General features: G+C 44.0%; 2 protein-coding genes, 1 long non-coding RNA gene and 1 pseudogene across 5 annotated transcripts; 3 read left to right on the plus strand and 1 right to left on the minus strand.

Moving 5' to 3' along the window:
• The first annotated feature begins 6100 nt into the window (after positions 1 to 6100).
• On the plus strand, positions 6101 to 40272 carry MBOAT1 (membrane bound O-acyltransferase domain containing 1). Its single transcript, XM_066625259.1, has 13 exons — positions 6101 to 6190; positions 18722 to 18867; positions 20113 to 20190; positions 23034 to 23129; positions 26377 to 26432; positions 27258 to 27312; positions 30441 to 30624; positions 30977 to 31169; positions 32926 to 33029; positions 34507 to 34571; positions 36834 to 36966; positions 38181 to 38332; positions 39978 to 40272. The coding sequence occupies exons 1-13, from the start codon at positions 6101 to 6103 to the stop codon at positions 40111 to 40113; spliced, it is 1488 nt and encodes a 495-aa protein (XP_066481356.1). The 3' UTR covers positions 40114 to 40272.
• A 15565-nt stretch (positions 40273 to 55837) lies between these two features.
• Positions 55838 to 207465, plus strand: LOC136649342 (uncharacterized). 3 transcript variants are annotated; one of them, XR_010794384.1, is made up of 4 exons: positions 55838 to 55917; positions 79240 to 79401; positions 175144 to 175263; positions 206884 to 207465. It is a non-coding gene; the product is annotated as an uncharacterized lncRNA (long non-coding RNA). The 3 variants fall into 3 exon arrangements; XR_010794386.1 differs by lacking the exon at positions 206884 to 207465 and adding an exon at positions 195347 to 195403; XR_010794385.1 differs by lacking the exons at positions 175144 to 175263; positions 206884 to 207465 and adding an exon at positions 83024 to 83810.
• LOC136650138 (5S ribosomal RNA) lies at positions 88402 to 88521 on the plus strand (annotated as a pseudogene).
• Positions 206284 to 210429, minus strand: ID4 (inhibitor of DNA binding 4). The gene is made up of 3 exons (XM_066625897.1): positions 209764 to 210429; positions 208030 to 208088; positions 206284 to 206901 (listed from the first exon to the last, which is right to left on the minus strand). The coding sequence occupies exons 1-2, from the start codon at positions 210154 to 210156 to the stop codon at positions 208044 to 208046; spliced, it is 438 nt and encodes a 145-aa protein (XP_066481994.1). The 5' UTR covers positions 210157 to 210429; the 3' UTR covers positions 206284 to 206901; positions 208030 to 208043.
• Between the last annotated feature and the right edge of the window lie 77929 nt (positions 210430 to 288358).

Raw genomic sequence — 288358 nt, forward strand, 5'->3', positions numbered from 1 at the left:
CTCACAGCCAAAAACAGCTTGATTTAGCAGACAGTTGCAACAACCTAAGACCACAATGGAACGCCTTTTTCAGTATAAAACTGCCTGTTAAGGCAGATAATCATCTAAGCCCCACTCTGGCAACTCCCACTTTCAGAGGTTGGACAGTGGTTAGGCAGATGCCAATGAGGGGCAGGGTCTTTTCTGTTATGACACCCTGTCTTTGGTTCACCTACTCCAAAGATATTGGTTTGGCACCTGCACTTGATATAATATAGGTGCCAAGTGCAGACTGCTTTATTTTCCCAAGCATTGCTTTACATCGTATAACATTTTGCTAATTCTGCTGCTGTGGTTTTTGATTTGCTGTCCCTGATTTTATTTTGTTTTTATTTGCTTTACTATACGTTATAATGATTTTTTTTTAACCTCTTACATTGTAAACTGCCTTAATTATATTTGTAGATAGGTAAGGTAAACAAATGAGTATGTTCTTAATGAAGCTACAAGTAGGGAATATATGTGAAGTAGGGAACTTGTGTTTCGTTCTATGGAGATGTTTTGAGAAAAGGGATGTTTTCTTTCATTACAGCAGGTAATTCTATTGAGAAACTTTAAAGGAATTCCATCCCATCTATTTTATTGTTTGAAAGCAGGGATAATCATTGGATGATGAAATGATTGTCTGCCTTCACCTCCATGAGCTACTTGAATTAATATAAAGAACTTTGAAGCATGCAGAAAAAGTGCTAAATAAAAATGATTTATTATGTGTGGCATGAAGAAAAACCTATACTGTATTTTTATTTTTTGTTTTGCTAATTGTGTAAGGTTTTTTTAAAAATAACTTTTTGAAAATTAATATTACCTTAGTTCAGGGATGTCCAAAGTTTTTGGCAGGAGGGCCACATCAGCTCTCTGACACTGTGTTGGGGGCCAGGGAAAAAAAGAATTAATTAATATTTCAAATTTGAATAAATTTACATAAATGAATATTTTTGAGATGGAACTTATATGAATGAATGAAGGTCTTGCAATAACTCAAGGCCTATAAAAGGCCTTGCACAAAGCAAGGCTAGCCTTTCCTTTGCTGCTGCTGCAGCATCACAGACGTGAAACAGCAAGCAGTAGTGGTAGCCTTCATCCCACAGCTCATGTGAGAGGTCAAACAGTCGCCCTCACACTGAGATTGGTTGCTTCAGGCTAGAGTGGGCTCCAACAAATCTTCAGAGGGCCAGAGGCTCATTGGAGACTGGGGGCTCCCTCAGGGCTGCATTGAGAGGCCTCAAGGGCCGCAAGTGGCCCCAGGGCCGGAGTTTGGGCACCCCTGTCTTAGTTAATACTAGTCTGATGAAATCATCATATCATATATACTAACAGCAGTGCTGCCATCAGGGTGCAGGGGGTCTTGAGGCACCCCCATGTTGTTCCTGCCTGACTTGATAGTGCTACTGCTACAACTGATACTGAGAGTTCGAGGGTAGGTCTAGCCTGGCAGGCTCTCTGATGGGTATGGGTCCTTGGCCAGTGCCCATCCTGGCTGCCCAAACACCATCCCTAACTACTAGCAAACTCAGGTGGCTGTCTATTAATTTGTAAGCAAAAGGGACCCACCCCAAAATAAGACAGTTTCTACATATTTGGTGGAAAACTAGATCAAATAGTGGCTGGGACCCACCAGTGGGTTTGCAACCTGATTGGTGGTGGGTTGTGAAACTGAAACTGACAATCTGATAGCTGAGGAGGAAAATGTACTGAGTCCTATGGAAAATGAAACTGGGCCACATGTGCACATTTACATGTGAGTAGGAGAATATGCCTTCAAAGGGCGGGAAAAAAGGAACAAAGTGCCACCAGAATGATCCTGATCCAATGAATGCAGGTTCTAAAAAACACTCAAGAAGGAAGTCCCCCCCCCCAAGTATTACAAATGTTCACATATGGCATTATAAATAATAACAGTCCACCAAGTATTTTTGTGTTATTGCAGTACCCCTTCCCCCCAAAAACTATCTCAAGTTGTTCATTTGTATGGATTGTACCAAGTCCATTCATCCTGTACCCGTCCTCAATGCTTCTAGAGAGGCAAACAACTGAAGGCCCAATCCTATCCAACGTTCCAGCACCAGTGCAACCGTGATGCAGACCCAAGGTAAGAGAAAAAATGTTCTCATACCTTGACGAGGCATCTGTGACTGCCTCCCCACCACAGGATGCAGTGTATGCCCCATTGGCACAGCTGCACTGGCACTGGAAATTGGATAGGATCAGACCCTGAGTCAGCGCTTCTCTGTTCTGAAGGTGCAGTGGGACCACTCAAGAATAAGGCAGTCATTTCTCCTTTCTTGGAGGTCCCCTAGATTCATAACTGACTAAAGAAAATGCCAAGTTGATACACATTGCGACTTTTGGCCTTGCATTTTTACTACTTGTTTTTACTGTGCAGTCCTCAATAGGTTGTGCTCCAACTGCTTTGTTTATGACCGAATTGTCACTTTGGAAGAAATGATTTGCAGAGGGTATCATCAGCAATAGGCCCACTTCTGTCTTAGCATGTGTTTGTTTTACTTGGGTTGTGAACTTCAGCGTGAGGAAATGTTAAACCACATTTCCACTTTCTCTTGGGGTTGCTCTGGAGTTACAAGCACATGGATGGAAATGGTTCCCCTTGCACTTGCCATTTCTTCTTTTAAAATATGTTTTTAATTTCTGAAATGAAAAGTGCCAGAATCCATCAGGAAGCCCCTACTCAAGAGAGTATCACTGAAAGGACAATTGCTTACAGAGTCAGGGCCCAATCCTATCCAACTTTCTACCACTGGTGCAGCCACAATGCAGTCCCATGGTAAGGGAACAAATATTTCCACACCTTGAGGAGGCCTCTGTGACTGCCACCACAGGATGCAGCACACACCCCATTAGCACAACTGCACCAGCACTGGAAAATTGGATAGGATTGGGCTCTGAAGGCCCAATCCTATGCCTATCTACTCAGAAGTAAGTTCCATTGTAGTGAATGAATCTTACTCCCAGGAAAGTATGGATAGGATTGCAGCCTGAGTACATCCATGAGGCTGGCTGAGGTGGTAGTCTCAAGCAACAGACTGGCAGGGGTCATCCACCTTCATCAGCCCATTGCCTTCCACTGCTACTCTTCCTTTTCCCTGGATTGGAAAAGAAGAGGTTAGAGCACTACAGGAAGTGTGGAAGAGAAGAGCAGGCTAGAGATTCAAAGATGCTCTAGCCCACCACCTTCTCCACACTTATTATTTGAAAAATGCACATATCCTGCCTTCCCTAGGCTGAAGCAAATACCCAAGGCGGCATACAAAGTTCCACAATAAATTCACAATGCAAAACAACAATAAGTACAATAATTAAATACACATGCAATAGAGCCATTGGGGGTGGGTGAGCGGGTAACTACTTGATCCAGAAAGCAGCAAAGCCACAGCACTATTACAGAGGGCAGACATCAACCAATCACCCAGACAAAACTGTCATGTTTTGAGCCCTCACAGAAAATCCATGAGCGAGGTGGTACTTTTTAATCCCCTCCCCAAAAGGGAATTCACTTCTTCCACTCTGTGAACTTTCTTTTCCAATTCACAGAGTGAGGAGAGACTAGTAACGGCACATCACCAAGTAAGGAAGGACAGCATTTGGCACGCCGCCTCAGACGCCAGGAGGTCGCCTGGGCCAGCTGTTCTTGCTTAGCAGTAAGGGGAAAATGCTCTCTGTTCATGCTCCAAGGCCCCATATAATATTGGACGTGCGAGGGCTCAGCCCTCAAATGTTAGCTCTGAGACGGGTAGTCAATGTCCTGGCATTGCCCAAGCCAGACATTTTCAACCACTGTGCCATGGCACATTGGTGTGCCGCGAGTGTCCACAGGCATGTCACAGGAATTTGGGGAAAAGGTAACTTATGAGTAGGGCCTACTTATTAGTAGGGCCAATGTGAGCACCCTGCCAGCAGCATGGTGTCAATTGTCAAAAACCTGATGGTGTGCCTTGACAATTTGAGGGCCCAAACCTAACCAACTGTTGAGTGGCAGTGCAGCCCCTTGGTAAGGGAACAAACATTCCCTTACCTTGAGGAGGCCTCCATGACTGCCTTCCCACTGCAGAATGCAGCACATGCCCCGATGGCACAGCAGCATCAGTGCTGGAAAACTGGATAGGATTGGGCCCTTGGTGCCTTGTCAGTGTGTGGTGGGATGAGAAAGGCTGAGAACTGCTGGCTAACAGCCCAATCCTAGCCACACGTTCCTGGGAGTAAGCCCACTGAATCTAATGGGACTTACTTCTGAGTAGACACGCATAGGCTTGGGCTCTGGGAGCCCAATAAGTCCCATTAGAGTCAATGGGGCTCACTCCCAGGAACATAACATAAGAACATAAGAACATAAGAACAGCCCCACTGGATCAGGCCATAGGCCCATTTAGTCCAGCTTCCTGTATCTCACAGCGGCCCACCAAATGCCCCAGGGAGCACACCAGATAACAAGAGACCTCATCCTGGTGCCCTCCCTTGCATCTGGCATTCTGACATAACCCATTTCTAAAATCAGGAGGTTGCGCATACACATCATGGCTTGTACCCCATAATGGATTTTTCCTCCAGAAACTTGTCCAATCCCCTTTTAAAGGCGTCTAGGCTAGACGCCAGCACCACATCCTGTGGCAAGGAGTTCCACAGACCGACCACACGCTGAGTAAAGACATATTTTCTTTTGTCTGTCCTAACCTGCCCAACACTCAATTTTAGTGGATGCCTCCTGGTTCTGGTATTATGTGAGAGTGTAAAGAGCAGCTCCCTATCCACTCTGTCCATCCCCTGCATAATTTTGTATGTCTCAATCATGTCCCCCCTCAGGCATCTCTTTTCTAGGCTGAAGAGGCCCAAACGCCGTAGCCTTTCCTCATAAGGAAGGTGCCCCAGCCCCGTAATCATCTTAGTCGCTCTCTTTTGCACCTTTTCCATTTCCACTATGTCTTTTTTGAGATGCGGCGACCAGAACTGGACACAATACTCCAGGTGTGGCCTTACTATAGATTTGTACAACGGCATTATAATACTAGCCGTTTTGTTCTCAATACCCTTCCTAATGATCCCAAGCATAGAATTGGCCTTCTTCACTGCCGCCGCACATTGGGTCGACACTTTCATCGACCTGTCCACCACCACCCCAAGATCTCTCTCCTGATCTGTCACAGACAGCTCAGAACCCATCAGCCTATATCTAAAGTTTTGATTTTTTGCCCCAATGTGCATGACTTTACACTTACTGACATTGAAGCGCATCTGCCATTTTGCTGCCCATTCTGCCAGTCTGGAGAGATCCTTCTGGAGCTCCTCACAATCACTTCTGGTCTTCACCACTTGGAAAAGTTTGGTGTCGTCTGCAAACTTAGCCACTTCACTGCTCAACCCTGTCTCCAGGTCATTTATGAAGAGGTTGAAAAGCACCGGTCCCAGGAGAGATCCTTGGGGCACACCGCTTTTCACCCCTCTCCATTGTGAAAATTGCCCATTGACACCATTGAAAGTGTGGCTAGGACTGTAGCCGAAGCGACTGTCCTTGAGTGCATGCAGGCTGCACCACTTTCCTGGGAGCAAGCCACACTGAACCCACTGGGGCTTACTTCTGAGTAGATAGGATGCCTAGGCTTGCGCAAGCAGGCGGCTGCTACCCCCCATGCCAGTCTGCAGACAGTGGGCGGCGCAGGCTTTCCAGCTCCACGTGCAGAGCAGGTCCCGCCTGGAGCACGACAGCTGCCTCCGCTCCGTCCCCAGCCAGCGCAAGGCAGCCGGGCGCGGCCTGAGCTCCGGGGCGCGCTCCTTCCCCCGCGGGCGGTGCCTTTCGCTGCTGGGCAGGAGCCAAGCCGGCAGAAAGGAGCTGCTGTTTTCCCGGCGAGCGAGCGGAGGAGGGTAGTCTCAGCAGCCAATGGGCAGGCGGGCGAGAGGAGGAGCAGCGGCTCTCCAGCGGCTGGCTGCATTGCGCAGGGATGCACGTGCCTCGTGTGTGTGTGTCTGGACACGCCACCGGGTGATTGACTGGCTCCAGTGCTGCGCTGCTGCGGGTTGCTGGGATCCCCTATCCGAACCGGGATGCAGGATGGCAGCAGCGGCCGCGACTCCCTACAGGACCACGGGCTCCACCCTCTTGCACCCTGTCAGTGAACTGCTGGGCATCCCACTGGACCAGGTGAGCTTACCTGGGCTGGATCTGCAACGGATAGGGCGACTGTGGGGGGCACAAGGCAAAGAAACACCGGCTGCAGTCCTGTGCACGCTCTCCTGGGAGCAAGCCCCATTGAACAGAGTGGGACTTACTTTTGAGTAGACCTGCTTAGCATTGGGCTGTCAAGGCGTTGTAGTTGCAGCCAAGGGATGGTGGAAGTCTAGACGGCTGGATTCTTTTTAAATCAATAAGAAACAAAAAAGGGAATTCCCTTAGGGAATCCAGTACAAACTGCAGCGTGCTGGACAGACTTTTATTTTATTGATTGCGTACTTTTCTTCATCTCTTGAATATAGTATGTTGTGTTTTTCAGCCAAATCCTATGCATGTCTAGTCAGAGGTAAGTTCCATTGAGATCAATGGGGTTTACTCCCAGGAAAGTGCGGAGAGGATTGCAACCTGTGTGCCCAATCCTATTGAATTTTCCAGCACTAGTGCAGCTGTTCTAATGTGCACTGTATCCTCTAGTGGTGGGGCAGTCACAGAGGCCACCTCAAGGTAAGGGAACATTTGTTCATTTACCTTGGGATTGCATTGGTACTGGAAAATTAGACCCTGTGTCTACATTTTTTAAAATTGTAGTGCAATTTTAATGTAATGCAATTGTAATGCAAATCATTGGGAGGGGAACTTGGAAGAGAGGAAGAACCTCAGAAAGAGGGACATGTAGCAAAGAAAATGATTTGATTGAATGTTTATGGGCTGCACTTCCACAAAGTTTGTGCTCAAAGCGGCTCACAATAGATTAGGCAGCCACAATCGATTGTTCAAAATGTATCATTCCAGAAATTAGATGAATAGTCATTCATTAACAGTTCAGTTCAAAACATACCAGCACAGGTTAAAAGTGCATCCTTTGTGGTAGGTGCTTTATGTAGAGCACAGTCTGGAGTGGAAGTTATGATCATGACTCCTAGTTGCTAGACCTAAGTGAACCCAAGTGTGCCATTTGACATCTGAAACAACAAAGAGCAGGAAACAGCCCCCCTCCCTCTGCAAGTGTTGTGGTGATGTGGAGTTACCCATGGCAACAAAACAAAGTACTACCACTGAAATGAAGGCCTATACTTTTCTTCTTTACCTTTCCCTTCTTCCACAGCCACTCCCACTCTTGCTCCTCCTCTGTCAATTTTTAGAATGTCAGCTCCTTGGGGCAGAGATCTGTCTTTTTGTTGTTTCTCACTAAAGTGCGATGAACATGGATGGCACTATAAATAACAACAACACTCTGTCCTTCCAGCTAGTACTTGGCCTGTGATTATCCCAATGGTCTTCAGAGGCAGGGTAGACTGAGGGCTTTTGAGAAGTGGTTTCACTGAAAGGCACCTTTACATGCTTGGAAATCTTCTCCTCTCCTATGGTGGGGGTGGCTCTTTGATTGGAATATAAGCTTGAGTGTGTAAGCATGCTTAGTCAGAAGTGAATCCCACTATGCCAGGGCTTTTCAAACTGGGGCGTTGCGACCCCCCAGGCTGAAGGCCCTGGCCTCTGCCCCCTTAAGGGGCAGGGGCAGCGAGGTGGCAGGGGCAAGGCAGCAACATGACCCCAGATCACATCGCTAAGGGGGCTGCAGGGGCTTGGCTGGACTTACCACAGCCTCCTGCAGCCTCCCAGGAGTGCGAGGAGCCCTGCGTGAGCTTATGCAGGGCTCCCCAGGTCTTAAAAAGTGAAAGCACAGTGATTGTGCTCCACCTCTGCAGAACCAGAAGTGGAGCACAATCACTGCACTTTCAGTGGGGGATCGCATTGCTGCCTCCCCCCACCCCCACAAGTACTTACTGTGGGGCTCGAACTCCCTTGGAGTTTGAGAACTGCTGCACTATGCTGAAAGGGACCTTTTGCAAGGTAAGTGCAAAGGATTGTAGCACACTAACTTGAAAGTAAGCCCCACTGAAAGTTAGTGGGTCTTATTTCAAAGTAACTATGCACAGAACTGAACTCTGAGACTCCTTAAATCTGCCATTCACAAATTAGTCTTAACTAATTAGTCTTTCCTAATTAGTCAACCAGTCTCTGGCTGTTACTTCATCCTGCACAAGTGGCTTGTGGTTTAAGGGCAGCCCTAACACAGGTTCAGAGTGTGGGCCTAGGCCAGCTTGTAATTATGTGCATTACCTGAATCCATCAACGATCACGATCTTTTTGTCACAAATTCAACAAGCTCTGTCACAAGCTAAATTAAAAAAAACAAACCAAAGTTGCCATTTAAAAGAAAATTATGACTCTGATGTCAGTGCAAATGGGATTTCAAGTTTTGAAATATATTCACTGTAGTGAACCTCACCAGAAAGGATATTTGCTTTAGAGCCTGATCCAACACCTGTTCACTCAGAAATCAATCTCACTTAGTGCAAGGAAGCTAACTCTAAACTAAGTGTGACTTGTAGCTTCTCAGATGATTTCATCAACATCATGCCTGAGATGTTTTCTTAAGTTTTGCTGTAAGTATCTCAGCTGGTTTGCAAATGCAGGACAGAATGTGAGGCAATTTATTCAGAACAATAAAATTCTACACCTTATGTTTGGTGAGGCTTACAGTGACACTCAAGAGTTAACTCATGGGTGGCCAGCCTTCCTACTCTGAGCTGTGCTGTTGCTTACAGTGAAAGTCAAAACCACACCTTGAAAGTTGCATTTGGACTGTAGTGTGAACTACTGTAATACCATCTCCTAGTTTGGTCTTGGCTTGTACCATGCTAATCACAACCCATAGTACAAATAGTCTTCAGAACAAGTGTTTTTAAGACTCAGTACTATCCAACTTTCCAGCCATGCCAATGGGGCATGTGCTGCATTGTGTGGTGGGAGGGCATCACACATGCCTTGTCAGCGTTTCTTCCCTTACCTCAGGGCTGCATTGCGGCTGCATCCGCACAGGAAAGTTGGATAGGATATCATTCGCACAGGAAAGGATTGGGCCCTTGGTGTTAAGTAAACTTTCACATTTAAAGGCTACCATGTTTGAACCTGGTTCACTTTGTGTCCACCTATAATCACATAGTTCCAGAACTGTTTTTCAAGTTATTTTAACTGTTGATGAGATGAGGTGTAATCTTGCATTATTGAAAAGAAAGGCTGTTTATTTGTCTAATAGAAACTACAGAAATTTTGTTGCATGTGTTTATTTGAACATGGTTTGAATGTACAGTATACCTCCAGATCATTCAATTGTTCTTAGTTATTATAGGGGTAAAATAGGCTTCTTTAATAAAATACTGTTGTTATACATATACAAGGCTGTGTATGAAAGTAATTGTATGTAATTAAAAGTATCTTGAATCTCTTGTGGTGGGGTGGGGGGAAGGAGGGGTACAGTGCAGTTGTAAGATGAGAAGAACTAAGGGTTTTTTTGGTTTTTTTTTAAACAAGGCTTATTGGAGGCCTGACCTGTTGGAGGCACTAAGGGTATTGGTCTTTTCTTGCAATATCTTTTGTTAGATTTTCTCACGCAGCCATGTACCTGCTGCCCTTTCTGTACTTCCCCAGCAATGAGGAAGTTTGTGGTGATGATATATTGTTTGCCATACCAACGGAAGACACAGACTCTGCTCTTCAGATTGTGCTATAAGATAAGCCAGGCACCGAAAGGTTTTTGTAGTAAGTTTTAAAAGCAGCAGAAACAAGGCCAGTCCCCCAGACCAGAGATGGACCGGATGTAATCTTGCATGGCCTACTTCTTTTGTTTGTTTGTGCTATAATCCTTAAGATCCATCCGCGTATCTTAAAACTTCATGCATGCTCAGAATCTTTAATGCAGATTAGTTATTATTCCTAACATGTAAGTATTCTGAGTATGTTCTCTTGCCAAAGAACATGAGATGAACCTTGCTGGATCACACCAATTCAACCTAAGCCATCATTCTTTGAAGAACCCAGCTGGCACTCGGGATATTTGAAACTTGCCAGTGGTCCTCCAGTGGACCACTATCTTCTGTTCACACCCACACAGGTATAGTTAGATAGAAAAAAAAGTTGTAAAGTTTCCAGGGGAAGAGCCATTTTCCTACCTCTACTGCATTTTTTTTTAATGAGCTCCAACTAAGGCAAGCCTGTCCATAAGGCCAACTGAGGCAGTTGCCTCAGACCAGATTGGCAGGCAGCTCTAGTTCCAGAGGGGACATCAGCAAGAAAGGTGAAGAATAAACCATTGTAACTTCCTGGTTCTCCCCCCCCCCTTGCAAGTACTATACCAGTTTCTGTGTATTCCTTGATTTGTTAGGAGAGAGTGTGGACCCCAGCTTCATGTTACTGATTCCGACACCCAGGGCCAGCCCACCCATGAGGCAGAGGCATTTGCCTCAGGCAGCCTGATGAAAGAGAGGAGACTGATGTGTTAAACCCCCTTTTTCTTTCTTTCCAGGGAGTTGCAGAGGCTGGTGTGTCACCAGGGTGAGGGAGGGATAGCATTTGGCATACTGTCTTGAACTGGCCCTGCTGATATAATTGAAACAAAACCTTTAAAAAAGTGTTTGTTTTTTAAATGATTTGCAGGTTTCTAATGCTTAAGGATCCTAAAAACAAAGCATGCTCTAATTGTTCTGTCTGGCAACAAGAGTGACCTCTACTGCCTCACTAGTTTTTTATTTGGCCTCATTACGTTTGAGCAGACTCGTGCTTCATTTCTTGACTTGGAAGCATTTGCTGTGAGCAATGTTTGCAAAGCATTGAACGCATAACCAGCAGTGATTGAGAAGTTGATTTTTAGCTCTTTCTCATGCCAGCACAAAAGGTTCTATTGTTGCTTCTACTGAAACTGATAAGGTTTTAGCTCACTTGTCCTTGCAACTCCTAGCAAGGTGGTTATTTCTTTCACGTTATTTATGAGGATGTAGGGCATAGGTTCCCAGACTCTACGAGAGAGTAGGGACCTTGCTAAGTACTTGTAGGAGGTGATAGCACCGCTTCCAGGATTGCATTATCACTGCAAAGAAAAGGGTTTGTATTTTTTAACATATCTGAGAGTTGCTATGGCCCTCTGGAGGGTGCAACAAGTCCATGGTCCCCTTTGCAGGCCTCCCCATGCCACTGAGCTGCTCTCTGACACAATCACAACCCACTTTTGGTTTTTGTTGTGAAACGAGAAGTGGGTTACAATCACTTTCGGGAGCATTGCTAAGGCGCAGGGAGACCCACAGAGAGGGCTGCCAGCTCCCCACACCCTTCAGAGGGCCATAGTGACCTCCAGTTACATTAAAAACTCCTTATTCACAGCAGTGTAATCTCAGAAGCACCGTTGTGATGTCGCCACACCCCTTAAGGGTGTATTATTGTGTGTATCTGTTTTATTGGGGAGAAAAGCTACCTAAAAAGAGGAAAGTGCTGGTAGGACTTTGATTCTCATGTTTCATTCATGTTGTGTGCCATGCTTGGTTTGATCTGCTTAGTGCAAAATAAAAATACTCTGAAAGACAAACATTCCCAAAGAGTTTGTCTTAGCTTCAAGGTTTGGATTCAGTGCACGGTTAGGGTAAGGGAAGTAGGAATGCGTGCCACAGTAGGTTTTGAAAATAACCCAAAATACATCACAGTTTTAATTTTCAACATTTTACATGAATTCTGTAAAGTCTGTGTGGATTAACATTTTCTTGCTGTTGTTATGTTCAATTATGACCTCTGTAGGGGAATTAAACAACGGCAGAGCACAGGATGAAGCAAACGTTGAAAGCAGGAGGAGCAGAAAGATTTAATGTCTTGTATAAGCCTCTGTTAACGTTTTCCAACAGAGGGTGTGTGTCTGGAAGCAGTTGCTTAGGGTTTGACCATCTCTGCACAGAGATTTTATGGCACAGAGATTTTAACTGCTTCTGAAGGTCAAATGCTTTGCCTTCGGAATGTATCAGTGTGTGCCAACTGTCAGGTATTTTCAGACTTCCTTGGAGGAGCGTATACCTTTACCAGGGCGTGGCATCTTCACCTTAACTTTTGTTGCATAGATTGGCACCATCTTGTTCAGTACTATCAATGTTATCTGAAGAGAAAGCAAACACGTCAGTATATAACTTGTGTACACATTTGTTTGCTGAAAGGTGTTTTCTGCTCACTTGCTCATGGGGAAAAAATGGCTTTTCTTTTAGTGAAAGAGCCAGCAAACCTTCCCCCCCCCAGTTCTTCAGTGTGAGGTGACCCTGAGGTATTCCCACAAGATATCATTGCTGCCAGAAACACGGTTCTCTTGTGCACTTATGCTTTGACAGAGGTAAGCATGACCATGGCAGGACAGATTGGTGCAGGGCAGACATAACTTTAAGAAAGGAATGGGTTAATTTCAATCTCATGTGGTCTGTTGTTCTCCCCCCCCCATCCCAATGGTCCACGAACCCGATCCTAAGTAGATGATGTGTTGGTGGAACACATGTTCCACTGGAGTGTTCTGTCACAAGAGCACTGTAAAGCGCTTTGTGACAGCTTTCATAGCTTGTATGCCAGCGGGAAGGCCAAAGCCTTCAAGCATGCGCCAGTTGCCATCAGGACGCCTGCTGGGCCAGGTAAGTCCAGTACAGGGGCATAGGAGGGGTGGAACGGGGATGAGATGGGGTAGGCAGATCAGGCCTGGGAGAGGGCGAGATCAGCGGTGTCAGCATGTGCTGTATCCTAACCCCTTCTTGGACTCACTTGAATTTGCCTGCATAGGTCAACTCAGACTTGCATCAGCGATATAACTGGTGCATGCCCAAGTAAAACTATAGGTTACTGGGACTTACACTGGGGGGGGGGGAACTCTAGGAGAATCTAGGCAATAGGCTGTTTGCCAGAAATTGACTGGTGATGGTCCATCTTATGCTTGCACCTTCCCTAGGAAGTTTTTACTATGATAGTATGACAAGTATGTCCCATGGGTGACATGCAAGCATCATGATAAAATCTTCCATCTTTCCTCCTGTGTCAAAATGCAGTCAGAAGGCATTCCCATCCTAACTGGCTAAGGACTAGGGTGGGGGCGAAAGGTAAAGTCTCTCCCCCCCATCGCTGTTCCTGTTCAGATTCTGCACCATCACCACCATGCATCTGCTATTTTTCGCATTAAAAGTAAGGGCTAAGCACATTATTAAAGCAATGTGTAGCTTGGTCCTGAGTGGCAGACGTACATATGTTTGGGCTCTTCCTGTACATCCTCACAGGGATGAGTAGTGAGAAGAGTGCTTGAGCCTAAGGTTCTGTTCCAAGGAACAGTCATGGGAAGAAAATATTGTTGAAATAAGGGCTTGGGCTCTTCTGGTTTATGACATATCAACCCTATTTCCAGATATTATCCTTAATCAAAACTTTAGCTGCTTTTTGACTGTTATTGGCATGATGCAGAATTGTCATAAGCTAAACTCTATCCCATCATTTTCAGTGAACAAATTATAGGGTTTCTGCGGCAGTTTGCTTTTTTTCCTTTAACCTCTCATTTAGATTATTCATTCAGACTCAATAATTATGCTATACCTTTGTTCCTGTTTATAATGGTTGCTAAGTGGCAAACTCTTGCATATGCTGAGGTTAAAATCAGGCAGCTTGCACTGATCAGGCAGATTAAAATCAGGCAGGTTAAAATCAGGCAGTTTGCACTGATCAGGCTCTTGCACTGGGTTTAAAATAAATAAAGCTTGCCTACCAATCTGATAGGAGTCAGGCACCATAAGGTGTAGAAAGGTTACATCCACTTCTTGTTAATATACGTCTGGATGAGTAAATGGCAGGGCTGGGAACACGACTTGGACTTGAGTCGCAAAAATTCATTATTTTGGGTGACTTGGCAACTTGTGAGTTGCGCACATGGAAGACTCTGAAAAAGATTCAAGTCAGGGCCCCCCTCACTCGGCACTTGTCCCCATTCATGTTGACACAAGTCTGTGTCTGGATGTGCTCACTTACTGTTTTCATGGCGTGAAAAACCTTGTGGGACTAGCATTCTGACAGCAGCATGGAGGTTCCAGCCGGGAGGCAGGAAAGGGTTAAAGTTGCAATGAATAGGGGGAGGTGGGACTGGGTTCTCTTTTCCTGTCTCTGATAGAAAGGAAGAAATGGATGATCATTGGACAAAGGATGAGCATTGTGATATTTTCGTTGGCTGAGGGAAGGCAGGAGGAGGAGCCCAAGGGGGTTCCTGCCTTACAACAACAACAACAACAACAACAACAGATATTTATATACCGCCTTTCTTGGTCTTTATTCAAGACTTTATTCAAGGCGGTTTACATAGGCAGGCTTATTTAAATCCCTTATTAAATAGGGATTTTTACAATTGAAAGAAGGTTCTTTCTTTCAAGAACCACTACATTCAGGTGTTTCATTCCGATCTGGCTTCACATTCTGGCCTCCATCCTCCCACGCTCAGAGCAGATGGAATAGCTCGGCTTCAGCTTGTCAGCTGCTCCAAGGTCGCACGGTGCCGGTGACCTTGAACTGGCGACCTTGTGGATGTTATCTTCAGGCAGACGGAGGCTCTACCCTCTAGACCAGACTCCTGCCCTTACGATTGGCTGGAAGAGGAAAAAGAAGGTGGGGAAGGGGGGAGGCTGTTCATAGCAATCATGAACCTTATGGCTTCTATGGGCTTGTTAGTTGGGAGGAGGAGGCCTCATTGAATGACTGGCTACAGTGCGACTACTTCTGAGTAGGGCTGCAAAGGATTGGTCATTCTGGTAAGCCCTGCAGCTGCTGTGTGTGACCCATTAGTGGGTCAGGATTCAATTTTGGTGGGTCACAAAACTGACAAGGCAGATTAGGCTATATGCATCAAGGGAACTTTCCTCTAGGTCAGACTCTGGAATAGTCGCACAACCACCTAGTAGAGCTGCACTGATAATTTGGCCTTTTGTGCTGTCAGTTTACTCTCCTGCGTGATCTTAACTGTCACTGAAAACCACCTCTGCTCTTACTTCAGTGTCAGCAACTTAAGATACTGAATCAAGATCAGACAAAACTTCCACAAGAGCCAAATCTTCATTATTTTTTTTAGATTTTTTTCCAGGTTTAGGTAAAATGTCTTTAGTTTTTGTGGCTTCTTTGGTTATTTTCTGAAGTTTATTCATTTCAGCATCATAGAGCTTGAAATAAAGAAGGTTCTGTACCAAGGTGAGAGCATTGTAGGTGACCATCATCACTCAAATCTCTGCTTCTCCCAACTGTTAATTCATGTTATTTTCAACATTTATCGTGGAAAGTTCAGGGTCATCCAAAGAAACAATCACATTGGACCTTAATACTCTTCTGTTGGTTGTAACAGTTGGTTCCAACAGGGGTTGAGGTCCCTCCACAGAGGACAGTCCCTTATTCTTTAAGGTCTCCTTTGACGGATTGTAAGCAGAAGAACTAGAAGTAGTCAGGTGAACACTAGCAGTAGATGACTGTTTGATATCTTTGGGAGAAAAAACCAAAGATACTGGTCGTGTGATCATAGTATCTTGTTCTTCAGGAGGTAGGAAACCAGATGAAGACAGAAGGCATTCCCTATTCAGAAAGAAGGCATTCCCTATTCAAAAAGAAGAAGTACCTGTGACAGGAATTGTGTGGAGACATTACATCATATATTTTTTTACTGCCCACTCCATGATACCCTTCGTAAGATCTATCTGGCTCCACTGCTGAAGAAAATGCAGGGCTGGGAGGATTCATTTAAATTACAAACTCTTCTTTCCATAGAGGAAACTGACTCTCTTGACAAGGTTGCCAACTTTGTTTCTGGGATTCTGGCAGGACGGAATTCTGGGTCTTCTGCTATATTATGGTGAATGGGGGGAGGGGGTATTGGATGATTATGAGTGCTTTATTTTATTGTGTGTGTGTGTTCTGAATGTTTGGTTGTTGTTTCGTATTTCCATTATCTATGCCAATAAAGGTCTTATGTATGTATATCAAGGGTTGACAAGTACTACTTGGGGGAGCAGTGCTGCCCAATGACCATTATAGTTGTACCCCTTTGCGTTGATAAATCAGACAATAGCTGCCTTTAGGCAGACAGAAGGCAGCCCCCTCCTCCCAGCAAAAAAGATAAAAACAGAGGCTTGAGTGTCTAGTCCCAATAGTCTCATTTTAAAATTTGGGTCCCAGTACTAAAAAGTTTGGGAACCACTGCTCTCGGCCAATCTCTGCTTGTGCAGTAAGGGCAGAACTTTGTTTCTCCTAACAGAGTGCTTCAAGAACATTTGCACAGCATTCAGAGTTCTAGTTCAGTATGAGTTGTTGAGAGGCATATAAAATTGCATTTGGATCAAAGCCACCCATTTGTTCACCCATCCAGTAAAACCAAAATTAAGAAACCATGTATGATATCTGACTCCGCTGACACATAGTGTAATACTTAATTCTCCAAATTTACTTTTAATTTAAATGTTTTCCTTCTTTATGTTGTCGTTGACTAAGGATTTTCCCCTCTCTGTGTTTTTGTTGACTAAGGACTTTGCAATTTGTTCCACAGCTTCAGTGCAAGGGCTTTGAGTAATTATTCCTTCAGCTGCTTCATAATGGCAATCCACAAAAAACATCTGTTTCCATTTTAGAGTCCAAATCACAGAAGGATTATAGAGACTTTTAAAGTAAGAGAGCAGCAGAACTTACTGATGAAACCAGCTTTGCAGTTCAGAACACAGTAGTCTGATTTATCATAACAGAGACCTTGTATGGAATAGAGTAAGAATTGGAATTGGTACTAATTCTAAACATTTTAAACAAATACATGCATACATTTATTTCTATTATCACAATATAGTAGTACTTTTTCTAAAAACACATCTTATTTTGGATACTTGGGAATTAAAGGGGTCTTTATTTAAGTAGAAACTAAAGCAAAAACTAGCTCATACTAGCATCTCTAGCAACTTTAGAGCAACTTGACCCATCACTAGTGCTCTATATGTTGATCAAGCATATGTTGACATACTCTCTTGAGCAATGAATGCATTGGTGTAGGTCTCATCATCTGCTGAGGTTGTGGAAAACTCTGCCCAGTTAGAATACGAGAGTGCAATCCTATCTTGCACTGAAACAGGCAGGCCAAGTGGCCTGCGCTGTATCCAGCACAAGGTAGGAGCTGGCTGGAGTGCAACTCAGAGTAAGGGGATATTCATCCCCTTACTTCCTGTCTCACTCCAGCCACCCCTGTAGGGTTACTCAAATTTTGCCAGCAAAATCACTGGTGCAGATCCAGGCAGCCCAGTGTAATACTGAGTAGCTAGAGGGAGGTTATAATCCAGCATAAGTTGCAAAGGCAGGTCCCACCACCCTCCCAGGCCTGGTCCACCCTTCAGCCCACATTCGCCCTACCCAAAAATGTCCCTGTTCCACTTTCCTACCACCCTCTCCAACCCCTCACCAGCCTACCTCAGCCAGCACAAACTCACCTTGGCTAGGTCCAGCTTTGGTGCGGTGAGGTCAGCATACATCCTCATGCTGGCCTATCCAAGGTGGCACCAGCTCAAAGGTAAGTTTGGCTTGCTCTGTGAGCGTCTTGTGTTTTTTATCTTTTGGTTTCAAGGGTTCTGTCATATGGCAGTAGGCCACAACTTCACAAAATGTATTGTGCATGAATCAGGGAAATTTCTAATTTTTTTTCTCGTGCCTTTTTAAATTCTGAGATTTGCTTACTGTAAGCATCATTCTTGGAGGCCTGCACACACACACAAACACACATTTCTATAGTGTATATTTCACATTTTATATCACCCTTCCTACAAGGAGCTTTCCTTCCTTCCTTTTCTCCTTCCAACAACTCTGTGAGGTAGATGTGGCTGAGAGTGGCCCAAGGTCAGCCAGGAAGCTTCATGGCTGAGCAGGGATTTGAACATGGATCTTTCAACACCAGAACCACTATATCAACCATTCTATGACTTCCTAATTACATTGCAACCTTTTTTTTTAAGATCTGAGGTGTGATTCTCCTCTGAGAATTTCCTGTCATTTCAGAATTTCTTCCCATTGTTACCATATCTTGTCATGGGGGTGGGATTGATGTGATAACTATGACAACACTGTTCTCTGTATGTCAAACTAATTTTTCATTGGGTACTGGTGTTTCTGCCTTGGTATGCTTTATTCCAAATCTGCCAAAGTTAATTCTCCTTCCTATGTAGGATGTGGTAAATTGACCATCACTAGGCTATCTCAATTACTTTTGTGCTAGGTGTGTTCTCAAGGAGGTGATGCATGCTATACAGGACAAATACATATACAGTACTTGATTGGGAATGGCTGCCAATCTTGGCTCTCTAACCAGTATATGATAATCATACCTTGCATTCATATTTAAATGTTTAGGGAGATATCTAAGATGCCCTAAGTGCATGTGCAAAATTGGAGACCTTTTAGCCTAAAGGTTGGAAGTTCCACTCTCTGTGGTATCTCTCATGTGTATCTTAGCTATTTGTTAGCAAGCACTTCAAAACTTTCTGGATTGTTGTGTGGGATCAACTCTTGGTAACTTCTTCAGGATTGCATGAGACAGTTCTTGCTTGTCAGTCATCAAGGCAGCTGAAAGACAGAAGACAGATTCCAATCTGTTTTCTTCTTTTTTAGGTCAATTTTGTGGCTTGTCAGCTCTTTGCACTCCTGGCTGCATTTTGGTTTCGTTTGTACTTAAGCCCCAACCATACCAGTTCTACTGTTCGTCATGCATTTGCCACCATTTTTGGAGTCTATTTTGCCATCTTCTGCTTTGGCTGGTGAGTAATTTCTGAATAATTTTACATCTATTCAGTGGTAAGTTTTTACTTTTCCTTGTGTATAGTTACATGCAAATATAGCTTGCATACTTACACTTGTTAAAGCATTCTGGCAACTATGAGAACTAATAATAAGAAATATATTAGAACAAATTTTAAAATAAGTATTTTATTAGCAAAGAGTTGCTTTAGAGCAGTGGTTCTCAAACTTTGAGGGAGCTTTACTCCCTCAGTAAGTTCTTGCGGGGAGGGGCTAGGGCAGCAACGCGATCCCCAGGATCGAGGGGGGGTGCTTTGCACTTACTTTCAGAATGCAGGGCTGCAGCAGGCTACAGGAGGTGTGGGGAGCCTGCGCAGCACTACCCGAGGCTTGGAATGTTAGCTAAAAGCGGGCGCAAAGCACCTCCTGCAAAACGGAAGTGCTTTGCGCTCGCTTTTAGTGAGAATTCCAAGCCTTGGGGAGCAAGGGGAAGCATTACACGAACTGGTGGGTTACGACCCACCAGTTTGAGAACCACTGCTTTAGAGGAAAGTGTCCAGAATTCAGTATTTGATTTAGAAGCATTCTAAGATTCTAATGCGATTCTCTTGTCATTTACATCACTGAAGTGCAAAATTGGAGGGAGAGGTTTTCATCTTTGGTTCCTCATTCCATACAATTTACAGCCCAATCTTATACTTACTGTCAGTTGTCTCAACTGGTCCCTCACTGGTTCTTACTCCCATAAAACAGTCAGTGCCAGTTGCAAAAGACGCTCCATCAGTGCACTACTTAGCGCACTGCCGGCAGTACTGGCAGGAAGGCCTATGCCCTCTCGCCCATGTTGTTGTGTCTCCTGCCAATTGTCAGAGGAGGTATGTCAGAATAGGTGGGAGAGGTGATGGAAGGAGGAGGGGTGAAATGGGGAGGCGGAGGCGAATCAGGCCCGGGAGGGGGTGGGATTGGTGGCACCCTAACCCCCTGCCCGGGCCTGATCCTGTGGCGTGGGCCAACACAGACCTGTGACAGCAAAAGAGTAAACCCCTCTGCACCGCAGAGGCTTAGCCCCAGGTAAGGGAACAATTGCTCCCTTACCTAGAGGAAACCTCTGCAAATGCCCCCGCCACCATTTTGGTGCCACTGCATCAATTAGAGTAGTGGTGGAACGGATAAGATTAGGCTTATAGTTACTGATACAACGTTGTATCTATTCCTAATATCAATCATTAATTTTGAATGTGAAACTTTTTTTTGTCGTTTTCAAGGTACTCCATTCATATTTTTGTTTTAGTGGTGACAAGCTATGGCATCATGAACATGGCCAGTATTCCCAACATCCACAGGTGAAGTTATGTGGCTACTATAAGTTAAAAAAAATATATAACCTTTTTTTTTAATTCTTCCCTCCTATCATCCTATTAATGGTTGATCACTTTGTATCCTTCTCCAGTTTTGTAGCATTCCATGGGTTGGAATGACAGAAGCTCCTTCAGTTCACGAAAGGAAAGTTGCACTCATGGTATGATGCCTTTCATGAACACAACTCTCTTTCTGTCGACTGAGGAACTTTCTTCACACCTGACCTCAGGGTTAGGATACAACTCAATGACAGACGTTGCAAGCTAATGGCTGAAATCTTGGTCCTGGGTGTGGGAAACTCAGCCCCAAATCATAAGAGCAGCCCTGCTAGCTCAGAAAAGATTTGTGTAGTCCACCAACCTGTTTCCCACAGTGGCCTTTCAGCTATCTCTGGGGAGCCCCCTGTTGCTTTGGGGACATTGGGCAAGTCAGGAGAAAATTCAGAAAATTAGCTGCTTTTCCTTCCTTCATTATCTATAATACTTTACAAAGTTAGTCTCCCCCCCACTTCTCTTTTATTCAAGTAATACACCTTGCTTTTGTAGATAAGGATATGAATTTGAGAGATAGACTTCCCAGAAAAAACATCATGTCAGTTTATGGTTGTGAGGGATTTGTTAAATCTGTGGTTCTCAACTGTGGGGTGGGGCCTGATTTTTGGTGGGCCGCCAGCAGGCATCATGGTGCGTGACATGGAAGTTGCTTCCGAGTCATGCCAATGCGCAACCCACCTCATTGGCTGTGTCACGCCACATCGTGCCCCATAATGGCTGGTGGCCCAGCAGCAGGTTCACAACCCACCATGGAAGATGAGGTGGGTCGCATAGCTTGAAAATATGGGAACTGTTGAGTTAAATGTTCTGCCTAATAGGTTACATGTTGTCTCTGAGCTAGAAAAGCCCTTTCAGATGATGCCAGTAGTAACTTATATTTCTTTAATGCTTTGACTTACTGTTTCATTTTTCTGGCCTATAGCTTTAGTTTAGAGAGTGCATTGAAGTACACTGAAGCATTGAAGATTTGTCTGCATATGTTATCTTGTTTCTGACATTAGCATCAGACTCCACCTTCTTCTGTTTCTCACTGGAAGAGCAGCTTTGATAACTTAGAGAAACTTTTAAAGACTTCTGTATGGCACAATGTGTGATGGATACGTCATAATAAAAAAATCTTTTCTGTGCTCTGAAGAGCAACAACCATTTTCTGAATGTGCTTCTTGGATAGAAAGTCATGTTTATGTATTTATTGCATTTGTACGTTGTCTTTTTAATCAAAAAGTTTCACAGGACAGATCGCAAAATAATCTAAACCACAGGAAACTATTAAAAACCTCAATAATTAAAACAATCAGCAGTGGAAATTGGATTAGTAGGAGCATCAAATCATACTGAAAAAAAATGCATTTTTAAGGCTCTTGGAAGAGGGATCCTGACATAGGGACAGGGAAAGGCATTCCATCAGTGACTCACCATAATATCCCTAAATCAAAGTTGTTGGAAAGCTATAGGCCAGTGATTCTCAAACTGTGGGTCGGGACCTACTAGGTGGGTCACAAGCCAATTTCAGGTGGGTTCCCATTCATTTCAATTTGTATTTTACTTTTAATATATTAGACTTGATGCAACCAAGGTATGTAACTGCCGATGAAGAAATGTTACAGATCTACTGTGTTTATGCTTTTAACAATGATAGTCAGTGGGGCCAGGTAAGTGTGGATAGGATTGCAACCTTTAGGATGTTTGGGGATTCTTCTTTAAACCGATCAGAAACTGCTTGGAAGGGCTATGAGGGTTTTTCATTTTAAATAAATTTTTGAAGTTATGCTTATTGTAAACTTTTAATTTATTTAATTAATTTGATTTTGTCATACTGAGGGATGTTAAAAAATTTTTCCTGCTTGATGATGTTGCTTCTGACCATGACATGACTTCCAGGTTAATGACATCACTTCCAGTGGGTCCCGACAGATAGTCATCCTAAAAAGTGGGTCCCTGTGCTAAAATGTTTGAGAGCCACTGCTATAGGCAGTTGCAAGAGTTCACTGGACAACTCACAGCATAATCCTATCCATGTCTACTCAGAAGTAAACCCCATTGCATTCAAGAAGTGTGCGTTTAAGATTGCAGCCTTAGCTTTTCAAACAGAGTTCTCAGGGGCCCTGAGAAAGAGGGGGGTGTTGGAGCTCCTGCCTAATGCTGGGGTACCCACCAGAAAGGGGTCAGTAGCCTACGTAGGACTTCCAGTGCTGTGCCTACTGGCTAATCTTCTCCAGGCTGTCTTCCTCACCTAGGGCCTCATAGCAAAGGCACAGAGGGGATTTACTACATCCTACTCAGGGCCTTCTCCAGCCTCCCAGGGCTCTGGAATTTCTCTTCCAGCACTCAGCTCACCCATTCTCATCCCTGAACCACTGCTTATATTCCCCTGGCCTTGGCTCATCCCTCTCCTCTTCCTGGATCCATCCTCCCTGCCTAGTCGCCCTCAGGGTCCTACTCCTCCTTTCTTAGGTGACTGGAAGGCTCTTGCAGATACTTGCCATGCTCTGTTCATCCAGCCGATGGGCCACACTCTGCCCCACCATCCTTTCCAACTTCTCCTGGCCTGTACTCACCAGGCAGGCTGCCCACTGGGTTGAGTAAGTTCGGCTCCGGACAGGTATTTTAAGGTATTTAAGGACAGGTATTTTAAGGAAGAAGCCTCTCAGTCTTAAAACTCTGGATGTGGCAAAAATCATCAGACTGATTTGGAAGTCAGTTGTTTTGGGGTTTTTGGTTACAGTTGTTTTGTAAGCCCTCTGTTTCATGTTAAAAAATTTTTATGATTCTAGGTACTCTTTTATGACAGCTATGGGATACCTCACTCTGTGTCATGTTAGCCGTATATACATATTCCACTATGGTATTCTCACTACAGATTTTTCTGGGTAAGTAGTGATAATAGTTTGGTTAGTAATGTTCCTCTGTCATACTGAAAAGAAATTAAAAGAAATAAAAAAGCAGGTTCTTTGCTGATGGTATGGTTTTATTGTGTTGTAATAGTTTAAATTTTCAGTATTCCGAAACATTACATGTTGTTTAAACATTAAATTTTCAAAACATTGTTTATCATGGCACAATGTTTACGTGACTTGGGGCACAATCCTAGCCAGGTCTACTCAGAAGTAAGTTCTATTTTGTTTAATGGGGCTTACTCTCAGGAAAGTGTAGTTAGGATTGCAGCCTTGATTGCATTGGTTTCAGAAAGAAACCTTGGATAGATTAAGAGTAGGTTTCCAGCTGATTTCAAAAATTCCCAAATTCATGGGAATAGACTTAAGTCAGCCAATAATGTTGTTTAAAATTTTCAGAACTTGACTTGAGCAGGGGGGAAAAAATGTTCTTAAATGGAAATCTTACATGAATTAAATGTTCTTAAATGGAAATATTACATGAATACTGTATGCTTGTTGCAATGTAACCTCTGATTGGCTGAATTGGTGTGATCTCACAGACTGTTTGCAAAGATTCCACCTCTCCAGTGAATGAAGCTGTCAGAATCTTTCTAATCCAGCTTCTCTGAGCAAGGACAGAAACTGCTCAGTTCAGCAGAAAATCGCACATGCTCCAGAGAAAAGAATAGCTTTATGGGGCAAACTGAGCAAAGAGAATAGTTCCAAGAAGCTACGGTGGGCATGGAGCCCAGAGATTATAATAGTTAGAGAGGTTATTACCTCAGAGATGAGGTTATACAGATGAGGTTATACTATACTAAGGAGATATACTGGTAAGTGAACCGAGAAACAAGAACTAGAGCGAAAAGTAGGTGAAGGACAAAGAGACTTGAGAAAACAGCGGAGAATGTGGGGAGCTGAGGAAAAAGGAGCTATTACTCTGACAAAAAAACTTCACAGTGCTTTAGATTAGGAATCTCCAAACCTTTCAGTATGAGCACCACATCGTACATTTTACACATTTTCGCTGGTTGAAAAAAATCAGTTTTATAAATGAGTGAATGAAATTCAAATGAATGAATAAGTTTTACTTGGATCTTTTTTTGTAATCACCTGGGCGCTGCGGGCAGCTCAGGATTGAGCTGTTAACCTACTTACATTGCTCAAGAAATCTTCAGTTTCTTTATTCACAGTTGAATAAAAAGTTTCAGTTTATTCTAGGTTTATTCACAAGAGGGTGCTCCTCTCTGAGCTAAGCCCTTCCTGTGGGCTTGGAAATTTATAACTTGGCTGTAATGATGTCATCAGGTTATCTGACTGGAGGAGTAAAAACTAGCTGGTCACTGTGTCCCATCCCATCCCTTGGACCAAGATAAACAGGTTACTTACCCAATTGTTAAGCATGTACCAATTTTGAGCTAGCAACTCAGATGGAAAAAGGAGCCAAATATGCACCCCCATGTTGTTGCTTTCTCTCTATCTAGTAATGAAATTTTACACAGACAGTGAACAAAAGCATCTTGCAAAAGTATATCCCAGCATCTCTCAGGCTGCCGAATGGCATAGAAGTGTCTTGGGAGCTAAAAGTTTCTGTGTTTCCAAAACACAGAAAAATAGGCAAAAAATGGGAAAGTGCAGGGGATCCATTACAGGTTGTAGATCAATATTCTTATTAATAATAAAAATATTAAGGCTAATCATTCAAGCATAGCATAACTGCTTTTATACAATGGCTCATACTAGTTATTGTTCAAATAAAAATACAGTTCCATATTGCTTCACATAGTCATTGACATAATGAACTAGATTTCATAGTCTCTTCCTTTTTTCATCTTCTCTAGTTACTTACACATTAAAGAAAGACTGTTACTGGATCTTTGATAACAGCTACCTATTTGTTTTTGCATTTAAATCTCAAAGATAGTATAGTTTTTTTTGTAATTACATATCTTATTCTTTCATGCCAAGAGGATTATATTGGTAAGTTATCCTTTTGTGGTGTTGTCTTAGTATTTGATCATGTTTGATTTCAAATAATAGTTGATGGTAAAGGAATCCTAATAGCACTACATTCAGTTTTTGGGTTATTAGCCATTTGGGGAGCTTTATCTTTAGTTCAGAAATGTAAACTTGCATTTGACTCCTATGCTGGCACACCTGTGATTGTTAGCACTGGCCCAGTGCCAGTGTTGGGCCCAGCACAAGCTTGTGCTGGACCAGCACCAGTCAGAGGCCAGTGGACCGCAGCCCAGCGCTCCGTGAGATGCGCCGGGTGGTGGAGACGTGAGTCGGGGTGTGTTAGAGGTGTTCCGAGGAGGGGGAAGGGCAGGGAGAAGGCATGACAGGAGAGGGAGTGGGGCAGGAGGGGGTGGGACAAGCTCTGCCGAATCCAGAGCCCCATGTCTGAACTCGCAACCTGACACAAGGCATCTTTACTCTGCACCAGCTAAAGAGCCAGCGCAGAGTTGAGTAGCCCGACTGTGGGGCTACTTTCCTTCCCCGGGGAAGGGGACAACTGTCCCCTTCCCCAATGAGCTTCCAGCGGCTGCCTGGCATGCTCAGGATGCCATGGCAGCCGTTTTTGGCTCCGTTTCAGCCTTTCGTGTCAGGTAGCTGAGAATTGGGTTGTAAAACTTCTCTTTAAAAAATTTGTGTACAGGCCTTTGTGCCTCCTTATCCATGGGGGTTCCATTCTGGAACTCCCCATGGGTAGTCGAAACCACGGATATGGGTACGCGCCAATCCCTGTGATCCAGGGGCTGCCCCTCTGGAGGCCAGGGATGCTCCACATCACTTGCCTTCTAAGCCCAGCAGAGGCCAAGTACATCTTTCAGACTGAGCAGTAGAGCTCAGAACACTTGACTTCCAGTTTCACTGAGAAACCAGAAGTGATATTCTTAATGCTTTATAAGGCATTGGGTGGCCCAGGGAAGCTCTAAGGCCCATGTGATTCATTTTATCAGCTGAAATGTACTAGTTATGAAGTGTGTAATCTTTTACAAAGAAAAGAATATTAAATGTTAAAGAAATTGTTGTAATTAAAACACTGTGCTGTAATTGAAATTGGTCCTGGCTGGGAGACCTAAGACATGTTAGGTGATAATCTACTATCAGCTTTACTTATTTCAACGAATTTTTGCGAGAATAGCCCAGTGTATGTTTCCTGGAAGAAAGGTGCTATAAGAATGTGAAAAGTATAATCAAATTTTGTAGCATTTTATTTTTCTGTATTTTATTGTAGTCCATTAATGATTGTAACACAGAAGATTACAACACTTGCCTTCCAGGTGCATGATGGTAAGGAAGATGACCTCTCTGTATCCTATCTGGTATCTGAGTAAAGTTCTCTAGGTGGCCAAACTTGTCCCCCACCACTCCATAGCACCACCAAAAAGGCTTGCGCTGCATGTTGTGGGGAGGGGGGAGGTGACCAAATGGCCCAGGAGAGGTAAGTCAAAATCATTTTACTCAGCTCTCCATAGGCCACCTGGTTGCCAATGAACAGCAGAGAAAGCAGACAGGCAGTTAGAATGTTAGACTCTGTTTCCTGTTGGCATTCTCACTGTCAATTCCTCTAGCATCCTCTACCAGCTAGGAATCTAGGTTCCCAGTGTCTCCTTTCTTTCCCAAAGTGTTCCAAAGCAAAAGCTGCCTTTGCAAAGCATGTTCAGATGAAGAGAACTGAGTCATGAGCATGACGGGGTAGGAATTCGAGTAGAGTTTGCTGTTATTGGGGATATGTTTTGATTATCCACAGGAACGTATCCCTGTGAATATGAGGGATGCCTGTACTGAGAAAATACTGTAGTCCTGAAACAGAAAAGAGGACTTCTGGAACCTCCACATCAACTTGGTGTACATTGATTTTGCTTAAGTGGAGGCAGGGAAACCTCCACAATTGTTTGAGGCCATTGTTTCTCTTGGAAGCTGTAAGGTTATTAGTTAGGTGGATAATGAAAAATGTTGAAAGGAGATGAGTTGTAGAAAATAGGACAAGAAGAAGCATAGGAAAACATGCAACATTCATTTGTATAAGTATCATTAGTATTGTATTTTCTGAGAATTTTCTATAGTTTTTTTTATTGTGTCTGACTTGATTCTCATATTGCTTATTTTTGCTAGGAATCGGTCGAAAAGCTGAAGAACTAACTACCGAGCAAAATCAACTTGCTATAAAGTAAGAAACTAGCTCTGTTATTCATCCCCTTTTTCTGCGGGACTGAATTGTGTATGTGTTGATGACACGGTGATAGTTTTAGTTCATTACTCAATAATCAGATTTTCTGCAGTGTTAAAAGTATTATCAGTGCAAATAACTGCACATACATGTCACAACATATATTAATATTTTCTATTTGGGGGGGCAGGCCTTTAGTTCCGCATTATAAAAGCCATTCTTACAAGCCACAAACCAAATGCACAAAAAATAGAACTTTTTCTTTGTTTTTCTTTCACTAACGCTACTGTGATATATATGCAAGGGTGTCACCATCAGATGTTGAAACCTTCCAAAAATAAAACTAAAAAGTTATTCTGTGATAGTTATTCTGTTTTTCTTTGTGCTTTCTTTTCTTGCTCTTTCCATGCTTATATCATGTACATCAGTACTTGCCCCTCTCCTTTAGATTTCAGACATGGAGAAGAGACAAAGTAATGGTTAATGATTTGGTGACTAATTTAGCAAGAAGGCTAATGTTGTTCAAATACCAATATACAGAAAACAGTGCAGGCAGAAAAAAAAAAATCTGGTAATGGAAAATTGCTTTCAGCTGTGATCCTTATCATTCTTGCTCGTAAACCAGTTTACCTGACCTTAAGAGAACAGGTTCACTTACTAGCAAAGGCAGCTAGGATTGAACTCTTAGGCTGAAATCCTATGCATGCTTTCCTGAGACTAAGCACCACAGGGGCTGACTTCTGAGTAAACGAGCAAAGGATTGCACTGTTAGTACAAAATCTCTTCTGTGTCAGTAATGAAGAGAATGAAATTCTCAGTATTCCACTAATAAATATATATGATTATTGGTTTAAATTCTGCAAAAAATAAGTGTATGTGTATACACATTTGTCATTTGCTTTAGGACCAAATTAGGCAAGATGCTAAAGATCCCTGATCAGATCACTCAACATTTCCTTGTTTCACTGCACAGGGCCTCATATTTCATCAAGTATATGGCAGTGGGTGAGGATGGTTTTAAAATTCCCCCCTCCCTATGCCTTTTGCCTGATTTCTACCCTTGCCCCCAGCTACTGTTTGTCCTGCTGGGGAAACATAAAGGTGCACACACACATTCCCCTATGGCTGAGGCTCTCAAACTGGGGCATTGCAACGCCCCAGCCCGAGAGTCTCAGCCTCTTGCCCCTTTAAGGGGAAGGGGAAAGGCAGTGATGTGATCCCCAGAATCGCATTGCTAGCACAGCAAACAGTTTTTGTTTTTTTTAATCATGGGGGCTGCTGCAGGAGGTGCAGGGAGCCCTGTGCAGCCCTCTGCAGGGCTCCCCAAGTCTTAGAATATTGAAAATAATCAATTGGAAATCACTTCTGGTTTTGCATTGCAAACTGGAAGTGGCTTCTGAGCGCTTATTGTCAGTATTCTAAGATTCAAGGAGCCCTGTGGAGGGCTGCGTGGGGCTCCCTGGACCTTACAGCAGCCCTCTGAGTAAAAAAAACCAAAACTCTTTGCCCACCCCCTGCATTAGTGATCCTGGGATGGGGTTGCTGCCTTTGTCCCCACCCCCCACAAAGATTTACCTCTCAGCTAAAGAGACTTAACTCTTTAATTCCAAGAAATCTGAGGACCTCTGCCCTATGGGCTAGATTCAAGTGAATGATTTTCAGCCCAACCCCACTTACCAGTGCAGATGCAGCTGTGTCAAAAAGGCATGTTCTGCATCCTGTGGTGGGGAGGGGGATCGGACCTCCTACAATAGGTAAGTAAAAACATTTCATACTTACCTCCTGGTAGGCTGGCCAATCACCATTGGGTTTCCTTGGACTTACACCACCTATTATGGTGATATATGTCTGAAAAGAAAGGGTTGGGAAGGTTTTAAAAAGAAGGGATAAGTACCAGCATGCACCATCTCCACTGGATCCACCCCTCACACCTCCTTCCTGCCCAGTAATGATCTGGTTCCTCCCACTTCGTCCCTTTTCCCTTCTGCTGCCCATCACCACTAACACACCTTTCCTGGCAGATGGTGGCCTTGCCTTGGCCCTTGCATGCAGCCACCAGCAACTGCGCTGACAGCCTTGTTGCACTTGCCAGTGGTATTGTGCAATATGCGAGTGGATCCAGGCTGCCTTCCCAAGAGAAGTCCATCTAGCTTTATTGCCTTTTGGTGAACAACAAAAATTTGTTCAGCAAACATTTGGGCTTGCTATAAAACTGTTGGTCTGCCACTGCTACTGCTGCTATTATTGTTCTACTAATTTTATTATTGTGTGATTTTTCTGTGGCCTTTGTTATCCCATCGCGCTTTTAATTATTGTTTGTTTCGTTGATAGTTTGTTTCGTTGATATTGTTTGTTTCTCAGTGAAATGGCTAGCAGGGGATAAGAAACATCAAGCTTGAGGATCACCCACCTCATCTCACCTAGTTTGCCCCTCTATGTGTTCCATTATCATCTTTGAGCCAAATCCGTATTTTAAGCATGGTGGCAGTGATTTGAATATGCACATGCTATCCTGAAAATAAATGCCACTGAATGCAGTGAGTGTGTGTTCAAACAACTTTCACCACATGCAAGATATGTTTGTCTTCACAAGAGCGTTTGTCTATATAGAAAACTTTGTAATTCTTGAAATACATTGTCTCCAAATTCACTCACTAGGGGTGCAATCCTAACCCCTTATGTCAGTGCTTTCCAGCACTGGCATAGCGGTGCCAATGGGACATGTGCTGCATCTTGCAGTTGGGTATCACTCACAGAGGCCTCCTCAAAGTAAGGGAATGTTTGTTCCCTGACCTCAGTGCTGCATTGCCATTATGCCAATGCTTTTCAGCACTGACATAAGGGGTTAGTATTGCGCCCTTGGAGAGGCTTCAATGCTCATATTGTCCTTATTCCTTATTTTTCTGGGGTGGTGGGGAAGAGGCATCTTAAGTGATTGATTTATTGTGGGAAGGAGGATCTGTTAGTGCCTTGTAGTTGCTTTGTTTAATTGTTTTGTTGTATGTAAAGTATTAGCTTCTCTCCACATATCAGTCCACATTGAATTAAACTTTAAAACATTTGCTTCTCTTGAAGAAATCGGAGGTTTTTTTCCCCCTCTTACTTATTATGTGTGGTGGTTCTGACAGACTGAAACCTTCATTGCTGGAATATTTGAGCTATCAGCTCAACTTCATGAGCATTATAGCCGGACCATACAGCAATTACAAGGACTACATAGCTTTCATTGAAGGAAGGCATGTGCAAATGAAGCTGTTAGAAGTCAGCTGGAAGCAAAGAGGTCATGAAAAAATTCCTGATCCTTCTCCAGTGGTAAGTAGTAAAATGCCAAGCACTGGTTTTCAAATTCTGCCATCATGTAGTAATAGTTTTATTTGCATTTTGCATGCCCATGGAATAGACAGAGGCATACATTTAAATAGTGTGCCTCTGTTCTTATAATCTAAAATAATAGGATTATTAATTGATGCTTGCACAAATTACTAAAAGTTATTAAAAAGTCAAAAAAAGTAAATTTAGCTGAAGCTAAATTTAGAAAGACACTGTTATGCTGTAATTTAAAGCAGTGAGATTGTTATATTCACTAACTAAGTATGAAGTATTTGTACAAAAACAGTTGTCCTCTCTCATACTGGTTGCACCGTTGTTTTATTGTACTTTCCAGGGAGCTGTGCTGCACAAACTCTGTATCGCTCTTGTATCCCTGCTTTTGTTCCTGACATATACCAAGAGCTTCCCAGTTACATATATTGTTGATAGCCAATTTATCAATAAGTCTACCTTTTGGTCAAGACTTGGCTTCCTGTATGTTGTTATGCAATCTTCAAAGCCAAAATACTACTTTGCATGGACACTTGGTAAGGTTGATGTAATGGCTGTGTCTTTTATTCACATGTGTGCCCACACATTTGGTTAAAGCTGATGTGATGTTTCTTTTTATACAGTCAGATAACATAAATATCAGAAGGATGCAACTGTTAAAACAGTTTGAGTGCAATTGAAAGAATGTCAGACGTATCTAAGCCCCAACACAAACTTAACACTTGAAAAAGCAATTGCATTAATGTTATTTATTAAATTATATTTATATTCTGCCTGTCTTAAATAATTGAACTCAGAGCAGTGTACAGGCAGTTACTGACCAGCACCAGACTGTGTAGCTTCAGCAAGGTGGCTGTATCACTTGCCCTTGAATTTTCTCTGGATTGTGCTCTCTCTCCCTGCAGTTTTGTAAATTTATATATCCCCACACCAACTGAAAATTGGAAGAAAGCAACAATCACCCATTCCACTTTGCCACCCAAAGGCAAAACTACTCACCTAGCTCTCCTCCCAACAGATAAAACTATACAATTCAGACCAGGGTTTGCAACAAACAGGAATCAGTACCACAGAGAGGTTTCTGCAGAGCATCTACTATTCATACAAGTGTGTGTTCACACATGGGGCATTGGGGATCTACAGGCTAACTTACATCTTGCTGTGTCTGGAAAAAGATGTTTCTTGCAAGACAAGAGCCAAAGTAGTGTAGTCCCCTTATGCTCATATACTCATAGCAGGTTTAGCTCAGGACACCAACATTTGTCACTTTCGTTCTTCCAAACCAGCATTATAGAAAACTAGGTAGCTTTTGTTTAGAAGAATTGCAAGATAATTACCTAGACTGGAAACAAAACTTTTGCTTGGCTGATCATAGAACATACTATCTGGAATAACTGCAGTCATAAACAACATTTCATCTTGAAAGACATTATGATTTTACATTTCAACTTGAAAGGCATTATGATTTTAGAGGAAAAGCATGTAGTAGGCAGAAATGGGTGAGACTTCTAATTGTTCTTTATACTTTAGATCAAAATACCATTTTCTCCCTCTTTGCTTTCCTGATAAGCTTTTATGTAATGACACAGAGCTTTTTATGGATAAAAAAAGCTGCTGCTAAGCAGTTCTTGTTTATAAAAGGAAAACAGATATGTCTTTGTAAGAGTCACTGAATTCTTGCACTCGTGAAATGCAAAAAATGAAAGTTCATTCTGTCATAATGTTAAATGTTGAACTTTAGTGTGATGACTGCCCAGCTTGGTTTCTAAATTCTCTGCTTGCACAAGCCGCAATGCAGTGGGTAGATGTATCAGCTGGTGATTGGACAGTGGGTGTTTGAAGACACTCCTTCAAAACCAGAAACAGAATAGAATTCCATCGTATATGACCACTGGTAGTAACTCCAAATAAATAACTGAGAAATAGACCTTTCTAAGCTTCAAGTCTGCCTTGGCTGTCCTGGTTCACGAATGATTTGGTTTAAATAACATGCCATTAGGTTCCTTCAGAGGCAATCATTTTGTTAACAGAACATTGTGTCATATTTATCCATTACTTAAGTGGAAATGCAGCTTTGGCTGCAGTGAAATTCTAAATTAAGACCTTAATACAAAGAACCATGCAACTCATTCTGTATGATTTGAACGTATGTTTTTCAAACAGTCGCTGTCTATGTCTGTTGTGCAAATGAAAAAAAGTCAAAGATTGCAGTGAACATGTTCAGTCAGGGGACATGCATAAACGACTTTTTGTATTTTAACCTAGGACACTTCTGCTTCTTTGCAATTACAGGTGATGCCATCAACAACGCAGCAGGCTATGGGTTTAGTGGTGTTGATGAGAAAGGCAATTTCCATTGGGATCTACTGTCTAATCTGAATATCTGGAATATTGAGGTAAGTTTTAAAAAGTGGAAGAGGAGAGAGATAGCACAAGACACACAAAATAACATATTGCAAGAAATATATATATATATATATATATATATATATATATATATATATTTGCTTTGCAGATGCCAAAAGTTACGAGAAGTAGTTTTGTATTTTGTATGAAAAAAACATGGTTTAGTGTTTGTAAGCTTCATCTTAAAATAAAATATCTTAAATAAACATCTTAACAAGTCAAAATAATTTTTAAAAAATAGTAGACTAAAGGGGAAGTTTATTGAGATGATATTCTTCTTAGCATCTTCTTGTGTAAATGGACAAGGCCTCTAACTTTTTAAAATAACTACCAGATCTCAGCCATGTGCGATTTCTTACAGCTAAAATTCAGTGATGGGCGAGTCCAGCAAGGCCTGACTCAAGTCAATTCACAAGTCTCCACCCCTGCAACTCAAGTCAAAAACAAGTCCCAATAGGCGGACTTTCCAAGTCACCCAGAGCATTTTACCAACTAAAAAAGACTTGAGTCACAAGTCTTTCCCTTTAAAAAGCTAGTCATGGCTCTGTGGAAGAAAATGGAGTTGCTACCAAGCTGTGTGTATGTGTTGGAGTTCTCTTTAAACACTCCCCTGCTGTTCCCACCCTTCCAGTCTGTAAACAAAAGTCATGCTGTGAAGACAGAACGCACTGATCGGTTCCTTCCGTATGATCGCACCCCAGCAGCAATGAGACCCACCCCCTTTACATCATGGGCATGGGTGGACCTACAAGGAGGGAAGGAGGGAGGATGCATCCCAGCACGGCAAGGAGGAAGGGGTGGGGGCAGCTCCTCCTCTCCCAGACACACAAAATCGGACACATTTTATCTCCAATGGATAGTCCTGGGAACAAGAATAACCTCCTTCCCCTGTGTTCTGGACACATGCAGCACCTTTTGCAAAATCATTACTTTTCTAACAGATTTTTGCAACCCCAGCCAAACCCCAAACAAAAAAAAATTACCATGTCCCTCTATCCTCAGCCCTATCTCTGCCTCCTTACTGAAAACCTACCCTGCTGCTGGTGGCGCAGATGAGTGCCCAGCTTCCAGACAAGCGCACAAGGTCTTTCGGGTGACACGGAAGTGGTGCAACTGCATCAGAGGTGCTGGCAGCACCCCCCAGCCGTTTCTGGGTGACTCTTAAATAATTCTCTCCATGATGACTCCCAAGTCTGCAGCCTCAGACCCAAATGTTTTCCCGAGTCTTTGACATGCATGACTTGTATTTTTGTGACTCGGTTTCACCCGACTCAGGTTCCCAATCCTGCTAAAATCACAGACCCTAGCATTGTGGGATAGTGAAAGAAACAAAGACACAAACTCTGCACCTATTTTACTGGATAGTTGCTCATTTAAAAACCAGCAAACTTTAAAATATGAGTTGGAGAGACTTGCACTTTTAATGTGACTATGAGTGGATAATCTATTGAATTTTTTGTTTCCTAGATGGCAACGAGTTTTAAAATGTACTTAGAGAACTGGAATATCCAAACCAGTGCCTGGCTTAAACGGTAAGAATAAAGTAGTCAGGGGCTTTTAGACTTTTTTTATTCTCCCCTAGCTATTCAGTCTCATATATTTTAATAGTGGTTTAGGTTTTGTCACTAAAACTTATTAAGCATAATGTCTTTGTTGAATTCAAAGTCTTTAAGTCAATGATAAATGTTACACAATGTTTTTGGAACTCCTGTAGTGTTTACTGGTATTTTAAGTTTAATGAGGAAGATGGGTAAAATGTAGGCCCTTTTCTGGATACTCCTGTAATAACCAGGAAGGAAATTACAAGGAACAGAGCTTTCTTACTCATGGCACCCTATTTGTGGAACTCCTTGTCTAAGAGGACTTGTCAGGCTTATTCATTCATCATTTTTAGAGGCTGGTTGGGACATTACTCTTTGCTTTCCTTGCTGTCTCAGTTGGTTGCTGATGTGGGGTGTTTATTGTAATTTAATCATGTTTGATTAAATTGTAATAATGCATTTTTTATTGTATTATATGCTAGCTTGATGACTTGCAGGACTAGTAGACAGGACATGTTTAAATAAGTAAAATTTAGAATTTTCTGCTGGTAACCTTTCTGGCTACTGTCACCATCATTTTCTATGTTTCTGAGTATAGTCGTGCATTGCTTAACGACAGGGGTGTGGACAGGCATCTACATCGTCAAGCGAAGCTTGACATTAAACGAAGACTCCGAAGCTGAGGGGAGCTGTGTGCTGCCTCTGCGAGACTCAAAATGGCTGAAACAGCCAAAAAGATATGACTTCCGGTTTCCAGTGGGAAACTGGAAAAGTGACTTTTTTACCTTATAAAGCATTCGGAGGCCTGGGGAAGCCCTCTAGGGCAGTGATTCTCAGGTGTTTTAGACCAGGACCCACTTTTCATGATAACAATCTGAGACCCACCAAAAGTGATATCATTAGCCTGGAAGTGATGTCATGCCTGGAAGTGACATCATCAAGCTGGAAGTGGCATCACTGTGATGCCAATGCCGGAAGTGATGTCATTAAGCAGGAAGTGACATTACTTCCAGGTTCTCACCTAGGAACTCATAAACTCCAAATGACAAGAGAAAACATTCCAGTACAGAAGCTTTTCCCAATTCTCTGTCCCATGTTGCCGTTGCTACCAAGCATTCCACCTGTAAAATTCAATATGCTTCTTGTAATGAGGTGTGTGTGAAAGGTGTGCTTGCTTCCGGCTAGTGTTGAGCATGGCACTGATATATTTTGAATATGGCCATCAGTGTTCATGGCACCTTGCAAACTAACTAACCTGAAGTCTCCTGCAGATCGAGCAAAACCAGACTTGTCTGCACACCTAAGACAGGAGTCTTCCATCTCTCCTAGCCCCCCAGATCAACCACATGCTCAATCCACGCGCCCCAGTTCCCCCCACCCCATTTCTCTCTTAGCCTTAGATCACACACATGCTCAGCCCACTCTCCCCAGTTCCCCCCACCCCTCCCTCTCCTGGGTGTCTCAGTGCTTTAGTTTCTGTATTTGCCGCACTTCAAAACTTTCCTCAAGTTAATCTTTCATGGGAGGAAGATCCTTTTCTGAGCCGTGAATCCTCCCTAGCAAACTTTGTGCTAGAAGCTTTGCAAAGGAGCCCATCTGAGGCAAGGGGGGGCAGCTTCAGACTCCCAGCAGAAATTCAAGGGACAGGCTCTGCTCTACTAACACTGGAGAAAGGAAACAGGTGCTGCCTCGCTCTTCTGCGCCTGCACATGCCGCTCTTTCAGACCCAGAGAGAAGCTTCTCTCTCTCTGCAGGACTGATGCGGGCTTGGAAAATGGCGGCGCCCACTGCCAGATTCTAAGATGGCATCGCTCAGCTCATTTTGACAGTATCCAAGATGGCGCTGCCCAGTTCATTTTGCCAGTTTCCAAAATGGTGCCACCCACCTCATTTTGCCACTATCCAAGATGGCATCGCCCACCTTTTCATGACCCACCCTAAATCGGGTCACGACCCACAGTTTGAGAACCTCTGCTCTAGGAACAGTGTGTGTCTCTTTTTCACGCTATCTCATCGCAAAAGAAATAGGTTAGAGTACTGTTTCTCAAATTGTGGGTCAGAACCCACTAGGTGGGTCATGAGCCAATTTCAGGTGGGTCCCCATTCATTTCAATATTTTGTTTTTAGTCTATTAGACTTGATGCCAACATGACGACTGCATGTGAAGTGGACTTAAATACGTACATCTGAGATATAGTTTTGTCTATTTATGCTCCTGGTCTTCTGGGCTTTTCTGATTTGTTTTCTTCACAGAGTGTGCTATGATAGAGCTCCTTGGTACCCTACAGCTTTAACGTTTCTCCTGTCAGCCCTTTGGCATGGTGTTTACCCTGGATATTATTTTACCTTTATCACTGGCATCCTGATGACGCTGGCAGCCAGAGCAGTACGTATCTCCTTTTATTTTTCTACAGGCACAATTTGGATGTTCAGCTAATTATAACATTCTGTTAGTCACTGGATTCTAATGTACCCAGAGATTTCTCTGGATTGTTCCAAGTTGCCACTACCAGTATCTTAGTGTTAGAGAATATGCTTTGCCTATAGAAGATCCCGGGCTCAGTCCTTGGTGTCTTAAGGCAAGGTGGGCAAAGACCCCTATTTGAAAGCTATGGCCACTGCCAGTCAGTATAAATCAGGGTACTTAAACACCTTGACAAACACCTAAACTGCATCATCCACAGTGGATCTTGGACCTGCCAAGGCCAGGAAACATCAGGATAAAATGGCACACAACCTGCTCCAGTAGTTTTGTTGTAACACATTTCTCAAACTGTGTGTCACGACACACTGGTGGGTCATGACCCAGTTTTTGGACTAGGATGCTGCAAGGCAGTCTAGGGCAGGGGTCTCCAAAACCGATCCCGGGGGCCAGATGTGACCCGCAGCAAGCCTGTTTCCAGCCTGCGACCAAGCTCTTGTCCCCTGAAAGCCTCTAGCCCACTAAACTGAACATGACCAGAACTGTGTTCTGATTGAGTCTGGAGGGTCTTCTGAGGGCCAGAGAGAGTGAATAAATGAGCTCATTCATTCATTCATTCATTCATTCATTCATTCATTCACTCATCTATGTTCCATCTCTTATTTATTTAAATTTTATATTTAAATTTTTTTCCGGCCCTCCACACCACGCCAGATATTTGATGTGGCCCTCTGGCCCAAAAGTTTGGCGACCCCTGGTCTAGGGTGTGACATGGCACAATGGAGCCAATGAAGCGGGTTGCAGACTGCTGCAACCCAGAAGCAACTTCCAGGTCATGTGCCATTTTATCCTACAGCTTCCTGGCCCCAAACCCACCAAAAATCAGGTTACAACCCACAAGGTGACCCACAGTTTGAGAAACCGCCCTTCAAGATGTTTCTGATCAAATCAATCTGCTAATAGATCTTTACTCTCATGGTTTAATTCCATTCAACTGCTGTTCTTATTGTCTCTTCCTAACAACCTCTGAGATGCTTCTTGCATAAGAGGAAAGGAGAAACCAGACTGTTTCAGATTTTTTCCTCACTTAGCACATTAATATTATGTGGTTTGGGCATACTGCAGAAAATCGGAAAGTATAAGACTTCTTTTTCATATTTTCATCTTTTTTTTTTAAGATAAGAAACAATTGTCGTCATTTCTTCATCTCGTCAAAGCCTCTCAAGCTGAGCTATGATGTGGCAACATGGTTAGTAACTCAGCTGGCTGTCTGCTATACTGTTGCACCGTTTGTTCTGCTAGCAGTAGAACCAACAATTAAATTATACAAGTAAGTTTCCTCCTGTTATCAACATTTTAAATCTAATTTGCAATAGGTCGTCCCCTTCTTAGATATGTCAGCCTGTGAGAAAGTGAAATGACATGATGCTATGATTTGAATGGAAAAACTGAACTGAGTAGGCTTTGTTATCTTGGGTAGCTTAATGCCCACAGGCTTCATTTGAATTGAATGCACAATTCACCTGTGGCATTGGCATGTTGCATAGAAAACTACATAGCTGCTCACTGTCTTTAAATCTTCCTTTAGTCATGGAAACATAGCTAACTGATGATTTAAGTAAGTTGTTTAGGGCTGCAGGAAGGGATAAGTTTCACAACTACTGTTTACAAAAGAGGAACATTTGTGCAGACAAAATGACTGCATTTTTCTGGAAGTTCTGCCATTGCAGCTGAGGCATGTGCATGACTCAAGAGGTCATACCCCAAAGGCAGTTCCTTGCTACTCTTGTTTTTATGCCTAGCAGAAAAAATGAGGTCACAGTACCAGCTCTTTCAGCTGGCTTATGATGTGTGTGCATTTGTTGCATGCTTGAGTGATGTAGCAGTATTTGCTGTGGTATGTGATAAGAGTGGCTTTTACATAGCAATTTGTACCTAAGTGTACATACCCAAATATTGTATCATGTACACACTTGTGAAGAGACAATGTTTTTATTATTCACCAGTTGCCCTGTCCTTTTCTAGTCACATGTTCCACGTATTTTAAAAGACACGTGGCAAATAACACACAAAAGCCTTTTATGCAAGTTCAGGTGGATGAGTGGGACATTTTTTTCCTCATTCCAACTTGGAAAGAACACTGGACAGTTTTGTAGAGGTTTCTGAATGTTTGTATCATCTTTCCCAGAAATCACTGGGGCTTGAAGTGAGTGAGGGATAGGGCGGGTAGAGATGGAAGGAAAGGGAAAAAAAGCAGAAAGTATTTTGCAACTCCCTGACACAAGTACTTCTTAGAGTGTGGATCTAGGAGTATGTGAGCCTAATGGGAAATGAAATTAATCCTTAGAAAGGATGGTGTCCTTTTAAATTTTCTGCCCAGAGCCCAAACACGACAGGTTATATCTGACAAATAGTTCAGGGCATAGTCTTTAGAAATTCCTAAGCATTGCTTTTACAAACAACATCAGGATCAGCCTAAGACCTCCCACTGACAAAAGCAGCATGCCAAAATCTGCTCCACCTTATCTGGTGATGTATCCGCCTCTCTTCCTTCAACTACATGGATTGGAAGAGGAAGAGAGGAACAGACTAAAAGAGGAAGTGTGAAGGAGAGGAGAGTGGTGGGCTAGAGCATCAAGACATTCTAGCCCAACATTCTCCCTCACACCAACTCTTCTGCTCTGTCCCTTTGTTTCTCTTCCAATCATAGGAGGAGGAGCAGTAGAGCTGAGTAGACAGATGGAGGTGGACACCCCCATGTGAAACTGCTGCCAGAGTTGACCATGTTGCTTAGCCTCATGGGTGGACCAGCCTTGCACAGACATGGTCTGCCCAACTCCTTAAAGGAAATCGGTTCAGAAGTCCAGGAGGACTTACAACCCAATATATTGAAAGTACTGTATATTGTTCCAAGTTGCAACCTGACTTTCATTTGTTTGTATTATTTTGCTGCTTCTCTCTTTTGTCACTTGCAGGTCACTGTACTTCCATATGCACATTTTATGTGTACTTGTGTTATTGGTCCTGCAAGTCAAACCTGAGGACAAGAGAAGACAGCCTCCAGTTCAAGGCACACAAAACTCCAGTATAAACAATAAGAAACAGAAATGATACCTCAAAAGGGAATTGCAGATCCTGCTCTCTGCAATGCTGAAAAGGGTGCAAAGAATACAGCACTGCAGTGACCTAACTGAAAACACTTTTTAAAGGACAAATAACCTGACTGCTTACCAGTTAAATTTTATTACTGGAAAATGTTTACATCCTTGAAGGGCAAAGTTCATGTAGTTGTTTTTGTTCTTTTTAAATGAAAGAATATTTTAATAAAGTGTGTTTTAATATATTTACATTTTTTCACATGTAAAAGGGTTTCATCTCTTAAGAAAAGTGTATCTAAATTAGCCAGTACTTTTGAGATGAAGAAAAAATAATGGTTATGCTTAGCAGACTGGTGCTCTGAGCTTCAAATTGTTTTCTTTCTTTTCTTTTCTTCCAAAGACTGGTCATAGGGAAAAGATAGCTTGAAGTGTATGACTGTAATTCCCAAATGGTGGATCTGTAGGAATCGAGTAGATGAGTTTCAATTTGCTTTAAGCCCAGCTTTGCATACAAGTGCACTAAAAGGGTCTGTGATTCCATGGTCAACAGGTGGGAATGGCAGACACATAACATGCATTCCTGGCTAAGGGGAAATTCCATGAGTTGATTCTCATCAGTAAAATGTTTGGGGAATCATTAACCTAGAACAGGGGTCTCTAAACCCAGGCCTGGGGGCCAGATGCGGCCTGCGGCAAGCCTCTATCCGACCCATGGCCAGCCTCTGATCTCCTGGAAGCCTCTGGCCCAGCTGACCAAACACAACCAGAGTTGTGTTTGTGGGGTGGGAGAATGGGGTCCATTTAAGTGTGTGCTTTATTTCTTGGGCTGTGTTGGTGCTTGGAGAAATCCTGGACATTTGAGCCCATTCATTTATTCATTCATCTAAGTTCCACCTCTAATGTATTTACTTAAAATTTTATATTTAGTTTTTTGTTTTGGCCCTCAACACTGTGCCAGATATTTGATGTGGCCCTTCAGCCAAAAAGTTTAGAGCCCCTTGACCTAGAACAATTGAAAATGCATGCTGAGTGGCTGCACACACCCATCAGGAAAGGCAGGATCATAGAACAGAGTGGTTCCTCTTGTCATTGTAAAATTGGGTATATTCTGTTTGAGGTGAGAAACAGGGCTGTTTCTAACAATCACTGATTTGAAAGATGATTACGTGTTTTGCCTGAACTCCCTTATGTTTTGCTGGTGTTCTGTGCTTAGCAGTGAACGTGGGTGAAACATTTTTTCCCCAGAACTCCATAAGATTTTGTCAATACTCCTTGTCTGCATTCATCATTCCACAGTACCATTTGCTATGTAAAGGCGAATTATTTGGGCACTTGGAAAATAACTCAGGGAGACTATGTTAAGCCCGTGACTGTTCCTTTTTAGAAAATTGTTCTTGAAATTTTCTGATTTAAAAAATCATTTTTATTAAGTTAGATAATTTTTTTTCTTTGAAAGGCAGGGCAGATTCTGTCATTGTAAAAACAGGGCAGATTACAGACCTCCATCCAGGTGTGTAGATTGCTTTCTTGTAACCTGCCTACTTCATTCCTTGCTGATAAACCTCTGTCTTCTACTGCACCTTCTACCTCCTTTCACCTGCCCAGTCTCACAATGTACATTGGGTCTCTAGGATGGAGAGTACTCTGATGGTGAGAGAGAGAGAGATGGGTTTTACCTCTTGTCTCCCACCCAGAAACAGTTGTAACCCTTTAGCAAGTGAGTGCCAAATTGCATCAACTCATGCCTTTCTTTCGTATAGTTTGGCTACACATTTTCTTTTATTCTTTCCTTTCACATTTACAGTGAGAAGTATTCAAATGCTGTATCTGAAGAATGGGAATTTTGCAACTTCTTATAGAATAGAAAAATCAATTAGCTTGCACTGATTAACAGGTTGCACTGATCAAAATCAAAAGACAAATGTAAAGGTTGTTTGATATGAATGGTATAACACAAGCACCTCTGTGTGGAGCAGAATGTTTTGGGAATTGAAGTTGCTGCTATCTGTTATCTCTGCAAGTGCTTAACTGTATCTTTTCAGTGATGTGTTGTATTTTGTTATGGATTATCATCCTAAGGATATAGTTCCACAAGGAACAAGCAAATAAAATATTTTTACGAAATAAATACTGTGTAAGATAAATGTGATGTGATTTGAGGAAGTAAGAATTGGATTTCTGCATTTTATTGCAAGTGGCAGCATTAGTAAAATCATCATCTGGCTTTGCAATAGTGATGTGATGGTGTAATGTTATAGCACTGTTGTAGCGTGAGGCATAGCTCCTTGGGAAAGATGGTAACAGTACTCTTAGCTGTGCATTAATGATCTTCAAGATGTATCCATACCAGTCTTATTATTCTGTAATCCTTGAGTCGACACATTTTGTGTCTCAGATACTATCTTGCACAATCCATTTAATTGCAGAACAAAAACCACTTTTGATTATTCCAAACTACTAGTTTAATATAACTTCCATCAGCTTTGAAATCCACAAAAGAAAAGCTTGGAGAAGAAGCGCATCATAGTTGCCGTGTTCTGTTAATGGGCATCTGATCTGCCCTTTCCAAAGAGGGGAAAAATTTTTTTTTAGGTTAGAAGCAAAGCAAAATCATGAGCCCAGATTTCATTGCCATATATTTTTGTAAATGAAAATGCAATCTCCAATGTCCAACAGCGATACTTTTGATTCTGTAATGCAAAAATCTCATCGTTTTTGTATATAGTCACAGATTGCTCAATATTTTTTTTTCCCCAAGGTATGGAGGAAAATATAAAATAGATGAAAAGTGACTGAATTTACAGGGTTGTTTCAAAATAGAACAGATGGTCCGTTAGTTAAAAGGTTTCAAGGAAATGTCTTCCCCTCTGAATGCCATTTTCTTACAGTGCAGTCCTATGCATTTCTACTCAGGGGGGCAGTCTGTACACTCTTGTTACCTGGGCATAAGCACTGCTGCAAATAATTGGACTTATTTCTGAGTAGACATGCACAGGATTGTGCTGTTAATCCCTGATTAGGGCCAATGTGTACAATCAAACTGATACAGAGACTGTGATTAGAATCTTGCTGCTTTTTGTTTGAAAAATAAGTCACTGAGACCCGAACCCTAAGGTTATTTCCTGCACCATCTTCCTGATTAAAATTATCTTGTTTCCATCCCTGCTGCTCTTTGTCCTATGGAGGAAATCCTGTAACCTTTCTTCAGTGGTGTAAACCAGTTTAGGGGAAAGGATTAAATATGTTTCCCCCAGTGTCCCAGTTTGATTCTGGGTGGTAGTGATGGCCGCAACAGCACCTGAAGTTTATCATATGTGACTATTACCTTAAGCAAGTTTGGTTACCCCTGTTATAATATATAATAATATATATTAGTAGTGACACCTAGTGGCGGTTACAATGCATTTAGCAATTCTACACACCCGATGTAAAAATACAAAAAACTTATTTTGATCAAGAACATTTGAAGTTGATGTGAGTCCATCAAGCTCATGACTGGCAGTAGCTCTCCAGAGCACCAGACAGAAAAGGACCTTTCCCATATTTGACCAGGAGATGCCAGAGATTCAATTGGGAACTTTCTACATGCAAAAGCATGCGCTTATCATGCAGAAGGTTCTTAGTTCAATCCCAGACTTGCTTTGGGCCTCAAGTTGCAAAATGGGAGGTTGGACAACAGCAGATTTAAGCATTTATATCCCTGCTAACTGGGCAAATAGGCACCTTCAAAAGTGATGGCTCTTTTACGCTTACAGGGGCTGGGGATAGCAATTCTCCCTATTTGGCTCAGCATAGTGTCTCTCCCAAGTGCTGTTTGTTTGTATCTCTTGTAAGTCTTTTTGTAATTTTTTTTTTAAGTTTAAGAGCTCCATTCAGACAGGGAACCATTTTCTCATTCCTTTAGCACTGTGTAAGCTGTGTGAATTTTTGTGGTTGTAGAAAAGCAGTTTGCAAATATTTGATAATAAATTCCATACCCAAGGGCCAAGTGCCTCTAAATATAACGTGATGGCTATAAACACCAGGGGATGAACACTAGCTTAATGCCCTGCTTGTACATTTGCAAAGACAAGGGCAGGCTCCTGTTGCACTTCAGTTATTGCAGCAAGGAATTTCCTATGTTTGCCACCAGTAGTATCATCACTGTTCATCCTATCTGCTACTACTTTACATTATGCTGTCTGAATGCAAAAAGGCTGGAGTTGTCATTAAGCAATATAGGTGGGGTCTCCGTATCCACAGATTGTGCATCTGTGAATCTGGCTCAACATGGGTCTCCCAGACCTGCTTTGAGCCAGACTTGGCCCCATCTCAGTCTTCCAAAGGGGACCAAAGCTGTGGATGGTGGAGAGGGGTTTGAGGTAACGTGCCATCAATTTACTGCCTCCCCTAGGCAATGTTCCCTCTATTTTATTTATTTATTTATTTGCTCCACTGCATGGAGCCTCACAGTGGCTGTACGGGATGCAGGCTCAGCTGTCGGCATCCAGAATTGCCCAGTGATGATGTCATCATCCTTGCTGAGCTCTGCAGCCATGGACTTGTGGGCTGTGTTGCAGCAACCTTGTTCAGCTGTGTGGGGCTTCAGTTCCAGCTCTGTGGCCACGCTGCCACACACACAGTGGCAGGGAAGGCTGCCACCTGAAGTGGCCTTCTCACCAGGCTGATTGGTTGGCCTGACCTGGCTGTGGGGCCAAGTATCACTTGCTGATCTGCGAAGTACCACTAATGCTAGTACCAGTGGTTGAATAGCACTGATAAGGCATGAGGAGCCCTGCAGATGAACCTGTCAAGTCTTGGATGAATGATAAAAATGGGAGAGGCAAACAATTCTAGGGTACTGCTTGGAGCTCGGCAATCAGGGCAAACCTTAACAGTTCCTGTGGCTACACCTTTCACTCCCTTTTCTTGTTGGCATCCTTCAGTCTCGGAAGACTATGGTGTCACGCTCTGAATGGTGGTTCTGGAACAGAGTGTCCTCTCCAGTGCGTGAAGCCTGGGTAAAGTAGGTATGGCGGATGGGCTGTTACCCATGCAGCAAATCCCCCCTCTCCACGTCGCTGAAATGGTCCAATGGAAAGGCAGAGGCCAATACGGTTGGTTCCAATGGCGTCACAGGAATTGCCAGAACGTGACTGTGTTCAGCCATGAACTGCCTCAGGGACTCCGGCTCCAGATTTTGCCTCGAGGTTGACTCCTGAAGCCTTTTCCATAACTGGATGTAGCCACAAGGCAGAGGAGGTTTGGGGTCAGAGTTTTCCTTCTCTCAGATGAGCTGCCTTCCCAGGCTGACGAGTCCCATCTACCCAGTGGCTGTTTAGTCACCTCTTACAACAAGTACAGGCAAACTGAGGGCCTATTCTTATCCCCAGTCCCCAGCCCCCAGGGAATGTCAGCCCCCTTTTAGATGTCAGTGAAAAGATTGTGGACTGAAGCGAACTTATGGGCAGAAATGAATATGTAGAGTGTTGTTAGTTTTGCTTGAATTCACTGAGGACTTTGGGTAGTGATCATGCAATGTGCCCATGAAGCAGGAGTACACGTTGTAAGGTCCTAGAGGAGATTTTAGTTACCATCTTGTTGGCCGCAGCACAGCCTTCTGCAAAGTGTGCAGTTGGCCTTGGCTCCTGGAGTTGATAGGTACAATTTGTAACAACAGGCAATTCCAAAATTATTTGCAGTTAATTTAATTTTTTTTTTAAATCTTCTGTAAATTAATTGGTGCCACCTACAGTCACTTCTTTTTCCCCCCTAAAAAAGAAACTCTCACAAAATGTTGTTTGTTTGTACTCTCAGCAGTCATGAAGAAGCAAAAAGATTTGTCAAAGTGTCTTCAGATACGTAACCACTTCTGTGTGATCTCAAAGGAATTTCGAATGTATTCTGGGACACCTTCCAAAAATCCCTGCGTGGGCAGAGCTGTCTTTTGTGGCAAGTTATTACGATGTTGCTATGAGATTAGAATGGTGCCTCAACAGCTAGTCCAAATAAATGGATGATGTGGCCTTTCTAGAGCATCACAGTGTGATTTGCGGCTATCTTCCTACAAAATTAAGCATATGTTTGAAAGCAAGTTGACAGACTAATTCTGCTCAAATAACCTGCCATGTCAACAGTACAGATCTGAATTGTCTTTCTCCGAACCAAACATTTCTCAGCAATACATACTTTTAAAAAGACTTACAAAGACTTCTCTCCAAATTTATAATGATAAACTGACAGGATCTTATGCAACAGAATGACTTCTGCCCTACCAAGGTGCTTAATATGCTACCTATGCCTTGATGAAGGGTATGGAAGAGCCACGGCGGCAGTTCCAAAATGGTTGCTAGCTGAGCGCTGTGTGCGCTGCCACATGGCCATTTGCCTCTGTTCCACTGTCATAAATATTAGTGAGGATTCGGCTTTAGGCTGCAATCATAGACACACTTTCCTGGGAGTAAGCCCCATTGGACACAATGGGACTTACTTCTGAGTAGACATGGATCGGCTTGTGCTCTGGGTACCTGAAGGCTATGAAGATGCGCCAGACAAGCCTCTAGGGAAGCTCTTTCTCAGTAGACCATCACCTGATCCTAACAGCAGCTGGCAATGCTTCTTTTAGTGGGACTCTCTGACGGATGTCCAGTTAAATAAGCCTATTTAATGAGGGCTGCTTGACATGGCAGCTCTGCCTATAAATCCATTTGCAGTAGGCCAGAGTCAAATGATCCTTTCCTTACATCCATTTTACAAAGTCATGGTCTGATTAACGAGCAGCCATTTCTTCAACTTCTACAGAAATCCTGGGTACTGGAGCTTTCAAGTCACTGTGATATCTGGTGTGCATGTGTGTGATGTTTCTGTGACGATGATCAAATTCTTCTACCTCCTTTAAGATTTTTTTTCTTCTCTTTTTTTTGTCCCCGCAGATTAACATTTCAGGGCAGCATCACAGACAGAGGGTAAAATTCAATTAATTGAATATGAAATATTTATAACCCCGTTCTATATGTCTGTCAGAGAAAGGCCCTTAATAAATCTCCTCATTAGAATGGACTAGTGACTCATTTCTCTGCTTTTGCAGTCATTTGGAATTTAAATCCAATTAAATGACTGTCCTTGTGAATATAATTTAATTATTTGGATAAAAAAAAAATACTGCATGCAAGAGATAATGATGCATGGGGAGAGAGCAAAAAATAAAGGATGAAACTGGAATGTATTGTAAGTTGATATTAGCACTGCTTAATTTGTTTCCTACCTGTGGGAGGGAGGGGAAATGTGGTGATAAACCCAGGAGACTCAGTCCCTGAAAGACAAGTCTGAAAGCACTCTTTCATTTATTTGTCACACACATCTATAATTCCTTGGAGTCGGACTATCCAAACCTCACCACCCTCCCTCTCGCTCTGCACCCCCAAGACAGACAAATGTCCTCTGGTGCATTCATCCACAGTCCTTAATATTGATCCTCTAGGCCAGTGGTTACCAAACTGTGAGCTGGGGAACTCTACCAGGAAGACTTTGTGAAAAACCCACGGCATATACAATGTATAAGATTGTAGCCCTAAGGAGGAGCCATGGTCAATGGCCCAGGAAGTCAAGGGAGCAGGGTGACCAAATACATTGGAGGATAGAGTGCCTATATCTTTAACCCTTGTACAGAAAAGGGAATTTTGGCAGGTGCACCTCAACATGGAAGGGTTTAAAAAAGCTGCACCTGCCAAAATTCCCTCTTCTGTACAAGGGTTAAAGGTATAGGCACTCTGTCTTCCATTATATTTGGTCACCCTACAAGGGAACCACTGGGTGAAGACATTTGAGAACCACTGGCCCAGGCAATTCCTAGTCTCAGAGATGCCTTCTCAGCTTTGTCCATGAAAAGAGGACAAGCCTCAAAGTTAAAAGGCTGGACTGTGAACCAGGACTTCCCATCTTGCCTCTGGCATGACCTCAGAAGACGTGCAAGTTGCTTTTCACACTGAACAGGATAATACAAATGCTAAGCATTACTAATATAGCCTGCTGCGAGATATTTATTCAAGATTAAATTTCACCCCATCTTAAACCTTCTGTACTTTACTACAATGTGTGAATTCTCACTGTACTCAAATATGCATGGGCAAGAATGGAAATAAATCTACCCACGTGGTCAGGCTTTATGCAGCCTGAATGAGAGAAGGCTAGATAGAAAAGTGCTAAGGGTATGTGGTGCTGGCCAGTAGTTCAGATGGTTTTTAATGGAGTTATACAGATCTCTGGAGAAGACATCTATCTCCCGCTGCTAGAAAAGATAGCTAGGAGGAGCCTTATATTCACTAACAGCTGCTTGCAGGGTGGGTGGGTGGGCGGGCGGGCAGCAGACTATTGCCATCATATTCTGCTTGTGGGACCCTCTTGGGGGACAACATCTGGCTGGCCACTGTGGGAAAAAGAATGTGGGATCTGATGGACCTGTGGACTGATCCAGGAGAGCTTTTTTTCTGTCTGTCTGTCTGTTATGCATTTGTTCCAAAGAACTGAAGTAATAATAGTAGCATTCTTGTTTAGTGTCCATTATACACTACACTGTTGTATTTGACTACATATTATTCAAACAGAAACACACACTCTTGTTGTCTTCTAGATTTCTTATATTTTGGTCCCTTTAGCAATAAAATGCTGCCATTTTGCTAGGTTGCCAACTTTTCAACAGACCACTGCAGCTATGCCTTAACTATAGTTTGATGTGCAGGATTCAGCGGGCAATAATGTGTGTTATTCATACAGTGAAAATCTTAACCTGCTGAATTCTAGAGATATGACTGCTGTAAAGACCTCTAAAGGTCGGTCTGGTTTTTATGGTCAGTTGGCAACTTTATGTATTATATTCTCTTTCAGAAAGCCCAATTTTGCTGGTTTGCTTCTGTCCAGTTGCTTTCCTTGCACTCAGCTGACTATTCCAGCACCATGTTGCACTAGCCAATTTTCTTTTCATTATGCTGGCGTCCTGTGATGTTTCAAATTCTTTTGAATGTTTCTTTCAATTTTCAGGTCTCTTTAAAGGGCTTTTGCTCTGCCTGCTCTGGTGAACTGGGACTTACCATGAATCCTGAGAATAGCTTTGCAGACTGTGTGATGCTGTGTGGTTAACTGTCTTTTCAGTTTGCTGTCAGTGTTCACAGCCATGACCTGCTTGCTTTCTTGGCCCAGGTTCAAAACAATCCATGAGAACACTTGAGTACCTGACATACTTCTGAACTCCAGGTCTCTAAATTTAGGGCCAGCAGTCCCATACAGAATCCTCACAAATAAGGTATTATTATCCCCATTGAGGGCCCTTCTAGCCCAGTGCTATCTCTGGCTCTCTGTAGGATTTCCAAATCCTGATCCCAAGATTATTTTTAATATCTTCAGAGTAAGGCCTGTTGTGGTTTCTCCCTGATGAAGGATAACTAGATGCAGAACACAAGACCCCTTTGATAGCAGCAAAAGAGAGGGAATTTTTCCTCGTGCATCTTTTCTCATGCATGCATGGCAAGCTATATCTACCTTTTACCTCTAATTTATCTAATTGCTTTCAATGTGAGGGTACTCTCTGTAGCAGAGAGAGTGGCTAAACTTGCTTAATGTAACAGCTATATACAATAAACTTCAGATGTTTGAGAGCTGCAAGAGAGGTGTTTGAGAGCTACATTAAGCTTGCATTTTAATCTGATTAAATTGCATTTAAGTAATTGCATTTTAATCTAATGGTCTTTCAGTTTACACCTGGTAAATAATTTTAAATCTCAAAAATTTATTTACCTTTTATATCAAAAAGGAGCTCAGCCATCCTATTTCCACAAGCCACACATTATACTTCAAAGAGCAGCATGTGACTCGTGAGCCACAGTTTGGCCACCCTTCTCTATAGTCAAGGCCTGGCATTGAAAACGAGGACCCTGATGAGGTACCCCAAATGAAGCCCTGCAGACCCTCTATCTGCCCCAGAAGGTGAGAATGGCAGTGTGAATGGCAGATCACCCTGACCATGGCGTGATCTGGGTAGTGGTGTGTGATGCTGCCCAGCTCTTCTTTAACACAGTATTTCTTTGGTAGGACTGATTATGGCTTGTTTGGTGTTTTTTTCTGTCCCCTCTCCTTTGGATGCTAAAATGGATCACCTCTGAACCATTCAATGCTTCCACCTGCTGGGCTAATGTCCCAGTGCCTGAGACATCTTTGAAACCTGCCTGTTTCTAAGCAGCAGCTGACTCATCAGGGCTGGCTGTGAATTGCCATCTTTTTATTTTACATCTTTTTTCCCCCTCCTAACATCAGGCTTCAAATGGAAATACCTTTTAAACCCTCATATTATTACCCCTATAGATGGCACCTTTAATACGTACTATTCATTGTCATAATAGCTGCACCTGTGTATAGCAAGCATATTGGAATTGCAGCAGCTGTGGACTATAATTGCAAAACATTATTTTCTCTTTCTCCCTGAAAGCTTTGTGTGTGCACGCATGTGGTTGCAATGTGCAGCACCTCTTTCCTTTCACAGGGCTCCCCATAACTATATTATATAAAAAAGCATAATTACTATACAGTGAACTTCTTTATGCATAGTCAGTGAAAAGGTGTAGAGGTAGAACTGCCAACTGACCAAGAAAAATCAGACCAGTCTGGCCTTATCTTGTGGCTCTGACAATAGCCTGATGTGCAGAAATCAGCAGGCGAAGACTTTCACAGTATGCAGTAAACATTATTATCTGTTGTACATCTGTACATTAAGTTGCTATTGATGTATAACTACAAGGGCCAGTTGAATAGTTGGCAACCTCACGTTGAACGTTTGCTCTTCTAAACAATTACCTTTAAGCACGTGAGCAAGGAAGATCAGAAATGAAACATAAGAAATGTTGTTTATCAGGGACGGGAACTCGAGTCAAGTGATTTGACTTGTAAAACCACAAGTTTTTCACTGACTTGCGCAGACTCAAGTCACGAGTATCAATAACTCGGGCAAACACTTGCGTCCTGGGGCTACTGACTTGGAACTGCCATGGGGTTGTGTTGCCCAACATGGCTTGGGATTGTTGTTTGCAACTCTGATGCAGTTGTGCTGCTTCCATGTCGCCTGAAAGACCTCATGCGCTGATCCAGAAGCTGGGCATTCATCTTCATTGGACAAAGTTTTTTTTTCCCCTGGACAGGTGAGGGGAGATGGCAGGGGGGCAGGGGCGGGAGACAGTTCCTAGCCATCCTGGAGAAATGGGATGACTCCAGCAGGTTTATTGAATGGCTGACAGCAATGGAACTATTTCTGAGTCGATCAGGATTGGCTCATACTGGTAAGCCACCCAACTGCTGTACGTGACCTTCCTCCCTCTTGCTGCTTCTGTCCCTGCTCTCACATAGTCCATCCCACCCCCACCTGCCTTGTTTACAGATGGGATTGGGACAGTAGGGGAGTGTTTGAAGAGAACTCTGAAACACCCCCCCCCCCAACAGCAGCTCTATTTTTTTTTCCATGGAGCTGCGGCTGGCTTTTTAAAGGGAAAGACTCGTCACTCAAGTCTTTTTGAGTTGCCAAAACACTCTGCGTGACTTGGAAATCTGTCCATTAGAACTCGTTTTTGAGTCAAGTTGTGGGGAAGAGACCCATGACTCAACTCGAGTCAAGTCACGCTGGGCTCACCTATCATTGTTTAATTTCATGAGTTTCTGAAATCACTTATTTTTCAACATTGCACATAGTTCACCTCTCCCACAGTCTGGCTCTTTGGTGGCATGCAGTCTATTGATTCAGTGGCTTTCTTGGAAGCATTGTCCTTCCTTCTGGCGCCTTAGACTCTGAAGTTTCCACTCATCCCTGTTCTCATCTTTTGACTTCTTTGCCTTATTCTCCTCACAGTATAGTTTCCCCAATAATCCCCAGCCCTGGTGCACGTACTCCATTTTCTATCTCCATTCCTGCTGCCCTCTTGCATGTGAATGCCTCTTGAGAAGAACAAGAGATGGCTGATTTTTGTCCTCTTCTCCTTTGTGATCTGGCTAAGAAATATTACAATATTTACTGGATCCACAACAACTAGGAATCTGCAGTGCTTCTTCTTTATCTTTTGGTGCCCTCAGTAAAGCCTTTCTAATTGCTGAAGGCTTTGCTTTCTTCAGTGACAAAACCGAAACTCTCTGCTCTAATTTGTCTACAAATCTCCCCAACTTTTTCTCTCCTCTCTCTCTTCTCCTACACTTCTCTCAAAAGTCTCCTCTTTCCTCATCCCACTTGACAAGCGATCCTGTTGTCATCTTACCCTTCTACATGCACCCTTAACCTTATTGCTTCCCAACTCCTGATTATCATCTCACCCACCATAATCCTGTATCTCCACCACATAATGTATCACTCTCCTCTGCTTCCTATATTCAAACACTGGGAACCAGAAACTGGAAGCACAGTGTGCGACCGTGTCGGGAGCCTCGGGGAGGCTTCTGCAGGTGCATGAGGCTCCGCACTTGGGGCATTTACCCAGTTCATTTACCAGTGCCGGGAGCACTGGTACCCCCTGATCCCCCTTCAGGTACTCTAGTGTCCAAGGCTAAATGAAATAGAAGTGTTCCTGTATTCATTGCATCTTCTCTATTCCATTGTTTATTTTTCACTGCAAACTTGGGGGCAGGGACTCAGAAATACTTCAGGAACACTGATGGCACTGTCATACTAATACTACCAATAATAGCTTTTTCATTATTATTAACAGAATAAAGCAGTTTAACTTCTCAGCTCCCACTTAAGTTCCCAGAAGCACCTCTGGATTAGGGGCCTACCTACCATTACAATAGTTGCTGCAGTAATGCTGTGGATACAACACAAGATGGCAGTCTTTCCAAAGAATTTGCAACACCTCCACAAAACACATTTTTTCTGTGGAAGTAGTTTTGAATATCAATTTTTAAAAAAAATATGAAGGAAGGATACTGTATTGTTTTCTTACTGTTTATAAGAAAGGTGCAAATTATATTACAAAGGAGGAACAAAAGCAGAAACAAATTATATTAAAAATGCATTACATAATATTTCAGAATTGTCTGTGACCGGTATTGTATTATGTTGAGAATTTTGTTGTTCCGAAGGCTATACTGTACATGAGTTTTACACTGTATTTGCATTTTAATCTAGGTGTGCATTTAAAGAATTTTGTGGATGTGTCAGGTTACATATATACATTTATATAAATAAAAAAAGACAGAGGTAGTCTTTAACATTCTGAATCTAATTATGGTAATACCTGGCTTTCCGAAGCAGTCTACAGAAACTTTTCAGATCTTTTAAAATATCATGGAAGTTTTGTGCAATGCGAAAAACCCCTATTGTAGCTTTTTGATTAAGTTATTTGTATAATGGAGGAATGTGAGTCAAGGTTATGGAAAAAGATAAAATGGACTCGCCAAGCTATTTTCTCTAGCATCAGGATAAGGCAGAAAAATGAATTATATCCACAGTGCAGACAGTAGAGTGAAGTGGGACAGGGCTGGGAGAGACCTTGACTTGCCTTAGGCCACCTGGTGAGTTCATGGCAGACCATGAAGCGGAAGCCCATTCTCATAGCAATGTACACCTAGAGGCAGACATGTAAATGAGCCCCACCCCCACAGTAACAACTAGAGTTTTCCAAACAGTTGCCGACCTACCATTAGGTCCGTTGAGGCAAATGCCCCAGGTGCAAGCCTCTAGGACCCCTTGGAAGCCTCTCTGAGGCTCCCAACAGGGTCAGAAACTGTGCTTCCGGTTTTCCGGAAGCACAGTTTATAGTGTTGGGGAACTTCAGAAAGGCTTCCCTGATGCGGGCCCAGGTCACACAAGGCTCTGTGAGCCTCAGGTGAGTGGGGGTGGTGTGGATTTTCATGGTGGGGTGATGACAGCCTGTTGGGGGCACCATTGCGGACCTTTGCCCCAGGCACGGGGCTGAGGAGGTCCACTGCTGCTAGAGGAATGTACATTACTTTTCCAGGAAAGTTCTTTTAAAGAACAATAATCTATACATCTTCTTGGAAGAGGCTTTTGCTTGGTAGGAGAGCTGCTTTGCATGCAAAAGGTTTCTGGCATCTCCAGGAACAGCTAGGAAAGACTGACCTATACCTACTGACTCAGGGCCCAATCCTATCCAACTTCCCAGCATTGGTGCAACCACAATGCAGCTCTGAAGTAAGGGAACAAATGTTCCATTACCTTGAGGAGGCTTCTGTGGCTGCTTCCCCACCACAAGATGCAGCACATGCTCCACTGGCACGGCTGCACTGGCACTGGAACATTGGATAGGATTGGGCCCTAAGTCTCCTGTGTATCTTCCTGTGGTCTTCATATATGTTTTTCCTGGAAAATTCATGAGATTCCTCAATTTTGACAAAGATTCCAGTGGACATTAAAAGCTATAGCTGTCCATAAAAGTACAGATTTCATCTCAATATCTGCGGGGCTTTCATTTGGGAACCCCTGATGGATACCAAAATCCACAGGTATCTGGATTTCAGTTTAAATGTCTTTAAATAGAAACAAAGCACATGAAAATTTGATTTCCTACCTTTCCATTCCATTGTATTGCATCCAGCACCTCTAGTGGCTGAATGTGGTATATACTGAAGCTTGCAGACCCAGAAGTGCTCTTTAGAGCTATTTTTAGCCCTGAGAGGCTTGGAAACTGTGCAGTTTTGCCGCACGAAGGTAGGAAACCTGATTTCCGCACGCTTTGTTTCTATTTAAAAACATTTAAACTGGGACCTCAGCACCCTCAGTGAGTCAAATCCGTGGATGCTGGGGTCAAATTGTATTGTTACCAGATTCACAAATATGCATAATTCATGATCTAGGATAAACACTGCATTTTAAATATCTCTGTAAACTCAGCCAAGAAACTTGCAAAATCAGAGTAATCTGAAGTTAATTGCTTTGTACCTTGTAAATTCATCACGTTCACTCTCCACATTCATTATAGGGCAGTAGAGTTCTGCAGTCCTCTGTTTAGTCACAAAAACCAGTAGAGCAGGATTTTCAGAACTTCTTCGTGCTTCTTGGTAATTATGACTCTGATCCTGCTCCGAGACCACTGCTTGTCCTAGGATGTCAATAACAGCATTCTTTCCTTGGCTTAAGAATACAATTCTCTGTTCACAAGTCAAATCTCTGTTCAGAGGTTAAGCTCACTGAGTGCCCAATCCTATCCAACTTTCCTGTACTAGTGCAGCCGCAATGCAGCCCAGAGGCAAGGGAACAAATATTCCCTCGCCTTGAGGAGGCCTCTGTGACTGCCTCCCCACCATAGGATGCAGCATACACCCCCTAGGCACTGCTGCACTAGCCCTGAAAAAATTGGATAGGATTGGGCTCTCGGTGATCTTTAGCCATTCGCTACCTGTGGAACTTGTTTCAAAGGATGGCTGTGAGACTGAAACCAGGTAACTCACATGCGTTCCACCCTTGGCTCCTTGGAGGAAGGATAGGGAACAAGTATGATAAATGTATAGTAGTGCTGTTACGATCATTTAGCATCTTTATATTCCGTTTTTCACCAAAAATGTTCTCAAAGCGGCTTGCATAGCAAAACGAATCAGAACGTGGTTCTCTGCCCTAAAGGGGCTCAGAGTCTAAAAAGAAATAGAAGCACCAGCGACAGTCACTGGGAAGGACTGCATGCCAGGGTGAATAGGAACAGTTGCTCTCTCCCTACTAATAAAAGACAGGCCACTTTGAAAGGTGCCTCTTGGCCCAGTTTCCGTTGTCATGTGCTTGCACTCCAGTGACTGCTGAAGCCATTCGCTCTCCCCAGCAGCTGTCACTATACTGAAGAGCAAAGTATGCCAGAAATATACAGTAAGTCACTCTTCCTTCTTATGATCTCCAGGGATGTGGGGGGGTGGGTGGGGGGGGGTGTAGCCCCTGAGCTCCAGGGCAAGGTGCTGTCCCTCCAACCAATGTTCTTTTCCTCCCTCAGTGCACAGCATGCCAAATTCACAAACCCTATTCTTATTCTTTTGCCACCATCTCATTCTGTAAAAATTTTTTTTTGCTGCCTTGGGTTGGGCAGGTGGACTCTTGCCCACCCCCTTTTTAAATTTTTGCTTTCTTAGCGGTGACAGCAGGCATAGGCAAGTGGGCAGGTGCTGTCCTTCTCCCTCTGTGAAAACCTTTTTTTCCAACCAAGATAGTGGCAGCATAAGAACATAAGAAGAGATTCACTGAATGAGGCCAAAGGCCCATCTAGTTCAGCTTCCTGTATCGCACACTGACTCCTAGATGCCTCAGGAGCACACAAGGCAACAATAAGATACCTGCATCCTGTTGCCACTCTCTTGCACCTGGCATTCTGAGGTAGCCTATTTCTAAAACTAGAAGGTTGCTATGATGACTTGAAACCCATGATGGACATTTCTTCTAAAAATCTGTCCAATTCCCTTTTAAAGGCATCTAGGCCAGATGCCATCATCACACCATGTGGCATGGAGTTCCACAGATTTATTACTCACTGGGTAAAAAAAGTATTCTCTTTTGTCTGTTCTAATTCCCCTGACACTCAATTTTAATGGATGCCCCCTGGTTCTGGTGTTGTGTGAGAGGGAAAAGAACATCCCTCTATTATACCCCCTGCATAATTTTGTACATCTCAGTCATGTTGCCCCTCGTGCCTTTTTTCTAGACTGAAGAAATCCTCCTCCTTTCCTGCTTCCTCTGTTTTTTGAAACCACAGGTGGCAGAAGTGGGGGTTGGAAGGAGGGAACAGAGATAGGCACATTTGGAGGGGTGACATGCAAAGTACATTGAAAGCATGATGCCAGTGGTGTCACTAGGATTCGTGTCACCCGGTGCAGGAGGCCTGCGCGTCACCGCATGCAGTGGGTGGGGCAATGCCCCAGGTGGTGGGCGTGGTGATGTGCCATAGCCCCACCCCCACTGGTTTTTTGGCTGTACCTTTTGTTAGAACACAGATATTTCAATGTGGTTTGTTTCATTGCATTCTGCATGAAATTACACATTGATTGATGTATAACATTATGGTATTATTCCTCCAAACTCTGATTTTAGTGATTTTGGTCACTAGTGGTGTCACACACACACACACACACCCCGGTGTCAACTTACTAACACCTTATTGCAGCAGTTCTCAAACATTTAGCACTGGGACCCACTTTTTAGAATGACAGTCTGTCCAGGACCCATTGGAAGTGATGTCATGGCCAGAAGTGACATCATCAAGCAAATTAAAATAAATAATTATAAATAATTAAATTAAAATAAAATAAATGATTAAATAAGGGAGAGCCAGTCCTGCTCCACCAAGTGAATCTACTCTGAAGTAAGTCCTACTGTGGTCAAAGGGGCTTACCATCAAGAAAGTGTGGGTAGGATTGCAGCCTGTGAGCCCAATCCTATGCATGTCTACTCTGAAGTAAGTCCCATAGTGGTCAATGGGGCTTACTCTCAGGAAAGTGTGGGTAGGATTGCAGCCTCTGAGCCCAATTCTATGCATGTCTACTCTGAAGTAAGTCCCCTAGTGGTCAATGGGGCTTACTCTCAGGAAAGTGTGGGTAGGATTGCAGCCTGTGAGCCCAATCCTATGCATGTCTACTCTGAAGTCAGTCCCATAGTGGTCAATGGAGCTTACTCTGTAGTCTGCTTACAATAACAACCCCCCAAAAAGAATCAGTGAGATCTTCAGCCCTCCCCAGTGCCCAGTTTAAAGTTCTTCTATTGCAGGCACATCAATATAAAGACCCACCTGGCTTTGCAAGTGCAAAATAGAAAACTTTCCCCTTATCAACTCAAGCCTCTTTTTTTGTCCTTTTTAGTGGGTGGGTGGGGGGGGGAGAGTGGCTGCCTTCTGGAACATATGCTGAGCTTCAGCTCCATCGGATCAGGACTCTTCTGGTGTCCTCACATTCCCCTTTGCCTGGCCTGACCACCAGCCAAGGCTCGTCTGCCTACTCGCGAGTAAATGTGACCGTGAGGCTGCTTTGCTTTCCATAGGGCTGGGAGGGAGGGACCTCATTCTCCCTTTTGTGTTTTGGGGGGCTGCATTCATTGGATCAGGACCAACCTTGGAGTCCTCTCAACCTGCCCCGAGTCCTCTCAGTCCTTGCCTGGACTAAGGCAAGTTCGCCTACTCGTGAGTAAATGCGGCCACTTGGCTTCGTTTCGGGCTCAATAGACGCAGCTGGGAGGAGGTAGGGGCCTCCTTCTTGTGTTTTTGGGGGGCTGCATTTATTGAATCAGGACCATTGTGGTGGTGTTGGATTCCTCTCTGCCTGCCCTTTCCGACGGACTATGGTAAGAACGCCTGCTTGCGAGTAAACGCGTGATACGGCTCACTTTCACTTTCCATAGGGCTCCATGCATTTGTTTCTTTCTGGTTTTTTGGCCATAACCTTTGAACAAAAGGAGCGATTTCAATTCTGTTTTGTGCATCGCACTCCACTGAACATTCTGCATCCAACGGTGTATGACACGATGGGGTAGCTCCGAAAGCCGTGAAGTTAGTGCGTCCTGCCCCCACAGCGCATCACCCCCCCGGCGCGTCACCCGGTGTGGCCTGCACCCCCCCCACACACTCCCCTAGTGACATCAGTGCATGATGCTGAAGTGCAGGGTCTGGGCTAGTCAACTTGATTTACCTTGTTCAAGTAATGGCTTTGAGGACACCTACCACCAACTCGGTGTTCCTAAACAATTTATTTTTTGAAGATCTATTTTATGTTGGCAGCCTTTAGTCTCAAAAGACTATGGTATCGCGCTCTGAATGGTGGTTCTGGAACAGCGTCTAGTGTGGCTGAAAAGGCCAATTTGGGAGTGACAATCTCTTCCACACTGGGAGCAAGTGCAGTCTGTCCCCCTGGCTATGGGCCTTCCTTCTTTGCCTCTTTGCCTCAGACTGCTGGCCAAGTGTCTCTTCAAACTGGGAAAGGCCATGCTGCACAGCCTGCCTTCAAGCGGGCCGCTCAGAGGCCAGGGTTTCCCACTTGTTGAGGTCCACTCCTAAGGCCTTCAGATCCCTCTTGCAGATGTCGTTGTATCACAGCTGTGGTCTACCTGTAGGGCGCTTTCCTTGCACGAGTTCTCCATAGAGGAGATCCTTTGGGATCCGGCCATCATCCATTCTCATGACATGACCGAGCCAACGCAGGCGTCTCTGTTTCAGCAGTGCATACATGCTAGGGATTCCAGCACGTTCCAGGACTGTGGAACTTTGTCCTGCCAGGTGATGCCGAGGATGTGTCGGAGGCAGCGCATTTGGAAAGCGTTCAGTTTCCTCTCCTGTTGTGAGTGAAGAGTCCACGACTCGCTGCAGTACAGAAGTGTACTCAGGATGCAAGCTCTGTAGACCTGGATCTTGGTATGTTCCATCAGCTTCTTGTTTTCCAGATCTATTTTATCAACCCCCCAATAATACAAAACATATGTGTTGGGGTATGGGACCAATATACTCGTAGTTTATACCAGTTTCATCAACTGGACATATAACATGAGGAAAACACATACATACATATTACACTGTTTGAGTTTCAGTGGATCCCATTATTTTGTAGTAGAACAGAACATTTAAGAGAACATGGTTCAGTTTTTATTTGCAGTACAAAAGTCAGGCATAAAACACTTCCTGGCTGAGTTGATCGTTCTGGAGCAGAGCTAAAGCTGTTGCTTTGTGGCTTTATTTTGCTCAGCAGTTCTCAGTTTTGTGCACAAAGCTGTGGTGGATTACAGAGAGTAGGAAGCAAAGAAGGGTGAACAATTGGTGGAATGACAGCTATGATTGTTAAATCAAGCAGATTTTTCTAGTTGATAACACAGTAAGCGTATGACTTTATTTCTCATTAGAATCTCCCTGTTTCAGGCAGTCCTGCTGCCTAGATGTTGGTGCATAAATGACAGATACCCAAACTGGCTTTTCAAAACTATTTTAAGTGATTTGATAGTACAGTGTTCCTCAGATGCGAAATTTGCTCAAATCTTGCAGTCTAAGGGCTTTGTGCAAACCTTTATTTTGTTACTTTTGCAGGCATTAAAAGCACACAAATTTCTTTTATTTGTAGCATTCAAGTCAGACATCTTAACCTCAAGCCAGGCTCAAATTTTGCGCATATTTTGCTTTCTGAGCAATGTTCTGAATATTATTATGGGTCAAGAATTTTTTGGACGTGGGCACATGCACTTTTCTCTCCCCAGATGACCTATTCATTTCTGTTGCAGTGTGGAATGTGGCTCTGTGAGTTGAATAGGCACTGATTGGATAAGGTTTGTGACCCAACTAATGGCAGATAACATAGCTCCTCCCCATGCTCAGTCACAACTTTCCACTTGTTTGTCAAATGCATGGCCCTAATTCTGAAACCGTTTTTAACATTTTAAAAACAATTTTTCCCTGCAGATTTTGTCTGTTTATTTTTGTCAGATTATTCAGAGAAGTGGTCCCAAGATGGGTGCTGAACAAATAACATTTAGCCCAGACCTAACCAATTTTCCAGTCTGATGCAGCCACAATACAGCCCAGAGGTTAGGGGCTGTGAGTCACCTACTAATGGTCCAATCCTTTTGGGTTGGTAGCGATGTTGTAACACTAGATATGACATTGCAAAGGCCTTACAGCATTGGCTCCCAAACTTTTTCAACTGGCAGCTCTCTTGACCTACTGGGCCATTGGCTGTGGCTCCCCATTAGGGCTATACATTGCATACAAGGTGGCGGTTTTTTTGGGAGGATTCCACAGCTCCCCAGCTGGTTTCTGCAGCTGTCTAGTTTGTGAACCACTGCATTACAGTGCTGTGAAGAGTGGGCCACCGGTGGCCATTTCTGATCTGCCATCCAAAATGACTGCAGCAGCAGTGGCCCATTCCAGCCCCCGGCTCCACATGGGAGTGTAGGGAAGCTTGCAAGGGGGGAGTAATGGGGTGGGAGAAATGGGGCAGAAACCAGGGAGGGGAGAAAGCATGTCAGGGGTGGAAAGGGTTGTGCCCTGGCTGATTCTTTGCACTCTGTTGCATCTGAAAAAAACTGTGAGAAGTCTCACTAAAAGTGACCATATTTGGATCAGGAAGACACAGAATTATGCATTATGCACATTTGTGAATCTGGCAATGATACAATTTGACCCCAGCATCCACGGATTTGACTCACTGCTGATGCCGGGGTCCCAGTTTAAATGTTTTTAAATAGAAACAAAGCGTGCGGAAATCAGGTTTCCTACCTTTGTGCGGCAAAACTGCACAGTTTCCAAGCCTCTCAGGGCTAAAAATAGCTTTAAAGAGCACTTCTGGGTCTGCAAGCTTCAGTATATACCACATTCAGCCACTAGAGGTAGGCAGGCTACAGAGTAAGCTCCATTGACCACTATGGGACTAACTTCAGAGTAGACATGCATAGGATTGGGCTCACAGGCTGCAATCCTACCTGCACTTTCCTGAGAGTAAGCCCCATTGACCACTATGGAACTTACTTCAGAGTAGACATGCATAGGATTGGGCTCAGAGGCTGCAATCCTACCTGCACTTTCCTGAGAGTAAGCCCCATTGACCACAATAGGACTTACTCCAGAGTAGATTCACTTGATGGAACAGGACTGGCTCCCCCTTATTTAATTATTTCTTGTATTCTAATTTAATTATTTATAATTATTTATTTTAATTTGCTTGATGATGTCTTTTCTGGCCATGACATCACTTCCAATGGGTCCAAGACAGACTGTCATTCTAAAAAGTGGGTCCCAGTGCTAAATGTTTGAGAACTGCTGCAATAAGGTGTTAGTAAGCTGACACCCTGGGGGTGTGTGTGTGTGTGACACCACTAGTGACCAAAATCACTAAAATCAGAGTTTGGAGGAATAATACCATCATGTTATATATCAATCAATGTGTAATTTCATGCAGAATGCAATGAAACAAACCACATTGAAATATCCGTGTTCTAACAAAAGGTACAGCCAAAAAACCAGTGGGGGTGGGGCTATGGCACATCACCACGCCTACCACCTGGGGCATTGTCCCGCCCACTGCATACTATGACGCTCTGGCCTCCCGCACCGGGTGACGCGAATCCTAGTGACGCCACTGAACAGTAGAAGGTATGTCCGCACTGGCCTAGCTTGGCAGCTGTGGGGGTCTGGGAGGCGGGTGGTAGGTGGGGAGGAGGTGTTTCAGGGTGAGGGGAGGGCAGGTGGACTGGGAACGAGAGCAGTGCCAGGATCTGGCAGTTATGCCGGATCCTAGTCCCCATTCCCGGGTAGCGCGAAGTGGCTCCTGGTTGCTCTGTTCTGCGCCATCAGGTAGCACAGATCCAAGTAGACCCATTGGGGCCACTGTGGATCTCCTCAGGGTAAGGTGAAAAGTTTCCCCTTGCCTTGGGCTGAGCCTCAGCCAGCCCCAAACTTGCACGGGATACAGTGTAGACCCGCCGGCCTGCCTGTTCCAGCACAAGTTAGGACTGCACTGCTCAAGAGACACTTTTAAAATGAAGGTTCAGACTCCGCAAAGTAACAGTGACACACCTGTCTGAAGGACAAAGGCCAACCTAAAAAAAGGCTAAGTTCTGTTAGCTGTTTGGGCTTGTGAAGGTGACTTTCCCTTGGGTTACTTTGTTGGTGCCAGCTCGGAAGCTGGAGCAGTTGTGTGGTAGCAGGTGATGCATGTAATAGTAAGGGACAATTCTCCATCAGGATTGCCTGTCTGCAGGAGGAGTCTCTTAATTACAAAAAGGAAACAAAAAAGCAAGACAAGAATGAGCTTTGTAGGGTGGAGCTTGATTGGGCTGAGAAAGCAAGTATCCTGTCCCTGCACTTCTATAATTTGTTTATTTGCCCTTTCGAGTGTCTGCTGACTATTTCTGCAAGATAGGGACCATCTTTTGAAGGGTCTTTCACATGTTGCAGTTCTGGCAGTGGTGTACCTAAGGCCACTTCGTCTTCATCAAATGGTATCTAGTATACACAATTAACCACTTCATTTTCAAGTGAAAGACTTGAAAAGCTTAGCCACCCCCCCCCCCCCCGAAATTTAGGGCTGTATCTTAAGTTATTTTCCATGCATGGAAGAGCATTTGTTTGCACAAGGGTGCATGTGATTTTTGTCAACCCTCGCCTCCTTTCTGTTTCAGGCACCCTGCCAAGTTTTTTTTCTGGTTCCATAGGATCCTCCAACATGCAGGGGCAGTTTCTGTAAAGGCAATGCAAAGGGAGGGCCAGGAGACTGGCAAGAATCACCCCTCCCTCCTGGCACAAATAGATGTTCTTCTATTAGTGGCTCAACAACTTAGGATACAACTCTCGGGGCCTAGTTACCATGCACTTTATAGCACAATTAAACCCAATGAGATGTTAGCTTTAACTTTAAATACGGGGGGGGGGGAGTGAAGTTGGGTAAAACCCTGGTAAGGGTAGGAGGGCTTTAGTGGTCTGCCCCATCACAGTTTGGGTTCCAAGGGCATTCTCCAGCACCCCCAGTGAACTATTTTTAAATGAAAAATCCCCTTTCTTTTCTTATGGTCCAATCCTATCCATTCGTTACACCATTGTGGCAGAATCTCCACTGGTCTGTGGAAAGCTGCCCCCAGTGCAACCCCAGAAAGCTGCATGCTGCTGACAGTGCCCTACAATGTGTCTGCCACCATATTTTTGCTGACTGTGGGGGTGGATCAGGACAGATTGGGGGCAGCAGATTGGGGGCAGGACAGTGGCAGATTTCAGTGGCAGTGGTAGCTACCAAATCCTATAACTCTGTCCTAAGCCTGACGTGTCCTGTTAAGCAAAAGAGCTGGTGGAAATCTGAGTAGGTCCTAGGGGACCAGACAGTCCATAAGTTGATCTCATAGATATGTCTAGGCAGGTTTGAGCAAAAAAATCATGGAATTTTCTATGACCCTCAGATAAAGGGGGGGGAGGGTTATATATAACCTACCAGTAATTGTAACCTAAGAACTGTACAGTCTCTTTTAAAAATTTAGTAAATACAGTAAGATATATTATTCTTTAATTTTTTTGATTCTGGTCTTCATAACCTTTTTGTAAACACGGGGGCGGAGCTAACTTTCAGCGAAGTTGCAGTGAACTTTGGGGGTTCCCGAAGAGACTGCGAAATAGATATGTTTTCATGTGCCTAAACAACTAAGGCACGCTTCGGTGCCAGGAAGACGGTACGAAGAGCTGAGAGCTTGAACCGGGGGGGGGGGGTCCTTAGAAACAGGCAATTTCAAGGATTTCTCTCTGTTTTGCTCTGTGCTGAAGCATATCTATCCCGGGCGCCATCTTTGAGAAGCTCGGAGAGCTGAAAACCCGTCCTCCCACGGCCTAGATACAACAACATCACAGCGAAAAAAGCTATTAAGAGTGAGTGAACTTGGCTCGTTAAAAAGTTTTACTGAGAACTGTAAGTAAGAAGTCTGGAGGAGGAGGAGATAATTCAAGATTATTCACGCTGGCCATTAGCCACCCAGGGGGGAAATAGGTGAATTGGTATTTCCCCTGCTGGAGTAAGTACAAGATTATATATTTTTTTAATGGTATGTACCGAAGAGAAATAAATAAGTAATCTTCAACGAAGGAAATAAAGTCTACCTTCATTTTCCCAGCAAAAAGCCTGGACACTGCTGGTTTTGGTTTTGGTTTCTCAGCAAGAGGCTTGAATTTTTTTTTTCTTTTGGTCATTTAAAGGCATACTAACCTAATTTGACTGTGGATTTGATTGACTTTTTTTGGATATAAAAATTTGGAAAGTAGCCCTGGGTACAAAATTAGAAAGTAGCCCTGCAGGAAGTGGCTTGAGTTGGTGTTGATAAAAATGGCTTTTGAAAATCTAAAAGATGATCATGAAAGCCAGGCCTTGTTGGTGGACTTTCTGATGGATTTTAGAAGAGAAATGGAGCAACAAGTCAGAGAACTCTCTGAACAAATTGGGCAAATAAGCTCCTCCCTTGTAAACTCGCAGGAACAGATTATAAACAATAGAGAAGAAAAAAGAATGGATCAGATGTCCGGTGAAGTTAAAGAAGTGGAGTATTTTGAAATGGGACACGAGATGGAAGAAGCAATTGTTATAATAACTGGGAATCTTAAGGAAGAAAAAAGACGAAATGTTCAGAGAGCAAGCTGTCTCAAGAAGAGGAAGAATTTATGGATTGAATTCAAGAATAACAGAATGAAAAAGAAGAAAGAAAAACAGAGGGGGGGGGGACTTAAGAAGAAAAAGAAGAAGTGGAAGAACCAGTAGGAGGACTAAGAGGGAACACCAATAAGATAGAGTACAAAGTAAATAATAAGAAGAAGGGTGAAATGGTTGAATAATAAATAGAATTTTTTTTTAAACATATTAAATTAAAATAGATGCAAATGAAAATTTGAAATATAAATATTGTGGAAATTAAGTGGTATTAAGATAAATATTTTATTAATTAAACTAAAGTGGATGAAAAGGGAATTTGGAATATAAGTATCGTGAAAATTAAAGTGGTAAATATATGAAATAAATTAGATGGAACTGCAATTTTGGAATATAAGTACTGTGTAAAATATAGTGGTATTAAGACAAATAAAAGGGTTATTTTATAAAAAAGAAGGTAAATAAAATAAATTATAGGTGTCAATTTATTTTGGAGAAAATATTAAACCTGTATTTTGGGTTAATAAATATGTGGTGGATAAGCGAAGTATAATATTATTGTAACTGGAGATATTTGTTTTTAGATGTGATATTAGAAATTAAGAATCAGATAAGAGATTGTATTTTAGAGGTTAGTTTAGTCGTAAGAAGAGTCTATAAGTAAAAATTTGAAGCCTTTTTTGATTGGATAGTTATGGAAAATGATGTATAACATGTTATAAGAGATATTGAAGGAGGTAATACCATGGTAATCGGAGACTTCTTTTTTAGATGTCATATTAGAAATTAAGAATCAGATAAGAAAGATTTTATTTTAGAGACTAGTTTAGTGGTAAGAAGAGTGTATAAGTAAAAGTTTGAAGTGTTTTTTTATGATGGGATAGATAAGGTTAGAGGAAAAATATGGAATGTTAAAGTATTAACCAGTTGGGTTAAAGAATATGATAATTTTTGTATTGATTATTAATTTCGTTTGGATTAATGTTTGTTGTAATCGATGGCCACCACCCTCCTGTGTAACCTATGTAGTCCTAGCCCTAAGTCTATCCAATTTTCCTTACCTGTATCTGTAATAAATAAATAAAGCATTATATAAAAAACAAAAACAAAACCTTTTTGTAAACACTATCAGAGTAACAGCACTGTAAACAACATACCAGTAGAATAGTGGTTCCCATCCTGGGTTACATGTACTCCCAGGGGCACACAATAGGACCTTTAGGAGTGCTTGAAAAAGGATGGAATAATGGCAGATAAAGGCAGGGAGTGCTCCAGAATGCCTTGCATGGCCAACAAGACAGGAAGGGAGATAGTTAGTTGACTGTGAAAGCCCCACCAATAGCTAGCTTTTGATCATCAATTCATGTATGAATCAGTTATTAAAAACCAGCACAGTAAAAAAACTGAAACATAATATGGAAAGTGATCAATCACCCAGAGTTTCTCAGGACACTTCTGGTGCAAAACAGTCCAAAGGCGGAGTCTTCTTCAAACAGATGAAAAGAGAAAATACTGTGATGAATACATGAAGTATGGGTTTTCATATGGAGGAGATGAGGGCTTGTGTTAACATTAATTAGAAACATTTAGCTAATATAAGGGGTACAATTTATGGAAATGGGCTGCTAAGGGGTATGCAAGTAAAAAAAGGTTGGGAACCACTGCAGGAGAACCATTAATCGAATCCTTCTTTAAGATGCCTGGTATGTTAAACCAGAAGCTCAACATATAACATATAACTTATAACAGAAGGTCTGGCTCAGTTGTTAGAGCTGCCGCCTTGTATGCCTGAAGATCTGAGGCTGCCAGTTTGAAACAACCGGAAGTACCCGAGAACTGAGACACGCTGATATACTGATGAGCTGACCCTAGGTGGCAAAAAGAAGTTGCTGTCAAGTGGAGTGTGGGAGGCGAAGGGCCGGAGAGAGGCCAGACTGGGAAGGAATCCAGCTGGAACTAGGAGTTCTATGAAAGACGAACTATTCAATTGTAAAAATCCCTATGGGAGTTTAGAACAGCCTGCCTATGTAAACCACCTTGGATTAAAAATCTGAGGAGAAATCTGACTACCAAAGAAAGGCGGTATATAAATGCCGGCATAAATAAATAAATAAATAAATAAATAAATAATACATAACTGGGAATGTGCAATTCAATTCACAGCAGAGCGACAAGTAATAAGGAATGACTGTGAACAAGTGCAGCTGCACATAGTTTCAACCCTATTTACTCAGAAGTAGACCGGATTACTTTCCATAGGTGTTATTCTTAAGTCATGGTGTACTGAATTGTAGCCTGGAACTTTGTTTCAAATGGTGTTTAAAAAAACAGACCTCTGCAAAATGCAATCATTTGCAAAATGGCGCAAGGTTGCAGCAGCATTTGCAAAATGGAACAAAATTTGCTTGATTTCAGTTGAAGCCTTTAACCCTTTTCTCAGGAGGAGAATAAAAGATTAACTTTGGCTGCAGCTTGCTAGGAAGGTTACAGTGGAGATTAACAGCTCTCTAATTATCTCTGCATTGTTTCTCCCTGTGCCGAAACTTGCTTGAAAAGCCCTGAGTGACCTCACAGATAAGGTGAGGTGATGATCTAAGCTTGATTTATTGGCAGAAATTTCTTGCCCTATAGGCGAGTATCAACGCTAATGTTTTTCTTTACTTACCGTATTTTTTGCTCCATAAGACGCACCTGACCATAAGACGCACCTAGTTTTTAGAGGAGGAAAACAGGAAAAAAATATTCTGAACCAAATAGTGTAATAAAATATTTAATAAACTATAACAGAATAACATTTGAACCATGTAAAGTGAACAGCAGTCAACAGTGGCATTAAGAACCATTATCACTGTCATTAACAAATGGAGAGACCTTGGGGCTACATTGTGACTGCAATGCACAATGAGGGACCAATCCTACCCAATTTTCCAATGCCTGTGCAATTGTGCCAATAGGGCATGCACTGCATCTTGTGGTGGGGCAGCAGTGATAGAGGCCTCTTTAAGGTATGGGAACATTTGTTGCTTTACCTTGGGGCTGCAGTGTAACTGCACTGGTGCTGGAAAATCACATTCCACGCATTTACCTGGGAGTAAGCCCCATTGGCTTATAATGTGACTTGCTTCTGAATAGACATGCATAGGATTGGGCCCTGAGGCCCCAATCCTATTCACATTTACCTGGGAGTAAGCCCCATTGACTTATAATGTGACTTGCTTCTAAGTAGACATGCATAGGATTGGGCTCTAAACTCTTCAGCTTTTCTCCCCAAGAAGGCAAGGAAAACACAAGCCCCTGTGACTGGTGGGCTACCCCCAGTGGCAAATTCCAGGCTGGCTGCACTGGGGAGAAGAGCAGGATGGGCAGCGAGTAACCAAATGACAATCCAAGCCTATGCATGTCTACTCAGGAGTAAGTCCCATTAGAGTCAATGGGGCTTACTCCCAGGTAAGTATGGATAGGATCGCAGCCTTAGAGCCTCATTCTATGCATGTCTACTCAGGAGTAAGTCCCATTAGGGTCAATGGGGCTTACTCGCAGGAAAGTGTGGCTAGGATTGGGCTGCTGGGCTGCTGGGGGCATGTTGTTTCCCAGAGAAAGCCCCCTTGTTGGGGGGGTTCTGCAAAGCGGGCAGGCAGCGTGTCGACCAGTGCAGGGCGCTCGATGGTGGTCCTGGAGGCGCATTGCCAGCAGCGGTGTTCTCAAGAGCCACCAGTTTCCCTCTGCGTCCTGTCAGGAGGCGACGCCAGCGCCTCGCGCCCCCCCTCGCGCTTCGCTCTGGGTCTGGGACGGCAGTTGGGGCAGGCGGCGGCAGCAGCAGGGAGAGGGACTGCCTGGCTGGCTGGAGGAGGGCGCAGAGCTCCGCCAAGAACCGCTGGGGAAGGCTTCGCTGGAGGCGGGGAGGGGGCCGCGAAGAAGCCGCAATATGAGCAGTGCCCAGGAGGACCCAGCCTCCCTCCCCGCTCCCCACGAGGCTGAGCCGGCGCGTGCGAGTGTTGTGGTGCGGCTGGTGCTGAGGCTCCTTTGCCTTGCCCGGGAACAGACAAGGCAGCGGCAGCCCCGGCGCCCGCCCCTCTCCCCCAGGACAGAGGATGGGAGCGGAAGGGATGCTGCCGTTTCTCTCGCGCAGAGGAGCAGCCGGCCGGCGGGGCTGACATGGTGGGGAAGGACCTGCCTTGCTCGGGCGATGTGTACGAAGGTAAAGCAAAGTCCTCCGTTCTGGTCTCCGGCACTGGCGGGAAGCAGAAAAGTTGCCTTGTGCGGGCTGCAGCCCAGAGCCGCCTTTCCAGGTTGCTGGTGGCACCAGCCCTCTGCTGCAACAGAGCGAGGCTGCAGTCCTGTCCACACTTTCCTGGGAGCAAGCCCCATGTCTGTAATGGGACTTACTGCTGAGTAGACAGGCATAGGGCTGTAAGGCTGTAGGGCTGTTAAGGTCCCCAACGTGCACTCTTTTTTGCAGTATTCGCTCCATAAGACGCACACACTTCCCTCCCCCCACTTTTTTTCGGGGGGGAAGTGCGTCTTATGGAGCGAAAAATACGGTACCTTTCCCGGTCCCCTGCTGGTACACAGGATATAACAGCCACTACACTGGTGGCCCTGCATGCTGCACCAGTGGAGGATAGGACTGGGCTGCAAATTATTATTCAGTGAACTGCTACATTGAATAAAATACTTGAAGGGAGGGAGCCATTATGTTTTAGCTATAGTTTTACTCATGCAGAGGGTTTTGTTTTGCTTTTTGCGAGTTGGGTGTGTGTTTAGAAATAATAAAATTAAGTTTTTTTTAAAGGGTTTTGAAACCTAAAGAGAAATTTTTAAAAAATCCTCTTATACCCAGTATGAATTGCATAGGCATAGTGGAAGGGGCAGTGAAGTCTATTGCAATTGATGGCATAAAGCATCCCATTAGGTCCTTATGGCTGGGGTACAATAACATACATACACATAGCAGGTGCATTAACAGCATGTGAAGAGAACACATTTAAACATCACTGCTATAATGTAGTTTGTTTGTTGAGTTCCCTGTAATACAAGCATGATCTGGCCAATAGAGACTTTACATGCAAAATGTTTCAAGTGTGTAGCTATCTTCTTAGTAAATGTTGATCTGTACACATTTTTGCATTCATATAATCTTATATATTACACATATAATTATCATATAATTTTATATATTATTTCTTATATATTATAATCTTATATATAGAGATAGATATAGGTATATAAAATCTATCTATCTATCTATCTATCTATCTATCTATCTATCTATCTATCTATCTATCGAGAGAGAGAGAGAGAGAGAGAGAGAGAGAGAGAGAGAGAGAGAGAGTGACTCTCTCTCTCTATAAAAAGTGTTTTAATACATATGGTGTGTACCACTTCCTTGATTCCTGCACCTGGATCCAAAACAGGAGACTCCCATTGTCATATCTGCAATCCGAGTAACATGCATTTTCCAGAGCTTGACGGTGCAAGTTGTAGCACATTGTGGTAATGGCAAGGTATCTTTCCTACCTCCATGTGAAGTGGGAACAATATCTTCAGGCTCTGTATTTAATAAATAGATAACAAAGTGTCTGTCAAACTCCTCAGCATCTTAGAGGTTGCTTCTAGAGAGGGGTTTAAAGACTTATTTCCCATCAATGAGCAGCCCTGATGGCATTAATTCCTCCCATTGAAACAAATGAGTCTGTGGATGGATTTGACTGCATGGCTTTCAAGGGAATTCATTCTGTATCTTTCATGTTAGTGATATCTGTGAAAAACAGGAAACTGTTTTCCTATCTCATTCACATAATAGATAAGATGAGAAATTAGCTGCTGGATGAGCATCCTGGGGGCTGTTCGTTTTGTCACGATAAATAAGGTTTGACTGATGCTGAAGCTCTCTCTCTCTCTCTGTGCGTGTGTGTACTGTACATGTCTGCACACACAAACCCACACCCGCCATTCTACCATGACAGGAGCTCAGCTACCTGGTGGGTGGGGTGGTTTGTATGCATATATAAAAGCAAATACTGTAAAATATTTGTCCCACAAAGCTTTCAGTTCCATTCAAAATTCCTTGAGGACTATGAAGCTATGTTCAGCTGATCACAATGCACACAAAAAGGTTGGTTTTATGGTAAAAGTTGTTGTCAACATCAGTCAAAACAGCAAGGATTCATCATGTTTCCTTTGTAGTCATCACATGTAGAAGCATATCACCTTGATGCTAAGGTGTGAGGATATAACCGCCCTTCCCAGGCTCATAATACAAGCACTCTGCTGATCAGACCTAAGGCCTGCCTAGTCCAACATCCTGTTTTCCATGGTGACCGCCCAGATGTCTCCACTTAAGTCCACAAGCAGCACATAGAAACAAGTGCTTCCCCCCACCGTCTGTTGCCTCTTAACTGCTATTCAAAAGTCCATCTGAATCTGGAGATTCTAATTTGCTGCTTTAGAGCCCAATCCTGAGCTTGGCATGCTGGCTTACTGTTGCCATAAAGTATGTTTCTGAGGGTTTGTGCTGGATGAGTTCCAGAGCTGGCCTAACAAGAGCCCGTGCTGGGTCAGTGCCAGTGAGAGGCTGGCAACCCAGCGCTTGCCCAGATGGCCAGGCAGCGGAGAGGTGAGTGGGGTTGTGGGGGGAGGCAGGGATGAGGCATTCTGAGGTGGGACAGGATGCGGACAGGGTGGGAAGGAGGCATGGCGGGGGAGGCATGGGGTGAGAGGGGGCAGGACTAGCGGAGCTCAGTTCCACAGCATCCTGAGCCCATTGTGGGGCTACGTCTCTTACCCAGGGAAAGAGGATGCAAGTCCCCTTCTCCCAAAAAGCTTTATTTAATCCTGTTTTAATCCTGTTTAATTTCTTTAATCCTGTTTTATAGGTGAATAAACTTGTGTCTATCACCAATTCTCGTGGCAGTGAATTACATAGGTTATGTTTTCTGTAAATTTCATTGGATGGCCCGAGTTCTGGTTTTGTGTGAGGGGAAAAAACACCTCCCTGTATGTTTTGTCCAAACCATTTATAACTGCATTAGCCTCTACTGTGTCCCCTGAAATAGATTTTTATTTTTCCCAACTAAATAGTTTACCTTTTCCTTGTAGGGAATTTGCTTCTGTCCCTTGATCATTTCAAAAGTCCTTTTCTTTGCCTTTTCCAGCACAGCATCATGACTAGGAGACTGAGCTGTGAATCAGGATTTTGCCAGTGCAACTCTCACCTCTGCCATAAACTCACTAGGTGGTCTTAGGCAAACCACTCTTTTTCAATATTAGCTCCCCACCTGCAGCATGAAGGCCATAATACTTTCCTTACAAGGTTGTTGTAAGGATTACAGCAAAATAATATATATTATAAGCACTTCAGAACATGCTACACAAATGTTTATTATGATTGTACCTTTTTTGAAATGGATGCCACAAGAATTTTATCCAGCTGTGGCTGCACCATAGATTTATATGGAATTTTTTGAAACTCTTAAAAGTTGAAGGGCGTTCCTCATTGTCCCTTTGGCTTTCTCCTACTGTTGGCTACATTTTACTGTTTCAACAATGGGAACTTTGAAAGGAGAAGCAGGATTCTTCAGCTAAGGTTGCCACTTCCAGACCTTGAGTTGCAGAGTAGGGAAAATTCATCATGCAAGAGCATGTGCGACCTCTCTTGTCACTGCTACACTGTGGTGGGAAAAATGCTGAAATTCTCAGGGTGCAATCCTAACCTGCACTGGAACGGCCAGGCCAGTGTGCACTCTGGCTCAATCTGTCTCCTGTTCCGTTCTCCCCAACCCCAAAACACCCCTCACCCCCAGAACGCCCTACCGCCACCCTCTCCCACCCCTTGCACTCTCCAGCACAAACCCTGTTGAGCTGGAGCAGGGGATGGATTTGGCCCTTCTGAGCTGGCACAGGTCTCCGCACCAGCCCAGCTAACTCCTGAGCTGGTGCAAACATGTCGCAGCACGTTTTTGTCACTTGGAAGCCAGCACAGGGGGCCTGAGCCACTTCAAAGTGTTATTTGCATTGCACAGTCAGTTTGATACATCTCTTCAAGGGAGAAGAATTCTCTCAAAGGCTGAGAACTCTCTGCCTAATAGTGGTATGGCTAGCTGATCCAAGGTTAAGCTGGGCAGCTTACTGAGGAAATGACATACTGCACTGGTTGACTATGGGCGCAATCCTAACCCAATTTCCAGCACCCACATAAGGGCAATGCAGCTCCAAGGGAAGGGAACAAACATTCCCTTACTTTGAGGAGGGCTCCATGAGTGCCACCCAACTGCAGGATGAAGCTCACATCCCATTGGCACAGCTATGCCAGTGCTGGAAATTTGGTTAGGATTGCGCCCTAAGGCAAGCCAGTTCCATGTTTCATACACACAGATCTTTTACAAGAGGGTGAAGGGTTCCCATTCAGCACAGGGTCCCAGGTAGCGATTCAGATGCAGTACTGTTGGCAATGACTATTTTGCATACCAGCAGGAGGTGTCCACAGGGGCAGCTGTGGTTATGTGTGGGTGACCAAATGCTGAGTTTTCGGATTGAGGCTCTGAATATGATGCTGTTGACTCATGGGTCATTGACTAGATGTTACCCAGAGAGACATGGGCGGAGGTATGTGTGGGGTCCTGTCCTTGTAACGACTATAGGGACCTGGGCATTGCCATGTCCCCTCAATACCCTGTCTTAGGGCCCAATCCAACTTTTCAGTGCCATGGAGTCATGCAAACAGCACATGCACTGCATTCTGAGGTGGAGGGGGCAATCACAGAGGTTTCCTCAAGGTAAGAGAATGTTAGTTCCCTTACCTTGGGGCTGCATTGTGGCTGCATTGGTGCAAGAAAGTTGGGTAGGATTGAACCCTTAGCTGCAATCTGAAATGCTGCATTTCTGTCAGTTCTTTTTCCACTTACTTTCTCTGCAGTTGTCTCCTTCCAATTATATGGATCTGGAAAAAGAGGTCAAGAGGATGCAGCATTATGTTCTTGAAGCTTCATTTCGCAGACAGCATGTGCAGTGCAGCTGGGATGACCTTTCCATCATGGCTACCTCTCTCACCTTCAGCAGGGCCTTTGGAAGTAAAGAACCTGAGAACTTGTCTAGAAACAGAAAAAAAAAAGGAAGGGATAGTCAAAGCAGGGTGGCTTTTTTTTTTGTTTAATGTTTAGAAAACTAAAGAAAAGGAAATCAATTATGAGTCTTACCTGAATTTTATTTCCTCACCAAAAACCAAATTACTCAGCAAACTTATCGCTTGCTATTGCAGGCCTTGGTATTAAAGAAAACAATCAGGCCAGCAGGATTAATCTCTGACAGCTGCCTTATCTTTAACTTGCACCTTTGTTATTTTCTGATGAGCTTCTCTTTTTTTGCTGCCACGTTGTACCATACCTCACTGGTTCCTTTCATTTTATCATCAGGCAGGAGCGGAGGACCTTTCAGTTTATTAAAAAACCTTTATTTGTGAAGAACAAAGAGGGGGAGAGAAAAGGCAAACAATGAGGTCAGACAATCTCCTTCCTACCAGGAGTCACTCACCTGTTATTTAGAGCGTTATCAGTTTTGGGGGGAGACTTGCATCACTGAAAATGGGGCTCTGACAGGCTACTCTGTTAAAACGAATACAAACATGCCACCAAAGAAAACCTGCAAACACTGATGGACACAGATCACCCTCTAGACAATGACCTCGTCAGTTGTCAAAGCTGCTATATTTTCACTGGCTTCTTGGGGGATTTGTTTTACTGACTTTCCTTTAAGGTAGGAAGCAGTTGTGACACAAGCATAAAAGCCTTGACAGGTTCAGTGGCAAAAGTATATAAAATCTCACATACGCAAGATGGAAACCGCTCGATTGGCCATTAAGAAAGGCTCGCATTGGAAGTTCTGCTTTCTTCCCTGGATTTTTGTTTGCATTTAGATGCAAAGAACGCAGTATGATATATGCAGTTCCATCCAATGCATGTTTACTCAGATACCGGTTCTGCTGAAGTCAATGAGGCTTCCACTTAGCTGTGCAATCTGATCCTTGGCATGTTGAGGAGTACCATTGAGTTCAATGGAGCTTCCTCTCAAGTATGTGTGCCGAAGAATTCAATCTAGATCACTTAACCAGGGGTGCATTTGACTGCTTTTATTTACTGATCACATTTGTATCCCAACCATCCTCCAAGGAGTCCATCCAGTCTCATTGTCCGGGAAACCCTGTGAAGAAGGTTAGGCTGAAATATGCACAAAACCACTGAGTTGAGGCCAAGCAGGGATTGGAACCCAACCCCCCCCCCCAAACCGAAGACTCGTGTGTGTGTGTGTGTGTGTGTGTGTGTGTGTGTGTGTGTGTGTGTGAGAGAGAGAGAGAGAGAGAGAGAGAGGACTATCCCATACTACTAACAAACTTACTACTATGTTGCCTTACAGTGAAGAAGGCAGAGTGCTGCATTTTATATTTACTATTTGGAGTATTTACTTCAAATCTATGCATTTTTTAACCCTTCAATTTCTTTTTGGTGTTCAATGAGGACATTGAATGGATAATGTAAACAATCCATACATTGTAATGGATAATAATTTGTCAGAGTTTGGATGCAAGCAAAGTTGCTTTTGTGAGAATGCAAACAAATGAAGAAAGGATGCCCTGGACACACGTATCTTATTGTTATGTAGTTTCTACATACGCAGGACTAATGCATGCACAGCTGCATTCAGACCCCAGGGCACTATGCAAAGCAAGCAGGTCTGTCAGGCAAACAGATGTGGCAGGAGAAGATGCATAGCTGGGGGTGGGAATTGGTTGCTCCGTCCTGCAGGAGAACACAAGAAAATGGCCTGAGGGAGAGATGCTCTCCTTCTCAAAGACTGTGTTCAATCTTCTCTGTGCCAAGAGATAAAAATGAGCCAAAGCCACTTCTAGCTGTAAAATGTAAGTGGTCTTCAGTCTGACATCCTGGACACTTTCAGATCTAGACACGAGTGCCAGGCCCCATTAGCAAAGTGGGTTTCTCTTCTTCCCCGTGATATAAAGCACCTATTCATTGCGCTGCAGGATGTGATATAGAGGACTTTAAAAGTCTTGACATTTTTATTCAAGGAAAGCTATTACTGACCCAGGACTGTTTCTTGCCTGGAGAGCAATTCCACATCTTGGAGTAGACATCTCCTTGACAGGTAGGTTTTAACGATGGCTATTAGAAGATAGGTGGAGGATTTTTTCTAAGGCTAGCAAGTGTTCTAAGGAGAGTGATGTAAATTATGTAGTCCTACAGGCCACCCAAGGGATGTTGCCTGCCTCCCTTCCCCCCATTACTAACCCTTTCTTGCTTTGCCTCCCTTATAGGCTCCCTGAAACAAAAGGGAGATGCAGATAGAGAAGCATGAAAGAAAGAGAATGCTCCTTTTATTGTTTTTCCTGTTCTCTTCCCAAACTCACAGACAACATGAAGTTTGGATCGAAGGGTTGGAGACTGGAAGCTTTCCTTCCTTAAATTCCCCTCTGTGTCTGTTTACTCCTGATGGAAAATGGCTCAAGGGGGAAAGCTTGAGAAAGGAGAGAGGGTCTCCTGGTGGCTTCCTCACTCATCTGCTCTTCACATGCCCAAGCTATTGCAGAGAAGAGGGGAAGCACTAGCTAGACTTTCTGGCAGATCATTTGATCACATACCTAGTTGTTCTCACTCAAAGTGGCCCACTGATGAAACTGGTTCTGATCTGCAGGCATCACTAGTGTGGGTCAGCTCTTCCCTCCTGCTTTCTTCACTTGTTACGCGCAAGTGCTTTCTTTCCTGGTTGTCACATGCAGAACTTGTGAGTGAGTGAGAGACTAGCCCAGTCCACAAGAGCAGATTTTACATGCTAGAGTCAACAGGACATTTCTCTAGATCAGTAGTTCGCAAACTTTGGACAGGAGGACAGCCTTCTGGAGCATTTATTGAGATCCATGTTCATTGGACCATTCTGGTAGCCTTGCACTCCCCCTCGCCTGGCCTTTGATAAGAGCTGCACGGCTGGCTACAGGCTGCTGCTGCCTGATTTATGAATACCAAAAGTAGAAACTATAATGAGAGCCAGGGTGGAGTAGTGGTTTGGGAGGTGGACTTAGACTTGGAAGATCCAGGTTCGAATTCCCCCTTCAGCCACAAAGCTTCCTGGGTGACCTTGGGCCAGTTGCTTTTTCTCAGCGTCATCTACCTCACAGGGTTGTTGTGAGTCCAAAAGGAGGGGATCTGCTATGTACACCACCCTGAGCTTTTTGGAGGAAGAGTGGTATAAAAAATGTGAAAAATAAATAAACAAATAAATAAATAATGGTGATTGGGCAGCAGTGCTCATCCCCAAGCTTGTTTAACTCTTGATGCACATGGTCTAATCTAACTTGTCAGTTTCTCAAAAATTGGGTCATGATCCACTGGTGGGTTCCAACCCACGGTTTTGGAACTGCTGCTCTAGATGATTTGCACATTCAAACTTTTCATGTGAGTGGTTCAACAAGCAAATAATGTATCCTTGTTTCTATCATGTTTGTGCAGATGTTTCAGGATATTCTATGCTGTGATATAAACATTCAATTGTATTGACTCCAGGGTGTAAAAAAATGAGTTATTTTGATCTGGATTTACAAACTCAGTGTCAGATTGGGCATGAAGAGCCCTGCCTCAATGCCAGTGATTAGATTGACAGTGCAATCCTATGCCTGTTTACTCAAAGTAAGTTCCACTGTGTTCGATATTCTTTAGTCCTAGCAAACTGTGCATCGAATTGTGGCCTTAGGGCCCAATCCTATGCTTACCTAGTGCTGGGGCTGAGCCCTACCACTGCGCTGGTTGCCTTAAACGTGCCATAAAGCACGTTTGCAGCACCTGGTGAGTAGGGAGCACTGGTGATGGGCCGGCACTAGTCAGGCACCGGGCCCAGTGCCAGGAGGAAAAGGAGGACATGCCACCGCCATGGTTAAGTGAAACCACAGAGCGGTGGTGTGGCCTCTGGGGATAGGGGAGGGGCAGGATAGGATGGGGGAGGAACCTGGGCAGGAGGGCGTGGATCAGCGGAGTTCTGTTCCACCGTATCCTGAAGTCAGTGTTGGGCTGAAAAGCTGGACACAGAGTCTCTCAAGTCTGTGCTGGCAAAATAGCTGGTGCAGACTTGGGAAGCCTCATTGCACGGCTTGGGACTTCCCCTGGGGGAAGGTGGTGTTGATACATTCATATCCTTTTATTAAGTTGTGGTATTCATTATTGCTCCCTGGTAGTGCCTGGGGCAGGACTATTATTTCTTAAATAGAATAAAACACACTTGGTCCATTTTTCGTTACAGGAAAAACCAGTAGTTTCTTTCACATTAAGACTAGTAGGAGACAGTTCTACAGTCATCTGATATGCACTTTGCTCTTCACTGAGGCTATTCACCCTTTTGTCAAAGTCTCATGTATTGTCTCATTCCCTGAATATGCATTTTCTCTTATTATTGCTCTGTGGATATTTATGGTTCCACTTAGAAATCTGGATTGTGTGGACTTCCTACACTGTGCACCTTCAATACATATTAAGGAACAGAAAATGGGGAGTGGTGTGGAACAGGATTTTATGGAATAGAAAAGTATGCCTGAAAATAATAAAAACATTATTTTCAAGAAGCCTGTATGTTCTTAACTCACTGCAACATAATGGCCAAGGCTGACCCAACCTGGTGCCATTGTGTGTCAGGAACATTTCAAACAGGATATGACCCAGCAGTTTGAACTCCCATTGAATCAATAGGAAAGAGTGAAGCCTGTGTTTAACTCCTTCATTGACGTCAAGAGGCAAGTGATCAGCTGACCAACATCGCAACACATTTAGAAGTACACACACCTTGACATTGGTGCTGAAGTATTGTGATGCTGTCATCTAGGGCTGAATTTATTATCAATGAAATACCCTTAGTTCAAAGATGTTTCAGGGCACTTTTATTTGTTTATAAATATATGATTATACGTAAGTTTCCACATAGATGATAGACTTGTCTTTTTAAAAAAGGGTACTCATTTTGTATTATTAGAGAGTCTGTATTTCCCCCACTAATCTGTCTGCCTTCTTTGTAGGTGATTTCGGTTGTTCTCTCCTCAAGCATTAGTCAGCTTGACGACTGCCTTTAAATCCACACTGTAGTAATGCAGCTGAAAGGAACCTGGGAAAATAAGCTGAGACAGCCAGACAAAGGGAGGTGGAGAAAAAAAGAAGTCAAGATGACAAGAAAACGAAAGGTAAGATAATTTGTTGGATAATTTCATCCTTTTGGATCAAACAATGCTGCCACTTGCATTGTTTGCCATTATATTATTCTCTTGACAACCTATGTCCTGGCCAGCATTTTCTTTCTTCCTTTATAGACTTTTGGCTGCAATGAACTGTCATTATGAACCCGGAAGATATGTCATGACTCATGGAGTTCCTAGTGAAAGCACACAGAAGTCATTGCCTCCTTTGTCAAGTCCTGCAGGTTGTTCTAGGACCTAGGTCACTTCTTTTTAGTTCTGAGAAGCCAGGAGGTATTAAGGTTGCCAACTACGCCTGGCTTGTCTTTCTTTTTCTTTCAGGCCAGTTGGCATAAAAGCAAGGAACAAGGGCAGATTTTTCCCTTGCATTTTTTAAAAAAACTGTGTGACGTAGGGTGCAGTCCTAACCCCTGATGTCAGTGCTTTCCAGCATTGGCATAGCGGTGCCAATGGGATATGTGCTGCATCCTGCAGTTGGGTGTTACAGAGGCCTCCTCAAAGTAAGGGAATGTTTGTTCTCTTACCTTAGAGCTACATTGCCCTTGTGTCAGTGCTGGAAAGCACTGACATAAGGGGTTAGGATTGCGCCCTTAGGTGAGTGTACAGCTTCTGCACTGAACTCCACCCCAGAGCTGCTCAAAAAACTGCTAGGCTACATTTTTTTGACTCCATTCTGGATTTGTCCTTGTGGGCAAAGGGCAAGTCCCATTCCTGTTACCAACATATTTGATTTCAAGAATTGCCAGTCCTAAAAGGGGTCAATTCCATTCACTTTCTTCTTCAGTGGAGAATTAGCATCCTTTATATCTTAGCACACTCACTGCCCAAATCTACCCTGTACCTACACTGATGCAGCTGTGCAGCCAGAGGGTGCACATCCAATGGTGGTAGTGGGGGGGTGGGGTTGAATGGACAGCCAGCAGGAGGAAAATACAGATATCTTTTACTTATTCCTGGTAAGCTGCCTGATTGCCAATGGGTCTCCTTGGACCCACACCAGTCATTTTATAGGCCTATGTCCAGGAGAGAAAAGGGGCAAAGTGGGTATGGAATGCGGTATATGCCACAGCTGCCAAGATCCACCCTCTCCCTTCCCCTCCTGACCCTCTGCCCTCCATCCACCCTGAAACTCTCCCTTTCCATCCATGACACACCTCCACCCCCATCTTACCTGTGCTGACAGAGGCTTTGCAGCTGCTGCAAGTTAGCACAGACAGTTCTGGATGAAACTTGCCATTCTCTGACTCGGTATAAGACAGCTTCACAAATGTTTATTGCTCAAAACAAATAATACAGCTCTGCGGGGGCTAGACAGGCATTTAGACACCATCGCCCAAGCTAGCTAACTAAAATGGGGCCTGCTTTTTTGACCTTTGCAGCTTTTTCCTGAAAGTATCAGTAGCATATTGACAGTCATATTGAAGGTTGCCAATACAATCTAATACAATATCCGTTCTAAACGTAAAGGCAGAACTCTAAAAATGATAGTTTCACACACTGGAAGCATAAAGTTTCTGAGACAAAGCTAACATGGACTTGATGGGCTTGTCCAGCGCTAGAACCGCTTTGGCAGGAGGTAATGACTATTAATATGGTATTGGGTCCAGTCATCTTAGCGCATAATATTTCCTAAATATGTGATCTTTTGGTAAATCTAGAGAGGCCTGAATTTGTTGTGCTTTACTGATGGCTGAAAGACGTTCTCAGAACCTGGAAAGGAGACGCTTCTCACATTGATATATGAGTAGGTGAATTGTTAAATTTGAGCTACATGTGAATGATTATGATATAAAATGAAAAATTATCTGGAAACATTTGAGTGTATCTGGCAACTTTCTTGGAATATTTTGCTTCTTGGCATCCAATGAAAATGAATGAGGCACTGATGCTCGACCAGATAATTAATAAAACTCCTTCTCTTCCCTTTTTTTCTTTCTTGACTTTTTGAGCCTCCACCCTCAAGTGGAAGGGGGAATTTGTGATGTGCATCCTCTGCAATGAAGTTACCAAAATTAGCAAGTACTGCTCTCCTATAATCAGACTATTAAGGCTTTGCAATATGCAAGAAGACTTTATGGATAAATTCATTTAAAGCCACACTTGTAACTGAATCTGTTTGCAACTGTGCAATTAAGTTGAAATTCACTTTAAAAGGCACCTTTTAACCATCTGAACCATCTTCTGCAAGTTTGTATTTTTAGAGTTGCATCTCTTTGCTGACTAAAAATAATGGCCTCTCCTTTTATAAGTCTTGCAAAGCCAATAAAATCCTGGGAGATTCAGCTCGATTGCATTCGGGTTTGTATGCCCTCAATGGGATTATTAATTAGCATGGAATCACAGAGCCATTATTGTTTATGACAAACAGGCCAGAAAGAACTCAGTGTCTCTTTTGGATCTCATGCCTCAGCTGGCAAGCTGGGACTTGTGGAAAGTATGTCCTTATCAAAGGACAAAGCACATTCAATCTGGAGATGCTGATGGATAACAACAGGAGATCCTAGAGTACCATGTTTACATCTACTTTCTGAAATTGCTCTAAGTTACTCCTTATTTTACAGACTGTCCTTTCTCTGTTGTCATCTTAAAATCAATACTCTGTAGCTATGTATGGTCCAACTCCTTCCTTTGATGTAGCTCTTTGGATTTTGATGGAATTCCTTTTAGTGTTCTCCAATTGATGAGACTGGCACACTATGTGCAGGAACTCTCTTTTCCGGAAGACTCCAGTGTGCCCTGGAATGTCATCGAAGATCCTGAGACATGATATTAGAGTCTAAAAGTGAAGTCTAACTCTCGAAAGCAGCATTACTCCATCTTAGGGCCTATCCAGCCCGTGCTGGCCCAGTACTCAGCATCACAAACATGCCATAAAGCACGCCTGTGAAACTCTGCACTGGTCCAGCACCAGTGCTGGCTCAATGAGCCTGCCAGTGTGAGCCTGTGCTGAGTCAGAACTGGTGGAGGACGGAGGACTGCCGTGAGTGCCGGGCCAGGATGGGGGGAGGTATTCCAGGGTGGACGGAAGGCAGGGGAAGGGGGTGGGGGGCGGGAGGGGGGCGGAGATGGTGACAGGTCCTGCTGCCATATCTTAACCCCCCTTCCAGCACGGGAGACCCAACATGGACCTTCTCAAATCTGTTCCTGCTCATTAGCGGGCACAGATCCAAGGAGACACATCGGGGCTGCCTGGGGACAGGGTAAGGCAGCATAAGCTCCCTTACCCCTAGTAGTCCCGGCACTGCTTCCCAGCCCTATGGAATGCAGCAGTAGCCATTTCTGCCCCATTGCAGTCTTGGGAGCTGGGAAGCACAGGATTGGGTTGCCCATAACCTTAAAAGACAAAGTGCTGTCATAGTATATATTTATACCAGATTTATAATCTGGTATAAGGCAAGTTATACCTAAATATGATGTCTGTGTTCCTCAGTTTTCCACTTGGTTTCCAGTGTTGAGAGTTCTTAGATTTCCTATGGGTCAGTCCAAGGTTTTATTACTTGTTAATGAAATGTGTAGCTTAGTTGACTTTGTGCCATGTGTGCTATAGAGTTGGAGACAAAGGGTGTCTTCTATTTTCCAGTAACAGTGATTTGAAATCTTTTCTCTATAGGGGCTAAGTTTGGGACATGCCTGTGTCTTCCAAGTGCCTGCTTACAGATGAACATTCCTCTGCTCCTCCTATTGCCGTATCCCTCACCCACTGCAGGCAGGGCTGCAACCCACCCACACTGCTTTTGCAATCTGCCATTTCAGAATTGGGATTGTCACAATCAATGGGAACATATGGGCTCACTTCCTTGTAGCCACAATTGTGAGCACACTATCAACTTTTGTTAATTGGAAGTCTGTCAGTCAAATGACACACATTCAAATGTTTCCAACTGTAACATACACCCAGAAAGTCTTGGGGCATCCTGTGGGGGAGTATAGGCTATGTGTTTTTCTGCCACCAACATGTGTGCTTCCATTTTTCCAGTTACTGTCATATTTAGGTATGAAATGGCTCGTGATAACCATGTTAAGATCTGATTTGGCAATTCTGCTTGAGCCAAGGCAAAGGTATAATGGTTGCTAGGCAACAGAAAGGGCCTTTCAGCAGCTGATTGGTTGGCTCCCCCATCCCCAGGACAAGTACCCCATTTACTTTCTGAAAGAGTTGGCCCTGGGCTGGCATGTATTGATAAAGATATTAGTGAGCTATTCCCTATCAGTGCACAGAGAGAGAGAGAGAGAGAGAGTATCACCTAAGTGTATTCAGCAGAGCATTCTGGAACATTCTATAAAAATGGAACATTCTATAAAAGTTGTCTAATGAGAATTGCTTGTTAAGTGGCCCCCACAGTAGTAATGTATCTCCTTGAACTTTGATTTCTTTTACATTAAATGCCTTATGGCCCAATCCCAAATAAATACTGTGTTGGCAGAACATGTAGTCCATTGGTGAGTGCTGTCACAAAAACCATAAAGTGGTTTGCAGCAGCACTAGTAGGTGGTGCACTGGTGAGAATGCTGGAGCCATCCTGTGTGTACTGGTAACCGTTGGGACACCCGTTGGACCAGGTATGTCCAGCATAGGGGTGGGGGAGTGTAAGGGTGGAACAGGGAGGGAATGGGTAGATCAGGCCCAGGACGGGGGTGGGATAAGCGGTGCCTGTTTGTGTAATATCCTAACCCCCCTCTCAGGCCTGATCCACCTGCATGGATCAACTCAGACTTACACCAGCAATATCACTGGCACAGGTCTGAGTTGACCCTTAGCAGCTGCTGGGGCTTACTCCCAGGCAAGGGGACAAAGGTCCACTTACCCTGTGGAGACCTACACAAGCCAAAAATCCTCTGTGGGATGCAGCTTACTCCACACTGGTGCTGATGCAACATTGAGGGATTTAGATAAGATTGACCTGTTATTAGATTAGATGGACATTCTGGGCCAGGTTATTTGATCCTTGAGAGAAAATCAATGTAGTTCAATTAACATAATGTAAATGAAGTATGTAATGGTTATAGGCTTATAGAAACTCTTTCTCTGTACTTTTAAATAAGCTGATGTGGAAGGTGGATTGATATTTCTGAAACATTACCAGAGTGTCTTGGCAGTTGCCTATTGGTGTCAGATTCACCAACAGGCAGCTGCTCATGGTTAGCCTGAAAATTCACTCTGTGCAGCATTACTGCTACTCTTTGTGGGCTTATATTCAACAACTGTAATAGCAGTTGCAGACCTACCATTAGGTCCAATGGGGCAAATGCCCCAGGTGTGAGCCTCTAGGACCCTGCAGAAGCCTCTCTGAGGCTCCCAACAGGGTCAGAAACTGTGTTTCTGGTTTTCCGGAAGCACAGTTTATAAGAACATAAGAACAGCCCCACTGGATCAGGCCATAGGCCCATCTAGTCCAGCTTCCTGTATCTCACAGCGGCCCACCAAATGCCCCAGGGAGCACACCAGATAACAAGAGACCTCATCCTGGTGCCCTCCCTTGCATCTGGCATTTTGACATAACCCATTTCTAAAATCAGGAGGTTGCGCATACACATCATTGCTTGTACCCCATAATGGATTTTTCCTCCAGAAACTTGTCCAATCCCCTTTTAAAGGCGTCTAGGCTAGACGCCAGCACCACATCCTGTGTTCCACAGACCAACCACACGCTGAGTAAAGACATATTTTCTTTTGTCTGTCCTAACCCGCCCAACACTCAATTTTAGTGGATGTCCCCTGGTTCTGGTATTATGTGAGAGTGTAAAGAGCATCTCGCTATCCACTCTGTCCATCCCCTGCATAATTTTGTATGTCTCAATCATGTCCCCCCTCAGGCGTCTCTTTTCTAGGCTGAAGAGGCCCAAACGCCATAGCCTTTCCTCATAAGGAAGGTGCCCCAGCCCCGTAATCATCTTAGTCGCTATCTTTTGCACCTTTTCCATTTCCACTATGTCTTTTTTGAGATGCGGCGACCAGAACTGGACACAATACTCCAGGTGTGGCCTTACCATCGATTTGTACAACGGCATTATAATATTAGCCGTTTTGTTCTCAATACCCTTCCTAATGATCCCAAGCATAGAATTGGCCTTCTTCACTGCCGCCGCACATTGGGTCGACACTTTCATCGACCTGTCCACCACCACCCCAAGATCTCTCTCCTGATCTGTCACAGACAGCTCAGAACCCATCAGCCTATATCTAAAGTTTTGATTTTTTGCCCCAATGTGCATGGCCTTACACATACTGACATTGAAGCGCATCTGCCATTTTGCTGCCCATTCTGCCAGTCTGGAGAGATTCTTCTGGAGCTCCTCACAATCACTTCTGGTCTTCACCACTCGGAAAAGTTTGGTGTCGTCTGCAAACTTAGCCACTTCACTGCTCAACCCTGTCTCCAGGTCATTTATGAAGAGGTTGAAAAGCACTGGTCCCAGGACAGATCCTTGGGGCACACCGCTTTTCACCTCTCTCCATTGTGAAAATTGCCCATTGACACCCACTCTCTGCTTCCTGGCCTCCAACCAGTTCTCAATCCACGAGAGGACCTGTCCTCTAATTCCCTGACTGTGGAGTTTTTTCAGTAGCCTTTGGTGAGGGACCATGTCAAATGCCTTCTGAAAGTCCAGATATATAATGTCCACGGGTTCTCCCACATCCACATGCCTGTTGACCTTTTCAAAGAATTCTAAAAGGTTAGTGAGGCAAGACTTACCCTTACAGAAGCCATGCTGTAAGGGTTCTGTACCCTTACAGAACCCATGCGTTCCTCATAGTCTCGCTTGGCCTCCCGTATCACCTTCTTACATTTCTTTTGCCACAGTTTATGTTCCTTTTTATTCTCCTCATTAGGGCAAGACTTCCATTCACGGAAGGAAGCTTCCTTGCCCTTCACAGCCTCTCTAACGTGGCTGGTCAGCCATGCGGGCACCCTCCTGGATTTAGTGGAACCCTTCTTTCTTTGCGCTATACACCTCTGCTGGGCCTCTATTACTGTTGTTTTAAGCAGCCTCCATGCACTCTGGAGTGATTGGACTCTTTTTACCCTCCCTTTCAACCTCCTTCTAACCAGCCTCCTCATTTGGGGGAAGTCTGCCCGTCGGAAGTCAAGGGTTTTTGTTAGAGATTTGCCTGGTATTCTTCCCCCAACGTGCATGTCAAAACGGATCGCAGCATGATCACTGTTCCCCAATGGCTCAGTAACGTTTACATCTCTAACCAGGTCCTGCATACCGCACAAAATTAAATCCAGAGTCACCTGTCCTCTGGTGGGCTCCGTGACTAGCTGCTCTAAGCCACAGTCATTTAGCACGTCAAGAAATCCGGTTTCCTTATCGTGTCCAGAACACAAATTGACCCAGTCAATGTGAGGATAATTGAAGTCCCCCATGATTACAACCCTGTCCCTCCTTGTCACCTCCCTGATCTGTTTCCTCATTTCAAGGTCCCCATCTGATTTCTGGTCTGGAGGACGATAGCACGCCCCCAGTATTACATCGCTGCACAAGCCTAGTAATTTAACCCACAGAGATTCTACGGTGGAGTTGGACCCACCTTCAATCTCTACTTTGCTGGATTCTATCCCTTCCTTAACATAAATGGCCACCCCACCTCCAACACGCCTCTGCCTGTCCCTCCTGTAGAGTTTATAGCCCGGGATTGTGGTATCCCACTGATTCTCCACATTCCACCAGGTTTCCGTTATGCCCACTATGTCAATGTTTTCCCTTGTCACCAGACATTCCAGTTCTCCCACCTTTGCTCGTAGACTTCGGGCATTCGCATAAAAGCATTTGTACACAGAATGCCCCAGGATGGGCTGCTTATTCGCTCCTTTGTCCCCGCATCCTCTCATTGTGCCAAACCATCTATCACCTCCCATCACGCTACCTTTCCCAATTTCTTCTCCTACTCTGCCTTTGTCTTGTTGTTCTCTAACCTCCTCATCCCATAGGGATGAGGAGTCCCGAACCGGATGCTCCTCGGCTCCTGTCGGCTTTCCCCCAGAGATCAGTTTAAAAGCTGCTCTGCCACCTTTTTAATGTTATGCGCCCGCAGTCTGGTTCCATTCTGGTTCAAGTGGAGTCCGTCCCTCTTGTACATGCCCCGCTTGTCCCAAAACGTTCCCCAGTGCCTAATGAATCTAAACCCCTCCTCCCTACACCACCGTCTCATCCACGCATTGAGACCCCTGATCTCCGCCTGCCTAGCTGGCCCTGCGTGTGGAACAAGTAGCACTTCAGAGAACGCTACCTTTGAGGTCCTGGCTTTCAGCTTCCTGCCTAAAAGCCTAAATTTGGCCTCCAGGACCTCCCAGCTACACTTGCCCACATCGTTGGTGCCGACATGCACCACAGCTCAGAGAAGCTTCCCCATTGCAGACTCAGGTTTTGCAAGGCTCCATGAGCCTCAGGTGAGTAGGGGGGGCAATTTTCGTGTGTGTGTGGGGGGTGCAACAGCCCACAGGGAGATACCATCGTGGACCCTTGACCTGGGCGCAGGGCTGGAGAAGTCCGCTGCTGTGTAATAGAATGAAGCACTTAGCCCAATGTAACATGTTCACAGAGCACTTTCGATTGATTCCAATGACCTCTTTCCAACACATGCACTTTGAGCATCATGGGAAACATATGAGGCACTTGAGACATGGTCAAGGACAAGTTGTGTTGTGCAGTCATTTCTGCATTGCTTTCATATTTCTTTTTCTTCTTCATATCAAACCCAGCATCTACAGTGACAACTGTTCTCATTCAATCTTCCCTTTTCTTTTCTCTTGCCGGGAAATGTTTGGGAGCCAAAAGGTCTAATCTCATTGCTGATCCTGCATTTCTGAGTTCATTATTCCTTGTGCCCCTCTGACTGCTGCTGCAAACATCACTGAAATTGCTCTCAAGGATGCTATTTTATCAAGAACAGAAGGTGTCAAAATCAAGATATGGGGGGGCCTATATTAGTGTATCCTTATCCGCGGATTCAGTTATCTGCAGATCGGGTCTGCGGTTTAGCAGTTTAGCAGCAACTGTTACCCTGCAGATGCCCGATCTTGTCTGATCTCGGAAGCTAAGCAGGGTCAGGCCTGGTTAGTACTTGGATGGGAGACTGCCTGGGAATACCAGGTACTGTAGGCTTATACCATAGTCTTTTGAGACTGAAGGTTGCCAACCAGATCGGGTCTGGCCCCCCCATCATGCATGCCCTCATGCATGCCCCCTCTGGAGGTGAGAGGAGCTCCACTCCTCTCACCTTAGGAGGGAAGTCTGAGCTCAGCAGAGGCTGAGAACGTCTGTCCCCAGCCTCTGCTGGGCTCGGACTGCGTTGTATAGCTCAAGTAATGCAACTTCTGGTTTCACGGAGAAGCCCTGGAGGGGCTGAGCCCAGCAGGGATGGACATCCTCTGCTCAGACTCTCCTTCCCTGGAAAGCATCCCCAGGCCTCCCAATGCCTTATAGCCTTATAAGGCATTAAAAGCATCACTTCTGGTTTCTCTGTGAAACAAAAAGTCGCGTTATTTGAGCTATACAGCTCAGTCCGAGCCCGGCAGAGGCTGAGGACAGACTGAAGGCTCAGACTACCCTTCAGAGTTTCTTGACAGTGGGGGGGGGGAACTCTCAGACCATGGGGACCAGCCTTCGCCCATATCAGTGGTTTCAGGTATCCGCAGGTATCCACAGTTCTAGAATGAAATCCCTGCGGATAAAGGGGCACGTCTGTACACAAGCACGCAAACTTTCCACACACACAAAAACTGGTGGACATGATCACGTGGAGTGTGCTGGTACATCAAAGATAGCTTTTCCGTGGACAAGAATACTAAGGCAGGTTGAGTAATTGATTTCTGCTAGGATCAGAACCAGAATTGTAGGGGCAGAGTCCACACAGGTGGAAGTTACATGGTTATGTCTGGCTGTTTCCCAGATCTGTCATTTAGAACAGTGGAGGCACATAACTGGATAAAAAGGGTCAGAGAGTTCACACTCCAGTACACTTTCACCCCAATCCTAGCTAACTGCCTGCACAGTGATGCAGCGGTGCTAACTTGGTGCCTGATGTATCCTGAGGGGCAGTTTTGGCCTCCTTGGGGTAGGGGAACATTTGTTCCCTTGTCCCAGGATAAGGTCATGCCAGCTTGCCTAGTCAACCCAGACCAATGTCAGCGGTATTGCTGGTGCAAGGCTGTGTCAACCCAGGAATGAGGACTGAGGCTGGGAAGAGGGTTAGGATTCATCAAACACTGCTGCCATGGAACCCACCCCTTCCCAGTGCCAATCCACCCACCTGATCATGCTACAAGGCAAGCCTCCCCATTATGAAAACTGATTTAGGGCACAATCCTAACCAGGTCTACTCAGAAGTAAGTCCTATTTTGTTCAATGAGGCTTACTCTCAGGAAAGTGTGGTTAGAATTACGGCCTTATTTATTTATATACCACCTTTCTCATCCTCACATTTCTTCTCAGATATTACTCAAGGTGGTTTAAATAGACAGGTTGTCCTAGTCCCGATTACAATATTGTTTTATATATAGAACTCTTCAGTGTCTAGATGTTTTTTGTTCTACAGTGTCGTCATCTTTCTTAGGATGAGGCAATGAAGTGAATAGTTATTTATTTGTTTAATATATTTGAATCCTGCCTTTCCACTCTCTATCAGGAGGTGCCCAAGGTGGTTTATGCTATTTTTTCTATGTATTACACTCCCCCCCCCCCAACATATTAGTACAGTAGAAGAGTAAAGGGGTGGGATATGCCTCTCTGGCTTCTTGATATTCCTGAATTAGTAATGAAATGAACGTAAAAGTAATGAATGAATAATGAAATGAATGATGATTCTAACAACAAAAGTGTGTGTGTGTGTGGGGGGGGAGAATCTTGCATACCCTTAATATGGATTTTGCAAATTGAAGAACAAATGGAAAAGTGTGTCTACAGGCAAGAAAAACAAAGGGAGTTTTCCGCCTACTTCCATCAGGTCACTTGAGTGCTGATATATAGGAGGCATTTTAGAATAAAGACATTTCTCTGACAGCACATACAAATGAAATAAAATTGGCCTAAGGCTGTGATGCCAGAATCTAAACAGAGAACTGGGACTTGGCAAAGATACTTGCTTAATACACCAGAGAAATAGAGCTAGAATAATTTGCAGTGTGGGTGATGAAAAGATGAAAGAGGAAGGTGTAACAAACCCTGGGAACGAAAAGAGGCTTTATAGGCTGCAAAACATGCCCCATAAATATCACAAGTGAACTAAAGGAGGCCAACTACCAGTAGCATTGTAAAGGGGTTTATAGCTTGAAATCTTTTTCCAGTCCACATTCTTTTGAAAGAACCATTTGTACTTTTCCACCTGCTTGTTGTGCTGGATCCTATCAAATCCCAGTGTAGTTGGAGGAGCTGGACTTGGGACAGTCCTTTCTCTATCATGATAGCCAGAGGGAAATAGATGGATAAGACAAGAGGAAGGTAGATGAGATGGGAAAGGGCAAGGTAGTTAGGAAAAAGGGATCTGATGTAGACTGGAAGTGTAGTCTGATTATAGCATACACCAAAAGCACTAAAACCTGTTCCTGCGTGTGCTGTAAGGGAATGTGCCTATAACCACATGTTCCCCTATGTCTGGAGTGCTCCTTTGATTCTGTGAGTAGTGGTACAAGAGTCCTGGGATTCAAGCCCCCTAGGAACAATTTGAAAGAACTGAAAGAACTCAGATGTTTGGTGGAATGTTGTGCTACTTAGCGGGGAGAGTGTGGCTGTTCTGGGGCTTGAGCAAGCCCAGGGAAGAAGCCAATGGACAGGTGGAGGAGGAAGAAGAGTGAAGGAAGCCCCTCCCCACTGGTGAATAGGTCTTGTTGTTGGGCCAGCAACGAGGATGAAACATCAGAAGTTGATGAGCCCTCGCTGTCACTCAGCCCCATAGACTGCAAGATAAGAGTCAGGTTCATAAAGTTCATAGAGTGTATGGTTAAGACTGTCCCCTGGAACCTAACCCCATTTTCCCCATATGATTTGGTATCCACTAATTCTGTATCCACTAGGTTTTCCAAGAACATAACCCTAGTGAATAATGAGAACTGACTGTACATATCATCTTCCTGCAGAGTATATTCCAACACTAAAAATGGGTGAGCTCAAATGTGAAGAAAGGAAAGAGGATGGAAAAGGAGGCAAACCAAGGATGTGCATAGCTCTTCCCTGAGAAATACTGGTGCAGCTCAATCCTATGCATGTCTACTCAGAAGTAAGTCCCATTGTGTTCAGTGGGGCTTATGCTGAGGAAAGTGTGTATAGGACTGCAGCCTTAATCTAATCAAAATGCACAGCTTCTCTCTAAATTCCTTAGCTGGTTTGTCACACAGGAACTTTTAAATTCACCTTGAATTTTGATTGAGGCAAAACTTGGTGACAGCACATCTCTGAACCACTGGAGATGGCCATAGCTGGTTGAGATATTTGATCTGAACTGAACAGAATATTTTATCTCCTGATAAGGTGCTGAATAAACTACTCAGACATTATCTAATTAATGTCCACCATCAGGATATGAAGAGGCAGTCTTGTCTTCCTCTGTGGTGTGTGGCATGGTTCATTTGCTAAATGTATCTCTTTTGTTTGCATTCCTAAGTTTATTATTTATCTCATAAGCACTTATAGCCCAATTATGTAACTTCAGTGCTTCTTAGATCTCACTCATATTTATAGCTAGCAGCACTTGCTGCATTCAGCATATAAATACAGGCTGAGCCTCATTATTTGCATGGGTTCCGTTCAAAGCACTAGTGGATGGCAAAAAACACACAATAGCAAATCAATTTAAAAAACAAAGTTTCTTTGCTCTGGTGATTTAAAAACATCCTTGCTGACCTTTGTGATGTAAGATAAGAGTCACTAAGAAGACAATCCATCAATCAGTCGTCCTCCAAGAGCTTAGAAAGGAGCTTCACTCAGCCCCTCCCTTCACCAGTGCAAAGTGATCACCTTTCTTTCACCTGCTCAGGGGAAGGGAGGGTCGCCTGGAGAGAGAAGGATTGATGGATTGTCAGCCAGCTACCCTCTCTCTCTCTCTCTCTCTCTCTCATTAAGGAGGCTATAGTTAAAGGACTGTTCAGTTTTTTAAACTGATTTTAAAGGGATGCATTTTTCCCCTTCTCCAGGGATCAGCACATTCCTTCTCATTTGCAGTGGCCATTCATGTTGAGTCAAATCCATGTATAAAAAATCCGTGTATAAATAGGCTGGACCTGTACAGGAACCCTATATTGCCTGGTTAAGAGGCAGAGTGATGACTGGGTGACAAAACCCCCCATGATGATCCCTGCAGTGATACTTTCTGCAGTGGCATGGGAATCTTGCAATTTGGAAAGTGGCTGGAAGCTTGAAGATAATTTCTAAGGTTGCAATCTTATGCACACCTACCTGGGAGTAAGCTCCATTGAAAACAACAGAACTTACTTCTGAGGAAGCATGCATACAATTGGGCTAAGAGCCCTGAAAAAGATTTGGAAGAGGAATTGCTTCCCATGGTGCACACATATATTTCCTTTGTCCTACTGTTAGCTTTGGTTTTACAGGTTTGGCAGGTTTTTAACATTGCAAATCCTGCAAAGCCTGTTTACTGGAGGCAAACATGGAATGAATACTGTATACACACCATGAACAACAATTCCACTTTTAAAACACCTTTGGTACGCTGAAAAGCAAAGCAATTGCTATCTCCAGCCTAATTCTACCAGTTATCCATTACATTTATCAATTTCTAGGTTCAGTTTAAAAACAAAAACCAAAGCCGTAGCATGTCCTTCCTGCTTGCAATTTGCTTTTGCTGCCACCTTATATTCAAAATGCACAAGATCTGAACCGACTCACATACATTCTCTCATTCAGAAAGGTAACAGGGGACTTCATAGCTCAGTGATGTAGTAATAAGCTCTGCAGTTTTAGAATTATATCACATTTGGAATTGGTTTTCTTCGTTTTCTTTTGGTTATTATTTTCCCCAGTTTCATATTTAGAAAAGAACAAAAAACATCCATTCTGCATTATCTAACTTGGTTTTCTTTAATAAAAAAAATGGCTTATAGATACATTTGTGGGCATACATAATATATGCGGTGAAAAATGCATTCTGCTTCTACATATGTCTTGATAATGCACCCTTTTAAACAAAAGGAATGGTAAAGGCTATTGTTCTAAAGCAATACAGTCAACGTGATTTTGCCAAGGTTTCCAGTTCTTGAAACAGGAATCATCATAATAGAAAAATGTCGTCTGGCTCTATGGACAGATTTTATTTCCGTTATAATACGAGTTCCTTTTTTCAGCACTTTGTAAATCATTGTTGCTGCCAACTGCAGTGAATGCTTGTTGGTCAAGACTTTGAAAATTGTTATATAACCCCAGAAAGCCATTCGGCTCCAATCGCAATGTGACCTCGGCAGCTTCTAAGGACTGCTCTTTCACTTGCTGCAAAAAACAACCAGCCTTTACAGTTTAGGGATCCTTGAGATGGGCCACCCTTCCTCTCCTCCCCCCTCCGCTCTCTCTCCCCGACATGACATGAATGTAACAACTGTAGTTTGTCATTTTGCCCTTCCTTTTCTGGGGAAAAAATGCTAGTGATTTCTTTTGACTTAAACTGGGCATTCAGAAAGCTGTTTTTATTAATGAACCATATTAAGCCACCAGTGAAAAGCTCCCTGACTCTGTTTAAATAACAGGCTATGATTCCTCCCACCCCCTCCCTTTGGCTCCACTGCTATTAATTGAGGAGTTTCTTTGTTTCTTTCCTAATGAAGCTAACAGAACACATCTGTCAGGTGCTTGTATTCTTCACCCGTCTATAGTATGTAATAGCCCAGCTGGAGGCTATAATGCTACACAATACCCCTGGCCGTTACAGCAACTATTTATTCCTGGGCTTTTCCTCAGATAGGGATTTGGAAAAAAAAGTCTGAAATTTGGGCCTAATTGCTGTTTACACAGCGATAGACACCTGTTCTAACTGAGACCCTGGCTCATGAATCCCACACCTCAGACCTTAGGGAAAGTGGAGGGGAAATTTCAATGAGCTGCCAGTTTAGACACTGAGAAGTTGCCTATGCGCTTTGTATAGGCAAGTGTGCGTTGATCTATGTCCAACAATTGCCATCGCGCCATGCTGGTTTTTGGCTGTGTTCATCTGAAGACTAAACAACGGGCATGGCGGGAAGTATGTGCATTCACACACAATTGTGGGTTTTTAAATAATACAGATATAGCTTCTTTTCTTTGGAAATGTATACATGTAGATATCGGAGAGCCATGTGTGCAATTTGAGGGTTTCTTTGATGAGATATAAGAAGGGGTTTTTTTTTCTTCTTTTGTGGGATGAAGCTCATGAAGCTGAATCCCCCTATAATATATGAAATTGGAATCATAAAGAGAAATAGAGGCAATTTCTGAGAGGCTATTTCTGATGCAGTGTAGTGGCTAAGAAGCCAAGCTGTGAACTAGGTAGAGTCTGTTTTAAATTTCGCCTTAGTCATGAACTCAGTAGGTGGAAACTACTTTTGCAGCCTTCCTCCTCCATCTGCAGTGTGAGGTTCACAGTATGGACCCAGCTTATTGGGCTTTTGTAGAGGTCATTGACACTAGCAGCCCAATCTTATGGTTCCCCCAACACCGATGCAGTCATTCCAAAATGATTACTGCTGCATCCAGATGGTGGGCAGGGGGGCTCACCTGGGTAAAGGAATATTTGTTCCCTTACCTGGGGGTAAACCTCAGCAGCACAGAGGAGTCGACTTGGACCTACTCTAGCAAAATCACTGGCATAGGTGCATGTGGCCCCCGGCTATGGAATCAGGTTATGCCTGGGGGGCTAGGATTCAGTAGCCACCACTGCCACTGAACCCACCCCTTTCAGGGAGCTGATCTGTCCATCCCCTACCCCATTACCACCCCATTCCACTCTCCCCCTGCCGCTGCCTCAGGCCCCAATCCTGAACTTAGCTGAGCCCTAGCAGCAGTGCTGGGCACTGTAAGCGTGCCATAAAGCACATTTTTGGCACTTGATGGGTAAGGAGCGCTAGTGCTGGGTCCACACCAGTCAGGCTGGGTCCAGTGCTAGCAGACAGAGAATGTGCTGCTATCAGGGGTAAGTGCAACTGCCAAGTGGTGATACGGTCTCGGGGGGGGGGGTTGGGGGAAGACAAGGTGGAGGGAGGAGCCAGGGTGGGAGGGGTGGGAATGGTGGAGCCCTGCCAGAAGGCCTGACACAGAATCTCTCAAGTTTGTGCTGGCAAAATAGTCGGCCCAGTCTTGAGAAGCCCCATAGTGGAGCTTGGGGTTTTCCTTGGGGGAAGGTAATGAAAGTCTTCTTCCCCGAGGAGACCTCCAGCTGCTTCCTGGCACCCACTGGATACAGCGGTGGCTGCTGCTCCAGTGGGTGTGGGAAAGCTCAGGATTGGGCTGTCATTCTGCCCTCCTCCACCCCTTTTAAGCCTCCCCCACCCCTTCCCACCTCTCCCACCAATTTACCTGCCTTGGCAGGTCCCAAAGGGGCTACTGGTGTGCACAATGCGGCGGCGACTTTCCCTCTGAGGGAATGCCTCTACGTACTGCTGGAGTGCCTTTTGCAACTTCCGTAAGTTGGTTAACACTGGTGGAATGCACATGCCACTAGCTGTAAAACCCAATAGGACGGGGCTGAAAGTATGTGAATATCTGAACATTCTAAAATAGTATATAAAGGCTCATAGCATTATTATCACAGCTGATAGCCATGAATAAATATCTCCTCCTGGTTAGTCCTTTATTTACAACTACATAAACTAGTGGCCAGTGATGCAACTTGTAGTACTTAGTGATGCACTGTGTGAGGAAGGGTGTGCTTTGGACTATTCTGACTATTCTGAACACCGATTAATTTCATTAGTTCACTTCTGATTCTGGTGTTACAACAGAACTCTCATTGAAACTTCCATGTTTGGACCTGGAACAGCCCTGAAGATCAGACCTTGGAGCAAACAATAGGGGCAGGTGGAGCTAACGTCATGAAAGCCTTCTTGTGAGCTTCTTGATGATCATAATTGTCTATTGTTGAAGATGAGATGGAGTCGTGGGCTGTTCTTGAATTCTCTAAGCTCCAAAATATACCCAGAAATCCTGAAAGTTGTTGCAGGTGGAATCTGTGAGCAAGTAACTCACATTTTATCACTTGAGTATGTAAATAATTTATATGTATGGAAAAAAGCAAAAAAAATTTGCTTATTGTGTCCCTTTCACCTTCTAGTTTGAGTCTAAAGAGTGGTGTTGTGGCTCAAGCTTGCCTGGATATTTCCCTGATCTACCCCCAAATTCCAGCTGCATGGGCTGCTCTGTGGTCACTCAGTCATAAGAAAGAAACTCCCTGCACATGGTGAGAACAACTCTTATCTTGTATGGTCCAGCAATTACCATTGACATTGAAAGAAGTTTCTGGGCTGAGTCTTGGTAAGTGCTGGCTCAAACTAAGTGCTTCTTGTTAGGGTTTTCTTGGGGAGAGGGATACTTGGGCAAGTATTTTCACCATAGAGCTCATGTATTAGTTCCCCCTGCAACTTTCTTGAGTGGGTGGGGTTATGGCAGTCAGTTTTTCTGATTGGCTCATTTGATGAGCACGTCCTCCTAATATTGTCTGGATTTGTTTTTGCTCCCTGGCTAACCCCTGCAGGGTAAACTGAGACCATGCTAATGGTCGCCCCGGGTGGCTTAGTTATAGCAAACTTATTAATAGAAGGAATTTGGTATAATAAAACCATACATGATTCTAATATAAGTTAGCAGCCTCTCCAATGTAGTTCAGAGCTCAAATTGATTAAAATGCAATTAGGCCATAAAACTCTCTGTTTATTACCTCAACTGTTTGTCAAAGATGCAAAGCTAAAGGAAGAGTTTATTCCCCCACCCCCACTGCTCTTTTCTCTCTTCTTCGTTTTCTTCTGAGTTTATTTCTGATCAGCGCTAGGCACTCTCATTAGTCGGGTACTGGGCAGAAATAAAATGTTATTGCCCTGCCATTTAATCCATAGTCCAATCAGAGGGCACTGTTCTCTACTGCTGACAAGGGAGAGATGCAGGCAGTTTTGGAAACTTTATTTCCCAGTCACTGGTGCCTGGGAGATCTTGGATACCTCTATACAGCTGAAACAGCTGATATTCCAGTTGATGGTGATCTTGCGATATTTGGTTATTTTGAAACTGAAAAAGAAAATAAAGATCATTAAAGGGAGAATATGAAAAAACACAGACTGAAAGTTTTAATCGTTAACTGGAAGATGAGGTGGTATGCCATTAAATGATTTTTGCAATCCCATGAAAATTATACAAGTAAAGACCTGACAAATGACATCGATGAAGGGCATTTTCATGCACAAGGCATAAATTGGCTTTAATAGCTGCAGTATATGTTCAATTTATCTTCCAAACTTTCTCCCATAATAGCAGCTATAGGATACAGAAGTGCAAGGGATGCTCAAGTGATTTTTTTTTTTTAAACATTGCAATCTGGTGCGTAATTATTTTGGAGGAAGCCCCACTGGATCTTAGAGAGGCTTGCTTCTGAGTAAATATGATGCAGAAGACCAAGGGAAGCAGAGGCATGTATTGCATGCTGGTTGATATACTGTGAACAGTGATTGATTTCATGAATGTGCGACCCCAGCTTCACTTAATACTTGGGAAATGTCCTTGCAAGAAACCAGGCTGGGAAATACATACTATCCAAAAGTGTTTTTTGTTAGAGGAACTCCACTTCCTTGGTTGAAAACTAAAGGTGCAGAACATGGGGAAGAACTCCCTTGTGAAAGTTGAAGTGGTGAATCATATGATATGGGCACACTATGGGCACACCAGTTAGTTTCCTGCCCTCAAAGGGGCAAAGCCTCAGAGGAAAGCTCCTGCACTGTTCATTACAAGGGCTCCTGGGATTCCTACAGAGTCAGGAAGTCTGACAGAGGTTGACTGGCAGTGTAGGAGAAGGGACTGGCCTGGCTCCCACTATGATGAAAGCCTTGGATTGCAGAGAGCGTTCTTCTCTTGTTTGCTTCTTTGCCTCTTGTCAAGGGCCTCTTTGCCTCCCTAGCTGAAAATGTGCTGTGCCTGCCACAACTGAGGAAATATGTTCACAGGTATGACCAGGGTCAGTGCTATCATTAGGACAACTAGGCAGCTGCTTAGGGCACAGACCTCAAGGGGCACAGTACTGGCCTTTCAGGGGCACAGTGTTATACAGATCAGTTTTTTAACCCATGTAAAAATGCAACAGCAAAAAATGCAACTGCAAAAATGCAATAATATATATATATATATATTTGATTTTAAGATCAATACCACAACATACATAAAACATGTCACATGTGCAAATTCCCTAGAGAAATCAATGATGTTAGGAATTGTTAGTGGAACAAGAAGAAGGGGCAGGTAAAGAATGTGCTGGCTTGATAACATTAAAACAGATACAGTGATGAATGTCCAACAACTGAGAGAAGCCATGCTTGACAGGGTAGCATGGAGAGCTCTTGCCTATAATGTCACCAAGAGTCAGACATGATTGAATGGATAGAACACATGCACAAAATATACAGGCAGGCCTCTGTATCTGCGGATCAGGTATCCGCAGATTCAATTACCCGTGGATCAGAGGGGGGCCTGCGCCCCCTTCACAAATTCCATTACCCTACAAGAGTGTTTCCTCCTTAAACAAAGTGAAATCGATGCTGAAGTGAAGAGTGACTGAACCAGCCTGCATGCTAGATTGAGCCTAACTGAACATTAACAGGAAGTAGATCAATAGTGCTGCAAAGATGGGACGAAGGCCCATGTAAACTGATGTGAGAAAGCAAAGAAATCAGAGGACCTTCCACTTCCCATGAGGTCTCTGACTGAGATAGAGGCTGCTTTCCAGTCCATATCTCTTTCTTTGTTGAGTGCCTGGTTGTGGGGCCACAAGCCTGTTACACAAATGAGAAAAGAAGAAAACACTGAGGATGTGTATGATATCGCACTCTGAATGGTGGTTCTGGCACAGCGCCTAGTGTGACTGAAAAGGCCAATTTGGGAGTGACAATCCCTTCCACAACGGGAGCAAGTGCAGTCTGTCCCTGGTCTGTCTCCCTGGCTATGGGCCTTCCTTCTTTGCCTCTTTGCCTCAGTCTGTTGGCCAAGTGTCTCTTCAAACTGGGAAAGGCCATGCTGCACAGCCTGCCTCCAAGCGGGCCGCTCAGAAGCCAGGGTTTCCCACCTGTTGAGGTCCACTCCTAAGGCCTTCAGATCCCTCTTGCAGAGGTCCTTGTAACGCAGCTGTGGTCTACCTGTAGGGTGCTTTCCTTGCACGAATTCTCCATAGAGGAGATCCCTTGGGATCTGGCCATCATTCATTCTCACGACATGACCGAGCCAACGCAGGCGTCTCTGTTTCAGCAGTGCATACATGTTAGGGATTCCAGCTCGTTCCTGGACTGTGTTGTTTGGAACTTTGTCCTGCCAGGTGATGCTGAGAATTGGTCGTCAGATTTCTCCTCAGACTTTAATCCAAGGCAGTTTACATAGACAGGCTGTTCTAAACTCCTGTAGGGATTTTTACAATTGAATAGTTCTAGTCTTTCATAGAACTCCTCGTTCCAGCTGGATTCTTTCCCCATCTGGCCTCTCTCTGGCCCTTCGCCTCCCACGCTCCACTTGACGGCAACTTCTCTCTGCCACCGAGGGTCAGCTCATCAGTATATCAGCGTGTCGTCAGTTCTCGGGTACTTCCAGTTGTTTTGAACTGGCAGCCTCAGATCTTCAGGTATACAAGGCGGCAGCTCTACCAACTGAGCCAGACCTCCTGCCTGAATATCTGGTATTTGTTTCTTTTGAATTCATATGTTATTTTGCAGTTACAAACTGCCACACACATTCCATGCCTATTTGATTCTCAGGGGACGCCCCAGATTTGGGGGCTTTATTTGGGGGAGACTTTCTTGAGGAGGCTTCCTTCCATGTAGGCTCTCTAACATTGGGTGGTGGCAGTGTGAGCTACCTTTTCCCTGTTCATTCCAAGTTAAAAGGATGAAGCAGGGAGATAGGTGTTAGTCATTGACTGCTAGATGCTCCACCCGCCAGGCCCTTGAACCTGAGAAGTTCTGGCAACCCTCCTTCATGTTCTTCAGGTCTAGGCCAAAAAACTAGTTCTTACATTCAGAAGAGAACCCCAGCGAACAGGTTCGGTTCCTCCTCTTTGAGTGACATATTGACAGATCCTTCAGGAAGACCCCTAAGTCCAACAGGGACTCCTCTTTCCTCCCACTCTGAGGCTTTTCCCTTACCCAAGAATGGTAAACCTATCTGCAACCCTAAAAAATGGCAAAGAGAAATAGAAACAAGAGCTGGTCTAACCCTGTAACAAGTCACGGTAGGGCATGTCCATCATGAGCACCAACATGATGCTGCCTTGAGACGAAGAGGCACTCTGGCAATTTCTGGACCAGACCTAGACTCTCCTTGGAAAAAACCTCTGACATCACAAACAGCCTAACCCTGATTGGCTCAGGGGACCTCTGTGATGAAAACACAGCAAGACTGCACAATTAGGCAGGAGCATAGCACTACAGTTACCACTCTCCATAGTCCTAACACATTAATGGCCCAGTCCTATGCTTGGCTGGCCTGTGGGGTGCAGCAGTACCAATACAGCCTCCAGTGCATCCCATTGACTGACTGGGGCTTGGTCAACAAGTAAAGAAATTAAGAAAAGAAGTAAAGAAATTTTTTCATAACCTTCTCCTCTGGGTCCTCCCTGGTCCCCAATGGGCATGCTCAGAATGATGCTAGCTCTTTTGCTGTTATAAATCTGGTATGTTCAAGAGGACATGTTGGGCTATTGAAAAAAGTATAGACAATAAATTATTGTCTATAGCAGGGCCCTCCAAACCCTGGCCCGTGGGCCAGATCCAGGGCTTGGGAGAATCCTTCTTCCCCCATAAGTGGCACTTATTGCTGTGGCGTGCTGTGGCTTGTTCAACCCAGATCAGGATGAACTAATGCTCTGGGCAGTTGTGCTTGCCCAGAAATCTAGGCACTGTGGCATTGCACCATAGATGTGATTGCCCAGAGTGTCTCATCATCCCAATCCGGGGGAAAGAAGAGCCGCAGTGTGCCAGAACCATAAGCATCAGTCACACCGGGGAAGGCATTCCCAGTTTGGAGACCACTGGTCTATAAAATCAATAATATTTCACTCCCTAGTGAATGTACAATCTGTGGTAACCCTGCTTTATGCAATGTACAAAATGCACCTTAGAGCAATTTAGATTGTGGGGGGGCAACTACATTTGTATTAGTTGCATTTTACAACTTGCATTTTATAAGAAGTTACAAGTTGCATTTGTATTACTTGGAGAGCAGGGCACATGAGAGTGGGTGCAGGAGATAATTTGTACCCAAGCCCAGGGTCAAAAGGGGGGCCTGAGAACCAAAGGAAAGGCCCCCAAATTTCCTGAAATCTTACATTTTCCAATCTCACCATGGCTCATGGTGGGGTGCAGGGGATACATTGTACCTGGGCCTGGGGTCAAAAAAGGGGTACAAAATGGGAGCTGGGAATTTTCTGGGATCTCTGAAAATGTTTTGCATATATTGTGTGAAGACTGTGATTCACAGCAATTATGAGCCAATGGAGAAGGGAAAGTGCCCCAAAGAATCTCTATACCCCCTAAAGGATCCCCCAAAACCTTTTCACCCTCTGAAAAAATTCCTTTCAGAGGCCCTGGATCAAGATGCTCATGTCACTTGTGAAATTTCCCAATGTTTGACTTCTCAGATAAGAAGAGAGCATGTCAGGGCTAGTATGAGAATTATGAAACAATATAGCATTTCTAACACCAACTTTGAAGCAAGAAAAGAGAGTGATGGTTAAAGTACTTCTGAGAAACTATGGGATATTGAGGTTAGTGATAGCAAATGAATACTACCACCATATCTCTGCCTCAGGGCTCACAGACACAGATGGGTTAAAGCCAGAGGCAGCAACTAATTTCCTATGGGAGTAAACAGAGAAACAGAGGGAAACTGGGGTCACTTAAGGACAGGTAATAATGGAATTAGAGTTAATGAAAATTGGGAGGATATCGGGCCCAGATGGGCTCCTTCTAGAGTTCTAAGGAGCTACTCATTGCAAAATATATAGGAAAACTATACTCATTGCAAAACTCCATTGACCTGCTCTTAAGATATAGCAGGCAGGCCAATATTTTTCTGGTTGGTGAAAGTATTGTGCAGGTTATGGGGGGAAGAGGCAAGAGACAGATTCCTTCAATGTCTTCTTTTTTATTTCCATACGTATGTTAAACAGGGAAGACAATACAGAAGCCACTGTCATGGTTAGCCAAGTATCCTGCGCTTCTCTGGTTGTCTCGGGGAACAGCAGAAATTGATACCAAACAAAAATAAGATTTGGAATCCTACGAATTTCCGCTTTCTTTCTTTCCTTATACTTGTCTAACCATTTGAATTTCAAAGTTCAGCAAAACAGCATGTGTACCAGTGTTAGAAAATCCGTGAATGACATTGCTATTTTACCAGTGAATTATGAAAATAAAGATGTAAATGTCTTGTTGTTGGCATCCTTCAGTCTCGGAAGACTATGGTATCGCACTCTGAATGGTGGTTCTGGAACAGAGTGTCCTCTCCAGTGCGCAAAGCCTGGGTAAAGTAGATATGGAGGATAGACTATTTCCCATGCAGCAAATCCCCCCTCTCCACGTCGCTGAAATGGTCCAATGGAAAGGCAGAAGCCAATACGGTTGGTTCCAGTGGCATTGCAGGAGTTGCCAGAACGTGACTGTGTTCAGTCTCAGGGACTCCGGCTCTGGATTTTGCCTCGAGGTTGACTCCTGAAGCCTTTTCCATAACTGGATGTAGCCACAAGGCAGTGGAGGTTTGGGATCAGAGTTTTCCTTCTCTCAGATGAGCTGCCTTCCCAGGCTAATGAGTCCCATCTACCCGGTGGCTGTTTAGTCGCCTCTTACGACAAGTACAGCCAAACTGAGGGCCTATTCTTATCCCCCAGCCCCCAGGGGTCAAAATATGGGGATGAAAATATGGTCATTTGCCAAAGGCGCCTTACTCCTAAGGTACCAAACCCCCAAATTTTCTGACATTTCTTACTGTCCTAAAATATTAGGCCAACAGTTATTGGGACATTTGATTTAATGAGTGTGCAGGGAAGTGCCAAACATCCCTGAGCATTTTCCTGAAACGCTTTTTATTTGCTGTTAAATCCCTCTGATACTTTCCCCAAGCAGGAGTCCCCTAACATTTGCCTCCAGATTTTGCTTTATGGGAAATTTCTAGCTCTTTTTCCAGTATTTTTCAGAATCCAGGTAATGTTGTTCCTTCTTTAATTCCTCTAATTTATTATCTTCAGCATCATTTAATCATCAATAAAAATGATCAAATAATCATTTAATTCCTCTACTTTATTATCTTCGTCCTACCCAACTCCCCAGGCGGTGATGCAATGGTGGTGGAACAGCCTCTGCTGTATCCCGTGGGGGAGTTTTGGCTGCTGGTGATCTCCTCAGTGTAAGGGGACATTTGCCCCAGACTAAGCCCCAGCAGCCACCAACTTAGATCTGCACTATTTCAAGTCTGAGTTGATCTGTGCAAGCGGATCAGGCATGGGAAGGGGGTTTGGATTTGGCATGCCCCACCACCAAACCTGCTCCCCTCCCGGGCTCAGTCTGCCCATCTCCTACCCCATCCTTCCCTGTTCTGCCCTCCCCTGCCCTGTTCTGTGCCCTGTGCCAGACTTACCTACTCTGGTAGGCCTTCTGAGTCCACTGGCATGCATGGGAAGGCTCTGGTCTTTCTATGGGTGTGTTGCCAGCTGGTACTAGCATCCAGCGCTTTACGACCGCTTTTCAACCTTGGGCTCAGGCTGCCCAATGATTAATTGAGGAAAAAGTGCTGCTCGTACATTATTTCCACTTCATTTGGAGTCTGTTACTCTCATAATCCTTGGTCATTTGGGACATTGGTTCCACACTATTGCTCCAAAGAGTATGAGTGTGACCTAGGGTTCCTTTTATAATAAAAAATAGGGAGAAATATTGAAAAAATTCTTCCACCTCCAAACACAGGTACTTTTGACTATTACAGGACTTATCACTATTCAAGTATAATTAAGGGCTTCCCATCTTTCAAAGAGCCAGTATCTTGGTGTGGTATGAATGGTTTCTCACATTTGTGCTACACTCCAACCTGTACAGAATACACCACATCATCTCTACTTTTATACTGTTGTATTTTTTATCTTGTCTTTCCTCCTAGGACCTCATTGTAGCATATATAATTCTCCCCCTTTTATCCTCACAACCACCATGCAGAAGAAAGTTCTTGTTTGTATGCAGTTTCAGTGTGGTCAAGTTTACTGATGACACCATGGGCACAATCTTAACTTGTTTAGGCCGATGCAAGGAGGGGGTCACAAACATGCCATAAAGCACATTGGCACTTGCTTGGGAGTTGGCTGGGCTAGCGCAAGCATGCGTGCCGGCCCACAGAGGCTGCATTCAGTCTCCGCGCTGACTTGGGAAGGGAGTATTGTGTCGGCCAAGCTTGGCTGACGCAGGGGTCTAGGGAGGGCAGGGAGGAGGGGCTCAAGTCCAAGGAGACCCATTGGGGCCATGGTGGCTTACCCGGAGGCAAGGGGAAGAGTTTCCTCTTGCCTCTGGCTGAGCCACTTCTGACCCCAATCTTGCGCTGGAAACAGCACAGGCTTCCTAGCCTGCCTTTTCAAACAAAAGATAGGATTGTGCTACACAGTATGCAGGATGGTGAAAACTAAAATAGGTCGTCTGATCTCGGAAGCTAAGTCGGGTCAGGCCCAGTTAGTACTTGGATGGGAGACTGCTTGGGAATACCGGGTGCTGTAGGCTTATACCATAGTCTTTCGAGACTGAAGGTTGCCAACCTTCCGTAAATGGAAGTCTTGCCCTAATGAGGAGAATAAAAAGGAACATAAACTGTGGCAAAAGAAATGTAAGAAGGTGATACTGGAGGCCAAGCGAGACTATGAGGAACGCATGGCCAGCAACATTAAGGGGAATAATAAAAGCTTCTTCAAATATGTTAGAAGCAGGAAACCCGCCAGAGAAGCGGTTGGCCCTCTGGATGGTGAGGGAGGGAAAGGGGAGATAAAAGGAGACTTAGAGATGGCAGAGAAATTAAATGAGTTCTTTGCATCTGTCTTCACGGCAGAAGACCTCGGGCAGATACCGCTGCCCGAACGGCCCCTCCTGACCGAGGAGTTAAGTCAGATAGAGGTTAAAAGAGAAGATGTTTCAGACCTCATTGATAAATTAAAGATCAATAAGTCACCGGGCCCTGATGGCATCCACCCAAGGGTTATTAAGGAATTGAAGAATGAAGTTGCAGATCTCTTGACTAAGGTATGCAACTTGTCCCTCAAAACGGCCATGGTGCCAGAAGAGTGGAGGATAGCAAATGTCACGCCTATTTTTAAAAAGGGAAAGAGGGGGGACCCGGGAAACTATAGGCTGGTCAGCCTAACATCCATACCGGGTAAGATGGTGGAATGCCTCATCAAAGATAGGATCTCAAAACACATAGACGAACAGGCCTTGCTGAGGGAGAGTCAGCATGGCTTCTGTAAGGGTAAGTCTTGCCTCACGAACCTTATAGAATTCTTTGAAAAGGTCAACAGGCATGTGGATGCGGGAGAACCCATGGACATTATATATCTGGACTTTCAGAAGGCGTTTGACACGGTCCCTCACCAAAGGCTACTGAAAAAACTCCACAGTCAGGGAATTAGAGGACAGGTCCTCTCGTGGATTGAGAACTAGTTGGAGTCCAGGAAGCAGAGAGTGGGTGTCAATGGGCAATTTTCACAATGGAGAGAGGTGAAAAGTGGTGTGCCCCAAGGATCTCTCCTGGGACCGGTGCTTTTCAACCTCTTCATAAATGACCTGGAGACAGGGTTGAGCAGTGAAGTGGCTAAGTTTGCAGATGACACCAAACTTTTCTGAGTGGTAAAGACCAGAAGTGATTGTGAGGAGCTCCAGAAGGATCTCTCCAGACTGGCAGAATGGGCAGCAAAATGGCAGATGCGCTTCAATGTCAGTAAGTGTAAAGTCATGCACATTGGGGCAAAAAATCAAAACTTTCGATATAGGCTGATGGGTTCTGAGCTGTCTGTGACAGATCAGGAGAGAGATCTTGGGGTTGTGGTGGACAGGTCAATGAAAGTGTCGACCCAATGTGCGGCGGCAGTGAAGAAGGCCAATTCTATGCTTGGGATCATTAGGAAGGGTATTGAGAACAAAACGGCTAGTATTATAATGCCGTTGTACAAATCTATGGTAAGGCCACACCTGGAGTATTGTGTCCAGTTCTGGTCGCCGCATCTCAAAAAAGACATAGTGGAAATGGAAAAGGTGCAAAAGAGAGCGACTAAGATGATTACGGGGCTGGGGCACCTTCCTTATGAGGAAAGGCTACGGCGTTTGGGCCTCTTCAGCCTAGAAAAGAGACGCTTGAGGGGGGACATGATTGAGACATACAAAATTATGCAGGGAATGGACAGAGTGGATAGGGAGATGCTCTTTACACTCTCACATAATACCAGAACCAGGGGACATCCACTAAAATTGAGTGTTGGGCGGGTTAGGACAGACAAAAGAAAATATTTCTTTACTCAGCTTGTGGTTGGTCTGTGGAACTCCTTGCCACAGGATGTGGTGCTGGCGTCTAGCCTAGACGCCTTTAAAAGGGGATTGGACAAGTTTCTGGAGGAAAAATCCATTATGGGGTACAAGCCATGAAGTGTGTGCGCAACCTCCTGATTTTAGAAATGGGTTATGTCAGAATGCCAGATGCAGGGGAGGGCACCAGGATGAGGTCTCTTGTTATCTGGTGTGCTCCCTGGGGCATTTGGTGGGCCGCTGTGAGATACAGGAAGCTGGACTAGATGGGCCTATGGCCTGATCCAGTGGGGCTGTTCTTATGTTCTTATGTAACCAGAGCTCCAAAAACATTTTTCCAAATTGAGTGAATGGGCAGTAAAATGGTAAATGAGATTTAGGGAACGGATAGAGACAAACCTTGAGGGGTAACCCACCTATAGGATAATAGTCACTACTTTTGGGTCAGGGAAACAAACTTTCAGACTGCAGTGAGGCTGGCATGACCAGTCCCTTCTCTTTCAAGGAAAAGCAGAATGCTCATTGCTTGGCTTTTGTGACCAGGGCCGAAGCATTGGAGGTGAGGGCAAAGGGACATTTTATCCTTGGATGTTTGGAGCCACCCAGCCTGGAGTGCAAGCCATATCCAGGATGAAAGCATTGAGGCTAAAACTGTAGATCATGCTTGAGGATGTTCATGTAAACTTATTTCCTGGTATGTATTATTCATATGGGGTATGCAGTTTATGTATGATTTTGTTTAATCAGGAAGATGATTGCTGCCTTTCTCTACCACCTCTTTCCACTTCCACACCCCCACTGACTCCCAAGATCCTCCCTGCCAGCCAGTTTTGAAGATATGGAGGGCAGCTGAAGAAGAGGCAGGGTCCATGAGCTTACCTGTGCCTTCATAAAAGAGGGATAGAATTTGGACACAGCTTTGGGCACTACCTTAGCCCAGATCAGGGCTGGAGTTTAGTTGGAGTCAATCAGAAGCTGTTTTAGAACAGAACAAGCAAAATTCTGAACAGGGGGAGGGGATGATCAAAGACAGAGAAAAAGGGTGAGAGTGACATAATTCTGTGGTGGTGATGGGGGGGGGGGATTGAATGTCCAAACAGTCTCATATTGCATAATATAAATACTACATTTTTAAAAAAGATTTTAAGATTTTTAAAGATTTATATGTCACCCTTCCTCCTTGATAATGGGGTGTCCATATTTAAAGTAGTCTGTAAATCACACAATGCAGGAGGTTCAGATGTTCTGCTCCCACGCAATTATGTGAAGTAGAACAGTGTATATGGGGTAGTGGGAAGTGCATAATCACACCCTTCATCATATGGTAGGCAGGACCAGTGGATGATATTGTGCGAACAGGCCCAATGTCTCTAAATGGCTGCTGAGTACATCATATAATGTGCCTGAAATCTACATGACTTGTTTTTCGTGCAGTATATTGATGATCTGTGTGCAATGTCATGTTTCCATGTGACAGATCTTTTGTAATACATCCCACACAAATTCTACCTTCACTTCATTTGGTCATGGTAACCTTGCATACCATAACATGAACTCCTGTAGCAATTTGGGGAACAAAGACATAAAGCAGCTCAGAGATAAAAATTCATTTCATATGTCATTGTGAATGGAATCACAAGACATTTATTTCGGACTACTCGATAGAAAGGCTGCCTGATGCATGTCGATGTCAAGGAATAGAAGGAAGTATTTACTATGGCAGCTTGTTCCTCAAACACAGCCCTTCATTTTGTGAAAATTTCAATTAGCACCAAAATCAGTTTGAAAAAAAGTAGACCCATTCAAAGTATGCAGCAATTTCTAGGCTGCCATTCAAGCAATAGATGTAAATATAAAACAAAGCAGTAAAGGCTGGCTAAACATCTGGTAAAAATAATTTTGCAGACATTGTCTACAATTCTTTGTTTATCTTTCATGGATTTGCATCTTCTCTTTCATAATAGAAACAATTCCTCAAAAACAAAGACCTATATACGTTTTCATTTGGGTTGATATTGGTATCTACGACTGCAGTGGCACTGAGCAACTGCAGCCTTTAATTACTCTATAAATGGGAGAATTTATCCAATTGTAGCTTCGGCTTCACCCACCACAGCCGTGGTATGATGCAAGAATCTTGGCTGGCTGAAATTCTCCCTTCTGCAGTTACTAAAGATGTAGAAGCCCTTTTCTGTACTGGAACTGGTAACCTTGTTGTTCTAGGAAGAGAAATAGCCACTACTATGTGTGCTGTGTTCATGAGACACATAGGAAGCTGTCTTATCCTGAGCTGGGCCACTGGTCCATCTAACTCTGTATTGTCAACAGACTGGCAGTGGCTCTCCAGAATTTCAGACAGGATGTCTCCCCAGCCCTACCCAGAGATGTCAGGGACTGGACCTGGGATGTTCTTGTGCTGCCCTCCCCATCACCTCTGTTTTTAAAAGCCAGCCCCCAGTATTCCAACTTATGTATAGGGTACCACTCCTCCACTTTCTTGCAGATTAGTGTACTGTCCAGTGGGGCTCCTCCAAGCCTTTGGTGTTCCAGGGGGGGTCAGGAAGGGGGTCATTCTATCTAAAGTGCCACCTAGGGATCAGAGTCCAGGGCAGGAAGGTTGGCACCCAGCCTCTTCCTCTGCCTGGCAGGGGCTTGGGAATGGTGGAGTAGGGGGTAGTGCTTTGCTTCTCTTCCTCTCCCTCAGACTTGCAACATGACCACCCTCATTACCAGACAATGATGGTGTTTTTATAGTCACTTGGTCACCCTCATCCCTACAAGCGAGGGCCCATCACCTCCTGAGCAGGATGCGCACCCTCTCACCAAAGAGGGGATGCCTGTGACTGGACAACCATGGGCCCAATCCTATTCAACTTTTCATCACTGATGCAGTCGTAATGCAGCCCCAAGATAAGGGAACAAACATTTTCTTGCCTTGAGGAGGCCTCTGTGTCTGCCCCATCCATCGCAAAATACAGTGCATGCCCTGTTGGCACAGCTGAATTGGTGCTGGAAAGTTGGGCCGCAAGAAATAGAATCCTAGAAGCAGGTGGGTGTAAGCGCAATGGCTTGGGTTAGTAGGGTCATCAAGGCCACAGAGTGGGTTTAGTTCCTTGCTTCAATGGTGTTCTCCAGTAGACCCTTCTGTTGCCCCCCCACAGAAGTGAACAATCTGCATTCACTTTGAAAAGGAAAACAAAGTGCAGGATTTGAGCTTACTCTTGCAATGGAGGCAAAACCTGCCCTCCAACCTCGGCATAGGGTGGCCACTGTCAGGGATCTCAGAAGGAGGTAACATTGTGCAAAAAATGTGTGCAGAAGCATACAGCACTTCTTGCAATATTGAAGCCCACGCCCACCAAAATAAGCAACAGGTATTTTGCTAGGAAGAAGATAACTGAGGGCCCAATCCTATCCAACTTTCCAGCCATGGTGTAGCTGTGCCAGTGGGGTGTGTGTGGCATCCTGAGGTGGGAGGGTAGTTATGGAGGCCCCCTCAAAGTAAGGGAACGTTTGTTCCCTTACTTCCAGGCTGCACTGCAGCTGCACTGGCACTGGAAAGTTGGATAGGATTGGGTCCTGAGGCTGCAGTCCAGAGCACCATGTTGTGACCAGCATCATGCACGGAGTCTTCACTTCCAAATGGCCATATCCCCCTTTTGCTGTTTGACAAGCCATTTTTGAGAATTGGGAGTGCTTCGGGTCATTTATGGTGGAGAGCTACTTTACTGGGGGGAGAGGAGGACTAAAAGTCCCGCTCTGAGTAATCCTAAATATCTCAGCTTCAGGGAAGTTATAAAAAGATCAGAGTCACTTAAGTGCTTCATACAATTGTGTCATATGAGGATGGGGCTCTGGGCAATCCCAAAGAATTCAAGCGAGCCCTCTTTCTTTGTGACCGGGTATGATTTGCGGACAGTGCCTTACAAAGGAGCTTAGAGATTTTAATTGGTAAACACTCCTTTGCTCATCCTCTGGACGTTAGAGTGCACCTGGGGCCAAGCTTATAAAACTGTTCTCCAGGCTTCCAGTAAAAGAAGGAAGGCAACTGAAGGGCAGTTTTACACTCTGCTTTGATCTTGAAGCTGCCTTTGTAGAGGCAAATTATTGTTTGATTTAAGAAAGACAGACTTGAAATTGACTTGATGTGCAAAATGATTACCTTTACTCAAAAGTGCCACTTCATTCAGTGGGTATTGTGTGATCAAGAATATGATGGTGACTCTGTGCAATCTGCATGGTATTGTGGGGGTTTCCCATGTGCCCTAGCTCAGGTTGGGAGGGGGCACCTCCTCACTGTACCCACAGAACCACCCCTGCTGGATGTCAGTCACCCCCTGTCCAGACAGGAGGATCTGCTGATCTCATCTGGAGAGGCTCCTCTTGTTGTCCCAGTGCAGGTATGAAAGGGGAGTTATGCAGCTCCCACTTCCATTTCCTCACCCACTTCTCCACAAGACAGCTTCTTTCCTCTCTGTGGCTGTCAACTCAGAGCCCTTGCATTCCACAGCTGTCTCATGATAACTGGCACTGGCTGAAACTTTTTGACTAGGACCTGCCTTATGGGCATGTGCAATGCCACCTCCTTTTTGACTTAGAACTCGTCCTCCACAGCAACCAAGGAGCCTCTGGAGAGGTGCAAGAAGAGGCAACTTTGACAGGACCTAACTGTGGCTTGTTCAGTGGCTGCAGTGTCAGCCATGAAGTTGGATGCAGGCTTCTTGGCAGCAGGCTGCTCAGTTGCCAAAATGACTCCAGTAGAGGTTTTGGTGGCCATGAGTGGGAGTGGTGGACTCTCCTTGAGGCTTGATGGGTGCAAGTCTAGTCCAAGTCTGAGTCAATGCTGCTCCCAGACAGTATTGTGCTGGTGTATAGGCCACCACTCCTCCACTTTCTTGCAGATTAGTGTTCTGCCCACTGGGGCTCCTCCAAGCCTTTGGTGTTCCAGGGGGTCAGGAAGGGGGTTGTTCTACTCAGGGTGCCACCTAGGCCTCAGAGTCTAGGGCAGGAAGGGAGTTTTCCCTGCTAACTGCGTAAGAGGCACTTTTTCAAGTGGGTGCTCCTCTTCTTAGCAGGGGGAGAGTAACTGGCCCACCTCACCCTAGCAGTGTCTTTTCTAGTGGCTGTCTGCTTGTGTTCTTTTGCATCTTTTTAGATAGTGAAACTTTTTGGGACAGAGAACCATTAGTCATTTGATTTCTCTCTGTAAACTGCTTTGTGAACTTTTAGTTAAAAAGCAGTATATAAATACTGTTAATAATAAGTTTTGGCACCCAGGCTTTTCCTCTGCCCGGCAGGGGCTTGGGAATGGTGGAGTCCTGGGGGAATGGCAGTTAGCTTATTGAGTTAGTATGAGGACCCAGAATGTTCTTCACAAACAATCCAGGTACTAAGGAAACAAAGTTGTCAGAATGTTGACAGGCCCACTGCTCCAAAGAAAAGGAAAGTTGTCAGTTTGATTGGGATGAAAACTTTACACGAGCTCTAGGGTCAGGAATAGCTTTGGTGGGTAGACCAAAGACTAGGGAGAGGTCTCTGGACACAAGGAGAAAAGGTGATTGAATGAACAGTGCAGGACAGGCAATGCACTGAGAAACAGGAATCTGAGGAAAGACTAAAACTTTTATTTTTTTACTTTTTTTAAAATAAGACAGTTGAGGGGGAACATGATAAGCAGCTTAAAAAATTCTGCATGGTATAGGATATAACCCACAGAGATATTTTTTTCTTCCTTCTGTGGTAATACTAGGACTCAGATTCATACAGTGAAGTTTACTGACAGCAAATGCAGGAAAAGCAATAGAAGAATTTCTGAGACCACACCCCATTAATTTATGGAAGTCACCGTCACAACCTACCAGTGTTGGTAGTCACTGTTTTTGATGCCATGATAGCCAAATAGAATTTCCAGGCTACTGAAGTTGCTTACAGGGAGAGGGGGAGCGATATAAGGGAACACCAGGCGGTTGCCTTCATGCTCTGCTTGAAGCACATGCAGCTGCTTTTAATACAAAGTTAGAAGTTAGCCAACTTCTAATTTTGTTGGCTCAAATGCATTTCTTGTCTTTGTTGCCCTCTCTCTTCATCTTCCTCTGGTGTCTTTGTCACTGTCTGTATCTAGAGTAGCAGCTCATTGGGGTGTGAGCCTGTCTTTCCTGTTGGTGAAATGCTATACAATGCCATGTAATTGATGGCAATATATAATAACAGCAGCAGTAACAACAAAAATGAGCTATGAGGGAGGAATCTATGGTCAATCAACACAGGAGATTTTGCCATACTCCTTCCTTTTGGTGTAACCCCAACATTGTCTAGTCCAGGGATACCCAAACCCCGGCCCTGGGGCCACTTGCGGCCCTCAGGGCCTCTCAATGTGGCCCTCAGGGAGCCCCCAGTCTCCAATGAGCCTCTGGCCCTCCAGTGATTTGTTGGAGCCCACTCTGGCCCGATGCAACTGCTCTCAGCATAAGGGCGACTGTTTGACTTCTCGCATGAGCTGTGGGATGAGGGCTCCCTCCACTGCTTGTTGTTTCACATCTGTGATGCAGTAGCTGCAGCAAACGAAAGGTCAGCCTTGCTTTGTGCTAGGTCTTGAGCTATTGCAAGACCTTCATTCATTCATATAAGTTCCATCTTTAATATATTCATTTATATAAACTTATGTAAATTTATTCAAATTTTAAATGTAAATTAATTATTTTTTCCCCGGCCCCCGACACACTGTCAGAGAGATGATGTGGCCCTCCTGCCAAAAACTTTGGACTCCCCTGGTCTAGTCCTTCCATTTTCCACAAATACAGGGACCACCTTTTACCTCTGTGATTTGAAATGTTTTATTTATGCTTTAAATACATTCTAGAGTGTTCCTGTGCACTTTAGCCAAAGCAGTAACTGGGAGAAAAAGAAAAACTGCCTTTGTCTCACGAACACATGGAAACAGATGATAAATAGAAATTGTCGGCATAGTCTTCTATAGTCACTGAACTTGCAGGCAACATAATTTTTCAACCTTTTGTTAAACTAATAGGATTGTTTTTTGTAGAATATGAAAATTTTATTAAGCAAATAATAACGTTTCAGAACTTAGCTATGGTGAAGATGAGATCAATCACACTGAATTTTCTCTCTCGCTCATCACAGACCAGTTTTTGACATGTGAATACTGATAATTTTCAAGAATTTAAGATTAAAAAAAAAGCAAAACTCATAAAAAAGATCTTTGTAGAGTCGTGTGGCCCAGTGGTGTAGCTAATGATCATGTAGCCCATTGCCAAGCTCAAAATGTTGCCCCAGAAGTGAAGTCATGACCGGAAGTGATATCACACTCGGACTTTTTAAAAAGTGAAAATTGGGAGGAACCCACCTCCTCCCCCCAGCAGCTTGCCACCTATTTGTTCTGCTGCCACCCCCAGTCGGTGGCATAGCTAAGGCATCTATCTGCTACCTGGGGTCAAAAAAGATTTTGTAGCCCCCCATGCATGATAAAAACAAATTTAATTAAGGCAATAAATAAAAAGTTATTGGTTCCACGCTGTATCATAATAACATCTTATTGGCACTCAGAACAATCAGTCTCATAGGTCAGTTTGGAGTTAGGCAAATCCACTTTTTGTTCCACACGGCAGTTGTGTTTTCATTTTCTGATTAATTGGTCATAACATTTGATAGAATACAGATATTCTAGTGCCGTTTGTTTCATTGCACTCTGCATTAAATTACCTTTCCAATGATATATAACTGATGGTATTATTCATACAAACCAAGATTTTCACAATTCTGGTCACTAGTGTCAAGCTCAGCTTGTTGCCCCCCTAAAGCTTGATGCCCGGTGCAACTGCTACCCCCTGCACCTCCTTAGCTATGCCACTGGTGTGATCTTCATCTGCATGTTAATATTTTGCAAATATGTTTTATCCTGTTTTTTAAATTATGTTTTTAACCTTTGTTGTAAGCCGCCTTAGGTCCCTCCAGAGAGAAAGGTGGGGTAAAAATAAAGTTAATAATAATAATAATAATAATAATAATAATTTCAGTTGGAAAGGGTTAGTGGGGGGAGCTGTTTAAAAAGCATTTAATGTTACACACACACACACACACACACACACACACACACTATATAGCTGTGTCCTGAAATCAGCTATCTTGCAGGTGGCTTTACAAAGACCAATCAAAAGTCAAGAGCAAGAAAGATCCAATATGGCAATGTGCAGATTGTCTTGTGGGGACACTTGGAGTTCCTCATTCAAAGATCAGCACAGTAATAGTAAACAAGGTTCCTGGAAGACTGCTTGTCCATAGCTACCAATCTGCTCTGGTAGTGTGCAGATACAGGGGAACAGCCAGTATGGTCAGAGACAAATTTTCTACCTTCACAGAAGACTTTCCAAATCCATGTCTCTACCAAGATACTTGTGACATGCACCAGCTGAACATTGCAGAGGATTCTGGGCCTGTTCCAGGCCACATGCTCAGCTGAGGCGAGGCCCTGGCCAGGTCTGTTTGGGCTTACTGTCACTCTGCATAAAGTGAGACTGTGAACATAAAAACACAAGAAGAGACCAAAATTCCAACTAGTCCAGCATGAGGCAATAACACTCTTTCCCATTGCTTGCCAGAACCTGGGTTTCAGAGGACTGGAGCTCCCATTTGGTACAACTGCATTGGCAGGAGGGGAGGGTCTTCTTTGGGTAAGGGAACATTCATTCCCTTATGCAAAGGTAAGCCTCCGCAGCTTGGGGGGGCTACTACTCAGCCCTGCTACTCAGACCTAAACTAGCAAAATTGCTGTTGCAGGTATGCATGGATTCAGGTCATGGGATCAGGTCTGGGAAGGGGGCTAGTATTCTATGGTCACTGCTGCCATTGAACCCAACTCCTTCCTGGATCCGATCTGCCCTTTCCCTGCCTCAATCACCATCCTGTTCTGCCCTCTCTCTGCTGCTGTGGCTATGCCATTCTGCCCTCTCATGCCCAGACCCAACTCTCCAACCAACCTACCTTTGTCAATGGGTCCTGAGCGGGTTACTGTGTGTGGAGCAGCTGCAGCTTTCCCACTGTTACTCCAGCAGCGCATGCCTCTGGGCACTGTCAGAGGTCCTTTTGTGACTGCTGTAAGGTATGCCTTTTTGCATATTGTAGGTGATGGTTTTCACCATATTGCAACTGGGGAGCTGGGGCTGAGAGGTAATGGGATGTCGAAGGCCACCTAGTGACCTTAGAAGTTTGATGCAAACCAGGAAATTGATTTGGACTGATTTGCAGCTCAATTCTTAGCCACTAAAAGCCAGTATGCTCTGTGATACTGTAGCTCCTGAAGATTTAAAAAAAATACACAATATTTGGTGGGACACACCTGTGAGGCCTATATTATCAGCACTACCTATATCATCAGTACTTTTTTTTCTGATTTGCCTATACATCTCTTATTTTGGAGTAATGGTGCAATGGCTGAACCTCCTCCAAAAAAATTTATATATTATTCTTTTCTTTTTTAAAAAAAAATTGACTTAACAAAATGTCATCTGGCTGGTTAAGAACTCCTCTGAATATACGAATGTGTTTCTTGATATGATGAACTCATGTCTGGAATGAGACCTCATTCTGATTTTTTCTCATTCTATCCCTGGTGTTTGCGTATTTTTTTGAAGCATTCATCATGAGTGTTCCCTCCTAATGCTCTACCTAATGATAAGGCCCACTGGTGGTCGACTCTTGTCTTCCACAAAGAGGTGGGTACCACTCAGTGATGGAATAAAAACTGTGCATACATAAACTCACATCACTCTTGGGGGCTCCTCCCTCGATGAAAGGTGCCATTATAACAGTTAGATCATTATCATTATCATGAAAAATCTTCTCAGGGAAGCAATTCCACCTTCTGCTCCTGACACCTCATTTCTCTGTTGTCTCCAGAGCCTCTTTTGTATCTCCTAGGAGCCTCAGTTCACATCTTAATCTCTTTGTGTGTAATCTCATTACAGATAATCCCATTTGCTGGAGATGTCAGGAGTACCTCTTCTCTATGTGAGGAAGGATTTCTGCTCATCTCATTTTGTAACTGGTCCCAGATACATTTATTGTATAAACAGACTAGTTGGAGCCGGAATCTCCCTCAGGTTGGGGATGTCTATGCTCCATTGGCACAGAAATCTGTCAGGGAGGTGGGTGCGGGGGAAGGGATAACACTGGCTGTTCTTTTCCAATTACTCTCTGCAAAATGACTCACTATTTACACAAGAGGGAAAGGGAATTTGTGATATTTTCCCAGCTAAAAGAACAAGATTTATAAAGTAATTAAAAACAAAAAGCTCTGAATGACTTTTAGAGACTCATTTATCTTGGACCCAGTCAGTCTTGTAGAGGAAGACACAGTATGAGCTGTCCTCACTTTGATTCGGTGTTTTGTTTTGTTTAAAGCCAATTGCTGTTTTAGTCTTGTCAGTTTGGTGAGGATATAGATGCTTCTCAGTTTGGAATATGGGCCACAGTAGGTAAGCAATGATGATCGTAGGGAAAGAAAGGCCTTGGGGGGCAGGGGAGACAAAGCAAACATGGAGGATAAAAGATGTTAGAAGTTTGGGGAAAAAATGCTACTCCTTGTGTTGTTTCCTCTAATGTGCTATTTCTTAATGCTCTTGAGTAGGCTACTGTCACTTTTTATAAAAAAAAAAAAGATAAAAAAATATCTAAAACCTAATACTCTTATTAACAGGAGGGGGTTGGAATTAAAAAAAAACAGTCGCTTTCATTTGATGGTTTGGGGAAAAAAAGATGTTTGTACCACTCACTGACTGGCTAATGAATAATCAGATTTCACAGCTTGAGTGCTGGGGTGGTAATTTGGTTGCACGCCATGCTCCAAATCCATGGAATAGTGCTTCATTAATGTGAAGACCTGTATAATCAAACAATTAGCAGTCTCTTTGCTGCTAAAGCAGCTTTTCATCAGCATATATACTTCGCTGTAAGATGAGTCTCAAATTACTGGGTCTGACAGCAGAACTAGCCTTCTACTAAATCACAGTGGCTAGGAAGCTGAGTGGACACAGGGACCATGTTTTTAATCCCTGAAGGACACATCACACCAGGCATATCACACAGCATATGTTGTATAGTATCGGGAAGTGTCAGAAATCAAGAGCCAGTAGATTTCCATTCAGTATAATAATGTATCAGTAATAAGCCAGTGGAATAATGAGGCACTTTAGATTTAATGGAATATATAGTAGCCTTCCTATGGAAAACAGTTTCCTATCGACAGTTTCCTAAAAAGAATCCTACTGAACCAAGTCTTAAGAGTACTGATTCTTACTTCCATTTGGGAGGGACTTTTTTCCTTCCCTCAGTTTATTTCGATTTTTCCAGCCAAATTGAGTTGGCAAGAAGAGATATTCAGTCTTATAACTGGTTCAGTATGTGCTCAACCTATGTTTCAGTGACTGGAAAAGCACATGTATATGCAGCAAGCTGACAAAGTCAACCTGGGTTGAAAGAACCTGGAAAAAAAAAACCCAGCATATAAATCCACCCTTAGAGAGAGAGTGGACACAACCAAGGGAAGCAGTGTGTCCCTTTGATGCTACCAGTGAATTAGTCTTTGTGCTTTGAACATAGGCAGTGTCAAGGGCCATATTAAAAGAACACAACAAATTTCTTACATGGGAAGCAAGCTGAAATAGCTTGACAACTATAGATCATTATCAGCCCAGTCCTATCAGTTGGCATGCACCTGAATGGCTGGCAGTCCCAGGTGTAGCGCAACAGAGTGCCCAGTGCCCACTGGAGCAGGTATGTCGGGGGGGCATTCAAGGGTGCTCTGGGAAGGATTGGGGTGAGGATTAGGGCCACTTGCTGCCTAGCTTCAAGTTTTTCTGGGTAACACTATCTAGATCCTTATGCTCGTTTCCAGCCTGATTGGAGAGCCTAGATTGCATTGGTTCCACTGGTGGATGACCTGCACTCGGAGATGGAAGGGAGGATTGTGATCTTGTTGACTCTCCTGGACCTCTCAGCAGTTTTCAGTAAACTGTATTCTTCTGGGACGGGAGATATAGGGAACTCTTTGAGGTTGTTCCAATCCTTAGTGGATAGATCAAAAAGGTGGTTCTAACCATTGGCCTGTGGGCTGCTGCAAGGTTTCATCTTGCCTCTTATACTATATAGCATAAACATGAAATAATTGAATGATATGGTCAAGGAATTTAGGGTGAAGAGTAAGCCGCGGACGTCCGCAGCCCCGTGCCCAGAGCAAAGCTCCGTGATGGCACCCCCCACGGACTATTACCGCTGCCCCCGTGCAGATATCCACCCCCCCACTCACCAGAGGCTCATGGAGCCTCGTGCGACCACAGCCCACGCTGGAGAAACCTCTGTGAGGTTCCCTGGCACTATAAGCCGTGCTTCCGGCAAACCAGAAGCACAGTTTCTGCCCCTGTTGGGAGCCTCAGAGAGGCTTCCGCAGGGTCCTAGCGTCCAGCACCTGGGGCTTTTGCCCCATCTCACCCTATGGTAGACATGCAGCTGTGAAGAGTGCATGAACCCAAGTCTATTTCTACTTTTCAGCTAAATTTATGGCCCAATCCTACCTGCATGGTACACTGATGAATGTCAAAGTCCACTGGCATTTGGGGGGCACTTGGGGGGCACTGAGATGGTTGCCTCAGGGGGTAGTATGAGAGCACATTATAAGGAGGCAGTGTGAGAGTGCCTCTCCTCTTCCACCTGATTGCTGCCTTTCAGAGAGCAGAAGTGGGCAGGAGGACGTAGGTGAGGAGATGCTCAAGTCCACCTCCCTCCTCTTCCTCTCCTCAAACTCAATTTGTAATATGTTACAGCAGAAAGATGACAGCTTGAGGTTAAATTTTAATATTTAGAATTAACTTGGAATCCCACCAAGAAGCATTCTAATCTTTTGCTTATGTTTGTGGACAAGTAGGGTTTTTTGCAAAGCTGAAATGAAGAATGAAGGTGCAATATAGCTGCCATTAAAGAAACATGCCAAGTGTTTGGAGTTCTGATTACCTTGATAGGGGGCTGTGTGGAGTGTCTCACTGTAAATGGGAATAATGAGGATTCATACAATATAACCAGGGCTGTAGTACTAAATGCAAGTGAGATATTATTTCCCTATTTGCACCATTTTAAATGAGAAAAAAGTGCTAACTAGAAACTGAGAAAAATCAGATCCATACATTTCATGATTATCAACTTCACAATAATTGTTGACTCTCTTTTCTTAGATGGAAATATATATATAATATCTGTGGCCAGTTTTTTGGGTCCCTTGTTCTGCTGTCATGTGTTCCGACCAATCGGTTATGCAGTGCAACAGATGTGTGAGATTGTAGAAACCTGGAACATTTGGCTGCAATAATGCAGTTTGTATAAATAAAAGTCCCAGCCAACAGAATGACTGTTGGACTGCTTTATACCAGCTGAGAATCCGATCCATTGTGTGATTTGCTTAACAGTATTTAGTAGCAGTACATCTTAAATGAAAGGGGCTTGGGATTTTTTGTGTAGATCCCCTTTTGATTTTATTTCTGCCTATATATTTTTTTTAAGATTCTTGTCCTATTGATCAAAAAGCATCTTCACTCACAAAGTGTACATTCTCCATTCATTCTTTCATCTTGTAAGCTAAAATTAGGCCTGTGGGAATAATGAATTCCATTTCTCCTTTGCTTTTTTTAGTGCATGAAAGGTTGGAATGATGGCCAGCAATTTTAACTGAATTCACACAATCTGCAATTCAATACACCAAAAGCCCACAGGCCATCTTTCCAGGACAAGGAAACACCATCAGTTCTGTACTGGCGTCTGGATCAGGGTAACCAGAAACAATGGAGGACAGGTTTTATATACCTAACCATTATATAGAAGAAGGAATTTTGGCAGGTGCAGCTCAACATGGAAAGGTTTAAAGAGCTGAACCTGCCAAAAGTCCCTCTTCTATTCAATGGTTAAAGGTGTAGGCCCTGTGTCCTCCATTGTACCTGGTCACCCTGGTCAGGATCCCTCCTACTCTGACATCAAACCAATATAGTGACTGCCTAGTAATGGCTGCAAGTAATCATCATCTTCATCTTCATCTTCTTCTTCTTCTTCAGCAGCGTTTGCCCCGTGTGGTGGTGGGGTCTGCTATTTTGGATCGGAATTGCCATTTCTCTTAATCACGGGCTTGGTCTGGGGATAGGCAGGTGATTTTCATGTTGCTATGTAGCGTGTCAAGCCAGCGCTGCTTCGGTCAACCCTTTGCTTGTTTGCCATTAACCTCCAACTGGAGGCCCTTCTGCGCTAGCGTATCACTATCAGTGCTCAGAACGTGGCTGTACCAATGGCTCCAAGTAATGAGGTAGCAGTAACAGCCATATAAATTTCTGTGGCAAACTTAAACAGATGGTATGATGAGGAAAGTGTAAATTGCCTTCAGTGTCAAATATCACCTGATTTCTGTAAATGATCAGTAGAGTTTTTGCTTCCTTCTCAAGCAAACAGAGAGTTTTAAGTTGCTGAAAGGGACAGAAGTGGAATGCTGTCTGCAAAGGGTAAAGGCTGAGGGGAAAGGAAAGAATCAGAGGTAAGGCTAAGCAGAAGGCTGAAGAAGTGATGAGAGAGAACTCTAAGGGAAAGCTTAAGCCCAGCAGCAGGAGAAGTCTCCCTATGCCAGCACCTCATGACTCTCCAGAAGCACCCTGCCCAGTCTCAATATGCTTCCTTGGCTCCACTCAAACTTGCGAAAGAGCTAGCAGAGATCTGAATAGACTCATTGGAGACCATAGTGTGGCGGATTAGTGTAATGGAAATGCACAAGATCCCTCGAGGAGATAGGGTGTGGAGTCAACAGTGGCCCCTTGCTCTGGCAGGCAAGCATAGGGTTAAGGCCTGGGCTTTCAGCAGAGGGTGTGCTACACAGCTGTAGCCACTAGAGGCAACCAGGTCATTAAGGGATAAAAGCAGCACCTGGAAAAGGGAGAGTTTGGTGGGTGTAGAAGGAAGGAACTTGGAGAGATTGAGAGAGCAGGAGCTTGTAGAGAGAACTAAACTGATGGGTTAATGAACTGAAGAACTAATGGACTGGCTGATGGACTACTGAACCTGCTGACTGACCAATGGACTAACTGGCTAATGGACAGAAGGGCGAATGGACTTATGAAAATTGCTGGAACAGAGACTGCTGGAAACACTGGAGATTGGTGTGTGGCTGCCACTCCCACGACCTGCTGAGGACTAAGTTGTTGCTGTGGTGACTGGAGAGGCTGCAGGCAGGAGACGGGAGGAAGGAGGACCTCTGCAGGTTGAACAGGTGAGCTACCCTGGTGGTGGGGCCCAGCAGTGCTTCAGGGTAGAACCTGGGCCATTGTTGGGGAACACAGAGAAGCTAATTAGCTTTAAGTGGGCATAGGTTCTTGGACTGGGAATTTGGCAAAACAAATAGGTATGAAAGATTTTGTTTACTTTCCTGTCCATTGTACCCTATTCTCCAGCCTGCTGGGTGGAAAGGAGGCTGTTTCAGTGCCACTGTGCCCTGCAGGCTGGCCGAGGATAGGGTCGGGCTGAATGTTTATAAATATGAATAATGCCAGCATTAAGATCATAAGAAAAGCCCTGATGGATGAGACCAAAGCCCATCTAGTCCAGCATGATGTTTTTTCACAGAAGTGCACAAACTGCCTTTGGGAAGCCCATGAGCAGGATTGAAAGGCAGACGTCTCTCCCACTACTGCTTCCTGGCTAACTAGAATCTAGCTAACTAGGATGAACCAGGATTTAGTTAATCCTAAATTTACATAATATAGTCTGAACATTCCAATGGGGAAAAAATGGTCTGAATGTCAATATTCAGTTTTTACCTTGAGTCACAGAAAGCAATTCAGGTTTTTCCTCGGTTTTTGTTCCGTTCTGCAGAAACACGGGTTAATGAATTGCTGTGATGAGCTAACCTACATCTAAAGCCAGAAACAGCTCTCAAAATTATCCTCCTCTGTTCACATATATTTGACGTAAATTACATCAAATTGTATTTGAAATACCAAACTGGCATTAATGGAAGCTTCCCCCCCTTGCTCCAGGCACCATTTTAAAATAGATGAGCATAAAAATGCAGTCTGCATCATTGTTTATATGAAACTAGTGAGAATAAAAATCACCATGTAAGTTTTTAATAAGATGTGTTTTTCATTCCAGTTTAATAACCCAAGTCTATATTCATCTTCCAGTATAATAAATACACCGAAAGAAATGCATTCTTTTGTGGGCTTTAACATGTTGAAGGTTTCTGAAAATGGAGCTTTCCGGGAAGCCGGGAGAAGGAAAGTCTTTTAATATGGCAGCGCGGAGTATTATTATCATAAATAATTAATGTGCACAGCGGAAGAAAGCCAGGCTTCATTAATAATTCTTATTTTTAGTTGGCATAAGTGAGAGGTACTCTATCTTTTTTCACCCGATCCGTGTCAATTTCCTTGATTTTAATTTAATAGATGTTAAATTTTAAGGGTATTATGTGTTCCGCAATGGACTCCGAGTCTGCACGCGCGCATGCACATGTGTGTGTGCCTCTATGCATTTTGCTTTGCGTCTTTGCATTAATAGCCTACCAGCAATTTTGACTCGCAAGGATATTTTTAGTGTCGTGCACACAAGGGGAAAGAGAGAGAGAGAGTAGCAGCACTGTAGAGGAAAGGTAGAGTGGGCATCAATGTCAGGTCCTTTCATCTTACATTTCCCCGTGGGACTAGTTAAGATTCTTCTTTGATTAGGATCTCAGGAAATATTAAAAAGCTCTGCTGCGATTTTGAGCTCATCAGAATTGACTCTGTTTTTCTTTTTCATTTTTTAAAATGCAGGGATAATTCACTTCCTGCTTTTTGCTTGCAATGGCAGGTTTCCTTCAAATGCAGCCCCCTATTTCTGATGAACTGAAAGCTAATTTCTCTGATTGATTTGCACAGTAGCACTTTGCCCCCCCCCATATGTAAAATTGCAGCTATAATGGTATTATTTTATTATATGATACTGTCATGATGGAGACCTGGCTACAGATTATCCTTCTCAGTCGCATCCCAGCCTGCTTCCATTTGTTACATCGAAAACTGATGTTGACAAAAGAGCAATATCCTGACCGGACATTGGCTTCACACATTCAAGAGGACAAGATGTTGCAGTGGACACAGCAGAAAATGGAGTATTGTCTCATACGCAGATCACTGAGAGCCAGTCTGGAGACTATTTTCACCATAGGACTTAGCATCATCGTAGAAAGTTATTCACCTTGTGGCTATGAAACAGAACTTATCACATGAATTGTGGCCACCATGAAGTGAATTTCCCTGAGGCAATTCATGTTAATGGTAATCACTAGCAGGGACAGGAAAATTCATTGTGTAATGATCCCATCTCAAGTGATGAGTTCTGCTTTGTTATATGGCTGGGATGTGGGACATGTGTCACTGGTATGCAGATCCTTCTGGCAGATATAATAGCTGGACTGGGAGAGAGTGGGTGTGGTAGCTTATTTTCTATCGGGCCCAACATTTTTTTGGCAACTTGAATCAGGTTGCCAACTCTGGCTGAAGTTATCTTTGAGATTAATGTTTTTCCAGCATGATACAATATTGGAAATTCCTAGATGCCCTGTTAAAATCTTCAGGATTGCTTTCAACAGTCATCTGGACATTGATTCCTGGAGAGTCCAGTCCTATCCTGGAAGGCCGACAACCTTAAACCTGGATCCTGGGAAACCTATAGCAGATTGGTTGCAACCTGTCCCTCATGTCACCACAAATGGATGGGGTCCTAAAGTGGGTTGAGCAGAGACACGTGGCACTGTGTCTGTTTTGCCTCCGATGGAGCACTCAGTTAATTGTATTTTGCCAAGGGCCCTCCAGAATCTTCACGTATGATAGCACGTTACCAGCATTTGCCATCATGATGCCAAGCACCGCTCATGTAAGAATGGTGGCTGCAGACTTGACCTGTGCATATCTCAAACTGCCCTTGCAACATAGTCACAAAGTAATGATTGCTTTTTGTGGCTTAATTCACTATTGCTTTTAATCTGTGTAGTTGTCTCTAGCTGGGAATCAGTGTCTTTGAAGAAAGCTGCCAGCTCTCTCTCCTCCCCCCTTCCTCTTCCTTCATGCTTCTTGAAACAGCTTGGAGGGAGGGAGAGAAGGATCGATTAGCACATAGAGCTACAGGAGAAACCTCCTTGTCAGAATGCCTCGGCCTCACTTTGCATCTCTGTTCAGTATTCCAAACCAGAAGGCAGGAGGGAAGGCAGAATGTCCTGGTCAGGCAAGGTGGAGAAGCTTGAGCCAGCAAGCTCTGAGTCCAACTACATTCAAAATTAACCCTTGATGTATCCCTCCTGTGATTGTTGCAGTTGACTGCAAGTTGCAGTTCCAGTTGAAGTTGATTTAAGTATGTTTTGATTTAGGTAGAAACCCTGGAACCCAACCTGTACTTAAGTATTTATGGGCCAGAAGCACATTGGCCTTGTACTGTTGGAACTTGTGTTCGGGCAGCCCAAGGCCCTTTGCAACAGTGTGAAAGCCAGGCTGCCATCATATGCTTCTGGGCTATTGCCACAAAGGGGCAGAAGTGCGGCACATGTGCCAGTGGATCCTGGAGGCTCTGCTGCTCTTAGTAAGTTGGCAGTGGGGGCATGTCATAGGTAAGGAGGGAGGGGGAGGGTAGGGGATGTTTCAGGGTGGGGGGGAGGAGGAATGGATTCTGGTGACACCAGCATGCGCCAGGATCATATCCCCTGTTTTCGAAACCAACCTGCCCCTTTTCTCTCCTCAGACCTATGCCAGCTGGCATAGATCTGAGGAGATCCATCAGCCACCAGAAGTGTATGCAGAGGTAAGTAAAAAATACTTACCTCTGACAGGCCTCCTGATCATCCCCATCATCACTGGACGCAGTGCACGTTCCGTCAGCATAGTTGCACCATCCAATCAGCATTCATTTTCTGTCTGTGATATTGACAACGTCTTTGATAGCACTGTTTCATGCAGCACTTGATTTTCAGGAACACATACTCCATGTTATTAGAGGTATTGCTGTACTATTATTGCCATTTTACATGGTTTGAAGTGCTTTGGATGTTTGCTGCTGGAGATCTGGCAACCAAAGATGATATCACACTATTGCCTGTGGCTCTGTGAACTTGCCTTTCTCTTCCTAGTGGAAGCCAAGATGGGGAGGAGAGAACTAGTTCCACACATAAGAGTGCAGGAGGAAAGGGAAAGGAAATGTATGTGCACATGGGGCAGTTTCTTACCACCATCATTTATGACTATATTTCTGAACTGAGCCAAAGTTAGTGCGTACTGGAATTATAAAGTGAGGCTTACCAGAATATTTCATTGTTGCTTGACTAGGCTGAACTTGAAGAGAGAAGCTAAGCAGTTGCTAAATTCTGGGTTTGAACTGTGATCAATTTGGGGAAAATGACCAAAAAAATACATGAAAGTCAGATTTTAGGGAGAGACATAAACAATACCAGCAAATGACCTGACTTGAGCTCCTAAATACATTGTCTCCTACTGTAATTGACATTCTCTGTTGCAGCAATTTTATATTTCAAGAATATTGTGGTGAACGTTACAGGCTGTGACAGTGAGAACATTAAAACATCTTTTTCTATTAGAACTGATTGGCAGTTGGCAGAAATTAATGATAATGATCTTATTTTGATAAAAAATGTAGCAGATACCATGCCGGCTGTTAACTTTTCAAATCTGGTTTCTTTCTAGTAAACATGGTCCTTCAGGCTCTGTCCATCTGCCTGCAAGAAAAGAACCTTTTACTTGCTTGGAGTGGGGAAAAAGCCACTGTTATAAAAATGCTGCTGTGAATTACTGATTCCATGATCACATCCTTTTTCTCAGCAAGGGAGAGGGCACTGTTAAACTCAGGGCTGAGGAGCAGCAGGTACACTGAATGCTGCATAGGGAAAAGAATTGTATGTGTTTGCCAGACAGGATTTTCAGTATTGCTTTGAGATCAGCTTTGGATGTTACACTACCCAGATGTGTTCCTGGGATGACATGCTGAACATTTGCAAAGGTGCACATGAAAAGGTGTGCACCTTACTTATGCGTGTGAAAATGTGGGTACATGGTATGCACTCTGTCAAATCTACCTCTTTTAGACATTAAGAAAGTCTAAACACTTGTGAGTATGGTTTCAGCTGTGTCCATTTTGGCAGCCTCTATTCCATTGACTTGTGTTGGATTTATTGCCCAACTGCAGCCTATGTCATTGATAAACCGCGCAGAGGAGATTTAAGCCATTTGTGCCCAACATTGCATATATGCAACAGGGACCAAATGTGTATACCTGGAGGCTGGGCAAAAATGGGTTTTAATGTAGGAGAAGGCAGTGTAATGGGTGCTGTCCTGGCAGCCTGCTAATCTGGTCTGTAATGCCACTTGTGGACCATTTGACTCCCCTTCCTGATGCAAGGCATGCCAGGATGTAGTAAGCCTCTGTCCGTGCCAAGATAAGAAGATGAGCTTATTTCTCACTTTCTTCATAAGCACTGGCAACATGTCATCAAATACTGCAAATTAAATCAGTGCAGCTATACTTATACAGCACCTGTCGGGTAGGCTAAAACCACAGTCCAAAGAACAGTTACGTGTGTATGTCCCACCAAAGCCACTGTGTGCCGCACTGTGGCCTTCATTAAGGGGGTAATGAGGTGTTTCCCTGCTGTACCATTGCAAAGCCAAGCCCACATCTAGCATTTTAAAACAACTGTGGCAGTTAGCAAAACTGCCCTTATTCCTGCATCAACACCCTGCCATTTGTCAGTTTCTGGCTTTTATTGTACTCTGAAAGCTGAGCACTCTCCCTCTTATGCACAGCCAGCATGTTTTTTCTAAAGGCAAACAGCAGTGCTATCCCCCCCCCCCGTAGCAGGTGATCTCACATCCCTAAGATGTAGACCAGTGTTTCCAGTGGCGTCACTAGGGTTCTCTTCACCCGGTGCAGGATGCCAGCGTATCACCCCCCCATGCAGTGGGTGGGGCAGCACCCCAGGTGGTGTGCATGGTGATGTACCATCACTCCAACCCCACTGGTTTTTTGTGTGTACCTTTTGATAGAACAAAGATAGAACACATTCTGCATGAATTACGCATTGATTGATATATAACATGATGATATTATTCCTCCAAACTGTGATTTTAATGATTTTGGTTACTAATAGTGTCACACACACACACCCCAGGGTGTCAACTTACTAACACCTTATTGCAGCAGTTCTCAAACATTTACCACTGAGACCCACTTTTTAGAATGACAATCTGTCCAAGACCCACCAGAAGTGATGTCATGGTGGAAGTGACAACAGGCAAATTTAAATAAATAAGTATAAATAAAGTAAAACAAATAATTAAATAAGCAGAAGCCAGCTCTGGTCCACCAAGTGAATTTCCTCTGCAGCCTGCCTGCAATAATATCCCCCCCTCCAAAATCAGTAAGGTTTTCAGCCCTACCTAGTGCCCAGTTCAATTTAAGAACTTCTGTTTAAACCAGATCACTGTCACTGGCTTTGCAAGTCTCAAAAAAGTTCATCTTATCAGCTGACACCTGTTTTGATCCTTTTTAGGGGGAGGGGAGACTGCCTTCTGGAGCATTTGTTTAGCTCCAGTTCCATCAGATCAGGACCTTTCTGGTGGCTTCACATTCCCCTTTGCCTGACCTGACCACCAGCCAAGGTATGTTTGCTTACTTGTGAGTAAATGCAACCATAAGGCTTAGTTTCGCTTTCCATAGGGCTCAATACATTCGTCTGCCTGAAGGGAGGGACTTCCTTCTCAGGTGTTTTTAGGGCCTGCATTCACTGGATCAGGACCATTCTGGTGTTTTTGGATTCTTCTCAGTCTGCCCTTTCTGACAGACTAAGACAAGTTTGCCTACTTGCAAGTAAACGTGCGATATGGCTCAGTTTCACTTTCCATAGGGCTCCATGCATTTTTTGTTCTCCGATTTTTTGGCCATAACTTCTGAAAGAAAGGAGATATTTCACTCTGGGTTTTTGCATTGTATTCTGCTGCAAACTGTGCATCCAAGATGGCATATAACAAGATGACATTACTCCTAACTACTGCGATTTTTTTTTTAAGAATGCTTTATTTATTTATTACAGATACAGGTAAGGAAAATTGGATAGACTTAGGGTTAGGACTACATAGGTTACACACAAGGCTGGTGGCCATCGATTACAACAAACATTAATCCAAACGAAATTACTAATCAACACAAAAATTATCATATTCATTAACCCAACTGATTAATACTTTAACATTCCATATTTTTCCTCTAATCTTGTCTATCCCATCATATTCAAATTTTACTTTACTTTTACTCTTCTTACCACTAAAATAATCTCTAAAATAAAATCTTTCTTATCTAATTCTTAATTTCTAATATCACATCTAAAAAAGAAGTCTCTGATTACAATGGTATTACCCCTTCAATCTCTTCTAACATATTATATATCATTTTCCATAACTATCCAATAAAAAAAAACTTCAAATTTTTACTTATAGACTCTTCTTACCACTAAACTAACCTCTAAAATAAAATCTCTTATCTAATTCTTAATTTCTAATATCACATCTAAAAACAAATATCTCCAATTGCAATAATATTATATTTCGCTTATCCACCACATATTTATTAACCCAAAATACAGGTTTAATATTTTCTCCAAAATAAACATCTATAATTTTATTTACCTTCTCTTTTAAAAAAATAACCCTTTTATTTATCTTAATACCACTTTAATTTACACAATACTTATATTCCAAATTTACAGTTCCATCTAATTTATTTCATATGATTACCACTTTAATTTTCACAATACTTATATTCCAAATTCCCTTTTCATCCACTTTAATTTAATATAATTAATAAAATATTTATCTTAATACCACTTAATTTCCGCAATATTTATATTTCAAATTTTCATTTAAATCTATTCTAATTTAATATAATTAAAAAAATTCTACTTATTATTCAACCATTTTGACCTTCTTCTTATTGCTTGCTTTGTGCTCTATCTTATTGGTGTTCCCTCTTAGTCTTCCAACTGGTTCTTCCACTTCTTCTTTTTCTTCTTTTTCATCTTAAGTCTATTGAATTTCTTGGCCCCCCTGTATTTTTCTTTCTTCTTCTTCATTCTGTTATTCTTGAATTCAGTCCATAAATTCTTCCTCTTCTTGAGACAGCTTGCTCTCTGAACATTTCCTCTTTTTTCTTCCTTAAGGTTCTTAGTTATTATGACAATTGCTTCTTCCGCCTCGTGTCCCATCTCAAAATACTCCACTTCTTTAACTTCACCGGACATCTGATCCATTCTTTTTTCTTCTCTATTGTTTATAATCTGTTCCTGCGAGTTTACAAGGGAGGAACTTATTTGCCCAATTTGTTCAGACAGTTCTCTGACCTGTTGCTCCATTTCTCTTCTAAAATCCATCACAAAGTCCATCAACCAGGCCTGGCTTTCACAACCATCTTTTAAATTTTCAAAAGCCATTTTTATCAACACCAACTGGAACCACTTCCTGCAGGGCTACTTTCCAATTTTGTATCCAGGGTTACTTTCCAATTTTAATATCCAAAAAAAAATCAGTCAAATCAACACACTCAAATTAGGTTAGTATGCCTTTAAATGACCAAAATAAAAATTCAAGCCTCTTGCTGAGAAACTGAAAGTAACCGTAACCAGACTTAAATCAAGGCTTTTTGCTGGGAAAATGAAAGTAGACTTTATTTCCTTCGTTGAAGATTACTTATTTATTTCTCTTCGGTACATACCATTGAAAAAAATAATCTTGTACTTACTCCAGCAGGGGAAATACCAACTCACCTATTCCCCCCCTGGGTGGCTAACGGCCAGCGTGAATAATCTTGTATTATCTCCTCCTCCTCCAGACTTCTTACTTACAGTTCTCCGTAAAACTTTTTAACAAGCCAAGTTCACTTACTCTTAATAGCTTTTTTTGCTGCGATGTTGTTGTATCTAGGCCATGGGAGGACGGGTTCTCAACTTTCCGAGCTTCTCCAAGATGGCACCCGGGATAGATATAATTCAGCACAGAGCAAAACAGAGAGAAATCCTTGAAATTGCCTGTTTCTAAGAACCCCCCGTTCAAGCTCTCAGCTCTTCGTACCATCTTCTTGGCACCGAAGCGTGCCTTAGTTGTTTAGGCACATGAAAACACATCTATTTCACAGTCTCTTCGGGAGCCCCCAAAGTTCACTGCAACTTCGTTGAGAGTTAGCTCCGCCCCCTAACTACTGCGATTTTAGTGCATCACCCCCCAGTGCGCGTCACCCATTGAGGCCCGCACCACCTGCACCCCACCAGTGACTCCACTGAGTGTTTCTCAATATTTTTCTCCCACCATACCACTTTGCATGGTCCACTGATTGGACATACCACCGGAAGTAACTGGCAATGATGTCCACCAATTACTTCTGGATTGGGAGAACAGATATGATGCAACAAACAATGGTAAGAGGCTCAGGGTGAATGGGAGGGCTTTTTTGTGCTCTGGCTGCCTAGCTGAGCCTTCTACCAGTGCTTCATGTGTTGCACTGCTGGTCTAGCTGCCAGGCAGCAGGGGTCTGGAGGTTCCGGGTATACCATTGGACACCATCTCAAGTACCACTGGTGGCATGAGTACCACTTGTTGAGAAACGCTGATGTAGGCCAAATATTACACTAGTGAATGAGGAGATTGGGAGGTGTTATTGTGTAAATACTGATATGTAATTGGGACGCACATTTACAGCTCTTTGGATAAAGCCCACATTACTGCTTAGATTGTTAAGAGCATGCTGAGAAAACAAACTAACGTAAGCAAAAATATCATGTATGTGAAGTGCTGGAGTACGTATCATGAGGAGGCCTGACCAATAGGTGGATCAGTCACTGTTTTTATACAACTAGTTCAGAAGAGTACCAGGCTGCAACCTAAATGGCAAATGGGCAAAACATCTACTCCCAACAGAATACCTAGCATGGCACCTATATCGGTACAGTGACAGTGGGTATGGACATATGTGCTAATCCCTACCTGTAGTGGATGCTGTGACCTATTCAGTTCCTAGTTTAGAAGCCTGTGAATTGTTCTCTCATTCTTTCATTAGCCTTCTCATTTGTTTCTTTGTCCTTCCTTCTTGTTCTGCCTGTGTACTAATGGCTACAATTTTTTTGTTATTAAAGTTCTTAACAAAACTCCACTTTGTTGTGTGTGGGACTGATTGATCCTATCAGCTCTCAGCCTCGCACTTTACCAGTCCAGTCCTATCCACGTGCTGGCGGATCCCAAGATCTGCCAACATACCTTGCAGTCTGCCATTGTGGCAGCCTTATTTTTGGTCTGTGGAGTACTGTTGCTGGTACAAAGGCTGGAAGGTTGCACTTTGCCAGTGGCACAGCTCACTCTGGCCATCGATGCAGTCAAGGAGGTGGGGGGCAAGGTGTGGGTCAGGCTGGGGGTGGATTGGAGGCAGAATAATAATAATAATAATAATAATAATAATTAATACAGGTATTTCTATACCGCCTTTCTTGGTCCTCAGATTTCTCCTTAGACTTTATTCAAGGCGGTTTACATAGGCAGGCAAGTTAAATTCCAGTAGGGATTTTTACAATTTGGGGCAGATCTGAGTGGCAGTGGTAGACACTGATTCCTATCCACCCTGTCTAGACATTCCCGCTTTGGCCTAGCAGATCTACACCAGCCAAAGAGCTGGTGTCGGTCTGAGTAGGCCCATAGGGAACCACAGAGCAACCAGAGAGGTAAGTAAAATTTTTCTTCACTTACCTCTCCTGGCTAGCTGGCTTGATCCCCACCCAGCCCACAGGATGTAGCTACCACACAAGGTGGCTTGTAATAAAATCAAACAAAATCTAGAAATTAAAACACAAATGACAGGCAGTACAATTCAGTAATGCAGTGGTTTTCAAACTCTATAGGATAATAACTGTCTAGGAGTTGTACCGCTATAAGTCCTTGTGGGGACGGGGGGGAGGCAGCGGGGCGGGGCGGGGGGAAGGCAGTGACGCGATCTCCAGGATCACACTGGGATGCATTCACCAGTCCTTGCAGCAGCCTGTTGGAGCCTTGCGCGAGCATCTGCAGGGCTCCCCAGCTAGTTAGAAGTGAAAGTGGAGCAATTGCGCTCCTCCTTCCTGTCTCCCCCTGCCCCCGCCCCTTAAGGGGAAAGAGGCCAGGGCCCTCAGGCTGAGGCGTCACAACTCCCCAGTCTGAAAACTACTGCATTAATGGATACATAAAACATTCACCTCTAAATACTGGGAATAGTGGAAAGAGGAGAGTTTGGTAATTACAAGGGGTACATGAGGCATCACCCTCCCTTCCCCCTCAAAAGCTAGTTGAAACAGAAATGCTTCCCAGAGGACATTGATAGTAGATCCTCTGTAATCCTGTTCCAGAGATAACAGTGCCACAACAGAAAAGGCCCTGTTATTTGCCATCATCTCCTTTACAACAGAAGGCGGTGGAACTCTTACTAGGGCCCTGCTAGATGGCCTAAGGTGGTAAGCTGGACTGTATGGGAGCAGACAATCCTGAAGGTACCCTGATCCCAGCCCCGTTGATGTAACATCACACACACACCCTTGTCACATTTCCTGGCACCTCAAGGAAAATCCTAGAGAACGCAAAATGCATCTTGAAGTAAACAACCTGCACTGGTATTCTTGGAAGGGAGGCAAGTGTCCCTATGAGGCCTGCTCATGGGGATGGCACTGCTGCCTGTGCCCCACTGCTGCCATGCCATTGCTGCCTGCTCTCCACAGCCCTTCTGGGGGCTGGGGAGGGCTTGTGCGGCGTCCTCTAGCCCTCTGAAAGTCTTCTGAGGCATCCAGAGGGCTGTTAAACATTTATAAAAACCAGAAGTAATGCTTAAAGGCCTTCAGGAGCCCTCAGAAGGCCAGAGGACGCTGTGCGAGGCACTAGACTGACCGCAGAGGAAACAGCACTTTCCTTGGGAAGGTATCATTACTGCGGTCCTGCCCTCAGGCGGCATATGGGCCAGAATCGCCGAGTGACAACCTGTATAGAATCAGAACAGGGATAAAAGCAACATCCAGGATGCTGCCTTCCATTTACTTGGTGGGAAAACATCCTGTAGCAGTGTTTACTCCACCTGTTGAGAGATAATAGTTGCCAACTCTCCTCCCATTTTAGCTGCTAATCTTGCATGGAAATGCTAAAATGATTGAGCAAGTGGCTGCAGACAGGAAGCTTGCAAAGCAATTTTTTAACCATTAGGACAGACGTGCATAGAAACATTCAGGGAATGTTTTTTTACACCTGTCTGATTGTTCTGCACCTCTAAATGCTTTGGTTTGTGGTGTGATGATCGTGAACTGAAGGGATATATTAGATCTGGCCGTCATGAGAGCCATTTCACCATCTTCTGTGCTTTATATTAAAGTGAGAAAAACAGGACAGAACAGAGTGTTCTGGGAAACTACGAGTAGTAATCAAATGGCCTGCAGCTTATGTTTACTTTTTTGGAATGTGATCTAGAAGCATTACTTGGAGGTTTTTTTAATTTTTTAAAAAAGAAAAGGCTTTAGAGAAAGCAAGGAAGCCTAATAATAGCTTCTTAACTATAGAAAGCGAGAAACAGCATAGACATGGTAATTGAATATAGTTTGGATGGTCCGAATCTGCCTTTATTCTACAGCTGTATTTTCAGATGGGTGGCTTGATCCTGCCAGCCACTGGGCAGCCAATGACAATTTTTTTGCAAGCAATTGTCCATGTATTTTTGCATTCAGGAGTGTGACCTGTTTTACTTTCTAGCCCTGCTGTATTTTGAGAAGGGCTGTAAGCCTTTCTCTCTCTCTCAATCCTAGTAAATACTATCAGAGTACAATCCTAACTGCCCCTTTGGCTGGCCATAAAGCACATTTCCAACACCGTGCAAGTAAGCAGTACTGGTGGAGAAACCTGCACTGCCCTGCTAACACTGTATTCAGAGGCCTAGTCAACAGCAGAGGTGCTCAGGACCAGGGTACTTGAGAGACTGCCTTCTTCCAGACATACTAGCCAGTCCCTTCTGATTGTCAGAGGGGTCTGTCCTTCGGACAATGCCTCTGAAAGAGGTTAGGAGGCATCAACAAGAAGTAGGGCCTTCAGGGTGGTGGGCACTGCAGCTGTGGAACTCTCTCCTTGGAGATTGGAGAACTGCTTCCTCCCTTGATACTTTTTGACTGCGACTGAAAGCATGTTTGTTTGGGTTGGCTTTTAGGCAATTAGGTTGGGTGGAGGGTTATTTTGTTCTTTTGTCATTATTTGTTTTCTATGCCTTGGTTATATGCCTCCTCACTGCTTTAAGCCTCCCCACCGCCAGACCTCACTGCCAGGGCAGGAAGTCTGGTCTAGAGGGTAGAGCTGCTATTAAGCCCCAAAATTTAACATCTTAAGGTCACAGTTCAAGACTGCCAGAAGCCTCCATGAGTGGCAAGGCCTGGAGAACTGACAAGTTGAGCCAAGCCGTTTTGGGTGAGAGCCCAAAGAAGCCAGTTCTAGCTCTTTCTATGAGAGGGGAAGAAAGCTGTCTGTCAGTGTGGGATTCAGCATGTGGCCAGAATGTTTACCAGACATGATGAGAGACTTCTGGAATGTAGATAGTTCTGGAATTTTCTTGAGACAGTACTTATTGTAAAAACCCTCTTGGGGGTTCCTATCCAACTTTCCAGCACCAGTGCAGCTGCAGTGCAGCCTTGAGGTAAGGGAACAAATGATCCCATTCCTTGAGGAGGCCTCTGTAACTGTCCCACCATCATAGGGTGCAGCGCATGCCTCATTGGCACAGCCAATGGAAAATTGAATAGGATTGGGCCCTAAATCCTGCCTGTGTAAACCATCTTGAATAAAGCCAAAGGAGTAATCCAGCGGATCTCAAACTCTCTTGGAGAGTTTGAGCTGCAGTAAGTTCTTGCGGGGGCGGGGGGGGGAAGCAGAGAAGTGATCCCCAGGATCGCATCTCTAAGGGGGCTACAGGGACTGCATTTACTTATCAGTCCCTGCATCAGCCTCCCGAGGATGCGGGGAGCCCTGCGAGACTGTCAGCAGGGCTCCCCGAAGCTTAGAAAGTGAAAGTGAAACAATTGCGCTCCGCCTCCACAAAATCGGAAGAGGAGCGCAATTGCTCCGCTTTCACTTTTTAAACTTCAGGGAGTCCTGTAGAGGGTCACACAGGGCTTCTTGCACCCTCAGAAGGCTGCTGCAGGGACTGGTAAATACATGCCGGTCCCTGCGCCCCCCTTAGCGACACGATCCTGGGGGTCCCGTTGCTGCCTCCCCCCTGCCCCTGCCCCAGCTCCCACACCTTAAGGGGGCAGAAGCCAGGGCCCTCAGGCTGGGGTGTCACGACGCCCTAGTTTGAGAAGCCCTGGAGTAATCCAATGACCAGAAAGGTGGTCATAATACAAATTATTATTATTTTAATGTGCGCTTTCCTGTGCCTTTTAATTTGCACTCTTGGAGCATTTCATGGCTGCTGCTTATACTTTCACAGATTTTATGACGTATTTATAATTTTTATTATGCAGTTATGGATAGTTTAGCATGTGAATGTGTGTGGCTGTTCTTCGATTAGTGGCAGTGGATTCATTTGCAGATTCCCTTTTTAACTAGATAATGCTGTGCCTTTAAGGGCAGCGGCAGTGACTGAAACACTGCTGGTCTTCCCATTGGCCACAATTTTTTAAACACAATACATAATACATTGGGAATGATAGTATATCTTTTCTCAGAGCTCAAGATGGGTGAAGATTCCGTATCATATTCATACGGCTTCTTCTCATTACCAAATTCATTGGTATTCTGCTGGTATATTGAGTGTAGCTGTGGCATAATCCATAATGTATGAAAGTGTTAAACATCCACTTTGTGGATGGAAGGGAGGCTGCATGTACAAGGTGAGTTCTTGGGTGCACCACAGCTAACTAGAGCAGTGTTTCTCAATGTTTGTCCTCTGACATACCACTTCACATTGTCCATCTATTTGAAGTACCACCAGAAGTAACTGGTGATGCCATCATCGCCAGTTACTTCTGGATTGGGAAGCCAGATGTGACACAATCAACACCAGTAAGAGGCTCAGGGTGGATGGGAAGGATTTTTCAAGCACAGAAAAGCATGCTTTAGAGTTCTGCTCACTGAGCCAAGCCTCGTACCGCTGTTGTTTTGTCACGTTCCTGGTCTTGCTGCTGAGCAGCAGGGGTCCTGGGAGTACCACCAGACATGACTTCAAGTACCACTGGTGATGCTCAAACCACTGGTTGAGAAATGCTAATCTAGAGTATACATGCTGTCCCACTAATTTTATAATGTATTTTGTACCCTGAAGAGCAATTCCAAAGATAAATTTAGAGCCCAATCCTATGCATGTCAACTCAGAAGCAAGTCCCATTATAGTTAATGGAACTCACTCCCAGGAAAGTGTGGATAGCGTTGTAGCCTTAGAGCCCAATCCTGTTGTCTGCGGTGCGGCTCTGCACTGCAGACCACAGTCGCAAACGTGCTGTAAGGCATGTTTGCAGGGCTTACCGCTGGGCTCCTGCCTGAGCTAGCCCAACGCCGGCCACAGCTGGGCTGGTACGTGGCGGGTGCCCGGGTTCCGCAGCTTAGCAGTCTCCCGGACTGCTGGGCTGCAGAATGGGAGGTGGGGGCATGGCCAGGGGTGTGGGGGAGGTGTTCCGGGGAGAGGGAGGCGTGGTGTGGGGGAGGCGTGTCGGGGTGGGTGGGGGAGAGGCGGATCCGCAGAGCCGAGCTCCGCAGGATCCAAGGTGCTCGGGCAGGGCTGCTTGCCCTACACAAGCGCCTTTACTTTAGTGGCGACCAAAAGGTCACTGCTAAAGTGAGTGGCCCCATTGCGGGGCTGCTTCCCTTATTCCGGGGAAGGGGACAAACGTCTCTTTCTCCCGAAGAGTCTCCCGTGGTAGCACAGGAGGTGCAGGATCTGGCAGGAGCCTGCCATGGAGCTGCTGGACCTGGGCGCCGCGGCAACTCAGGATTGGGCTGCCCGTTACTAATTGACCAAGCCAGTACCATGGAGACCCAGCAAACACCTCATTTTTAAGTATTGAAGAAATAAATGCTGAAGAAAACCACTCACAATAAGAAGGAGCAGAGCCCCTTACACACCTTTTCTATTGGCCTGGGGTGTTTTTGTGTTTTTACATTTCACATAGCTACCCAGGACTAGAATGAAATCTTATATCCTGCAGTTTATTAGATTAACCTTTCAGAAACTGATTTTAATTAGAACACTGGGAAACCTCTTTTCACTTGCTGCCAAAAGAGGCAGCTTTTTTTAATTGTAAAAAATATTCACACAAAAGAAGGAACAAATTAAGTGGAAAGAAACGTGCCATTCTGCATTTTGGTCACTCTGCAAAAAATCATATAACAGGATATATTTAATATATTGCAGTAGGATTCACCATGCATATATTTGTCTGCACGTATTTATTTTAAAGTTCATACATAATTCAGATAAAACGTTAATATAATAAAAAAATAGGAGGCGGTAAGACTACCTAAGGGATCATAATAAGGATGTGTAAACTTTCCACATGGAATTCTGCTTTGCAGTCCATTTATCTTACTCAGAGCTATTGAATTCTGGTCCATTAAATCCTGTCTGAGGCCTTTTGGACTATCAGATTGCCTGTATTTAATATTCACTTTTTGTGCATATGTATTTCTCTATATCAGTGGAACTGCATCATGAGTCTTGTGGTATATTTCAGTATTTGTGCAAACTTTATACATTAATAGTTAATATTCATAACATGTGAAATTGGGCCTTAGGAAGGGGTAGGAGTGAGATACCTGTAGTGATGCACATCTGGCAAGATAGGTAGGTTTAAATAGAAATTTCTTTACTATCCCTCTTAAAGAAATAGCTTATACACCCAACAACTCCCCTTTAATACAAATTCCTTAGAGATATTGCATATACTACTCCCTGTGAACTGGGCAAGAAGCACTTTTTTAAGGGTTTAGCAGGGGTAGAGGAACTGTACCTATTCACGCCAGCACAGTGTCTTTTCTAGTGGCTTTTTAGACTGTGAGCTCTTTTGGGACAGGGAGGCATTTCATTATTTTACTTTGCCTGTAAACCGTTTTGTGAACCTTTTTTTGGTATATAAAATTGGTACTGTTAAGAATGTTGATGATGAAGATGAAGAAAATAAGTAGCACATTATAAAACACACAGCTCACACTGGGCTTGACCCCAGCACTGCAGTTTCCCAGTTTCCCAGATTCTCTAAGCCTCCCTTGGTGACTGGCCAGGTTCCTCCTTGTGGCTACAAGTTGGCCTTCCTCCCCCTCCCTCACTCCTGGCTCCACTCTTTAAAGACCCAGCTTGTTTTCTTACCAGCCAATCTGCACCATTGGCTCCATCAGGCATCAGGCTCCATCAGGCATTCCTGACCAACCATGCAGTCATGCAGTTTTGGGGCTTCTTGCATTAGCCAGATGGTGCGGGCCTCACACGCCCCTTTGCTGCTCATGCTACCGTAAGAGGTGGGGATGTGGTTGCATCTGTGCATTTTGTTCTCTGTGTGTGTTTGTGTTTGTGTGTGGTGTCCTTGGGGCATCTCCCCATAGTTGAGGTGGTACCTTTGGCTGTTATGCATTCCTAATGGCTGGAAATGGGGTCTCTCCCCCCAGTATCGGCTACTCATTGGCCCTGCACCTCTCTCTGCCTCCTGTTCCATTCAGCCTAGCTGTGCTTCTCTGACTGCCAGTTCTGAGGCCGATTAAGTGCAGTGATGGATTTGCTCCTTGGACATCATACCAGTAACACACGGATTCACACAGGTGATGTGCTTTCACAGCAGTGCTACACTGGTGAGATGCTTATGTCACAGTGATGATGCATTGCCATCAGGATGCCATGCTGTGGACAACAGGCTGTATTGATATTTCCAGGGATGTTGGAAGTGTTATTGGGAAGGGACACCCACTGCACCAGCATTGGTGCACCATTGTCAGCTTGGGCTTAGGATATGATGGATGTCAGCTGGTGTCCAGATAGGATTGGGCCCTAAGATCCCATTTTCCACAATATCATTTGACAGCAGATAATTTGGGTAATATGGTGTAATGAAAGCCATAATATGGGCAGAACATTTTTTATTATGTCCAGGAAACTGAGGACCATTGTCAAGCAGTTACAGATGTAATGTGCCATACTTTGAGAAGATGGACTTCAAGCAAAGATAACATGGTGGGCTGTCAGATTTTTCTACCACAACTACTTCAGGGTAGTGAGAAGAATCATTGAAAATAAGTAGGTAATCTTTGCCAGCAGACATAAAAAAGATGTCATTGCACCATGCTTCTCTTTGTGATTATTTACCCATATGAACTCTTTCTGTTGGCTGTTTTTTGTTTTAAATTTATCACCTTTTTCAGTCTACTGCAAAATATTTTGTTCTCCTTTTACATTATTCATTGTACAAACACCTTTCGTTTATTCTTTGAAGCATGTTATTTTTGCAGTACCTGAGGCACCGTCAGCCTATGGCCTCTGAACAATACCTTATCAATGACAGATAGCTCTGTTTTAAGTTGAGAGTGTTGGGTAGGTATTTCTGACCTTACCAGACTGCGATGATACTTTTGACAATTTGCTGCTGTGTGATGTCATTCTCTGTGACTTCTACAAATTCCTGCCACATTTTTTTTTCTGATACTGGGCAGCTTTCCTTTATTGGGTTGCCATGGATGTCAAATTCTTCATATTATCTCTGACAGTATTGTTATATGCTCTGGAGGATGTGTCTGCTACTCCCAGACCTTTTCTGAGCTTAAATTCAATAGTTAAGTCATATTGCTGAGGTGTGGATGGGGGCAGGGGATGCTGAGAGACCAATGTGCCAATTTTTCTTAGGAATAAAAGTTTATGATTAGTTTCGACAACACCTGCCTTTCCACAGATGAACAACACATGAAACTTTTGAAGTTCTATACTAAGGGTAAAGTTTCCTTTTCTGTCTATATACCTATCAACATTCTGTGAGGGCTCTAGAGCACATGTCAGTACTCTCTAAGAAACACGTTTTTGCAGTAGTGTCTGCAGTTTGTCCTGCCTGAGAGTGGAGTGATGCGACTCTTGCTGAGAAACAAGGCTGACCTGGAAGAAGAAGTTACAGTTCAAGCTCTGTTTGCTGCTTGTAAGGGAGCACTGACAGGGGCTGAGGGATTTATAGTGAACAATAGGTGTCTGTTGTCAGCCTTGCAAAGACCACTTGTGAGACCAGGGAGGATTCTTCCACACCTGGATGGAGCATGTGCGTTAAAATCCACAGGGTTTGTTTGTTTTTAGATTTTTTAATTATTGTAAATTGTTTTTAATGATTGTTTTTAATGTTGTATTTTTAAAGTGCTTGTAAGCCGCCTTGTGTGCCCGTTGGGCAAAAAGACGAGGTATACATTAATAAAATAATAATAAAGCCAAATAATCACAAGAGTGTTTATTAAAAACAGCACAAATAAAAGGCAGAGGGCATGCACAGGCTGAAAATAAAACAGGCCTGCCTAAGGGGGTGGTAGGCAAAGAGTTGGCATATAGAAGACCAGCAGGAAATAAAATCAGGTCCCTGGATGCAATCCTGGATACTTTTCCTGCTCCTTAACTATTCATGCTGTTTCAGTAGGAGAGGGGCTCTCATATTACAAGGGGTGCACCAGAGACAAACTTTAAAAAAAACCTAGGGCTGATGATGTCATCCAACTGGATGATTGACAATCACGTGGCTCCTTTTACTTGCCTCCCTTACCTGATCAGCTGGGCTGGGATGACCAACTAGCTTGCATATGTCAATCTCAGTAGGGGTCTGGTTAACAACTGTTGATAGGCTGAATAGAATAAATGGGCTGAATCTCCCCATGCTTCTTGGAGGAAGGATGGGATATAAATGTAACTAATCATCCTTATTCTTGTTCCAAAGTTTTATATAATTGGTGTTGTCATAAAAATCACTATATTTTACATGTATTTCTGAGTAGATTTTGTCTGTTTTTTGTTTTAATGTGGGAGCCATCTTGGAACACACTCTGTGCTTCAGAGCTGAGATTCCATTGCAAACTGCTTAGTGTAGTCAAATGCAAACTCGGGGTCAAAGCAGCTAGGACCAGTCAAACTGGTTGATCAAGTTGCAGGTAGCTGGTACTCCTCCAGGCAAAGATCAGGTAACAGGTGATGCCATTACAGCTGAAGATAGGACTTCCAAGTGAAAGGAAGTCTACTCTTCTTTTGTTCCAGCAGCCCAAGAAACTCACAAAGTGGGCTCTCAGGAGAAGAAGCCCTCACAGGATGTGATTGTAAAGAACTGACGATTCCATCATTATCATTATTTATTTTTTATTTGAGAAATTTATATCCTGCCTTTCCCATGCCAATGCCAATGTCCAATGCAGCTTACAAAGCTCCATAGTAGAATACAAATGAGTTTTTACAGTAAATGTTCTATGGGCAGGTCGTTGGAACCCTTCCGGATGAAACCCTCCACATCTAGCATCTGGGTACGCCTTCCCAGCTTCCAGCAGGAGCAGTTTCAGGTTGGCCAAGCTATAAACAGTGACTCCTCTTGGCTCTGTTGTCTCGGGACACCTTTATCAGCTTTCAGTCTCCCATTCAAAATTCAACCAGGACCAGTTCAGCATTCTTCCAACAGCTTTCTGCTCAACCACCAGACCACACCTGTTGCTATCACCAAGTTAAGGTACAAACAGTTAAGGAACAATATTAGTCAGAAAAGTAAGGATTTTATTTTTATTTTAGTCTGTCTTCTCTCTGTGCATTACAAGCTCATTCAAAAAATTCCCTGCTAGCCCTGAGTTAAACCATGCATGCATGAGATTGGGTATCATCTCAGCCCCATCAGCTGGCCATTTGTATGATTGCTGGACTGGCAATCTTGCCTTGCTCCAGTGTTCTTTCTGATTTGAATTAATAAACTGTTCACATATTATTTGGAGTCTGCCTTGTTAAGGAAAAAAAATCAGTGGATTATCACATCTCTTCACTCTGCAGGCACTACTGTGAGAGTGAATATGATAGCGACTTCTGAGTTTGAGTGTTGTTCTAGAAGGGGGGTTTTGCCCAGGGAACCCCTCTGGCTAGCCAAATATCCTGGGATGTGATAGCAGGTTCAAACTATCAAAGCTTTTCCCTGATAAGCTGTGTGTCCAAACAAGGGGAAAAGAGGGGAATAGGAAGGTAGTGAGTATGCTACACTAAGCACTACTGCTCTGGATCAGCATGAGCTTGCCGGCAGCCCCTCTGTGGACCCTGATAGGTGCTGTGCACACCCTTGTTGTAAAGCCCCAGGACACACACACACACACACACACACACACACACACACACACACGCTTCCACCATCCACAGATTTACTGAGCAAGCTATACATTTTTAAAATAAAGATATAGATGTTCATGTGGCTTGCAGCCAGTGCTGGTGACAGACATCATTTATTATTCAGGTGGAAAGCGAAATAGATAGCTAGATAGCTTGATAAGATAGATAGATAATGCTACCATCTGCTTGTCTTTGGACACAGATTTGTCCATGTGGAATTTTAGCCATGATTTCATATCATTTCTGAAACAGAGTAGAAACCCATAAAGAACAAATCTGAGACACATAATACCAATTTGCTGAATGTCAGTGCATACTGACCTCCTATTACAAACACAGGCAGATGGCCACTGCTTCTGTACTCAAGAGTGGCTTGAATAGAAAATCAAGCAGTGACTTAGCCTGGGGTGTTTTTCTGGTTGGTTTTCGTTTTGTTCTGTTTTGTTCTTTTGCCTTTCCACCAGTGCCCATAGCAACACTCGGTGGCATCAAAATGAATATGATGATTCTGTTGCTTCCAGTTCTTTACCAGGCTGCCCAAACCATTGGAGGCTCCATGGATACCATATCCTGAACTCTGAGCTATCAAATAGGAAGGCTGGACCTTTGGTGGGAAGACAGAAACATGTGGACTGCTTGACAGTAGTCCTGAGATTAGCAGCTGCAGCAGCAGGCTCCCATAGGAGCTAGGAAGTTCTGCAAAGACTCGGAATAGCAATTATTCTCATCAAAGAGCTACAGTATGCAATAGTGCAGAAGGGACTAACTACATTCCTAAATGAGTTCCTCCATCTACAATTCAAGCACATCTTAGCCCTGAAGCAACCCAGTAGCAAGAGCACTCACCAACCTTTTCCTAAATGCTTCCTATGGTTAAATCTTCCCTAACTTCATCCCCACCAGCTTCTTCAATGATTCCACCAGCTCATGTTTCCACTTTTTTCAGGTGTGGGTAATGATGACCCAGCCTGAAGACAGCTAAAAGGAACAAGGATAAGCAGTGCCCACTGTTCCCTGATCTCTGTTCATTCTTTGGCACGGAAGTGGGGCTGTAATCGTCATCTTATTATTGATGCTGTTGCTTTTCAGAGGATGTGGTGACATTTTCCTACCATTGCTGAAAAACTACTTCACAAAGCAAGCGTGCTCTCTCTCTCTCTCTCTCTCTCTCTCTCTCTCTCTCTCTTTTAAAAAAACCAAGAAATAAATGGTATTTTCTTCAGTGACAAGTCAACCTAATTTTCCTTGGAATAAGGTACATGACTGCACACTCGAAACATATTGCTGACAAGCAGCAGATAATGTTGAACTATTTTATGATTCAATTATCTCAAGGTAGCAAGGGTTCCTCTGGCAGCCATGATGAGCTAATGCTACTTGCATATTCTTTTTCTCATGCATGTCGATGTTGTCAGCTGACAGGTTTTGCTCTTAAGGGTTGTCTTTGTGGTCAAAGCGCAGCATAGCAAATGTTAGTTTTTGCTAAAACTAAACCACAAGACCCTTTTAATGTTGACAGCAGCATAGCCCATCTACCTGTAATAGGTCAACAGTGGATGTTATTTGCATATTCACCACAATCCAATGCAGAGATTAGGACCAGTCCACTGATTTCCACGTGCACTTAATTCTGTGTTGGACAATCTTGTCCTGAAGCTGATACTGTACCACAATTTCATTGCATTTCTTATATGTGTCCTACCTTTCCTAAGGCCAGAGTAGCTAACTGCAACGCAAGAAAAAAAAAAACACATTAATATAAAGTATTACTTGTATGGGGAGGACCATATCTACAGATCCTGTATCTGCAGATTCACATATCTGTGGATCGAGTTCATGAAATCCAGGGTGGATTTCAGTGGCGTAAATCACATCCTGGTGGGACTGGGGATAAGAATAGGCCCTCAGTTTGGCTGTACTTGTCGTAAGAGGCGACTAAACAGCCACCGGGTAGATGGGACTCGTTAGCCTGGGAAGGCAGCTCATCTGAGAGAAGGAAAACTCTGATCCCAAACCTCCACTGCCTCGTGGCTACATCCTGTTATGGAAAAGGCTTCAGGAGTCAACCTCGAGGCAAAATCTGGAGCCGGAGTCCCTGAGGCAGTTCATGGCTGAACACAGTCATGTTCTGGCAACTCCTGCGATGCTGCTGGAACCAACCATATTGTCCTCTGCCTTTCCATTGGACCATTTCAGCGACGTGGAGAGGGGGGATTTGCTGCATGGGAAACAGTCTATCCTCCATATCTACTTTACCCAGGCTTCGCGCACTGGAGAGGACACTCTGTTCCAGAACCACCATTCAGAGCGCGATACCATAGTCTTCCGAGATGGAAGGATGCCAACAACCAACATCACATCCTTTCCCCGATTTTTTTCAATCCACCCCCCTCCTTTCCTATCCTCAGACATGCCTTGGCATATGTCCAAGGAGATGGATAAATGATCAGATGGCCTATCAGGAGGTATGTGAAAAATACCTTTCCCCAGCATGTAATTAGTCTGTGGAACTCCTTGCCACGGGATATGGTGATGGCATCACGCCTAGATGCCTTTAAGAGGGAATTTGACCAATTTCTGGAGGAAAAGTCTGTCATGGGTTACAAGTCATGATAGGTATGTGCAAGTCCCTGATTTTAGAAGTAGGCTACCTCAGAATTCCAGATGCAGGGGAGGGCATCAGGACGCAGGTGGTGTCTTGCAGTCTTTTATGCTCCCTGAAGTATTTGGTGGGCCACTGTGAGATACAGGAAACTGGTCTGATCCAGTGCGGCTCTTCTTATGTTCTTATATTCTTACTTCATTATGGTCCTAGCCCCTGTTTATGACAGAGGGACACTATTGAATTACTGCTAAGGCACTTTCCTGCGAATGGTGCAGAACAGTTTGCTGGTGCTGAGCTGTGGCTTCGGAGGAGTGGCAGGGGTGAGAAGGAAAAAGAAGCAGAACAGAACTAAAGGAAGAAAACTAGTCACTTGTTCTGGGTGCTCAATTGTACAGCAATGCCTATGTTGCTACGGGAGTGCCAAACACAGCACAATTGGGTATTCCTCAGCACTGAACCTTGCAGGAGAATGCACACCTTACTGGTCAGGCATTTATTTATGTATGTACTGTATATATTTTAAAGAAGCAATGACACATTTATTGAAATTTTTCAGAATAAAGAAAAGTACTAAATCAGTATGGAGAAAACAAACCAAAACTTGTTGATCTTTAGAAATAAATACACAGAAACAGTGGTTCCAAAACTGTTTCTGCAAATGCAAACACACATTTCTAGTATTTAAAATACTGTTGTTGGCACAAACCGTTGACACTATCACCCTGAATCTTTTAATCCTTGAAGTCCTAAAGTTGCAAAATGGAGAGTGATGGAGGCAGAAGGGTAGCACTATAGATGTTGCTTTCACATTTTAAATCTGATATTCTGTCCTTGGAGGGTTTTTCCCCTGCTACTGATTTTGTTGTCTGGTTCCCAGTTGCGTACCTGCCATAGACCAGGACAGGGCAAAAGCCCCAGGCGCTGGCCGCTAGGACCCCGCAGAAGCCTCTCTGATGCTTCTGACGGGGGCGGAAATTGTGCTTCCGGAAAACCAGAGGCTTCCCTGATGTGGGCGGAGGTCACATGAGGCTCTGTGAGCCTCTGGTGAGTGGGGGGGGGATGGATTTCTGCATGGGGGGGGCGGTGATAGCCCGTGGGGAGGTACCATCGCAGAGCTTTGCCCCAGGTGTGGGGCTGCGGAGGTCCGCGGCTGCTGATTCCTTGAGTATAGTGATTCTGCAAAACATGTCTGGTGGCTCCAGCCTAGTGTTATGAACCAAAATGCTCAAGGTCGGAGGCAAAAGGCACTTACCCTGGGCAACCCCAATCCTAGGCAGAAGGCCATGTGGAAATGCACCTGTTTTTCATGTGGATGGTTTCAGGTTCGGTCCCTGCCATCTCAGGGCAAGGCAGAGAAAAATCCAGTCATAAAAACTGGAGAGCTGCTTCTAGGCTCTGCCAACAATACTGATCTAATGGGTTCAGTGTAAGGCAGTTTCCTATGATGATTTTGCCTGTGTTTTTATTGTTTTCCCATAATGGTATCAGCCACTCTGAGCATCTTCTAACTGAGATGGCGAAGCAGGATGCAATTTTTTAAACACATACTTGCATACATAAACATTTCTATTTTTTTTTCAAATTAGCATTGATTTTCTCCTATAGTTGGAGTGAGACTTTAAAACAGTGGACTTTGTGTTGTTTTTTTTAATTAAGCAAGAAAAAGCTGGTGGCGTACTTCTCACAGTGAATGTTGCTATTTACTGAAGAGCAAGTAAATGCAATTCAGAATGTACTCATGTGAATCAAGAACTGGGTCTGCCGTTTCTTTCTCTTGACAGATCACATTATTTCCTTCATTAGGTTTGGGTTCAACCACTGTCTAGTCGTGATGTGAATAAATTTCAGCACACATTCAGGGAAGTCACTGTTTTATTAATTGACATTTCATGTCTGATAGTAGTTCTATTCCGCTTCCTTGCAATGTGAACTTGTCATAGAGTTCACACACTTGTTATTTCTCAAGCTATTCCTGTGGAAAACCACTCACATTTTCACTCTAAAACATAAATATTTGAGAGTACCAGTGACTTCTCAAGATGTGGAGGATGAAAGAGCATTTATGATTCCTTATATTTGGCTGAGAAATAGGTCCAGTACTTTCCAAAGACCATATTTGTGATATAGCACCAGCACACATGTATTTGGGTCAGTGGAACTGAGAGCTGGACTTGTATCTGAGGTGCTTGTCTCATGTTCCACCCTAAGACATGTTTCACTGTTATGCTAAATTACTCAACAAGGATGAATGAGCGACTCGTACATTATCTGATTGGACTTGGGGCCCAATCCTATCCAACTTCCCAGCACCAGTGCAGGTGCAAAGAAGCCCTGAGGAAAGGGAACAAATGTTCCCTCTGTGCCTACGTGACTGCCTCCCCACCCAAGGATTCAGTGCACACCCCACTGGCACGGCTGCACTGGTACTGGAAAATTGGATAGGATTGGGCCCTTAAACTGTAACGCCTTTAAATGGAACTCATATATCTTTCTCAAGGTGAAGTGAGTGATGTCCTGCATCAAGTCAGACTCAGCCAGGACCTGTCAGGAAAGTGAGCCCCCACAGTTCTCAGTACATGCTGGGACCGGGAAGAGTTGTCTCCACCTAGCAATGACTCTGGGACAGCCACTGTGAAGAATACCCTGTTCTCAGAGTTGTGGAAAAACAAACACATTCACAGTGGAACTGAGGAACACAACGTGATTTTTCACAACAAACATAAAGCAAGAGAAGCAACTGGTCATGCCTGATTAGGTAGGGAGTAAAAAAAAAAACCCAACTACATAGAAGTTTGGTCAAAGTAGGGGAGAGGACATACAAACCTTTCATGCCTATGGACTGAATAGATAACAGCTCCCCCTACTGGTGACGATTAGCACATATACAGACTTCCAATGACAGCGCTCTCCCAACACACCTTACTCTTGGACCATTGGAGTCCAGGGATTGAGGCATATACCACTTTCCATATGCCTAGTCTTCCTCTGTCACAGGCCCCCTCCATGATCATCCCTTGGACCCTACAAGCAAAGCCACCAGTAAGTGTGACTAATAGAAGGCAGAGTAGTTATTTAGCAGCACATGACCTCCCTTCATCAGGCCCTGGTCCTGAAGATGAGGACCAGTGCTTCCAGGCTTAGGGCTTGCAGTGATGTACCAAGGAGGACGGGGCTGTCAATTTTGTTTCAAGATTCCTCAGATGCTACCTGGCAGGTGCACAACCTCCCCTACCCAGCTCCTTACACTGCAAATAAGACTAGTAACAGATACCCTGGAGTGGTTGTGTGTCTGTTTTAGAAGGGTACAGTGGAAAGCACTACAGTCCATCAGCCATATTTGTAACCCAGTGTTTGATTGATCTGTTTTTGCTGCCTGCTGAATGACCAAGCGAAAACAGGAGTTACAAGCACCCAAAAGCCATAATAAGTGACTTCTGGGTTGCATTTGACTTGGCAGGCCACAGCTGTGCAGGCCTGCTTGACCCAGGATGGTCACTGATCCTTTCCCACTACAAATTGCAGTGCCTTTTCTTAGTGGCAGACCTGGAGTGGGGTAGGAGGGACCTCCGCAGCCCCACGCCCAGGGCAAAACTCCGCAATGGCGCCCCCGTGGGGTGTCGCCACCCCCTTCGGGAAGAAATTCAGCCCCCCCCCCACTTACCAGAGGCTCACGGAGGCTCCTCCCACACTGGGGAAACCTGTGAGGTTCCCCAGCGCTATAAATTGTGCTTCTGGCAAACCACCCCCATCAGGAGCCTCAGAGAGGCTTCCATGGGACTCTAGAGGCTAGCACTCGGGGCATTTGCCCCAGGTCAGCCTATGGCAGGCATGCGACTGTGTTGGAGCTGTTCCGTGGGCAGGTGAAGCCCCGCATGGTGCTTAATAGCACGTGAAAAGCCTTCTGAGGCTTCTCGCATAATCTTCAGCAATACTTCTGGTTGAAGTATTGTTTAAAATGGCATCAGAAGGCTTTTTGAGCCAGGCTGTATGTGGCTCAGTGAGCCTCAGTGAATATCCTGGGGGGAGGGGCGGCATGTCATGGACCTATGCTCCTGGGTGCAACGGGGACAGTTCGCTACTGCCTTTTCTCACTGGCATCGCTAGGGGCATGCAGGGGGTGCGGGTTGCACCAGGTGACGCACTGTGGGGTGACGCGCCCTGGGGGGAGGATGCGCTAACATTGCAGGGTTAGGAGCTACCGTGTCATACCATAAACCGTTGGATGCGGAATGGCCAGTGGAGTGCAGTGCAAAAAACCAAATTGAAATTGCTCCTTTCGTTCAAAAGGTATGGTAGAAAAACTGGAAGGAAAAAAATGCATGGAGTCCTATGGAAAGTGAGCCGTATCGCGTGTTTACTCGTGAGTAGGCATACTTGCCATAGTCTGTCGGAAAGGGCAGGCTGAGAGGAATCCAACGACACCACAATGGTCCCAATCCAATGAATGCAGTCCCCCCAAAAACCCGAGAAGCTCCCCCCTCCCAGCTTCGAGTCTGAGCCCAAAACAAAGCCACGTGGCCGCATTTACTCATGAGTAGGCGGACTTGCCTTAGTCGAGGCAGGCTGATAGGCACCAAGGACATCAGAATGGTCCTCATCCAATGAGTGCAGCCCCCAAAAATACCGGAGAAGGAGGTTCCTCCCTCCCAGCTGCCTCCCTCCCAGTCTATGGAGCCTTATGGAAAGCAAAGCAGCCTCACAGTCACGTTTACTCGCAAGTAGGCAGACGTGCCTTGGCTGGTGGTCAGGCCAGGCAAAGGGGAATGTGAGGACACCAGAAGGGTCCTGATCCGATACAGCTGCTCCAGAAGGCAGCCTCCCCCTAAAAAGAACAAAAAAGAGGCTTGAATGGTAAGGGGAAAGTGTTCTATTTTGCACTTGTGAAGCCAGGTGGGTTTTTATTCTGGTGTGCCTGAAATAGAAGAATTTTAAACTGGGCACTGGGAAGGCTGGAAATCTCACTGATTCTTTTTGGGGGGTTGTTATTGCAGGCAGACTACAGAGTAAGCCCCATTGACCAGGGAGCTGCTGGTGTCTTTGAACTGGTGACCTTCTGATGTTATCTTCGGGCTAAGGGAGGCTCTACCCTCTAGACCAGACCTCCTGCCCTATCATGTTGTATCTCAATCAATGTGTAATTTCATGCAGAATGCAATGAAACAATCCACATTGAAATATCTGTGTTCTAACAAAAGGTACAGCTGAAAAGCCAGTGGGGGCAGGGCGATGGCACATCACCATGCCCACTTGGGGCGTTGCCCCTCCCACTACGCGGGTGTCGCGCAAGCCTCCCGCACCGGGTGACGCGAATCCTAGTGATGCCACTGCCTTTTCTCCCCATCCACTTTTTCTGAGCAGGCCAGCCATCTAGCTCACACCTGTATGACTGTCTTTTGCTATCAGCTTTTCAGCAAAGCCTTCATTTCAGCGGAGAGTTCTACAGAGGGCAAACTAGAATGCTACATGACTTGAGGTTTCTTGGACTGCAGCAGAAATGGGAGTATCACCTGTTATTTGCTTGTTTGTCACACATTGTGGCCCACGCACAGGCACTGGCAGCCTGAATGGAGAGAAACCTAACAATCTCTGTATGGCTCATTGCTTATCAGGAGCAGGCACTGGCAGCCATATTGTAGGTCAGCTGAAGCAAAACAAAGCGACAACAAAGAGAGGCCTTTTGTGATGGATGAAAAGGGTTTGGAAATGTCTCAGCTATAGAGTTGCTGCCGCCACTGCCGCCAATGACTTCTTGACTGGAAATTAAAAATCTTTTTATGGCCTGTGGGCCGGATGTTTTTTGCTTGGTCCTTCCAAAAATCTGTATTTTAATGGCCTTTTAAAAAACCTGTATAAAGTTTTGGCACCATCTCTGCAAAAAGTGACCCTTTCTTGAGAGAAATGAATCAAGTTTATAATATTGGAGCCTTGCAGGTTGTAAACTGAGATAAGGGTCTGTCAGTGCTTTCATTACTCCGGCACAAATTTCCTTTACAATCTGCACTGTAGCTTTACTATTCTCAGCATGGCTTTCCTGTTCTCTTTTGTGTCTGCTGTACTTATTTGCGTGCTACAATCTCAATTATGGAAGATAATAGAACACATGAGAAAGAGTTTATATATGCTAAGCTCCCCATTACAAAGCCATAAACGGTCTGGGCCTTATATTGCCAAGCATACTTACTTGGAAGTAAGAAGCCCTGAAATGAATAGGACTTGCTGCTGAGTAAATGTGCTGTGGACCGCACTGTAAGAGACCACCTGCTCTTTATGTCACATTGTAATTTTGATTAGCTTGAAAACATCCTCTTTAGGATGCCACCCATATATTATGACCGACTCTCAGGGTCATTTATGACACAGACAGTTCTCATTTGGTGCCCGAAACTGCTGGCACATGAACGTTCCCAATCTGGAAAGTTTGAAAATTACTACAAATCTGTTTTTCACTTGGAAAACATTTTAGAGATCCAACTGTACCTGAACACGAGGTAGTGAAATTAAATTCCCACATATGGAGATATCCCGTGTCACAAATAACCATGTGAACTGGCTTCATGTCTGTGTCAGCAAGATCCACAAAGAAGTGCTCTCAGTGGTAACTTTATATTTTTCCCCGTTTTCAGACTTTTGGAGAAGTAATGTGCATATTCTTGGAGGTCTTAAAGGCTACGTCATTTGAAGTGGTACATGGACCTGCAACTGGAACATCGTCTGAGATAAATCCCATCGGGCACCAAACCAAATTCTATGCCTATTGCTGCAGAGACCTAAACGACAGGCAGCACAATCCGAACCTGCACTAGAAGAGGCAGGCAGAGTGGCATGTGCTTTATCCAGTGAAGATTGGGAGGTGGCTGGAGGGCAACTCAAGGTAAGGGAATATTTTCCCCCTTACCCCGAGTAACACTCCAGCCACCCTATGAGGCTACTTGGATTTGCACCAGCGAAAGTGCTGGTGCATATCCGAGCAGCCTGTGTAAGGTTGATAGGTCTGGGAGCGGCGGTTAGAATATGGTCTGCCATGGCCAGTGGCCAGCTCCACCCTCTCCCTGACCCAATCTGTCTCCCAGTCTCCCCTCCCCTTGCCCAGAAACACCCCTCCCCACCCCCGGAATGCCCTCCCCTAACCCTCTTATACCCCCTGTGTCAGCTTGCCTGGGGTGGCACAAACACCCCATCCAGGCATGAATCTGGCCTCTGTGGGCCCAGGCCCAGCCCGCACTAGAGGAGGCACGAACATGCATTACGTCCCTGGGCCGGCCTGCCTAATGGAACGTTAGGATTGTGCTCTTAATTGAAGAGCCCTGCCAAAAGACAGTTATTGTATAGCAAGTCCCTGTTTGATAAGTTTCTCACTACCTTATGCTGCATCCCTTTATGGATATATTTTCTCCTATCAACCTTGTTTTGTTCTCATCACATACCAGGTTTGGCCAGCGGCATAGCTAGGTCATTTGACACCCAGGGCCCATAAATTTTTGTCACCCCATATGACATAACTAATTTTTCAAGTGATGTCATGGCTGGAAGTGACATCATCAAGCAAATTAAAATAAATAACTATAAATAATTAAGGGCGCAATCCTAACCAACTTTCCAGCACCGAGGTAAGGGAAACGCAACTTGGAAGTAAGGGAACAAATATTGCCTTACCTTGAGGAGGCCTCTGTGACTGCCGCCCAACTGTAGGATGCAGCACATGCCCCACTGAAACAGCTATGCTAGTGCTGGAAAGTTGGTTAGGATTGCGCCCAAAATTAAAGAAAAACGAATAATTAAATAAGGGGAAGACAGCCTCAATCCACCAAGTGAATTTTCTCTGTAGCCTGCCTGCAATAACACCCTCCCCACAAAAAAAACCAGTTGAGATTTTCAGCCCTACCCTGTTCCCAGTTCCATTTAAGTTCTGATATTTCAAGCATATCAATATCAGGACCCACCTAGATTTACAAGTCTAAAATAGAAAACATTCACCTTACCAGCTCGAGACTCTGTCTTATTCTTTTTATTGGGAGCGGGGCTGCCTTCTTGAGCATTTGTTGAGCTCCAGTGCTATCAAATCCAGACCATTCTGGTAGCCTCACATTCCCCTTTGCCTGACCTGACCATGAGCAAAGGCATGTTTGCTCACTCGCAAGTAAATGCTTAGTTTCGCTTTCCATAGGGCTCTATACATTCGTCAGCTTGGAGGGAGAGACTTCCTTCTTGGGTGTTTTTTGGGGGCTGCGTTCATCGGATCGGGACCATTCTGGTGTTGTTGGATTCCTCTCAGCCTACCTTTCTGATAGACTAAGGCAAGTTTGCCTACTCACGAGTGAGTATGCGATATGGCTCAGTTTCACTTTCCATAGGGCTCCATGCATTTTTTGTTTTCTGGTTTTTTGGCCATAACTTTTGATAGAATTGAGATATTTCACTCCAGTTTTTTTTCATTGCATTCTGATGGAAATTCTGCACCAAATGGTAAAATAGCATGATGGTATTATTCCTAACCACTGCGACATTAGTGATTTTGGTCACCTGTGGTGTCACCCCTCCCAAGGGTGGACTGCCCCGCTGTCCTTCGCTAGCTGTGCCACTGGTTTTGGCATATCTCAGGATAGCTGATGGTTGTGATTGTCTTATTTTAATCTTGTTTTCTGGCCTTTTGTTATTTTTTTTTTAAACTTCACCATGCAGTGTCTTCAGAAGCCCAAGCAGATTTCTGAAATGCTGTTGTTAATTCCCAGCAATAAGTTCTTACTCAGGTATTTAGTGCACAATGAGAGCCATGTAATCTGCTTCGTTCTCTGTCTCTCTCTCTCTCTGTCTCCCCACCTTCCCATCTCCATTCCAGGAGCCTATTAAATTAATGAGACAGAAGTCGGTGTGCTGCAGCAGTCAACATGTTATTGGTGGTATAGCTCTGGTGCCGCTACAATGTGCCTGTTTTTTCTCCTGGGACATTTAATTTCCGCTTCTCAAATGAGCTGCAAAGCTGTGAAGCCTGGCAGTGTTCTTTCTAGACACTCTGTGATGCAGATAATGAGGGTACTGATAGGTGCCTAGGAGACTGTGATGGCTCTAAGCACAGCTATGGTCTGATAATGCTTTATGTCAGTAGTGTCACAGTGGAACCACTAGCATCCCTCAAGGAATGGTTCATCTTTATGTGTAATGCAGCAGCTGTCACCTAAACGGCTAATGGGGAAGCAAAGTAGAACCTTACTGCTAGTAATCTTTGTCACTTAATAATTTTTAAGAGGATCAAACTTCAGGAGCGCCTGCAAGTTCTAATCAAAGTCCCCCTTGCCTCCCTCCCCCATCCCACACTTTTGCTATGATTATTTTGTTTGCAGTGGATTAAATGTAAATTGAGAAATCCACGATACGACTCTGTGCAGATCTAATTTAGTATAATTTGAATAGCCAAGTAATTAAAATGTATTATTGGTTGAAGATGCTGCGATGGTGGAGTGCCTGCATTTAAGAGGAAGATTTATTGGGCTCACAGCAACCACGGTGAACCTTCTACAACCACATTAGCTAACATCTGTCGAGATGCAGGGGCGTGAGATGTACACGCACGCTCTGTGTGTCTGTACAGGTTTTAAGCAGCAAAACCAGGGACATGGTGTGGGGTTTAGCAAATTAGGCTGCACAATGATATGCCACGTGCCTCTGTGAACATATAGAATGAAATTATAGCATTATGCCCTGCTTGTTTGTGCAACTAAAAATAAATCTGTGCCGGATATACATATACTGCGTATAAATACACCCATCCATTTTAATTAATGTTGGACTCCTGCAGTGCCACAACTGCAGTTTCATTTGTTTTAGCAGCTAGGTAATAACAATATGGACAATAAGGGAACAATTGACACAAATGAAGTCATTGTTGACATTGTACCATGAGTATTTCATGCCAGAAATTTGTCTGCTTGGGTTTTCTTTTCTTTTTGTTTATTTTTACTTAAGTGCATGGCAGCCCAATCCTATGCGTGTCTACTTAGAAGTAAGTTCCATTACAGTAAATGTGACTTACTCCCAGGTAAGTGTGGATAGGATTGCAGCCTAAGATGGTAAGAGTCAATTTGGTAGGAAAGGACATTGTGGATGTGAAGGGGAGCCGAATTAATTGTAATTATACCTTCATACAGACTTGGGCAAGTTGTATATACCAGGGAAGATTATGTAGGTATAAATAAATGCTGGAATGGGCATGCCTGGTAACTGGCCTTGGAGGGTGAGGGGAAGGAATGACAGACAAGACAGTCTTCAATTCAGCCATAGTATAACTAGGGCATATGACAGAAACACAAACAAAATGATATGATTACAAATCATACCACATATTTGCAGTTATTAAATAATGTTACATTAAGAGCACAATCGTAACTTGCGCTGGAAACAGGCAGGCTGGAGGCCTGCGCTGCATCCAGCGCAAGTTTGGGGCCAAAAGCGGCACAGCCCAAGGCAAGGGGAAACCTTTCCCCTTACCCTGTGTGGCACTGCAGTGGGTCTACTGAGATCTGCACCACCTGACAATGTGGTGTAAATCTGAGTAGCCTAAGACTGCCCTGGGCTGCCCAGGAATGGGGTCAGGATCTGGCATATCTGCTGGATTCTGGTCCCACCTCCCACTCCCCACCTGCCCATGGTTCCATCCGCCCCGCCCCAAAACGCCTCCCTTCCGCCTCTTCCTCACCCTCCCCACACCCTCCAGACCCCTGCGTTGGCCGAGCTTGGCCGACGCAACCCGCCCTGTCGTTGGGGCCTGCAGTGGTGTGGGGAGGCTGGTGCACGTCCGTGCGCCAACCTATCTCCCAGAAAAGTGCTTTATGGCATTTTTGCGATACTCCCAGGCCGGTGCAAGGGACTTGCATCAGCCCAAGTACCTGTCAGGATGGTGCTCTAAATTATTTTCAGTGTGTAAGAAGTAAACATGATTACAAGAGGATAGATGAAAAGACAAATGTCAGCTGGCTTAGAGGCTTAGTGGGGGCAACAGATCATGCAGAGTAACATCATTGGAGCTTCTCACTGGCCTTGTGTTTACAGCCGAGCATGGTAAAGAACATTTATCCTTCAAATGCTACTACAGAAGGAGGAGAAAACTGGAAACACATTTATTGGATAACTGCAGTAATGGCTTTTTTTGTAAAACTGAGCAGAAGCAGGTCTGAGCTATGAGATCTTGGAATTTCAGTAGCAGTACCCTTACAGGCCTACAATTATTTTTAACTCAGCCTGGACTGGTTTGACTCAGACTGGAAGGGGATTGCTAAGAACAGAGGAATGACTAGTTTCATCACTGCAATTCAGTTGGGTACATAAGATACAGAGTACTGAAAAGATAAATCAGGAAAATACTAATGGAATCAAAAGTACATACATTTTCAGATGTAAGAGTGTAGACACAACTGACTGCCAAATGCTATCCCCAGTCATCTTAAAGCATGAAACAGAGGCTGTGCTGAGTGCTGTGGTGGGGTAGGGGATAGTTGGATGGCCTGCAGGGGATAAATAAAAATATGACTTACAGCCTACGTACCCCCAAGTAGGCTGCCCGATTGCCTATGGCTCTCCTGGGACCTATGCCAGCTATTTTGCATACATCCAAGGAGAGAAAAGTGACTGGGCTTCTTGAGAAAGAGGGGATACAATCTGATGCATGCTGGTGTTCTGAGATCCACGCTCACCTGGTGGGCGCTGCCCCATTTGTTATTTTTCATTTTTCACTGGTGTGCTGTGCTCACTCTCCCCCTCCAATTTCTGCCACCCATTTGCTACCATTTTCTGCAGCACTTCACCTTCTACTGCACAGCCAGTGCACTTCTCCTTCTCCTCTCCCCAGCTTGCTGCTATTGCATGCTTCTATTCTTCCTAGCCTGCCACTCTTGCTCCTGTCACTTCTAAAACGCAACAGGATGAAGAGCAAAAAGAAGAAGCCGAAATGGCCACCACTCCACTCCTCTCTGCTCCCAGCATTCTTTTTCCAGCCATGGCACATGCAGCTGGGCATGCTGCCTTCAGGAGGGATGGCTTGGCTGTGGCAGCTGGCTATGGCATGTCCCATTGCCCTTCAAAAATGCCACTTTGCTTTCAAGTCTCACCAAAGCTCATTAGAGAGTCTGGGCCCAATCCCATCCAACCTTTGAGAGCTGATGCAGCTGCAATGCAGCCCCGAGGTAAGAGAGTAAGGGTAACATTCCCTTACCATGAGGAGGCCTCCATGAGTGTCCCACCAGTGCAGGATGCAGTGCATGCCCTGTTGGCAAAGCTGCATTGGCAAGTTGAATAGAATTGGGCTCTCAGTCCTGCTCACATTCAGTAATGTTGCCTGGCTGGCCAGTGCCCAACACAAAGTAATGTGATGATGATGTCAAGTCACCACCCTGTGTCATCACATCGCCCTGCCTCTGGAATGGCTCTGATTTGGAGCCAAATGGAAGTAAAGGGCAGGAGGCACCAACACTCTGCTCACTGCTCTGGACACTCAGTTGGTGAGCACTGTGCGCACCCCCAAGCAGAGAGTCTTGCAAACCTCCAGATTATTGGGGGGGGGGGTGCCTCAGCTGGCCCAGCCTAGCTACGCCATTGCTCATGCTTTTCCATTTCCAGGATTATCTAAAAAAAATGAGGAAGGCAGCTGTGTTTCCACATCAGACCTGGACCACCCTGGGCTTGGGCAGCAGCTTCCTCCATCCCTTTCCATTGTAGCTTCCCTACTTCCTCCCAAGTAGGGCCCACCCAGCGACATAAACTTCCCTTCTTACCTTGGCTTCCTTTCTTACTGCTCCTCTCTTGGGATGCCAATTCTTCAAGAAATAAAGGCAAACTTTTTGGTCTCATTTCTGGCTTTGAGGTTGAGGCAGTGAATTGCATGGCTTTGTAGCCACCTGGTGAATACAGAGGGAGGAATTGAGTTGTGTGCGATGCTCATACAAAGCTGTACTGTCTACTCTCCATACTGAATTAACACTCTGTGTGTAGTATGGAAGGAACAGAATGCAGCAGATGTCCTGCTTGTATTCAGAAAGCTGTTTCATGACTCTGCTTTGGATGGGCAAAAAGAACAATTGACAGACATTTCTTTTGATGCTTTTTATTTTAAAAGGTTTTGAGTTAGGACCAATCCACATGTTACATTAAACATGTAGCTTGGCGCTCATTCTTTCCAGGTGCAAAGAACACCCATAAAGAACACCAATAGAAGTTTGCATCCCCAAGGTGAATAGTATAGAGGCTTGAAGCAGTGTCGGTGGAGGGGAGGGGAGCATTTTCATACTGCACCACAAGGTGAATGACTCTGGCCCCCATGGCATGGCCTGACAGTATCATCCTGATGTGTAGTTTGGCCGCCCAAAGATTTTCACAGACAGTTGTAGGGCAGTAAATCCCTGGCCCCGCCTGTCAGAAGTAAGCTGAAACGAATAAGGCTTATTTAATATGTGGATCAAAGATTATTTTTATTTAAAGTTATGTTTGAAATTTTAAGTACTTCAGTTTGTATTTGTATTGGTAAATGTGATATAATTTGATTGCTTTCCTGTTCAAGCAGTTTGCCTTCATTTATCCAATTTTGTTCAACTCATTTACTTCAGCTTCATGAACATGAAAGTAAAACCACCCGAGACTGCCTTACCAAACTCCAGCGTTTCCCCAAGAAATAACTCACCCATCAAGTAACCTGTCATCCAGCATAGATTGCCAAGTAATCAAATAATCACAAATTACATAAACTTATGTAACGCTGAATTATATTTTTTTCCATTTTATTTCATAGCAGTTTCATTTGCTGCATGTTATTCTATTCAGCTCACTGCATTTTGCTATCCATAATACCTTTACAGATTTTATAGTCAAATACATAACATTTCAGGTATTGAAACAACAGGATTTCAACTATTTGAATCCCTCAAAATGTATGATATGAAGTTCTGTGAGAATATTTGGTTCACAAGACAGAAGTGAGCCACTTGGGAGGTGTCACTGTGGTGTTTGTTTTTGAAAGCGGTCAGATCAGAATGGGTTTTAAGTGATTGCACTTAAAAGGAATCTGGGGTCCAGGAGACCCTGCAACCTCTTTTCCCTTTTGATTTGTATCCAGCGATCTTAAAGTAGATCTTGAGGTAGGTCTTAGGGTAGATTCTCATAACATGCAGCATATTTTTTCTTAAAGCTCTGATCATGAAGAAAGAGAACTACAAAAGAGGAGAAAGCCAGCCAAATTCTGAGAAAAAAAAACCTAGCAATTTGTTTTTATGAGCTACAAACATTTCCTTCAGAGTATCCATAAGTGAAGTACTAAACAACACAAAAGGCAGTCTTGGGACAAGGGATACAGCAGAGATTGGGCTTCCTTCTTATACAAATGACAATAGCAATCTTGTGAACACAAATGCCATTCTGGGTACACATGACCAAAGCAAAATATCCCACATTTAAGTCCTGTTCTGTGGAGTACCACAGCCAATGTCACTGGCTATCACTACATGATACTGCAAGTAATCTTTGTGCTGCATAATATTGCAACTCTACTCACTTGCTCATTTGAAAACACACACCCAATAATAAAGCACAAAAATACTCTGGGTGCTACTTGGTTGTATATATAGAACTGTTGTGTAATATGACTCTATTTGTGAGTCCCTGAAGTACGGACTTGGCTTTATCACCCTCCGACACATATTTCCTTTGTTTCTGTACCCATTGCATGAAGATAACAAGACTTGTCTTAGAAAGAAATTTTTCTTTGGGATATCTAGAAAAGTGGCAAAACTGATGTACTAATGCAAATTAGACAGGGATTTAATAAAGATCCACGCTTGATGAACCTGTGCCTCTTTCTTAGATATGTGCAGTGATTGTATACCAGAAGACCACTGTAAATACGAGAAGGTAGTGAACGTTCACAAATTGTTGTCTACCTACTCAGTGGGGCCTGGAAATCAGGCAAAACTCACCACTTGGCCAGCCTGCCTGCTTATTTACCAATGCCTGAGAGTGGCAGATTCACTGCTACTGTTAGAGCTGTATCCAGTTAGCTTACCACATACCTTAGATAAGGCAAGGCCCAGACTGGGGAAGGAGAGAGACCTGTCTGTGTGAGAAAGGCACTGTATGCCTTTTCGTATTAGAAGTCAAGCTTCTGAGAGAGAACAAGCTCTTTTTATCAGCTTTTCTGGGAGTGGCAACATAACCTCCAGAAATGCCAACAGCCCATTGGACTTTACTGGTGGACAAAGAACTGCCATGGAACCGGCCTCACTGGAGTCAGTGCTGCTGCTGTCTAGACTCCCCAGCAAGCTGGAAGGATGTTGTTTGTGAGCCTGCTTTTGCCACTACATCACCTTAGTATGTAACCATTCTTTTACATGGACAATTTACATTGACAATTTACTGTATACATTGAAAGTGTATTTGCTTTCACTTACGTCTTTTATATATTCGTAAATCTTATGTTTTCTGCTGTCTGCAGTCTTTGGTTACCCTTCAGACTTGAGTAACACAGAGACTGGCTGGACCAGCCGCTGATGCGAGGCCATGCTATCAACAGGGACTTTACTATTTGTTCTAGTTGCAATGCGAGGATAAGAGGATTGGAAGTTTTTCCAGTTACGTCTATACCCACACACAAAAAGTTTAAATAAAACCCACCCGTACCTTTATACCATCATAGCTGAAAAGGCCACCTTGGGAATGCTACTCTTTGCTGTTTCCTGAAAAAAGCATGCATCCAGCAGAATTTTTGTTTTATACATGCAAGTCACACAGTACCCAAATTCTTGCGTTATAGCAGGGGTGTCCAAACTTTTTGGCAGGAGGGCCACATCATCTCTCTGTCACTGTGGTGGGGGCTGGGAAAAAAAGAATTAATTTACATTTCAAATTTGAATACATTTACATAAATGAATATATTAGAGATGGAACTTATAAGAATGAATGAAGGTCTTGCAATACCTCAAGGTCTATAAAAGGCCTTGCACAAAGCAAGGCCTGCCTTTCCTTCACTGCTGCTGCTGCACACACACTTGAAATAGCACACTTATCACACACTTGAAATAGCAGTGGAGGGAGCCCTCAGCCCGCAGCTCACGCAAGAGATTGAACAGTCACCCTCACGCTGAGAGCAGTTGCGTCAGGCCAGCACGGCTCCAGCAAGTATCTGAAGAGCCAGAAGCTCATTGGAGACTGTGGGGTCCCTGGGGGCTGGATTGGGGGTCCCCAAGGGCTGTGAGTGGCCCCCAGGCCAGGGTTTGGGCACTCCTGCATTATAGCATAGTTAATTTCTATTTACCTAGGATAAATTACATGTCATGTTTTAAATCCTTGGCCTTCACAATCAAGTATAAGTGTTGTGCTTGTGTACACCAGGATTATTTTTTCTGCCAATAATACTTTGCTATGCAATGCAAAACATACAGTGTCTTGAGTTTCTCTTCCATTAGCATCTATTCTCTTAGGATTTCAGGGTACTCAAGAACTGACATCCCTGTGAACTTATTACATTTGCCCCCTTTCTGGCAGCAGAGACCAGACACAATTGCATTTTTTCTTCTGGGTGTGGCTCAGGGTACTTTGCCCATCTTCTGCTTTTGGTCACTCTTTGGAGGAAGAGAGAGGAAAAAGAACCCTGACTGTTCAACAACTCTGATACACTTGAGATATTTATGTGATAAACCTGACTTCTTTTGGCTTCTCTCAGGTCTGCCCAGCTTCTATTTTAAAGGACAAAACCTCACTGGGAGAGCTAGCAAAGTTAATTTGCTTAGCTTAGTACTGTATGTGTATTTCTTTGTTGCTGAAACAACAAAACCTAGCTTCCGCCTTTTTCATCCTGCCTAGTTAATGGTTGTCCAGTCACCCTTAAGTGCCTGTAAATACTCTGCAGACTCAGAGAACAGGTCATCCTGGAGACTTACAAAGTAGAAATTCTGACCTCCATGGAATAACTACCGCAGACACGCGTCTATAAGTCGATCTCACAGATAAGTCGAGGGCAGGTTTTGAGGCAAGAATCATAGAATTTTCTATGACCCTCGGATAAGTCGGGGTTGTAAACTTGGGGGTGTCTGATTATAGTTTTGTCTGATACCCGAGGCCAGATCCTGAAAAATAACCTACCAGTAATTGTTACCTAAGAACTGACAGTCTCTAATTTATTAAAAATATAGTAAAAGATCATAAGATTCATTTTTATTCATAAACTTTTAAATTTTGGTCACCATCTTTTTGTAAACACTATCAAAGAGTAACTGCACTGTAAACAACATACTAATAGAACAGTGGTTCCCAACCTGGGGTTCATGTACCCCCAGGGGCACTCAACAGGACCTTTAGGGGTACTTGAAAGAGAATGGAATAATGGCAGTGCTCCAGAATGCCTTGCAGGGCCAGCAAGGCAGGAAGGGAGGTAAATAGTTGACTGTGAAAGCCTCACCAATAGCTAGTTTTTGGTGATCAATTCATGTATGAACCAGTGATTGAAGACCAGCATAGGAAAAAAACTAAGACATAAAATGTGATCTATCACTCAGAATTTCTCAGGACACTTCTGATGCAAAACAGTGCAAAACCAGAGTCTTCTGCTCTTAAGCCAGTAGCTCTACATATAACATACAACTTTTAACACAACTGGGAGTGTGCAATTCAATTCACAGCAGAGACAAGCAACAGCAAATGGCTGTGACCAAGTGCAGCTGCACATAACTGAAACCCTATTTACTCAGAAGCAGACCCATTGCTTTCCCTGGGTGTTATTCCTAAGTAATGGTGCTCTGAATTGTAGTTTGTGAGACATTTGATGGGAGTGTTTCCACTTTCAGGGAAGGTGCATCCTGCAGCTGCAACAAGCCCACCCTCACCTGGTCTGAGGGCTGTTTCCTCCTCTTGATTTACAGCAGGATCAAGGCTGTCAGGGGGTTTCCTGGTCAGTTTGCATGGCTTGTAAATAGGGGGCAGAGAAAGAGAGACAGTGGGGAAGGGAGAAGAGAAGGGGGAGAAAACAGTACAACAGAGTGAAGGCTGGTGGAGCGAAGAGAGGGGCTGAAGGGCAGAGAGAAGCAGGCAGTGCAGGTGTGGAGGCGGATGGGAGGGAGGGAGTGAGTGAGTGTGGGTGGCTCCCCTCCTCCCTCTTGCTCGGAAGAAGCAGATGTAGAGCTGTAGACTCCGCATGAAGAAGCAGCCTTCCCATCTCTCTCCCTACCTTCAAGCTACAATCTTTTCCTGGGAGTAAGCCCCATTGACAATAATGGAACTTAATTCTGAGTAGGAATGCACAGGCTTGGGCTCAAAGGCTGCCATCTTATGTGCACTTTCCTGGGAGTAAGCCCCACTGATGACACGCATGGGATGTGCTCCAGGCTCCTGCTCTCCTTTCCTGTCCTTGCAAAGACTAGCAGGGGCGGAGGAGGAGGAAGTCAGAGCCAAGGAGACCAGGCTCGGGGAGCCTGAGCGGCCGGGACTGCAATGCCCAGGAGCAGCAACGAGGAGGGAGGCAGGCAGGCAGGCAGGCAGGCAGGCGAGCAGAGCAGCTCCATCAGTCTCCCTGCTCCAGGTGGGAAGGAGGGAGCGGCAGACGAGCTGAGCAGCTCTGTCAGGCTCCCTGCGTGCGGTGGGGGAGCAGGTGGCATGCCACCCTCCCCAGCAGCACCACAGCTGCTCCACAGTGTGCCTGAAACAGCCCTGACCCTGAGTGGCCCGCAGATAAGGCGAAGAGTAGATTCAGGAGCTATCTGTTGGGACAAATTTATTGCCCTATAGGTGAATATCTACGGTAATAGTTTAGCCTTTAGAATGTATAAAATGAACCTTAACAGCTTGGAGCAGTGATTTTCAACCAGTGTGTCATGGCACATTGGTGTGCTGCCAATGGTCTGCTGGTGTGCTGTGGGAATTTGGGGGTGGGTTATTTATTAGTTATTTATTAGTAGGGCCATTGGGGAATGCGAGCCTCCCACCGGCAGCGTAGTGTGCCTCATCAATTGTAAAAAAAAAACTGATGGTGAACCTTGACCATTTTAGTGCCTTGTCAGCGTGCCGTGAGATGAAAAAGGTTGCAAATCACTGGCATGGAAAATGGAAATCTCATCCTAAAATCAGCTCTCCAGAATAAAACAGTTTTTTGCAATTTCTTTGGGTTGGATCCAACAACATGAGAGGAAGGAAATTCAGAGAAAGGAATTTTTGCACCCCCTTTTCAATACTACAGACCCCTCCACCCACCAAAAAGTCACTCCTGAGGACCCTTGGGAATGGGATAGTGGGGGGGGGGCGGTAGAGGAGTACAGGGAGGGAGGGAAGATGCTGAAACCAGGCAAAGGAACTGTGCATGAGCAGAGATCTCACTCAACGTCTGCTATCCTGTACAGCGAAAACACTTGGTATGAAATTGCTACACCAGTGAAGCAAATTTAGTATATTTTCATTGCACCAAATACCAGCTGATTTGCTTATTATTAGAATAAATGGCATAGATTAGTGTCAGACATCTGCAACAAAGAAGAACTTAAAGAAGCCTGCATGGCTCATTAGACTCTTGTTGAATGCTAAAGAGGGTCAGACCTTATTATAAAGGAGAAAGATAAAGCCAGGAACCTACCAAATGTATACATATATGCTATGTTAACAAATGCTAAAGAGTTATTTATGAAAAATGTTATTGTTATTTATGTATAATTAAATCCTATACACATGTTTACTCAAAAGTAAGCCCCATTTTGTTCAATACAACCCACTCTTGTGTTTAGGATTGCAGCATAAGAAATGTCTCAGTGCTAGTGCTAAATTTGTAGGTCTCTTTGTAGCCAGTGAATTAGCACCCATGTTGACATTAATTCTTCCTACCCATTGATCCTTCCTTTGTAATACAATTTAAGTTGCATATGTTCTCTACTGCAGCAACTGTTACCCTGCACATCCCTGATCTTGTCTGATCTTGGAAGCTAAGCAGGGTCAGGCCTGGTTAGTACTTGGATGGGAGACCTCATGGGAATACTGGGTGCTGTAGGCTTATACCATAGTCTTTCGAGACTGAAGGTTGCCAACCATGTTCTCTAAAACTATGTGGGCTACAAACTTAGGATACAATCATCTCCGCATGGACAGGGACCAATGAAGCCCCCTTTCCTTCCTCTGTCTCCCTCACTGGTCCTTTGCTCCCATTCTGCACATCACAGTACATTTGTCAAGGTATAGAGAGGAAGGCCCATGTTGTGTCCTTACACTCAGCTAGTTATCAGTTTTCTTTCCAGAGAAGAGTTCCATGGAATCTTTGGCCAACTCTTCTCCAGGGTAGATTGTTCCTGTAGAGGTATCCCCTGCTTTTTGAGGGTTTGTTTTCTGACAATTCGCTCTTTCAACACATTTCAATAGTACCCGGAACTCATTCATTCAACACATGTTCAGCTCTTTCAACCTCTCTCTGGTGTTCTAAAGGCTAAAATTGCCCTTCCCCATATTGATTTGCATATGACATGGTGATTCAAACTCTTTTGGTGTGTGTGTGTGTGTGTGTGTGTGTGTGTGTGTGTGTGTGTGTGTGTGTGAGAGAGAGAGAGAGAGAGAGAGAGAGAGAGAGAGAGAGAGAGAGCATGCACATGCCTACTTTAGTTCCGGGTCTATTCCCACTCCCAAAGGCGTTAATGAGAGTCCATTTACAAAGCATTTTGTATGACAGCAGGAATTTGCAAGATAAAAAATTTATTTGCAGTTTGCTAGCTAAAAAAAGCATTGCAAGCAAAATTTGTAAACTAAAAAAGACTGGGTTCTGCTTTTCAACACTGCTCCAGTCCCTAACCTGTCAAATGAGTGGGGGATGCCTGTATTTTATTTACGTTATAATCTGTTGTTCTTGCAATTTTATCAAGGCTATGGGTTTATTCTCTCAGTACAAGGTGGCCATGACAAAATGCTCAACCCATGCTAAGTGCCATTAGCATTAGCCTCTGGCAAAGCGTGCATTTCACCTACAACTTTTGAAGTCACCCACATCCGTTTTGACATACTGGCATAAATGTAGCTCACTCTGGGAATTAAGTGTGTGCTGGGCCTTTTCCTATGGGCACCATAGGTGATTGTGTAAATGAATTCAATCAAATGGATGTTCCAGATGTATGGTGGGATGATACATTCAGAGTTCGGCATACGGGCAAACATGTGGGAGAGCAAACCATGCTCTAGATTTTTGAATTCATTCCCTTTGATCTGTCTGGAAGGAAATGAGTCTTCCTATTGGCTCACAGCTGTAAAATAAAAAAAGTCAAAATGACTGGTTACATTCTGAAAGCAGAAAATACTTTGGAGAATAAATGAAGGAAATTCAATATTAATGAAGGACTCCCCACCACCTCGCCTTGCTGGTGCCACATCGCTGCACGTTGAACTTCTGAGGTTTTTGAAAAATCTATGATTAGCATTTTAGCGAAGTTGGAGACATTAATCAATCAAAGCAATACACTATAAACAGAATGAAATGAAAAGGCAAGGGCTGCATTTTAATAGTATAGAATTGAGCACTGTGCGGCACAATGTTCCTATGCAAGCACTGCCATCTGAAGAAAATCAAAAAGTAAAAGAATGAAGGCAGAAGAAATGTTTATGCTTGAATGCACACAGGAAAATATTGAATATTGTCTACTGTGAGGAGCTGGATTTCAAGCATTCTATTTCAGCGTTTAAAATAATGTATCTGACTGCCAGGCCAAGGCTATGGACACCTATTCCTAGGGAGAGGCTCAGTGGTAGAATACATGCCTTGCATGCCAAAGGTTCCAGGTTCAGTCCCTGGCATCTTCAGATACGGGAGGAAAGATCCCTGTCTGAAATCCTGGCAGTCAGTATTCACAGTGCTGGTCTCAATAGATAACCTGAATTGGGACAAGGCAGCTTCTTATGTTTGGATATATTCTGTGGTGTACTATGGAAACTGCTTTGTGAACTACTTTTTGTTCAAAAGCAGTATATAAATATTTCATCATCATTAGCATCAGCGTCATCAGTATCCGAGCCCACCAGATGTTTGGATTGGGATTTTTGGATGCTCACTAGTTTGAACTCTACATAAGAGTTTAAGAACTGGTGGGATCTCACATCATCATCATTCATCACCCATCATCATCATTCCATCTAGATCTAGATATGAAAAAAATTTCTGTCCTCTTGACCTGGCAGGTGGGCCCTTGGTATCCATGGGGGATCCCTTCCAGGAAACCCCCCCCCCCCGGATACTGAAACCTGCAGATGATGAAATCCATGCGTCTCAGGCCCTCTAATCCTCCGGAGGCAACTGGAGCTTTGTTCTCTGCCCTTGGCCTCCACAGCCCTCAGAACACCCTTCGGAGGCAACCAAAGCAAAGCTCTAGTTGCCTCTGGAGGATACATGTCTGGCCAACCCCTCAGGTTTGGAACCAGCAGATAGTGAAATCTGCAGGTCCTGAACCCGCGGATACAGTGGGCCCACTGGACTAGTATTTCTACCAAACAGATTCATACTTGCTGCCAACTGCAGGGGGTGATGTTGTACACCCTTTATGCCTCTCAAGAAGACTCTGAGACCTCCTCATCACAGTTGTTCATTAGGCTAGGTCAGGGGTGCCCAAACCCTGGCCTGGTGGGCACTTGCCACCTTCGGGAGCTCCCAATCAGGTCCTTGGGGAGCCCCCAGTCTCCGACGAGCCTCTGGCCCTCTGGAGACTTGCTGGAGCCTGTGCTGGCCCAATGCAACTGCTCTCAGCATGAGGATGACTGTTCGACCTCTCACCTGAGCTGTGGGATGAGGGCTCCCTCCACTACTTGCTGATTCACGCCTATGATGCAGCAGTGGCAGTGAAGGAAAGGCTGGTCTTGCTTTGTGCAAGGCCTTTTATAGGCCTTGAGCTACTGCAAGACCTTCATTCATTCATATAAGTTCCATCACAAATAAATTCATTTATGTAAATTTATTAAAATTTTAAATGTTAATTTTTTCCCCTGGCCCCCAACACAGAGTCAGAGAGATGATGTGGCCCTCCTGCCAAAATGTTTGGACACCCCTGGGCTAGGTTCCGACCTCAGTCTCAGACACCACCAAGTAAAAGTGAGACAACAGGCTTCCTATTTGTGTGACAGTCTTGCACCGATTTAGTCAGAAAGGACCCATTCTAATGGGCAAATCAATTCTTGGATGCATCAGTTTCCTAGTATACCTTGCAATAAATGGAGAAGGCATTTGGGCTAGGGTAGTTCTGGTGTCAAAATTCCTGCACCCAGAATTTATTACTGGACGATGACAGTTACATCACTTACAATTAATATCAAGCTACGTTAAAAGAAAACTGGACTTATCAGTATCAAAAAAGGCAATACTTAATTTTTTTTCTTTTGAAAGGAATTCCATGTCAAACCATTTATTGCCAAAGGTTTTCACTTTTGAATACATTCTGAAATGATCTGGGACATTTGTACATCCCCTGTCCTTGTACCATGTGAACATCATTTGTTTTCCAATGCCTGTACTATTCTTTTATTCTTGATAACAACTATCTGCATCACTGGGCATCTAACAAAGCTGGCATTAGTATGAGCCCACTGATACTTCCAGATTTGTTACCACAACATTGGAAATAGTTTTATTCATTTTATTTCAAATATATTAGTTGCTTTATGCAGCTGCAGTAATTTGCCAATGAACATGACACCATTACATTTTCCTAAGTTGCACTGTCTTCATCCAGAGTTGTATTCCATCACATATCTGGTGTTGAGCCCCCACATTATCGATTCAAAACGGAAGCATAAAGGCCCTTTCTGAGGGCAAGGATGAAGGCCATCCATGCAGTCTTTTCAGAGGGAGTAAAAACACAGCTTTTAATAACTAGGTTTGCATAAGTCAAAAGTAGTATTTACTTTGTGGATCTGCTTGCTTCTATTTATAATACTGCTAAACTAATCTATACAGTGGCTCCATTCCTTATAGAGCCATAAGGTTTTATAATTTTAATAGAGACTATTTATTGAGTTCAAGCAGCCTTGAGGAGCAGTTGACATTTGGGCCTCAGAAGCAGATTAGGGGTTGTGCTGTTTGCCACCATTGTGTCCTGCTTATATTTTTTTTAAATGAATAAATAGGTATTAGGAGGACATCAAAGCCTCCAGGACTCCCTCTCTCTCTCATGCAAAGGAATTAAGAATTCTGTAGCATCGACCCTGGAATTGTCAACACTTGGGAGAGGGAGGGAGAGAGGGCTGGAGGCTTTGGTGTCCTCCTAATACCTATTTATTCATAAGAAGTATAAGCAGGATATAATGCAGGCAAACAGGACAACCAGTATGCCTAGGGCATAACAGGGCCATCCCAAGACCTCCTGATGCCTGAGGTGGCATGCCAAACACAGGCTTCCTTGCCTGATGATGTGCCAGCCTCTGCTCCTCTTGCTCACCAATGCTGCAGCTCCACACTCTTCTCCCTCCACATTTCCTCTTCACCTCTGTCCCCTTCTTCCTTTTCCATTACAAGGAAGAACAATGGAGGCAAGTAGGTGGACAGTGTTGGCACCTCCAATCTGCTGCCTTAGGTGACTGCCCAGTTTGCCTCATGGATGGGCCAGCCCTGGGGAAGAGGAACCTCTCAGAGTAAGATTTTCTTTCCACTCTTTATGGCACTCATACCTGTGCTTCTGTTCTTGGAAACCATTGGATTTTTCAGATACTGAAATAAAAGGTGGAGGCTGTTGCTTCCTTGCCTTGCCATCCTCACCTAATTACGGTCCCTCCTTCTGTGCAAATTTTGTCATACATCCCCAAACAATCCTGTTTAAATAATGCATACTCACAGCCCAATCCTATGGGCACCTTCAATGGAGGGAACTATTCTGTCAGTGGAAGGCCCTCTCTGTTGGCACTGCAGCTGCAGTGAAGAGTACAATGAGGTTGCATGTGCAAAGGGCTGGTGACTGCACGCACACCATTGTTGGTGAGTTCACACAGGGGAAGAGTTGACTATGGGAGGGTAGGGGGAGGATTGGGGCAGGGAGAGGGGAGATCGGGCAGGGACTGAGGCTGCTAGGAGGCACGTTAGGAGACTGCAGAAGGCAGGTATCTGTGTCAATGGTGCCACTGATATCCTATGCTCCAAACTAGGCCTTGACATGCCTTCTTGGATCAGAAGTTCACCAGCCAAAAGGCTGACAGAGATCTGAGTAGACCCAACAGTGACCATGGTGTGGCATAGTAGGGAAGTAAACATTTCTTTTACTTACCTCTCTATCATGTCAAGGTCCCCAGCCAGCCGATAGCAGCCAACAGAACCCATGCCAGCACCACTGCATGCTGTTTGCTGGTGGGGGATCCAAGTGGACCATCAAAGTCCTAAAATACTTTGTGAATTTGAATAAAGAGCTCGATATAAACTCATAAAATAAACAAATATTTAAAAGTTTCTAGATATCCCTTAAAAAGCTATAAAAGCAAGTGAGACATTTCCTTTTGTACGGATAAATGTTATGTTTTGAACTGTGTGAGCGTTCGAAACCATAATCATACCTTGTATCTATTATGTGATTTATTTGTCATGAGAGGAGTTTGGAGGATTTCTTATGGTGTGAAACCACTATATAGGAAAAGTACTTATTTAATTCTGCTTATTCAGGAAAATATATTCCATCCTTCGTTCCTTGTAAAAAATAACATACATTTACAGCAGAATTCCTACATAACATGCCTCAACAATGGAGGCATGTTTGGCCAAAAATATCTAGTGAGTCATAAATGTCTATATATCCTGTTGTGATCACTTTCATCATATATTACTTCAAGTTTCTAAAACAACAAGAGACGCATTAAAATATTTCTCTTTTTTGTTTCATTTCAAGCACGTTTACCGTTAGTTGCTTAGCTTCATTATGTATCATACTCTGAATCTACAAATCAAGTATAATTGGACTTAGAGAACTGATTGGATTTCTAATTAAGCTACATTGGAAACAACAATGTGCAATCAGTAAATATTCTGACTATGTACATTTTAAAGAGCAACTCTTGGGCTTTTTGCTGATGACTAGACACCAGTGTCATTAAATTTGTTGGTGGCAAGCAAATTTGAAAGCTAAAATAGAGGCAATTAGGAAAGATCTTGAAATATTTAATCACGTTTGTCCAATTAGTGCGCAATTAGGCAATGGTGTGGCATGGGACAAACATTCTGCCTCAGAGTTTGGTGGAGAAGGATCCCTTTGAAATTTTGCTGTTTAGTTTATTGACATATAAAAAGGAAGTTATGGCTGTAATTTCCAATTTAAAAAAATACTGTGCAGATGGTCTGACTATATATTTAACAATGTTAAACAAAACTAAACAACAGAAGCATGTTACCTGAAATCACACAGCTGTGATCAGTGAATATGCTCCAGATCATGGGAGATGACAGCTGTGGATGGTTTGTTCATTGGAGCTGCTAGGTATTTGATGTTGGAAGAACCATAAACTCACCTGCCATGTCTTGCGATATTGATGACTCACTGTCTGAGTCATTTCAGTAGCTGTTATTAAACACACTCCTTGTTCTTAGGAGACTTTTTGCGTTGATGATCTTGAGTCCCACTGTTGACCTTGTATGGTTGATTGTTGATACCTTATTAAGGTTATTTGCGTTAATGAGTGTTTGCATGCTTGATTTTAGTATACACTCTGCTAAGATTAGTCAGGTCAGCAGGAAATAAACCCAAGGTCAAACTAGGATACAATGTGATTTAGAGACGTGGGATTGAATAAAAGATGCCTCCACATATTGCTATTGGATGCTTGCGGGTTTATCCACCTAGTTTAAAAAAAACTCACCACTTTTGATAAAAATGGTGTTTTGTTGCCCTTCAATGGCAGCAGTTTTAATTTAAATTTCAACAAGTCATTTGTTTTAATTGATAAAATTGTAAGAAACTTTGATGAAAAAATACCTTTAGTGTTACCTTCCCATCACCCATTCAGTGTTCCCATTTTGATTTATCCATTACACAAGCAGATGCTACTAGGGGAAAAATGTAACATGTATTTATGTTTAATAAATAAAATAAACTTTTATTTATTTATTTTCTTAAATAAAAAGAAAACTTAGGTGCAGATGATTTCCATAACTAGCAGGTAGCCCAACCCTAACCTGCCCTGAAGCAAGCAGGCCAGAGTAGGGTTGGGGCTGCCAACACCTCAGCCCAGGGCAAGGGAAATTCATTCCCCTTACCCCGGGTAACACTGCAGCAGCTCCACTGGAGCTACTTGGATCTGCACCACCTCAAAAGGTGCCACAGACCTGAGCTGCCCCGGATTGCCCGCGACCAGGTTTAGGACCTGGCACAAGTGTCGGATCCTGGCCCCACACCCTGCTCGACTGTAGCCTGCCTGCCCTCCATGCACCCTGGAATGCCTTCTTCCCACCCTCCCTCACCTTCCCCAAGCCGCTGTGCTAGTCTGACTGGGCTGGCATGACCTTACCTGTTGTGCTGGCCTGCAGGGCTTGTGTTTGCCTCTAGAGCATGGTGCATATCCATGCGCTGGCCTCCCTCCTCGCTTGGTGGTGCACACATGCCTCACCGCACATTTGTGACATTGCAGGGCGAGAGGAGTGCACTTGTGCCAGCCCAAGGCGTGCTCTGGTTTGCGCTCATAGTGACCTAGACACTATGTGGTTTAGAAAGGCTTGATAGGGAAGACAGAAAGGCAGCCGTGCAATCCCCGTGTTACATGTTACAAATAATTCCTCAGGAGCTAAAGCATATTTGGTCATTATTAAGTATGGAAATAACTACAACAAATGCTTTTAAAATACAGTGATTTTTGGCAATTAATCTTGCAAAAACAGGCCTTTGAACATTGCTATGAATCTTACCCTGTTCTGAAACCTAAAATGGTGTTAATGGGAATCTTAATGGGTCATGGATACTGTGCTGCTTGCAGCTGAATCAACCCTTTGAATCTCCGTTTCCATCATCCTTTTTCCAAACAGCCACCATTTCAACAAGATCTGTCTGGAAGTAAGTATGCTTTTCTTCCATAGTACATTGAAACCATTTCATCATACAAAACAAGAAACACAGACTGCCTCCAGATGGGAGGTCTTCTCCCATGTTTGTAATGCTGCAGATGGCTAGTGCTATCCTAGCTCCAGCCATCTGCAGTGCTATCTCTGTCCTCATGTAATGGAAGGAGGGTTGGCACTGCAGTCCTTGCAGCCAGAGGACAGCCTTGTCAGAGGTAGTAAATGGCATTTTAAAAGCGGTGGGAGGCACAGTCCTGATACAAATCAGCCCCTACCCCCCTACGGCTTCTATTTAGTAAACCAAAGTGAAGTGCGTCATGGCCAATGACATCTTTAACATAATGTGTGGTTTGGTTCTGGAGGTTTCCTAGAGCCCAGTGAAATGATTAACAAGTTAAGTTCTTGTGTTGGATTTGACCAGTAATAGTAAAATATCAGCAAGCTGGAACCCTCATTTTGGAAAGCTACAATAAGATTTTCTCACAATAGGAGTGTTTCTGGGGCAATATCTTTTGGCAGGTTGAGCTATGGGTCCTACAGGTTTCTCATCACACCACCTGCATTTGGAAGAGCCCTCAGAGTAAATATAACCATGTCTCTCTTCAGATAAGAAAGTTCACACAGACCTGTGGGCCTCTCCCCCCTGTGATTAATAACTTGTCTATATATTTAATTGTATTTGAATAATGTAATATTTTGACACTTGTGTTCTGAGATCAGTATGATAAAGGTGCTTTGTTTCAGACAATTCACATTCTTCCTTAGATACAAGGATGGAAGATCTGGAAAAAAATTCAAAGAATAAATACATTTCTAATAAATTATACAACTGGCAAATATATTTTTATCTTTGCTTGGCAGAGAGTCTATTGTGGAAGGCTGCCACAATAATATATCAGCTTAGTGTTTTGGCACACACAGATTTATTTATTTGTAACATTTCGATCCTTTTTGAAATAACATTTTTCTCTTCCATCCAGGAATTTTCGGAATCCCCCAAAAATACACATTATAGAAAAAGAGAAAATATTCACAGAGCAGTCCCTATGCATGTCTACTCAGAAGTACGCCCCATTTACTCCAGTGGGACTTACTCCCAGGTAAGTGTGTATAGAATTTCAGCCTTATTTGTTTAAAATAGTTCTGCCTTGCCTTTCCCCATCCAGTTGGAGACATGCAAGACAACTTACAGGAACAATTAAAAACAATAAAAAAATTAAAAATACACTAAAACAAAACAATTAACATATAAAAGAACACAGAATGAAACAGCAGGCCAGCCAGAGACACATAGTAAACAACTATAGCAGTTGATCTCAAACTTTTTAGAGGCCCTAGAGCATGCTGGTCCAACTCATGGTCCATGAGCAGTATGCAGCCCGCAAAGCCCTTCTGGTGACCCCTAAAAGCCTGACTGCAGCCCCTTGGCCTCCTTCCACTTCAGTGGCTTTCTGGTCTCCCTACTGCTCCATTCCAGCTTCTGTTTTGGAGAAAGAGAAGCTGGAACGGTGTAGCAGGGAAATCAAAAAGGCTCGCCGCACCCACCACCACCTCTGCCACTTGTGTCCTGAGCCTGCCAAATGACTTCGGCTGCTCAGAAAGTGGAAGTAATTGGTGGTGACATCATCATGTCACTGCTAATTTCTTCTGGGTTGGCACAGCCAGGGGTCACACAAGGGTCATGTGCTCTCCCAGCTACCCAAAGTTGGTCCACCTTGCCTTAGAAGCTGCTGCCTGATTTATAAATCTCAAGAGGTGTGGCTATAATGGTGATGGACAGTAGTGTTCCCCCCCAGGTAGCAGCTTGTTTAATCAATGCACATAGCCTAATAATAAATAATAATAATATACAGTATTTATATACCGCCTTTCTTGGTCTTTATTCAAGACTTTATTCAAGGTGGTTTACACAGGCAGGCTTATTAAATCTACACAGGGATTTTTACAAATTGAAAGAAGGTTCTCTCTTTCAAGAACCACCACATTCAAGCTGTTACACTCTGATCTGGTTTAACATTCTGGCCTCCATCCTCCCACGCTCCGAGCAGATGGAACAGCTCAGCTGCAGCTTGCCAGCTGCTTCAAGGTCGCACGGTGCCGGTGGCCTCGAACTGGCGACCTTGTGGATGTTAATCTTCAGGCAAATGGAGGCTCTACCCTCTAGACCAGACCTCCTGCCCTAGTCTGCTCTGTTAATTTTATGACCAACAAAAATTGGGTCATGACCCACTGGTGGGTTCTGGACCCACAGTGTGAGAACCGCTGAATTATAGTAAATTTAAAAAAACTGGCTGGAAAAAATAAAATGCCTCAAATGTAGGGTATATAGGGTCAACTCTAGGGGATCCACTGCCCCAAAATGGCATGGATCCATGACCCCTGCCAGTGTCCCATCTCACCCCCTTGATTTAATTGAGGTAGCACCCTACATTGCAGCCCCCTTCTTGTTGGCTGCTGCCATCACCTCCTCCTTCTCATTCACCTGGCAATTTAAAATAGCAGCTGGGCAATCAAGAAGGCAGTGCAGCAGTCTTGGAGCTCTCCTTTTCTTCTTCCTCCTCACTTTTGCATCTGTTTCCTTCCATTTGTTTTCACCTGAATGTTTTCAAACTAACAGGCTGGCCAGAACATGCTGAAAACAGAGTTACCTCTCTAGGAAGCCCACAAGCAAGAGAATCAGGCATATTTCTCTTCCAGCATAGTTTCTCCACAACCTGTATCCAGAGACACACTGCCACTGAACTTAGAGGCAGTCCATAGCCAGCATGTCTAGTAGCCATTGATAGACCTCTTCTCCGTGAATTTGCCCAATGCACTTTTAAGGGCATCCAAGCTAGTGGCCATCACCACATCTGGTGGCATTGAATTCCACAGTCTAATTTATGTATTGTTGAAGTAGTAACTTCTTTTGGCCATCCTAAATCTCATACCAATCAGCTCCACTGGATGACTCCCGATTCTTGTATTGTGAGAGAAGGTGAAAAACTTCTGTTTGTCCTCTCAGTCTCTTCTCCACACCCTGCATAATTCTATGTCTCAATCATGCCCCCCCCCATCTCCTCTTTTTCCAAGCTAAGAAGTTCTAAACGTTGTAGCCTTTTCTCCTAAGGAATGTGCTCCAGCCCTCTAATCACTTTGATAGCTGTAGCATTCCCAAAGGGGGGACAAAGTTTTTCAGGCAGCTGAACACCCTTGTAAAGCAGCTGCCCCCCACCTTCAGAGTCATTCATGGCTATGAAAGCAAAGTGGAGAAGATGCCTCCACTTGGGTTTCACAGCTGTGAATGGCTCTGAAGGTGAAGTGGAGGGGCCACTTTACGTGGGCATGAAGGTGCCTGAAGAACTTGGCGTTTTGCCCCCCTCTGGAATGCCACTGTTTGGTAGCCCTCTTCTGCACCTCTTCCAATGCCCTTCTTTAGACATGCAGCCAGAACAGTACAGAGTATTCCATATGTGACTCCACCATTGTTTTATATAGCAACACAATAATATCAGCAGTGTTGTTCTCAATTCCTTTTTCTAATGACCCTTAGCATCTCTGGGAAGATTTGTGAAGCTCCAAGATACACATGACATTCTGCATGTGCTGGGGCTGCTCTTGTTCTCAGGAATGTTGGGGAAAGCTCCTTGTGTACACTCTCACTGAACATATGCAGTGTAATCCCTAAGCACATAAACTGTGAAACAGGAAGTATCTGTTCCTGTTGCCTATATACTTCAATGGAACCTGAGTAATGTGTTTAGAAGAGGTTTGGGCATGAGATGTGCAGTAATCAATGCAGTCAGTGCCTCATCCATTGCTTTGCTGCCTCCCCTTTTACACCCCCTCTTTAGTGTGAATGGCTATCCATACATCCAGAGTTTCCCACAATTACAGCTGCTGTTTGAGTAACAGAGAAAGACTCTCTGAAAGAAAAGGCGTTGGTCAGTGTGAAAACTGAATGGTCACAACTTGCCTTTTATCCTTTAGAATTGCTGCTTCCTTCACCCCAGCTTGTGTTCCAGTGTTTGCCACACACATCCTGGGACCAAAAGGGTGGGCCACACACATCTCACATCCAGAAGGAGCAGAACAGCTGTGCCTTGAAAGAATGATGCTAATGTGACTGTGTGATTTGGCAACTAGACTAATGTGGTTTGATCAGATCCCTTCCCATGACACTGTCAACAGTGTCTGCTGTACCACATTCTGCTGCCTCCCAGTAACATATATGTAGCGAGTGAGAGGAAATCAAACCCCCTCTTCCCAGTCAGTAGCACACAGCAACTGCTTGTCAAAATCACACAGATGGCTTGGAATCCAGGGTTTGTTTTGTTGGGGGGCGGGGGGGGAGAGAGAGAAGATTGTTTTTTCCTCCCTACTTTCCTTATTGTACTCTAGACTGTGTGAATTCACAGGAAGGGTCTGTGGAAATTAATTATACTCTGAGCGCTTAGTAACCAATGAATTGTAAATTGTACATTATTAAAACAGCATCAGGGCACTGACTGATCTATTATTCTCTGGGGGAAATGAATGAAGATTAGACCTTTGTGTGCTTTTGAGATCTTTCTAGAAACTGTACAGCAAGCTTTGAAAAAGAAAATATTACAGTTTTTTTCTTTTGTTTCTCCATCTGTGGCAACAGTACCAGTACTGTATAGTGTGGTTCCATGAAATTATCATACATATTTTTGCATCAGTCAGACACTGCCCCAGTGCCAGAAAGCAACAAGAGCACTAGCACCCATGGATTATCCGGTCCCCTTTATCCCTGCCAAACAGATGATTGGAGGGGAAAAGTCATCTTCACTGAGACTGGAAACAAACAATAGTTTTTAAAAGAATGGAATGTGGCATAATATAATTATTGTTGCCCTTAATATATTGTCTATTTTCTTTTGACCTGCTGTTGTCTCTGGTCAAATGGGTTTTGCAAGATTTGGAAATAGTAAAAAAAAACAAAAACTCTTTGACCAGAGACCACAGTGGGACAGATAATATTATTATTATTATTATTATTATTATTATTATTAATAATACTGCATATGATGGGTGGCAAAGGACACTTCTATCGGTTTTTAGTCTGGGATTGTCACAGTTGTTCACTCACACTTCACGAGGGGTTTGCCTGATGTCACCATCCATCCATTGTTCTCCTGTGGTTTCCTTGTTTTTAAACAGTCACATCTGGAATGCAGAAAATCTGAGGTTGTTTAGAGCAGCAGTGCATCAGGGTGAAGACCATAGGTGGTGATGCTGGTGCTACTGTTCCCTCTTTTTGAAGAGATGCATGCCCAGATTCACAACAGACCTAAACAGAAATAGGAAGGGCAAAACAGAGTAGCCCAATATAGCCTAGTCTCTATAGCCTGTGTCTCTAGAACATGCTAAAACAACTGTAGTGTAGAAGGAATACTGTAATTCTACATGTGACTGCAAGTAGGAAGGCCACAACTGACTGGCATTACAAGGAGCCCATTTGGAAGTTTCCAATGGCTTGGTCATGCCACCCTCAACTTTTTGAAAGAGACTATTGTCTGTCTCCAACCTAGAGGGGACTCTGTGAGTACAGGCATGAATCTCTGGTTTGGGGAGAAATGATGCCAACCAAATTACAGGATGTGGAGGATTCCTCCCTCAACAGTTCCTTGTATTTACAGTGGGTGTGATTTATAAGTGGAATCCTACTTCCATGTGCAGACTTAACATTGGTAGATAGGGACCACTGCATGTTGGAAGCCACCATCTGTCTTGCCACTACTTCTCCCCACTGGGCCTTGTGCCCACTTAAGGCTGATTAGTTTCCCTTGTTAAACTCACCAGTGCAGCAAGCAAAAGTCAGAGTCCAGTTCCAGTCCACAGATTCCAAGTAAGCCAGTCAAATCAGTCAGAGTATCCAAGTCAGAGTCCAAAGTCAAAAAGCCAAGTCACATTCCAAGGTCAGATTCCAAAGTCAGTCTCCTCACCAACCTGCACTCCTTCTACAACCTACAAACCCTTCCTGCCTCAGGTGCTCCTTATGTCCCTGAGGGCCCTATTGCCTTCAAGTGGCTGCAGCTGTGCAGCACACTCTGCTGGATGCCCAGGCCTTACCCTTAAAGGGGCCACTGCTAACACCACATCAACCTCCTTGCCAGATCTTCCGTGATTCCAATACACCATCGAGTTCAGAGTTAGGTGCATTTAAGCCAAAGGAAAATACATAGGCTTAGGCTTGCTTAACTCTTGTCTCTGTACAACAGTATGGGCAGAGGGCTCTTTTTATATGACCAAGAATCCTGTTTTTTAAGGGTGTTTTGAGAGTCCTGTTTATGCACAGTTGTACATTCAAGGGATCTCTTGGCATGTGCAACTGAATGTGCTTATGTTGGGGGATTGAACTTGCTGCTGCAGTTCTCATTTCCTCCCACCCATGTCAGTTTACTGTCAGTTTACTGACAGTAAGGAGCTTCTGTGCTGTACTGTGGACTGTGTGTGGACATGTATGATACATTCTATTCTGTTTCAGAAAATCTTTAAAAAGAAAACCGATTACTTGCATCTTGTTCTCCATCAAGAACTATGAGCACATTAAAAAACACACAACAACAACCAAGCAGCAAATAAAATGAACAGCCCCTTTGCTTCATGCCATTGGATGAATAATTTTACCTTACAAATGAACACTGTATTTGAATGTCATCTTGGTTTTTATCACTTTTCATTGACATGAATATTTTTGAACTTCACCTTTATAGATGGTCTTTGTTCATAGTGAGGATTTTTATCTTCATTAAGAATTTTGAGCAAAATCCACCTGAAACAGTGGCCCTGAACTCCCTCACCTCTGGCAAGGCACCTGGGAAAGACAGCATCCCTGCTGAAGTCCTAAGGTGCTGCAAAGAGATCATCACCACTGAGCTGCATGAAATCCTCTGCCTCTGCTGGAGAGAAGGTGGAGTACCACAGGACATGAGGGATGCAAACATCATCACGCTGTACAAGAACAAAGGCGACAGGGGTGACTACAATAACTACCACGGCATCTCTCTCTTTAGCGTTGTAGGAAAGCTGTTTGCCTGAGTTGCACTGAAGAGGCTCCAGGTACTTGCAGAGAGCGTCTATCCAGAATTGCAGTGCAGATTCCAAGCCAACAGGTCCACCACCAATATGGTATTCTCCCTTAGACAGCTGCAGGAGAAATGCAGAGAACAACGACAGCTACTCTTTATAGCCTTCATAGATCTCACAAAGGCTTTCAACCTGGTCGGCAGGGACGGCCTCTTCAAGATTCTTCCCAAGATCGGATGTCCACCCAGGCTCCTCAGCATCATCAGGTCTTTCCACGAGGACATGAAGGGCACTGTTGTCTTTGATGGCTCAACATCAGCCCCCTTTGACATCTGAAGTGGAGTGAAGCAGGGCTGTGTTCTTGCGCTGACCTTGTTTGGGATTTTCTTCGCTGTCCTGCTGAAGCAGGCCTTTGGAACTGCAACAGAAGGCATCTATCTCTAGACCAAATCAGACGGAAAGCTCTTCAACCTCTCCAGACTGAGAGCAAAGTCCAAAGTCCAGCTGAAATGTCTGCATGACTTTCTCTTTGCCAACGAAGCAGCTGTCACTGCCCACTCTGCCAAAGATCTCCAGCAGCTCATGAATCATTTTAGTAAGGCCTGCCAAGACTTTGGACTGACAATCAGCCTGAAGAAAACACAGGTCATGGTTCAGGATGTGGACTCACCTCCCTGCATTACAATCTCTGCGCACGAACTAGAGGTTGTTCATGACTTTGTGTACCTTGGCTCAACGATCTCCGACACTCTTTCTCTCGATATTGAGCAAAACAGACGCATTGGCAAAGCAGCTACCACGTTTTCCAGACTCGCAGAGAGATTCTGGTCCAACAAGAAGCTGATGGAACACACCATGATCCAGGTCTACGGAGCTTGTGTCTTGAGTATACTTCTGTACTGCAGCGAGTCACGGACTCTTCGCACACAACAGGAGAAGAAGCTGAACGCTTTCCACATGTGCTGCCACCGACGCATCCTTGGTATCACCTGGCAGGACAAAGTTCCAAACAACAGAGTCCTGGAATGAGCTGGAATCCCCAGTGCGTATACACTGCTGAAACAGAGATGCTTGCGTTGGCTTGGTCATGTCGTGAGAATGGGCAATGGTTGGATCCCAAAGGATCTCCTCTATGGAGAACTTGTGCAAGGAAAGCGCCCTACAGGTAGACCACAGCTGCGATACATCTGCAAGAGGGATCTGAAGGCCTTAGGAATGAACCTCAACAGATGGGAAACCTTGGCCTCTGAGCGGCCCGCTTGGAGGCAGGCTGTGCAGCATGGCCTTTCCCAGATTGAAGAGGCACTTGGCCAACAGACTGAGGCAAAGAGGCAAAGAAGGAAGGCCCATAGCCAGGGAGACAGACCAGGGGCACACTACACTTGCTCCCAGTGTGGAAGGGATTGTCATTCCCGAATCGGCCTTTTCAGCCACACTAGACGCTGCGCCAGAACCACCATTCAGAGCGCGATACCATAGTCTTTCGAGACTGACGGTTGCCAGCAACAGTCCACACATTCAGCTTATAGTCAATGAAGTGTTAGGTATTGAGGCAATTGGTGCCTACTTGAACGTGCCTTCAAGTGAGAATTTGTGATGAACTCCTAAACTATATATTAATGACCATGCATGCGTGAATCAACCCTTAGCATTTCAACCAACCCTTCATAACTATCAGTCCTCTTTGGATTTTTAGATGTTCTGTCCCCTAATGTTTCTAGGGTTGCCATGCTGCCCAGGAATAGACAGTAAAGACGTGTGTCACAGAGGACAAATTCAAATTCAAAATTGCAAATTAATTTATGTAAATATATATGCATCAGAAATAGAATGCATGACTGCATTAATTCTAATCAGCAATAGGAGACAGGCCTGCCTTAAAAAAAGCTGATAGATCTAAGTCAAAACTCTGTGATAGTCTTGCAAGTCTGTTTTCCATTTCTGTAGGCAACCATCAAATCTGTAAAGTGCAGTACTTACTTAAATTCAAAAGAGGGCAGCAGTTTACCTAGGCTTCTTGGATGGCAAGCAATCCAAGTAGGGGAAAGAATGTCTTGGGTGAAAACTTCTGATTATGAAAAACACACATAATGTTCTGAAAGATTAATTTTAATGTGCAATGGATTTATGTTCTCGTGACTGTATATTTACATAGAAATGCTTTTAATTGATCACAGTTATTAGCAAATTCATTTGGCCTTTTATAATGTCTCCTTGTTGCATGTCTGTGACTGTCATTATATAACACACACAAGATGACTGCACATCCAAATGAACAATGCCCTATTGCAGAATGCTGAGACAAAATGCTGGAGGAGATGTTAAGTGTTTCACAGGAACAGTAAAAGAAAATTCCTGGTGCTTTAGGTTCTTATGAGCTACCCTGGGCTATCCATTATTTGTTCATAGTATATACAGTATTTAAAATAATTATACCTGGGTTTCCCCTCTAAAAAAAGAGAGGATACCCAAGGCAGATAACAATATGTAAAAAAATGTTACCCTCTCATAACTTTACATAAACTAAAATCCATCAGAGGGACAACAACAAAAGGCAGGACAAAATAAGTAGGGTCTTCAAGCCCCACTGCAACACTGACAGGGAGGGAGGCAATCTTAAGGAGAGGGAATTCCACAAATGTGATACCATGACAGAGAAGGCCCTCCTCTGCATCACCACCAAACAAGCGTCAGCCCAGTGGTGTAGCTAATGATCGTGTAGCCCGGTGCCAAGCTCAGAATGATGCTCCAGAAGTGATATCACTTCTGGGTTTTTAAAAAAGTGAAAATGGGGGAAAATCTGCCTCCTCCCCTCAGCAGTTCATCGCCCACTTGTTCAGCCACCTGCCCCCAGGCTCCCCTCCATATTAACACCTTTTTGGTTCCCTGCTGATTCATAACAACGCTTACTTGACTCTTGGAACAATCAGTCTCATTGGTCAGTTTTGAGTTAAGAAAATTTAGTTTTTGTTGCATAATGCTGTTGTGTTTTTATTGTTTTGTTATTTGGCTATAATTTTTGATAGAATTGAGATATTTTCACACAGTTTGTTTCATTGCATTCTGCATTAAATTCCGCATCAAGTGGTGTATAACGATGGTATTATTTAAAATTCCAAGGTTTTCACAATTTGGGCCACTAGTGTCAAGCTCAGGTTGTTGCCCTCCTAAAGCTTGTTGCCCAGTGCAATTGCTACCCCCTGCACCCCTTAGCTATGCTACTGCATCAGCCAATAGTGGCAGCCACAGAAGGGCCCTGTCCTTAGAGGAGAGGCAACCCTTCAGGTACCTAAACCCTAGGCTATGTAGGGTTTAAACATCAATTCCACCACCTTGAACTGCCCCCCAAAATTGACAGTGCAGTTGGGAAAGGAGAGCCTTGACAGACTCACCTGGCTCTGGTCACCACATGTGCAGCTGCATTTTGTACTAACGTTGGTTTTCAAGTGGTCATCAAAGGCAGAGCCACTTATTGCACATGACAGTAATCCAACCTTGAAGTCACCAATGCATGGGCCTCCATGGTTAGGTCTGACTGACTCAGATCAGGGTTGGCACACCAGTATAAACTGAGCAAAAGCCCATGTGACCACTGCAGAAACTTGGTGATCCAAGAGCAGTTTGGGATCCACAAGAGCCCCCATACTGCAAGACTATTCCTTCAAATGGAGTATAGACCCATCCAGAATTGGCTGATGATCCAAAACCTGAGTTACAAATCAATGAACCAACAGCACCTCTGTTTTATCCCGATTCAACTGCAATTTGTTCACTCTATCCAGTTCCTTTCCAACTCCAGATATGACTCATAACATCTCCAAAATCCCCAGCATTGGATGGAATGGTAATATATAGCAGTGTGAGGGCCCAATCCTATCCAGTTTTCCAGTGCTGATGCGGCTGTGCCAATGGGGCATGCACTGCATCCTGTGGTGGGAGAGCAGACACAGGGGCCTCCTCAAGATATGGGAACACTTGTTCCCTTACCTTGGGACTGCACTGTGGCTGCACTGGTGATGGAAATTTGGATAGGACTGGGCCCTGAGTTAGCTCTATATAGTGTTCCACCCAATATTTCCAATAGATGTTCCAATAGATGTCTAATTTTCCAATAGATAAATCCAACAGATTTCCAATATTGTACATTAGTGGACCTGGGCAACACCACCAGAGATGTAGCTGGCTGCTTGAGGCTATATTTTTCAGGGGTGTCAAAGTTCATCATGCAGTCTAAATGCCACCCAGGCATTTGTTGTCATAAAGGATGTTGGGATGCTACAAGTTGTGTCCCAGCATACCCCATAATATTGTAAAGGACAGGGAAGACTTTTCTGTTTGCACAGTGCAGCCACTTGAGGTGGCATAAGGCTGTGACCATATGGAACCAGAGCAAAAGATTCTGCCAGTGACCCCTGATCCATCCTGCTTGTTTTGTCTTCTGTGGAAGACAGAAAGAAGATAAGAGCTGAGCTCCTATGTTGCAGGTGACCATGTAGGATAGATCTCCCTCCTCCATGACTTGTGCTATGGCAGGAAAAAGGCATGAGGAAACAGGTGGAGAAGAATTGCAGTCACTGGGGAACTGGAAGGTTACAGTTTTGTCTTTTCCAGACCTTGTCTCCTTCTTGGAAATGGGATGGGGTATATATTTGTGAACTGTTTATAGTCCAGCTGGCCTCAGAACTTTCAGCAACTAGTTTTAAAAATAAATCTTTCCTACAATACACCAAAAAATTAAAGTACACATATGATATGACTTTAAGGCAGACAAGAGACAACAACATTTCCCCAAAATTAGCTGTATTTTATCACTTGTTCAGTTTAGTTAAAAGTGCTCACTAACAACATTTGAGCTGATTCCATCATCAAGCTGGAGTAAAAGTAATTTTATTTGCTGGATGTTTAAAACTCTTGAAAGCATTACTGCAAACAATTCAACAGATAAATGAGTGCTGTCTAGTTGTGTCTTTTAAGTAATTTATGGAAATATCACTGAAGTGTAATCTTACATATCTGCTCTTCCTGAGTGGGTTGTAAGAAAATCCATGTAAAAAGAGGATTCTTCTGAAGAGTTTCTCTGTTTTACTCATTATATATGTGTAAACAAATCACGAAAAGGCTGCACTGCTCTAAACCTTTTGAAAATCAGGTGAGGAGACATACTCCAGCGGCCTAGCTTGGCTGCTTAGTTCCCCCATAGTGGCATACTGCTTTCTTGCGGAAAGATTTTTATTTATTTATTTATTTATTTATTTATTTATTTATAGAATTTATATCCCACCTTTCTATCCTAACAAAGGGCACTCAACATATATATATATATATATATATATATGTTCATAAAAAAAGTGCCATGCCCACCAGGTGTCAGCATAAAAAGGCTTCCCTGAATAAAGAGGTCTTAAGACCTGCCAAAAGGACTCTAAAGAGGGAGCTGTTCTCAATTCCAGGGGGAGGGAATTCCACAGATGGGGAGCTACCACCAAGAAGGCCTTCTTTCTTGCCGCTATCCCCCTCATTTCTGCTGGAGGTGGCACAGGTCTCTGATGACCTGAGAGAACAGGTTGGATTGTATGGAAGGAGGAGGTCCCTCGGATACCCTGGACCTGAGCCATATAGGGCTTTAAAAGTCAATACTAACACTTTGAATTCAACCCAGAAATGAACTGGCAGCCAGTGTAGTTGCTGAAGTAGCAGCCCAACTGAGTTGAACTGACGAGCCCCAGCAACCACACAGGTGACTGTGTTCTGCACTAATTGTAGTTTCCAGACTATCTTCAGAGGCAGCCCCACAAATAGTGCGTTGAAGTAATCTAATCTGGATGTCACTAGGGCATGGGTCACCATGGCCAGGTTTGAGTGAGCCAGGTAAGAACCTTCCCAAAATTATTTAAAAATATTTATTTGAACATTATAATACAGCAGTTTCTGATAGAATATGTAGTATGAGCAAGCTATGGTTTATTAATTGATTAGATTTCCTTCTAGCTAAAACATAGTCTGCATTTGCAGTTTTTAAATGTACAAATGGAACTGTGATCTTTTTTCCCCTTTGTACTTCTTGCAGGAGGGGGATGGGGCTATGATATCCCATACAACCCTGACAAGGTGCTCCGGGGGGGGGGGGGGGAGAGGAGAACTGTGATGATGCCATTCTATTTAACATTCATAGCATTCATTCACTTGACCACATGGAAGAGCACAAATAATTATTACATCCTAGCCAGAAAGAAATACCAAATATTCCTCTCCAACCATTGCTACTGCTAGCCAAAACCTCATGACTCCATGGAAGAGCACAAATAATATACTTTATGACAGCTCTTTTGCTGTCATAACTTTATTATATCAGAGGGCAGGTCCTTTCATGATTAGGAACTGGTTGAGGACCAAGAAACAGAGAGTGGGTGTCAATGGGCAATTTTCACAATAGAGAGAGGTGAAAAGTGGTGTGCCCCATGAATCTGTACTGGGACCAGTGCTTTTCAACCTATTCATAAATGACTTGGAGATAGGGATAAACAGTGAGGTGGCCAAGTTTGCGGATGGCACCAAACTTTTCTGAGTGGTAAACCAGAAGAGACTGTGAAGACCTACAGAAGGATCTCTCCAATCTGGGAGAATGGGCCACAAAATGGCAGATGTGTTTCAATGTAAATACATGTAAAGTAATGCACATTGGGACAAAAAAATCAAAACTTCACATATAGGTTAATGGTTTCTGAGCTCCGTGACACATCAGGAGAGAGATCTTGGGGTGCTGGTGGACAGCTCAATGAAACTGTTGACTCATAGCCCAACCCTGAGCTGCCTGGGGCACCCAGGCCCAGTTGCATCAAGAACGGCTGCCGCTGGATCCTGCATGCCCCGGGCTACCACGGGAGGCACCTCGGGAGAAGGGAACTATTGTCCCCTTCTCCAGGGTAAGGTAAGCAGCCCTGCAATGGGGCTACTCACTTTATCGCTGACCCAAAGGTTGGTGGTAAGGTCAAGGCGCTCGTGTAGGGCGCAGAGCCCTCCATGAGCGCCTTGGATCCTGCGGAGCAGAGCTCCATGGACCTGCCTCCCTCCCTCCCCCAGTCATGTCTCCAGCCCACCACCTTCCCCGCATCACGCCTCCGGCATGCCTTACGGCACGTTTGCGACAGTTCTCAGTGGCATGGAGCCGTGCCGCCGAGCACAGGATTGGGCTCTCAGTGTGCGGTGGTGGTGAAGAAGGCTAATTCCATACTTGAGATAATTAGAAAATGATGTATATGCTGAGAATAAAACAGCTACTTTTATAATGCCATTGTACAAATTGATGGTAAGACTACACCTGGAGTATTGCATCCAGTTCTGGTTGCCATGTCTCTAAAAAGAGATATTGGAAATGGAAAAGGTGCAGAAGAGAGCGACCACAATGATTACTGGGCTGGAGCACCTCCTAAAGCTACAGCTTTGGGCTCTTCAGTCTAGAAAAAAGGTACCTGAAGGGGGACATGATTGTGACATACAGAATTTTACAGAGGGTGGATAGAGTGGATACAGGGATGTTCTTTTCCCTCTCACACAACACCAGAACCAGGGGACATCCACTAAAATTGAGTGTTGGGAGAGGACAGACAAAAGAAAATATTTCTTTACCCAGTGTGTAATTAGCCCATGGAACTCCTTGCCACAGGATGTGGTGATGGCATCAGGCTGGGTGCTTTTAAAAGGGAATTGGACAAATTTCTGGAGGAAAAGTCCATTCACAGGTTACAAGCTATGATGGGTGTGTGCAGCCTCCTGATTTTAGAAGCAGGCTATGTCAGAATGCCAGATGCAAGGAAGGGCACCAATATGCATGTTTCTTGTTGTCTTGTGTGCTCCCTGAAGCATTTGGTGGGCCAATGTGAGATACAGGAAGCTGGACTAGATGGACCTTTGGCCTGATCCAGCAGGGCTCTTCTTATGTTCTTATTCTGCAGATAGCAGAACTTTGCCCTGGGAGAGCACAGAATCAAGTCTAAGTTGGCCGCTCTCCTGATCCTTCCATTCTTCAAGCACTGTTTAGTTCCTCCTCCCTTAAGCAAGCTTAGTTTATTTCAGTATTTATATACCGCCTTTCTCTGTTGTTTAGACAGCATTTGAAGCCATTTGCATGAGCAGGCTAATCTAAACCATCATTTTTCAATGGAGTTTTTACAAATATATTCTGTGAATCACAGAATCCTCCATCACTAGGACTTGCCTTCACAGTGTGGTGGTCTCCTCTGGCTGCCTGCCGTTGAGCTTCAGTAAGCAATCGTAAATCAAGCCTGGACAGGTCTGCATGGTTGTTCTTTGCTGGCTGGCTTTCTCACACACTCCCATGCTCCTCTCACTGCCTGGCTAATCAGCAGCGACTCCATCCTGCCACAATGGATACTGCAGCTTGTCACAGCCTGGCATTCCATCTTCCATTCAAAAACACAACCACAGATTCCCCTACTTAGCTTTTCAGACAGTAGCAGCAGGTCAACCATCAGCCCACACCTCCTGCTACCTGCATCATTACAATATGGTCCAATTCTAACCCCACACCTGGCAATGCAGCAGCAGCGCCATGACCTCCACTGTATCCTGCGGGGGAGTTTTGGCTGCTGGAAGTCTTCTAAGGGTAAGGAGACATTTGTCCCTTGCCCTGGGGTAAGTCCTAGCAGATGCTGTGGGTCAATATGGACCTGACCCAGTGATATCGCTAGGGCAAGTCCACATTGATCTGTGAAGGTGGATCAGGCCTGGGAATGGGGTTAGGATTTGTCAGGCATCGCTGCCACCAAACCCTCCCCCCTCCTAGAACCGATCTGCCCTCCTCCCCATTCTGCTCACCCCTTCCCTGGTTCTGCCCACCCCTTGCCCTCCCCCATCCTGTTCCACCCCCTGCATGGACTTATCTGCTCTGGGGGTTCCTTATGGATTCACTGGTGCAAGTGGGAAGGCTCCTGCCTTCCTGCTAGTGCTCTGGCAGCTAGCGCTACTGGGGCATACTTTACAGCTGCATTGCAGCAGCCAGCACCTGTGGAACATGCTTTCTGTTGGTGGGCTGGCCCAACTGGATTAGGATGACAGTGTAGGACTAAGATTGGCTTCAAGTTACATCATTGTAACATCGTTGTAACTTCCCCTATGCCATTGGGAAACTAAGGGCCCAATCTTATCCAGTGTTGAAGCAGCCATTCCAATGGGGCATATGCTGCCCCATTGTGGTGAGAGGGCAGTCATGGAGGCCTCCTCAAGATAAGACAACAAATGTTCCCTTACCTGACAGCTGCACTGTAGCTGCATCAATGCTGGAAAGTTGGATAAGACTGGAACTTATGCCAGTGTATGCCATTGATAGCAATCCTATCCTCCAGTAATCCTATCCTTCCTATCCTTCTTCAGTTAATCCTATCCTTTTCCAGCCATCCTATCCTCCAGTTTACTTGTCCTTACTGCAGCCCTTGTCCAGCAACTCTGTGGTAAAATGTTGCTGTTAGGTTGGTTGTCCAGCCAAGGCCCACACGTCAAAACAGGGTTCAAGTGGGCAGGACTAAGATGGCCACTATCTCTGGCAAATGGGTAGAACTGCCGAAGGGAGTCCTGAGTCACACCATGAGAACTGTAAGCAGAGTTAGTTAGACCTGGAGAGCACTAGCAACACATAACCTCTAACAGATGCTAGCCTTGCTATTGAAAATGGAAAACAAAGAAACTGATTTACATCTTTCTCTCATTATTTCGCACATACATATAGAGGACCAAATTTGAACAAAGCCATATTTATCCCTGGAGCCCTCTTCAGATGTTAATACCCAGGTGTTTAGCACTCGGTCTTTCTCCCTCTCTCACTTACTGTCGGCTGTGTACAGAAATAGCTCTCAGAGACTTGGAGGTGGCATTGCAGAGCTGTTATTGCCCTCAGTGTGCTTGTTCTTTTTTGTATCCCACCCTGGTCTTTGGTCAAGCTGGTTTTGCAAGTTTTTGTAGTGCTATAAGTTGTACCCTGGGAAAATAAAAATTTGCTCCTCAAAGCGTGACAGGAAGGCTGTAATGGGATTGTGTGAGCACTTAGGTCTTTTGCAAGTTTGGACAGTGTTCTTGAGAAGTGAGGTAGTTCTTCCCTCCATCTTCCTTTCTGGACAGTTTATAAATTTATCGTTTAGTACGTGAAAGGATGAGCACTCATCCACATAAACACTTATGTAGCCCTTGAAGTGTTTTCCAAAAAAATTAGTGTGAAGTTATTATGCACTTTCCCACAGCTTCATCAGGCTAATCATAGTCTCCCACAGCAAGACCACTCAAGTCAAGAGATAAGACTTCATCCCTACTTCATTCTGTGTTGTCTGGCTATGGTTGTCTGGCTACTAAAATAAAACCACAGCTTGTACCACCAGAGCAGCAAGAGGCAAGCTGCTCCCATTGCTACTTGAAAAAAATTGTCTCCGAGCATTCCCAACATAGGAGTAGACAGATATATTGTCTTCTTGCTTGCCATGATAGAAATGAGGAATAGTGTCAACGGACATTCAGTGCTATCAAACAGGAATGCCTGAAGAGATTTTTCACTCTGATCACTGAGCTATTTGTATTTATTGATGAGGTAAGGTTACCTTTTGCCCCTTTTAAAATGGTCATTGCATTGGAATTAGGAGGTGGCGAGGACCTGAAGACCGGTTGAAACACATTAGCTAAAATCAGGGCAGATCATTGTGAAACCCTATGTGCAACGTGATTGTTATGACAATAAATGCCAGCGAGCTCCGGTTATTACATGCACAGCTCTGTCCTAGCTGCTCACTCTAGCAGCTCTTAAATACTCTCAGTGTAGCAACACCTCACACACCTGTTCAAATAACGATCATCCCCATTACCTTCTGTTGACATTGTCCATACTTTTGCTTCATACAATAGGTGCCTGTAGAGAGCTGCAAACTGACAGCTATGGGGGGGGGGGCGGTGAAGAGCCAGAACTGTTTGTTTACCCGTAGCCAGTTTGTTACCACAGATACTTTCAGCAAGAGTTGGACAAAGATTGGTCTGACATCCTTGTTGAGCAGGATTTATGCCCTCCCCCCACACTGCCCCACCCCCAAAACTGGTGATTCTGTGTGGAGCTGCACAGGTGTTCCCTCACACCTGTTTGTCAGAGAACAGAGTAGGGTTTTGTTAGTAACCTCAGCCTTTCCTGGAATTAAGTATTTGTTTTAAGGTTTCTGTGAATCCAAGTATACAAAGCTCGATGGCGTGGTTCCTGTTTAACCCCCAAGCTTAACAGAGTGAAAAATTATATCTACACAAATTCATAAATGCTTAATCCACTTCCTATAGAAGACAATGGCAAAGTTTCTGTTGACTTTAGTGGCAGAGAAGTGTGCCTTATTACTTGAGCACACTGGGTTGCAAGCGAAGTTTTCAGAGGACACCAGACCTTGTGAGCATATCTGTCTTGGTGTGTAAGTATACAGTATAGGTCCAGAAATGGAGGCGTTCTAGCACAGCTATTAACTGGCATATGTTTGTGTTGATAACGTGAGCAAATGGAGTCTGGAGACAAGAGTAACTTGTCTCACAAAGACTGTCCAAAGACTATCCTCTTGAAGTCACATTCACTGTTATTTCCACAAGTTTTCCCTAAGCTCAAATCCCAATTCCTGAGTCCTTTCCTACTTTTCCTCTGAACTGTGCCTGCCTCAATCTACGACTGTGCCTCCAATTTCCCTACAGTGTCTTCTTGCAATCACGACATATGATGACTGAATTGCATTTCTCATTATCATATTTTAAAACCAGTAGTCTAAAGTTGAGCTTTGTATTCTTTGAGAGAAACAGCTGATCTGATTAGTTTGTCTGCATCAGCTGTAGTTGTACAGTACATACTACTACAAACCCTATCAAAGTATTCCATTTTTTTCAAAAATGTTTTAGCAAGTCTAATTGTTAGCAAGAGCTAACAAACTTTTAAACTTTGCTACGTTTTAAGCATTTTTTTAAGACGAGGATTTCCTAACACTAACTCCCTCTTAATTTTTTTTGTCTTTTTCAAAAGCAACTCTGTTGGATAAGTTAACACAAATTAAATACACTCACAGCACAGTTCTTTGCCTGTCTACTTAAAAGTATGTTTCATTGAGCTCAATAAGATTTATGCCCTAGTAACAGCCAAATCTTATCCTTTTCCCTGCCACAGCATTTCACCACATAAAACTAGGGTGCACTGCATGCTATGGTGGGTGGTGTGTGTGTGATCAGGAGACTGGGGAAGGGAAGGGAAGGGGAATATTTTTCCTTACTCTTCCATAAGCCCCTCCACTCCAAGGGGTCTCTTTAGCTGGGGCAAGTCTGCTGGGGCAAGTCTGAGGACACAAAGAGGGCATGTTGGCTGGCTCCAGAGGGGATAGCATCTGGTGTAAGTTGCCCATGCCATATGTCTCTGACATACTTCCAGTTCTCCTTTGAATGCTTACACTTGCTCCCATTCTAAGAGGCATTTCTGTGTCTTAAACATAGACTTCTGGACATTGAAAGGCAGGATCTTTATAGGATGGAAAATAGAGCTTTTTCCCCATTAAGCTTGGAGATTCATATAGTTTTGGGTAAAGTAGGGCGCAATCCAAACCTGCACTGGAGCAGGGAAGCCAGGAGGCTTGTGCTGCATCCAATGCAAGTTCGTTGGATGCAGCGGCTCAGCCACGGGCAAGGGGAAGCTCTTCCCCTTACCCCTGGGTAAGGACTGCGTGCCCCTATGGGTCTTCTCGGACCTGCAGGAAGCCGCTCAGTTATCTCCGGGGACGGGGGTTGGGATCCGGCATAACCGCCGGGTCCCAGCCCTGCCCCTGGCTCCCCGCGCACCCGCCCCCGGGGCCACCCATCGCCCGTCCTCCCCTCGCCCAAGAAACGCCCCCCGCCCCCTCCCCAGCCCCCCACGCCTACCTTTGCCGCTTGCGTTGGCGCAAGAGCGCCAACACAAGCGGTGGTGCGGGAGCTGCCGCGGAGGCTTCTGCCTGCCTCTGCATGTCGGCGCATCTGAATGCGCCAACACGACTCCCACCCACGGAGGCACAAACATGCTTTACGGCACATTTGCGACCCTCCAGGGCCTCCTATGCTGGCATAACTGCCATTTAGGATTGTGCTCGCAGCCTCATATCTTTATTTATTGCACTGTTACCAAAAAAGGAGAGGTCTCTCTCTCACCAGATTTACTGTTCTCCCGTTCGCTATATTATTTGGAAAATTTCATAAAATAGCCCATGCAGACAGGCAGTGTCCTTGCGGCTTGGGCTGTATTGTGATCATTGTCCATTCTGTTCTTTACTGCCCCTTTTATACTGAGATCTGTGAAAAGCATCTGGAATCCATATTGAGAAAAAGAGGTGGGTTTACTGATGTGGCAAAAATATGTTCTCTTTTAATTGACAAGGGTGCAATCCTAACTGGCACTTATGCCGGCATAGGTTCCCTGAAGGAGTTGCAAATGTGCCATAAAGCACGTTTGTGCCTCCTTAGGCGGGAGCCGCGTCGGTGCATTCAGATGCACCGATGCGTGGATGGAGGCAGAAACCTCCGCCGTGGCTCCCGCGCCACCGCTAGTGTTGGCGCAAGTGTGCCGACACAAGCAGCAAAGGTAGGCGTGCGGGGGAATGGGGAGGGGGCCGGAGGGGGCGTTTCTGGGCAGGGGAGGGCGGGGGAAGGACGAGCCCGTGGGCGGGCAGGTGTACGGGGAGCCGGGGGCGGCGCTGGGACCTGGCAGTTATGCCGGATCCCAACCCCCGTCCCCAGGGTGAATGGAGCTGCTTCCAGCCGCTCTGTTCTCCTCTGATTTGCGCTACCTGCAGCGGTGGCTCAGGCCCAAGGAGACCCATTGGGGCAAGCAGCCCTTATCCATGGATAAGGGGAAGAGCTTCCCCTTGCCCGTGGCTGATCCACTGCAGCCAACAAACCTGTGTTGGATGAAGCGCAAGTCTCCTGTCTTGCCTGCTCCAGCACAGATTAGGACTGCGCCCTCATTTGTTGAAATAACTGATATGGTAGCAACATTCCTGTATCAGCCTATTGAGCTGCATAACCGAGAAGGTGATTTGCTTCCTGACTGACCTATTATATATAGTCTGTAGATTTGTTTGGTATATATGCCAATAAAGTATTCTATTCTACACCCAGCCCTCCCCCCTTCTGCCCCAATTCTCCCACGCCCTGCTCCATTCTGCCCACCCTGCCAACTTACCAGCTTCATTGGGGCTGCTCTTCACTGCTGCCATGCAAGAGGTCCTCTCCACTGTTTGCAACGATGGCCCAGAATTGTGCACCACCACTAGAACACCAATTCTGTTGGAAGTATGGCCACGTAAGACTGGACCATCAATGTGTGTGTATAATTGTAGCCATGAAATGGGAATTTAAGATGGGTTTATGAACAACAATCATATTAGGTTTTGCAAACTGCTTTCATTTCATAGCAAGCTAGTTTGAAAGTAATTTTAACTTACTTATTATTAGAGCTGCAAATATTCTGTTTCAGTGAAAACTTTGATTATGTCACCCAAAATGGGATCCTGTAGTGGAGTCGAAGGAATCTAATATCCTTTGTATATTTGTTTGATCCTTTGATATTGTTCCTGCATAACAAATGAGCACTTTTATGCAGCAGTACTGGGGTTTTCTTGTGGGGCAGCCCGTAACTTCTCCTTTGATGCAGATAAACAGAGACAGATGGATGCAGTAGTTAAATGAAATGGGGTGCTGCAAGATGGCTCCTGGAATGGGGAGCCATTCCAGGTGGTGAGAGCAAAGCAGAAGAGACTTGGTGGGTCATGACCTCATGTCTGGTGGGTCCTGGGTTGGGTTCTCCTACCTGCCCTTGCATCTGGTCAGCTTCCAATTGGAGCCCTCCTGCCTCTGTAGGTCCCCAGAAGCAGCCAGAAAGTCACTTCCTGTTGATTTCCAGGTTTTTGAAGTAACTTCCGGTTGCTTCCAGAGGCTCTGCACTGGAGAAAGAGGTAGGTCGTGGCCACAGAACAGGTTCTGTGGCCCTCCGCCACAGAACAGGTGGGTCACGGTGGGGGAGAGTTTGCGAATCCCTGCTTTTCAGAACAGGAGGTAGTAAAGATGGCTGAATGATGATCCAAATATGTTTTATTTCATCTATCCAAAGCCAGCCAAGGGTGATCTGATGCAGTTTGCATGAGGGCCCAAATCTGACATTGCCTCCATCCATCCCTCCAGCCTGCCACAGATGACAACCACATTGATCTGCTTTCCACTCATTAAAAGCAAGCAGGAAACAGATGATCGACTTTCCCACCCCCTGCCCCTTGCTTCTTCTGCACACCCACCATTTAAACTTAAAGGGACCACACAAAGAAGAAGCAAAGAGAAGCAGCCATTTGCCTGGCTCCTTCTTTGCTGTCCCTTTACGTAAAACAGAATGCCTTCTTTTTTCTTAGTGAGGGGTCGCATCATGCAGCAGAATTGGTTCACTCATCCCTGCATCTACCTATATCAGGGTTGAGGAATGTGTACAGTAAATACTTCCATTATCAATGTGCTACAATACACCCAAATTCTAGGTGGCCTCCTGAAAATCTTTAATCTCTTTCAAAGCAGGTGAAGGACACACCTTGAACATAGACATCATGCCTCTGTGGCCTTGAAACCAGGGTTCTACCCCATCTCCCCAAGCTCACCTTTAGTTTATGAAAGCCTACTGCCAGTACAAATAGTCCATCATCTTATGCATTGATGAAGTTACCATATTTTGATGTGATGTTCCAAATTTAGCACAATAATTTTAGTGTCAGGCCAAATAGGTTCCGAACCAGCCGAGCTGTGGGTGGTGTGAAAAAGCAAACATGAAAAAGCATTCCGTTGCAGACCACATTGGCTTCTTCTACAGGCAGTGTTGGATGCATCTGAGCACATTCTTCCTGATTAATAATTCTAGAAGAGCTCCTCCAATCTGTTGATGGCATAAAGAGATATTTATCTTTAAATGGACTAAATACATATTTAGATTATAGAATGAAGAATTTCTGAAAGAAGTGATAGCCTATTGAATAAATAATGCATCTTTAAAAAGTCTAAATGCGACTTTACATGATAAAGTGCAAGAGCTTCAAAGGAGCCATTGATCTATGGAGTACATAATATGCATGTTAAAAAATGTTTGAAATACTTATTTACATGACACGCAGCTCAGAAGGAGCCATTACACTCTTCAAGTAAATGGGATGCATTGTAAAAATTGTCTAAGCATTGCTTTTATCAACTACTAGGAAATCATGTTCTCTGTTTAACAGGCTAAGGCAGAAAAAAAGATGCTAATTTGCAAATGAGCAATAACAGAGGCAATAACATGTGCCCCAAATTAGGATCTAGAAACTCCAACCCATTGCTCATTTTTCTATCCATGCAGACAGTACCCTCCATTTTGTGTTACATGGGTGGCATATCTATAAATTCATTTGTATGAGGAACTGTAATTTCCTGTCTTCTAGTTGACGGAAGACAGGACTCACTTGTAGCAAGACCCACAGAAATAATAATTGTAGACAGAGTTTAATCTGTTCATGGTTTGATGTAGACAGTTGTATTTGTACAGTGACGGGACTACTACGTCCTGGAAACTGCATCCCAGTCAAATGTGTCCTGGTATTGGATATTTGCATCCATTCTTTTTGTGTCCGAACATTTGTGTCCCAATAGATGCATATTTATATTAGATGCACTTTTTTACTTTTAAAACAGAAAGATAGGGTTAGGGTTAAGAGTGGGATAAGAGGCTGAGGATATATAACATGGGGTTTGTTGCCCAGGTATAGTATGTCTGTTGCCCAGTTATAGTGGGATGCATATGACTGGGACCTCCCCCCCCAAAACAAACAAACAAACAAAACAACAACAACAACAACACACACCCCAAATGTTAATGTCCTGGGATGCCAATGACTAGGATGCATTTGACCAGGACAAAAATACCCTAGTACCATATTTGCATCCTTTCTATAATTACAAAGTTTATGGACCTGTTGTCAAAGGTTGGGCCTAGAAATTCTGGGAAGTCCATGGAAAAGAATTCAAATTAATGTCTTTCCCAAATTCAAGGAGCATTCCTGAATAATGTCACCAAAATTCATGATGACCAGGTTCAGTATACAAATTTGTCCAGACTGTGTAACGCTTAGCTGTAGTACAAACTGAGTACCATTTCCCCCAGAAGTACATTGGCCAGAATCCATGATTGGCTCAGCTTGTTAAATGAGATTTTACACATGTGCAGTCAGTGTTCAACAGATCAGCCACCCAAAACTAGATGCTTTGTTCATGTGCAGAACTTCTTTAATCCTTGCTCTTGACGAAATTCTCACAGTGAAACACATGACCACACCACCTGACCAAGCAACCTTTTGTTAGTATCTCTTCTTTCAATTGCTCCTCACATAGTATTATGTGGTGGTTGTCTTCTGTCAAGATCTAAACCTCTTCTTGTTTGCAGATGTTTATTGGCTGGGGAGGCAGTTTAATTTTTGTTGGTGCTATGGAGTGGTCCAGAGCATTCCTAGGATGTAATATGATAATGTCTGTCACATTGGCCTGTGTATAAATATGCACCGGTAGAGACACAATTATTTTTCACTTACAGTTATGATATCTGTTTGCCCCTTGTAGTGATAACTACTGTTATTCCTTTACTGTAGATGACATGGTAGTAACATCCAAATCTTAGGAAAGATGGACCTCTGTGGTTTAAAAACTGTCTTGATTACCAAGTGATTGCACCCACATTGGTAGGGGTTTCAAATTTATCAATGAAAAGTCATCTGCAGTATGTGGGCACCAACGTGTTGAACAATACCCCTAGCCTGCTTGTCAAATGCTGAGAGGTGGAAAGTTCGGTGGGATTCTCCTTCTATCTTTAATATCTGCATAACGGAGCAGATAATATCTCAGCAGGTGTAACTTTCATCACTGCATTGCTGTAGGAGGAGGAGCAACCACCTGCCAATCATGTCAAAAACCTATTAAAAGCACAAGAGCACATTTGAGGTCAGGAATTCATATTTTTATTCAGGAATAATTGGAACTCTACCAAGCCTATCAAAGAAAAAATATACCTTTAAAAAAACACATGCAGGCTTAGAATCAGAATGAAGAACCTTCTAAGACTATAGCTCAGAAGGTGGCATCAAGTTCCCTATAAAGTAGGGAATTATGAGTCCACCCATACAGAGAGATAACTAAATCAGAATAGAACCCAATACATTATGCATATAGGATAAAAGCTAATCCAACCAAGGAGAGAAAATTATTTTTCCTCCTTCCTACTACTTTTTTTTCTTGCTACTTTTACCCAATATATTTGGGGCCTTCACATAGAAGCTTCAGATGGTTGTTGATGACTATATTTGAAGGTTTCTTATCCTTATGTTATCTGATAGTCTTTCACTTAATTCCACAAATTGAGGGTGGGAGGCTGACTTGAGGATGGACAGTGCAGATGACTGAAAGTGTTATCACTCGAGGTGGGAGAAAATGTTGATAACGAAATTAAAACACACATCACTGCTTTCTGCACATCTAACTTTTGGAAAACAACCAAATCAGTGCAAAAATAAAACCATTTTCTCCCACCCTAATTATCAGTACAAGCATTGATAAGTGCGCGTGTTCCTTTGTCTTACACCTTTTCGAAAACAGAATTCCTTTTCTCTGGCGCTCATAGTCATCTGCTATATAATTTAAAGAACATAAAGTTCAGATCTCTAGAAAATCCCAGTTTCACTAATGCATTTTTGCACAGCCCACAGGTGTACACATTTGGTCCCATTTGGTGTACACATTTGGTGCACATTTGCTGCATGTACATAACATTAGGCAGAAATACCTTAAATGGATTTCACCTGAATGTTGTGCAGAAGAGGCTGTGTGCCACAAAAGACGGCAAGGCTAAGGGCGCATTACTAACTGAGCCTTGGGCTGGCGCAATCCTAACTGTGACTTGCACTGGCCCAGAAGGGTCGCAAATGTGCCATAAAGTATGTTAGCACCTCCTCAAGAGTCGGCTGGGCATGTGCAGGGACACGTGCCTGCCCATGGAGGCAGAATCCAGCCTCTGTGCTGATTTGGGCAGGGAGGGTTGTGTTGACTGAGCTCGGCTGATGCAAGGCTCTGGGAAGGAGGTGGGAGGGAGATGTTCTGGGGCTGGGGAAGGCCAGGCAGAGGGTGATCCAGGGGGTGGGCAGGTGGGTGGGGAGCAGGAGGCGGGGCTAGAACATGGCTGTCATGCTGGATCCCAACCCTGTTCCCCAAGCTGCTCTGCTCTCCTCAGACTTCTGCCACCTCTGGAGGTGGTGCAAGTCTGAGGAGACCCATTGGGACTGTGGTGGCTTATCCGGGAGTAAGGGGAAGAGTTTCCCCTTGCCTCTGGCTGAGCCACGTCAGGCCCTAATCTTGCACTGGATACAGCACAGGCCTCCTGGTAAGCCTCTGTAGCACTTAAATAGCTGTCACAGGTCCACACGGACCCATGACACAGGATCATATATGGAAGAATATTGGTGGTATTGGCGCCACCAATCCTGCCCCCTCCTGGGCTCGACCCACCCATTCCCTGTCGCTCCCATTGCCGCCCTCCCTGTCCCACCCTCCCCCCACACATTCCACTTCTCTCGCTGACTTACCTGCTGCAGTGAGTGGCAGGAGAAGCACTGGAACAGGCAGGAAGGCACACATTCCCACTGGCTCAGGGCCAGGTGGTGCACTGCTGGAGTGCCTTTTGAAAATAGCGATTTCTTTATCGCAGCCAGTGGTGGAGGCACATCAGTAGTAAAGAGTGCATAGGATATGAGCCTCAATAACACAATGGATTATACTTGAGCGTACATATAAAATTGGGCAAGAAAGTTAGAAAACAAAAAATTATGTGAAGATAATTTATGTAATGGAGCATACAATATAGTTATGTGCGGTTGCAGCTGAAGCCTTGCTGTAATTTATTTCAGACTCACTAACCATTGAGGGACATGGAAACAATTTAATACAATCACAAAAATCTCCCTTGTATAGTAAACATGGGTAGCTAAGTGCCCATCAAGTTGGATGAAAACTGAGGCCACCACACGATAAGGTAGCGGTTTCTACATGTTCAGGACTCTCCCCCAATATGCTGAGCTACAGGTATTCGTCAAGTAAAATAAAAAGTACATTAAAAATTACCAAAGCAGCCCCATAAGGTTTGAGCCCTTTCAGTGGCTTCCAGAATTCATGGAATGTAGACGGTTGCAGTTGGTGGAGCAGAAAATTGTGGTAGAGGAGGAAGGAACTGGCTTGCTTGAACCCCTTGGGCATTTGAAGGGATACAATATTAGGTTGTAGTTCCTACTTGTGTATACTAGTAGATACCTCAGGTGGCTGTGTACCTATCAGACTGGAATAAAACCAGGGCCACCACAAATAAGGCAGTGGTTTCTATATATTAGGAGAACTCCATAGATATGCAAAGTAGCTAAGTTTATTAAAAGAAAAAAAGATAAACAAAAAACCCACCTGGATGCAGATGGAGCATGCTCAGTGGCCCTCCAGAGCCATAGAATACTTTCTGGGATTTCACAATACTGTACTATATTCCACAAGAATCAATTAGTGGTGTACAGCGATCCTCTGTGGTACTTGTGAGGATGTATCCAACTGCTTGTCTACTGGTAAAATGTATATAGTTAAGCTCAAACATTCTCACACTGTAATATTACCCAGTGACTGCAGAACTCCTGCAAAACTCAATTTTAGCACCTTGTCAGTGTGCCGTGAGATGGAAAAGGTTGAAAATTGCTAGGTTAATCAATCAGCATGCAGTAAACAAAAAATCTGCAAAAAAAATATAAAACAAAAACAAAAGATCCCCGCTGGATTGGACTGAAAACAGTAATAGGATTATCTAAACTCCCTTTATCAAGTCTAGTCAAATTGATAATCATCTGGAAGTCTCCACTGCATTATTAAGCAAAAGCTGTAGTTTTGAACCCGTTATATCTGCTGCCTGTGACAAGTAACAGCTTCAGGAGCACTGCTCCATATCCAGGCTTCTGGGAGAAACACAGGATTAATGCCCCTTTCGCCACACACTGCTCTAGTCCAGATCATCCCCATGTCTGCTATTTACAATTTTTAATGAACAAACATGTGGGGCCAAACGGCATGATTAACGTCATATTGAAAGTCCTCTTCAACTCAGGGGGGTTTCTGCGTAAACAGGCATAGAATATTTTTCTCATCCAATTCGAACATGCTTTCTTCCCACAGAGAATTTCAAAGTCTATGTCAATTCATCCTAAATGCATTGGAAAGATAAGGAAGAATCAACATATTGTAGATGACATAATGTCATTCTCTCTAAGAGAATTTTATTTAAAATGGTGTCCAAAATGGAGTCTCAGAGCAAAACCCACCACTGTATTGGCACCAGAATCCTAATTCTTCTGTTAACTCACTGTTGATATTGCCAGAATATTGAGGGATTGGTGCAGGTATTACACTTACGTTACTCACCACTACCTCTATCTAGCACTTACAGCTCAGCTGGAGCACTGCAAGAGCAGGGACAGGTGCTGTGCTGATCTTCTAACACTGACTTTCTTGAATTCTTCTTTGTGTAAGGCAGTGATAACAAAACTGCCACCTAAGTACCCTGCAAGATGGGATATGCAGGGGAGAAATGCAGAGATGTTGAACAATACCGCCCCCTGCTGGGAAAAAAACAGAGACAGTGTAGAGGCTCCTTGCACTGGTGTCTTCTATGTGTTAACTGACCTAAAGTATGTGTAATATACACAATTCCCTTCACCGCAGGTCCTAAGAACTGAAATCTAAGCAGACAAAGTTGATATAAGTTGCATTTAAATTAAGTGGCCTTGATTCACTGTTTAGATAGAGCTGCAAACAAATGAACAGAAAAGGAGCGTTACAGATAAAAATAGCTGGACCTCCATATGTAGTCTTCCTTTTAACAAGTAAGCATGCAAACCCGAAGACTTTCCTTACTGATTTAATAAGAGCATAACATGGAAAGCACAGACAGCATCTACTATATGTGTTATGGATTTTTTCTCCATAATACTAGCACACTTTGTTAATTATTTTACATCTGTTATTTGGAAGTAATCAACTGGAATAGGTTTACTCCACAGCATGATGCTGTCAGCCCTATGAATGACAGCCAGGTCTTTTGCAAAGGACCCTTTTCAAGGTGAGCTCTTTGCAAATTTCAGCCATTGTTGGTCATACACTGCTTGATCGCAATGCAACAGAAGTGCCACCTTTCAATGGCTGGCTAACTTTGCTTTAGTGGTTTGCTTTAGCTTAGCCATTTTCAAGGATGCATTTGTTTTTCCAATGTCACTATGCAAGAAATGATAATCATCAAATAGAACAGTCAGCAGCACAGAAGGTGGCCTTCAGTACATGACAGTACAGGACAGCTTAAATTAAAAAAAAGATACTGACTGGAGCTAATGAGAGTCAAACTAGTTCCCGGGGTTTGGATGGGAAAGATCATTTTAAGAAGCGACACTTAGTTCTAGTTTTGCATTTCTCACACTCAGTCAAATCAGACTGTGCATTCATGACAATGTGACTTCCCACGAACATGTTAACCCCTGCTAATTGGGTAAGAGGCACTTTTTCAAGTGGGTGCTCCTTTTTTTAGCAGGGGGAGAGTAACTGGCCCACCTCACCCCAGCAGTGTCTGTTCTAGTGGCTGTCTGCTGGTATTCATTTGCATCTTTTTAGATTGTGAGCCCTTTTGGGACAGGGAGCCATTTAGTTATTTGATTTTTCTCTGTAAACCGCTTTGTGAACTTTAAGTTAAAAAGCGGTATATAAATACTGTTGATTGATTGATGTTAAAGCAGTTTGAAGATAACATGCAAAGCACATGGAAGACTTAAAATTCCAGCCAGCATATTTCTGTATACTACAGAATGGCTCTCTTTTGCCGTTAAAGTGATACAAGAGGTACAATAAAGTGGTTAATACAAGCGACACTATTCTAAATGGCCCTCCCCTTTTATTTTTTTGTTGTATCTTCTCAGCAAGTTAAGAGTCTGGTCTATCCTTTAACCTTAAACTCAAGCTTGAGTACAACATAGGAAGTTAAATAATCTGTCTGAACCCTTTTCCTTTTGGTGGGTGATATAAGGTAAGATGAACTAGCAGTATATCAAAAAGTAGCCCTATATTATCATTCATTTGAATTTCTTCATTCCCAATTGTTGCTTTACAATAACTGCCATTCTATGTCAATTAAACGCACTCAAACAGCATCATGCTAGGATAACAAACACTTCAGCTCAGGTATCTAAGTTTTCAACAAATGATTTTACACCAGTGTGAACTCCAGCCAGTGAATCTATAGTGTAGGACAGCGATTTTCAACCTCTCTTATCTCAGGGCACACTAACAAGGCGCTAAAATGGTCAAGGCACACCATCAGTTTTTTTGACTACTGCCACCAGGCTACTGGTAGGGGGCTCACATCTCCCAATTGCTCTACTAATAAATGACCCTCCCCAAACTCCCATGGCACACCTGCATACCACCCATGGCACACCAATGTGCTACGGCACACTGGTTGAAAATTGCTGGTGTAGAAAGTCCTCGTTAGCAACTGGACGTTAGTGTTCTGCCTAATTCTGTCTGAACATCAAGCACTTTGATTAAAACCCATTTCTGCCCAGTCCACAGGTGATTTGATCCCTGTTGTGTATATGCAACATTGGGCAGAAACGGCTCAAGAAAACATTTTGATGGAAAACCTTTACATTTTGCCTCACTTGTCAATTGTTGAATTAGTTTCAAACGTTCATTTCCTCACGAATATTTAGCATAAAAAAGTACCCCAAGGCCACAGTACTTCTAACACTTTTTATAATCTGAAATGAATCCTCCCACTTGAAAAACCAAAACATGCTACAGACACAGTTGGCTAGCTATTGACAAAGCACCCAATTAAATTCTACTTAATTCAACCACTCTGTGAAAATCCCATCTCACTGGTATGTGGACTACTGATGATCACACAAACTGTGTAACTTTCTCAGAGCCTGGACAGAAGGTAAAACTTGGCTATACAAACGATTACTAGAGGATTAACCACTGAGCATCACATAGAAAAGAAGCGAAGCAGATGCACAGAGTTTTGTAAGAAGTGAAGAAAGAAAGAATCAGATCACAGCACAGGGCACGTCAATCTAGTTTAATGTTTACATGTAGAAGTTACACACAACAAGAGACCTAAACAGGATTTTCAGATGTAACAGAGCTGCAATGAAATGAATGCTGCTGTATATTAGAAAAATAATCTTGATACAGTTATCTGACTTATTTTTTTGGTCTATTTAAGTTCTTTGAAATTGATTTACACCAGCAATTTGACTGAAATTTTCCCTGTTGACCCACCCTACCCTTCCCCAAGTATCAACAGTCTTTGGATGAAAGAAACAGCAACTGTACATTTGTTAATAGTTTGCCCTTTGGTTACAAGCAGAAAATGATTTTCACTCTTTTTCCAAGGTATATGTCACAGGGCTAAAAACTCTGGGGTAGCATCCCCTTTGGTGTTACAAAAATGTTCAATGTCTTGCAATTTTTTTTTTTAATTTATGCAACAAAAGGTTTTATAAATGCTTGTTACACCTTAGCACTTTACCCCATACTGAAAAAGTAGTAGTTAATAACAAACTGGAAAAAAGTCGTACATCCCAATGCTGTTTGGCATATAATGTAATATAAACCCCCAGTGCCTAACAAACAAAGTGTCGTTTCAAAACGGTACGATACAAACATTTGTTAATTTCGGATTAAAGAAAACACATTTGTATGGACTCAGAACAAGTTTATTCGTGGTTAGACATCTCATGCATTCATGCAGGACCAATTCTACCTACAACTGTAGCTTCCAAATCTAAAGGAAATGGAGGGGGAGGGAGCAGGGACAGCCCTTGACATCCAATATATTTTCATTATCAGCAGTTCTGCACTTGAGCCAGAAACAGTTTTCGTAAGGAAGTATTCCCACAAATTAAAAACAAAAACAAAACATACACAGCTTTATCATATTTACAAAAAATATTTAATTAAAATATTTTATAATTACAGTAGGTCTATTAAAGCATATACTTTTTTTTCTCACTTACACGTATAGAACCTCTCTCTATATACATAGTATGAAATGTCACTCATTTTTCTATACAATATGTAACATTCCTGCAGGGAGAAGGAAGTCCCCCAGGAAACAATAAAATCATCTATTTTAAACAATAGATGTCAAAACCAAAGTTATCTACAATGCCTCTGGTAGATTAGTAAAGCTTCAGATTTCAGCTGCTCAGCACATTAAAGTTATACTTCTAAACTCCAATTTGCCCTTGATCTTCTATGCAATAGAAGAGCCACACTTATGCTGAAGATTTAAATCCCCTCCCTCCCAAACAAGTGTACAATTTACATCTGATCTAAAACAAAAGAGTTAGAGACGCGTGTGTAAAATGCTATGAACGTGCAAACTTGTGAAAAATTCTCTCTCTCTTTAAAAGGAAGTACGGAAAGAATTCTGGAGTAGTTTATGTATTTTTTCCTTTTGCCCAGTGGCTAATATTTTTCCCCCCCTTCCTCTCTAACGTGTCTTTCTTTCTGCTTCTCTGGCTCAGGATCTGCCTGCTGCACACCTGTGGAAGAGGAATGAATAGAGGGGGGTGTGAACCATTTTGCTCCAGACTGACTGGCGCCACCAACAAAACAGAAGACATGCTTGATCAACAACCCAAAACAAACCAGGTCAAACAACAACCGCAGCTCCCAGGCTAGGCCAAGCAGAGAAACACACAGCTGCTGCAAGTCCAAGCTAGAAGGCTCTCCAGAGATTGGAAGAGAAATAGGGAGTTTTTCAAAGTGCTCTCCTAGTCCTAGTCCTTCCTCCATCTCATCACCTCCCTCATAGCAGACTGGGTAGGAGGCAAGAAAAGTCTGCACTTCTGTCTCATGTATTTTTACTCAGAAGTAAATCTCAATGAATTAAAAAAAGACTTTTGCCCAACTAAGTGGGTGAAAAGGATCAAAGTGGCAAAGAGGAATCTATTTAAGACAACCAGTAGCATTTCCATAATGCATTATTCATTGCTTTTTACAGAATGGAAAGGAATTCCTAAGGAACATGCAAAGGAGAGAGCCTGATCTATGAACTAGTTAAAGCTTGTATAATTAAGACTAAAGGCAATGTATTCTTTTTTTCTATAGGCAATATAAAAAAGTTACATTATCTTTTTTGCATTCTTTTTACATTCATGTACTGCTCCTTTAAAGTAAATGTGAAGAACTGAACAGAAAATGCAATTAAAAGCTGCATCTCAGTCTGAGTCACTAAAACACCACATTAGATGACTTGAATTTAAATCAATGCGATCTCAGTGGTTTAAAATTTCAGTACTTTGGCCGAATTGGGATACTAGGATACAATTCATAAACTAATTCTAAACACACTTTAGAGATGAGTAACTATTTCTTTTGCTATGTAAGCTGCTCTGTGAACTCTTTTTGTTCAATATTCCTAATATGCTTAATTTCTAGTAATTGGGCCTAAGACTGGAAAGCGTGCCTGTCTAGCAAGAACTGCACCTTAATTTTATTGCTCAGAAGTAAGTCCCATCAATTTCAATGGGGCTTACTCCCAAGTAAACATGCTTAGGATTACAGTTTTAGATGAAACCGGTTCCACACAAAAAGGCACTGATGCGCATGGCAGAGACATCATGTTCTCAGTGCAGCTAACAGGCCAATCAGTAAAAGATGATACTCACCTTGAAAGTGCAGTTCAGCGACACAGAATACTGTCCCCTTGCTTATTAACAGCACCAGCCTGCACAACAACAACAGAACAGGAGCGCAACATCAGAGTTAGAGCAAATAATGAGCTTAATGGTAATAAAGAACCTTTGCTGCCTGGCTGCCTGCAGTTTCTCTAGCACACCAGAAGCTCTGCTGGGAGAGGAAAACAAGGCAGCCTTGCACAGGAATAATGAAAGCTGCAAGGAACTGTCAACCCCCAGAGCGCTGTTCTATACAGATCCCCTTGTGGACTAGTGGTCTAGCGACAGGTTGCAAGCTGCCAAGTGTGACAACCTCTCACTTTGTGGACCTACAGGGACACCCATTGTAGCTGAGGGTCACGCTGACTTCCAGTACCATACATACAACCCAGCAAAGGCATTCATCACAAAATCCAGAGGTTCCACAAAGCTGGACGATTCTTACTCAAGAACCCAGCACGTGATTCTTGGAGAACGTTTTCGTGGCTGGGGATGGTGAATAAGAACAATGCACTGCATTCCTACATATTTAGAGTTGTTCAATGAAACAATTACTATTTTGATTATATATTCCACCCTCCTCTGGAGCACCTACGTTCCTCCTACTCCTTAATATTCTGACCCTGTTCCAGTTCTAGTCAGTCAGACACACCAGAACTGCTGGCCCTGGATGGGGGATTAGTGTCTCCATCCTTTCCCAGTGATGCCTCCAGCCAATTCTGTGGGTTCCAGCTGAACGCTGTGATGTAGATGTGGGCCAGATGCATGTTGGCATCCACACTGAAACAGGAGGGAAGTCATCTTTATTGAAACCGGTGGAAATTGCAGGTAGTCTACATACAGCTAGAATACATGCTATCCACATGGAAATACTACCTATGTTTTCTTGTACTCCAGTTATTCCTGAGTGCTGCAGCTACATGTAGTTGCCGAAGGACAATGTCAGGCAGTAAATGTATGTATATGTGCATCTGCATCTTAAGTGTTACAGAGTGTGTAGGTATGTGCCTGTTCTCTCACCCACCACTCCAGGCACATGCAACCTAATATCATGTGCCATTTAATACCTACAGTCACACCCTCACCTTGCAATCCACAAGCCAACTGACCCGCAGCCCTTAGATTTAAGAAGCCTCACTTCCACAGAGGGGTTGGCTCCCATTATGTTTTGCATCTTTTTAGGCACCTATAGCCCATTTGGTGGACTCAGGAGATGGGACCCAAGTGCAAAGCGTTTTGGGGAGGAAAGGTCCACTGCCAGGAGGAGAGGGCTGTTGAGGGGACGCAGGTCCACTCGGGCTTCATTGTCTTGGGGATCCCAGCTTAGGCACCCACTCCCAAGCTGCCAGTCCTCCCAGTTCAATGCCACGGGCCGAAGCTGCCATTCTACCCATGCTTTCCTGGCAGTAAGCCCCACTGAACTCAGTGGGACTTACTTCTGAGTAGGCGTGCGTAGGGTTGGACTGCGAGTTCCTGCACAGGGAGCAAGCACTCCGGCTGACCAGCTTGGCGGATAGCAGCAACCTGTGTGTGTGTGGGGGGGGGGGGTCTGTGCTGCCCAGGTCTTGCACGGCACGTGCGGGGCAGATGTCGCCCCCCAGCAGGGAGCGGAGCATCCATCCATCCAGCGATCAGCTGCTCCCCGGAGAGGAGCGTGCGCGCCCGCCCGCCCACCCTCCCTCCTCCCGGCTTCAAGCCAGCCCAGCGCGGCCAGGTCCGCCTTACCGGGTCGGCGTTGAGCGCAGTGAGCGGGGTCCGGGCGGGCCCTGCGGGGTAGCCCGCCGGGTGCAGCGGGGGCGGCTGCTGCTGCTGCCGGAGCAGAGCCGGGTGCGTCTCGAGGGCCAGCTGCAGGTCGAGGATGTAGTCGATGACGTGCTGCAGGATCTCCACTTTGCTGACCCGCTTGTTGGGCGGGATGGTGGGCACCAGCTTCCGCAGGCGGCTGTAACAGTCATTCATGTCGCACTGGAGGCACAGCGCCGCCGGCTCCTCGGACGGGCCCCCCTTGCAGCAGCCCTGCTCGGCCAGGCAGCGCAGAGCCAGGTCGCCGCCGCCGCAACAGCAGCCTCCAGGCAGCGCCTTCCTGCTGGGGTGCCGCACGGGACTCACCGCTTTCATGGTGCGGGGGCTGGCAGCGCAGCCAGGCAGCTCCCACCCGCAGCGCAACCGCAAGCCCGAGCGGTGGAGAGCCTGTGCGCTTGGCAGGGAAGCAAGGAAGGGCGGGCGGGCGCGCGGGCGGGGGAAGGCACCGGGCACCGTGCAAGGCGCCCCAACGCCGGCCGGCCGCCTCCTCTTCAGACTCCAGCGCCAGCCGCCTCTGCTCAGCCCAGTTTGCAGCGCCGCCGCGCAGAGGCAGAGATATATATAGAGAGCGCGGGGTGCAGGCTGGGCGGGGCGCGCGCTGCCCGGGCCCGGGGAAAAAAAGGGGGTGGATGAGACGCCAGAGTAAAGGGGGGAGGATGTGTAGGGAGGAGGGAAAAAAAGTGAGGCACGAGCGGAGAGCGCCGCGCCTTAGCCAATCGGGGGCGAGAGCTCCCTTCGTGGAACGCCGCCTTAGCCAATGGGAAGAGGCTCCATTCTGTCGAAGCGCTGTGTAGGGTCTCGGGGAAAAGGAAGGCTGGCGAGCCCGGGGGAGGCGGGGGGGGAGGTAGGCAGAAGAAGTTCCTTGCGAAGAACTGCGGGAATGCGAAGAGAAGCCCTCGCGCGCTCGCTGTGGCTGCTGCCTGGAGCTGGCTATCCCCAGCGGTGCTCGCAGCAGCAGCAGCAGCAGCCTGCAGTGACAGGCGCTGCTGCGCTTCCCGGGATGCAGCCCTGAAGCCAAGAAGAAGCAATGGCCGATGGTTCTCGTGGGCTTTTCTTCCACCCCCCACCAGCATCCGTTCTGCAGGCGGCTTCATTATCACTTCTCCAGCAAGTCCCTGAAGGAGGCAGTGGGAGGCGGCAGTGGCTGGCTGGCTGGCTGGCCTCCTTCAGTGCGTTGTCAGACCTTTGGGGTCCCCCCCCCCCCGCTCCTTCTTCTCAGCCTTATTTTTTGACACCCGGTCAATGGAGTGGAGCAGCAGGCAATAAAAAGTTGCAAACTGGAGTGTGTGCAGAGAGGTTGGTGGGAGGCGGTGAAGGCAGAAGACCTTTCTTTCTTTCTTTCTTTCTTTCTTTCTTTCTTTCTTTCTTTCTTTCTTTCTTTCTTTCTTTCTTTCTTTCCTTAAGGAAAGCAATTGCCTCGCAACATTAAATTAGAGCACATAACTATTAAAAATTCATGGCAATGGGGTATTTAAAATTCATCCATGCCATATAATATTAATCCATTTAATGTAAAATTCATACCTGTAACTTAATTGGCCTCATTAATGCCCCAGATCACGTCTTAGTTCAATGTGCCATGTTTTAAATATGACGCTGGAAATGCCCCGATTTCTGTTACTTTGAGACGGCGTGCTCCAATTTAACATGCGCGCGCACTTCGTTGTAGTGGACTGGAGCCTTTTAATTTAGTCACGCTTCCCTCCAACTTTCTGTGAGACCCTCATAAAGTTCCACATTAAAAACCCAATAAACAGTTGCATAATGAACTTGAACTCCACTGGAAGAAATAAAATCCCATCCTGTATTTCTTAGTCATGTGTTCATTTTATATGCATGGAATCATGTCACTTCATAGGATTAGTGAATCCCGTGAATAAATAGTCTGGATCTACTTGTGTAGCCTTACAGATTTCAAAAGAGCCACTCAGCAGCCAGTGGGTTCAGGATCACACAGTCCTTATTCGTTGGATGATTGTGAATCAAATATAATGAAAAAGATTAAATGAATTTGTTTCATGGTGATCGTATATATCCATTTCACTCCAGTTCCTCTCTGTTCTGGAGTAGGTGCGTTCTAGGATATGGATCTTGAATCTAGAGGTATGAGTGAGCAGAGGGCACAGATAATCCTTTTTACAAAAACCAAAAATGTTATGTATTCTGTGCCATTTAAAAGGTAAACTTGATAGCCTTTATTGTTTAAGGACCTACATTTGTCTTTTATTTTAGACACACTAAGAAGCCCCAGTAAAGTTTATCCAGTAGGTTTAAATCACAATATAAATAGTCACACTATTAACACAAACCAGTTAAGCCAAAACACTTTCAGTTTTATTCAGTCGAATCAAGTCTGCAATCCTAGATACACTGACTTGGGAAGAAGTCCCATAGAAGTCAATGAGACTAACTTCCAAGTAAACATGCATAGGATCGCACTGCATGGTTGTGTTAAAAGTAAACATGTTTCAAATTTGAGTGTGATTGCAGTTTAATATCAATATCTTTGCTGCATTTACCGGTACTTCACAATCATAATCACCTTTACTTTGGAATACATTTCATTTACTTCAATGAAACATACATAAAGAAAATAGCTTTAGAACTGAGATGCCAGAGGTCTAACCAGTGACCATGAGTGGATATCAGATCTACAGTTCTTACTCACTGACATGAATTGGAAACATAACTTCACTACTATGTCTAGATTGTTTCCAATACATTTTCTTGTGGTAGTAAGTTTTGTCTTCCACAGAAACTTGATGATGCAAAGACTGCTTTTTTTCCTAAACCAACTTGGTATCTTGATTATGGAGGTGAACCAAAATCTCACTGTTCCCATCTTAATTAAAATCTGTGTGAAACTAGATACACTATTGTCGTTAATTGTTTTGGCTGTATAGAATCGGTTCTTGGAGCTAATCTGATTTCACTTTTGGAAACTGGTGGGAAATCCCAGTATGGATGCCATTCTCCTGGTTCCAATCTGGTCTAAACAGATGTGCACATTTATGAGGAATATCAGTGCTGAACTCTTTGTTAGACAGTTTGCAGGCGTTAGGAGTCAAAATATCTAAGAGTGTATATGAATTTTTATAGAGTCATCTCAGTTGTATGGTATGGGAAATTACCTTTTTCATCATTGTCAGGGGTTTTAAAATTCAGCTGTTAAAATATATAATTTGCATGCATAAATTCAAGTTGGAGGATTTATTCTGAGTGCATTGGCTTGATGAATTTGCAAGTTTGTCTGTATCTGGGTTTTTCTGTTATTGTTGCTAATGAATGAAATGAAGGAAATGATGAACAAGTACTGTATATATAAAGGGAAAAGGGACAATGGCTGGAAAATCAATGTGTCATTTAGAAGTCATTTTTCATGACATTACCAAGTTTTTTTTTTTCCAATTTTAAAGGTTTTTTTATCCTACCTTCACAGTCAGGGTGGCCAGATACAATGGAGGACAGAGTGCTTATACCTTTCACCATTGTATGGAAGAGGGAATTTTAACAGGTGCAGTGTTTTCAAACCCTTCCATGTTGAGCTGCACCTGCCAAAATTCCCTTTTCTATACAATGGTGAAAGCACTCTGACCTCCATTGTATCTGATCACCCTGTTCACAGTCCAAAAGCCGGCTTGCAACATAATTTAAAAATGCAATAATAAAATGTATTAAAACAATATGAAATTGAAATCTAAATATATAAATAAGTTTGGAATAGCAACAGCAAAATAAACTTCAGATCCACTAAAAAGCCTGCTGAAGGGATGGGCATTTCTGGACCTCACTGAGAAGTCTATTCCAGCATCCTAGAACCACAATTGAGAAGGTCCTGTTCCAGCCTCCCAAATGGTTACCTTTACAACAATACTGTGAAAAAGCAGGGAATCAGAGAAAGCTGGTTTACTAGCTTATACTTCTGTCCCGGTTTCTTTGTCTTTCACTCACTTATAGTCTTGAACAAGTCACAAATTTGTCCATGCTTCAGCTTCCTCGTTGGTAAAACAACAAAGGGTTCTAGCACCCATAATTGTTAAGTTCATTAAAAGTCATAAAGCCTGTTATGTGCAAAGTATTACTTAGAACTATGCTTTTACTATGCAGTCTGCAATCCTATGAATATGTACCTGGAAGAAAGTCCCAGTAAAGTATGGGGCATACTTCTGAGTAAACACACATAGAGACTGCGCTATGGGAAACAGTTATAGGCAACCAACAATTCTGGACTTTCCCTCATGAAATTATTTAATACATGTATATCCAAAGGTCAGGTATATCCTGACACCAAAGGTATATCCTACAGGCCAGGGTAACATCACAGAACACCCAGCCATCCATATTTTAGGCTAAACTGCACATTCTCAACAAATATGCATGCATTAGTAAACTGCTTCATGTGTTTCTTTTCCATGGGTTTCCTTTGTAGGCTACAAGTATCAAGGATGACAGTTGGATGACCATGTAGGTGGTAGATGACAACTGGAACATTTCAGGATGCCAAACTTTGCATTAGATTTTGTGTGTGTGTGTGAGAGAGTACATTTAAATGTAATATTCATATCCCTGAATACAATGCTTCTATGACAGCAAATACCTTGTTTATGCAGTTCACATCACTTTCTTTTGGTTTCTGAATTGTTGATCCAACACTCAATTTTTCAAATGACTCAAATGACTATAGCAGACCACTGTCCATTTTATATTGCAGTTTTAAGTGTAATCTGTGTCCTCTCATCTTTTGCGTATTTAAATTACATTTTTCTCAGCCTTGTCCTTTTAAACACAGTTTCACTCTCAAAGATAGTGCTACCAGATAGAATATTTGTGCAAACATGATGGAAAAGGAATAAAAGACCATCATTTTGCTGCAGTTGCTAACGTGCTAGATTTGAATGTAGGAAACTTCAGTTCAAATCCTTGCACACTCAGCAATTTCTGGATGGCCTACGGACAAGTCACTACCTTTTAGTTTAAAGTTAATCTACACTGTCAGGTTCTTGGTAGGATAAATTTTTTTTTTGCGTTCCTTAGACAAAGGGTTGGGAATATTTCCTGGCTTTTACACTAGACACATAAATATTAAACAACCTGTACAGAGTCCTAACTTTCATTTACCTTATGCATTTGCAGAAACATTTGAATTTTTAAGAAGAATTTACTGTTAGAATCCATAAATGTTAAGTTTTAAAGTAACATTGAGAAGAAGAGGGAAATGTTTTTTATATGCTAGAAGTTAAAATTGCATTGTAAACAGGCTCATATTAGAGTAATCAATTGACAAGGTAGTGCTTGAGTGTATGGCCAGCTATAGTTAGTTGCCTGTCGATGAATCTGAGAATGTATGATTCACTCCAGACAACTCTTTCATTGACATTGCTGTATCTAGGTCATGTTTCCTTGGGACCTCATATACTGTCAAGATGTGGAATTCTTACAAGACAAGTGTGTCTGAGACATTTCCAGTGACATCACTGCTGGGTTCACAGGTGCACTGCACACAATATGACAGGACACTCTTAAGATTAATGATTTGCCATACAACAGCTGCTGCATTATAGAAATTATATTGGGAAAAAATCAATTGGTTGATAGACCCTTGAGTCAAATGGCCACATTAAACTGTTTCTGTGATCAGCAGGTGCCATTCATGCTATTTCTAAAAGAACTGCAGAAGTGATGTAAGTCATTTGTATGTTTAAGTTGTCAGGAAAATGTATTCCTATGTCCAGTGCTATCCATACACTAAACCGTTTATTATTCTAGCAAATTAAAAGTGTCAAATGTAATCCTAGTGAGTTCTAATGATCTTTGAAAGAGCCATCATTTAAAATTAAGCAATGCTCACTTCACAGAATACTGAAAGCCAGTTGTATCCAACGTCCCAGTTTTTCCTAGTTGCCACACTGGATAACTAACCAGCTCAGTGCCTCTAATGGAAGGAGATGAAATTTCTCTCGCCGTTAGAACTATTAGACTAGAAATAAGAACTGCAGTGTTGCGTAAGGTTGCGGACTGCTTTAACTGCTAAATATTTCAGAGAAGTTCACAAAGGGAACATCAAGAGATAACCAGCCAACTAACCAGGACCAGCCTAGCCATGAGGCCTGCTGAGGTAGCTGTTTCAAGTAGTGGACTTGAAACCAGCCTGCCCTGCACTCTGTGCCTGCTCACCACCTCCACAGCCAACCACCCACTCAGCTACTTTGCCATGCACTCAAATCCATTTCTCATGCACTTCTGCTTTGCTCCTAACATGTCTCACCTGCCTGCATTGAAGGAGCAGCCAGATGGGAAAGAAAAACAAGAAGGTGGCAGTGGAGCAACTGTGCAGGGAATGGGGTGCTCCAGGATTGCTTAATCTGTGTCTTCTTGTCCACCTGACCTCATCTTTAAAGCTGAACAGGTGGACAAGGTGGAGGCAACGGGGTGGGGCATGCATTTTTTTCTCTTCCTGTTTGAAAAACAACTTCATACAGCCTCTGTTGTCTTTCCTCAGTTCATTCAAAGTTACAGGTGTCCTTACTATTGAAGCCTTTTCTCCCTGTGATCTTGTTCATTGCCTTGTTCTGTACCTTTTCCCAGTGGCTTAGAATTATGTAGTTGTTAATGGCATAACCAACTTTCCAGTGCTGATGCAGCCGTGCTAATAGGGTGCACACTGCATACTGTGGTGGGGTAGGTAGTCATGGGGGCCTCCTCAGGATAAGGCAACATTTGTTACTTCACGTTGGGGCTGCATTGCAGTTTACACCTCATGGCTTACAGTTCTGCTTTACGGCACTTTTGTGACACCCAGCACTGGTGCAGCGGTTACTGCACCAGCGCTTGCTGATGTTAAAACTGGACTGCCAGGGTGAGACTAGATTGCAATCAGGACTGAGGTACATGGGGAGTGCAATTTAGTCCTTGCTCTCCATGCTGCTTTCCCAATGAAAACTGTACACCTGAAACTGTTAGCCTCTTTCCTGAGTACACTTTGTGGTTCAATACAGCCAATTCAATTCTTGACACTGAATTTCATCTACCATTCTATGGCTACTCAGATTGGAGAGCTCATTCTGCATCTCTTCAGTCTGCTTTGTATTCATGCAAATGCAGTTTCCACTGCATCCCACGGGGGAATTTCAGCCTCCCAACTGGGAAGATTGGGCCACAAATTTGGTTTGAAGGTTCGTAATCAAACATCTTTCAGGTTTCATGATGATTATGGAAGAAATTTGCTCATGATTAACAAAGCTTATTAATTTGCTACCTTTTGGTAGTCACTTGGTTGCTACTTGTGTAGCGAAGAGTCGTTAGATCCTGGCTTCCTGAACAGATTGACCTATGGGTCATTTTTAGACAATTTGGAATCCTAGTAAAATGTTAGAAAGATACCACTTTGGCTGGGTCCTAGACATTCTAGTCCTGATGACCTTACTTTCCCTACTGACCCTGTTCACTGCTGAGTTTGATTGTTTAAACAAAGTTCTAATGGACACTATTTCACATCTCTATCCATAAACAAAGGATGATGAAAGAGACAATGATGGAGACCGTTTCTATTGAAGGGGAACTGCAGGTGAGGGCACCAGGATGCAGGTTGTGTCTGTTGTCTTGTGTGCTCCCTGAAGCATTTGGTGCGCCACTGTGAAATACAGGAAGCTGAACTAGATGGGCCTTTGGCCTGATCCAGCGGGACTATTCTTATGTCTCTCCTTCATCTTTCTCAAATGGATGCACACACAGAAAGAGACACACACACACACAGAGTGTGTATTTGGACCCCAGGGAAAACTCAGCTTCCTGATCCATCCCTGGAAGAATTATTATTGATGCACCAAAGTCCCAGAACTGCATAAGTAAGAGGAAGGTCCCATAGACTTAAATGAATCAATCTGGTGCAGGAAATTGATAGAGTAGTTGTGAGAGGTTTGGCTGGGGAAGGGACTCACTTTCGTAGTTTGGACTGTTATGTGCTACCAAGCTACATATCCATGCTCCCTCCTCCCCCTGTGCAGAAGGAAAGATACAATTTTGGAGGGCAGGAGGCAGAATGTCAAACTCTTTAGGGAACATGCATGGGCTGACTGAGGTTGTTCCAGGCTGTGCTGGTTAGCAGACCCTCTGCACTTCACTTTACTTTTTTTGGAACAAAAGCTGTACTGTTCCCATTGGTGGGATCCAATATCAATTAGAAATTACTGTTATATGCATTGGAGGAATCAAATCCCATATGTGTCAGCAATCCCACATAAAGGCCTGTGCTGCTGGTGTGATTAATACCAGGAGCCCAAATCTCATGGTCCCCTAACTGTATGGGAAGGTGTATGTGTGTAGAAGTTCTCCAACTAGTTCAGGACAATTCCTTCTTTTTCAGTTTTGCCAGTTTGGCTAAGAATAGTCCAAACCATATGGGATTCCCCCCTGACACTAATGACTTCCCATGGGATTATAAATGTCCATATTTGTTCTCCTGCTAGCAAAGATGCTACCAGTAGAATATAGGAATGGACCTTAAGTCAACTTGCAACTTTTAAGCATCATGACCTAGGGTGTCTTCTTTCACAAGCATAACCATCCAGCTATAGAGGCAGTAGCTGGTTTTCATTTGTGTTTAATGTTTTAGAAAGAGAAGACATCTCGCCTTTCATCCTTCTAATCTACAGTTTCACCCTGTCTCCTGGCATTGTCACAAACGCAGTCCCCAAGATTTTTCCTTCCTACCTTGCATTGAGAAAAAGGCGTTTACTTCAGCAACAGCCTCAGGTTGCTACAACATCAGCATCAACTGAAACTTAACCTGACGCTATAGAAACACAGCACACAATGGGTAGGCTCTTGAGACATCATTTATTTCCAATTGTTATTGATGGCCTTTCATACTTTGCTCGTGGGTCTACTTTACCTTGTCACTTATGAGCTACGAGGTTATCAATAACTCATGGAAATAAATGTCTTATTGATAGCTCACTGTGTATCCAATGCTTTGTCTCTCTCTCTCTCACACACACTCATGCATGCACACACACATATATAAAATATACCCTGTCATATATAATGCAAACCAAAGACTGAATGAATAAAAGTGTTTGATGTTACCAATCCTCTTACTCTTGAATATCGAGGCTTTTAAGACTCAAGGGTTTTTTTTTTCTTCCCTTCTTCTAAAGGCATTTCACAAAGATCGGTCCCTAATTTATTTATTAAGGTAAGCCTGCAGAACAAGGTAAAATTACCAGACTGGCCTATCAGTGCCTTTATATACACATAAGTGCATTCATAATTGATGGAATGGTCTATAGTGTTGTGTCTAGAATAAACTTAAGGTCAGATCTCTGGGAGACCAAATCATGCCATTATGCCTGACAAGGAGAAATGAATACATGCAGGAACTAAAAAGTGCTGAGCTGAAAGGGAATGGTACTGAATGTACAAGAGGCATTTTGAACAATTCATTCCTAAGTGAAAGTGCTTTTTCCTTACTTTTCCTTCATTGCCTTGATCTGACTAAAACTGTTGTGGGGCAGGTTAATGATTGACCTTTGCAAGAACCACATTCCAATCTTTGTTCCCTAGCAGTCAGAAGCTTGCAGAGGCTAGAAACCTTTGACGGAGAGAATGGGATTAAGCCATTGTAAAAGGTCTGCTGCAGGTGATGATCAATGGGGAGGGAGGAAAGGGTTTATCAGGACGTTTGGACTCGTTTGTGCACAGTCATCACAAGACATCTCTGCCAGGTATTTTAAAAGGTATACCTGGTAGAAATGTAACTGCTGCTCACACGCTTGATAAATATGCTTTGTTAAAATGTCATGAAACTTAGAAATAAGAAAGAAAAAAAGGGACATGCTGAATTAACACATCATTATATATCTGCTGTTTGACTCTTATGGGTACTCGATCAATAAGAATGAATTAAAGCTAATTTAAATTGCTTGCTTGTTGCCTAACATGAAGAAGAACTGAAACACCCATGAATTGCTTCTGTCAGATTTTTAGTGTAGTATTCAGTAAAGAAGAATTTGAAGGAACAGCAGAGCATGATGCTAATTCTTTGAGCTCTGCCTAATATTAGGGAATGACCAATTAATAAACAATATAATAGATCAGGTCACATTTAATGGGCATTTAACATGTTCGCTTACCTACTGAATACAGAGATAAATCATTTATTATTTGGAGGATCATCTTAAGCACATTGCAAGACTCAAGGGATGCACATGGATCATTTACAACAATGCTGTCAGCACTAAAACTCTTTTTTTTTAAAGCTGCAAATAGCCCTGCTTAAAATTCCAGTAAAGAACTGATTGATTGATTTACCAACAAATTCACTGAATGCTTTCAGCCCCACTGGTGAGCTCAACTGTTTAAAACCAGTTGATTAAATAATTTAAATAGTATGGTGCCTTAATGCAGGCATACCTTGTTTCTACTTAAAGCAATATCAAGCATTTTATTAAAGATCCACCTTTCCCTTCCTTTAGAAACTTATTTTCAAATTCATATTGACAGATCTTAAATGTTAAATTAGACTTCTTGCTGAAAGAAAAATTTTAACTATTCACTTCAAACTGCATTGTGTTTTGAAAAATGAAATTAATTAAATACCTAATCTATGTTTTATATTTAAATATAGACAATCTTAACACAGATCAAATAAGTCCCTTTTTTCTCCTTCCAATTTTTACAGCAGAATATGATCTTCACCTCACTCCCACCCTAGTCCTCCAAAGGTAGTTTTAAAGCTGTGAAAAAATGAGTGATTTGTTAATAGAGATTTTATCTCTTTTAGAAACAATCTAGTTCTAGTACAAAAAGGTGTTTGTCTCTAGGGTGAAATGTTTTGTGAAGGTTAAAATTAATCTTGAAAGGTCTGTTTTACTACCAAAGACTGAAAATGAGTACATCTTCCTTTTCAAAATTGGCATTTCTTCCTAACCATATTGAACTTTGAAAATATAGTAGTAAATTCTTATCTATGAAGTCTAGTGCCACAATCAATTCTTCAAGATGGTAAAAGAGGGCATAATTCAGACAAGTAGTAGAACTTTATTACGTAGTAGTAGACAAGTAGTAGAAAAGTAGTAGAACTTTATATATTAGCCACATATAAAATATCAAAATATATAAGTATACAAAAGTGTGCAGACAAAATAAGTATATTCGAGTTATGTTGTTAAATTTCTTCTGTCAGTGGGAGAAAAAAAATGGCAGTCTTGTCTGAATTGTGCTCAATATAATTTATAGCACAATTCTATGCATGTCTACTCAGAAGTAAGTACCGCTGGATTCAATTGGATTTACTCCCAGGTAAGTGTGTATAGGAATGCAGCTGAAATATTAAATTAAATCAATTTAATCTTGAACTTCACAAAAATACCACAGGCACCTGTACTGCATTGACAGCATTGTCACAGCATTGGGACTGACCAGTAGGCCAATAGGCGCTCACACACCACAATCCACACTAGAGGGAGTGGGGAGAATAGTATTTTCCAAGCAACAATTGTTTGAATGTATAGATGAGTTGCAACTTACTTTTGGCCAGTGAGACAGTTCCCAGCTGCTGCTGACAGTAAAACTGAGCCCATTAGCATTCAAACCAGGCTAAAATCTAAACTTGGCATTCAATAATTCATTACTTTATTTACACAGACAGGACACTGCATTAACTTCAAATGGAATTTTCTTCTGAGCAATGATTGCTTGTATTGCACAAATACAGTCTTACAGTAATAGAATCCATGTGCAAATCCTACGCCCAAAGACACGCGCATTTATGATTACTTGACAGTAAATTAAGGAAGTGTGATTGATTAAGAAGACATTGGTTTCTAACGAGTGGGGAACACTTGGCTTTACTAGTGAGAGCTGCTGTCTGCCCATATGTGGGATGTGACATATACTGTCCTTGAGGAGGGAAAGTATGGGAAGCTGAAATGCACAACTTGAAAAAACTTTTCCTATGCTTGAATTTTTTAAAATAGATCAGTCTTGCCAAATTGCACAGGACAGACTTCTGTCCAAGATTGCATTGCCTAGCTGTGACTCAACCAAGCAACTGTTGTATTCTGGTGCTCCAAACATACAGATGTAACAAATGGATCTTGCCAGATCCTCAACTTTTACAAAATGTACTCATAAACCAAGCTGCTTCTTGAAAAAAAAGTATTCATTTATACAGTGTCATCAGTAAACATGGTGCTTTACTGGGCTTCATAAGGAAAAAAATAAACAGGTCTTTGCCCTCAGGAGCTTACAGTTTAAATAGCTGGCATGGAAAACAACAGAGGATGCAGAGCCAGTCTTGCTGAAGAATTCTGTTTTTATATCCTTGCCTTTGGGAACACTTAGGAATGAAGATTAAAGAGTTAAGCTGCAGGTTTTGTTAAAGATGGGGTTTGAGGCAGGATTTTAACTCATTTCTGCCCAACCCATAGGTGTACACATTTGATCCCTGTTGCATAAATGCAACACTGAGCAAAAATGGTTTATAAGCAAGTGGGAGAGGTAGCACTGGTCAGTGACAGAGCTCCACATATAAAGGGCAACAAGAGAGGATGGGTGGAGTTGTGCTAGGAGCACTAAACTCTCAGGTGGCTGGGGTAAGGCCTTGGGAGCCTTAAAGCAAAGGTCAAGGGCATTTCTGCTTGATACACAGTAGAAGGGGATGGGAATCCAAAAAAGAAATGGGAGGAACTGTGTCAGATGTCATTGCATAAGTGATGAGAGAGTGAATTATTTTTGCAGCTGAGTTTTTGACAGAGATGAGAGGGCTCCTAAGTGGCAGGGAAAGGTAGCAGCAGTCAAGGCAGGAGATAACTGGAACCTGAACTACAGCTGAGAGATCAGAATGAGTAAATTCATGCATGCCAGCCTTTTCTGGCTCAGATTCCCCTAAAATACCCTATAATTCTGTGATTTAGGATGGACAAAAGGAGGTACTTGTTTATACACAGCTGTGGAATTGGCATCACCACCACAAGGTATGGTGATGTCCATTAGCTTGGATGAGTTTAACTCATTTCTGTCCAGCCCATGGGTGTACACATTTGATCCCTGTTGCGTATATGCAACGTTGGGCAGAAATGGCTTAAAAGGGAATTGGACAAATTTATGAGGGCAGATCAATCATGGCTACTGATCATGATGGCTATGGTCTCCCTTCAGGTTTAGCAGCAGGCTGCCTCTGAATATCAGTTGTAGGGGAGTAATGAAATAAGTATGTCTTTCTCACTGAACAAAATAGGACTTCAGAGTAAACAGGTATAGGATTATAGTGGTGTAAGCCTCCCAAGAAGCAAATACATGGCTGTTCTTAGATATGCTAAAAACTTCTGATTTGTCCAGACTGAAAAGGAAGCCGAATGTATTTAACATTATTGTAATAACATTATATATTAAATAAATATGGTCATTTTTGTATCTCAGTGCAGGTTGTGCTCCCTGTTTTCTCATGCTGGGACATGGTCCAGGCATATCACAGCCCACTGCTATGCAGGTCTACTCACAAGACCCAATGGGGCCCACTTCCAGGGAAGTGTGCATAGGACTGTAGCCACAGTTATATAATGACGTTACTCCAAATTCAGGGCAGCAAATTCCATTTTTACCTCTTGTCCTTCAATTTTCATTTCAGATTTTCTGTGAAGAGAGAGCAATAACCTCTCTCAAACCTGTGTTATTCTTGCCTGCTACACAGGTGGGTCCCTGTTCATTTCAACATTTTATTTTTAACATATTAGACTTGATGCTACCATGGTATGTGACTGCATTTGAAGAACCGTTATAGATATATACTTTTAACAGGCTACTATGTATATGCTTTTAACAATGATAGTAAATGAGACTTACTCCTGGATAAGTGTGGGTAGGATTGCAGCCTAGGATTGTAAAATATTTTCCTGCTTGATGACTTCACTTCTGGTCATGGTATCACTTCTGGTGGGGGCCTGACAGATTCTCATTCTAAAATGTGGGTCCTTGTGCTAAAAGTTTGAGAACCAGTGATCTAAAACAGTGTTTCTCAACGTTTGTTCCCCACTACCATTTCGCATGGGCCACCTATTGAAAGTACCACCGCAAGTCACTGGTGATGATGTCATAGCCAGTTACATCAGCATTGGGAGGCCAGATGCAATGTGACCAACCCCAGTACGAGGCCAGGGCAGATGGGAGGGCTTTTTTGAGCGCTCTTAAAGAGCACTGGAGTGCTGTCTGCTGACCCGAGCCGCCTACTGTTGCTCGTCACATTGCATTGCTGTTCTCACTGCCAGGGGGTGGGGGTCCCGTGAGAACCACCTGGTCAGGTACCACCAGTGGTATGAGTACCACTGGTTGAGCAACACTGTTCTAAACTGCCCTTGCCCGCGACACAGTTGTCTAAAACTGTGTAAAACTCGATTGAGGGCCAAATCCTATCCAAATTTCCAGCCCTGGTGAAGTGTGCGAATGGGATGTGCGCTGGATCCTGTGGTGAGAAGGGAAGTTATGGAGGCCTGCTCAAGGTATGGGAACATTTGTTCCCTTGCCTGGGGGCTGCATTGCAGTTGCACCAGGTGCTGGAAAGTTGGATAGGACTGGGCCCCGAGGCACTGCCCCCCTTCCAATAATTAATGACCTCACACTTTCTTTGAGCTACCCCTGCAAGAAATGTGGCACTAGTAGTTGAGTGGCACTGTGGAGGGGCTGCTCAGGCAGAAGAGCTGGGAGAGGCACATGCAGTGAGGTGGACTGAGAACCACTCTGAAGATTTGTGCCACACTTGTGGTGCCAGGTGCCTTGCCTTGAACCCTGATGTGCCAGCAGCAGTGCTACTTTGGCAGCTGGAGGGAGGGAGGGCAGACAGACCGCCCACCAACCCAGGACCTCATCTGCACAGAAGTCTCCCCTGGAATGTGGGGCTGCTGCTCCTGCAATGACAGCTCTCCTGCAGACAGCTGAAATGTCTGCGTGACTTCCTCTTTGCCGACGATGCAGCTGTCACTACCCACTCTGCCAAAGATCTCCAGCAGCTCATGGATCGTTTTAGCAAGGCCTGCCAAGATTTTGGACTGACAATCAGCCTGAAGAAAACACAGGTCATGGTTCAGGATGTGGACTCACCTCCCTGCATTACAATCTCTGCGCATGAACTGGAGGTTGTCCATGACTTTGTGTACCTTGGCTCAACGATCTCCGACACTCTTTCTCTCAATACCTAGCTAAACAAGCGCATCGGTAAAGCAGCTACCACGTTTTCCAGACTCACAAAGAGAGTCTGGTCCAACAAGAAGCTGACAGAACATACCAAGATCCAGGTCTACAGAGCTTGCGTCCTGAGTACACTTCTGTACTGCAGCGAGTCATGGACTCTTCGCTCACAACAGGAGAGGAAACTGAGCGCTTTCCACATGCGCTGCCTCCGACGCATCCTCGGCATCACCTGGCAGGACAAAGTTCCAAACAACACAGTCCTGGAATGTGCTGGAATCCCTAGCATGTATGCACTGCTGAAACAGAGACGCCTGCGTTGGCTCGGTCATGTTGTGAGAATGGATGATGGCCGGATCCCAAAGGATCTCCTCTATGGAGAACTCGTGCAAGGAAAGCGCCCTACAGGTAGACCACAGCTGCGATACAAGGACATCTGCAAGAGGGATCTGAAGGCCTTAGGAGTGGACCTCAACAGGTGGGAAACCCTGGCCTCTGAGCGGCCCGCTTGGAGGCAGGCTGTGCAGCATGGCCTTTCCCAGTTTGAAGAGACACTTGGCCAACAGTCTGAGGCAAAGAGGCAAAGGAGGAAGGCCCATAGCCAGGGAGACAGGCCAGGGACAGACTGCACTTGCTCCCGGTGTGGAAGGGATTGTCACTCCCGGATTGGCCTTTTCAGCCACACTAGACGCTGTGCCAGAATCACCTTTCAGAGCACGATACCATAGTCTTTCGAGACTGAAGGTTGCCAATACTTTAATACTTGCTCCTGCAGCAAAGAGCGACCCGCGCGAGGCATTCCCCGCCTCCCTCCCCCGCCTGCTCAGCAAAGCCTGGCGCGCACGCGCCTCCGGTCCCGTCTCAGCTGATTCATTGGCTCGGGCTGCCCAGACGGGCCGGCGCCTGGGCTGTGACATCACCCATTCACACTTCGGCCCAGCTGGCGCCGCCCGGGCGGTCGCCCTGGCAACGGGACGCCAAGCCTGGCGCAATGACTTCCAGCTGTAGGAGAAGACCCAGCCGCGGCGGGGAGGCGCGCAGCTCGTGCCTGAAGGAGAAACCCTCCCCCGGGTGGGGACAGCTCGCCTTAACCTCGTGCGGGCTGCAAGGCAGTGACGTCACCAAAAGTGACATGCATGTCAGTGTTCCTGTGATGATTGTATCAGGTTCTGCTGGAGATTGACAGCCTAAGCCTGTGCTTGTCTACTCAGAAGTAAGTCCCATTAGAGTCCATGGGGCTTACTCCCAGGAAAGTGTGGAGAGATGGCAACCTCAGAGCCCAAGCCTAGCCACGTCTACTCAGAAGTAAGTCCCATTAGAGTCAATGGGACTTACTCCCAGGAAAGTGTGGATAGGATTGCAGCCTCAGAGCCCCATCCTATTCAGGTCTACTCAGAAGTAAGTCCCATTAAAGTCAGTGGGGCTTACTCCCAGGAAAGTGTGTAGCCTGAGGCTGCAGTCCTATACATACTTTCCTGGGAGTAAGTTTCATTGAACACAATGGGACTTACTTCTGAGCAGACAGGCATAGGATTGTGCTGGCAAAGAGTTGTCTTCGAGCTGGTGAGAGTATTTTGAAAATCAGGCTTGCACACCCAGTTTACATAGTAAGTGGCTCTCTGTCTTTGTACTCTACACCAGTGTTTCTCAACCAGTAGTACTTGTACCACCAGTGGTATTGGAGGTGGTGTCCTGTGGTACTTATGGGGACCCCCCCAGACTCTTGCCACCTGGCAGCAATGCAATGTGACAAGCAGCAGTAGGTGGCTTGGCTCAGCGGGCAGAGCTCCACCTTGTGCTTTTTGCACACTCAAAAAAGCCTACCCGTCCACCCTGAGCCTCTTACTGGTGTTGTCACGTTGCACCTGACCTCCCAATCTGGAAGTAACTCGTGATGACATCCAGTGGTATTTCCAATAAGTGGACCATGTGAAGTGGTATGGCAGGGGACAAATGTTGAGAAATGCTGCTCTACATGGCCACATGGTTTCCATTTTGTTTTGCAGTCAATTTTAGAATCTGGTCCCTAACCCTGCCACTTCAGCACCCAAGTTCACCATGCATTTGCTGAAGTGGACGCTAGTCCCAAAGAAGTTGATGCCCCGAGGAAATTTATTTGTCTTTATGGTGCTGCAAGTTTGTTTGGGGGGCTGATGAGGTGCAAGCAAGCACTGACCTTTTCTCAGAGCAATTTTGATCAGGAGGATGTTTCAAAGGGCCTTCTTCAATAAGATGAATAATGCTTATGGCCAACATACAAACCAAAATGCGTCCTGGAGAATAGACAGTACGGGCTTATGAAGTTGTGGAAGCAATATGCTTTGGGATCCTATAATGTATGTAACAGTACCAAATCTATGCATGTGAATACACACACAATTTTTGGAAGGGTTGTGGGCTCTACAGGCTGTGGAGCATGAGCTTTCTTGTTATAAGTAGAATGTCACCTGCACTATATATGATATTCTGCAGGGCAATATAAAAATGTGGTAAATAAATAAATATATGTTGAAGCATGTGTGAGTCTGAGAACTGATTCAGGGCCCAATCCTATCCAACTTTCCAGCACCGTTGCAGCCGCAATGCAGCCCCGAGGTAAGTGAACAAATGTTCCCATACTTTGAGAAGGCCTCTATGACCTCCCAACACAGGATGCAGTGCATATCCCATTGGCACAGCAGCACCAGCACTGGAAAATTGGATAGGTTTGGACTCTCACTTGGTCTTCTGGGATCTGGGCATATGGTGGGAGATCAGCTTACTTGTATGCTTCTCATGCATCTAAGACATTGTAGGTGGTACTTGCCACGACCTACGGAAATAGACATGTTTTGATACCTGGAGTAGAAAATTGAAGTTAATAATGAATTAAATGATTGAATTTGCTGCCCTTCAGTAGTACCCCCAAACAACAGGCTATGTCACTCTACCTAATGTAATGAGCTAGTCTCCTTTGGCCAGAAGGCAAAAGGCAACTAGTGCTCCTGAGGCCCATTATCCATAGTCAAAAGGTGAGCAGTCATGTTCTATACCAGCTGAAGTGTTCAAACTGCCATTGATATAAGCACTGCATAGAGTATGTTACACAGTGGTGTAGTCTGAAGTTTCGAAGATATGAATGATGGTCACTAGGAGCCTGAAAGACAAGGACACAGCTTTATTAACAGCTGGAGTTGCTAAGAAACCCTTCTACCCTCTGCATCCAAATGCTCTGAATAAACAGGGAGCAGATTGAGGCACTAACTAAATGAGGCTGAGCCACACCCACACACCACTGTCATAGAAGTTTATAAAATACTGTCTGATGTATAAGAAATAAACAGGAAAACACATTCTCACAAAGTTCAGCAACTCAGAGACATCCCCCCTGCAGTTGACAAGCACCAAGTATCAGACAAACAACAGGAAAGATTTCATTAAATTGTAATTAACCCTTGGAACTCATTGCTACAAAATGCTGTGGTGATAACTAGCTTAGAGGATTATTTAAAGATATGGAAAAAAGGCTCATTGATAACCTTCATATATGGATCCTCTTTGTGGCGGTCAGTATGCTTCCGATTACCAGACGTGGCATTTTTAATGAAGTTCAGTTTTGAATACGTATTTTAACAATATTAAGGGCCCATCCTATCCAACTTTCCAGTGCTGTTGCAGCGATGCCAACAGGGTACACACTGCATCCTATGGGAGGGGAGAGTCATGGAGGCCTCCTCAAGGTAAGGGAACATGTATTACCTTTCCTCGGGGCTGCATCAGCGCTAGACAGTTGGATAGGATTGGCTATTGGACAGATCTGGAATTTTTCTTACGAGATGCTTGTATAATGGATATAACAGGCACAGGTAGGCAGTTTCATTGAACATATTATGATTTGTGAGTGGTGGAGTCTTGAGTGCAATAGGAGTTTTTAGATTGTAGTAATGGTTGTATATCAACTTTTTTGCCTCCTACTTATAATTTGAATGGATTTTAATATTGTAGTAGTATAGTATATCCTTTCTCCTGCACATTCAGCAAGCCCAAGCCTGAGAATCTTCTAAAAGTACTATAAAATTTTCTATTTGCGTAAGCTTTTGGTAGACAGAAAGAGAGATAGGGTGAAGAAATAGAGTTGAGATTTGAGAGTTGAGAGTTTAGGGCCCAATCCTATCCAACATTCCAGTGCTGATGCAGCCATATCAATAGGGCAGGACTTTTCAGGTTGGGTCGTCGCAATGCCCCAGCCTGTGGGCCCTGGCCTGTTTCCCCTTAAGGGGCGGAGGCAGCCAGCAGGCAGGGAGGAAGCAGCGGTGCAATCCCCAGGATCAAGCTGCTCAGGGGGGCTGCGATTGTTCCACTTTCACTTTTGAAGCAACGGGGAGCCCTGTGGACAGCTGCGCAGGGCTCCCTGCACCTCTGGGAGGCTGCAAGAGGCTCTGGTAAGTGTACCCAAGCCCCTGCAGCCCACCTGAGCAGCCTTCCCCCTGCAAGAACTTACTGCGGCTTTCAAACTTCCTGGAGTTTGAAAACCACAGCAATAGGACATGCAATGCATTCTGTGGAGGGGGGCAGTCATGGATGCTTCCTCAAGGTAAGGGTACTTTTTTCCCCTTTCCTCAGGGCTGCATTATAGCTGCATTTATGCTATAAAGTTAGATAGGATTGGGCCCTTAATCATTGCAATGAGGGAGGGGGTTGTGATTTTAATTTATTGGTTACCTATCCCAATCCCTTGGGATTAGGTGGAGTGCAAATCAGATACAGTAGATAAGAGGTCAGTGAAACTCAGTAACCTGTATTCACCCACCAACAGAAGTTTTTGTAGCAAAGGATCACGTTGCCATTTTGTACAGCAGGAACACAATCCAGAACCAATATGATCAGTGGGATATCTTCCATTTACTTCAGTGTGAACCTCAGCATTTCTAAATGACCCATTTATTCCTGGCTAGATGTTTGATTAGATCCTGCCTCTGTCAATGATCCTCTAGCACAAGGGCATCCAAACTTTTTGGCCAGAGGGCAGCATCAAATATCTGGCATGGTGTTGAGGGCTGGAAAAAAAAATTTAAATATAAAATTTATTTAAATAAATTAGGGCCCAATCCTATGGTCCGCACCGTGGCTCCACAGTGTGGACCACAGTCGCAAACGTACTGTAAGGCACGTTTGTGGGGCTTACCGCTGGGCTCCCGCTGGAGGTGGCTCAGGTCCGGCCGGTGCTGAGCCACCGCGCGGTGGGCGCCCACGTTCCGCAGCTCGGTGGTCCCTGCCACCGCTGGACTGCAGAACGGCAAAAGGGGGTGGGGATGGGGGTGTTCCAGGTAGGGGGGAGGCCAGTGTGATGTGGAGAGGGGGCAGGGAGGCCGGTGTGATGCAGGGAGGGGTGAGTGCCAGAGGCGTGCCTGGGGGCAGGCGGGAGGAGGACACGCGGAGCTCTGCTCCGCAGGATCCTCAGCGCTCATGGAGGCTGCATGCCTTACACGAGCACCTTGACTTTAGCGGCACCCTTAGGGTGCCGCTAAAGAGAGTAGCTCCATTGCGCAGCTACCTCCCTTACCCGGGGGAAGGGAACGAACGTCCCCTTCTCCCAACGTGTCTCCCGCGGTAGCGTGGGAGGTGTTGGATGCAGCGGTGGCCCTTGTGGGGGCGCCCTGGGCAGCTCAGAATTGGGCTGCCCCTTAGGATTGGGCTGTTAGAGATGGAACTTAGATAAGTGAATAAATGAACGAATGGGATCATTCATTCAACCTCTCTGGCCTTGAACACTCTCCAGACGCAACCAGAGCATAGTTGCAGTCATGTTTGGCCAAGTGGGCCAGAGACTTTCAGGAGACAAGAGGCTGGCCGTGGGCCAGATAGGGGCTTGCTGCGGGTTGCATCTGGCCCCCGGGCCGGGGTTTGAAGACCGCTGCTCTAGCACAATGTTTCTCAAACTGTGGGTTAGGACCCACCAGGTGGGTCACGAGCCAATTTCAGGTGGGTCCCCATTCATTTCAATATTTTATTTTTAATACATTAGACTTGATGCTACCATGGTATGTGACTGTATTTGGGGAAATGTTACAGACCTGTACTTTTAACAGGCTACTATGTATATGCTTTAACAATGATAGTAAATGGGACCTACTCCTGGGTTAGTGTGTGTAGGATTGCAGACTAATATTGTTAAAAATTTTCCTGCTTGATGATGTCACTTGCGGTCATGACATCACTTCCAGTGGGTCCTGGCAGATTTTCATTCTAAAAAGTGGGTCCTGGTGCAAAAAGTGTGAGAACCACTGCTCTAGCATTTTTTTTCTAGTATTCACCTCCAGTGTGTAATCTGAGTGGCTCCCTCCCCCTACAATTTTTCATTTCTTTCTTTCATTTTTCTTTTTCATTTCATTTCTTTCTAGTTTCTTTCTGCATTTGTTTTTGTCTTTCTGTGTAGGAGAGTCTCTTCAAATAGCTTTCCTTTTTAAAATGAAGCATGACATAATCTGTTCTCTATGGACAGCTCTTTCTCTCTCCCCTCTCCCCTTAGAAGCCATTCTGTAGACACCTGAATAGGGGAATCTATCTGAAGTTCAATTTGCTTCTGAAATTGGAAGCCTAAATTCCTAGATAATGCTGTGGGATTTTTAGAGAAATATGAATGGTTAAAAATCTTATCTCCAATTCCCCTCTTTTCCCTGTATTTGTTACATCATTTCAACTAAGTGGTATTGTCTTTAATTCAAAGTGTCATCTCATTTTGCTCATCAGTGCCATTTTTATTTGCCAACCTTTTCTTGGTAATTATGAGCATGTTTTGAATACCAATTCCTGCTTTCTTTAAATGTCTGTCAAGAGTTTAATATCGAATTACATTTCTAGTCTTTATTGATTCCTAAAATCTGTGAGAAAAATATTCCGACTGAGAACTTCTGAATAGCCTTTTGAAACTTTTTCATTCGTTTGTCTCCTCTACTGTCTGGCTTGGCTCAATGTTCAGAGCTGTCTAGAGATATCTGCTTGCAGGCACATGTGATGCATCTTCTCTCTGCTTGTGCCAGACTGTGCTGTGCATGATATAAATCCATGGCTGCCTAACTGTGTTCAGGGAAATGCTAAGAGGTTTTCCATGATTCCTCAACAGGAAGATCAATAATAGTGAATAAACTTTTTTAAAAGACAGCTTCCTTGCTTCTGTTGATCATCCCCCGTAATATGTAGCCTTGCAGAAGTGTTGTAGGGTGCATTCTTTACAGAGTGATGGTGAGACCCCAAAGTCCTGACCAGTGCTCTGGAATACTTCATAATGTGCAGGTGTTCATTGTAATTAGTTCTAGATCAGCAATTTTCAACCACTGTGCACACTGATGTGCCACAAATAGTCTGCAGTTATGCCGCAGGAGTTTGGGGAAGGGTCCTAAATTAGTAGGGCCATTGCGGGATGTGGGCCCTTGGCTGGCAGTGCAGTGTGCCTTGTCAATTGTCAAAAAACCGATAGTGTGCCTTGACAATTTTAGCACCTTCTCAGTGTGCCATGAGATGAAAAAAAAAATTGAAAATCTCTATTCTACATCATCAGTGTGGGAAGCACTGTAAGTGTTCCTTAGAGGTGAAAGTTTTTAAAGTTACTGATGTGGATAAACCACTTGACAAACATACCACAAGTAGCAAACGAATTGGGACTTAGCTTTGCCCTGAATGTGACGTAAAGTCAGGTCCTCATTCAAGCCTGCTTCTCTTGTCCACCATTGCAACCACCTTCCTGACTTAACAGATGCAAAGCAAAAGCGCATTAACAGTGCAGTCCTATCGTGTTGAGCCTGGGCTGGTATTTCACTGATATCCACCCCAAATTTGTCCTTGGCATGCCCATGGCTAATGACAATCCCTGTTCTGTTCCTCCCTGGAACACCCCCTCTACCACCTTACATACTCCAGCTTGGGTTCCAGAGGTTATTGGCCCACACTTGGGACCACCAGCCTTTTACAGTGGTGGCCCCAGCTTGTGTGTTGTTGCAGCAGTTGCTATACTAGTGGCCCAGGCCTTGTGAAATCTGTTATCTCAAGACCTGGAAAGGATTGGACCATTGGACTGCAGTATGCTAGTCTGCAATCCCTTGGGTCATTATACTGCAAGCACACTTACCTGGGAGTCAGTCTCACTGAACTCAGTGGAACTTAATTCTGAGTGGACATGCTTAGGATTGTGTTGTCAAGCACTGTGGAGCTGCAGGTGTAATCAGAAATGATATAGTGGCAGGCACTAACTTGCATTTTAGATTTGATTTGACAAATTGCTTCAAAGATCAGCCACTATTGGTGATGTTTCATCCATGGCAGGCTGGTGGGTATGACATTTTTGTCTTTGCATAGAGTAGTGAACCAGATAAACTTTGATCCTTTCAAGCTCCATGTTTTGGCAGCATTTAGTACCAACATGATGATTGACAAATATGAGGTTTTTATCTGAGTTGGGAAGAGACTTTGAGATCCAGGACAAATGACAAAAATCAGTGTAATTCAAATACAAAATTCTCTGCTATAGGCAAATAGGTGCAAAGTTCAATGAAATAATGTCATGCTGTCCTTGAGAGCTCAGGATGAATGTAACATTTATAAAGGAAAATATAGACAATTCGCCTAACGAAACTCAGATTTACATTTGCTTGTGATCCATTTCCCATTGCAAGGTTGCCCATAATTCTAACCACTGTGGGGAGGAACCCTGAAACCATCATTCTAGAGGACAGGCAGCCCCAGTCTGGTGTGGCAATGCCCTGGTCGCGTTTGGAGCCGTTCTGAAAACCTTAGAGCAGCCATTTTCAATCACTGTGCCTTGGCACACTGGTGTGCCGCGAATGATCCCCAGATGTGCCATGGGAATTTGGAAGAGGGTCATTTTCAATAGGACCATTGGGGGATGAGAGCCCTCATTGACAGCACAGTGTGCCTTGTCAATAGTCAAAAAGCTGATGGTGTGCCTTGACCATTTTAGTGCCTTGCCAGTATGCCGCGAGATGAAAAAGGTTGCAAATCACTGCCTTAGAGGCTGCACGGCCTCTATGGGCCTCAGAATGGCCTCCAGAGGTCCTAGAAGGTAAAAAAACTAGGACCTCTGGAGGCCATTCTGAGGCTGGTAGAGGCTGTGTGTGGTCTCCACAGGCCTCAGAAGAGCCTCTGGAAGTGAGAGGATCAGAGCTCCCCTCACCTCTGGAAGATTCAGATTGGGTGAAATCTGACTCAACTCACATTTGAGGGATCTGTGTTGAGCTAGATCAATGGATAAAAATTCCATGGATAACTAGGCTCAACCTGTATTTTTTTCTTTTAAAAAATCTGCATAGGAGTTTGATGAGGCTATTTGAGTACAGTATTTAGTGTGTGAGTGTGTGTTTTAATATGCCCTAATAGGTCTGTGCAAATCTGGAATTTGTATAGTTTTTACATTCATTTGTCAAAACATTGGGTTGATAATGCCATGCTTCCACATACCCATTTTAAAACTTTTGAAATGTGCCTCTTTTTTTGGACAGTTTTCAAAGTCTTCGTAAAAAGACGGATAGCATCAACTTGGTTTCTTTTAAATTTAGTCATGTTTGATTTAAATGATATTAGTAGAATAACCATTATTGCATTTTATTAAATATATTTCTGAAGTGAATCTGACGTTTGCAGAAAGTATTTTGACAACTCAGAAGAATAACTCCTTTTGACAATGGACTGATGTTTTAGACCGATTGCACACATAATGCTACTAATTTTTAAGCCACAATTAAGAGACTCAAAGGAGATTGCGTGCTTCCTCCCCATCCAGCATGAATTCTCCATTTCTTCCTTTGTCAGTCTTAACTATGAATAGTGCAATGAAAAGTACTGCGTTGATGCTAAACATGGTTATACCTAATCACAGTTTTCAAACCAGCTTCAAACTCTGGTTAAAAGTTAGACCTGGCTAGCTTTCACCATGGCCCAAGGTTATGTTAAGCCAAGGTTAAAATTGACACAGAAAGGGAGGGAAGAATTTGCTTAGAAGGGGGGAAAGGCAGGATAAGAGATTGGCAGGATTAGGCCTGCACTGGACCTTCATGGCAGTTAACTAGTCTGTATGAATGTGTGTGAAAGAGTGAGTGTGGAATAGAAGTCACAGAGGTAGTGGGTCTTAACCCCAAATCTCTGCACCCTTCAACCTAGCACTTTTAGTGCACTCCAGAACCTTTCTTTCTTGTTTTTCAGTTCTTTTTCTTAGCTTTTCCTGATAATGGAGGCATTTTGTTCGGTAACAAGAATGGGGGAGAGAATGCTACACATTAGAATGCTACATTAGAAGCAAAAAACAATTATTACTTTTCTAAAAAAGTACCTGCTTTCAATTAAGCAGGAAATTATCTCACCGATTACTTAATTTGCTCTGCCCAGCAATCCCACAACTGCTTTATGCTGAATGAAGCATGAAATTAAATATGTAACTACTACCTTAATGGTTATGTTTGGAGAATGCTGCATTTTGGAATCACTGTTTCTGATTTGTTACCAAAAATAATAAAAACAGGAAAAGAGATGGTTGCTACAGCAAAGCATTTGTTATCTGAAAGTAATCGATTTTGCTGCAAATTATTTCAAGTTTTAATGCATAACAAAGGAATCTTAATCCGATATGCACAAGATCATTTGCCTTTCCTTAATTTTTGAGGGACTATGGATTTCAATTTTTTCCATATCTATCAAATTAGAACTGTCATTACAAAGTGGTTGACAGTAATTGAATACTGAGAATGGAAGTATATTTTTATATATTATAATTCTTATCTTAGAAATTAGTTTTTAGAACCTTTTCACCACATTTCACAGCCATGAATTCTTCAGTGCTTTATACTTGAAAGAAAAAAATTAGTACTATGCATAGTTAACATATTTGAAAATAATGTTTTTCTGGGCTGTCAGTTTTCCTTATGTACTACGCTTGTATCTAATCATTTCTCCAAATTGTTAATAAGCAATACTGCTTTGGATATACCTGTAGTAATTAGATGGGTACAGCACCTAACAACCAGTACCCACTTCCAGCCTGTATAGTCCTGAAACTGACTTTAAACTGGAATGCTAGTTCTTGCTGCCTGCCCAAAAGGCCTGGGAAACCAGGCAGAAGGAAACCTCCCTCCCAGAAGAATGGAAAGCCTCCAGATCTTTGGGAGTCTCCTTAAACGTTGAACGTAACAAAGGCTGGCAATCTGGGAAGGTGGGGTAGACCAGCTTCCTCCCATGTAACTGGGACCAGGCAGCTAAAACAGTAAAAAGTATAAGATGTTTATTAAAAGACTGTATAAACAATGAAGGAGCAAGCAAGGCCATGGTAATTCAACAGAAGAAGCAGAAGCAGGGAGAAAACAGCAGTGGCAAAGGTTGGAATGGATATTAAAATGCAAATTGAAAATAAAACAAAACTCAAGTGCAAATTCTTTCCTTACCCAATGCTAGTCCAGGATCCTTACCGTCACATCTAGCCAGGCAGGCAAGATACCCCTGCTGAAGCATCATGTGCTTCCAATGATGGACCTGAGTAAATGAGGAAAGGGGAAGGGTGCCTGACCCCACTTTTTATAATCTGCAAAAGTTTGCTAGGCTTTACCTGTGGGATTGGATTCAGGGTGGAAGTGTCTTTCACTTTCCTGATCTGGGAAATCAAGTAGGCTTCCCAGTCTAATGAGCTGGCCCATCTCCAAGTTCTTTCTTACTGGCCAGTTTTGGAAGCAGAAGGTCGACAACAAAGGAGCAAATGGCTAGTGCACCCAAATCGCTCGGCAGTCTCTTGAGGATGTTGAGGCAGCAAAGGAGCCCCTGAGAAGAAGGTCCAAAATACAGCAACACATAGGTGAAAAATCAAGGAAATCCAACAATTTTCATCACATCATCCAAGAGCTTGTATGTTCTCAAAAAGATTCTCTTGATCAGCAGATTGTACTAGTACATTGTCACAAACTGCTATCCTTGAGTTTTGAAAGTGGTTTGCCATTCAACACACACAAAACCATGCTGGGCATGAGGAACTAGTCATTTTTTCTTTGAACCTTAGCTGTAATGTCTGCTGTAGTGTCTGATATAGGGATGTGCAGCCCAATCCTGAGCTGCCCAGAACACAGAGAAGCTGCAGCGCCAAAATGGCTACCATTGCATCCTGTGCATGCCGGGCAACTGCCAGTGTCTCCTTGGGGGAAGGGGACATTTGTCCTCTTTCCCCAGGTAAGAGCATAGGCCCCACAACAGGGCTACTCAAGTCTGCACTGGCTATTTTGCTGCTGCAGAGTTGAGAGTCCTTGTATTGGGCCAGAAGGCATGACATGAGGTTCAGAATATGGTGGAGCAGTGCCAAGCTCACCAGAATATGCCCATTACTTCCTATAGACTGCTTGTACCTCCTTATTTCTAGATTCAGTGCCCCTATGATCCTGCAACATCCGAGCACATGGGCCATTTGTGTTCCTGCACACTATGGGAAGGAATGGATTGTGCTGTTGGTTTGGTACTTTTGTACTAAAGTAGAATGCAGAAGAATCTCTCTTGCTTTTGATACACATAAAAAGTGTATGCAGGTAAGTGTATGCAGTAATACTTTTGAAAGGTAATTTCTTATTTAGCATACATCAAAATTTCTAGGTTCAAGTATCAACCAAAAGTAAAAGAGGTCAGAACTTCCACAGATCTAAGTAAGAACTAAGAAAATAAGGAGAGCTGATGTTGTGTGAGGCAATAATTCCCAGCTGTTTTATAAGGGGAACTATCAATGGCATCTTGTCTTTTGGACAGCTGGGTAACACACCAGAAAGCTGCCATGGCCCACTCCCATTGGCAGGAGGAACATTGCTAGAAGCAATCTTGGCCGGTCTCCCAGAAGCCACTGAGGAACACAACTGCTGGCTGTCAGTGGATGCGGTCTTCCATTTGAGGGTGATGGTGGTGTATCAGTGGCTTACCCAGACAGAACCACTGGCGCCACTGTCATTGGAGTGAAAGTCAGAGTAAACAAATAACAGGATTAATGCTGTTTCATTACCAGTGCAAGAAGAGAGTTGGACTGAGAAGTATTATGTGTAGTCAGCTACTGGGTCATTGGATATTTTTATAAAAATCAAAATGTTATGAGTCTCAAATCTTGCTCTATTTACATAAAATATTTATATATCAAGCCAGACAATTTCACAACTTTGAAATGTATTATCCTGCTGGATTAATCTTTTCATATGCTAACCACATTACAAGTAAACATTTTCATAGTCTCCTCTGCATGAATGTGGCTAAAAGCTTCCTTGTTATTTTATAGTTACAGCATTTCAAATGTTTTCCTTTTTCTTTTCTTTCTTTTTCCTTTTTTTTTACGTGGTTAGGCACCATGCCAGGTTTACCGCTAAATTACAGCAGAGAAAAATACTCAGAAGAATTTGATTAGATTTCTTCGTTCTCCCCATGAGCAAGCACGACAAGACAAATTGGTGTTGGTGAAAATACAAGGAAGATTGTTAAGAACAGCACAGATTACAGTTTTCCCCCTTTGTAATGTTATAAATAAATGCAACCATTTGTAATTGTAATTACCCTTATTGAAAAACACAGAGCTAGATAAATGTTAGAGTATAAGGGACTGCTTCATGGAGGGAGTGCCTCTCTGTTCATGTTCAACTCTCTGCATGTATGTAAGGGTGAGCCTAGACTTGTGTTCCTTGTTGCATTTCCTTGCTGCTCTGTTTTTTAATGGGCTTCCCATCCAAAAGGGCTTGCTCTTCCAAGAACTGTGGGATTGGTTTTTATTTTTTTCTCCTCACCTTCAATAAATACTGGATTGGTGCAGTTGGCATTATGTGTGGGTGCTCTCTCACACCCATGTTTAGCCCAATACATTTGTTTGGTGTGCCAAAAAAGAAAGAGGGACATGTCATGAGGCATATTTTTGAAGTAAACAAGCTCTGGGAACTTGAACTAGACTGGTTTGCTTTCTTATAAAAGTAATATGCAGGCAAAATCAACAACTTCTGTATTTATCTGAGGTGCCTATATGCCACTTAGGTGATCTAGATCAGGGGTCTCCAAACTTTTTGGCCAGAGGGCCACATCAAATACCTGGCATGGTGTTGAGGACTGGAAAAAAAAAATTAAATATAAAATTTAAATAAATAAATTAGAGATGGAACTTAGATGAGTGAATAAATGAATGAATGAGCTCATTCATTCAGCCTCTCTGGCCCTCAGAACACCCTCCAGACACCCTCCAGCTGAGTGGGCCAGAGGCTTTCAGGGGACAAGAACCTGGCTGCAGGCCAGTGGAGGCTTGCTGCAGGCCGCATCTGGCCCCCGGGCTGGGGTTTGGAGACCTCTGATCTAGATCATAAATTTTTCTTTTCGCCCTTTCTTCTACGGCCTTCTATGGCCTTACAGCCCAATCCTGAGCTGCCCAGCACCCAGAGGAGCAGAGGTGCCAAAATGGCTGCTGCTGTCCTATGCATGCTGGGCAGTTGCTGGTGTCTCCTTGGGGGAAGGCCCAAGCTCCACAGCGGAGCTACTCAAGTCTGTGCTGGCTATTTTGAGGCGCCATGTTGGGTCAGGAAGCCTGACACAGGGTTCTGGATTCAGCGGAGCAGAGCCATTAGCTGCAACCCAGGATTGCTGCACATAGTTGCTTCCCCTTTCATGTTACGCATGTTTTAAAATGCACTGCTCCTGATTTTACAATGTGCAAACGACATTCTCCGTGAGTTCTGCCAGCCACATGGACTCCACCATACCATGAGCATGCAAAGGGAGTAGCTCTAGGATTCCCTGTTCCAAAGTCTAGGACCTGTATTATCAAATAGAGAGGTACACATTTTCAACTGTAAGTGAAATATTTTTCTTTGAAACCGTTTTACCATTTGAAACCATTTTACTGCCTATGCTTTTATTTTATTGTTAGCAGCAAACTAGCAGGGGTTGGTGGAGAGCAACTGAAAAAAAGGCTATACTGGTGTATACCTCAGTGGTAAACGTCACCATGTGCTTTACGGCATGTTTATGATGCTCAGCACTGGTGCTGGGCCTGTGCGTATCATTTTGGATCGGGTCCTAAGACAATCATGACAATCTAAAAGAGAGCTCCTGTAATCACACAAATACATAATGGTGGACAATGGAGCAATCACCACATTGAAACCATTGGTTCTCACACATGATGCTGCCATATGGCTGCTACTAGGATGTGTTACACTCTAGCAATGTCATTGTATATCCTGAGATGTTCATGTGATGTGTATGGTTGGTTTCAATCAGGCCATTCTCAAACCTTCTGCATGATTAGAGCAGTTCATGCTTAAAGTCCATTAATTAGTCATTAAAAAAAAATCTGTCCTATCTGGGGGATGGAAGAGAAGATTGAAATACTTGTCATTTTACTTTGATATACCGTAGATACTCATCTATAGTATGTAAAATTTTTGCCAGGTAATCAAGCTCAAATTATCACTTTGCCTTATCTCCAGGCAGGGCCTAGGGGAGGGGGGTAAAGGGGGTAATTTGTACCCAGGCCCAAGGTCAGAAAGGGGGCCCAGTAGCCAAAGGAAGGGTCCAGAAATTTCCTGGGATCTGACATCTTTCAGTCTCACACAGAGTCACTGCCTATGTGAGATGCTGGGGGCATTACCATGGGCACATGGCAGCGACTACTGCCAGGAGCCATACTCACCAGGCCCAGGAATGCATATATTCCTTAACAATATCATACCTGGGAGGAAACTGACCTGCTACAGTAGCTTTTTGGCTTGTGGATCTGCTAACCATGAAGGAGTGTATAGGAACTCAGCAACCCAGCTGAGGGACTGCAGGTACAGTTGTCAGTTTTGGTGGACACAGGACCCTTTCCGTTCTAGTGTGAGCCTAAATACAATGCTACTAATCTCCTGCAATGGTTTTCTATATTTGAAAGATTTTAGAGAGACTTAAGAGTGTGTTTGGTTTTCTGTATTACTGTATTTAGCTGTCAACACTGGGCAGGCAGGTGGACCTGAGCTCTGCTTTGGGAAGACTGGAAGACCTGGGCTCCAAAGACTATTCCAGCTCTTGCCACTTTCTCCCTGCCTGTTTTGCCCCCATTCTGTCCATCCCCCACTCTGTTTCACCCTCTCCCTCTTTGGGAAGGGGCCCAAAAGAAACTTTGTACCCCCTGATAAAATTCCTCTCAGGCCCTGTCTCCAGGTCAATCAGAGGGCAGAGACTTTCAGCTGTGAAAAGTTTCTCAGGCAGGCACCTCTTGCCCATCAGAAGCAATACAGAGATTAGTTTCTATAGTAACTTTCCTGGGAAATTCCAGCCAAACCTTTTATTCTCCTTCCTTCTGCTGCCGCCTGGTTCTGCTTTGCAAATGCTTGCAAAGCAGGTCTGTTTTTTGAAACACCAGGATGGGACCCTCCTTCCCAGGCTACAATTCAGTGCACCCTTACTTCAGAATAACACCCATGGAAAGCAGTGGGTCTACTTCTGAGTAAAAAGGGTTGCAGATATATGCAGCTGCATCTCTCTACTGTGAATTGAATTGCAAACTCCCAGTTATGTATTATATGCTGTATGTAGAGCTACTGGCTTAACACACCAGACACCTTAAAGGTGGATTTGATTATGGTTCAATCTTTTTCACTTGCATATCCCTTGGCAGCCCATTTCCATAAATTGTACTCTTCCTATTAGCAAAATGTTTGTAATTAATAATACAAGCTCTCATCTCCTCCATATGAAAGCCTAGACTTCATGTATTTATCACAGTGTTTTCTCTTTTTATCTGTTTAAAGAACAGAAGACTCTGCCTCTGCACTGTTTTGCACCAGAAGTGTCCTGAGAAATTCTGGGTGATTGATCACTTTCCATATTATGTTTTAGCTTTTTTACTGTGCTGGTTTTCCATCACTGGTTCATACATGAATTGATGACCAAAAATGAGCTATTGGTGGGGCTTTCACAGCCAACTAGCTACCTCCCTTCCTGCCTTGTTGGTCCTTGCAAGACATTCCTACCTTGCAAGGCATTCTGGAGCACAACCTGCCCTTTTTGTCATTATTCCATTCTTTTTCAAGTACCCCTAAAGGTCCTGTTGAGTGTCCCTGGGAGTACATGAATACCAGGTTGGAAACCACTGTTTTACTGGTATGTTGTTTACAGTGCACTTACTCTGATAGTGTTTACAAAAGGTGGTGAAGACCAGAATTAAAAAAAGAATAAAAATGTATCTTATGATCTTTTACTATGTTTTTAATAAATTAGAGACTACAGTTCTTAGGTAACAATTAGTGGTAGGTTATTTTTCAGGATCTGGCCTTGGGTAAAATCAGACAAAAATATAGTCAAATACCCCCCTAAGTTTAACCCCCGACTTATCCGAGGGTCATAGAAAATTCCGTGATTGTTGGCTCAAAACCTGCCCTCGACTTATCTGTGGGGTCAACTTGTAGGCGAGTGTCTGCGGTATTAAGGTAGAGCACAATACAATACTGGTGATAGTCCACAATAGTATTCAGCATGAAGAAAATGTTATCGCTTATCAATCTGCAGTATAATGCTGTAATATAGTCTAGACTGTACAGTTCGACTTGGGTCTAGGAAATGTAAGTTTCAATTAGTACCCCCCTCAGTAGGCTTGAGCCAAATCCCAGGTGCATATCCTAATCTACTGATTCACCAAGGATAGAAAAATCTTGAATGATGTGACCTGCACCTCAATTTCCGGTCTTGGTATCTTTGCTGGTCAACACCTGGGCAGACTACCATGTTGGTTGCTGTGAAGAGAATGAGAGGTTTTGCGTGTGAAATTTGTTATTGTAGAAATAAGCATTAGGAGCAAGATGCTATTAAATTAATGAGGAAAATGCTTCCTTTATCCCAGAGGGGAGGGCTGCTTTCTTATATAAGTGATAGTATTTGAGCTGGTTTTACAGCATGATTTGTTTTCATAAGTAAGTCAATAAAGCTAGGAAGGGTGGCTAAGAATAGGCTAGCATGGCTGGAACTTGTTGGGTTGATGGCAGCTTTATGAGCTGGCAACAAAGGTGGAAGTGCAAAGCATTGCCAAAGGATTAATAACAGATAGGGAGGAGGAAATGACCTGAGGTATAGGCAGAGGACCATTAACCACAGCTTGCCATTAATCCTCATTATGTATCACAGCAACTAAATTCGCCAATCCCAGCGAAGGGCAAACCAGCATTCTCTTCACTTTTCTCCATCCCTCTCCCTTACTTTTATCTGTGCAATGGAGCTTACTGAGTAATAGCATAAGGCCAACCTTGAGTATCCCTGCTGATTTATAATTCCATGGGACATCCTCTAATGCCTTGATTCTTGTACAGTTCAGCCATAATTTAGAATTGTAAATAAAGGAGTGAAATTTATCTGATTGAATCACTTTGCACAACTGTAAATGGCCAAGGGTTGATTCTTGCACCACCTGTGGTAGATAGCTGCTGCTCCTGTGTGATTGGGTCCCAGTCTGCACCAGCAATATTTGAAATGAGAGAAGAATGTGGCACAAGGAGATGATGAATTTATTTACCATGACAGCATACCATATCCCTGAGAACAGACAATGATGGTTTTGAAAGGAACCATGTGACTTGCCCATCCTAGTGGAACCTGACCATCCCAAACCAAGGTAATTATCCAAGGTAGTAACCAAGGTAATTATCTTCAAGGTAATATAAGAATCGGCCCTCTGTAAACAATACCAACCAGGCTGTCTGCCATTTATTCCAGAGTGTTCCTATTAAATTCACTGGGATGGAAAGGGAAGGTGTTATGGTGGCAGACAAGCCAGAGTTGACATTTGTGATGGTGCTTCTTGCTAACTTTGTTCTGTATGCACCTCTTGTTTCCCACTGCTCTGTTCTTTTGGCACATTGTACTATTAGTGTCTATATAGTGTATTTTCCTATTAAATGGGCAGTTAGGAATGTTTGGTTATGGCTGTGGTTCCCAAACTGTGAACCACGGAAACCAGCCAGGGGAGCCGTGGAATCCTTGCAAAAAACCAACTGCCCTATACAATGTATAGGATAGTAGCCCTAATGGGGAGCCACAGCCAATGAGCCAGTAGGTCAAGCGAGCCACCAGTCAAAAAGGTTTGGGAACCCCTGGGTTATGGAGAGTCCTGTTTTGAGGCAACGGATTTTGACAGATGATCTTCAGGAACTTTTCTGTCCTACAAGTCTCGGGTTTGGTGAAATGCATTTGACTAGTTAACCTTTGTGATAGTGAAAACCTTAAGTTTTTCTCTTAAAGGGTAACATCAATTTAATTTGTCTGGAATACATTGAGTGTTCTCATCTGTTGATTCAGAGATAATCTCCTCCCTATTTCGTTGTTTTGTTTTGGCCTTAATATTCCTTGCTAGGAGCAGAGCAACCTATCAAAAAAGACTTCCACAGAACCTATCCTTTGGAAACCTCTGGTGTAAATATTAGTTAAGGATAGGTAATAATTTTTGGACTTTGATCCAGAGCCGGTCTTCTGTAATTTATATCTCCATTCTAGACATGGTGATGTATAGTGATGTATAGTAGACTATTAATCTGTGTGGAAAAAATTTCTTCAGTTTATATCTTGCCACTCAATAAGGTCTGCTTACAAAATAAAAAAGCAAAATAATATCTGAAAAATCTCAAACAATATACTGAAACTCTAGTAATGCAGAATGACAATAAAACTCCTCTGTGAAAATGTACATAGTACAGTAATTAGTAAAAGACTTAAAGGCAACCAGGATTAGTCCCCAAAGGCCTTTATCAAAAGGGAGATCTTTACCAACCAGGGCTGGCTTTTAGGCAATTGGGGAGATTTCACCCAATTGGACCCTGTGCATGCTGGGGGTCCTGCACTGCCCTTCCGCCCACCACTGCTTCCAATTGACCCCAAATTGGGTCACTTTGGAAGCAGCTCCTGCCCACTGCTGCTTCCAGTTGACCCAAAATTGGTGCCATGCAGGTGGTAGAAGGTGGAGCCTTGCTCCATTCCCTCCTTCCCCTCGCAGCTCCCCGCACCACCCTCTCCCCTGTGTTGCTCTGGAGCGGGTTGCTGTAGACAGGGCAGCAACGGGCGAGAATCAGGGAGTGCTGCAGGCTGGGTGTGTGCTTCTTCCAGCTGACCTCCCAGGCCTCATATTCTGTACAACCACTAAAGGTACAAGAGTCCTATCCACTTGCACAGAAGTAACGGATTTTCTTTTTTGGTCTGCCTCCATTGAAGCTAAGAGCAAGAAAAATTTAGCTGAAGGGGTCCCACAAAATTAGAGGGGGCCCCACAAAACTGTTTTCAATTGGGCCCCACAGCTCCAAAGTCTGGCCCTGTTACCAACCTCCTAAATATCATTAGGGTGGTAGTCTGACAAGACTTTCTTGGGAAGAACTGGATTCCAGACATCACCACCATCAGTACTGTGAGTTTTTGGACTTTAATAACATGTATCTGCCTGACACAGTTCTAGTGTTTTTCATCCATTTCCTGTCACACACCATGTTCAATGTGCCACTAATATCTCATTTTACTTTGCTTGGGGGGAAGTTCCCAATACTGTTAACTTTCTGGTATGCAGAATTCAAAGAACAGAAAATAAAGGGGAAAGATCTTTAAATGTGACAAAGCTAATTTTCTACATGAATAAATAATTTAAGTTTAATTGTGAAATACCTTCATTTGGAACAGTATGTTATGACACATCCATTTTTCTGCTGTGAAATAAGCATTTTTTTTAACTGTAGGGAAAAACGTGCTGTTCTAGCTGGGGAATCAGTGAAGCAGAAAACACTGTGTGGTATGGTTGATACTACGTTTAAAAAATGGATCGCATTCATTTTCTTTCTGCAAATGAAAATGTCTTATGAAAAATTCTAGGTTCTGTGAGAGCAGCCATTTTCAACCACTGTGCCATGTCACACTGGTGTTCCAGGAACAGTCTGCAGGTGTGCTGTGGGAGCTTGGGGGAGGGTCATTTATTAGTAGTTGGCAACCTTCAGTCTCGAAAGACTATGGTATCGTGCTCTGAAAGGTGGTTCTGGCACAGCGTCTAGTGTGGCTGAAAAGGCCGATTCGGGAGTGACAATCCCTTCCACAGCGGGAGCAAGTGCAGTCTGTCCCTGGCCTGTCTCCCTGGCTATGGGCCTTCCTTCTTTGCCTCTTAGCCTCAGACTTTTGGCCAAGTATCTCTTCAAACTGGGAAAGGCCATGCTGCACAGCCTGCCTCCAAGCGGGCTGCTCAGAGGCCAGGGTTTCCCACTTGTTGAGGTCCACTCCTAAGGCCTTCAGATCCCTCTTGCAGATGTCCTTGTATCGCAGCTGTGGTCTACCTGTAGGGCGCTTTCCTTGCACGAGTTCTCCATAGAGGAGATCCTTTGGGATCCGGCCATCATCCATTCTCACAACATGACCAAGCCAACGCAGGCGTCTCTGTTTCAGTAGTGCGTACATGCTAGGGATTCCAGCTCGTTCCAGGACTGTGTTGTTTGGAACTTTGTCCTGCCAGGTGATGCCGAGAATGCGTCGGAGGCAGCGCATGTGGAAAGCGTTCAGTTTCCTCTCCTGTTGTGAGTGAAGAGTCCATGACTCGCTGCAGTACAGAAGTGTACTCAGGACGCAAGCTCTGTAGACCTGGATCTTGGTATGTTCCGTCAGCTTCTTGTTGGACCAGACTCTCTTTGTGAGTCTGGAAAACGTGGTAGCTGTTTTACCGATGCGTTTGTTTAGCTCGGTATCGAGAGAAAGAGTGTCGGAGATCGTTGAGCCAAGGTACACAAAGTCATGGACAACCTCCAGTTCATGTGCAGAGATTGTAATGCAGGGAGGTGAGTCCACATCCTGAACCATGACCTGTGTTTTCTTCAGGCTGATTGTCAGTCCAAAACCTTGGCAGGCCTTGCTAAAACGATCCATGAGCTGCTGGAGATCTTTGGCAGAGTGGGTAGTGATAGCTGCATCGTCGGCAAAGAGGAAGTCACGCAGACATTTCAGCTGGACTTTGGACTTTGCTCTCAGTCTAGAGAGGTTGAAGAGCTTTCCATCTGATCTGGTCCGGAGATAGATGCCTTCTGTTGCAGTTCCAAAGGCATGCTTCAGCAGGACAGTGAAGAAAATCCCAAACAAGGTTGGTGCAAGAACACAGCCCTGCTTCACGCCGCTTCGGATGTCAAAGGGGTCTGATGTGGAGCCATCGAAGACAACAGTGCCCTTCATGTCCTTGTGGAAGGATCTGATGATGCTGAGGAGCCTGGGTGGACATCCAATCTTGGGGAGAATCTTGAAGAGGCCATCCCTGCTTACCAGGTCGAAGGCCTTCGTGAGAACTATGAAGGCTATAAAGAGTGGCTGTTGTTGTTCCCTGCATTTCTCCTGCAGTTGTCTAAGGGAGAATACCATATCAGTGGTGGACCTGTTGGCTCGGAATCTGCACTGTGATTCTGGATAAACGCTCTCTGCAAGTACCTGGAGCCTCTTTAGTGCAACTCGGGCAAACAACTTTCCTACAACGTTAAGGAGAGAGATGCCACGGTAGTTGTTGCAGTCACCCCTGTCGCCTTTGTTCTTGTACAGCGTGATGATGTTTGCATCCCTCATGTCTTGAGGTACTCCACCTTCTCTCCAGCAGAGACAGAGGATTTCATGCAGCTCAGTGACGATGATCTCTTTGCAGCACTTTAGGACTTCAGCAGGGAAGCTGTCTTTTCCAGGTGCCTTGCCAAAGGCAAGGGAGTCCAGGGCCACGTGAAGTTCTTCTAGGGTTGGTTCACTGTCAAGGTCCTCCAGCACAGGCAGGCACTCAATGTTGTTCAGCGCTTCTTCGGTGACTACATTTTCTCTGGAGTATAGCTCAGAATAGTGCTGCACCCAGCGTTCCATCTGCTGCGTCCGATCCTGGATGACCTCGCCTGTGGCAGACTTCAGAGGGGCAATTTTCTTCTGCGTTGGACCTAGGGCCTGCTTGATACCATCATACATCCCCTTGATGTTGCCCGTGTCAGCTGCTATCTGTATCTCGGAACAGAGCTGGAGCCAGTAGTCATTAGCACATCTCCTGGCAATCTGCTGGACTTTGCTGCGAGCAGCTCGGAGGACCTGCAGGTTGCGCTCACTGGGACAGGCCTTGTATGCTGCTTGAGCTCTCCTCTTTTCCTCAATGACTGGTGTCAACTCCTCAGAGTGGGCTTCAAACCAGTCTGCCGTCTTGTTGGTCTTCTTGCCAAATATGGACAAGGTGTTGTTGTAAACGGCATTCTTGAAATGTTCCCATCTGTTGGATGCGTTTGCATCGACCGGGCCTGGAAGAGATTCCTCAAGTGCTTGTGCAAATTCCTCCACTTTTCTCTGATCCCGGGTCTTGCTGGTATCAATGCGAGGTCTTCCTTCCTTTTTCGTGTGGTACAGTCGCTTTATTTGCAGTTTCACTCTGCTGCACACCAGGGAGTGGTCGGTGTCGCAGGCAGCACCCTGATAGCTGCGTGTGATCTTGATGCTGGGAAGGCTGGAGCGTCTGGTGAGAATCAGGTCGAGCTGGTGCCAGTGCTTTGATCTTGGGTGTCTCCAAGAGACTCTATGTTGGGGCTTCGTGTTGAAGAATGTGTTGCTGACACAGAGACCGTGATGACAGCAAAACTCTAGCAGACGTTGGCCATTTTCATTCATCTTCCCAGTGCCGAACTGACCTAAGCAAGTGGGCCACGAGCTGTTATCATTACCAACTCTAGCATTGAAGTCGCCGAGGATGAACAATGGCTCTTTTACGGGGATCCTCTTGATAGTGGTGGCCAGGTCATCATAAAATTTGTCTTTGGCTTCTGTTGGAGACGTCAGAGTCGGTGCATAAGCACTGATGACAGTGACAGGTCCTGCTGCTGACTGGAGCTGCAGGGACAAAATTCTTTCACTTCCCACAGTAGGTGGGATGATGGATTTCAGCAGGGTATTTCTGACCGCAAAGGCAACACCATGTTCCCTGGTTTCGTTTGGTGGTTTTCCCTGCCAGAAAAATGAGAAATTTCTCTCCTTGACAGATCCGGAATCTGGCAGCCTAGTCTCTTGAAGGGCGACGATGTCCATCTGCAGTCTGCTCAGCTCCATGTCGATGACAGCTGTTTTGCGTGCGTCGTCTATTGCTTGCAGGTCATCAGAGAAGCCAGGTGTCATTGTCCTTACGTTCCAGGTGCCCAGCTTTAGGGCAGGAGTTTTCTGTTTTCTATTGCATGGTGCAGAGTTGTCGATCCGCTTGTCGGTTTTCACCCTAAACTCCATGCACCCTGTGAGGTTAACGGACCATGGTGAGGCAACACCTTACTGGCTGGGGACTGCCCAGCTTAAGGCGGGCGGTAGCTGCCCAATGAGATGCAATGATCTCTCCCACCGTCGGAAGCAGCCCCTGGCGTCACGCCCTACACCAATCGAGCGAAGACTTATAACCGATAACTGCTGCTTCCCGTGTTGCGCCGATGCCGTATGGCGAAGTTGGAGTGTCCTCTCCAGTGCACGAAGCCTGGGTAAAGAAGGTATGGAGGAAAGGCTGTTACCCATGCAGCAAATCCCCCCTCTCCACGTCGCTGGAATGATCCAATGGAAAGGCAGAAACCAATACGGTTGGTTCCAGCGGCGTCGCAGGAGTTGCCAGAACGTGACTGTGTGCAGCCACGAACTGCCTGAGGGACTCCGGTTCCTGATTTTGCCTCGAGGTTGACTCCTGAAGCCTTTTCCACAACTGGATGTAGCCACAAGGCAGTGGAGGTTTGGAATAAGAGTTTTCCTTCTCTTAGATGTCTCCCTATTCAACTTCCTGATACCCACAAACCCCTCTCGTGCCCCTCCCCCTGCATCCCGTTTGCCTCACCACTGCTCCCTATTCAACTTCCTGATACCCACAAACCCCTCTCCTGCCCCTCCCCCTGCATCCCGTTTGCCTCACCACTGCTCCCTATTCAACTTCCTGATACCCACAAATCCCTCTCGTGCCCCTCCCCCCTGCATCCCGTTTGCCTCACCACTGCTCCCTATTCAACTTCCTGATACCCACAAACTCCTCTCGTGCCCCTCCCCCTGCATCCCGTTTGCCTCACCACTGCTCCCTATTCAACTTCCTGATACCCACAAACTCCTCTCGTGCCCCTCCCCCTGCATCCCGTTTGCCTCACCACTGCTCCCTATTCAACTTCCTGATACCCACAAACTCCTCTCGTGCCCCTCCCCCTGCATCCCGTTTGCCTCACCACTGCTCCCTATTCAACTTCCTGATACCCACAAGCTCCTCTCGTGCCCCTCCCCCCTGCATCCCGTTTGCCTCACCACTGCTCCCGATTCAACTTCCTGATACCCACAAGCTCCTCTCGTGCCCCTCCCCCCTGCATCCCGTTTGCCTCACCACTGCTCCCTATTCAACTTCCTGATACCCACAAGCTCCTCTCGTGCCCCTCCCCCCTGCATCCCGTTTGCCTCACCACTGCTCCCTATTCAACTTCCTGATACCCACAAACCCCTCTCGTGCCCCTCCCCCTGCATCCCGTTTGCCTCACCACTGCTCCCTATTCAACTTCCTGATACCCACAAGCTCCTCTCGTGCCCCTCCCCCTGCATCCCGTTTGCCTCACCACTGCTCCCTATTCAACTTCCTGATACCCACAAACCCCTCTCCTGCCCCTCCCCCTGCATCCCGTTTGCCTCACTACTGCTCCCTATTCAACTTCCTGATACCCACAAACCCCTCTCGTGCCCCTCCCCCTGCATCCCGTTTGCCTCACCACTGCTCCCTATTCAACTTCCTGATACCCACAAACCCCTCTTGTGCCCCTCCCCCTGCATCCCGTTTGCCTCACCACTGCTCCCTATTCAACTTTATTATTTATTAGTTGTCATTATTTATTTATTATTTATTATTTGTCATTATTTGTCATTATTTATTAGTTGTCATTTATTATTATTATTATTATTAGGGTCATTTATTAGTAGGGCCATTTATTAGTGAGCCCGTCACCAACAGCATGGTGTGCCTTGTCAATTGTCAAAAAAGTGATGCTGCACTGTGATGTGCTAGCCTCCCATACCGGGTGATGCAAACGCTATTCCACCTACCCATCTACAAAAAATGAACAGCACTCACTTGTTGACCATTGCTTGCAGTGGGGACCTGACAGTGGGGACAGTCAGGGGAGTGGCATAGAGATGAAGTCAGTTTATGTGCACTGTAGTAATAGGCTCCAATCATATACCGCTTCTCTTATATGCTGACGATATGATTTTATTGTCAACTTTGAGGGTCTGAGACGTTTGATAACTTACTGTATTGACTACCTTAAGAAAAATGAGCTACACCTAAATATTGACAAATCTAAGATAGTCATAGTTGGCAAATCTTGGAAACTTCTCAGTTGTTCTTTTGAAGGGAAGGTTTTTGAACAGGAAAGAGTTCAAATATTTAGGGATTTATTTCCACCATAAGCATTCTTGGGCTACACATCGCAAAATGGCAGTGAATTTAGCCAAGGTTACGACCCAAGCGATCATGCAATTCCATTTGACCAGAGAATCCCAGCTCTTACATCCCAGCTGCACTACTGGCCTTCAATGCAAAAACTATCTCCCAGCTCTTCTATGGAATTCCAGTTTGGTTATCAGCCCTTGATTGCACAATTGAGGGTGCAGGCGATGTTTTTACATAAGATCCTAGGGGTGCCACGCTGTGTAGCCTATGCAACTCTTTGTTTGGAAGCAGGACAGCACAGACTGGAAACCCTGGCATGGTTTAGGACTTTTAGATATTGGCTTGAGTCTTAGAGTGTATCACCAGTCAGATCAAGCTAGCCTGATACAGGGTCTCTTACCCAATTCCCCACTTTTCCCAGGCTTAACTCTATTGAGTAAGAAAATCTGTTCTATGGGGCTCTCCCCAGACTTGTTAGGTGCATTATCCTCAGGGCAGGCCTACAGAGCCTTGAAACAAAGGCTTCTTGACATCAAGCAGCAGGACCTTTATAGCAAAGCCTTCAAAATCTGCTCTCCATTACATCTCCATCTTTCTATTCTACCCAGAAGAAGGCCTATGTATTTGGACTTCTTGGAATGCCCCCAAGAACGAAGGGCGTTTACACTAGCAAGATGTAATGTCATTCCATCTGAGCAGCTATTTAGATGATATAGAGGGATTCCAGCTGCAGATAGAGTTTGCCCATGCAGGCTGGGTAATATAGAAACACTCTCTCATATATTATTATATTGCCCAATATATCAGGATCTTTGTATAAGTTACTTATCGCCAAACTTGGCCGCTCTCTGGGGTCGGAATGACCAGAATAAAATTGTGTAGTGGGGTTAATGAAGAGCTTTCTGGGGTGGTGGGCAAATATATAAATATGATAATTAAGAGATGTATTTCTATGATGGTCACAAATGGTTGAAACATGGCAACAAGGCCTGGTTGGTCATGGTTGGAGGTGAACTGTTTGATTCATGTATCCCTCCATCCAATCCTTTGTTTTATACTGCTTGGATTTTAAACCTGCCAATAAAGGTTTCTTGTATCTTGTATCTATCTTGGATCCCTGCTGGTGCTTATTTATCCCTCTTCTGTGTGAATATACCCTTTGCACCAAAGCAGGTGAGATGTTCAATATTTATTTAGAAGATTTCTATAACATCTTTCCCTAGGCTATGAACCTGGTACTAAAAGCAGTTTACAACAGAATTAAAACATACATAATAAAACACATGTAAAAACAATACTTAAGCCACAGTGGCCTAAAACAACAGATTAAAATATAAAAGCACCAGGCAAATGGCAGATTAAAAGTTAAAAAAGTATGGCAGCACCCTCCATATCTGAACTTTCTGAACCATCTGAACTTTCGCCCATCCTACTCACCACTGTCTGAAATTTAAAAAAGTTTTCAGGCCCTGTTGGAAAGTGTTCAGAGAGGGAACTGATTCTAATTTAACAGAGAGGGAATTCCAGATCTGGGGAGCCACCACTGAGGAGGTTTTTCCTCTCACCCCTGCCCCTTGCTTCAGTCAAGTGGGGCACAGTCAAATTGGAGGCAGCAATTTTGATGGGGAGGTGGTGTGGAGACACTCACATTTAAGGGTGAATCCAGCCTCTGTGGCAGCTTACTCGGTGCACCTTGCATCAGGTGGGCGGGAGGGAGGCAGGAGGAAGAGGCATTCCTGGGTGGGGGAGGGAGGGTAGTGGGTGGTCCCGGGAGTGGGTGGGTGGGAAGTGGGAGGCAGGCTGGGATCTGGTAGTTATGCCAGATCCCAACCTCCGTTCTTGGGGAGATTGGAGCGGCTTCAAATTACTCCACTCTCCTCAGACTCGTGCCCGCAAGTCCAAGGAGACTCATAGGGGCAAGGGTGCCTTACCCAGGAGTAAGGGGGAAAGTTTGCCCTTGCCTCTGACTGAGCTGCCTTGGGCCCCTATCCTGTGCTGGATCCAGTGCAAGCCTCTTGGCATGCCTGTTCCAGCGCAGGGTAGGATTGCACCCTAATAGAACCAATGGGTTGAAACTTCAAGGAAGTAATAAGGAAGAATTTCCTAACTGTAAGAGCTGTTTAGCACTGGAATTGTCTGACTTCTGCTGGAGTTGAGGGCTCTCCAGTGAAAGTCTCATTGGAGATTTTCAAGCAGAGCTGGATGGCCACCTGTCAGGAATGCTGTAGCAGTTGCCTGTACTTAGCAGAGGGTTGGACTAAATGACCTCCAAGGTTTACTTCCAGCTCTAACATCCTATGATTTATTCACATAATCCCTACATCTTTTTTGGCCCTTAAATATGCCAGGAGATAGGTTCCAGGAGCAATGCTTGTAGTTCGTGGCTGTTTTAGTAGATTCTTTCCTTTGCCATACTAGAACATAATGAGAACAAATAGAACATTCATAGAACTTAACAATATACATGGATACACAGTTCGGCAAGTGCGGCCTGACGGTTAGTGATAAGATATGTCTGAGCAGCTCCCACAGTTCACGCACAGAGTCCTTAGTGATTTCATAATGTTCTTATGTATCTCTTTCTTCCTTTCCCTGTTCCAATATAACACGGAAATAGGAGATGACTCAGTTTGAAATGTTGAAGACAATAGCTTTGATTCTTCACTCACATTGGCTTGGCACCCATGTACAGTAGCTGAATTTGGCAGCGAGGGGAATTATTTTGTAAGCTACTTCTACCATTAGTAAAAGAATGAAGCTCACTGTCACTTGGGCCAACTGAAGCATCCGAGCTGAAAGCCAGTCCACTAGGAAAGCTTCTGTTTCTCCCTAACATCCGTGCAAAATGTGTTTCAGGGTTCCTACAGTACACCCAGGCCTTCTAGCGCTTCCTTTCCAGTCTTCTGAAGTGACTTTTCTTTCCTTCCTTCGAGTCAAAGGCCTTTTCAAAGTTCCAAGCCATCTTCTTCACAATGGTGTGTTGTGCTTGGCAATCAGCACTAGCGTATGATTCACATTCAGTTAGTTCAATGAGTGATGTACAACAGCTCCATTGTGCACTCAAATTAAGCATCAAGGTTTGCTGTCATTTTCTGGGCTTCCAGATGTGTGCGATTTCTAGTCTTGTATTTGATATGGGCGATTGGAACGGCGTGGAGAACACAGGCTGCATGACTCAGCGGAATTGGCCACATTTCACAAGAAGTCCCTCTTCCGAAGGCAGAAGAAGATATTTCCTCTGTTCTCTGCCCCATCCGGAGTGTAGCATAAGGAAGAGATCGTGCCAGTTGAGACAGTAACTTAGCATTGCCCAAGATTCATCAGAGCTGATGAAACTGAACTGAACAAATTAATTCAGTTCTTTGTTAAATATGTAGGCGTCTTTTTCTTTTTTTCTTTTTTAAACATGCTGCCACTTTTGATTTGGAAAGGACACATCTATGTAATGTAGTTTGCACTGAAGAAGGATGTACATACATCTGAGGGCTGCATCACAAGTCACATTCTACACTCAGTATTTCATTCCCTGGTACAAATTGAATATTCAGAGCATCACTTAAATATCAACATATGCCTGTAGCCACTGTCCAAGTGTAGAAAAAAACTTTAGAAGGGGTTCCATAGTGGCAGGTGGATCTTTGTATGTCTACAGCCTCGCACTCATATATTAAGTAGGGTACACTTCTCCACCACTTGCTCCATGCCAGAAAAATCTGCTAATTTTACCATTTTGATCCACAGTTAAAGAGTCAGTAATACACAACCAGGCAGCTCAATCCTAACCTTCCCTCGTGCCATGAGGAACAGCAGTGACAAAATGGCTGCTGCTGTATCCTGTGGGGCTAGGGAAGCTGCTAGAGCAGTGTTTCTCAAACTGTGGGTTGGGACCCACTAGGTGGGTTGCAAGCCAATTTCAGGTGTGTTCCCATTCATTTCAATATTTTATTTTTAATACATTAGACTTGATGCTACCATGGTATGTGACTGCATTTGGGGAAATGGTACAGATCTGTACTTTTAACAGGCTACTATATATGCTTTTGACAATGATAGTCAGTGGAACTTACTCCTGGGTAATTATGGGTAGGATTGGAGCCTAGAATTGTTAAAAATTTTCCTGCATGATGATGTCACTTCTACACATGACATCACTTCCAGTGGGTCCTGACAGATTGTCATTCTAAAAAGTGGGTCTTGATGCTAAAAGTTTGAGAACAACTGTGCTAGATGTGTCCTCAGGATGAGGGAACATTTGTTCCCATACCCCATGTCAAGCTCCGCTGGCCCCAATGGGTTTCTTTGGAACTGCACCAGCCCTTGAGCTGGCACAGAACTGAGGAGGCCTACGTTGGGTGGCTCAGCTCAGAAGGGGGCAGGGGATACAGCAGCAGTCTCTGCTGCCATCCCTGCCCTCCTCCTGGGCTCAATTTGTCTTCCAGCCCATCCCCCTCCCTGCCTTCTCCCTGCCCTCCTCCTGCCCCCAAAAGACTCCCCACTGAGCATGGGAATACTTACTGTCAGGTGGTCATCTGCGGTCATCTGATGGCTCTGGGGGGTTAGGATCGGACCATTAATTGTGGAGTTAGGAGCACTGAGCACAGCTAGATGAGTACATGTGAGTCTTCCTCTCTGCAGCTTTCCAGGTTTGTGGACATGCTATAGTGATTTTGTGCAAGCAAAATTACAAGATGTTCCCTAAGTTTTCAAGGATTGACAAGCTTGGACAGTGAATGTAACTGGACATTGATTGCCACTAGATACTCTGAAGTTTAGGTCTGTTGTACTGTTAAAACCAAGAGAGTGTGTGCGTGAGTGGGTGGGTGGGTGGTTCTTGTGTAGTTTGAATTATTGGGCTGTGTGGAGGACTCTGAATATAGAGTCCATGATACATGAATAAAGTGAGGTTTCTGAGACTCGCCCTTCTGACTGCAGTCTGATAAGCTTCTCCAGGCACCTGAGGAAATTTTAGGAGCTGCCAGGAGTGTACATTGAGAAGGTGATGTTAGACAAATAATGAGGAGGCCTATCTACCCATACCCATAGGTAGAAGGGACATTTGGACCAGATATTAGATTGGTGGGGCTCTGTGACTTGCAGCACAATCCTATGGCAGCCTCTGTTGGCAGGACAAACCTGCACACAATCACACGTGGAGGAAAAAAGAACTAGGAAGTGAAGACTCATCATCACCCCTTCCACCTGCTGCTTTCTTTCTATAAAGCTTAGACTGGGTACCTCTCCCGGCTCTGTAGCCATGGGAAACCAACTGCCTTATGAGAAGGAAACAAAAGTTTATAACTCAATGCTTGTTTTTGTTATGGTATCACAGGTGTCACAGCTGTCATTTTGCAACAGTAGAACTCGCTTCTGCTGTCACAAAAGGCTGTATGTGATAGCCCAATCCTCAATAGGCTTGGGCTGTGAGACGTATAAAATTTGCATGGCGTGGAAAAAGCAAAGATTTTTTCCCCTCCCTCTCTCACAATACTAGAAACAGCGTTCATCCCATGAAACAGTTTGGCAGGGAATTTAGGATGGACAAAAGGAGATACCTCTTCACACTACATACTGTACAATAAACCTGTGGAATTAATTGCCACAAGATACGATGATGGCCATGAACCTAAATGGCTTTAAAAGAGGATTGGACAAATTCATGGAGGACAGGTCTATCAACAGCAACTAGTCATGATGGTTATGTGCTACCTTCAAGTTCAGAGGTAGTATTTCTGAACCAGTTGCAGGGCAGCAACAATAAGAGAGTGTGCCTTTCTCTCCTCCTTGTTGGCTTCCTAGTGGGCCACTTTGGGAAACAGGACACTGGACTAGATGTACCTTTGACGTGATCTGGCAAAGCTTTTCTTGTGTTCTTCAGTCTGTCCTTCTTTGTTACATATCACTTCCTTACAAGCTGGTGTGTGTGTGAATGTGATTGTGGCACTTCTTATATGGAAGGACTGTCTCTTGTCACTACCATACAAATCTTGCTAGTTCTGAAGAAATCTTGTGATCTTTGGACCACACTTATTCTTGGGAGTATGTTCATTTTTATTAGTGTTTATTCAATCATCTCCAAAGTTACTCTAAAAAATATGATGCTGTTGTATATGTAGCACTGAATGGAAAAGCGACTACATTTTTAAACAATTTGAGTTATTGCTTCGTAATAAGAGAAGCATGCTAGGGTAATGTACATGCATAAGGACATTAATGTAATGGCTGAGATGATAGAGATTCCATGGATTTTTCCCCCCTCATACATAAAATAATACTTTCAAAAGAGAATACATTCCCTCTTTATCGGGCTTCCACAGCAGTTTATTACTGGACTTTAATAAGATACTTTTCAATGTGAATTTTGAAGTTCAATATGAAAAGGCGATGATATTTCATGCATTTTGAGCAGTTTCTTTTTCATGGCAAGAGATGTTATATCTTTTCCTCCATCTTGCACCATTCCACCTTTGGGTCATTGTCTGCATGTGGCAATTAAAGTGTGCAAATTCCCTACTCCTCAGGTGAGTGTGACAAGACCAAATGACATTCGCAGTTATCACTGTACCTCTCAGCAGGGTTGTGAAATGTATTCTGAAGTGCTGCCTGGGTGGTAAAAGCCTGTTCTATTGTCCTGGCAATTGTCAGTCTGCAATTGCACATCACAATAGTTTGTGAGGTTGCGCTGGGGCAGTTGCCTTTGTGCACTTCCTAAACAAGCTTGCTGGTGAAGTAACTCATAGCATCAGGCTTCAAAGGTCACTTTCTATGAGTTAAGAATACCAAAGCAGTTCCTGCAAATCACAACTGACAACGAGGAAAGATGTTCACAGTCAGCTAGTCTAGAAAAAAAATCTTGATGGTGTGATCTTTTCCAGTCTGCATTTACCTGTTGTTATTTATGAGCTGTGGTGCCTTGTTGAGGCTAGTTGAAAATAGTTATCTTCAAAACATTTGATTTTTAAAATTTAAACCTTATTGCTTTATTTTTTAGAATTTTAATTATATTATTAAATATTATTAAATTAAAGTTACCCCTGCTAACTGAGTAAGAGGCACTTTTTCAAGTGGGTGCTCCTTTTTTTTTAGCAGGGGGAGAGTAACTGGCCCACCTCACCCCAGCACTGTCTGTTCTAGTGGCTGTCTGCTGGTATTCATTTGCATCTTTTCAGATTGTGAGCCCTTTTGGGACAGGGAGCCATTTAGTTATTTGATTTTTCTCTGTAAACCACTTTGTGAACTTTTAGTTGAAAAGCGGTATATAAATACTGTTAATAATAATAATTATTATTTCTTTTTAAAAAAGAAAATGGGTTCAAAGGAAAACATCTTAACACAAACATGCATATTAAAACCTACACTTACATATATGTAAAAACTATACTGACATACTAGGTTAAAATGTACATGTTAAAACTATTAAAATAGAATTATGACTATCTGCCCAATACACTGAATTAAAGTCTGATTTTCTATGCATATAAAAACCACAATGCAAAAATCTGACTTTTTGGTTAAAACAATAAATTGTGTTTAATATTTTTATCATGGGCTTTGAAGGAACTAGGATTCAGCAGATGTGATGCTATAGCTCACCAAGATCATCCATGGAGCCAATATGGGTGATATGATATTCTTATGTTAAGCCCTTCAACAAAAGTGCTCTGCCATGTGCTCACTTTTCAAATTATGCATATTTATGACTCTACCAACCAACAGCATGGGCATTTATTTTCATTTTAAGGAGAAAGTCTTTTGCCTGTGACTACCAGGCTTTGCTTTTGGAATTTCTAAACATTTACTGTCCAGACTTATGTACACAGGGGGCCTCCATATCCACGAATCCCGTATCCATAGATTCAGTTATCTGTGGATTGGGTCCATCCCCCTCACAGGCCCCCTAACCCTAACGTTGGAGGGCTTCCCTGAGATTCCTAATGCCTTATAAGGCATTAAAAATGTCACTTCCGGTTTATCTATGAAACCGGAAGTTGTGATTTGAGCTGCTGAGCTCAGTCTGAGCCTGGAAGAGGTTGTGGACATGACCTGGACATCCAAGGCCTCTGCTGAGCTCAGAAGCCCTCCAGAGCTCAGCTCCCCCCGCCTCCGGGCGGGGCAGCCCCCAGACCGTGGGGATGGGCATTTGCCCATATCCGCAGTTTCAGCTATCTGCGAGAGGTTCCAGAACAGAATACCCATGGATAACAAGGCATGCCTGTATTTATTCAGGAGTCCCATTTTGCTTTGTTAGACTTAACTTTTAAAATAATAATAATAATAATAATAATAATAATAATAAATAGTAATAATTTTTAAAAAACTTTCAGATTAAGTACATTAAGTATTAAGCGTGCTTATCATTTTTCCTTTTGCTCCAAAAAAGGAAAATTGGAAATTAAAGTGGTGATCTTAATTCTGCTCCATGTAAGCAGTAAATATCAGTTAGGGACCTACAATAAGGTCCAATGGAGCAAAAGACCCAGGCGCAAGGCACCAGGACCCTGCAGAAGCCTCTCTGAGGCTCTCAACAGGGGTGGAAACTGTGCTTCTGGTTTTCTGGAAGTACAGTTTAAAGCATCAGGGAACCTCACAGAGGTGTCTACGACGCAGGTGGAGTTTGTGCGAGGCTCCGTGAGCCTCAGGTGAGTAAGGGGGCGGATTTCTGCACGGGAGGGCGGAAGTAGCCCATGGGTGGCACCATTGCAGACCTTTGCCCTGGGCACGGGGTTGGGGAGGTCCGCTGCTGGTAAAGATTTTGTATAGTCTCATATATTAAAGTGGCTATCCATATTAGGCCCCATGCAGCTATACTTTCCCCTGGTCTTTCAGCTCAACAAGGGCTCGGAAGGGATGCATCTATAGGGAGGCAAAAAAGAAATTAAAAAACAGCCTGCTTTTACCATTCTCAGGTTTTCACTTTCTAAAGTGCTGGGTCTCTACAATTTCTTCTGAAGAGGAATGGCAATCTTATGCATGTTAAACCCATTTCTGCCCAGCTTACAGGTATACACATTTGATCCCTGTTGTGTATATGCAGGGTTGGGCAGAAATGGCTTAACCCAGAAGTCAGCCGGCAGAGTTCAAAGGTACTTATTCTCAAGTGTGTTGCAATCCTAAGCACTGCTTACTTGTGAGTAAATGTTATTAAAAACACTCTGAGACTTATGTATGTCTCTTAAATGTTGTCTTGATTGCTTCATACAATGGAATGGCCTCTTCCTGCCTCTTCCTTATCTTGGGCAATCTTCCCACCCACTGCAGGCTCTTCTGCAGGTGGTAAGAGCCCTAATTCCCCAAGAAGCAAGAGGAAATACCTTTTACTGAGTAAGTTTCAAGAGCCGTATCTCTCTCATTTGGCCAATGGTCTGGACTAAATGTTGGGAGGTGCTGCACCTTGCCTGCTGCTAGTCTTTTATACGTTTGAAGATAATTTAGAGAGTGGCTTTTGTGAACAAAAGTATGGTCAGGTTTGAAAGTGCTGTATTTCTGCCATTTTTCAAAGGATGTGGTCTAAATTTAAGGAGAAGGTAGATCCTGCACTCTGATCTTTATCAAATTTCAGGAAAACTGGATACAGTGTTGATTTTATGAGCATAAAGATGTAACGATTAGACTGCTCTTTGCTCAACAGGTGGCAGCCAAGTTTGTTGAGGGCAGGAAAAGAAAATGCACATGGTCATTTCCCCCAAGCTGGAAATGCACATGGTCATTTCCCCATGGCCCTTCCCCCAAGCTGGAGAGGCACAACATTAAATCTGCAAATGAAAACAGTGAGAATCTAAAGGAGAATTGTTCAAAATTATATTCTTCACAATAACATAAAAAACAAACAAACAAAAATAATTCTTTGAAACAAACTTGAATTAAACCTAAAGGGAATTAAGTTATTTGTGATGAAAAAGGTCTCAAAAATTACAGAGGGTCCTCAAGATTTAGGTAACGTTTAAACTGCTATATCTGCCTACTTTCTCAATGGATTTGTACCACATTTGGAGGACAGTGGAGTGGTCTAGGTACAGCATGCCAAATTTCAGGATGATTGGGTGGAGCGTTCAAATTTTCTGATTGAAAGGAAGTACTATAAGGGTGTTTTTCCCCTTCAACCTAATAATACAGGCACTTCTGTGTCTGTATACTTAGCATTTATATAGCATAAGAACATATGAACATAAGAACGTAACAAGAGCCCTGCTGGATCAGGCCAATGGTCCAACTACCTGTATCTCACAGTGACCCACCAGATGCCTCACAGCCCAATCCTATCCACACTTTCCTGGGCGTAAGCCCCATTGACTCTAATGGGACTTACTTCTGAGTAGACATGCATAGGATTGGTTTGTCAGAAAGCACTCAAAACAAGATATCTGTTTCCACTCCCTTTCAGTGGCACCTTACATTCAGAGATATGCTACCTCCAGAATCCAGAGGTTACATCTAGTCATCATGGTTTGTAACCTGTGATGGACTTTTTCCTCCTTAAATTTGTCCAATCCCCTTTTAAAGGCCTCTAGGCCAGGTGTCTTCATAACATCCTATGATGGCAATGAGTTCCACAGATTCATTACATGCTGGGTAAAGAAATATTTTCTTTTGTCTGTCTCCTGCTACTCAATTTTAGTAGCCGTCTCCTGGTTTTGATGTTGTGTGAGAGGCAAAAGGTTTACCCTCTATCCACATCTATCCATCCCATGCATAATTTTATATTTATGTGTCAGTTATGTCCCCTCTCAGATGCTTCCTTTCTGGAGTGTAGAGCCCAAAACACTATAGCCTTTCCTCATAAGAGAGGTGCCCCAGCCCCCAATAATTTTAGTCACTCTCTTATGCACCTTTTCCAGTTCCACTCTGTTTTTGTTCTGTTTTTGGCAAACAGAATTGGACACAATTCTCCAGATGTGGCCTTATCATTGATTTGTACAATGACATAGTAATATTGGCAGTTTTATTCTCAATCCCTATTTAATGATCCCAGAAAAGCAATCCTAAATGTTGCAGTCCTTTACAAACTTACCTAAGTTCCATTAAACTCAATGGGGTGTACTTCTAAGTAGACATACATAGGATTGTATTATCAATCTCTTAGCCACTGCAGCACCTCTATATGTTTACAGTACACAGCACATTGATCCTAAGCAGTCTTGCTTTGTATTCCTCCATGTCCACAGAGCCAGCCAAACAGAAATCTGTTTCTTGCTTTTGAGTGGTATAATTCTGCAGTGCAAAATTATGCGTTGCAGTGGGCAGCATGACCAAACAATTGGTTTATGTTTCTATGGCTATGCACATTTTCTTGAGAGTAGACCCCACTGAACACAATGGGACTTGCTTTTGAGTCGCTTAGGATTGGGCTTGCTTTTGACCTGCTTAGGATTGGGCTTTCAGTTTTGTAAAGGCTCAGTTTAGTTGCAAACTAGTATGAAGTGTGTGAATTAAAATATGAGGAACTTTGGAGAGTATCCTGACTATTGTTGGAGGTCCTCTCTGTGAATGGGAGGGGAGTTCCACTGACACAAGGACCACTGAAGCTTACACAAGGATCTCTTGCACAAGTGGAGCATTCCTTCAACTCATGGAAGGAACTTCTGATGATGGAAGCAATAGCTGGAAATCTGGGTTGCTAGCCCTCAATTTGTCTCCATTTCTTGGGGATTTAAACCAAAACCCCCTGGTCTGCTCATTCAGATCTTCTCTTTTGCTTTGGCATGACGGGCAGTCCAATTCTGAGCTGGCCGGCACCCAGAGGAGCAGCGGTGCCAAAATGGCTGCTGCTGCATCTAGTAACTGCCAGGTGGCTGCCCAAACATTTGTCCCCTTCCCCTGGGTAAGGGAGGAAGCCCTTACCCACTGGTGTGCCTTATGGCATGTTTGTGACACTCAGCACCAGCAGAGGGCCGGTGCTGGCCCAATAGGATTGACCCTTAGCTGCTAACAATGAGTCAATTAATACACCAAACACTACAAAAACCTTCAGTGTAACAACCATTGTGAGTGCATTAAAAGGCATCTTCCTTAAGGAATTAATGGGCATTTGTGCATGGATTGTAAAGTGTCACGACACGATGATGCATGATATATTTTTTTTCCGTCTAGTTATAAGTGCTGGGGAACCCTGGCCTACTGGGTTTTTCTTGTACGTATACCAGAATTACTAATCCATGTACATTATCTAGCAATGAGTTTTGCATTTAATTCCCACAGGAAAGTACTTTCTATGCAGGCATTTGTAGCTGATGAAACAGCTGTTAATATCCTAAACTTGTCCTTTTAAAAATGGATTTTATGTCTTTGTTTTTTTATTTCAGTATGGCTGTGGTCAGTGAAAAATAAACAGCATTAATCAATTGCAGATGTTCAGGTTATTTTTGGTTAAAGAAAGGGACAGTAGGTTATTCTGACAGATTCTGTTTTCAAAAGAATTTGTATCCAGCTCCCAAGGATGTAAATGATTGCCAGACTGGTGCTGTTCAGAGAGATTTAAGGCCCAATCCTATCCAGCACAAGGGTGGCAGCTCCAAATGGTGACTGCCCAGATTCTGTGCTTGATCTAAGCAGGCTGGAGGGAAAGGGGACATTTGTCCCCTTACCCCAAACTATGCCTCAGCCTGTTCAATGGGGCTTCTTGAGCTTGCTGGCGCAGACTTGAGAAACCCCATGTTGGGCTTCTGAGCCTGACATGGGGTTAGGATTCAGTGGCCTGGTACCACCCCCTCCCAGGCCGGTCCCTTCCCCCATTCCACCCTCCCCTGCCCAGAAATGCCTCCCTCTGCTCTTCCACCACCCTACCCACTGCCCCAGGAAAGTGTGTAGGAATGCAGTCTTAGTTCTTCCTTAAGAAACCAAATGTTAGCTAGAAATTTAGCACATTTCTTATATAGCATGGACTGGAGAGAACATAATAAATTACATCTTTTTCCATACACAAAGCACAAACATCTCCCTTCTTGGGAGAAAAAGAATAAAAATAAAAATAAAAAATATATTTTAGTAAAAGGGGAAAGCACAATATATAAATAGAAATACATATTTAATGTAGTAAAATAAATAGGTAAGCTTTTTCACACAGTCAGCTCAGAGAAAAACTGCCCAATTTTCTCCAGGAAAGAGTCAGAAATTCAAAGTTTCAAAAAAAGAGAAAAAATGGATATCTCACACTTTTCCCAAAGAAGATAAAAAATAGTAATAGTTTCAGCTGTCAATGGGTAATGTCTCCTAAACTGTGGCTATTATAAACTGATACAAAACAGTGGGAATCTGAGGAGATGTTTAGGGTTCTGAGACAGATCTTTAGAGTTTCGTCCCTGTAAATCTTGCACTTGGCTCAGTTTTCTTCTTTGCACTGTAAACATGTTATAATCCCTGCCCAAATGATACAAAGACACAGTGTATCAGAGGGAACTTTATGAACTCATCTTACCCTGGACTGAAGTTGTGGGGAGGCAGTGTCAGTCAACTTGGAACAAACGCTGAGAGACAGCAAAGTTTTTCCAGACAAGTATTTTCATTCTTCAGAATCAGACACATGGAAATGGGATCAGAAGCAGCTGCGAGGTGACACTCTAGGAGTGAAAAAGGAAAATGCAAAAATGCCCATTAAAAGAAATAAATTTTAAAAGTTCCTATCTCTGGAAAAGCCAAGAGTAGGTCTGTGCTCAGCCACTGAGCTTTGTGCATATGTTGTTTCAGTTAAGTACATGCACATTTCTTAGAAGAACCACAGAAGATCCAAACCGGACAGGGGTCACGATTGCTATTTTTAGCTTTATTGGTGCTTGGGGAATCCTGCAGAGGGGTCTACATGGGTCCCTGAGCCCCCCTCCCCAAAGGCCACAGCTGGCTTAGGTAAGTAAAAAAACCCTTCTGTCTCCGGCGGTGGCACATTCATGGCGATCATGTCACTACCACCACCGCCCCTCCCCGTCTGCACACACTTATAGCTTCCCAAACTCTCCCGGAGAGTTTGGGAACTGCAGCTGTAAATAAAACTGGAAGTCCAGTACTTCTGGGTTTGAGAGCAATGTGCAAGGAATATAGTAAGGAGAGAAATTATCTGCTTCTTACTCTAGCAAGTGGGAAACAGATCATTGTCACAGGTAGGTTGGACGGAGGTGGTGGTGGTGGTGATGGCAGCACTCCAAGCTCTCTTTCCCCTCGTACCCCTCGCTATCTGACACTGAAGCAACCTGCAACAGGTGGCCTCATGGATGACTGGCAGTGGTGGGCACTAAGGGGGAGGGAATTCCCCTCAGCTCCTAAACTAAACCTGCCTGGTTAGCAAGAGGCAGGGTTCTGGCATAACTCAAATCTGAGCTGCTGTGACATCAACTAAATGTTACGTCTTATGCCCTCTTCTCACTCATGTTACTAGAGAGTTGTATGCTCAGTCTTTGAAGGCGTTCCTGGGGAGAAAAGTCATAGAATATTGGGCAAAATAGATGTTACCCTGTACATGCCCGATCTCGTCTGATCTCAAAAGCTAAACAGGGTCAGGCCTGGTTAGTACTTGGATGGGAGACCACCTGGGAATACTGGGTGCTGTAGGCTTATACCATAGTCTTTCGAGACTGAAGGTTGCCAACCATTATAGATAAAACTTTAGAACTAGATTGCTGGGACCAGACAATATTTCCAACTTTTTAGCAATTCTCCTCTCTTCTTTTCTCTCCTCCCCCCCCCCCCGAAAAGGAGATACCTTCAGACAGAGCACAGACAAATCTGAAAAAAAAACTGATTTTTGTCTTTGTGGCATATGCCCAATATACTTATGAACGACAAGTCCAGCCTTTGGGTTGTTTATGTATGAGAATACAAATATGTTAAATAACTTAGGCTGCAACCTGTATACACACAACTTATTTACTTCTGAGTAGTAGTTCTGAGCATAGGCTTGTGCAGTTAGTCCTCAAATTAATAATTGTTCTTTGCCCTCAGGTAAAACAACTCAGATGCTGCACCTACTAGGGACATGGCTGTCCCAATAGGGAAGGGGCTCTCAGTATTGTTGTAAGGTTGGATATTTCCTTTCCAGTTGACTTTATCACCAAAGTTTTCTTGTATGTCTCTTATCTAGTTCCTTTGGAAACTAGGGAGAAGGTCTTTTCCTTTGCAAGGAAGCTGAATTTATGTGTGTGCCCTACCTAATTTGCATTAGCAAATTTCTCCTCACCAAGAGAAATGGTGAGGTGAGGAGAAATTCTCCTCACCTCACAAGAAACAACACTCAAATATTCAGGCCAATTCCTGACTTTAAAAGGCATACTTTTTGAATACCTTGCACCAAAGTAATCTCAGACAATTTCAGGAAACTGCTTTTAAGTTGTATTGCTTGCAGTTTCTGCATTACCCTAAGGACAGATTTGCTGAATTTCCAGGAATGAGCAATTCATCTATTGAACTCCAAGGTAAAGCACCCCAGAGAAATGGTCTGTAGTTAGCGGGACTCTAAAGAATCAAAACATTGTCTGTTTAGTGGTCCAATCTCAGCATGAGGAATTAAATTAGTTTAGCTTTTTGGTCCTAAAGTAACAGCAACAGCAATAAGATTCAGATCTCAGTGGCATCTACACATTCTTCAAAAATGTACTCTTGCATTCTTTACCTCTGTTCTCTCTCTTCTTCATGTTCTGTATTTTTGGGTGATCAACTGCTCTGATGTCATAGCAGCTTAGCCACTGCAGATTCATTATGGCCTCACTGTGTGCCATTGGCTTACCTACTCTGATTTCATGATGAGACTTAACAACCACAGTTTGTGGCAGTTTAGCATTTAGTGGGGCTTTTGAAACCTTTTGAAACTTTTGAAATCCACATTCCACAAGCAACCTGGGTTCCTTAGCAAGAGGGAATACTTATTAAATCCATTGCAATTGTGGTGTAGAGGCATCTGTTATTTGAAACAACTTTCCAAATGGGCTTTTCAGCGCTGTGACCTATTTCGTCCTCTGTGATGGGTCGTGATATGATGCTCCCTGTAGTTCCACAATGCCATCTTGGGAGGCCCTGGAAGCCGCTTCTGGGTTGTGCTGTGCCCACAACCTACTGTATTGGCCTCCATGGGTCTCAGAAGGCCCCACAGAAGAGACTGGAAGTGACTTCCAGTTTGTGGTCACTTCTGCGGGGGTGTTCTGAGGCCTGCAGAGGCCAGTAGAGTGGGCCACAGGCCTGTCATGACTTGGAAGCAGCTTCTGGGGCTTCCCAATAAGGCAATGAGGTGCTACAGGGAATATCATATTGGGTCCCATACACATGGGGTCGCAACCCACCACACAAGGGTTCGTGATCCACAGTTTGAGAAACGTGGCCAAGAGTGTGTAATAGATATGATTCAGTGACTCAACTAGATGTCACACAGATGCAGGTGGCATTGTCATGTTGGTCATTCCTAAAGAGGAGTAGCTACTTCTGGATAAGCAATTGGGATCAGAGTAGTGGAAGTGGCAGGGGAGATAAACCTTTTCCTGCTTTTTCCACATTTCTGGTCTTTTAAAAAATGAATAAAATTAAAACAACATCTTTCTATGTAGCTTTCTGTTCACTGAGTTCCAAATGCATATTTGGAATTCTGCAAGGGGGTGTCATTTGAAAAGGGCAATTAAACAGGGAAATGATGAGTGGGGAAGGCTTAATTTCTCCCTTCCTCCTTCCACGTCTCTAGTTCTGATCTTTTCTCCAGACCAGTGGCGATCCTGGCCCTGGTGCAGCTCAGGACAATGACTACAAATTGCCACCCCACCAGCCGCTGGACTGCCACCCCTCTCACCAGTTGTACCTACTTCCTCCTTTCCGAAGGCCTTTGAAGGGCTGGAGAGTCCGTGTGCTGCCTCCCTGATCCTCAGAAGGCCTCGTAAGCCTTCAGTTTTTCAGCCTTCAGTTGCAAACAGTTTTTCAGCCTTCAGTTGAAAACCAGAAGTGACATTTTTATGCCCTTAGAAGGCCTTCTGAGGGTTGGGGAGCCTGTGCACGGCCTCTCCGACCCTCCAAAGGCCTTCAAACGGGAAGCCTTTTGACTGGTGGGGGGGGGGATTGGCATGGCAAACATGCCACCCAGGGTTACTTGACTCCCTGCACCCCCCTAGGTACACTGATGCTCCAAACACAACTCTTCTCAGAAGGTTCATCATGGCAGTGTTACTCACATCTGCATGTAATGTCCAGTTTGGCCCTGAACATAGTGGGCTGAGACGTGGAGAGACCTTTTAAATCTTACAAAAGGAAGTAGGGAATGGCATCATTTCCAGGAGGTCAAGGGAGAGATTGGCACTCAGTGCACTGTGAAATCCAGAGTGTTTTCGAGTATTGTGAAGTTTATAGGCTTCCCCCGCTGAACTGCCCTTCCGTTTTTCACAGCAACTGTTGACAATGGAGGTGTTTGCAAGATCACACTATTATATTTTTGTGTGAAAATTCTATGCAAATATCTGTAATGGAGCTTACACATGTAAGCCAATTAAAGGAACTTAAAAGAAGAACCACCTCTCTCTAACTACCAACTTGGGCAAAGAAAAATGTGATTAAAGTCTATGAAGGGGTAACTAATCAATGCTTTGTGACCTCATCAAGGATTCCTAACACTAGTATTAGTGCAAGGGCTTGAAAAAGGTGACTACTGCATGTTTTTGAAGGACCTTGCAATCAACTTAACTTCAAATGTGCTTTAATTACTAATGCACTGGGTCATTGACTTCGACAATGACAACAAGACTATCACTTTTACCTTAATTAGCCTCATTGAGAAATGCGCTCACATATTTCAGCTCTTGGAAAATACAGCAGCTTTCTAATTTAAAAAGCACACACATACGCACAAAAACAGGCAGGAGGTCTGGTCTAGAGGGTAGAGCCTCCGTTTGCCTGAAGATAACATCCTGCAGGTCGCCAGTTCGAGGCCACCTTGAAGCAGCTGACAAGCTGAGCCGAGTTATTCCATCTGCTCTGAGCAGGATGGAGGCCAGAATGTGCGACCAGATCAAAGAAAGAAACATCTGAATTGTTGTGGTTCTTGAAAGATAGAACCTTCTTTCAACTGTAAAAATCCCTACGGGGATTTAAATGGGCTGCCTATGTAAACCGCCTTGAATAAAATCTGAGGAGAAATCTGACGACCAAGGAAGGCGGTATATAAATACCTGTAAAAAACAAAAAACGACACTCACATATGCATGGGAAACTTCTAGACAAAGAGGCACAGAGATAAAGTACCAAGTTCACACACTATTTCTTTGCTATAAAAATATATACTGAACTCTTTTAGGTCTTGTAAGGGGAAACCATATATGACAGAGCAAGTTGAGATATGCCACATTGCTGAGGTAAAAATGATTTGCTTCTTCACTGTTTGGGCCTTGCAGAGCAACCAGCGCTGTTCATCTTCTGGGAATCCATATGGATAGAAGTTTGGCTGGCTTCTAATCATTGGTGCTGGTTCCTGGCATTTTCAAAACACATTTGGAAGTTTTAATGACTTATGTTTAGGACTCAGTGGCCAGCTTGGAGAAACCGGGGGTGAATGGTTGTGGAGAGAGAGCGTCTCTTCAAGCTTGCCTTGGACAATTGCAACTGGCATATAAGAATGAGCCTAGACAACAGTAACAGTGAATTGTGATTGATTAGCCATTTTTAGCACACAAAAATATGATTCTTGCATTTACATTCTAAATTGCCTGTCAATTGCCCGTGCTTGCCTAATTCTATCCTCTTAGTAGTATAATTCTGCTGATTTGTTACACTTCGTCCAGATACCGGACACAGGTGATTTTTGTGAGCGTTCCATGGATGGCAATTTGGATACAGTTCCATGTCGTCTCTTCCAAATCTAGGTTTGTACCGAACTTATGAACCTGACTGCCTACGCTTTATGTGCTTTGCAAAACCATAGATGGGTGGGCTGCTGAGGAACAGGCTGATAGCGGGCATATCTGTTTTGTGAGATGCATCAGCTAGTGATCCAGAATCCTCCCTCCACCCTCCTTTCTCCTCCACCAGGGGATGTTTGTCCCTCTTCCTCTATAGAAAGACCATTAGCGTTTCATGTTGTAATGAAGAACAATGTTTTAACAGACAAAGGGCTTCTAGTTTATTATTGTGCTGTCCTGGACTAGGATTAGATGCTGGGAAAGGTGGTAATTCACAGTGTGAATTCTTCCTCCTCAGTAATAAGGGCTAAAACTGAAGCCCATACAATGTATATTGCCTGAGGTACAATGGTGTACATTGTGAGAAAAGCACAAATTGCAGGTGGGTTCTCCCCCCCCCCCAAACATCACACTTTTTCAAAAGCCAAGTAATCACAGTCTTTTCTTTTTTGGGGGGAAAAAAAGCCAACATATAACCCAAGCAAACCCACAGACAATATCCTCTAAAGAATGCATTGCTGGGCATGGTTGATAGCGCTAGTTTCCACATTTGCAAATAAATACATAAAAATGAGCATTATGCTTTTGTGACACTTGCATTCTCCTATTTGTCTCTTGCAAGCAAACCCATGCAACGCTGCATTAAACACACTGCTTGCACACACACCCCCTCCTCCTTCAACTGTATCATAGGCAAAGCAAGATTGTTACTGGTTTAACATAATCAGTGTTGGGATAGTAGAGAACATGCGGTTTCTTTTGTGAACAGTTCCTCTCTGCAAAGGGGTTTATCACACCATGCAAAGCTCTGTGAACAGAAAAGTTGTGGAATGTGGCTTCCCTATCTAACCCTCTGCAAAAAGTCTCTATTCTCTCCCACCTGAAATATTTGCTGTGCTTTGGGAGTACAGTACTCAACCAGTACATGCAGGGAAGGGACAGTCAGCAATCCAATAGGGACTGTGAAAATATAGGAGGATGGAGGATAAAGGGGAAGGGATATCTCAGACAAGCAAGTTAGACGTTTTGATTCAATATTCTGATATTCTTATCGAGGCTTTCCAGAGAGTGGCATGAATGCAAAGTGCAAAGAATAAGGAGAAAGCGACACAAACTGTATCAATGTCTTTCCTGCTACATAATGGTTCTTCCCCCAATATTTTTGGTGCTATATGGCAAAGAAGAATCGAAGGGAAATAACTGCCCATTCAGTTTCAGAGGCAGAAGTGATTGAAAAAGGATGTTTTTATTAAATCTCTCCATTTTAATTTATTGAACGAAAGCCAGATTTGCTCAATTAAGATAATACGCTTCAAGGTTAACTATCATTTGCTGTTCACTTACATAACCTATTGTACCGTTATGTAAATTTCAGGAGCAGGCACACTACTTGAGTGTCTTAATTACAGAGGGGGGAAAAGTGTCATTTAAATATGAATAAGTGACTCTTCCTGTTCACAATTTCCTAGCACTTTCACACTCACAAACTGGTTGGCTATATTGTTTCTTCAGTCTTTCCTGGCGTTACTCCTTCTACACAGGGTGTAGAAACACAGGGTGTTTGCAGCACAGCTATTCTTATCGAAGTCAGTCTCCCTGATTTCCATTGGATTTATTTCCGCATGAGCATGTTGGTGGCTGCAGTCTAAGACTTTCTAACTCACCAGTGCATACTTAGGATGGAGTGTGCTGCATATTACGTAGGCATAGATCAGCATCTGTGCACCTGATTCAGCATTCATTTAGCATGACTTGTGCAGGATAATTTTCTTACTGGACACTCTCTTAAGGCTATGCTGGCATTGTAGTGATGTCACGTCTGTCTTGTAATTCTATTGATTTATTTCTCACATCTTATATAGTAGGCTGTCTCCCCAAGTTACAGACATTCAAGTTATGGATGTTTAAGTTATAGATAGTTGCATCGACACTTTGGTGCAGGCATGGCATGCCCTTTGTGGTGCTTTCGCACTGGTGCCATAGAGCTGGGAGAGCAAGAGTCAGTGTTTTGAGCTACATACATTCTGACTTCCAGACAGACAGTAGACAGACCTCTGGAACGGAATTGGTTTGAATGCAGGGGGCTTGGTGTACACTACTGTACACTACACTACTGTTTCTCCAAGGAACTCGGGGTGCTGTACTGTGCACTGCTCCTTTCCCTCCTTTTTATCCTTGCAATGACCCTGTGAGGTAGGTTAGGCCAAGAGATAGTGATGGGTCTAAGGCCATCCAGGAAGTTTCATGGCTGAGTGGGGATTTGAACTTCAATCTTCCTGGTCCAGTGCTAACCATGACATCTCACTGAGGGTGCAATCCTAACCCCTTATGTTAGTGCTTTCCCTTACTTTGAGGAGGCCTCCGTGAGTGACACCCAACTGCAGGATGTAGCACATGTCCCATTGCCATGTTGCTATGCCAGTGCTGGAAAGCACTGACATAAGGTGTTAGGATTGTGCCCTGAGTCTCTGGTTTACAATTCATCCTCAGCCTCCCATCCACAAAGTGAGGATAATATTATTGAACTACTTTACTTAGCGTTGTTGAAAATCTCTCCCTATATCTATATGATCAACGACCCTGTAAAGTAGTTCAATATTATTACCCTCATTTTTGTGGGTGCACTTTAAACATTCAAATGAATGTCAATGTTTATTAATATTATTATTAGGATTGAAGTATCAGATATTTTACCCTTTTTGTAGCTCTGTCCAAAATCACCATATTTTAAAAAAAAATCCCAATAAACAAAATTACAAATCATAAGGGCAGTAAGAATTAATTGTATTAACTTTTGAATAATTTCTTCACATTTATCTTGCCCAGTAATACTAGTAGTTTTTTTTTTCTCCCTGTTGTTTTTGAATTGTTTGTGTGACTAAAAATGACCTTGGGGGGAGGAAATCTGTTATTAATTGTGCAGATCAACAAGGGAAGGCCTGTTAGCTAATAAAAACCATGCCTGCATTCTGTGGCCCAAAGAGCTAGCGGCAGTTCTCAGTGTGCGCATAGGAGCCCTTGAAAGAAAATTCCCATCCTTCAGTGATGTGGCTGCGACTTTCCCCTAGGAGCGAGGCGCTCCCTATTCACTCGGTGCTTGCCTCAGACTTTCCAACATGTTCCCACTGATACATTAAAGGAATTAATTGCTCATAATGATCTCACCATCTGTTAACAGAGGTTCATACCTACAGGCTGGTGGCATGTGGTGGTCCTATTCAGCAATCAATAGGCAATGCTGGAGGAACGCTTTCCCACATTGCCTTCCATTGCAGTCTGAAAAGGGGAGGAGAGCTCAGTGTTGGCCATCTGCTCCTTGTCTTTCTCTTCGAGACCTTGATGCAGCCCAACATAGCTCTGATCTGACTCCAATCTGATTGGAATGTGGCTGATCTGAGAGCCTCTCAAAGCTGTGAAACTAAGGAGATCCCCATTGTCTTGAATGGCTGAAAGAAAATGATCACTTTAAAATTCATAACTCCCAGGTGCCTGCCATCTATTCATGGGGGAAAAAAGTCTCTGAACTTCTCTTCATTAAAAGGAGGGAGAGAGGGAGGAGGGGGCCAAGGAGGGAGTTAGTTTGATTATGGAAAAAAAAAAAAAAGAGGAGAGAAAAGGAAATAGTTTGTGGGAATCTGTGAAGGATTTCAGGCTAAACAAATGGGGAATTTGGATTTAAAGAGAGAGAGAGAGAGAGAGAGAGAGAGAGAGAGAGAGAGAGAGAGAGAGAGAAGGCAAGGGATGCATTTGTAAAAGCAATGCCTCTGTATTGGAGGCCCTTTCCTGGGGCACTGAAACAAAATAAAACACAGCTTTCTGCTTTCCCCAGGATTTTTCCCTCTACCTTAATAAAACAGCAACAACAATGAATGAATGAAATAGAACATCATGTATGTCCTCACTGTCAGGGATGGAAGAGCCTGCTTGCTCTCTTTCTGTGCTCACCACCATTTCTAAAATTTGGGTTTCTGCTTTCTTAAGTGCCTTGAGGTAGGCTCTTATACCTCTTACTCCAGTATGTGGATGAGTGCGGCAGACTTGATTTACTTGATGTGATCCTTACAGGTGCTTCCAGAAATCTCTTTCCAAATCCTGCACCAATGCATATGCTTCTTCTTCCAGCTGCCCGTTTGCAGTTCTAGAACTGGTCGACACCAATGCACATGCCCCAAGAGCTTTCTAATTTTTTCATTTGTTGTGGATTCCCCCCTTCACTTAAGCAATGGACACAAGTGCTCATTCAGGGCTAAACTAGACAAGCATCTAAATATGCAATGTGGCCGGATGACGGAATAATATTTTATTTCTTAAAAGTTTATAGCGCATGGGGGGCATGAAGCCTAGTGAAACCACAGTAGAAGGAAGGGGGGATTTCGTGTTTTGCCCTTGCTGTGGTTTTGATTCCAATCATGGCCCACTATGTGCTATGTTTAGTTTTTTATAAACCCTTCCATTGCAAGTGACTTGAAAGCTTTTTAAAAATATGAATAGCATGCATGGGTTATAAGATTGGGATCAAAATAATGGTCGGGGCAAAATATCAAAGACCCTCTACCCATCCACCGTAGTTTCTTGCCTCCCTGTGTTCTATTAATAAAAATGGCTTCCCCCATCAGATACCACTGCATATTTAAGCGCACATCTAGTTTGGCTATAAAACATCACAAGCACAATGCTATGGACACAAAATGCCCTGGAATGAACATTCTGTCAATGTTAGGCACTTTCCAGTGATACACCAGTGTGTGTGGCCTGGCTGCCATTACAAGCGACAAGTGGAAGGCCAGCTCCATGCTCAAGCAACCGATGGAACACCCGCAGGCCCCAGTGAATGCTGGTGGTGGGAGGAAGGTAGGGGGTGGGAAGAACAGGGTAGTGACTGGGCATAGAAGTGGGTGGACTGGGATTGGGAAGGGGGTGGGTTTGGTGGCAGTGGTGTCCACTGAAGCCAAACCCCCTTCCTGACTTCGATCCACCTTCATGGGTCCACACAGACTTATGCCACCAATGAAGCTGGTGCAGGTCTGAGTAAAAGCAGAGGCCCAGCATGGGCTTACCCTGGGGCAAGAGGACAAATGTTCCCTTGCCCTGAGAACATCTCCAGAGGTCAAAACTCCCCCACGGCATATAGTGGGCAGCATGTTGGCACTACTGAATAGCTGTGTGGGGAGTTTGGATTGGGTCAAAGGTTTTTGTTTGTTTTTATCATGTGACATATTGTCACATTAATGTTTCTTGACAACTTCCATCCTACCAGATTATTCAGCTAATTTATTTGTTGGTGGTGGTGCTGTGTTGCTTGCGGACCAAACCACAGACTGCCATGTTTGGAAAAAGATGTTCCCCACATGGTGGAGGGCTTTCCGTTCTATGCTGCAGCCTCGTTTTGTCACATCTGATCTTCCCCCCAGTCTCATGCCGGCCAGCCACGCCATGCCACCTGGGAAATCGAGGCGCAGAGGTATCTGGGACAACAGGAGATGGAATGCTCGTGGTCCAAGGTTTGGTATCTGATGCTATAGGCTGATCGTTAATTTGCCTACTATGTGCTAAGTCAGGGGTGTCAAACTCGTTTCATACAGAGGGCCGAAGTTAGCATTCAGGGCTCCAGCTGAGGGCCAGCAATGATGTCATTCAGCAGGAAGTGACATCATTAAGCAGCTAATGGCCAGAAATCAGACCCTGTTCTCATATAGAAACTCATTAACTGCAAATGACAGAAAAGAAAGAATGAAAATCTTGATCATATTTCAAGATTTGGGAAAGCCCAATTTTCATGTGGACTGCCATTTCAGCTGTAACACCTCAGCAGCTGAGAGCCTGAGGGCCAGTTAAAAAGCTTCCGGGGGCTACATCTGGCCCCTGGGCCTTATGTTTGGCACCCCTGTGCTAAGTCAATACTAGGCACTGAGCCAGTGTTATGCAGTGGTTATAGTGCAGGTCTTTGATCAGGGAGACCTGAATTGAAATCCCTACTGTGCCATGAAGCTCACTCAATTTCCTTGGGCTAGAGAATCTCTCTCAGCTTAACCTACCTCATGGGAGTGCAATAAAATGATGTAAGCTGCATCCCTGAACAACATGGATAATTAAGATGGTAACCCAGACTTGGAATGGTGGGATGCAAATATGAATCATCTTCATCACCACAGTTTGGCTTTTTGACACCCAACTGCAACAGCAGCTTTTCATGGTTGTTTGTATAGATGTCTCTCCAAGTGATTTGGGCCATTTGAAAGCATTCAAATATGACAATGGGAAATGAGATCAGTTATGTTGCTAACATTTCCACAACATGGGTGGCCATTTTGATAAGCGGTTTGCCTTGGGGACCTGCCTCTGTGCAAAAGCAGAGAGATGTTTCATATAGTCATGCACACTGCTGCTTGAATTGATGTATCAAGCCTTAGAAGTGGCTACAATAAGCACATGTCACAAGTGCCCTTCTTCCATGGCGCCCTGTCATGGTGGTGCGGAAAGGCAGCACTTCCCTGAAATTGAACACGATCTCACATGAGCACAGGCCAGCCAAAATGGCAGTGCCTGGGGGAGCCAGAAGAAAAGGCCACTGGGGACATTCTGTAGTGCCCCTGTGAGTTTGCTGTGGTACCTTCAGGTGCTACACATGCAGTTTGGGAGCTACTGTAGTTGGTGTTCATTGCCCCTTCAGATGCTACAGTTTCACACTCCTTAAATTCTTTAAGCTGCTCTTCCATGTTGCATGTGCCTCGGTCCTGCTCATTGGGCCTCGTCACTCAAAAATGTCACTTCCTTTGTGTCTGTATTCAGCAGGCCAAACGTTTCTCTCACAATAAGCAGAGTCAGTATATTTGTATAATCATTTCTGGCAAATGGGGGAACGATTTGACTCTGGTCCCTTTGAAGTTTGAAAAGGTTAAAGTAAAATTAACATTTAATAAATCCATACAGAGTGCTAGACCCTAACAGCCCAATCCTAACTCCCTCTTCCACCAGCATAACTAGCATTGTGCTGGTGGAGACTGCTTTACAGCAGCTATAAAGCAGCCTTTGCCAACTAACACTGCAAGCCTGGTGGCAGAGAGGCTGGAAAGGTTTCCTGAGCACTGGCAGACTCACAGAGACATGCTGGAGGGTTGGGGGGAGGGTTGGAGGAAGGCAGGGAGGAGGGGGTTGAATGGGGCATAGTGATGGAATGGGGAAAGGGGTGGGTGGAACAGGGCAGTGATAGGGGTGGGGAGGAGGGTGGATCAGGCCCAGGAGGGGGTGGGATTGGCAGTGGAAGTGCATGCTGAATCCTGACCCCATTTCTAGGCCTGAACACCTTCCCAGGTCAATGCAAATTTGCACTAGAGATTGAGCTGGTGCAGGTCTGAGTTGACCCAAAGCAGCTGCCTGGGCTTACCCTGGGCAAGGGAACAAATGTCCCCTTACCCCAAAGAGACCTCCAGCACTCAAAAATCCCCCATGGGTAGTGGCATAGCTAGCGAGGGGTAGGGAGCAGTCTGCCCTACATACCAGCCTTAGGGGGAGAGATACCACAAGTGGTCAAAATCACTAAAATCGCGGTGGTTAGGAATAATACCATCATGCTGTATACTGTTGGGTGTGGAATTTTCAGCAGAGTGCAATGAAAAAAAATCGGAGTACAATATCTCAATTCTATTAAATGTTATGACCGAAAAACCAGAAAACAAAATATGCATGGAGCCCTATGGAAATAAAACTGAGCCCTATCACGCGTTTACTCATGAATAGGTGAATTTGCCTTAGTCCATTGGAAAGAGCAGACTTAGAAGAAGACTCCAACGACACCTGAATGGTCCTGATCCAATGAACGCAGCCCCCCAAAACACCCAAGAAGGAAGTCCCTCCCTCCAAACTGAAGAATGTATTGAACCCTATGGAAAGCGAAACTAAGCATTTACTTGCGAGTAATCAAACCAGCCTTGGCTCGTGGCCAGGTCAGGCAAAGGAGAATGTGAGGCCACCAGAATGGTCCCAATCTGATGAACATGGAGCTCAACAAATGCTTCAGAAGGCTGTCCGCCCCCCTAAAAAGAATAAACAGAGGCTTGAGCTAGGTGAGGTGATTTTCTTCTATTTTTTACTTGTAAAGCTAGGTGGGTCCTGATAGTGATATGCTTGAAATATAAGAACTTCAATTGAACTGGTCACCTGTGTACCAAATGTGTACACCTGTGGGCTGAACGGAAATGGGTTAAACGAAACAACGTGCGCGAACACCCTCTCCTTTTCTCATCTTTGTGCTCATCTATCTGATGCTGCAAGGAGTTCAGAAAAACTCAAATGTCAATTTCTTAATTAGTTGGGAGTTTTGTGTTATGAAATGCAATGAGGAAATAATCAAGAAGGCCTGATTAGGGGCTTTGACATTTGCACTGGTCAGAAATTTTCAATTAGTACTGCCTCCGAAAACACTGTTGCTCAGCTTTTGTCCCTGTGCTGAAGAAGGCTAAGAAGAGCAAATACATTCGAAGGACTCTCTAGCTCAGGCTCCTGGGAAAATGTAACAGGTGTTATAGCTCAGCTGGGTATGAGCTGCATAGAAAAGGCCCTCTCAGGCTCTATCCATAGAATTCCCTTTTCTAGCCAGAGCTTCAAGTAGGAAGAAACTAATGACTTCATTACCATCTCAATTCTGGGAAATGCTTAGTTCAGACCTGAATCATTAAAGGAAAGGTATAGCACTCTGTATGACCTTACAAGATCAAAATGTTAGTTAGAGCAATTCCATTAGTCAAGGCTATGAACCTGAAAGAACACACCCTTCTGTGCTAGCACTGAGACCATAAAATAGGGAAGGGGGGGAAGACGCCATCAGGAGTAGAGTTAGGAGGGGAACAAGGAAGAGAAAAAATATTCTGCATACATTGTGCTCCATGATTTCCGCCGCTGTCTTTGAAAAACCCTCACTTCCAACACACTTTGCTTTGATTTGGTTTGTTGTGATACATTGATTGAGCCTTGTTGGCTTTCACTCTTCCAATGGATTGTAGGGGTGCAGTGGGGGATGTGTGTGAAGGGGCGACATACCAGCTATGTATTATGTTGAAATGTTCTGCATGAAGCCGATCCATTTTATATTGCAATAACGTGAAGCAAGTTTTTTTTTTTTTTTAAATCCACATTTGCAGTGTGATCCTAGGCATGTTGACTCAGAATTAAGGTCTGCTGAGTTTAATGGCACTTTCCCTAATAAGTCTGCTTGGGACTACAGCTTACATAATGATGAACTGTTAAAAGCAAACCAAACAAGAACACCACCGTCTTTATGCCAAACAATCCATGTCGGTTTAATCTATTGCCAATTTTGTATTATTGTTCATGCCCCTTCTCTCAGAAACAGGGCTGGCCTTAGGGAAATTGAATATTGGCCAAATTGGGCCCCTCACCAGGAGGGGCTCCGCATTGGGGCAGTAAGCGGAGTGCTGGCAGCTGGCAGCTCGCTCTGTAGCTGATGGTTCAGCATGGTTGATTCCATGCCAAGGCACAACAAGGAGAGGGTAATGAGCTGCGCATTGCCTCTGGATGGCCCTCCTTCCTGCCCCTGCATCCAAGTGCCTTGAAATTGAATCCCCAGCAATTGGTGGCGATGATACTGCTGGGTGCCTCGCCACTACAGCTCATCCTGGTAAGTGGGGGACCCCACGGGGACCCCACCTCCCTCAAAAAAGTTTTGCATTGGGCCGCCCCATAGCTCCTAAGGTCAGCCCTGCTCAGACCACACCCAAAATCACCCTGTGTGACTTATAGATTGCACCATATCTTATAGGTCAACTGATTGTGACACATACAGTTCCTTTATATTAACTACCTAGCTGAGTCATATGACTACACCAGAACCAGAGAAACAAGACTTGTGCTTAATTAGTGTTATATTCTTCAGTTGTAAAAACAGAATGCCTAATCATGGATTCACAATTTATATTTTTCCATCAGGGCACGGATAAAATCTTGCTCTTCTCTTTCTCATGCATAGAAGAAATACAAGAGAAGGGTGGTGATTTTGTGCTGCTTCCCAATGACCAATGCTGAATCATTTGTTCATGTCTTCTATTGCTGGATATTTTTCTGCTGCCCAATTTCTTAACAGAATTGCCCGAACAGCTTAGAGCTGTGATTTCCTTAGCTGCTGTGGCTTTACGTTCAGAGACTGTTGAGCAAGTACCGACAATATGAAAATTGCATGAAAGTCTGAAGCCTTCCTTGCAGTTTCTGCCTGGAATATTCTTTTCTCTCCACAGTGTGTGCCTTTGATAACCTATTTTAATGAACAGTGTGCTGTTAATTTAATGTAGATATGTTTCAAAAGCAAGCAGAAAGGGCCTTCAAAGGATAAACAAGGCCAAACTTCAGAAGGATAAATGCACTCTTCCAAAACATAAAGGGAAGTACAGTATTTCTTAATGCAGTCTTGACTATTCAACTCACTATTTTGTTGTCATCTGTTGGCTTTGCAGGATATTTGCATTCTTGATGTGCCCAGTCCTTAACAAGCAACATTTTGTTGCATTTGCCTTTTTCCACCTGGATGCAAAAGTATCTGTTATATTACTGTATTTGTCTTAAGGGCTGTCATTCAAACTATAATTTGCTTTTCGTGTCATAAATATGGTTAAAGTCAACTATTGCACCTGGATGCCATGTCATCATGAAGGTTTTGATCTGTACGGAGCATGTGATGATGATGTTGCAAAATAAGACTATAAATGGGCCTGAGTGTCTTCATGTGTCTTTGTCATCCCCACTAGCCGCACTCCCTGCTTGGAGAAATGGATGTTTTACCCCAGCATCCCAGTAATTAGATGCAGGTATGTTCAGATTCAAACATACAGCTTTGGTATATTCAGCCTTCCCTATTCACCAGAAGAATTGGATGCCCATGTGCAAAAGACTGCATGTGTGTGGGCCAGGCCCCTTCATTTGAAATTATGAATGTTGGTTCCAGATGATATCTCTGCACATTTCAGCACTCCAAGTGCTTGACTCAGGGCAAGTTTTAAAGTGACTAACAGTCCAATTGTATACTTGCCTCATACCACCACCCTTCCATGCATCCTGCCTTGTGACAGCACTGACTGCCGTAAAGCAGGCAGCATCTGTTGCAAAACACACTCCAATGGTATGCAATTTAGCATGCTGCCAGGAGTGTTGGTGGGAAGACTTACACCCTTCCTGCACCCGTCAGCGCTTCGCCCTCTGATTGCTGACAGAGGTAAATCAGCAGGAGAGGCAAGAGGAGGTGGAGGGAAGGAGGGAGGGAGGGGAGGTGGCAGGAGGCAGGGAAAGGAGGGGACAAAATGGGGCAGGGTGGGTAGGGAGGGGGTGGAGATGGGCAGTTTGGGTCCTGGGAGGGGACAAGATTGGTGGTGATGGTACTGCCAATATCATAACCCTCTTCCTGCTCCCAACCCTGCAGCACTAATCAACACAGACTTGCAACAGCAAAATAGGTGTTGCAGGTCTGAGTAGACCTGTATGCACTGCAGAGGCATGCCTTCAGTTTACAATTGTTCCCTTACCTAGAGGATACTTCTGTAACTCCCCCCCCCCCCCAGTATAGGATGCAGCGGTCACCATTTTGGTGTCACTGCATCAATGGGGATGGAAAAGGTATCTGGGCTCAAAATATGTGAAGCTCTTCTGTCTTCACTTAGCATAACTAGGAACTCTTTACAACATTTGCCTTAACATGAATTCACATATGCAGTATTCATAATGCATAGTGCTGCTTCAGAAAAAGATGTGCTACAGCCCAATCCTATGTTCTTGGTGCCTATGATTCCAGCAGCGCTAGAGCCAGTGGATTCCTGGACACTGCCAGAGGTCTCCTTGGGGGAAGGGAGCATTTGCTCCATTACCCCAGATAGGCAGCAGCTGGCAGCAATGGGTATCCTCAGCTCTGTGCCCGCATTTGAGCAGGCACAGAATTGAGGAGGCCCATGTTGGATACAGTGGCAGAGCCTGCTGCCGTCTCCATCCCTGGGTTGGTTCCTCCCCTGCCCTGCCTTCTCCTCACCCTAGAATGTCTCCCGTCACCCCCCAAAGCCCTTACTGCCACCCAGAGCTCTTACCTTGCTCTAGCTAGCATCTGTCCAGTGGTGTACCCGTCACCAACTGGTGCTGGCCTGGTGCCGGAGCTCTCTCCTCACAGGGTGCCATAAACGTTTATGACACCCAACGCTGTTGCTGGAGTTCAGCCCCAGCACTGGAGGAGCTGCTTGCAAGTGCTTGTCACTCTTCTGTTTAAAGCCTTGCAATTAATCTAAAGAATAAGAGAAACACAAAATACCATAATTCAGCATAGATAGGTCTATTTCTCACCTGAGTTATAAATCTGGGTTTTGCCATAATCACTTCAGACAGCTGGTGAAGGCTCATATGGATGAAATGTCCTCCTTACAAAAAGTTCCCTGCACATAGAAAACAAGCATGCTAGAGGAAATACCCAACAATAACTCTGACATCTAGTTTTCTATGGGTAGGGCCATCGGTATGCATTTAATCAGCCTGAATTGGTACAGCTCAGACAGAGATATAGTACGTCCCTGAGAACTAGGCTTCTGCCTGGCTTTATTGGCTGTTCTTGATGAATAATGCATGGCTTAAATTCTTAGACCCAGTTCTGTGGTATCAAATGTCACAAGCCAAATGAACATGCAAGATAACTCAAATATATTGTTGCACAGCTCTTCGATGCAGAAATGTTTCTTTGATAAATGATCTGCTCTAGGTATTTATGTTGTCAGGCAGAGTAGGTAGTGGGCATTTTGCCAAGGCAGCATTTCTCCTTTGAAAGGTACATATTTGCATTTACTCCTGTGCATGGATTGAAAGTGTGTGCCCGGGTTGATCACAGCCGTTGAACAGAATGAAGATTGTTTGCATGTATGCTGCTAGCAGATGGTTTTAACGATTCCATTAACAAATATTTTGATTGGTTCCGCACCATCCTGGCCTGAGGTGTCCATTTGAATAACAGCGGTCAACTGGTGTGTGTTGGTGCCTGCTGAAGATTTTTTAAATGGTCATAATTTTTCTGGTTTGAGTGAGGCCTCAGGGAAGTGTGAGAACTCTCCTCATACAAGTTTTTGTGCTTGTGTCAAGTAGGCCGTCATGGAATCTGGCAGCCCAGTCTCTGTCCCCTTCCAGTAAGTAGGACATTGGAAACAATGCTGGGAATCAGGAAAATGCTGCCAAGGACCTTAAAAGCATAATGCAGCCTCTCACAGTCATCGTCCTTCCTTCTCCCTTTCTTTCCTTCCTTTAACTTGGATTTGCCTACTCTTCCGGCCTATCACTCAAGTAGTCTTTGTTTTGTCTTATAACACTGGTGATGGCTTGAAAATATTTTTTCCCCTTTTACTCTGCACACTGCAAAGCCACAATTTGTGTGGCACTGTGTCAGCATTAGAAAATGACTGTAATCTAGAGGCTGCCCATTTTCCCCATGTGTTGAGCTGGAGCCTTGGGGGGTGGAAGTTGCAGGAGGATGCTATAGTGTGGAGAGCCACTGCTAAGTTATTATGCACTATCCAAAGAGACTTTTTAGCTCAACATCTTCAGCAATGTCCATTTTGTCTTATAGTGAGTTGAAAATGGGGATGCTGCAGGAGTCTATTTTATTCCCCATGTTGTTTAACATTTACATGAAACAACTGGGAGAGTTCATCACTTATCAGGGAATTTGAAGTGCGGAGCCATCAGCACAGTCAGTTCTACCTCTCCTTTCCACCTATTAATGGGGAGGTTGTCAAGGCTCTGAATGAGGTTGCATTCCCTCTGCAGGAACAGGTGCAGACCTGGGTTTTCTTGGATCCACAACTGCTCCTGGATTGCCAGGCGGCGACTGTGGGCAGGGGGGCTTTTGCTCAGCTTTGACTGGTGTGCCAGCTGTGGCTCAGTTGGACCTGACCATTGTGGTCCATGCCTTAGTGACATCCCAGTTGAATTACTGCAACCTTTTTCTATGTTGGGCTGCCCTTGAAGACTGTCCAGAAACTGCCATTGTGCGGAATGGAACAGCCTTGTGGTTACCAGAGCTCAGCAGTTCAGTTATGTTGGCAAACTGCTCTGGCAGCTGCATTGTCTGCTGGTTGATTTCTGGACCCAATTCAAGGTGCTGGTTTTGATCTTTGGAATGATCTTTGATCATTCATGGCTTGAGACCGGGGTATCTATGGGACTGCCTGCTCCCATACAGCTGGACCCCTTAGATTGGCAGAGGAGGCTCTGCTGTGTATGCTGCCCCCTCACTGAGATTAGGAGGGAGTGACCAGAAGTAGGGCCTTCTCTGTGGCAGTACTGCATCATACTGAACTTCCTCCCATTTGGTTTGAGAACCACCTCGGAGGAGTTCCAGCATGGGCTGAAAACGTTTGTTTTGTTTTTTGGTTGATCCCACTGTTTACTCCCTCCCTAATGCCTTAAAAAAAAACTGGTTTATTACTGTTTTTATTTGTGTTTTAACATTTCTGCTGCAATCTTAGTATTTTATCATTTGTTACTCTTTTATTGTTGTTAGCATTGTGCACTGCTTTGTGATTTGTGTTATTTATTGCTGCTTTTATTTCTGCTGTTTTATGAATGCTGTGTTCTTTCTTTGTTTTTACATCTTTTATCTTCTGTTCCTTGAGTGGTTATTTTATGTGCAGTTTTACTTCTTTTTCTATCTATCAGGTATATTTGATGTTAGCCGCCTTGAGTGCCCATGTTAGTAGGGCAAACATGCAAACATTTTTATTACCTCTCCTGATCACCCACCCTCCTGATCTCCTCTCCCCACCCCAAATAGCATGCAGTGCCCACACTCTGTTAGCAGTGCTGTGTGCTGTGAGTTAACTGGGGATAGGCCATTAGTTCTGTAGGATTCTCAGGAAGAGAACATCTTAAGTCTTCATCAGCCTATCCTGCTACAGAATTCATTTGGGGGATTGCTTGTCTGAAAGTGGCTGGGTGAAGGAAGGGGTCCTCCTTGGGGGTTGGATCCTTGTGCCCACTTCCAATGTGTATAACCTCTGATACTGCCCCTGACCTGGTCCAGCTGCTCATGGGATTTAAAAGGTATGTGTCAAGTTTCAAATTAGGGCTTTTTTTCTTACTCTTTGGGATGTGTAGCAACTTGAATACAGCTAGTACTGCAATGTGGGTCGGACTGGCATGACATTGGAAAGGACTTTTTGTCTTCCATCTTGTAGAATTTTGGGCATTCATCTTCTTACATTGTTTACAGATGTTATCATCATTGTTATGATGCTGATACCTTGGTGTCTATATCTAAAATACACACACACTTTTCTTCCAGCCTTCCATCCTCTTAGATACTACAAGGGGTGACAGGTTCAAATAGATCAATTCTCTCCTCCTCCCTGGTTGCCAGTTTTTTCCCTCCAACTAACACGTTCACAGTAGTCAATGGCTTCTGGAAGTCATTGCACATGATCAGCCCCCCTTTTTTCTTGATTTTTTATTTACAAATATATGCACTTCTGAATATTTGGCACCTGGGGTGTGCCAAAGTTTCATATATATATATATATATATATATAATGGTTGAGTTCCCATTCTGTCATGGCTTCTTGACAGGGGGGTTGTTGGCAGCTGGTGGGCTGCCAAACTGAACCCTGTTCTGTGAGAGTGAAATAAATGCTTAGCCATCCTTTCTTTTGCAGTTGGGGGGGGGGGGCATAAGATAACTTGTCCTGTGATTTCATTTGCTCAAGAGTGAATATAGCTATGCATAGTACCTATTATAAGCTTACAGCCGCACTAGGAGTCCCTTATTAATCCTTATTAATCCTTTATAAATTACTTACAAGTGCAAGCTTAAGGGAAAGGCTTGGTCTACATTGTATGATGGTTCATGACCTCAGGATTTCACTTCATGCAATGGACAAATGTCAAAACAAAAGCAGCAGCTTCAAACAAGCTTTAAGCCCCGCCCCCACCCTCAGTTAGCAAGACTTCAGACTGTCCCATACAGAGTATGACAGAGTACAACACAGCTGTAAAGGAGATGTCAAATATTTTGTAAATAAATTGTGTTTTCTGCAGTTGCTGCAATTGGATGCCTAGTCCCCATCCTTCCCTTGCTCAGTTACTAAATGCAACTGCAAGATTTCTTTTTAAGAGAAACACAGATTTATTGCATAGTTTTCAGACAATTCTTTTCTGTATGAATATTTACTCCCTGGGATGCTTTCAAATATATAATCTCTTCTATGTAATTTTTCCCCCTCAAAAGAGGTCTCATGCATGCCTTGAAGCTTTACTCCTTCACCTATAAATCATGCCCTCTAATTGCAAATTTGTAGAGTCTGCCTATTTTTCCTGAATATTGAAGAAAATGCATTCTTCACATGCTCAGAAACACTTTGAAATTATTATATCACAGATGCAACTAGATCTGGGGCTGAGCTTTGGCTCAAATTAAACCTTGTTTTCCTTACTGATAAATTGAATGACTGGGCGGTGACTCAGAACTTCTCCAGGTCAAATCTTGCCTATGCTATGAACTCACTAGGGTTCCAATTGTATGCACATTTACATGGGAGGGGCAGCCCAGTCCTATGCTTCCCTAGTACCCAGGCTACAGCGGCACTAAAATGGTGATTGCTGGATCTAGTGGGGCAGAGAAGTAGTGCCAGGTCACCTTGGGGTAAGGGAACAAATATTCCCTTACCCTGTGTAGCACCCAGGTGGCCCCAGTGAGTCTCCTTGTATCTGTGTCTGCTATTGAGTGTGTGCAAAATTAAGGAGATACGTGTTGGGTTTCCCGGCCTGAGAGGAGGGTTACGATATGGCGGCAGAGTCTGCTGCTGTCTCCACCCCCCACCCGGGCCTGCTCCTCTCCTTCCCCGCCCTCCCCTGCCTGGTTCTGCCCCTTTCCCACCCTCCCTCCACCTGGAACAGCTCTGCCACTGGCCAGTGGCAGTACTTACCACCAGGAACTCTCAACAGTCTTCAAGGGTTGACTGATACTGAAGGTGCCTTATGGCACTTTTTGCATCAGGCCAGCAGTACCAGCAGAGAGCTGGCGCCGCAGCCCATAGGATTGGGACCTAAATGCCACAGAAAACACTGGAACTTCCTTCTGACTAAACATGCATAAGATTTTGCTACCTGTGGCTCTCAGCCTCAGTTCTTTTACTGCAATTTGGGGATAAGAATACTTGTGTACCTTACAGGTAAGGATTCCATCAAGATAATCCATCTTTGCAGACTCAGAAAAGTGCTATACAAATGCTATTATCTTTTAAGTGTAATACTTAAGTACTTAAGTAATAAGTAAACTCAACTTGTGGTTATGAAGCAGCCAAAGAGAAATAATTTTAACTCTCATTAATTTCAACAGGAAGTTAAGCACATGCTTAAATCTCCCAATTTGAAGTCAGTGGGAATTAAATGTACTTCATTTTTGGCTGGCTTGTGTCCTGCAAATGATTCAACTTCATTCACAAATGATCGCTTTAAAACTGCAGCACAATCAAGGAGAAATGCATGATGAAATGTCTTCTTGCTGTAAGGCTTGGGAGCCTATAGAGAAATTGGGCCGTGAAACCAAGAAACCAGGGAGTGAGACCAAACATGTCAATCCTCCCATGTATCTTGCATTGCTGAAATAACCGAGGTCTTGAATTGAGGTTCTACTCCTCCCTCCTCCCCCTCCCTTGTCCCCCTCCTACTCTCTTACATCCTCTTAGAACACTGTTTTTCCCTTCCCCTATAGGAAGTCTCATTCATTCTTCCATTCATGTTTAGAAGGAATTTCTTAATACTTTTTTTTTCAAGCAAGATTACCACCATCCGTGTCCCTTTTCCTCTTCTTCTGCCTTTGCCAGAGAGAGAAAAACAGAGCCTGCCCAGATGGTTGAAGACCAAAAAGAAGGAACATTTTCTCATGCTTTTAAAAAGAGCACTTTCTTTCCTGCCTAATATTTAGCTCCTTCAAATGCAAATGGAGAGGTTTCACTCCAAGGTTAGCATAACAATTATGGGAAAGCTTTAAATCTGAAGCATTTGTTTACAGGATGAAAGGAGTCTACAGTCCAAAAGCTCTGTGGCCGGGCCTTTTCACCAGCTATTTTCT

Source organism: Tiliqua scincoides, chromosome 4 (assembly GCF_035046505.1).
Source record: "Tiliqua scincoides isolate rTilSci1 chromosome 4, rTilSci1.hap2, whole genome shotgun sequence".
Lineage (NCBI taxonomy): Eukaryota > Metazoa > Chordata > Lepidosauria > Squamata > Scincidae > Tiliqua > Tiliqua scincoides.

What these genes read in the sequence shown, in the direction of transcription:
- MBOAT1 (XM_066625259.1), top strand. Translation starts at nt 6,101, where the DNA reads ATGGCAGCAGCGGCCGCGACTCCCTACAGGACCACGGGCTCCACCCTC. An exon ending in GCCATCTTCTGCTTTGGCTG is followed by an intron (nt 18,868 to 20,112) that starts GTGAGTAATTTC and finishes GTCGTTTTCAAG; the next exon opens with GTACTCCATTCATATTTTTG. An exon ending in TTCCTGATCCTTCTCCAGTG is followed by an intron (nt 30,625 to 30,976) that starts GTAAGTAGTAAA and finishes TGTACTTTCCAG; the next exon opens with GGAGCTGTGCTGCACAAACT.
- ID4 (XM_066625897.1), bottom strand. Translation starts at nt 210,156, where the DNA reads ATGAAAGCGGTGAGTCCCGTGCGGCACCCCAGCAGGAAGGCGCTGCCT. An exon ending in CTGCGCTCAACGCCGACCCG is followed by an intron (nt 208,089 to 209,763) that starts GTAAGGCGGACC and finishes GTTGTTGTGCAG; the next exon opens with GCTGGTGCTGTTAATAAGCA.